The following is a 243793-nucleotide window of genomic DNA, read 5'->3' as shown; positions in this document are numbered from 1 at the left end:
ATAAGACATGTTTTTTTCATTTTTTTCCCTCCAAAGTACAATTACAATTTGTTATGCACATATATGTGTGTGTGTGTGTGCGTGTGCATATTTCATTAAATGGTTTCTAAGCACTCAAATGTAATAATTATGATAAGTTTTAAACGTGTTACCGTCCCACCTAATTATTTTTGAACAAGAATAAAGTAGTAGAAAAGTGCTTAGCTTTATTAAATGCTTCAATGAGTGAGTCCACTCAAAACCGCTCAAGCTACTCGCTAACACACAATAGTTGCCAAAGCAACTGTTTAACAAGTTAAACGATGATTGACGCATGCGGCTCATTGAAGTTTGTATCTCTTGCAACATCAAAGTCAAACGTCTGTCAATCATCAACTTTAATAAGCAAATCCAGTGCACTGCCTGACGATCAAAGAGCAGGGAGAGGGAGGCGGGGAGGGACAGTGACACTATCTGTATTGGTGGATGAGGGCGCGAAGTTTGAAGCGAGGGATCACTGTACATAAAAATCACAAATAAGCAGGGTTGGAGTATATTTCAAATTGGTAAATACAGAACTATTTCATTAGCGTATAGCCACCCGATGGTCAGGGTGCACATCTCAAGGAGCAACACAATATCCATTGAAATAGAGCATGAAATTATGATGCAAAAACGGTCTAAGCGAAAGACAGTGGATGTGTGTATACAGTACTATACTTTAGAATTCTATTTTTGTCAGTTAAAAAATATTAGTGGCTTGACTGCATTAAATGAAAAAAAGTGTATTTCAACAGGAAAACATTAGATATGAGTGATTTGAGTTGCAAACATCAGGGAAGATTTGACTCACTTCAAATTCCCAAATAATGATATTTGTTTAATAAAACATTAGAAAAATGGAATACAAAAATTACCTTATGTGCAAGACTGACTTGTCACCTTTCGATTCTGCTAGCGCAACGTCCGCATGGCCTCCAAACCGATCCCCAGCTGGTCAGAAGCTTTCAATGTTGTTTAAAAAAAAAAAACTTTCTAACAATAATAATGAAATTAAAAGGACAACATGCTATTTTGAAAATAGTTTGGCCTTCATTCTAGTATTTCATCAAGTTGTTTATTAAGGCAATGGCATGCATTTGTGGGATTCATATTCGTTGTTCTCAAACTTGGGGGGGGGGGGGGGGGGGGTTTAAGGGACCACTTACTCATCAATCAATTTAACATACTGTATGTGAATAAAGTTGCATTTTTAAAAGTCATAATCATTACAAAAACAAAGATACATTTAAAATTATATACTATATATATAAGTGGGATTTTTAAAATTATTATTTTAAATAGTCTTCATAGAAGACTTCTTAAAATAATTACCGATTTTTTTTAAACAGCTTTTTCAGGAAAAACAAAAAATTAACCATTTTATGATTTTCTTTACATGTACGAAAAATTCTAATAATTTTTGTAAAAAATGACGGGCAAAGATTTTACGAGGATAACGATATATGCCTTTTGTTCTAAATCATTCACCAATTAAAAACATGCTTGCTTAATTTTACTAACAGTTTAATTCATTATTTACAATCAATCAACCAAATACTCTATTTTAAAGATACTAGAATAAATAAATAATGATGCAGTAAGACAAAAAAATAAGGCACACAATTCTTCACGTTAATTAAAAGTAATGTGAAAAAACTTTAATGTATGTAAAATCACAGATATTACTATTTGTATTTACAGTACATTAAAAACCAATTAATGAGATAAAAATGAGTAATTTTAAAGTTGTGTATCTATTGTATCAAATTATTTGATGTATGGTAAAAATCAAAACACAAAAATACATTTTACGTTTTACATAAACATAACTTGGATTTTTATTTATTTGTTTAGATCTATTTGTAAATAGTAAACTGAATCAAGTTTTATGATTAGTGAATGTCAGTAATACAATGTTATTCTCATAATATTACAGCTTTTATTCCGGAAAAGAACTTGTTAATTCACCCAAAAATTGGACTATATTTTCAAAAGGCATCAAGATTTTGTTCTTGAAGAATGATCCAATAATGTATAGCAAATTATTTTGTGGTTCCAAGATCCTAGATTGAGAACATCTCTTTTGGGAGCATTTATGTATGTCCCAATTGCATATCACCTGATTTTGAGAATCTGTCAATACTGAGTCACGATCTGATACCGTAAAAAATTGTTAAAAAAAACCAAAACAAAGTTACTGACCCACGTGCCGCCTTCATAATGTGAATTATTTCTAAACAATAATAACGTAGAAAAATGCATCCACTCACGCTTTGACGCTCATGCTGCTGAGAACAGCCTCTCACTCAAATAATGAGTTGCCACAGCACACTACTGTTAGTGTTTAACAAGGTGAACAATGATTGACACATTCGGCCCTTTGATAAAGTAAAAGTAAAGTAAATCTACCAAGCTTCTCTTGCATGATCAAAGCTACAATCCCTGTCAATCATCATTGACTTTAATAGCTAACTCCAGAGCACTGCTGACCAAGAAAAAGCAGCAGGAGGGAGCGTGAGAGGCATAAAACATAATAATTTTCAAAGTAAAATCCCGGTCCTTTTCATCTATTTCCGATCTTCTGAAAAATGGCGCGATCGGCCCGATTTCTGATCACATGATCAGATCGGGACATCCCTAGGAGCGTTACTTTGTTTGTCCCTCAAGGGTCGTCGCAGTGACTCAACACACAGCAGCCACAACAAAATGCTAAATAAAAAAAGTCATATCATATTGGCCCATCTTTGTAGCAGTTTAGTGCAAAGAAACTTTGGCTAGCTGCCCTCAACATTTGAGTCCAGCCAAACAACAATAAAAATCTCCACGCATGCTTGTTTATATTCGACATAAGGTTGCCAAAAGCTGCTGGTAAGAATCCACGGGATGCAATGATGAGGATTTTTGGGGCACCTTTAGGTGACTGAGTTTTTTCCCCCCTCCTTTTGTTCGGAAAAAAAAAAAAAAAAAAGGTTTGTTGTTTCTGAAGCATCTTTTCCCGAAAACCCTTCCAAAACTCAGCAGTCAATCACAAGGCACATACAGACAGAACAAAATGTTCACAAATATGGACCATTTCGAGCCTTCCATGACACCAACTTACATGCATTAACCCTACCGGAAGAAATAAGGACACGCTCTTAAATGCTCTCGTACTCTTTTCATGAAAAACCCATCACAGAAATAACTTGACTAAAGTTTGATCGTATTAATCCAAAAGTTATTTCCACGACCACTAAGGCTGCCATGATTAATCGACTGATTGACGACTAATCAACGAATATTTTGATAGATGATTAATCATTTCAAGATAATGTTGACCAAAAAACTGTCCTAATGCTCATTTACTGAGACTGTCAATTAATCGGCTGTGCTAGACGTCTGATCCATTTGAATTGGGCAATGGCAGCTACTGGGTTAAAAACTGCATTTTTATGTTTGCTTGGGTTATCTTTTGTTACGTAACGTTTATATGACATCAATCGTTGTTAATGGCAGCCAATGAGGTAATAGTAAATCTTTTTATTTTTTATTAAAAACAAGTGAAAAGTTTTGTTGTTTTTTTTTAAATAAATGAAACATACAGAAAGGGGAAAAAAATTACAAACTAAAAAACTAAATATACAAAATGTTCAGTTTAAAAAAACAAAAGGAAACAGAATATTACCGTATTGGCCCGAATATAAGACGGCCCTAATTATAAGATGACCCCCTCTTTTTCAAGACTCTAGTTTGAAAAAAAGACTTTTTGAACACCAAATTAATTTTTATACAGAAAATAATTACAGTACATCCAAAACAAATGATTATAACAATATATTTGAGAGAAAAAGCATGTTATTTTGTCTCATTCAAATCTTAATATCTGAACATTAAAATATGTAAACTAAAGTGCAATCACATTCGTAAATGAATGGCTTCTGGTTTTTGAAATGTAAATAAACCAATCTATTGTGATAAAACAACAAAATTGCATTAACTGCATTAACCATCAAAGTGAAGTCTAACTGTAACTGTAGTCTTGAAACAAATCTGAATAAGGAAAAACATTGCAAACTGGTTAAACTTGGGAGTAGCTGAGATCTGTCATGACAGAACATCGCTTCAATGATATCTGGTGCCATCTAGCGTCGTGAATGGGTAGAGTAGCTGAGATCTGTCATGACAGAACATCACTTCAATGATATCTGGCGCCATCTAGCGTTGTGAATGGGTATAATGTCTAGACCGCGAATATAAGACGACCTCCTCTTTTTCAGTCTTATTTCAATGCAAAAAACACCGTCTTATATTCGGGCCAATACGTTATATATTTCCATTCTATTTTTAAAATAATGTTAAATGAAGATCAAAAGAAGAACTAAACATACTTTTTTTGGTCTTTTTTTTTTTTTTTTTTTTTAAGTTTTTAACCCTATAATGCATGAATTATGATTTTTGTCGTACAAGTTTATATTAGACAGCGTTCTCAAAATTGTGGCCCAGGGGCCAATTGCAGCACACTGGACAATATTTTGTGGCCGCCATTTCACATCCAATTGTAGCATTAAGGTTGATGTATGCTTCTGCTTAGCGGTGACAGCGAACCTACGCCGTTAACGCGAACCCGATTTACGAACCTACTGTGATTGGTTTGAGTTGCTTCCGGTTCAGCACAACAACACCGCCATTTTTAAACATTCGCAAATGTCTTCTGTGTTGCCTATGCGTCAACATTTGTATTAACAACATTTGTTGTTCAATATTGATTAGCTGCAGCCGCAAATACACACGTTCCATTTCCGTTGCCATTGCTGCCAATGACTGGAGGAAAACTAAGGAATTCGACAGGAGTCCTCTAAAACTGTACAAACACAACACCACACCGCTCTCGTGGCTTGGCGGTGTATTACAGAGCAACGCGTTCTCTTGATGCAGAGCTTCGAATGCTCATTGACGACATAGGGTCTACGCCGTCGCTACACCGTCACCGCAACGCAGAACCATTTATCAGCCTTTAGTGTTGCCCGCATGCATTTTGTGAAGAATAAAGACATCGATTCACATAAGTGCGGCCTATGTGTACTGTGCTCTGGGAATTTTTGTTTTATTTTATAAATCTCTTGCAGCCTTACATATCTCTAACTCTATGGACGTCAGTAGGTCATTTCAATATCAGTTCCCCTCTTTTACGAACTACCACAAAACACATCATATACTCTGTGACCTGGGCTGGCAGTGAATGAGTTAAGGTAATGATAACTTTTGAATAGATGCCCACTGTAGTGACCACTGGCCCTGTAAGGGTTAAAAAAAAAAATAGTACGACTATTCTGTGATTTCTATACTCGCCAAACCATATTATTATTATCCTTATTCAGAAAAAAAAAAGATCTAATTTTTGCGCTGCAAAACATAGAGAGTAATTTACCAATAAAATACCTGATTTATATTGCCGATTAGTCAACTATCAAAATAACTGGGAGCTCTCGTGATAACTGAGTTTGTCTTTCATGAACAGAGATGTACGATCACATTTGAGCGGATCTGTAAATCCCAGCTTTTCTCCATCAACTCCCACGGAAACTCCTCAAGCCTTAAAGTGATCCACTGGCACAAACGAAGTGAGGTAGAAAGATTGTTTTCCCCCACCATTTCACATCTTTGTCGCCCTGTCCTCGGGCTACACGGAGCTTTCGTCTGGCCTGGGCATCAACTGAGTGCGTTTGCGCTTCTCCAACATCCTGTTGAGCTCATCGGAGAACGACGGCGCCACGCTGTCACCGTCGCTCTGAGCGAGTAACACGTAACTGTTGCCATTCATGCGCCGCAGGACGCTGGGTAATGTGGCCGAAAGCCCGCTGGGGAAATTGCAGTCCGGCGCGGCGGGCAGCGGTGGTGCCGGCGGAGGGGCGGCGGACTCCGCGTTAGGCGAAGTGCGAGCCTCGCCTGGCACGATCTGGAGGAACCCTGCAGAGTGGACGCCGTTGCAGATGCTGTGTCCGTTACCGGAAATAGTCTTCAGCTCCAAGTGTGCGGAATGTCGTTGCTTTTTTCGGTGATTTTGCTTCTCGGGTGGGTAGGTGGCGGCCGCATTGCGTAGCGAGTACTTTCCTTGGTTTCCCACTCGCAAGCAAAAGCCAAGATAGAACAGAACCACACTGAGAACCACGCAGAGGCTTCCCAAAATTGTAATGAGGGATAGATACAGGGCCTCCATGTTTTTGGTGGAGAGAAGCTGCGGTCGGGGCCTCTGAGGGGCAAGGGCCGGGGCCTCCTCAGAGGGAGCGGGTGGCACCGCGGCAGCATAGCGGTGGTGAGGTTCTTCAGTGGGCGGCGGGGGCGGCTCAGGGGCCACGGTGACATTGTACGCGACCACGCCAACCCAAATCTGGTTCTCCACTGCGTAGCAGGTGTAACGCCCGCTCTGGTCCAGACGTGCCCTGATCACCAGCAGCCCGTCGGTGCCTGTCCTGAAACCAGAGCTCAGCCCGTAACCGTGCAGCTCCCGGTCATCCAGCGTCCATGCAGGCACTGCCAGGTTGGAGCTAAGCTCGCACTGCAGCAGGATATCGTCGCCTACTCGAACGGATCGACTGCGCGTGGGCACCACTGAGACAACCAGAAAAATGCCAATTCAGTCGACAACATTTTCCCAATGCAGCCAGCTCTGAAATCTTTATTCATCTTTTGCAATATTGTACGAACCGTCTTGCGTGTTGTCACATCCTCTGTTGCCTTGTTGGATGTCCTGGATTAATGATGTTCTGCGAGTGAGAATGGAAAAACAACATGTGAGAGCACTAACATAGACAAGACTTGTTTCTTAACTCATACGGTGCCTGTGACGACCATAGAAGTCTAATCCATTTTGTCTGGTGAATTATTGCAGCTAGCCTTTCTCAAATAGGAAAAGGCCAATGAAGGCACCTTGCTGGTGCTTTGTTGGTGTAAAATACTTCAATTAGGTAATCATTTTCTATGTAGCATGAATGTGTACATGCTAAAGGTATGGTGTTAGTACTTTTTAATTTTTTTCTATTTGTGATGATTTCTCAACATGATATTAGAAATTAATGTCAGTTGTGTGTTTTGAAAACCCTATGGGATTTTTTTTTATTTTTATTTTTTATCCGGGGCTATATTAAAAAAAAAAACTTCAACAACTATTTGTGGGAAAAATGATAATAATGTTCTTTCGAGATTTGAATGAAAGGTTTGAAATGTGATTTACAAAGACAGGTTAAACCAAAAAGGCAGTAAAAAATGTTAAAAGTCAGTAATGTTCTTGTCGCAATTTTGTGACTTTAGTGCTTAAGGGGTTAATATTGTGAACTTCATTAACTTGAGTTGAATGAACTTGCATGATTAAGTACATTTCTGAGTGAAGAGAACTTCAATTTTGTTTGTTCACTTGACTGCCACAATTGCGGCTTTTTTTGGGTTTAGTTTTCCAACAAAACTTGAAAAAGACTAAATTTGAACTTAAAACTTAAAATTCAAACCTAAAATAATGAAAAGTTCTGACATTTTTTAATAGCGTAATGCGTGCAGGGCAATATTTGGGTAAGGGCAGTAATGTATTCTACGATATAGGCAAGTCTTGCTGTCTTGCCTTGGAACGATTAATTGATTAACTCAAGTAATTTGATTAGAAAAAAGTTTTGAATCAACTTTTGCTGCCTCGATTCGTTTCATTAGGGTGACGTCATGGTTTGTTTTGAAAGTGTTGCATTTAGTTTTATTGATTTGGGTGGATACACTGCCCTCTGGTGGTAACAGCGAATATGCCATAACTCTGACATGGCTTAATTCAACTGCTGCCTGTCAAGACCAACATAAGGTATGTTTTTTTTTTTAGATGATATGTTTGTTTATGCATCTGTTATTTAGTTTAGAAGTATATAATTTTTTGTGGGAATGTGTTTGAATGATTTGTTAAGAACGTTGAGAAGAAAAAAGAAAAAAGTTAATCCAAGCATTTTATTGCATTTAAGATAGCAGGCTTTTGCTTTGCAAGTTAGCCAATTGTTCTTTTTTTGTACTTAGATCCTCATTTATTTATATTTTTAAATCGTTTAAGGCTAAATTTTAATGATTTTATTATTTTGTTTTTAAATGCATTTATTGCTCTTATGAAATGAAAGTGCAATTTTGCATAGTTTGAAGAAACAAATTTTAATGCTCTTTTGAAAGTGTAATCTTAGCAAGACAAAATATTGCAAGTATAAACACTTGATTGTTTTACATATCCTAATACTTATTCTGCATCGCATTAATTCAGACATGTCCAAAGTCCGGCCCGGGGGCCAAATGCGGCCCGTGGTGAAATTTCATCCGGCCCCCAGCCTCTGTCCTAAAATCAATAACGTCTGGCCCGCACACAGACTTAATAAGTTGGTCAGCAGTACTGCTACCAGCATATGAAGTAGCTTACACACAAAATGCTACTCATCATTTATCCACTAAAAGGCAGCAGCACTCTAAGCAACATTACCCCATGTGACCCTTTACTCCCAATTTTCTAAAATGACGACAATCAACAACAAAAAAGTTGACTGTGACGGCCGACGCTTCAAGGATAGGTGGAAATTGGACTATTTCTTCACTAAAATATGCAACAACTGTGTCCGCCTCATTTGCAAAGAGACAGTCACTGTTTTTAAAGAGTTCAATGTGAGGCAATATTAACAAACAAGACACGCTGACATATACAACAAGACTACAGGGAAGATACGTTGTGAAAACTTGAAGCAACTTGAAGCTAGTTTATTTCACAGTACTATTTCGCAAGAGCCCGAGAGTCGAAAGAAAACACCACAAAGGCTAGATGTGAGATTGTTGAAATTATTAATTAAATAATTAAAAAAAATAATAAAGCAAATGTGACGCACAGAATGTCTTGCTAAAATTTGCTTAAATATATTGTTCTTAGGGCTGTCAAACGATTAAAATTTTTAATCGAATTAATCACAGCTTAAAAATTAATTAATCGCAATTCAAACCATCTGTAAAATATGCCATATTTTTCTGTAAATTATTGTTGGAACGGAAAGATAAGACACAAGATGGATATATACATTCAACATACTGTACATAAGTACTGTATTTGTTTATGATAACAATAAATCAACAAGATGGCATTAACATTATTAACATTCTGTTCAAGCGATCCATGGATAGAAAGACTTGTAGTTCTTAGAAGATAAATGTTAGTACAAGTCAATTTTTAAAAGACAATTTTATATTAAAACCCCTCTTAATGTTTTCGTTTTAATAAAGTTTGTAAAATTTTCAATCAAAAAATAAACTAATAGCTCGCCATTGTTGATGTCAATAATATTGATGGTGCTGAAGCCTGAAAGTGCTGAAACCCATAAAATCAGTTGCACCCAAGTGCCAGCATGGGGGCTGAAAAACGCCTAAAAAACACAAGTAACAAGTGAAAATGACACTTTGCTGTCATTTTAATCTGTTTGAGCGGGGCATGTGTGTTAAAAGCGTCAAATATTTTAACGTGATTAATTAAAAAAAAAAAAAAATTAACGCCCGTTAACGCGATGATTTTGACAGCCCTAATTGTTCTACGTAAAAAACGTCAGCCAAGGTCGGCCCCCCAAATTTTTACGACACCAAATCTGGCCCCCTTTGCAAAAAGTTTGGACACCCCTGCATTAATTGTTATCTGATGACTCGATTATTCGAACTAATTAATTGATAGATTAATCGATTACCTAAATAATCGACGGATGAAGCCCTAATAATCACAGTTTAAATCTCTATGGTGCCTATACGTATATTATACGCCCTAAAGTCAATAGATTTTGTTTCCTCGATTGCATCCACTGAATTCACGCGCATAACTAGACAACATTATTTTGTGACTGTCTTCACACATCGATTAATTTATGCAATAGAGCAAGGCTGTGTTCACATAATTTTTGGGACTCTGAGGCTTCTGTTGCCCGTAACAACAACATCAACACATATATTTCACAGGGATTCTCAATTCTCTGCATTTATATCATGTTATGTATAAATTTGTGTGCCTTGAAGTCCCCTGTCGTGTGGCCGTGACAGTGATAACTCGTGGTTTTTAGCCTGAAGGTATACACAGATAGTAGTAGTGTGTGATACTGAAGTTCTGAGTTTGCTCAGAGGTGTCCGGCTGTTAATCATTACCCTTGCTGTTTGTATGTAAATATTGTCATATTTATTTATAGGGCTGTCAAAATTATCGCGTTAACGGGCGGTAATTAATTTTTTAAATTAAGTTAAAATATTTGACGCAATTGACACACATGCCCTGCTCAAACAGATTAAAATGACTGCACAGTGTAATCTCCACTAGTTACTGATGTTTTTTGGAGTTTTGTCGCCCTCTGCTGGCGCTTGGGTGTGACTGATTTTGTGGGTTTCAGCACCCATGAGCATTCTCTAATTATTGACATCAACAATGGCGGGCTACTAGTTTATTTTTTGATTGAAAATTTTACAAATTTTATTAAAACAAAACCATTAGGAGAGGTTTTAATGTAAAATTTGTATAACTTGTACTAACATTTATCTTTTAAGAGCTACAAGTCTATCAATGGATCACTTTAACAGAATGTTAATAATGTCAATGCCATCTTGTTGATTTATTGTTATAATAAACAAATACAGTACTTATGTACCATATGTTGAATGTATATAGCCGTCTTGTGTCTTATCTTTCCATTCCAACAATAATTTACAGAAAAATATGGCATATTTTATAGATGGTTTGAATTGCGATTAATTACGATTAATTAATTTTAAAGCTGTAATTAACTCGATTAAAAATTTTAATCGTTTGACAGCCCTAATTTATTATATTTTCATTTATTGTGATTATTACAAAGCAGACGCTAAATACTTATAAACTCCATTTCCCCAAATGCATAGTATCGTTGGCGCATGCGCACTATGGCTCCTTGGAACCTGTTACTTGTAGTAGTGAAAGAATCAGGTTGTTTGTCCCGCAATTCAAATGAACATTTTAGAATTTATCACGATAATGAAACCTACAGAGCCCCCCAGGTGCTAGGGTATAAACAAATATTTTTCATTGCTCATTTACTAAACTGGGGGTAGTAATCTGTACCTGCAGACTACCTGTGAGTGCAGATTAGTAAATTGATGTTTACTCATCTGTACCCACAGTTTAGTTATCTGTAGGGACAGATTGTACAAATAATTAAACTGTGGGTACAGTTGAGTAATCTGTGGGTACAGATTTGCAATGAAAAACATCTGTTTCTGCTCTGGCACCTAGGGGGCTCCATAGGTTTCATTATTGTGTTTGTAGTGTAATCAATTAAATATATGTTGAACATGATTTGCAAATCATTGTATTTGATTTTTGTTTTTTCGCACATCCAAAATTCATTGGAATCGAATGTACTCAAAAGACAGGGATCCGTGGATTCGCGATGTGAATGAAGCATGCGCAGAAGCTCCTTTCAAAGGAGGTAGCGGCTTTACATAGCCAGTTTTTCCACTTAAACACACAACAGTTAAACAAGGGACAGTCATCAGGTTGTTAAAAACCAGAATATGAAAAAAAAATGATGTTTGAGCTTGGGCTGTCAAAATTATCGCGTTAACGGGCGGTAATTAATTTTTGAAATTAATCACGTTAAAATATTTGACGCAATTAACGCACATGCCCCGCTCAAACAGACTAAAATGACAGTACAGTGTAATGTCCGCTTGTTACTTGTTTTTTGGTGTTTGGCGCCCTCTGCTGGCATTTGGGTCCAACTGATTTTATGGGTTAGTACCATAAGTGAGCACGGTGTAATTATTGACATCAACACTGTCGAGCTAGTAGTTTATATTTTGATTGAAAATTTTACAAATTTGAATAAAACGAAAACATTAAGAGGGGTTTTACTATAAAATTTCTATAACTTGTACTAACATTTATCTTTTAAGAACTACAATGTCTTTCTATCCATGGATCGCTTTAAGAGAATGTTAATAATGTTAATGCCATCTTGTTGATTTATTGTTATAATAAACAAATTCAGTACTTATGTACCGTATGTTGAATGTATATATCCGTCTTGTGTCTCATCTTTCCATTCCAACAATAATTTACAGAAAAATATGGCATATTTGATAGATGGTTTGAATTGCGATTAATTACGATTAAATAATTTTTAAGCTGTAATTAACTCGATTAAAAATTTTGATCGTTTGACAGCCCTAGTTTGAACATGTTTACATGTCCTTTCAAATCCGAAAAAACTGCCATACACAGGTTTTCAAAAGGGCGAGTGGCTACATGTAACCGTTGTCAGTGAGAACGCCTTTGCCATACACTGTAGTAAATTTGCATTCACAATTTTTTTCTAGTATGGCGGGAAAAAAAAAGCATGTTGCCTGGGATCACACCGTAAGCGACCCTCCTCCCATTTCACCACGCCCGATCCAGAGGGGTTCGACCCACTATTTTTTGAAGCAGAAATTGTCACTACAAGTTGGAAACGTGGCTTGGCATACATAGCTGCACACTATGTGTTTACGTTCAGAAAGGCATTGTTTCTGCCAACAGAGGGATTACGTCATCATTCTTGGAATGCAAACCAAGTCTCAGTCACTCTCTGGCACGGCTGCACTCACTTGTCCGTGTAGTGCGTGACATCCACGCAGCCTTCTCTGCTCCAAGCGCAGTGCGGGTCCCTAGCCAAGATGCAGTCGTAGCAGGACGCGTACCTGCCGCAGTCGGACAGCGGCAGCTGCAGCACGCCCGAAGGAGACCCCACGTACACGCTCATCTATAGTGCGATGCGCCAATAGTAAACACTCTGAGACTCGTGTGTGTGCGTGTGTGTGCTTGTGCGAGTGGTGGCTGAACCTGTTGGACAGAAATGAGCACGTTGTCCACAGGCTGCGCTTCTTCAAATAGCTGCAACTCCTCAATGATGTGCAGCTGAGTCTCCACGAGGACCGCCTTGTGCAGCCAGCCTTCATCTGACCATCGATCAAAATGTAAATTTGCTTTGTATCTATTGGTGGTGAACGTTTACTGTCAAAAAATGACAATTGGCATCCCCACCTGTTCCCATGTATAACACATGATATTGTAGTCCATCCAAGCCTAGGACAGCTATCACAGCCATGTGCGTGTAATCTGTGGTCCTTCTGAACAACAGAGGGTGACGGTCCAAAGCCTGGACCTGCCGGGACATTAGCGGGTGCCTTCGGACAAAGTTGAGCACATCGTCGGGCAGTGAGGTGGACACGTTGATGCCCCGCGCTCTCGTGGCATCTGTCATGCACTAAGGGAGGAAAAAAATTAGTCAATTGAGCAGTTCGGTGCCAAAGATGAGGCTTTCTAGGTCTACTGTCAGTTTGTACCCCAACTTTTGGCCCAGCTCCAAGTCAAATCATGAAATTATTAAATAATATAAGAATGAATTATACACGATTAGTGATGACCTGTCCTGATTTAATCATTCATAGTGCACTCATTTAACTCAATGGCTTCTATTGACAGTGCCTGACATATCATCAATGACTCCACAAAAAGTTGCTGGATTTCGAAAAATTGTTTCCGGAATATTAATAAGGGATTCATTTTGGCTGGATATCTTAATCTCTATAAAGACAAGTTGGTCTGTGTGGCTGTGTGTTCGTGTTTTATGGACACCGAAACGGCTGGGCGGATTTTGACAAAATTGTACACAGTTTTACTTTATGTCTCCGGGAGTGTTCTTAGATGGGTTTCATCTCAGTAGGCCTTTAGTACGGAAAATTAATTCGAAACTCAAAAAATTAGCATTGAAAATGCCTATTTTCACTTTTTCACCCGAACAACGCCAGGCCATACAGCTCAATAAATCCATCCAGCATACAGTACAAGCTAAAACGTTTGGACACACCTTCTCATTTGTGCGTTTTCTTTATTTTCATGACTATTTACATTGTAAATTCTCACTGTAGGAATTATGTACCTAGCAAAAAACAAAAAAACAAAAAAAAAAAAAAAAGGTGAAATAACTAAAAACATGTACCGGTATAATATTCTAGTACCTTCAAAGTAGCCACCCTTTGCTCTGATTACTTTTTTGCAACATCTTGCCATTCTCTTGATGAGTTTCAAAAGGGAGTCACCTAAAATGTTTTTTACTTCACAGGTATGCCTTTTCAGGGTTAATTAGTGGTATTCATTGCTCTATCAATGGGGTTGGGACCTTCATTTGTGTTGCATTTAATGAGGTGCGTCCAAACTTTTGGCAACTGGACATTTAAAAAATCATGAGGAAGCCCCGATTTATACATTTCCTATGTGTTGATTTAACAAACCTTGGCCCCAACAACCCAGCACAAGTAGTATGCCCAGCAACGCAGGGCCTTACTGCTAGTATATTATACAGTATGTGTGAATAACAGCAACTGACCAATAATAATGAAAATAATCAAATGACTGAGTAATATTTAATGACTATTAAGAAGAAATATTAAAACTAATTCTATTGTGTAGTTGTTAGTTCTAGTCTTAGTAAAAATATTACAAAGTTTCAAAATATTACAAATAACGGTACAGTTACGGACAATCAACGGTGATACTACCAAATAAAAATCCCCTTTGTGCATTTAAATTGCTTCAATCACAAGTCAAGGCAATACTGTACATGCATGTGTGTGTGTTTACCGTTCCAGGTCTTGGCTCAGGAATTTTTCCAGTGTACTCTTTCCAGTTAGAGCCAGAGTCTTGCGTCTCCATGTAAGGTCCTCCAAAGGCGTCTTGGATGTCAGACAACGAGAAGCGACACAACGCAGACGCCTTTACGCTCTTCCTAATTTTTTTTTTTTAATTTGAAAGACATACACAGTGAGTGAAAGCAGAGCGGCACCAGTGATAAACCAGTCGTTACCATGGTAACCCCTGAAGTACAGTGGATGAGCAGAGTGTTGAAAAGATGAAAATTAGAAGATAAAGGGAAGAATCATCTTTTACTGATTGGTTCCCACTGACAGTGATAGATTTCTAATCAGTAAAATCAATCAATAACACTGCAAAGTAGATTTTAATCTGCATTTTTCAACTCACCAACCCAGGCCAAAGATGGCATAGAAGAGTGTGTCTCGCGTCGCATCTCCTGGCATGACGAAGATGCTGCGCAGTTCATTGAAGTAGAAGTCATACTCAGGCAGGGAGCACGCCAGCCGCACCTTGAGGAATGATGTCCAGCGCTTTTGTAGCGTCAGGAGGCCTCCTCGGTCGCCCTAACGGGGACAGGTATTTACACTTTCGGAAATGCATTCAAATACAAATAATTTAAATTAAAAAAAACATTTACCAAACTAAGTAAAAATGTCAATTGTTTTTCTCTTTGCCAATTAGTTTTATTCATACTCTTTCATCTTCTGTTCCGCTTATCACAAGGGTCACAACTGCTGGAGCCTACCCCAGCCAACTATGGGCACTGGGCAGTATGCAGGACATTGTTTAGTTAGCCTACCATGCATGTTTTTGTGATATGGGAGGAAACCAGAATACCTGGAGAAAACCCACACAGGCATGGGTAGAACATGCAAACTCCACATAGGAAGGCCAGAGCCCAGGAATGAACCCTTGATTTCACAACTATGAGGCAGAGGTGCTAACCACTTAGCCAGCATGCCTCCCCTACTACTACGATTATCTACATACTCTTTAGTAGAGATGTCCCGATCACGTCATTTTCAAAGTATCGGAATTGGCAAAAAAATATCAGCCATGCCTTTTTTTAAATATATTTACAGTATATTTTTTAATTAAATCGTTTTCTAATTGTATTTAATGTTACAGACATAATATGTTACACTCATCCAGAGTCTTTAGTTTAGGCTTAAGGTAGGGTTATCAAATTTATCCCGATAACGGCGGTAATTATTTTTTTAAAAAATGTATCACGTTAAAATATTTAACGCAATTAATGCATGCACTGCACGACCCACTCACGCATTGTCGCGCTCAATCTGTAATGACGCCATTTTACCTATATAGAGAGATAAAAGGCAGCGTAAAATGTGTAGAGTGAATTTTGGCAGCCTTTGGAGCCTTTTTTTTAATTGGCTAAAGCCTTACAATCCCTCTCCCTACGATTAGAAATATCATGGAAAGCAAGGTAGCAATTGATCTTTTTCTTAATACCTTATGTTATTTCCCAACGCAGAGAAGATGTATCAACTGGTAGCACTACACACAGTCATGGTTCCACTTCCCATCATGCATTTGGGCATGGCTACAGTATCATTTACTGAAAGCTCAACAAATACACTAGATAGCAATATTTAGTCACAATATACAAAGTCACAAGTCTTTCTATCCGTGGATCCCTCTCACAGAAAGAATATATATAATGTATATGCCATCTTGAGGATTTATTGTCATAATAAACAAATACAGTACTTATGTACTGTATGTTGAATGTATATATTCGTCCGAGTTTTATTCATTTTTTTCTTAATGCATTGCCAAAATGTATATGATCGGGAAAAATTATCGGGAATGATTGGAATTGAATCGGGAGCAAAAAAAAGCAATCGGATCGGGAAATATTGGGTTCGGCAGACACTCAAACTAAAACGATCGGGATCGGATCGGGAGCAAAAAAACATGATCGGAACAACCCTACTCTTTAGTATTAAAAAACTATAACAGTAAATAAAGTAAAATGCATTTTTAAAAAACAAGACAACATTAAAGATGTATTCAAACTAACAAAAATGAACTTAAAGCTTCGATATGGAGTTTGTCACTTTTTTATTCGCGCCTGCAACATTCGGCTTAAAGCGTAACTGCAGCCGCTGTGTTAAGCTCTTGCTTGGCGTGCATGCTTGTACGGGAACGAACATATAGCTTGGAGTCTGAAGGCTGGGTTATGCTTCTGGGGCAGACCTACGCCGTCAAGGCAGACCAGATTTACGACCCTCCGCCGTAGCCTGACGTCCACCTCCACAGAATCCTGACTGGGAGTCACGTCAACGCATGGTGACGTTACGCAAATGGACTGTGATTGGTCAGTGCTTTTATGATAAAGTGTTTACCATCAAGGCTTCCATCACAGTTTGGGGAATTTCCATAGCCGCCAGAAATCTGCTATGGCTTCCCACTGGCTGGCTGTAGGACAAGGCAAAGAAATCGGACAAAACGCTGGACAGCGCACCTTGCTGGCTTCCACCCAATGCTCGAATTCGTAATGTGACTGCCAGTCTCTGTGCGGCATTAACAGTCGGACAGACCGCCTCCGCAACTGTCTTCTGCGTCGCCTCCACCTCAACATTTGTATGGTCAACATTTGTTGTTCATTGTTGATGAGCTGAAAATCCACATACAAGCTTTCCATCTCCGTTGGCATTGTTGTTAACCGGAAGAAAACTAAAGGAAGTTGACAAGAGTCCCCCAAAACCGTACCAACACAATGCCACACCCCTCTAGAGGCTTGGCAGTGAATTACAGAGCAACGCGTTCCCTTGCCGCAGAACTATCGAATGCTCATTGACGCCGTAGGGTCTACATTGCCGCTACACCATCACCGCAACGCAGAAGCATAACTCAGGTTTGACGCAACATTCAGATCGGACCTGTTTTTTCCTCATCGCGTGATGGGTTCCCATACCAAGTCGATGTGAATGTATTGAAGCCGGTCTCTTCTTATTGTCTGCAGAATCCATGGTAAATTGTGGACAGTTAATGGCTCGCATATGCAGTGTTTTTGCCAAGCGAGTTTGGCAGTTGACACGAGGACGTGCACAGGCACGTGTTCGCCCTGTGTTCGACGCGAACCTTCTCTACTCAAGGAAAGAAAAAGGGCTTTGGGGCCGTCTCAGTTAAAATGTCAGGGCTGTTTGTACTTACCAGGGCATTGGTGGAGCATGCATGGTGTAAAACAGTATTTTGCAGGAACACTATCAATTCCATATAGTACCTTTAAGTTAAATTAAAATAACACCTAACTAATTATAGCAAAAATGTTCTTCGTTATTGTCTGATTTTCATACATGCGCTTTAGCGACACATACAGCCAACTTCACTAACTGTGAACCGCAAGCGATTTCTGCTCGGTTTTCAAGTATCTTTAACTGAGGTTGGGCTCACCTTGCAGATTCGAGCAACTCGCGCCACCCGGCTGTGGGCGCCAGAGGCGGCGCTCTGCTGCTGGCCTACGCCTTCATTGAAGAAGAAGTAGATCTTGTCGTCATCGCCCAGTGTGCTGCGGCTCTCCCTCACCAGCGCTGAGCCCACAAAGTTGGCCTCTGGAAGAATGGTAAAACAAAACAAAATTATTGTTTGAATGATTATGTTTATTCTCTACCGTTCAATTGTTTTATTGGCAATGGAAAACTGTTTAGTGATAAAATATATATTTTTAATTAAAAATATACAATAATGACAATCTAACTGATGACATACAGTGGTATAAAAAAGTTTCTGAACCATTTGGAATTTCTCACATTTTTGTTTAAAATCACCATCAAATGTGATCTGATCTTTGTCAAAAGAAGTGATGTATGCCGTAAAGCAGTCAACCCATTTGTAATTTTTTTGTGTGGCAGGGTTTTTGCCGCCAGCCTCAAAGTTAATTAGTGCCGGTGAAAGCGATACAGACACCCATAGGCCATAACAGAGGTGTCATTCAACTAGTTGTCAGTCGACATATCATCACAAATGATATGAAAATTTTTTGTAAAGGTTGAAAAGTTCCTTAGTGTTGCTTTAATATTTGATTTGATTGAAATAATAAAAATGCACTTGTAAAATACAGTATGAAATTCTTGCTTCGTGTTTTTTTATATGATCATTTCTGTCAAGAGTTCATAGTGGGAGATGGTTATAAAATTTAAAAGGAGAAACTCATTGTTTTGATGTATAGCATGTCACGTGACGGCCTAGGTGCACAGCTTGTAAGCAGTGAGTTTATTCTCTTCATTTTTTATGTTGAAATAATCTAAGTGAAATAGTATTAAAGAAGATTCACAACTGATGCCAGGGGTCAACTGCTTTGGCCTTGGCTGTTGTTCGAAGCAAATGGGGAATTTTTCAGCTGCCTTTCACAAAAGAAGAAAATGGCGCAGCAGCAATAAAGTAAAGAAAACACGCAAAATGTGAAATGTAAGTTATGGCGTAGGGCGTGAGATTGCCCTGAAATGCATGAATTGAGAACCTTTTACACAGCCTCAAAACGGCACGTAAAAGGTGGACATGTCTGTCGAAAAAGATGGCGTTTATTGACCCTACAGCTCATTCATTGCAGGTAGGACATGCATATTTAAGTAAAAAGTTTAGCTTTTAAGCTTTTAAGTCTTGAGTAACTTACCATACAACAAATATGTAAACAAGTGAACATTTCGAGTTGCTATAAAGTGCTGTTCGACTGCTTAATCAGCGTCAAAAGTTTTTAAATAACTTCAAAATCATTTCCCGATAGCAAGAGATCATCAATTGCATTCGCCATCGCCGTCTTGTTTTAAATCTGAGCACTTTTATTTCTCTTGGTCTAATTGTTTTAAGTTCGCTGGCTTTCAGAACCATCTTCCCCTATAAATTCTGCGTAAACTAATTTGACCATTATTTAAGGAGCTAAATCGATTTAATTTCATTAATTTTGTTGTTGTTTGATTTTAATTAGTGCTGTCTGTAGACGAAAGTAAATGCTTTAACTTTGACAGCTATAATTATAATTCACAGATACAGTGGAACCTCTACAGACAAATTTAATTTGTTCCAGCACCTGGTTTGTAAGTCGAAATGGTCGTACGCTGAGCGAGATTTTCCCATAAGAATGCATTATAATTTGATTAACTCGTTCCACAGCCCAAAAAAACGATGCTAAATCCTTAATAAATACTGCAGGGACAATTACAAATAGCATTTACACATGTAGCAAAACAAAAAAAACATAAATCGGAATAATAATAAGAATGTAACGAATCAGGTTCTAATGTGGCGATTGTGTTTTGCATGCTGTTCCTGAACGCACTATGTGACTGACGCGAGAGTGGGAGGGTTGCGGAAGAGTGCTAAGTTTTACTTCCTCTTTTAATGTTCTGTTGTTGTTGGCGTCGGCTACAGCGGATAGTAGCCGTGTTGTGTAGCAAAAAATCTGAAATAAATGGTTAAAAACCCGATGAAGCTGGCAACTTCCTTGCCGATGTTACAATAATAATAATATTAATGACAGTCGTCCTCGAAATCGTAATAGACATATTCCGGCCATATTGTGGAGCCAGTTCACGGACGCACACACCACGCTCATATTTTTCTATCATTTCTTTCTTAATTTCAATGGTAGGCGTACCCTTTTTGTTTTTTTCACCACCTGCACTAACCTTTTGTACACATTGATTTCTCACATAAAAAAATCCGCCGTGCGTCGGTCTTGCGGGAAAGCAATGAAATTGCGACGCTGCCATAAATCGTCATATTTCGAGCACGTCATATGTCGAGAAAAATGACGAGTCAAATTTTATGTCAGATGTTGAAAGAATCGCATGTCGAAGCGATCGTATCTCGAGGTATCACTGTATTTTGAAAAACAGTCAATGCAATGAATTAATGTTGGTGATACTCTGTGCTTAAAAATTTACAAGACTTTGAAGCATTTTGTCCGCCTACCGTTGAGCCACCGTGTTGGCGCGTCCTCTGTCTTGAGTGTCGGAGAGTTGCGACGGATGTCCGGGAATCTTCGAAACTCGTACTGGGAAGCCGTAAACAGTTCCTGGTCTGACGGACAAATCGAGTCGTGAAGGATTACAGTACTGTTTATTCGTTTTGTATGGTGACCACTAGGTGCGTGTAGAAGGTCCCTACCAACGATGAGGCCGGTGTATCCTGTCGTTGGGCCATAAGGACATTTGTCTCGACCTTCCTCAGGCCGAGACATCAAAAAATTCTCAGTGTCCTGTAAAAGAAAAGGATGCACTATTAAAGCTTTGTGTTCCCTAACTGAACGTGTCAAAGATTTGTGTTGCCATAGCAACCAGACACCTGCGATGTGGCCTTGTTTGTCTCAAGGCTAGAGCGCGGTTGAGATAAGCGCCAGTGTAAGCTCGGGAGGCTCAAGGTTGGGGCAGCATTCGATTTAAATGAATGTAATCGGGAGAATATTGAAATAGAAATACAATAGAGCCTTTTCCTCAGATTAGTTGAGCATTCTGCATTCTCAACAAGCCTCATAGATTGCTAAATAGAAGGCCAAGGTCAAGCAGTGAAAGTTTTGGCTCATTTGTTGCTGTGCATATTCACTATAAATTTAAATTGCCTGTATGTCCCCAAACACGAGGAAAAATAGAAGAGTTGGATTGACAGAGAGCGCACATTGGAGAAGGTGACTTTGCTAGCAATAAACATAAATGTCCCACGGGCGACATCCCAAGTTCTTCCTTCAGCGGCGCGAATCTCCAATTACAATGTTCTTTCCCAGTGACGGATATACACAAGGGTTTCCCCTACATATAAAAAATTTGTGGCGTGCCGCCACACCAAAATAAACACCGCCACGCCTTGCAAATGAGATGTTTTTTTTTTTTTAAGATACATTCTAATTTATGATTTGTATACTTTAACAATACATCTAAATGACTATCTGTAGCTCATTATTTACCCACTATTTGCCAGAAGTAGTCGAAATAGCACGTCAAATACAAATTGTTCCTTCACACGCTTTATTTTGAAAATCACATCGGGTTCTCCTGTTGCAAGCTTGAGTCTGACTATGTTGGCGCGGAGTCGGGAGAAAAATCAATAGAAAGGTATTTATGAATGTATTTCTGGTTTAAACCTGTGAAAACGACCTTAATATTGACATCGACATGACGTTTAGGTTCTTTTTGGCGTGTTTTACCCGAATGGTCATGTCCTAGCATAACATTTGTTCGTTGCTGATGTCACTGGTAGTACCACTGTATATAGTATTGAAGTATTTAGAAAAGATTTAAGTTGTCAATGGACGAGGGTGCGTTAAAAGAAGGACTGTTATTGTTGTGGTAATGTAGTGCATACTGTATATGGGCCAAATAAAGAAAAAAGAAAATATGTAAGTACTATTGCTACAATGAAAAAAACAGTTGTATTATTAAGTAAGGGTAATGTAGCTGTAATCAACTGCTACGCATTTTACGTACATGTGCCCTAGCTGAGAGCTATGCCGAAGCATTAGTATAAATCCTTCTATTGATTATAATTTGATGTAGATGAGGCAAAATATTAAGGATTTCCTTATTTGTTAAACCGATTCTAAAACACAAGATGCTTTCAATATTGTTGATTTTAACAGAGGCGGCAACGTGCTAAGTGAAGTTCGTAGCTGCTTATTCAGCTACATTAGCCCCATCAACAATTCGACATTCATTCTTGTAGTAATAGTTTGACTTTTTTTCTCTTGCCTCATCTACATCAAATTATTATCCACAGAATGATCTAAGCTAATGCTTCGGGTTCATGTATGTAAAGTGCATTGCGGTGTACAGCTACATTACCCTTACGTAATCATATTTTTTCCCCCTCGTTGCAAATTTAATTTCGTAGTCATTTTATTTAATTTTTTTTTTGGGGGACCCAGTACTCCATCGTAAATGTAGACAGTCACATTTCGAAATATTTCATTAGGCTAGCTAATGAAATATTTCAAATAGATCTTTGTTATGGTTCTTCTTGGAAAAAAATAAATGTTGTTAAAAAAAACATGTAGAGCTGTCAGACTTCGGTGCAGCCCACCACCACCACAGCTTCCAAAAAATCCTCAGGGAAACCCTTTAGACCTCAACTAAAATTCAAAGAATTCAGTGATTTAAGCATTTATTAACAAGAAATTTCAACGCAAAACGCTCTTTGTTGTACTAAGGACTAAGAAGGCAACCACAGTGACTTAACTAGCAGCACATTTGACATATATAGTTTTTTTTTTTTTGCTTTTAACAAGAATCAAGACTGTTCTATAAAGAATTCAGGGATTTAAGCATTTATTCCCAAGAATTTTCAGCGAAAAAAGCTCTTTGTTGTGCTAAGGGCGCCGCCGCCACAGTGACTTAACTAGCAGCACATTCGACATATTTACGTAAAATAAAAGCTAACTGCCCAGTTTTTTTCCCGCTTTTAACCAACAATTGAGACTTTTTTACATCCATATCTATAAGCAATTCAGGAATTTAAGCATTTATTCACAAGAATTTTCAGCGGAAAAAGCTTTTTGTTGTACTAAGGGGGCCGCCACAGTGACTTAACTAGCAGCACATTCAAACATATTTACAAAAAAATAAAAGCTAACTCCCCTTTCTTTCTTTCTTTTTTTTTTTTTTTTGCTTTTAACCAAGAATCGAGACTGTTTTACATCCAGGTCTAACAAATGGTTGTGCAAATCTGACGGAGAGAAAATGTTGGATGTTTGAGAATGCCGTAACAGAAACTTTTTTCTATTTTTTACATTGTAGTCTAAATCAGGAGGCGCTGTTAAACCAGTTTTAAAAACGCATTAATACAACGCTGTATAATATCTATTAGTTAATGTAAATAAATCAGTAAAGACTGCTTTGTCGCATTTTATAGAATTTTTACATGTAAATGAGAATCAATCAATGAAAGAACAAAAAAAAATTGTTCTAGCTATAATTAGAACAGCGCTCGATCAGATTAAAGTAATTTCATGTAGCCCCCGATAGAAAATAAACGCCTAGGTCAGGCCTAAGGGTTGGATGTGTGGCATGTTTTTGTATTGCTGGAAACAACAATGAAGCCACTCTTGTGGCATGTGTAATAAAAACCTATAGTGTGACCTATAGATTTTGTTCAAAAATAAATAAATAAATAGATAAAAAATTGTTTATACAAAAACAAAGAAGAGGCGAATTATAAGAAATGTGTGAGAAACACGCTCAATGTGGGAGACTTGCAAACTTTTGTTTTACACTTCATTTGAGTTATATCCATGGTAGTTTAAGTCACAAGAATGGTTTGAACATACTATGTAAGCGCACAAAGGCCTGAAGGCGTAAGTCCCGCACATGTAGAGGTGCGTGGCGTTGAACCTTTGCAGGAAGCGGATGTGATTGAAACACTCGGTCTGGCGTGGGAGTAGAAATAAAAGAACATTTAGTGAGGCTATAAATACAAAATGAGGAGAAAAAGTGAAACAGCCACCTTGTTGTCTTTTCCCTTGAGAAGACATTGCTGCTTTTGCTCGGGGGAAGCCTCCCACACAATCTGATGTAATTCAAAGTACAGTAAGATAAAAACAGGTTACATTGCACAAATGATGCGCCGGACTCACGGTGAGGGCCGGGACGGCCTCAATGTCCGAGGCATCCAAAGAGAACGCGGCCTCACGGGCACCGATGAAGAGACGGCGGCCGTCGGCCTCCAGAGACAAAGTGCTGTAATTGACGGCGGGAGGGGAAGCGAAACGCTTGCGGCTATGCACACCTGAAAGAATGAGATGCAATAATAGGAAAAAGAAATTGTAATGGATGTCCAGTTCATGTCTCTCATCGTCAATATCAGTGATTATAGAGAAGGAAGTTTACTGGAAAAAAATTTTTTTATATAGTTTTTAATTCCCACTGACTGATAGCTTCATATGAAAAATGCAGCATTTAGAGATTCAACTCATTCATCCATGTCATTGAATGTGTTTGGCTGAGCGTACGACGGTGGAATAGAAAAGCAAAGCCTTTTGATACTCGCCATTATATTCCTCTCTATTCAATTTGCGCTGCCATGAAAACGTCAGCCGGGCTAAGAAATAAGTGTCACCTCGCTGTAGATGGAAAGGGAAATGAAGTTTTCAGTCGCTCATATCTGCAGCCTATACGTGACATCAAACGATACTACAAAGAAGGGTTGAGTCTAGTAATGTGCCCGTACGAGATTTTGACGGTATGATAACCTTATAAAAAAATATCGCGGTTTCACATTATTGCAATTATACTGTAGCTCTAAAATGTTTTATTTCGAGATGGTCAGGTTGAAGAAAAAATTCCATTGAACAGGATTTTTTTATTTTTCACAACATACTGTATTTGCGAATTGGAACATCAACATGAATATAATGTTAAAATAACAAAAAAAATAAATAACTGAAATATTTTAATAAAATTGAAATAATAAATAGAACTTAGACTAAACCCACTGCCACAGCTCAAGTTACTAAACAAACATGAGAACAAAAATAATTATTTTCCATAAAAAAATAAAAACACTTCTAAATAAAATACATACAGTATCTATACAGTATATATATTGCAGGCACTTCACTGACTTTAACGCTCCATCGCAACATTTTTCGAGACTTGCTCATATTTCTCAGTCCAAGTTATGATGCAGGGATGTGGGTATGTTCACCTTTTCTGTGTTATTACACCACTACTACTATTAATTAGTTGAATATTAACGGAGATGGAGCGCGTGTGCATGATTTGTATCATTATTTACACATTTTCATACCCGCACCCCCACACACACCTTTTCTCAACACAGAAAGACACCAGAGAGAAAAAAATACTACAGGCTGTATTATGAAAATATTATTTTGAACAAATGTTTACAATGGCGAAAGACTTAACAAAAGAACGCTTATAGTGGATAGTGAGGAAACACATTAGCTGTCTTGGCATGCTAACGAGCTACGTTAATAGCCTCGTTAACAAGCTTACGTTATAGTATATTTTGCCATCGCTAGACACACGAAGCACCCTGGAGTCAACTCTCATAGCTGGTGGGAAACGTTCATGACAGCGAATGAGGTCACGTAAATGTGAAATCACGTTGGAGGTCTTGCGTGCACATCGGATGTCCTTCCCCCTGTAAGCCGCTGCTGTCTGGTTCCTTTCAGTAGCCGAAATACTAAGGGTGTATCGGTACATGTATTTGTATTGAACCGTTTCGGTATGTGGTGCTCGGTTCGGAACGGAGGCGTACCGAATGAGTTTCTGACGTAATGTAACCCTTACTTTTTGAGGCTGTGAGTCGATTGGGTTAGTTTCTTTGTGTAGATTATATTTACTCCGTCTTCTCTACTATAATGAGGACCAACACGAGAGGACAGTATAACCCAGAAACGTCAACGGCGCGACAATGTGGCCGGGCGTTTAAGTCAATCAGCCAATGCACACCAGTCGCAGTGCGGCCGCGTGTTAGACGCGTCCCAGAAGCGGCTTAACACAACGCACGCGAAAAGAACGGCAGCGTTTATTATTTGATGCGAGACGCGACCCTCCTGCGTCAATACTACTACCGGTAGCTAGGATCGGGCAGACCGGAAGTCACTCATGTAAAAATGCAATCGTAACCCACTTTTTGAGTCCATCAGATCTCGAGTGGTAGATCGGGGCACAGTTGACTTGTCTTTGTTGATTTACTGATGTCTTCTCTGCTATAATAAAAACCCTCCTACCACAACAAAACAAGTAGGAACTAATATTCACATAGGAACTAAAGTTATACAACATAAAATATACAATATAAATGAATACTACATCACATGTGTAAAATATAAACACATAATAAAATAAATAATGGCCCATTTAAATAAAATAAATTGAAATGAGCTAAAACACCTGTAATTAAACAAGAAGAATAATACACAGATCCTGCTTACACAATTAAATTTATTCATTTCTGTGTGGCGCTTTAACTTGAGAAAATCCACCAATAAAGCTTTTGAAAACCGTCCATAAGAAAAAAAATGATTCATTGAGGCATTTCATTTGTAAAATACAAGTTAAAATCTTTGTCATTGGGATTGCTTTTCTCTTTAGCACAGGACTTCTTTTTTCGTCTTTCAGAAGAAAGAAAGTTGACCAATACGTGGGGCCTGAAAGGCAAATTGTTGTTGGATTATCTTTAAATACTTTTTGAGGAGAATTCTAGCTTTGTCTAGGCTAATGTTCCTATTGTTGAAAGCACAAAGGTGTGTAATAAACAACTAGCACATTTATATTTTGCATTTTGTTTTCTTACTGTACCGAAAATGAACTGAACCGTGACCTCAAAACCGAGGTACGTACCGAACTGAGATTTTTTTGTACCGTTACACCCTTATATACTAATACCTAATATTAATACCATACTAGCGACTGTCATTTTTGAGGAGAGAAAAGGCTCAGGTGTAAAGTCACCGACAGACACAAGACAGCAACAACTGGAGGGGGAGGGGTGAGCGCTGCCGCTCCAAGCCATTTCTCGCTGCATTTTTGGGACATAAAAAATAGCTAATACCGTCCTACGGTATGACGGAAAATTTTAGTGGTTTTGAAACCGTGACATTTTCATACCACGGTAAACCTTGAAACCGGTAACTGGCACATGCCTAGTTGAGTCCTATGCACAAATGCAAATGGTGTACTCAGTATGTGTAAAGAAAAAAAAAAAAGGTTCATGCGATGAAGCTCCGAGGCTTGCCAAAGCAAAATGGACCGTCTGTCAGGGCACCACTCTCATTGAGTAAACATCACATGGCGAGCACCTCAGGCCGATTTGTAACCAAACTGAACCGCAACCTCTAACGGACAATGTGAGGGAGTTGTTTATCAAGGTGACTTGCTCTCTGTTACTGATTTGTATTTTGAATAGCGATGCAAGCACTCATGAGGAAGCAATAAGCCCTTTCAAGTGTTTTATGGGCAACAAGGTGGTAAATCAGCTCCTGTGCAAGTCCAGATTCTCATCAGCTGTGGCTGTCCTTTTTCTGAATTATCTTAAAGCACTTATTCATTTGCACTGAATTGATTCTCCAGCGTGGTGATCATACTCATAACTCAAAATATATTCAACACTATCTTTATACCAGTGTTGCACCTCAGGGGTCTCCAACCTGTTGCACAAAGGCCCGCTGTGGGTGCAGGATTTCATTTCAACCAAACAAGATGACACATTTTCACCTATATGGTGTTTTACAAGTGCGACCACTTCCAATTTAACTAGTGTTGCACCGATACAAATATCAGTATAGGTACCGATACAGCACTAAAAATATCTCGTCAGTATTGGGGAGTACTAAGAAATAAAGCCCCGATGGGCAATTTGTACTCTTTAAGATCTAGTTTTCAAATGCCAGTCGCTCTACCGAAAATGGCATTCAGCTATGCACACCGCAGTAGAAGAATTCATTGGCCTCCTCATGGCGATGACGGACGTCCAATCGTGTGGCATCCAATCATCCTTCTGTTGTAAATTTAAATGAGTATCACTAGTAGAAGTGGTGGACGTAGTTAAAGTCGGAGGGCTCATTCACTACCACCCTCCCACTTCAAAATGGGTTGGATGTCTAATGCCCTCAATGGCAGCCAGTGAGTTAAGCAGTGTCTGACAAAACCATGATATCAATTACTTTACACTCATGTGAGGATGCAGTAATATAGTAATAAAAGAATAAAGTATATTTTTGCCCAAAAAAAACAAAAACAAAACGAAACCTTGTATCGCTAAAGTATCGGCTTTGGCCAATACCACACAACAAGGTATCAGTACCGGGAACGAAAAAGTGGTATTGTTGCAACACTTGTTTTACCTTTATAATAAACGCATCTAACAAAGTATCTTAAGGCATTTCAGAATAGAAAATTGCTGTGGCACTGAATGAGCACTGTTACTGCAGTTTTATTACCTATTATTAATGTATTTGATCCTTTTTCTTAATGAAACATGAAATTACATTTATTAACCAATGTAACCATACGTGGAGTTTAAGGTGGGGGGGGGGGGGGGGGGGGGGGGGGGACAGCCAGAAAGTATCATTGCATGTAACTGACTTTCCTATATATGATTTTAAAATTAAGAGTTTTCCGGTTAAATATTGTCAATAAAAGTTGTAACGCAAACAACAAAACGAATTAAATGAAAAAATATATGTATTTTTATAATGGGTAAAAAATATTTTTCAAATAGATCATGTTAATAGCACCTTGGACGGTAATTTCCTTTGCTTAGCCAAAACTACCCAAGGACAGAAGAGGCAAGATGGATAAGTGTAATTTTTTCAAACCTAAGCTTTCAAAAGCGACAACTACTGAGCGAGAATCAAGGATTGAAAATGTGGACCATGAAACGCCAGCGAGCACCGCCAAAATGGTTAGCGGAGTTTCAATTTGCCCCACTAAAGATGCTAATTGTATAACAGAGCATATTGCCAAAGTAGTTACCCCCGTCAAAAATGTTATTCCCTGGTGGCGGGAGCACACACACACACTAGTTATGAGTTATGTCGACTTAAAAAAATTATTGAAGCCAGAAAAGAATCAGAGTTTTATATATTTTGGACATCAACGTTTATCAAATTGGAGAAACTCCATACAGGATTTGAATTACAGTGATAACAGTTAGAGGTCATCCTACGAGTAATACAGTAAAACATTGCCTTTTTTTACGTTCAGTACGTATGTTACGTTATACGACAGAATTTTTTTTTTTTTTGATGGATGGGCCATGTTTTAAAACCTCGGAGATAGCTACATCACCATAACATGTAAATCAAGCAAATCAGTGCGCCCAGGGGATACAATTTTTGACAGGGGTAACTACATTTGCACGACACAGGCAGCCATACCATATTCAATGGATGACGATCTTGGCGAAAAGTACAGCTGTCCTAAGCAGCGTGATTTAGAATTCCCCTCAAGAATGATGAGAAACGAAAAATGTTCATTTTGAATTTATTATTATAAATATTCTTGTACCGTATTTTTCGGACTATAAATCGCAGTTTTATTCATAGTTTGGCTGGATGTGCGACTTATACTCTGGAGCGACTTATGTGTGAAATTATTAACACATTATTATATCATATCACATGTTATTTTGGTGTTTTGGAGTGACACTTATGGTTTGGTAAACTGGTTAGCATGTTCTTTATGCTATCTGAATAACTCTTAATAGCACGTTCGCATTCCGTGTTTCATGCATCATGTAACATGATCATACTGTACACTTATTCAGCATGTTGTTCTCTATTGTATTATTATTTCAAATTGCCTTTCAAGATGACATATCTGTTCTATGTGTTGGATTTTATCAAGAAAATTCCCCCAAAAATGCGATTTATACTCCAGTGCGACTTATATATGTTTTTTTCCTCTTCGTTGGGCATTTTATGGCTGGTGCGACTTCGAGGTCATCAACATTTTGTGCCTCCCCTGCCCCAAAATTCAAACTCCGCCTATGAATTTAACTCGTGTATTGAAACGAACGTTTCTTAACAGCCCTACTCTGCCTGACTCAGCACTTAATAAGGTATCCTCCTATAATTAATTCAAGGATTATCGCTGTCCTTGGCTTTCCACACTTTTTAACTTCTTACTCACATGAAAAAAAAGTAGTAGCACTGTCAATGGCCTTTGACTCTGACTGTTTTACTTACCAATACAATTAATATTCATGACAAATGTAGCACCTTTATGAACCAAGTTCTAGTGTGTTCTATTGTGTTTCTTTGGGCTTACAAATAAAATTCATAAAATATTGAAAAATCCTGCGCACTGCAACTAATGAACTAATTCATTTTTGGAACAGAGAGCTCAGTTCAAAATTTCAAATCAGAAACTATGAACTGAATTTGTTCATTTAAAAGTTTTTGAATTTAACTCTTAACTGGTCAGTATGGATAATGAACTTTTTGAACATTGCTTTTCACATTGAAATTTCAGCCTCCCACAAAACATCAAAATCATCATCATAACTCATTTGCTGCCATTGACTGAGACCGATGTCCAATCCATTTGTTAGAACACCCTTGTGTACTTCAATTTGACTGCTGACTTGCTTAACCCAAATAAGCACTTTCTGGGAATCTAGTTCCGACTTTAACTGGACTCCCCTTTCACAACATTAACTCAAGACTCACTTCTGACTTGCACAAAAGCAACTTCCTCCTACCTCCGCCTCCACGCTGCCTTTCATTCCTGCCGGCTGTTTGTACGCTCACGCCTTCTCCGCAGGAGGAAAGAGAGCATTAGCGGATAGCTGCGTAGGACTTTAGGTACAATAAATTCACCTACGTGAGTGCTCGCGTTACGAGCATCATGGCACCTTATACTTTTATGTCAACAAGCGCACCAGACTAGAGGGGAAGGGACACATTTTGAAGCGTAAGGAAAACTAAGTACAAGCTGACATCATCTTCATCATTCTTAGGTGAAGCTAATTAAAATACAGCATGTTTGTAGTAATGTGATCAGTAGATTTACAGCTCAGAGCTGCATTGATGGAGTTGAGCTGAGTCATGTTAGATGTACTGTAGGACGGAACCAATCTAGCTCAGTTTTTATTACAAATAAGCTGCCATAAATGATTATTCTGGCTGCCGGCTATTTTTACAATTACTGTATTTTTATATATATATGTTTTTTTGTATAAATAAATAAAACAATACAAATTCTTCAAATAGTGTCACTCAATACCACTTTAACCTTTCAGTCTTTTGCGTACTTTTTTCTGATTTGTGGTCAACATTCCCTTGTGATAGTTGACTGATTTTCACATATTGAAGCACTTAGGCAGCAGTGACATTGTCACTATTGTTGGTCTCCTGTAGAGCTGCAGCTATCGATTATTTTTGTAGTCGATTAATCTATCAACTAGTTAGTTCGAATAATCGAATAATTGGACTAGGAACATTTATTGCATTGCAGAATAAATTTTAGGAGATGTAAAACAAAGGCTTACTAAGATTGCGCTTTCAAAGTAACATTAAATGTGAATACAAAATGAAATTCCGGGGTGTTTCTTCAACCTATGGTAAATTGCACTTTCATATAAAAATACAATGAAATACCTGAGCTTAGCTTAAACGGTATAAATATAATATTAATAATAAATGTGAATCTAATTACAACAAGACAACAATTGGCTAACTTGCATTGCAAAAGTCCTCCCGCAACCCAAAAAACACATGGTGGGCTAATTGAACACTTCAACTCGTCCTTAGGTGTGAGTGTATGCATGAATAGTTGTAAACCCTCCAATTGGTTAAGAACCGATTCAGGGTGTACCTCGCCTACAGCACATAGTTAGCTGGGATAGACTCCGGCAGCCCAGCGAACCTCATGAGGATTATAAGCAGTAGGGAGATAAATGAATGAATAAAAATAAATAAGAATGTTTACTATCAAGAGGCTAAAAACAGAGGATTTTGAAAATTTTGAGATCAACTATGTCTCTAAAAAAATGATCGAATATCAAAATAGGTGTTGATTAATTTAATGATCTATTAGTCGATTAATCGTAAAAGCCCTATATATATATATATATATATATATATATATTATATATATAATATATATATTAGGGCTGTCAAAATTATCGCGTTAACGCACGGTAATTAATTTTTTAAATTAATCACGTTAAAATATTTGACGCAATTAACGCACTTGTCCCGCTCAGACAGTATTCTGCCTTTCGGTAAGTTTTACAGCAAGGTTTTTTTGTGCTGTCTAACAGCGAACTCTTGTGGTCGCTTTGCGACATGGTTTATTGCTTTCTTGCCAGTTCAATATGGCTGCACGACGTCTCGGGCTGACGCCTACGTTGTAATGTTGTGCTTATATGATCCTTGGACAAGATTTGTCCGTAAGTATGGTTGTTGTAAAGAATGTACATATTATGTTAGTAAGCGAAATGTTATATTTTTTGTATGAGACGGTTTTTGTTTATGTTTAGTGAAATGTTTAGATGTTTAGATAGCGTGCTAAGCTAACGTTGTTGCTAATGCAATGCTTGCGTACTTTTTTTTGTAGTTTCACTACGGTCTAAAGAGGACAGTGGTTTGAGGCCATTTTATTAATAAATCAGATAAAAAAGGAAGAAGTCTGATTATTAAGGCGTCGTTCACTAGCTGTCTAGCTTTGGAAAAAGTAGACGCTTCGGAGTGAGGACAGCATAGACAGATTTAAATGACAGTAGAGTGAAATGCCCACTACAGTCCTTATGTACCGTATGTTGAATGTATACATCCATCTTGTGTCTTATCTTTCCATTCCAGCAAATTATTTTACAGAATATATAATTTACAGAAAAATATGGCATATTTTATAGATGGTTTGAATTGCGATTAATTGCGATTAATTACGATTAATTAATTTTTAAGCTGTAATTAACTCGATTAAAAATTTAAATCGTTTGACAGCCCTAATATATATATATATATATATATATATATATATATATATATATATATATATATATATATATAATGGCGGAAAACAAAGACGACTAAAAAAGCAGTTTCTGCTCTTGCAATTTAAAATAAACTGCTGTATTTTAAGCCAAAAGAACTGTTGTGTTTGATAGAACAATATGTCTATATGCTGCCATAGCAGATTCATGGCGCGTTAAGCCGCGAAACTATTTTTAATTTGTCCGTTTTACCCTGAAAACCCCCGTTTACAGACGTCGCACAACCGCTTTTGTTTCAACACAGCTATAAAACGAAGGTAATTAATTATATTTATTATTCAAAATGTCTGTTGTTTTTAGCTCAGAATAATTAATTGATGTCTTATATTTCGTTAAAAAAAATAAAACTTTAAAAAATTATTCACTCATATATTTTAAACTTTTAAACAAATTATGTCACAGTGAAAAAAATGGCGTCTGTATAAAAGTCACGGATATCTACCTCATAACTATCGCCTAATTCTCTCTATTTTTTTTTTTTTTTTTTTGTCGCATTTTCTGATATGTTAAATGATAAATAATCGATCCAAACAAAGAAAAATTGAAAAAAAAAAAAGTTTAAAAGGGTAAATATATGAAAATGAAACTCTCGATGTCTGCGATTTCTGCAATGCGACCCTTGTTATATTACCATGTTTCACCCATAAAATCCCCCCAAAATCCGGCTGTGGTCATTCACAAATGCATCTTGACACTTGATAATACATGCTACATGGAGTTTTTGGATCGAAACAAGGTAAGTACGCGATAATATCTCATTAAAGTCACGGCGTCTGTAATTCTGCTCCCACGTGCTCTCACCTCAAGATAGGGTTTTGCTGTTTAAAAAACTTTTTTTTTTTTTAAATGCCCCCCAGTTCAAATTTTTTCTTCCCCTAGAAAATTGAGATTTTAAGCTTTTCAATGATGTGTCACACAGGCATATTGGACAATTTTGAAAGTTGGCCAAATTGGGGTTCTCAAAGTGGAACTTCAAGTCACCTGAGAGTTTTCCGCCATATATATATGTATAGCTATCTGTGTAGTAAGACTGGATTAATATTTTTCCTCTTTACTCATTGATTGCCAATGACAGGGATAGACGTGCAATTGCTTTTGACTTGGAGAGCTGGCACTAAACATCCAATAGGACGTCCAATCCTTCCCAGTCAAATGGATTGGACGTCCATCCCAGTCAATGGGAGCAATGATTTGAGATGTAAGTACAATATATAATAATATAAACAGGTTGAAAATAATTATGAAAGTGAGTAGATAAAATAATGTATCTGTGCAGGTGTAGCCAACATTGAGGACAGTTGTCATGGTGACAGCACCTCCTTTAAAGGAGCCATGCAGTCGTGGTGATGGTTCTGAATGGGGCAACTTGAGGGACGACAGAGACTTTACTTAAATGTCACATAATTGTTTCATTGGATTAACGGCTTGTTTTCCAATGATTGAAACTCAATTTGAGTGGACATGACGAGAAGTCTCAGCTCGTCTCAGCTCACCAGTGCGGCAAAAACACAACAACATCTTCTTCACGGAGGATAAAAATAAAATATAAATGGATTTGAAGACATGATTACTGACAAATGATTAATATATATATATATATATATATATATATATATATATATATATATATATATCGTATATATATTAGGGCTGTCAAAATTATCGCATTAACGCGCGGTAATTAATTTTTTAAATTAATCACGTTAAAATATTTGACGCAATTAACGCACATGTCCCGCTCAGAAAGTATTCTGCCTTTTGGTAAGTTTTACAGCAAGGCTTTTTGTGCTGTCCAACAGCGAACTCTTGTGGTCGCTTTGCAACATGGTTTATTGTTTTCTTGCCAGTTCATTATGGCTGCACGACATCTCGGGCTGATAATGTTGTGCTTATATGATCCTTGGACAAGATTTGTCCGTAAGTATGGTTGTTGTAAAGAATGTACATATTATGTTAGTAAGCGAAATGTTATATTTTTTGTATGAGACGCTTTTTGTTTATGTTTAGTGAACCTGTATAGTGTGCTAAGCTAACGTTGTTGCTAATGCAATGCTTGTGTACTTTTTTTTTTTGTAGTTTTACAACGGTCTAAAGAGGACAATAAATCAGATGAAAAAGGAAGAAGTCTAATTATTAAGGCGTCGTTCACTAGCTGTCTAGCTTTGGAAAAAGTAGACGCTTCAGAGTGAGGACAGCATAGACAGATTTAAATGACAGTAGAGTGAAATGCCCACTACAGTCCTTAGATGCCTACCTTAGATACAACTTTTGCTATTTTGGAAATTGCAGATGCTTCTTAAGTGAAAGAGTGAGAGAAAAGTGGCTTACTACTGCTGAAGATGGTGACGCGCGGTGTTACGTCAAGGTCCGGCGGTGGTCTGAATGGGTAGGCGGCTGCCATGCTCACGCCCAAGCTCAAAAGCAGCAGGAACCGCACTAATGGTGAGCGGCCCGCCTTCATCTCCGCATGAATGCAATAAGATTACACAAACATGTTCACACACGGGCCAGGTACCTGGAAGAAGAGGGGGGAAAACTGGGACTTACTTGATTTATTCTTTTACCTTTTTATTCATTGGCTGTTGTTGACAGCAATAGATCTCTGATTCATTTAACTGGGAGCGAACCCACACAGTTAGAATTGATTGGATGTCTATTCCCGTCAACGGAGGTGAAGGAGTTAATAGCAGCATTATCACATTTTTTGCCCATGTAAAATTATATAAACTTTGAATGTTGATACTTAAATGAAGGAAGGGGAAAAAACATCAACTTACCTTGAGATATGAGTGTTTCATTAAGTGCCCACACTTATAACTCAATTAAAAAACAGTGTCCCCAGTCAAATAAATGTAAATGCAATCTGTTAGTTGCAATTTACCAGATTGACATCTTGCATATTAGCCAATCAGTAACCTCTGCTGGGATGTGCTGTGTTCATGTTAGATGGAGAAGAGCAATGTGAACTTTTTCAACAAAGTTTTATCTTCGAAGAAGTCACAAAATGACATAAGCTACTGAAAGTCAAAACATGGAGAGATTCTTCCATCCCATTAAAAATCATCATGAAAAAATCATGATGGATCAACTGATAAATTGCTAGTTAATCTGCCCAATTACTGTTCAAGAGTTGTTCAAATAGCCATATATCATTTCAATTGCCATGCAAACAGTCTTTACCTGAACAAATTCAATGAACAAAAGTTGGTGGCGTACAGTAATATTTATTTTGAGAAACGTGTACTGATTGTGGTTTATTTTGACTTTGCCAACGTTGTTGTGAATGACTTCATTCTGGTGCAGATTTTGGACAGCAGTTTGTTAAGTTTTCATTCACGAGTGCCAGGATTCTTTACTTCAAGGAGAAAATGTGCTATGAACGAGCCTTAATTCTAAGGGAATAAATTCCACTATTTGGCAACCCACAGTCACACAGCTTGGAGGGTGAAAAAAGCACAGTGATGAGCAGATGTACGAGCAGTCCCTGATAAATGCATTGAACTGCATTGTAATGAAGATAATGCTAGCATGTCCGACTCATTATTTTGATGACTTCAACTTAAACTAAGGTCAACAAAACAACTGAGATATTCTCGAGATGCTTCAAAAATAAACCATCGCTTCTGATTTAACTTCACTATCAGAGCATCTAAGTCTCTCAAGACTTTTTTTCTTTCAACCAGAAGAGAACTCTGTTGAACTAAGTACTGTTACTGCAGTTCTTTGTAAGTCACTTGACAATATTAGAAGAGTTAATATTATACATAAACATTTTAACTGTTAATCTTTTATCCCATTTTCATTAAGCATGAAATGACACCAACCACTTTTACCAATGTGTAACTAAAAAAAAACTTTTTCTAAACAACCAAACTCCACCAGTATCAGCAAATGATAAGGTAAAGGTATCTTTTAATAATATTGAAGAATTGACATTGGGCTACGTCAAACACACTTTTGGACTTTTTACTCACTGGAGTGAAAGTAGTAGGCTTTGTCAATAGCCTTGGTACTTACCCTTGGTACTTACTCTTATGAAGTATTTTTTTTGGGTGAGTGGGTGGGGGTCTTACAAATACTGAATATTAGCTGATATTGCACCTTAAAGTGAAAGACAATGTTTGGATCAAAAACAGAAAGAATCTTGTTGGGGGGAAAAAAATCATATTTATGACTTGATATTCAACTGAAGTTATGGAGAATGGGCCAATATTGCACCATATATTTATTATTCAACTTAAATATTGCAAACATCAGTTTTTTGGATTATGTTCTGGCTTAGCAACTAAAAAGTGTCAAAATGACACTGCCATATCACATATGGCTCACATAGTGCTTAATGATTTATCATTCATTTTATTTGTTCACTATGAATGCAAACGTCTTTGTTCACTTAAAGGGATCCACTGATAGAAAGACCTGTAGTTCTTAAAGGATAAACGCTATTATGAGTTAAAATAATTTGGAATTTAAACCTCTCTTCCTGTTTTCGTTTTTATGCAATTTTTAGAATTAGTTTACTAGTAGGTCACCATTGTTGTTGACGTTGCAGGGCAGTGACGTCACAAGGTTACGCTGCCGGGCTTCAAGAGTATGACTCTAGCGACATAAACATTTCATCTGTTCAACCCTTTCAATTTGAACCCGAGAGGAACATTAATGAGCAGGACAACACTGTCGATATTTCACAAAACGAGCAGCAAGAGCAAAATGAACAGGAAAGATGGGATGGGATGTGATGAGAGTAGGAAAAAAAAAAAACAAGTGTTCTGCCAAAACGCGCTACACCAGCGACAGAGGCGAATTTGACGCCCAAAGTACCACCGTGCGCTTTCAGCTTGTTTTGTTTAGATGTATACAGACAGAACATACTATAGATATCTTAAGAAAATACTATATATGTATATACTACAGTATTAACTAGAGGTGGTTTAAATATGCTACATGACTAATGTGGTCAACAGATCAAGAATCTGCTTTAAAGCTACCACAAGAAAACACTATGCTTAAAAGTATGAGAGGAAAACACATGCAAAAAGTATTTTGAGGCAATAAAAAAACACAAATAGTAAGTACTTGCCGCTTTTAACCAACGAGCGCATGTGTTGGACGTTGTGCCACGTAAAAGGAATTGCAGTAACCCGGTAGTAATCGTCGAGTGACAGTGACAATCTACGTCATCACCCGGAGCGTCCATAAAACATGGCGCTCTCCGTAGGTCAAAACATGTACTAAATATTATATACATTTAAATTAATGGCAATATTTTATGTGTTTCTGACAACAAATTTTAGTAAACGAGAACAACTTATTAAAGCCTACAAGTCCGAGGTTCCCTCTAAGCAATCCCAAGCGTCCTAGTTTAGAGACATCTAGAGGTCATTCTAAGCAAAGCTGCTGTGCTAAACTGTGACCAGCCCATTTACAAAGGCTGCAGGCTTGTACATACAACCTTTAAGCCAACATATATAAATTGGTGCAAAACCGATGCTGATATTTTCCGATATTATTTCAAATGCTTTTATCAAATAATAACGGCCAACTCTACTCGCAAGCATTGTTATTTTTTTTAGTTTAAACATTATTTTCACCATTATCATCAAGAAATTTATGTTGTACATATTTAGATTCTTTAAACAACCATCTTTCACATGAAGGTAATTTATACTAACTATTTTCCTTTACTAAATCAAATAAGTCAGGAAATAATACATTCACAAAAGAAAGAAATCGCAAAATACCGGTGCTCACAGTACCACATCGGGGAGAAAAAAATATAACCGTGAACAAATGACATTTTTATAATAACAAACTTAATTCACAATGTTCAGTTATGAAGTATGAACTGAACTAGTATGTTTTAAAATGTGTGAAATGAGCTCTGAACTAGTTCATGTAAGAAATGTGCTTTCCCAACACTGCATGCAACACTTTAAAAAGGTGGACCATTACAAACAAACAAAAAATGCAAAAAGAAAAAAAATCATGCTGATGTCCTTGCTCGTTGGTTCATACAACAAAATCTGAGAAGATTGTCAGTTATTTGTCACGGCAACAATAAGCAGCTTCTTGCAAAATATTGCGAGCCAGGCCTGAAGCACACAGGTCTGCATGTGTAAATATTCAATATGTTCAAATAGGAACAGAACTCAGCTTAATTAACCCATTGGCTTCCACGGCTGGCGATGGATTGGATGTCTATCATCGTCAATAGTGTAGTTTCTGTCCACAGTAATGAAAAGGTGCCAGCTGCCTTTACAGGCTCATCTTTGCTTTTATCAGGTCGCGTAGGAGGCATGCCGAGGATTCCTCCAGGAGTCATTTATCTGCCTCGTGCACTCTCAAATGGCTGTCAAGGCCTCTGCGCACATTCAAGCGTTCGGTCCGTCAGTCTACCAAAGTGGTGCTGATGCGGAAGATGGAAGCCTTTACACATGCACAAAAGAAAAGTCACAAGAGTGACGATGACGAGCCTGAGGGGGTAAAATATTGTGTGAAGCTTCTACGGCGCCCTGGAATGAACTCCAAATTGGGACACTTTCAAGTCACGACACGCTCTGATCAAGGATAACCAAATCAAAAGGCTGCTATAGTTCTCATCAGTCTCCCTCTTGGTGTTCATTCACGTGAATTGATGGTTTTACCACTAAATGGTCATCTTAAACAAATTTGTTAGGTTCTTTTCGCAATGCATTAAAGAGAGCTAAAATTCAACAGTAAATGAAGTCATATACTGTAGCTGTCTTTAGATTTGAGAGGAAACCAAAACAATCTTTTTTTCCTGCTCTAAGTAGGCATGTGGCTTTATGATATTCTGACGGTGTTATAACCGTAAGCCAAAATATCAAGTTTCACGGTATTGCAATTACAGCTCTAAATTGTGTTACTTTGAGGTATCTTGGTTTAAAAAAAATAAATTCCATTGAACAAGATTTTTATTTTTCAAAACATAGCAAATTGGAACATATGTATAATTTTAAGTTAAAATAAAAATATATGTAAATTCTAAATAAAATTAAATGCAGTCCTTCACATGAGGCAAAACCCACAGCCACAGCTCAAAATTATTACCATCAGAACAAAAATAATTGAATTATTTTCGATGACAAGCACGTGTGGATGGCTCGTATCAAGTTTTTACATTATACACACTCTTTCTCAACAGAGACAATTGCCCAAGGGAAAAAAACCCACCATGCTTTACCAATGCCAGACATACTAAACACGCTGGAGTTGACTCTCGTAGCTGGCTGGAAACGTTCATGACTGTTTACTGACCTTTAATTTTTTATAAATGCAAAATCACATTGGAGGTATTGCCTCCTCGGCAGCCAACCTCTGCAAACATGTTAGCCTAAGTATTCCCATACCAGCGATTTCGTTTTCATCGATGGGGGGGGGGGGGGGGGGTTCAGGAGTTTCACCTCCTCCAGCCATCGTGTAGCACAGCTGACTCACTGAGACTGAGCAACAACCAGTGGGGGAGGGTTGAGCTTTGCAGCTGCAAGTGAGGGATATCTTCATGCATTTTTGGGAGATAAAAATAGTTAATACCTTCAGGACGGTATGACGGAAATTTTTTGCGGTTTTGAAACCTTGATGTTTTCATACCACTGTATACCTTAAAACCGGTAATCGGCACATGTCTAACTGTAAGAAGACTCTTTTGGTCTGTTTGGTGATTTTATTGTCGCAGAACGCATTTTAGTCTTGAAAAATCAGTCAAAATCAGTTGGAAGAGTATGAGTTAAAAACTAGAAATTGGGGACTAAAAACATAAAAATAAAGTCTGTACCTATTTTCAATCGAAAGTGATTGACATTTCAGTTTTTTTTTTAAACTGAAAAACTTGATTTGTCTCCTGTACAATGAAAGTAGAAAACCAATAAGAGCCCAGCGTGAGATATATCTTACTCAGAATTTCACGATTTTTAGACTCTAATCCAGAATTTTGATATTTATTTCTCGTAAAAATTGATGGATGCAAGTCAACACATGCATCTGCAGGTTCCATGAGAAAAAAAAATCCGGATTTAGCTAGGGTTATGATATTAGAGCGTTTATTACACATATTCATTTTTATTTTTTATTTTTTTATTTTTTGACAAATTTGACCTTAATTTTCAATTTTTGGGATTCTCTGACAATTGCTCTATGTTGCAAGCCTTTTAAGTTAAGTTGTTTAAAAAATCAGTAGTATGTGTACTAGTGCTGCCACTATATGATCAAATTTATCACAAACTATTTTGATAATCAATCATTTGGAGAGATTTTTTGCTTAAAAATCCTCTTAATAGTAGTAAATATTCTCTCACTTCTGTATTGATAAGAGCAACCTGCCAAAAAACACCCCAGAAAAGTAACATAACTATAAATAACATGAATTATATATAAGCTGATTAGTTGAATAATCGCAAAATAATTGGTGGTTAGTCGCCTATCAAAATAATAGTTTGCGGCAACCCTAATTTGTATCCAGATGAACCAGTTCTGCTGTGCCTACTTCAAATTAAGGCCTACAACTATCATCTTGTTTGTGAAAGCATAGTCTAACGCTGACTGTGTTCAACGCCCGATTAAACAAAAGGCACAAAAACATGTATTTGACTAAATGATGTTAGTGTTGGTAGTTACTTCATCCACTATATTTACTTTAAGCTTGTAAACAATGCACGCGTGTCTTTAAAAGACAAATAGTAGAAAAGAAGACAGTCAAAGGCATTGAGCACTTTTAATAAGCTCTTTTTTTGTCTACTTTGCTTGCACCGCGATGACAAAAGGCAGCCGCAGCTGTGGCCGCTTTGCTTTTTCTTGAGCATTGCCGTCATTCAAAAATGGCCAAATTGTGTGCCTTTGTTTAGCGTCAGGGAACAAGGATGCGGCCCATGTCCAATAGAATAATAGACACGTTGTACTGCGGACACAAAGCACAAACATGTTCATGTTGATCCACAGAGTTCATTCAACTGTGGCGGTGGTTGTGACATTTTGACACTCACTCCATTCTAAATAGCGGTCAGCTTCTTAGCTCTCCTAAACACAATCAGAACTCAACTACATGTAAATAATATAAACTATATTCCAAGGGCGTAGGTTTGGTCTCAATATTGGTAGGGACGATATAACGGCATAACCTGCATGTACACTTTTTTGCTGGGCACAGGACATTAATAAGACCAGACAGATTGGGTGAACAGGGGTCAGGGCTTCATTTCGCAGGAATATGAATCAAATCATTTGATAGGCTAAATGATCAATGCAAAATAAATCTGTATTGACTAGGGCTGTCAAAATTATAGCGTTAACGGGCGGTAATTAATTTTTTAAATTAATCACGTTAAAATATTTGATGCATTTAACGCACATGCCCCGCTCACACAGACTAAAATGACAGCACAGTGTCATGTCCACTTGTTACTTGTGTGTTTTGGTGTTTTGTCACCCTCTGCTGGCGCTTGGGTGCGACTGATTTTATGGGTTTCAGCAACATGAGCATTGTGTAATTATTGACATCAACAACGGCAAGCTATTAGTTAATTTTTTTTATTGAAAATTTTACAAATTTTATTAAAACGAAAACATTAAGAGGGGTTTTAATATAAAATTTATATAACTTGTACTAACATTTATCTTTTAAGAACTACAAGTCTTTCTATCCATGGATCGCTTTAACAGAATGTTAATGTTAATGCCATCTTGTTGATTTATTGTTATAATAAACAAATACAGTACTTATGTACAGTATGTTGAATGTATATATCCGTCTTGTGTCTTATCTTTCCATTCCTACAATAATTTACAGAAAAATATGGCATATTTTATAAATGGTTTGAATTGCAATTAATTACGATTAATTTTTAAGCTGTGATTAACTCGATTAAAAATTTTAATCATTTGACAGCCCAAGTATTGACTTATACTAACTTTCATGTGTATTGGTTCAGGTGATACACCATTCAATTCAAACCTTGTTTTCAAAAACTACTAAAACATTTTGAAAACTTCCAGAAAAAAAGTCTGGATTTTATTAGCAAATTTAAATTGCAATATTTGAAAATAAATCATATTAACATACACAACAAATACAAACTTGTAAAGATCTCTTAACTATCCAGGAATGTAAAAATCAAACATTTGTCTTAAGACCACTCAATATTTGTCCAAATAAATTAAATACAACTCAAAAAACGTCTTAATCGGGGTATAAAAAAAAAAAAATTTAAAATGAAGCCTTTCTTCAGGTAAAACACTACTGCTTTTGTCCACAAGCACAGCCAAACTCAACAAAACTGAAGACTTTTAACCTCGATTATGATTGATGTATGATTATCTGGAAAAAAATGTCCGCAATTGTTTCAATCCAAAAACTCCATGTAGCAGGTCCCACCGAGTGTCAAGACACAGCCGTGAATGGCCACAGCCAAACTTTTGGTGGATTTTATGGGTGAAACACGGTAATATAACAAAGGTCGCAATGCAGAAATCGCAGACATCAAGGAGTGGTCGAGCTTTTCTTTTTCAAATATCTACCCTTTTACATGTTTTTTTTTTCTTCAATTTTTATTTGTTTGGATCGATTATTTTTCATCTGAGATATTGGGGAAAATGCGACAGTAACCCAAAAAAAAAAAAAAAAAAATACAATTAAGCAATAGTTATGAGCTAGATATCCGTGACCTATTCACAGACACTATTTGTTCATTGTGACGTAATTTGTTTAAAGGTTTAAAATATGCAAGTGAATAATTGTAAAAAGTCATTTTTTTTAAAACTAAATATTAGACATCATTAATGATTCTAAGCTAAAAATGATAGACATTTCGAAAAATAAATATAATTATTTACCTTCTTTTTATGGCTCGGTTGAAACAAAAGCGGTTGCGCGGTGTCTGTAAATGGGGGTCTCCAGGGTAAAACGGAAAAATTAAAAATAGTTCTGGGGCTTAATGCGCCATGAAACTGCTATAGATATATTGCTTAAAAGTTGGTGGGGACAATTTGAGCATCCTGAAAAGTTGCTAGTGTTATGTCCCGACCCTCAAGGAGTGGGAACCTCTTGGTACCTCACGATACGTTTTGCGATACAAAGCTCACGATAATGATGGTCTGACGATATAGCGATTAGGGCTGCAACAATCGATTATTTTAGTAGTTGATTAATCGATGAAGTAGTTAATTCGAATAATCGAGTAATCGGATAAGGAACATGAAACATTAAAATACCTGAGGTGAGCCTCAAACGCTATAAAAAAATAAATAAACGAGGATCTATGTACAACAAAAGAACAATTTGCTAACGTACATAGCAAATATTTGCTAGCTTAAATGTATAACATGCTAAAGTTTTTTTTTGGCATTTTTACAATGCTCTTAATAAATGGCTCAGACTCATATTCCAACAGAAAAAAAGCTAAATATACCTATAAACTAAATTAGGAATGCATTAAAAAACATTAGCTCAAACAAAAACTTGGCTTACGTTGGTCTTAACAGGGAGCAGTTGGATTCAGCCATGTGAAATGAGGCAGACCAGAGGGCAGTGTATTCACCCCAATCAATAAAACTAAATGTAAAAAAACTTTTTAAAAAAAAACAACTTTCAAAATAAAACATTATAACGCCACTTTAATTAAACGAATACTCGAAGCAACACAATTTAATTCGAATATTTTTTTTCTAATCGAATACTCGAGTTAATCGATTAATCGTTGCAGCACTAATATCGATACAACGATTATCGATACATTGGTCAGGAAATCATTCTAGGATATTCTACAAAAAGCTAATAAACAGAAAAACAAGCTTTTGCTGTGAATTGGAATGAGTTTATCACTAGTAGACGTCCAATCCATTTGAAGTGGGAGGGTGGCAGCGAATGAATTCGTTCATTCGCTGCCATCCCTCCCACTTCAAACGGATTGAACGTCTATGGCAGTCAGTGGCAGCCAATGCCAGGCAATGAGTAATTTTGGGCCATTTAAAGTCATTTACCTGTTGAATTTCAGTTACTTCCTGTTGATTTTGGGGTATTTTATGGGTCACTTGCCGTTTACCTTGCGTTACAGAACAGGAAGTGACTTGAGAATCACCCAAATGAACAGGCAGTGACTCAAACTCAACAGGAAATGACCTGTAAATGCCCTAAAATGAACAGAAAGTGACCTGTAAATGCCCCAAAAATCGGACCGAATGACTTTGAATGCTCTGGTTTTGAATGAACGAACGTTCCCAGTCTAAATGGATTGGGCGTCGAGGATCGTCAGTAGCAGCTCTGTTTTTGTTTTTGCTTTTTTAATTGACACCTTTTTAAAAGGATATCTCCATTCTTGACAGGAGCATATCGATAACCTTTTGGGATACAAAGTATCACGATATATCACCATTTCGATATTTTGTCATGCTCCTACTACCGTCCCTATGCAAACCTACACCTATGCTATATTCCTATCTTCATTTCATAGCATTTTTCCTGTATGTAATATTTCCAAAGGAAACCCAATGCAGTGTAAGGCAGACATTAATCATTTGTACACCATGTTGCCTAAACCAGGTGTCCCCATCCACCGGGCCGTGGACCGGTTACCCGTCCATGGCACATTTGCTACCGGGCCGCACAGAAATAACATTTTATTAACGACCGCATTCTGGCCGAATTAACTTTGGCCTGTGCCCCTGCTTAACACATCAATATTCCTGCCTACTCTAGATATAATACTACAGTATAGATTAGAATGTCATCATAGAAGTCCATTGATTGGACTGCAAGCAGTACATCTTGTTTTGTATATGTAATATAGCTATGTGCGCTTGTCCTCCAAAAATAACGTATGACTTGGCCCCGGACGCAGCACATTTGTTCCCCCACACAAGTGAAAATGACTGGAAAACAGACGTCTTTGGAGAGATTTTTTACAGTGAAAAAGGGCACCTGACGAGCCAGAAGATGAGCCTACAATCTCGTAGACTCACGAACTGCGAAGGAGTGGATTTGATGCCCCGTTTGTGAATAAACCGAGTGATTCGAGCATGTCTGTGGAACAGGAGGATCAGCTTGTAGAGATATTGCAAATGACGGCGACCTTAAATGTACATTTGAGACAATTAAAGTCATTCAGGAATATCCTGACAGCGCTATGAGAACACTGAAAACCTTGCTACAATTTCCAACATCGCATCTTTGTGAAGCGGGCTTCTTAATTAATGCTTAACGACACGGCGAAGGCGTTAACGGTGAGAGAGCAGTGTGCAGCTAACATGGCAGGATGGGTCTGAGGAGAACTTTTGTCCATCCACGATCAAACGTTAGTTAATATTCCTTTCTTTAAGAAAGTTTGTAGTGCTTACTTTGGAATCGCTGCATTCGCGGCCATTTTTAATGTTACACGCATGCACAGGACAGCATAGTTGCAGTTTTTGATGGGTTGCAAAATTTGTCAAAACACCGGTCCGTGAAAAAAGACCCAAATAACACCGGTCCGTAGTGCAAAAACAGGTTGGGGACCCCTGGCCTAAACAACTGCAAACTATTCTCTTTAGTGAGCAACACAAAGTATATGCAGTACATTCAACAACTTATGGCAGAAGGCCACATCATTGTCAGTTGCACTGAACGAGTTAATTTGCTTCTGTGGGCCACATAAATGTTGTTCCGAGTTAGATTTCAGCCCCTCAGCCTCGAGTTAAACACCTGTGCTTTAATTTTTTTTTTTTTTTTTTTTTAATATATTTTTTATCTCCCCCTCACGCTCGTGAGATGTGATAGTAAGTTAATAAATAGCTTCAATCTGATTAGATCACAAGCTGGTACTTTGTCAAGTAGGCTATAAGGCAACAGATGTCGACAAACGCCTTTTGAAACACGAATTGTCTAAGAAATGACGTTAAGTGGAGGTATTATAAAGTGGGCGGTGTTGTTTCGTCTTACCTTAATAGCGTAGGGTTCGAAGAAAAAGCAGGAAAGGTCTCATCTTCGAGCTGCTCAGTCCGAGTGGACTTTAGTCCTTTTTTGTTTTTTTTACAGTCCTGTAGATCAACTCAACACACGGGAACACTAAAGCAAGCCAAACCCGCCCACGACGCTCACACTTGGACCTCCCATAACATCTTACTTGTCAGCCTCTTGCCTGTTGACTTCATCCGGTAATAGCCGTTTTTTTTTAGAGCCGGCGAAGAGACGTCATTAGCGGTGTGACTGTCAGTGTGAGTGACTGTGTTGAGGAAGGGAGAATAAAAAAAAGGTGCACCAGCGCAACCTGTCTTTTGAAATCTCAGTAAGGAGATCTGCGACACCAGCAGGACTGTTGAAGTACTGCAGATGTATTTTTTGGGGTGCAGATCTTCAATTTAGAACCAGAGGTGAAAGTGGCTAGAATTTCTTGCCGGAACTCCCCGATGTGAAGGTCGCCACAGAGCCAGAAATTTTATTTATTTATTTTTTATTTTTGCTTTCTTTTTTTCTTTTTTTTTTTTTTTGGGGGGGGGGGGGGGCAAACCTCTTAAACCACTGAAGCCTTACTAAAAAACTACTGAAGACAGTTATTTCTATAACACATACAAAAACTGATTTTCATTCAAAATTTTATTTTTTCAATGATTTGCAAAATAAAAGTTAACAAAAACAGCATAAACACCAACCTTCATCTACTAATTTTTATTTTCCCTCATTTCCTCACATATTAAATGCCAAATCTCAATTTTGACTACTTAAGAACATAGGATGTATATTAAAATTGAAATAATTTAAAGTGATGTAAACATTTACTTTTTGTTTTGTGTTAGGGTTTAGGGTTAGGGGTTAGGGTTTATAATAAAGTAAAATAATAAAGATTTAAGTAACATACATTCAGAAAAATAAGTACAAATGACTTATATCATGCAGAGTGAAATGAAATATATTTTGAAGATCGCGCAAACATGGACTTTTTTTTACATCATAAGGAAATGAATAAGTAGCCTAACATAAATGCACAAATATAAGTCCAAGGTGCACATTGACAGCTAAGATGCTCTGAACCTCCCCATCAGAGCAAATAAAACTTATGATAAATAAGCCTCCTCAACTCTTTCGTAGCTCTTAAAGATTTGATCCATTTTATGTTGAATTACCCTTTTTTTGTCGCATCAATTCAACAACCTTTTTTTTTTTTTTGCTGTAAAACATGCACATTTGAACCAATCAGAGCTAACTATCGCTGCTGATCACATGTCAGTATGTCAGCCAATTGAACAGATAAATGAGTCCAAGCGTTTTGCTTAGCTGCGTGCATTTGCACATTGACGTGACTCCTCATCGTCAGACTCAGATAACTCCAGCAGCTGGGGAAACCTCCATGCCGTCCGTGGAATAAAATCAATAGTAAATATTGGTGGATACAGATTACGCTACACAAGCACTTTATTACGCTTGTTGTTAACACTTGTGTATGTAAATCTAATGTTGGTAGATTGTTTTCTTCTTGGAGACTTTTTTAACTTTTTTTTTTTTAAACATAGCGTTTTGACAGTTGCCGTCATATTTTCAGAATCAAAGTACCGTGTACAGGAACAGCATTCCGGCTCTGAATCTTATACCGGAACTGCATTCTGGCCCTGAATTTTATACCGGAACTGCGTTCCTGATCGTTCTGGACCACTTTCACCCCTGAGTAGAACCCAAGGGCGTAGGTTTAGTCTCAATATTGGAAAGGGCAATATAACAGTATAACCTGCATGTACACTTTTTGCTGGGGGACGGGTCATTAATAAGACCAAATAGATTGGGTGAACGGTGGTCAGGACTACATTTCTCAGCAATAAGAACCTAATTAATTGATAGACTAAATCAAGGGTGTAGGTTTGCATAGGGACGGTAGGGACATATCACTACCAACTTTTCAGGATGCTCAAATTGTTCCCACCGACTTTAAGCAACTTATATGCATTATATAATAAGTTCTGTTATACAGGTAATTTAGACTGTATTCCTGTATGTTGTAAGGATAGAATCGACCCTACCATTATGAGGTGAATTATTTTCATTATGTTCACTTACATTTATCCCTTTTCACTTGCTGAATCCGCCGGTCGATTTTTTTCCCCCTCTCAAACGCACGTTTGATTGGCTGCTGATTTGACCCAGCCCCGACAAACACATGCACGCTCACACTCACACAGCCCCGACAGAAATACATGTCGACAACATGCTGCCTCCTCCGCCCCCTTCGAAGAGGAGGGATATTAGAAGTTTTTTTCAGCCAGCAGCAGCCACTGTATGTAATTTAAAAAGACACCAATGTTGTGGAGTTGAGAAACACACCTCTAATTTTGCTACTGAATGTCCGAACTGTATCAGAGTTAACAAAACATTAAACTGTGTGAATTTGCTAACCTGCAAAACTCGAGGAAGAAGCTGCTTAGAGAGAAGTGTCCTGCTGTTTGTGTTTTCTACTGTTAAGGTTAATTAAACTGTGAAAAATGTAGTGAACTCTGCTGGAAACCATAGAGCCAGAAAAACGTTAGCAAGAAGCTGCTTACAGAGAGAGACGGGTGCTGCATAACTTCATATGTTTCTCACACAACACAACACACCGCATAATCATAATTAACTAAGTACTTTTTTTTTTTTTAAATGTCGCGTTGCAATCGACTGGTTGATCGTGATCGAGGTAATGAGCACACCTGATTTAGCATATCTATTAATTAGGTTCATATTCACGAGAAATGTAGCCCTGCCCCTCGTTAACCCAATCTGTTTGGTCTTTTTAATGTTCCATCCCGAGCTAAAAGTGTACATGCAGATTATTCTGTTGTATCGTCCCTACCAATGTTGAGACCAAACCTACACCCCTGGGCTAAATGATTAATGCAAAATAAATCTGTATTGACTTATACTAACTTTCAAACGGCAAATTTACAGTATAACGTCTTAATCTGGTCATTTTTCTTCAATCTAGTCGAATAATTTTCTTCATCTTGTTTTGAGTTTTAAAGGCTAGTTAACACATTAATGTGTCAGATTCTTCCACTTACTTTTAGTAAATATTACTAGGGTTGTTCCGATCATGTTTTTTGCTCCCGATCCGATCGTTTTAGTTTGAGTATCTGCCGATCCCGATATTTCCCGATCCGATTGTGTTTTTTTTGCTCCCGATTCAAGTCCAATCATTCCCAATAATTTTTCATATACATTTTGGCAATGCATTAAGAAAAAAAATGAATAAAACTCGGACGAATATATACATTCAACATACAGTACATAAGTACTGTATTTGTTTATTATGACAATAAATCCTCAAGATGGCATTTACATGATTAACATTCTTTCTGTGAGAGGGATCCACGAATAGAAAGACTTGTAATTCTTAAAGGATAAATGTGACTTTGTATATTGTGACTAAATATTGCCATCTAGTGTATTAGTTGAGCTTTCAGTAAATTATACTGTAGCCATTTAACTGTTCTGCCCAAATGCATGATAGGAAATGGAACCATGACTGTCCGTAGTGGCACCAATTTATATATCTTTTCTGCATTGGGAAATAACAGGGTATTAAGAAAAAAAGATCAACTACTAACTTGCTTCCCCACATTGTTCTCCACGATATTTCTAATTGTTGAGAGAGGGATTGTAAGGCTTTAGCCAATTTAAAAAATGCTCCAAAGACTGCCAAAATTCACTATACTCATTTTACGCTGCCTTTGAGCTCTATATATAGGTAAAACGGCGCCATTATAATTTGAACGCGACAATGCGTGAGTACGTCGTGCAGCGTATGCGTTAATTGCTTTAAATATATTAATGTGATTCATTTTTTAAAAATATTTACCGCCGTTAACGCGATAAATTTGATAGCCCTACTTTAAGCCAAAACTAAAGACTCTGGATGAGTGTAAGGCATTTTGTCTGTAACGTTAAATACAAATAGAAGACGATTTAATTAAAAAATACATATATATTAAAAAAATGCATGTCCGATTTTTTTTTTTTGCCGATTCCGATACTTTGAAAATGACGTGATCGGACCCTTTAAATATTACTATTTGTTCTTATTAAGCCCATACATCTAAAAGTCGGTCATTTTTCACCTAAATCAAGAAAAAATGTTTTCAAATAATGTTTTGAACAATATCTACTCTTGAATTAAGAACATTTCTGACAAGTTTTTTTTTTAGATTAAATGTACAAACCTTTGCTTAAAATAAGTCTGTTATTTTTTTTTCAGCTAGCTATTTTTCTTATTTCAAGAAATCCGAGTAAAATTTACCTGAAGCACTGGCAGATAATTCCACTTATTTCTAGTATATTTACACTAAAACAAGGGAATTTAAGGTTGTTGTTGTTTTTTTTCCCCCCAGTTTTAAGAAAGTGGGTTTTTGCTGTGCATATGTATTGGTTCAGGTGATACACCGTTTGATTGAACATTTGAATAAATGTCTAATTAACGTTAAAATAGTAGAAAACGCATACAGGAGGACCGTCTCCCAAAGCAGCTTCCTTCTCAGGTTAGCAAGTTCACACAGTTTAATGTAATGGTAATGCTAACTGATGCAGGTCGGACTTTCAGTAGCAAAATTAGTGGTGAATTTCCCACCTTCACAATAATTTTTACATTACTTACAGTTATTGCTGGCCGAAAAAAACTTTTAATATCCCTCCTCTTCGGAGCGGGCGAAAGAGGCGGCATGTTGACATGCAACGTAATTCTGTACTGTGAGAGGGTGCGTGAGTGTAGGGTCATCAGCCAATCAAACGTGCATTTTGGGAAAAACAGACTTGCACATTCAGCAATTAAAAAAACAGGTAAATGTAGGTCTGAAGATAATGAAAATAATTTACTTAATAATGGTAGGGTCAATTCTATTATTACAACATAAGGGAAGACAATCTAAATGACCTATATAACTGAACATGTAATAAATATAATGCAATTAAGGTTGCTTAAAAGTTGGTGGTGACAATTTGAGCATTCTGAAAAGTTGGTAGTGTTTTGTCCCTACTGTCCCTATGCAAAGCTACGCCCTTGGTAGCTCCGTATTAAAATCCTAACTAAAAAAATTGAGGCAATTTTTTCCCAATGTTTTTTTTTTTTTTAAAGTAATATAATTTAGCTATAAGTTGAACATTTAACACTCTTCTGATTGAACCTGAATAATTAAAGAAATTGGCAATTAAAAGGCATGTCACGTAGGTTTCACCCCCACCCATAGGTGGACTTTGACTTTTGTGGCAGGGGGTGGGTTGGGGGTGCAAAAAATGTTGATTTAAAATAAACATAACTTAAGATAAATTTAACTTACAAGATATATACTCGGATGCCAGATGTTGGTAGCAGCGTGTTAAATGTACTCCATTACAGGCTGGCCTGATCGCAGTAGTTTTGAAGGTTGACAAGTTTAATGTTCTACTAACTCTGATGCAGGTCGTACTTTCAAGTAGCAAAATTAGTGGCGTTTCCCCCACTTCCATAACACTGACATCTTTTTACACAACTTACAGTGGCTGCTGCTAGCCAAAAAAACTTCTTAATATCCCTCCTCTTCGAAGGAAAATGGACCGGCACATTCAGCAAGTAAAAAGGGATAAATGTAAGTCTGAATAAATGAAAATAATGCACTTAATCATGGTAGGGTCTATTCTATCATTACAACATATGGGAAGACTATCTAAATTACCTACAGTATATAACTGAACTCTTTGGATAATGCAAATAATGTTGCTGAAAAGTTGGTGGGGATAATTTGAGCATCCTGAAAAGTTGTGTTATGTCCCTATCGTTCCTATGCAAACCTACGCCCTTGCTCTGTTGTCCAATTAACGTCTTTAGTGGGGCAAACTGAAACTGTGCTCGCCATTTTGGCAGCGCTCTCCAGCGTTTCATTGTCCAAATATTCAATCCTTGGTTCTCGCTCAGTAGTTGTTGTCGCTTTTGAAAGCTTAGGTTTGCCAAAATTACATATATCAACCTTGCCTCTTTTTTTTTTTTTTTGACCGCCTCCAAGGTGCTAGTCACATGATCTGTTTGAAAAAGAAGTTTGACCCATTATAAAATTATAAAAATATATTTTATTTCTTTCAGTTTTTATTGTTTTTACAACCTTCATAGACAACATTTTTCCGGCAAAGTCTTAATTTTAAATTCATACTTGGAAAGTCAACTACATGCAATGACATATTCGGCCACCAGGGGGCTACTTTGTGAGTAACAAATGAACGCAGAACTGAATGAAATACAGTACTGCATGTACTAGTATATTGTTCGTGTACCACTAGAGGGAGCCAGTGTACTACTTTCAAAAGCAGTGTTGTGTATAATAGGGATGCCACAAGTTTTGATAGTCAACAGAATCCTTCATGTTCTTTTTTAAACTTAAAAAAAAAAAACTGATGAAATGAAATCAATTTTGTTCTTTATAAAAAAGCATGTACTCAAAAGAGGTTAAAAAAAAGGGGGGCTTTTGACAAGTAAGGGTGCCACAATTGCTTTGAAAGCCAATTGATGGAATACTTTTTAATAATACAGAAAAAATAATTTAAAATGCAATCAAATGTTCTTATTAACTGATAAAGGTTCAAAATAAGCTTTGGGAAAATCGGATGTAAAAAATATCAAACTATTAATCCACTATCAATATAGTTGTCGATTAATGTGATTGTGGCAGCCCTATTGTGCATAAAAGTAACATGAAACTATCCAACCATACATTGCCGCTTAATATACAGGGTCAGGTCGCGGGGCAGCAGCTTTAGCAGGGAAGCCCAGACTTCCCTCTCCCCAGCCACTTCAACCAGCTCCTCCGGCGGGTTCCTAAGGCGTTCCCATGCCAGCTGAGAGACAGTCTCTCCAGCGTGTCTTGGGTCGTCTCCGGGGCCTCCTGCCAGCAGGACATGACCGAAACACCTCCCCTGGGAGGTGTCCAGGAGGCATCTGAACCAGATGCCCGAGACACCTCAGCTGGCTCCTCTCAATGTGGAAGAGTGGCAGCTCAACCCAGAGTCCCTCCCGGATGACAGAATTTCTCACCCTATCTTTAAGTGAGAGCCCAGACACCCTGCGGAGGAAACTCATTTCAGCCGCTTGTATCCGGGATCTTGTTCTTTCGGTCACGACCCACAGCTCGTGCCCATAAGTGAGGGTAGGAACGTAGATCGACTGGTAAACCGAGAGCTTCGCCTTTTGGCTTCAGCTCCTTCTTCGCCACAATATAAAACTAATAATTCAAAACAACATTCAAAAAAGCAAGATGAATAAAATATACTGTACACAGTATTTAGTGAAAGACATTGCGCAGTGCCTTTCGACCCAGTTGCTCGTTACATTCAGAAAGTCAACTATAGCACATTCCACCTGTGGTTCTCTCTTGCAGAGGCAAGAAATACTGCTTTGCTGATGAAGCACATCCACATCCAAATCACTGAGGCTGTCTACACTTAATGAGAAAGCCCGGAAGCTGCGGACCTTCAACTGAAATATCCAGAGGGGGCAGAACCTTAACTATAGGTGGGACCTTACTTGCATGAATAGTCCTGCCTGCAGGCCCTCTTAAAATGGCATATAGCCAAGGATTCTTATTGCCTTGTTATCATCATCATGCTCATATTTCACACAAAAGCATGATTAGTTGTTAATTAGTGATAACATCATCGACTCTTTCATTGCACGGACACTGATCAGGAATTCAGTTACTATAATCGTCGCGTAATTGCAGAGGATCAAGAATATACAGTGGGGAGAACAAGTATTTGATACACTGCCGATTTTGCTGGTTTTCCCACTAGCAAAGCATGGAGAGGTCTGTAATTCGTATCATAAGTTCTCTTCAACTGTGAGGGACGGAATCTAATACAAAAAAACAGAAACTCACGTTGTATGATTTTTAATACATACATACATATATATAATACTGTACATTTCTGTGTCCCCACATGATTATAGTCCCTTAGTCACCCTGAGCAAATGCATTCATCAAATCAATGAATGGATGTGCCAGAATTTTCTCCAGTTAAATGTGCAGAAGACAGAGGTGATCATTTTTGGGCCAAAAAAGGAAAGGTCAAAGATAAGCAGCCAACTTAGCACATTGTCACGTACAGCTACAAATCAAGTCAGAAACCTTGGCGTAATTATTGACTCAGACCTAAAATTTGATAGCCATTTAAAGTCCGTCACTAAATGCGCTTATTACCACCTAAAAAATATAACCAGAATTAAGGGGCTTCTGACTCAACAAGACATGGAAAAACTTATGCATGCATTCATTTTCAGCAGATTGGACTATTGCAACGGTATATTTACAGGTCTTGATAAAAAATCAGTCAGGAAGTTGCAGCTGGTACAGAATGCTGCAGCCAGAGTCCTCACAAATACAAGGAAGCTGGACCACATTACACCAGTTTTGAAATCGCTACACTGGCTTCCAGTAAGTCAAAGGATAGACTATAAAATACTACTGCTCGTCTACAAAACACTTAATGGCCTTGGACCAAAATACATGCTTGACTTGTTAGAGTCCTATGAGACATCTAGACCCCTAAGGTCGTCTGGAACCGGTCTTCTGCATGTTCCAAGAACAAGAACCAAGCAGGGTGAGGCAGCATTTAGTTATTATGCTCCTCACCTCTGGAACAAGTTACCCGAACGTCTGAAGTATGCTCAAACTGTTAGCTCTTTTAAATCAGGGCTAAAAACGCTTTTATTTAGCACTGCATATCTATAACTGTCTATATATTTCAATCTACCTGCTTTCTATTCCTCTTGTTTTTATCTCCATTGCTGATTTCAATTATTATTATTTGTAGTAGTTTTTGTTTTATTTTTATCTTATTTATTTTTATTCTGTGATTAAATGCGATCTTTTGTCTTCGTTTCTACGTTGTGTTGATTTAAATGTGATTTTTATGATCTTCATGTGATGTAAAGCACTTTGAATTGCCTTGTGTTGAATTGTGCTATATAAATAAATTTGCCTTGCCTTGCCTTAAATAATAAATTTGCATTTAATTGCATGAAATAAGTATTTGGTACGTCACAGAAATCAAACTTAATATTTGGTACAGAAACCTTTGTTTGCTATTACAGATACCAAATGTTTCCTGTAGTCCTTGACAAGGTTTGCACACACTGCAGCAGGGATTTTGGCCCACTCCTCCATGCAGATCTTCTCCAGCCTTCAGGTTTCGGGGCTGCTGCCGGGCAACACTGACTTTCAGCTCCCTCCATAGATTTTCTATCGGGTTCAGATCTGGTGACTGGCTAGGCCACTCCAGGACCTTAAGATTCTTCTTACGGAGCCACTCTTTAGTTGCCTTGGCTGTGTGCTTTGGGTCGTTGTCATGCTGGAAGACCCAGCTACGACCCATCTTCAGGGCTCTCACTGAAGGAATGAGGTTGTCAGCCAAGATCTGGCGATACATAGCCCCATCCATCCTCCCCTCAATACGGTGCAGTCGTCCTGTACCCTTGGCAGAGAAGCAGCCCCAAAAAATGATGTTTCCTCCTCCATGTTTCAAGGTTGGGATGGTGTTCTTGGGGTTGTACTCATCCTTCTTTTTCCTCCAAACACGACGAGCCGAGTTTAGACCAAAAAGTTCAATTATGGTCTCATCCGACCACATGACCTTCTGCCATTGCTCCTCTGGATCATCCAGATGGTCAGTGGCAAACTTCAGACGTGTCTGGACATGCACTGGCTTCAGCAGCGGGACCTTGCGTGCGCTGTAGGATTTTAATCCATGATGGCGTAATGGGTTTCCGATGATTTTCTTAGAGACTGTGGTTCCAGCTCTCTTCAGGTCATTGACCAGGTCCTGCCGTGTAGTTCTGGGCTGATCCCTCACCTTCCTCATGATCAGTGATGCCCCACAAGGTGAGATCTTGCATGGAGCCCCAGAACGAGGCAGACTGACCGTCAACTTGAACTTTTTCCATTTTCTAATAATCGCTCCAACAGTTGTTACCTTCTCACCAAGCTGCTTATTTTCCTGTAGCCCATCCCAGGCTTGTGCAGGTCTATAATTTTATCCCTGATGTCCTTACACAGCTCTTTGGTCTTGGCCATTGTGGAGAAGTTGGAGTTTGTTTGTTTGAGCATGTGAACAGGTGTCTTTTATACAGGTAACAAGTTCAAACAGGTGCAGTTACTTCCGGTAATGAGTGGAGAACAGGAGGGGTTCTTAAGAACTAAGAGCCGAAATATTTACTAGTTGGTTTCATGCAGTTAAATACAATTATTTAAAAATTATACAATGGGATTTTCTGGATTTTTGTATTAGATTCCGTCCCTCACAGTTGAAGAGAACATATGATACAAATTACAGACCTCTACATGGCTTGCAAGTGGGAAAACCAGCAAAATCGGCAGTGTATCAAATACTTGTTCTCCCACTGTACATGCGAGGATAATGAATGAATGGGGAAAAACAAGAAGTGGTACAAATTATTTTTATTATAAATGTTGAAAATGCTACAGTACATCTGAGGTTATACTTCTTAGACAGCATATAGGAACATGGTAACAAAAATAAATATCTGCATGGATGTCAGTATTGCATGGGGGTCTGGTGAGTCAAAAACAAAACAAAACTGCAGCCTATGAGCTATCTTGTTTCTTGGTAATCAGCTCCTTTCATCTTCCTACATAACTAGAGGGGAATCTCAAGGTCATTTTTACCACTGCGGTATCAAATGACTAGTTTGACAACAAAGCACATGTACAGATTAAGATTTGTGTACTAGTACGCTGTTTTTGATTTCTTTTTGACAGCATCAGTGCAGATATAAAATAGAGGCAAAGTCAAAAAGTAACCAGCCTCCGCCGATTGTCACGGCAATCGAGCCTTTTTAATGTCACGTATAACCCCTGACAGCCTTTTAAAAATATCAAATACTGAGTGTTCTGTTTACAACCACAGTTTCCGTCACTTAAATCTGACAGTAGTGATTAATAATAATAATAATAAAAACGTGGACAAAAATGCCATTAGTGTTAGAGAAAAGTGTCACAGTTGGGCCACAAAGTGTTCATCAGTTGATCCTTCATTTAATGCCGGGGTAAGGAACCTGTGGTCAAAAGGTCCTCTGAAGGCCTTACTACATTTATCAACAATGGCAAACATTTTAAAACATTTAAAGTTTACATTTTACCGCTGTTGGGTCCCCACCTCTGCTATAGTGTTTCTTCATTGCAGCAGCGTCCTTCGCTTCCTGGGTGGTTAAAGCCAGTGTGTGTGCATATATAAACCCTACTCACAAAATGTAAGGGAAATTATGCTTCGGTGTCCAATTGGACCACAGATTTTCAAAATGAATTGAATTAGTCCTTCTCTAAACTTTTGAATGCACATAGCACAGCTTCAAAATTCACTACAAGTGTTAAATCCTTGCAAATTTCCAAGGACCTTCACTTTTTTTTTTGGGATACTGAAATTTGACCCCAAAGCCGAATAGAACTGACTCTTTTTGCAAGTAGTGTGTATGTGTGTTAGTGTGCATGTTGAAATGAGCAGGAGTCCTTAAGCGAGGCTTCTCTGTCGTGGCTTTATTCTTGGGTACAGCTGCAAATGACAAGGGGATGGGGGGGAGCAACCCAGTGTTAAAAACAAAACAAAAAAAACTCTTTCAGTGCCATTGACAATGATAGATGTCCAATCTTTCTGCTCTTTTCATCTTTCTGCTATTAATTTAAATTTGTCACTCGTAGACAAACAATCCATTTGAATTGGGAGGACTAGCAACGGAAGAACGAATTTTCATTCCATCATGGTCAATGGCAGCAAACTGCTTTTTGATGGGTCAACTCATGATAGACATACTACAGGTAGTCCCCGGTATGCGACGTATTGGATTTACGTGATCTCCCTCGTCATTTTGTCTTAAGTGTTGTTTTTTTTTTTAAATTACATAAGAGTGTCACGTCGCCACCTCTCAACATTTAAGTACAGTATAAGGCGGAAAATACTCAGGTGACTTGAAGTTCCGCTCTGAGACCCCAAATTTGGCCAAATTTCAAAATTGTCCGATATGTATGTGTGATTTGGAAAGCTTAAAATCTCAATTTTCTGGGGGAGGAAAAATTTTGAACAGGAGGGCATTTAAATTTTTTTTTTTTTTAAACAGCAAAACCCTATCTGGAGGTGAAAGCACACAAGAGCAGAATTACAGACGCCATGACTCTAACGAGATATTACCGCATTCTTACCTTGTTTGTATCACCAAGTGTCAAGACACAGCTGTGAATGGCCACAGCTGGATTTTTGGGGGATTTTATGGGTGAAACACATAACAAGGGTCGCGATGCAGAAATCGCAGACATCGAGGAGTGGTCGAGATGTTCTTTTTCATATATTTACCCTTTGAAACTTTTTTTCTTCTTCAAATTTTCTTTGTTTGGATCGATTATTTATCATCTAACATATCTGAGGAAATGCGACAGTAACAAAAAAATACAATTAAGCGATAGTTATGAGTTAGATATCCGTGACTTTTTTACAGACACCATTTTTTTCATTGTGACATTTGTTTAAAAGTGTAAAATATGCGATTTTTAAAATATTTTTTAAGCGAAATATTAGATATCAATTAATGATTTAAAGCTAAAAATGACAGACATTTTGAATAATAAATATAATTAAATACATTCGTTTTATGGCTGGGTTGAAACAAAAGCGGTTGCGCAACGTCTGTAAACGGGGGTTTCCAGGGTGAAACTGACAAATTAAAAATAGTTCGGGGGCTTAATGCGCCATGAATCTGCTATGGCAGCATATAGACATATTGTTCTATCAAATACAACTTTTTGGCTTAAAATACAGAAGTTTCTTTTAAAGTGGAGTGCAAGAGCAGAAACTGCTTTTTCAGTCGCTCTGTGTTTTCCGCCATATTACAGTGGTACCATTCGTTCCTTGTTTGTACGTCAAAATGGCCATATGTCTAGCAAAGTTTTCCCATAAGAATACATTATAATTCCATTCATTCGTTCCACAGCCCGAAAACCTACACTAAATCCTTAATAAATACTGACGGTACTATTACAAATGGCAATTACACATAGCAAAACAAATAACTTTTAAATAAAAATTGGAATACAGTATTAATAATAATATTGATCTAATTTGGCGGATCTGTTTTGTGTGCTGTACCCGGAGACACCGCGTGGCTGACGTGACAAGTGAAATAGGTTTGGTAGAGATTTTACATTTTCTTTTAATGTTGTTGTTGTTGTTGGCGTCAACTGCGGCAGACAGTAGGCCTGTCGTGTTGCACAAGTTCTGAAATAAATTATTAAAAACCTGACAAAGCTGGCGATTTCTTTGGCGATGTTGTCACCTTAGCTTACGAACGGAGGTCGGAGGAGGACCGTCGAGATCGCAAATCCAGATCCAGTCCGTAGATCCAGTTCACGGACGCGCACACCACGCTTATATTTTTCCATCGTTTCCATCTTCATGTCAATGGTAAGCCTCACCTTTTTACTTTATTCACCACCTGCACACACCTCCTTGGAACCCATGTTGATTTCTCTCACAAGAAAATCTGCCGTGCTTCCGTCTTGCGAGAAAATACAGGAAACTGCGGCGCTGTCATAAATCGTCATATTTTGAGCATGTCGTCGGATGTAGAAACAAATGCCAAGTCAAATTTTACGTTGGATGCCGAAAAGATCGCGTATCGAAGCGATTGTATGTCGAAGTACCACTGAATTTGTCATTTGTTATTTATTCTGCCTGAGTAATCTAAATGGTTGATCTCTAATTGCTATGTATATCTGGTATTTCATTTTGCTATATGTGCGGTCCAGTGTTGTTTTTGGCAGCCATTTTAATTTTCTTCTTAGTCTTTTGGACGAAAATACTTATTAGTCTCAGTCATATTTTAGTCATTTCAAAATGTGTTCGCCTTCGTCAAGTTTTAGTCAATGAGAACTCAGACAAATTTCGTCAAGTTTTAATCGACAATTCTCAAAACGTTTTAGTCTATAAACTTCAAAATTTTTAGTCCATGGATAAATACATTATTTCCAACAATTTCGAATGAACATGACAGACGTGCACATAACTGTAGTCTACAAGGATATCACCATTTTCATGATGTTACTACACACTCAGCAGCAAAACAGCACATTATTTCCAATTAATTAAACTCAGCTGGACGCTAAGCCTGAACGATATATCGTTTAAACATCGCCATCGCGATGTGCGTGTGCGCAATAGTCCCATCGCAAGCACGTGCGATAGTTTTTCTTTTTTTTATCCACATACGCCTCACTTTCTGGTCTGCGCACAGCCTCCTACCCTCCCTCTCCCAGCCTTTTGATCCTCTCAGTCACTGCGGCACAACAATGGCTTTGATCTGGCCAAAGAAGCAGACTTCACACGGGCATCTGTCAATCATCGTTTAACTTGTTAAACAGTTGCAAGGAAGCTGCGCTGGAATGAATGTGTGTACTGTGGGGACGTTGGAGACATTTAAATGCCAGAAATGATCATGAGGAGTTTGAAATTTCTACATGTCACTTCAAAGGTCACAGCTAAAGTAGATTAACAGAAGCATTTAATAAAGCCAAGCATTTATCTGCTACAGTACTTTATTCTTGTTCAAAAATGATTTGGTTGGACAGTTATGTTTAAAACTTATCATAATTATGAAATTTGAAGTGCTTAAAAACCATTTATTTATATACATTTTTAAAATCACTTTGGGGGGGGGAGAAAAAAACATGTCTTATACACGGTGACCCAAAAAAAAGTTTACACTGCCATAATACAACTTAAATGCCATGTTTATTCAGCTTAGAATTAGAATTGAATCACAAATTATACATTATTGTAAAGAACATGTTAAAGAACATGTACAGTACACTCTATTTTTCAATGTGTCCTCCCTTAAGTGTCACAACAGCCTCCAGGCGCCTGCGGAACGCTTCTTTATGTAGGATGCTGTCATATTTTCCCAAGATCTAACAATGGACCTCTCCAAGGCTGCCACAGAAGTTTGTGGCTTCTTACAGGCACTGTCCTCCACAGTTGCCCATATGCTATAATCCAGGGGATTGAGATCTGGACTCTGGGGTGGCCACATATCACCTTGTCAATCAACTTTTTGGTCCGCACAGATCGGCACTTCCAGACCCAGGTTTTCGTGAGGCTGTTCCAATATCTTTCAGCTTCTTTTTAACTTTGTAGACTGCACATCTGGATATTCTCAGATTTGCTGCAATCTCAGTAGGTGTCAGACCGGCACGCAGCAATTCAGGTACAGCTAAAGTTTTCTTCATTTTCAGCAGAAGCACAGGAATTGTAGAGACGAGAGATTACCAGCTGCATTGAGTGACCTTAATGAATCACTTAAGCATGACAACCTATTTAGATATGTTTCAATGGCTTTTAAACAAGCAGTCAACTGAGTGTAAACTTTTTTTTTGGGTCAACCTGTATGTATCTCTTTCCAATGCTAAATCTGAATAAATACATTGGGCACAAAAAACACACACACAAAAAAAAAATTAAATAGGGGGGTGGGCTACTTCGCGGTTTTTCACTTATCGCGGCGGGTTCTGGTCCCCATTAACCGTGAAAAACAAGGGATGACTGTACACTGTGGTGATCTAAAGTCTTTCCAAACAGCTATTTAAGTCATCTTGTGAAAATATCTTGAAAAAAAATATATAATTTTTTTAAAATATCGCAATATATCGCAAACCCAAAAAAAATCGCAGCAATAGTTTTTCCCAATATCGTTCAGGCCTACTGGACGCCATGACCTGTATGTAAAATGTTTTGCAAGTTTAAGATGACACCGAGTCACTGCGCTTAATGCTCACGCTACAAGTTAGTTTAGTGTGTGATGCTCACTCAGCACAGACCTTAAAAGGCAAAAGCAACACGTCATATTTAGCCTAGATAAGAAAGTTAAACTTACTTAGCAACACCTGACACGTTTCACAAAAGGAGCTGGGAACGGGCCGGTGAGTAATCATGTGTGTGAGGCAGTGGGTAGGCGCAGCAAGTCACGAGTGACACGACCAAACACTACTAAATGCGGGCTAACTACACATACGATAAAAAAATACCACACATCGTGAATTTATGATGGAAACTTTGGCGAATTTTCATCTCGTTCTCGTGTCGTCAGATGACAACTGCCATCCGTCACGTTATGTTTTATTCTGCCAAGACACGTTTGCAACGCGTCACCGTGACGTCATCGTCTTGAAAAAATTGTTCTTTGACGAAATATTTTCGTTGTCGTCATCATTGACGAAAACAACACTGGTGCTGTCCGCTTTCCTCTGTGGCACTCTGGACTTATTTGACGTCACGCCAGCATTACTTCCTGTTACTCTCGAGTGCTGCTTTCACGTTGAGAAGCGGGGGTGAACATGAGATAATATTTTAAAAAGGCAGAGAAAATGTAGACTGTGTGGGCTCGGCGATGCCCCCCCCCCCCGTTAACTCGCTATTAGCCCGCTATCTTATTGAAAAGAGGTCGTTTTTCTCTGCTGGACTGTTGCCACTAATAGCTGCCGTTTTCCTAGTTGAATTGCCCAAGATTTGGACCTTATTTCTTTCAGTATTATCGTGCATTCATTGAGGTATGTTTTTGTAAGAAAAAATGTCTCTATTGATTTACTTTATAGCATTAATGTACACGCTTTGTCATGAATGTATTTTCTAATTGTGTGTTCATAATTTGGCGGTGGCAAGTTAATAAATGTCAGCTGTAAGAATGGTGTTATCGATGTTACTAGAGTGAAATAATATCTATTTACTGTGTCCTATTATTTTTTTTTACTTTAATATGACGCATAATACATGTTTTTGGATAGTTATTCTGAAATTTAGGGGGTATTTAGAGGTACTTAAAGAGATCATTCGGGTTACGTCGCCAGTGTAGGAACAGAACATGTTTGTAACCCGGGGACTATCTGTACTGTAAAATGCACATTGCTCAGCAAAACTGGCTACGTGAGTTGAATTGATGTCTTACCCCGAGTAGATTTCGAGGTATGTAGCCCTCGTTGTCTCCCAGGCGTGCCCACCACCATTCGACCTCGTTCTCGTCCTCCCTACGGACAACTGTCATGCAGTCGCCCTCGCGGAAGGACAGCTCGTCGGGGTTCTCTCCCGTAAAGTCCCACAAGGCGTAGACTACGCCCCTGTTCATGATGCCCATCTTCTCTTGAACGCCTGTGCACACAAGGACACACAAAAATGATGCATTCGACAAAGCAACCTTAAATTCTGATAGTATTTTTTCAACTGACCATAGAGGAACTGCGAGCACTGCGTGTAGCCTTCTTCCATCTCTTCACACTTGTCGGCCGCCGTCTGCATGTCGCTGTATGTTGTGTTAAAGACTGCAGCGGCCGACTCCACCAGGAACTTGCACACCTGAACGTTGTTGCAGGAGGCAGCACAGTGAAGAGGTGTCCTGAGGAACGACGACAAGAGAAAGAAATGTTAAAAAGACCATTGAAGCTACGCTCCATTTTTAATTCTGCTGTCCTAAACTTCAACTCACCAGCCATCGCTGTCCGCAGCGTTGACGTTGACGCCGTACTGGACCAGAAACTTGACAATCTCCGTGTGTCCGGCGCACACGGCGTTGTGGAGCGCGGTGATGCCTTCGTCGTTGGGCTGGCTGGGGTCCTCCACCTAAAAATGTCATGTTAAATGGAGTAAATTATTAAAACGGAAAAAGTCTGCATTTCTGGTTTGCGCCTTTACCTCATAGATAATTCTCTGGACTAGGTCAAATTCTCCCTCAAGAGACGAGTCGAGCAGCAGCGCCAGCGGGTTAAACTTGACTCGCATGTTGTGGTCGATACGCTCCGAACCCAGCTTCCGAAGGTTGGTCCTCTTGCCCTTCCGAGACACAACCGTAACAGTGAGTTTACTTCAACGCCCGTTCTCCGTCGTGCGCGCCTTCGACTGAGACTGAAGGGTGGGAGGTGATTTTTTGGGGGGCGATTAAACTGAGAGGTAAGAAACAACTTCACCTCTGTTAATTGAGCATTATGCAACCTGATTAGCCAGACAAAGAACAGAGGGAGGGGCTGAGATAAATAGGCCACAACATTGTTTTATAATTGGCTGACTTTTTGGGGCAAAACCTGCACAAATCCTCCAATGGTGGGATTACAAGGACCTGTAACCTGCAGTTTATTTTTAACACAAAGTGTGTCTTAGGGACTAAGGAGTAGTGTGGAAATCTAGGAGAAAAGTACTCTGAACTACTACTTAGTCACAGTAGAATAACGAGGGTTTTTACAAAGAAACAATAGCTGCGCTTGATGAAGATTATCCAATTATATAACCGCGACCTAGGTTCGGATTGTTGACTCAACAAATCTTGTGGAACTGACAAACATGCACTGTAAATAGTAAAACTCTCAAAAAGGTGCGCTAATTTAAAGGGAACTACGGACAGAAAGATTTGTAATTCTTAAAAGATTAATGTTAGTATGAGTTTTAATCATTTGATATTCAAACCCCTCAATGTTTTCGTTTTTATAAAATTTGCAAAATTAGTTTAATTAGTAGGTTGCCTTTGTTATTGACGACGCAATGCACTCTGGGTGGTGACGTCACTGGGCAGCGCTGCCGTACTTCCACAGTGTCACTCATTAGCTGCATAAACATGTAGTCTGTTCTGCCCTTCCAATTTGAACCCAAGCGGAAAGTGATGAGCAGGACAGCACTGTCGATATTTCCCAAAAGCAATAAAATGAGGTCTCCAGCAGGATTCGAACCCGCATTTCCAGTGCATCAGACAAGCGCGTAGACCACAGGAATATACTTCCGCGTGACAATAGGGTTATGATTTTCCTTATAAAGCAATCGCAACCCACATACGTTGTTTGTCTGTGCGGTAAAACCTGAAAGGGAAAAGTGCGGCTCGATTGACCAAGGAATCAGAAAATGTGACTCAATTCAAACAGCAAGAAGACAACAATAACATAAGGATTGTGTAAAGGGGCTTATTGAATACACAAAAAAACACGCAATCGCGAAAAGGGAGACACAAAAAGGTTCCTTGATACTCAGTCGGGATCAATAAAAAAACAACGGGGGAAAACTGCGGTGAGAGGCAGACAAACAAAAATAAAACGAGGCAATTATACAACTAGCGACGAAGGGATATACAAATTTTCAAAAGGCAGCAAGTCAATATATCGGCAAGCCGTCTAGAATCGGTTTAAGGACACTGCTGATGAGTTGGAATTGGATGAAGTTACGACGTTGGGAACTCATCCCACATATCTGTAACAAAACACTCTGACCAGCAGCAAAATGTGACAAAATCATGCTAGTCGTGTACTAGCTTCACTTGCTAGCTAGCACAGCTATTCTCCCAGTCCAGTCCAACTGCATCATGGCAATAACATATGTTTCTATTAACATATTTTGTAGAACAATTGTGGCTAATTAGTTCACTTTGAGATTTTAATAATGGGCTACTCAAGTTTTCGTCATTAACTTATTTAAAGTACTCGGAACTTTCAAATGATTTGTGCTCAATTGAATGATCAAGTTTTGGGGCAAAACTTTCATTTCTGAGTAAGCATAACTTGAAAGCTAAATTATGCTAGCTTGAAATGTATGAACTTAGCTCTTACAACTGATGCCTTGAAAAGAGTGCACTGGCAACAGCTTAGTCAGCCATACTCACTTACCTACGCATTAGGCTGTCGTGAGGACACTAGTGTTTGAATCCCATATGGGTTAACTTTATATGCTGCGTATACATAAAATGAAGTTGAACAAAAAAATTTTTGTGTGTGAAGGGACGTAAAAATAAAGACATGCAATTTCAATCCACGTATTATTCATCCAATCCATTTTCAACTTCAAATCTGAATTAAGTAGACACGTGGGCTGTTAATAGAGGTGTGTGACATTTCCGATTCTTAGATTATTCGCGATTCGGCTGTGGAATATTCAAGAACGATTCACAAACATCCAAATTCCGATTATTGAAATATGTCAAGTAAAGCGGAACTAAAACAGTCAGCGCGGTCTTCGGGACGCAATGAAGAATGGACCGAGAGTAAACATCATGCTTGTCATTACCCGGGTAATGACAATGCTCAACTCACGGCTCTGGCTCAACTCATGCTGCTAGATAAAAAAAACAATAATACCTGACTGCCGCTACGAACTACATCCACATAATGCTACGGTAGATCTCGCATGTATAAAGAACTAGATGCGAAATGACAGACTCTGCGGCATTAGCAGTACATGTATAGAAAACTAGATGCAAAATGACAGACTTGCCGGCGTTAGTAAACAGCCGCCATCTTGAAGCAGTAGACTTCCCTGGAAGGCTGTTGTAGCGAACCTTCCAAGCGAACCTAATTAACTGTTTATCTAAAATACTCCTAAATCGGCAAAATCCGACTTGAATCTATGTTTAAAACAGTTTGAAAACGTTCACATGTCGAAAGTAGACAGAACGGAAATATGGAATAACGGGAGCAATTTTAACAACTTTAAATGTTGATTCACAAATTTAAATTGAATGTTGTTTAAAGCTGATACAGAATGGGGACTTGAGTATTTTATTGACTGTTTTGAACTGTTGATACTGAAATAGTCGTTTACTTAAGCCTTCTTTAAGAGAGGATTTTTGTACAATTTATGTAGCTAATGTACGAAACGTTAAAAGCAGATAATAGCTGGGGGGCATCAATAATTGATTTATAATCGAATTGTAGCCTCTGACTCGTAATCAAATTGTTAGGTGCCCAAAGATTCTCACCTCTAGCTGTTAATTCACACAAAGTTACTTTAAATTACTGCATGTTTTTTTTTTTTTTCTTACCGGTGGCAATGCAACCTGACCGGTGACTTCAGGAGCTTTCATATTAAAGGTGTCCTCCCCCAAGCTGTCCTGCTCTGCTCCACTGGGGTATGGCGGGGGAGGGTAAGGGGGGAACTCTTCAAGAAAGCCATCTGGAGGCGCAGGGGGCAGATTAGGGACAGGGTCCTCCAGAAGAGAAGGAGGCGGTGGCGGGAAGAGCATGTCTTCGGGACGAGGGGCCGGGTGTGACGGAGGAGGTGGAGGAACGATGTCTTCGGCCTCGAGTAGGGCGGGCGTCAATCTGGTTTGTTCCGCAGGTGCTGGAATGTGAACATTACTATTTGGGAATTGGGGTCTCTCCGTTCCGGCATCTGAACGGTGGTCCTCTGTGCCATTTAAGGGGCCCGGAAGGTGCACACCCACAGGTACTTCTGCCCCTTTCTCTGCTTCACCAGGAAAAGTGGGAGTAGTTGGCGTGACAGCAGTGGTCTCCATGGCGGCCAGAGTGGTTTTCTGGTAAAGGAGCTTCTGGATGTTGGGCCCGGCGGGCCCTTCCGGCTCTGTGATAGAGCTGCGCTTCTTCAAGGGCCTGGGGGCATTGTAGAGCTTCTTCCTGAGGGCCTCCAGGTCACCGTCGCTCTGGTGACGGTAGGGGTTGGAAATGAAAGGCAGCAGCTTGGTGGGGCTGAGGGGCCGCGGGATGCGCTCAGTCTCTGGTTGGGCGCTGTCGGACGGACTCGGACCCGTGTGGTTGGCTACGTTATGGTCCACCTCTGACTCCGGTGCTGGGGAACGACGTTCCAGGTAGGGGTTCTCCACATGCTGGGGGCCTCCGCCGGGAATCACCGGCTTTCCGTACACTAAATAGGATGAAATAAAGATTAACTGCGAGTGAATGATTGTGTTTTGGGTCATTCCAGAATTTGAGGATATTTAGGCTTTAGAACTGTTGGAAAAATAAACCTACACTTTTCTGATTTTCTTCTTAACAGACATCAATAATAATAAATGATCAAAGGCATGACTAGCTAATCTAACAGTTCAATTGGAAAAAAAAAGTACGACATGATTTAATTCATTTATATGATTTATTTACTCTTATTCTGATCATGTCCATAACAGTGTTGTTGTATGTGGTAGAGTGAGAAATTATTTTAAAAATCAAAAATTGAAGAGGACACAGATTTTTTTCAACCTGTTCTTTTAGGAAAAATGGATCATATTACTGTAAGTCTAGTGGAACATGTGATTCACTGTTTAGTAGAGGTGTGCGAAATTTCTGATTCTTAGATTATTCGTGATTCGGCCGTGCAAGATTCGAGATCGATTCACAAACATCCAAATTCCGATTATTGAAATATGTCAAGTAAAGCGGAACTAAAACACAGTCAGCGCGGTCTTCGGGACGCAATGCAATGCTCAACTCACGGCTTTAGCTCAACTCATGCCGCTGGATAAAAAACACAAAAATACCAGACTGCTGCTGACAGCCGCTACAAACTACGTCAACATCGTTTTACTGTAGATAATAGATGTATGTATAGAGAACTAGATTCAAGATGACAGACTCGACGGCGTTAGCAACATTGAAGGATTGAAAATTAGTTGCGTTAGTAAACAGCCGCCATCTTAAAGCAGGAGACTTCCCTAGTAGGCTGTTGTGAACCTTCCAAGCGAACCTAATTAACTTTTTATCTAAAATACTCCTAAATCAGCAAAATCATGACTTGGATCTATCTTCAAAACAGTTTTAAAACTTTCACATGTCGAAAGTAGACAGAAGGGAAATTATGGAATAACGGGAGCAATTTTAACAACTTTAACAGTTGATTTGCAAAATTAAATGAATTGAATGTAGTTTAAAGCTGCTGATACAGAATGGGGACTTGAGTATTTTATTTACTGTTTTAAAATGTTAACTTGATACTGAAATAGTCGTTTATTTAAACCTGAGAGGCTTTTTATAAAATTTTTGTAACTAATGCACGAAACAAAATCATCTAATAGCTTGGGGGCTTGTGGGATTTTCCACTGAGGTTGTATGTGTGTTTTGCTTTTTTAAGACAGTTTACAATATTATTTGCACGTTTTACTGACTGACGATGCCATTTCTGTTTGTTATTTATAATGTTTTGTGTTTGTCACTGAATAAACAGGTCAGTTTCTTGTTACCAACCGTTGTGTGTTATTCAAATTCACCTAATTCAGCTGGCTAGTTGCTATCAAGAGTACTAAAACCTTTTTCAACATGATCCTGACAACTAAGTAAGGAGGCTAAATAACTTTAAACTTTAACACATGCTCAGATAGGCCGGTATTGGTATCGGCCAGTATCGGATCGGAAGTGCAAAAACCTGGATCGGGACATCCCTAACTGTAATAGTCGTTTATTTAAGCCTGAGAGGCTTTTTTGTACAATTTTTGTAAATAACTTTTTGTAACTAACGTACGAAACATTGAAAGCAGCTAATAGCTAATGGGGGGTTTGTGGATGTTATCAATAATCGATTTATAATCGAATCGTTGCCTCTGAATCATAATCGAATCGTTAGTTGTCCAAAGATTCCCACCCCTACTGTTTAGGGTAACAATGGTTGTGTGTAAAACCGCTGTACAAATAAAAGGTATTATTATTGCACGAATTTCAAATGTTTTAAATATGTTTAATGAAACAAATGCTCCCACAGTTACAAGAGACAGAAATAAAACATTGCAAAAATAAATGTAAATGTCATCTGAACCGTTATATTACAGATTGAATTTGGTCAATACATAAAAAATTTAGACAAGATAGAACCTGGTATTTTAGGGGGGAATCCGGACTTATTTGGTGGTATTTAAAAATATATTTTCAAGCATTCTTTTCATAGTTTAAGGTTTAGACTCAGGACAAGTACATTGAGTTAGAAACATGTTTTAGCATATCGTTTGTGGTTTATTCAAAATGTGGAGCGTGGGGTGAAAAATGTCCTCCAATTCTGGAATGGCCTTTTAGCGTCATTTATGAAAATTGACATCCAATACATTTGAACTAGGAGGGGTTGGCAGCCTCTCAGTCAAAATGGATTGGACGTATATTGCTGTCACTGGCACTGAATGAGCGAATTGGGACATGCTTACCACTGACAAAGCCGTTGCTGCGACTCTGAGCTCTACTGAGAGCACCATGGATGCCGACTTGTTGGGTGTACATGGAGTAAATGGAGCTGGTAGCGAGGGTCTGTGGCTTGGAGGAAGGCAGCTCGGGGGTGAAGGGTCGCACCGTGGCTGCGGGCGGAGGGTCCTGCTTGGGAGGCAAGGGAAGCGTCTGGCTCTGGGAGGCGGGGAGAAGGGTGTGGCTTTGGCCCGACTGGGGATGGCTGCTGTGGGGTTTAGTTTTAGGGAAGGTGCCTGTGTTGAGACCCGCTTTGCCGTATGGGATGATATTTGGGCCTTTCGGTTTGGTGGGAACTGGCGGTGGCACCTTGACTAGAACCTTTGGAGCAGACTAAGAGAACAAGAACGTTAAACACATGATATCAACTTTATGATATTTGTGTATCGTCTCACCTGAGCATCCCTGACCAAGTCGTCACTGCTCTGGTTTTTGCGGAGTGAGGTGGCGGGAACCTCAGTTGGTTCAAACATGGAAAATGGACGCACCTTCTTGTCCCTCTTGGGCTCAGAGTCATCTACTTGAATATGCATTCAATAGTCATTCTTTTAAAATCATTCAAAGGCGTCTCACTAATTTGTCCAAGTATATTTTTTGTTACCTTGGTCTTTGTGTGAATGAGATGTCATTCGTGGGAGTGTTGAAGAAGCTGGACCATGACCGTTGAACTCCAGTTTAGATGAATGGTTCCCTTAAGAAAAGCAGAAGATGAATATATATTTTTTTAAAATCAGAATTTCCATTAATACAATCCGAGAGTTCACTTCTAAACTAAATACACATTAAACTGTGTATAATGCAGTACTTCTCAAATAGGGGGGCGCAGAGCAAAGCCAGGGGTGGCGCATGTGAGCTCTGGGAACATGTTTTTTTTTTTGCCGTACTAGAATAAAGTGCACTTGCACATCCACTCAGTGGGTGGCAGTGGCGCGCTCATTTTCAGAGTGCACGCAGTATTTTTTAACTAAGCAAGAGCACACAGAAAAGAGATATGAAGAAGAGCTGTGCGCCGTTTTCGAAAGCAGTTTTCCGACCGGACTCACGCAGCGACCCACTGTCTTCTCTGGTTCTCAAGTGTCCGCCCGAGAAGTGCCATTTTCGGCTTGGGATCGTCACGACGACCGCCCTCACCTACGGCTCTCCCTCAGCCGCCGAGAATGTGCTTTTTTCGGGCCGTTTGCCTTTTGGCTTTGACACTTAATACAGTGGGAGAAGCGGAAAAAACATTGTTTACTGTGTCTAAAAATAATTATAGCGGACAGCCGGAAGCCAGATCAATTAAGACGCCACTTAAAGACATTAGACCCCAGTCTCATTGATAAGCCGCTTGATTGTTTTTCAGTGAAAACGTGGCGAGTATTGCCAACAAATCGTCCCGCTTTGTCCGTGTTATATCAGTAAACCAATGAGCACTGTTAGCATGCTCAGTGCTAAATAACCCCACACCTTTGCAAATGAGGTGATACTGTGAGCAGCGAAAATAAAAACCGTCCAAACCTTCTGTCCTAAGACACTCTTCCTTTTTTCCAAAGACATTTTTTCTTCTTCTATTCAGTTTTGTTTTTTCGGTCAAATTTTATGGCATATTGTCTTCATGAGTTAATGTTTCTAATCAATTTGATTTTTAAAAAAAAATATTATTATTTACTGATTATATTACATTTTATTTTTCAGTATCAAATGGTCCAAAATTTACCTTGAGTGTATTTTTACAATTTGGATGTGACTTTTTTTAAATTCAGGCAAATTGATGCGCGTTAAGTCTTTTCTGTTACAAACAAAACATTGTTAATAAAGTTATACTTTATTCTAAGTTCATTTATATTACAATTTTTTCTTTAGTAGAAAAAAGGACACAATGTTAGGCAGATGCGTACTTATAATAATAATTTTATAGACAAATGATACTATTTACAGTGGCGGCAGAGAATTAGGGGGGGAGGGGGGCGCTAAAAATGGCCTCTTCCTTGGGGGGGCGTACCAGAAAATAATTGAGAAGCACTGGTATAATGTGATCCACAAAGAATTCCACTGAGCAAGTATCGGGAAAATCTCCAAAACAGTCGTCAAAAGCCAATCACAAAACAAGATCACACGATAAAAGTCACTCGCAAAAACCAGAGAGAAAGAAGCACACTGGCAACAACAATTGGTTATACCTTTTCTCTTGGCCCGAAGCCCTTTTAGAGGCTCAAGCAAGAAGGTGACCTCTGAGGAAGATGCATTCGAATAAAAACAAAAAACAAATTTTACATAAAATAAAAATAGTTTTCAAATCGAGATCTTTATAGACATGCAAAAAAAAAATGGCTGTCGAGGGAGAAAACATGTCATCCGTGCACTTGGATGCCTCCTCCTTTGAAAACGTCAAGGCAATGACTAACAAATGGCAATTCATTTTGGGCCTTCAAATTCCAGAGCAACTGATGCATGAACATGTCAGCAAAATAATATATATTTCTAATTACCGGGGGATCTCAAAGAGCATTTAATTTCTCCAGTTTTACACGGCAGACATGGTGGAAGTGTCTTTCACTGCAAAATAGCGAGGAAATGATACAAAAGCTTTTTGAAAGCTATTGTAGCTCCAGAATAAACACGGCAAACCAGGAGGTCCACATGCTACCTTCTGAGCTCAGCGTGACGTCGCGAGTAGCTGGGGTGTCACACCTTTCTGCTCCTGCTGGGGGCAGTGTATGCAGTCTTGTCAATTGTTAAAAGTTGGTCTTAGTTCGTCTAAATTGCTGACACTTTGCAGAAGGGCTCTGACGGACAGGTTTTTATTTTTTCAGTGCTTAATAGTGAAAAGAAAAATGTAAATAAAAGTCATTATTTATATATATATTTATATGTTTCATAGTATTTAACCCCTTCACACCAGAGCATGCTGCTGAAAGACATGACGTGTTCACGTCTTTACCAATAAATACACTGAATTTAGTTGCTATTGCCACTTCTGGGAGATGATTGGATGAAACGTTACCCATCGAAATCAAATCATGAGGTTTGGCACGCCCTCTTGCTATTTTTGGCTCTTTGAAAATGGCTGACTAAAGGCAAATTCAAAAAGGATAACGTAAAGTGCTCATTTCTCAATAAAAAAACGTTAACATTAAAAATAACCAATAAAACCATGAAACATCCCCGACCAAAAAAAAGCACTTTGTTCTGGTGTCTGAATAGAGTAAAAATCAGCGCAGATATTATTTTTTTGCCCAGCAGAAAAAATGCAGGTCTGTTAAGGGTTTGTTAATTGCCAACTCATTGATGTCCAAGTCATTGAAACTTTCAGTGCAATTGACCGTGCTAGAGGCCCAATTCATTTTGACTGGGAGGGGCTGCAACGATCAGTCAACTCTACCAGCTAAGAAGGACTGGTCTTCTAGCTCCGTCAACGGTAGCCAACAAGTGCCCTTTGAAGGTTTAACAAACTCTTGATAATGAGCAGCTTGGATTAAAAACTCTACTCTGACTTCTTCCAAATGCGGCTGTGACAGATAGAAATGAGACGAGACGGGACGCAGCGGTCTGTTCTTGCTCACCTGTTCCGGGCTTGCTGTGCAAATCGTGCGTAGGCAAGGTGGAGGTGCCGTCGGGGTAAGCCGGTTTCACAAGCAGTTCGGTTCTGCCCGGGCCACCACGGGGCAGGGTGGATGACTGGATGTACGGTCCAACCGCCGCCACACGAGATGGACCACCTGACTGTTGTAAGCTGGCTGGGCCATCAGACGGCAACTGGGGAAAATTAGAATTTTAATTCAGCATTCAGACATCCTATATGAAATGGCAAAGTGCCCAAAAATATTTTAGACCCCAACAGAGTAGTTCGGATTCTTTGGAGGAAGATGTGGCGCATGCTGATGTTGACTGAAATCATATGTTTTGCAAAAATTGTAAACAATGCATGGACTGAAAAAACAAACAAACAAACAAACAAAACAAAAAAAAAAAACGCAAAATGGGGGTGGAGCTTTTTTTACATGTTGTTCAAAAAGTACACCTTTGTCCTTGTACCTTGACTTCTGAGCTCCCTAAATTATGAATTTAACAACCCATTGTCTATTTTCTTATGAGCCAAAATTTGAGGTAAGAGAAGACTTGAAGGTAATATATCAACTCCACTTTTTAACTTACTACTGCGTGGACGTGCGTGGACCTGCACAGGTCACCCAGAGTGTTCTGGTCGAACACTCTCGTTTGAGAGGAAGAAAAGGCGCTTTTTGGGGCAGTCTCAGTTAAAATGTCAGGGCTCTGTGGACTCATCAAACCATTGGTGGAGCACGCATGTAGTGGAATAGTATTTTAAAGGCTATAAAGGTGCTTTAAAACACTACAGCAAGTAACTGTATAAGGATATCAGCCCATTATTTGGACACAAATCCATCCAAAAAAACTGACAGAAAACGCTTAATAATGAAATTAAATCCTAATTATTCTTCCATTCTCAGCTGCTTTAGCCCTGCACATTAAAAACAAATCTCCAAACAGAGAATGAGCTGCAGAATTTTGCAGTCTGCTAGCACGCTATTCTAGATTAGGCTTTCTATGCTCTTGTTGCCGTGTGACTGTTAAGTCATTCTGTTAACATGTACTAGCTACCGCAGCACTAGAGAGAGAGACATCATCATCAACTTTGGTTTTTAATCTCACAATCAGAATTCCTCATGTATTGTTTTGGGTGGAATGACTTTGAGTCGTAAAAGGATGGCGTGCCCTCTCCGGGTCGGGGATGAGATCCTGCCCCAAGTGGAGGAGTTCAAGTATTTTGGGGTCTTGTTCACGAGTGAAGGTAGGAGCGAGCAGGAGATCGACAGGCGGATCGGTGCAGCTTCTGCAGTGATGCGGCCTCTGCACCGTTCTGTAGTGATGAAAAAGGAGCTGGGCCGAAAGGCGAAGCTCTCGATTTACCAGTGGATCTACGTTCCTACCCTCACTTATGGTCACGAGCTGTGGGTCGTGACCGAAAGAAGATGATCCCGGATACAAGCGGCCGAAATGAGTTTCCTCCGCAGGGTGTCCAGGCTCGCCCTTAGAGACAGGGTGAGAAGCTCGGTCATCCGGGAGGGACTCGGGTGTCGAGCCGCTACTCCTCGGCGTTGAGAGGAGCCAGTTGAGGTGGCTCGGGCATCTGGTTTGGATGCCTCTTGGACGCCCACTTGGAGAGGTGTCCCGGGCATGTCACACCGGGAGGAGGTCCTGGGAAAGACCCAGGATACGCTGGAGAGACCATGTCTCTCAGTTGGCCTGGGAACGCCTTGGGATCCCACCCGAGGAGCTGGTTGAAGTGGTAGGGGAGAGGAAGTCTGGCCTTCCTTGCTAAAGCTGCTGCCCCCGTGACCCAACCCCGTATTAAGTGGTCGATGATGAATGGATGGATGAAATGATGATGAAATAGTAGAAAACAGCCAGATTTGAGTGCCAAATTCGTTTTCTTCATGTAAAATTACAGGGGTTGGACAAAATAATGGAAACACCTTAAAAAATCAATAAAAACTAATTTGATATGGTGCAGGTCCACCTTTTGCGGCAGTTACAGCCTCAATTAACTTGTGAGTTGCTTCCAAAGGAATTTTAAGCCATTCTTCAGTTGGAATATCCTCTAACTTTTTTAGAGACGATGGCGGTGGAAAGCGACGTCTTAATTGAATCTCTAAAACTGACCATAAACGCTTAATAAAGTTGAGATTTGGGGATTGGGCCGGCCATAAGAGATGTTTAACTTCATTAGAATGTTCTTCATGCCATTCTTTAACAATTATGTTCAATGATTATGATTCCAAAATGTTAGGTGTATCCATTATGCTCACCATTTCATAGCACCTTTAAGGTACGTTGCACTCAAGCGGCGCAATAAATTAAATGTAGAAATTACATTTAATTTCGTTTTTGTGTGGCCTTGAAAAAATTCATGAAATTCATTTTCCCCGAGTATAAATTGCCTTGCAAACTGTCAATAACCACTTGAATTCACTTAAAAATTCGCTCTTGTGAAAATCTTGTTTGTATTTCAAGAAACCTTGTGTGCCTTGAATATATTCCTGTAAATTCTACAAAAAGACTTCCACTTTCAATCAGAGAATTCGTAGACCTTCAAAGTGTGGACACACAACATGTTATACCCTCAATGAATAACAACATGCAATGCACCTGAAAAGTGGAGTGAAGTGACACAGTACACCTATTAAAATCCTGTTTTAAGAGCCAATACACGATGTGCCAAGTCAAACTGAGGAAAATAAATAAGAGATCTTCCTACGCTAATTTGGATTACCTGAAGATGTGTGTCTTTGGGAGCTCTCTCTTTACTGGGATAGCCATTCTTGGGAAAACAAAAGCACAAACATGCAACAGCAGTTCAAAAAAAGCAAATACCGCCGCTCTTTGTACTTCCAAAGAAGTAATACCCCCAATTTCAGGTTCTGCTGATCTCTCTGACTCATGGAGGAACACGAACTTAAGTGAGCAGTGTGCGTGTGTGTATGGTTAGATGTCAGCCAGACTCTTGTTGTTGAGTTTGAGGAGAGAGCGGTTTAGGATGGCGCGCGCTTTTGTGCCTATGTGAAAAAGGCTGGCTCATTGCGATTCTGGGCAGGGTGGATGAGCTACCACCTCGCGAGAACCTTTAAGGGACCTCCAACCACAATGTCTAATTATGTGGCCCTTTTCATCCTTCTACTTTGAATTTATATTAAGTGTGTCTCGAATATACCATTTCGTCTTTCATTGCCAACTCTCCCAGTTCCAATGAATTGGACATCTATCGCCGTCAATGGCAACAAGTGTGTAAATCTTCCAACTTTAAGCTATTACTTTGTGCAATGCGTCTATAAACGTGTCACTTTTTCGCTCCACAATAGAGATGTAACTCTAATGGCGTACCGCACGCATGCTATTTTTAGACCGTGACGTCACATCGTAAAGCGGAAGTGGGACATTATAGGCCCGCCCTCGCATAGAAACCATGTTAATTCCGCTACTTTTCTCCGGTAATCTTTAAAAAACGAACACACCGATCACACATTGCTTTTTTGGAACTTGTAGAAACGACTCTAGACATTACGACATATGAAGGATGTTTTCTTCTTACGTTTCCTGAAACCAAAGACTGAAGAATGAATCAACTTGCGCGGACTTTTAACGGCAGCTCGGTGAATTAATTCACATTTCATATGCAGTAAACATTTTGTTGGGTTGGCATGGTCTTTCAGAGGACAAAGAGATAAGCCATTTTGATATTTTTAACTTATTTTTAGCGTGACGTTGTGCCGTGCTGCTTCTGTCTGACAATGAATGACCTGGAAAGTATTAAAATAGTAGGCTATCTGACTGCCACTGTTGCCTTTTCTGTTGTTAAACCCCCCCCCCCCCCCCCCCCAAAAAAAACACCTTTAGTAAGGGGGAAGTGTACATAAATTATAGAATTAAGATTAGTTATCAATGAAAAAAAAAATAAAAGTGTTCGTTGGCTGTCACTGAGTAGCATTTGCGATCGCTCCACAAAACAAACAATATAAATTATCCCCAGAAACGGTCAGAGACGTAGGACAACCAGAGGATACGGCTGGTGGTAAAGGGTAGCTTTTTGAAACAGGAGAATGTTATTGTCAGTTGCGTAAGAAAAAGGTGTCGATAAACAAGCTAAGGCTATGCTTAGGTTGGCTCGTTTTTTTCCCCGTCTTTTTCAGCCCTCGACACTCAAGCCATCTCTTTAACTGAACATTTTTATTTTCTTCCACATCTTTGTCAGTGAATTTGGCACCAGGGACATCATTTTCAGAGAGAATTGGTAGGTTTAGCTCTGTAAACATCTCCTTCGTACACGATTTCCATTCATTTACTATTGGGGACAAGCTCCTGTTTGTCCCCCACTTAGCAACAGTAGCTAACGTCATGAATTTTAATGAGCGGAAGTGACGAGTTGCTTGCGGTACGCCATTAACCCTCCTGGTACGTCAATGATCGATGTGGGTGTTCATTAAAATAACAGACCTCATAGTCATCCAAAAAACAAAAACAAAAAAAACAAAAAAATTAAAAAATGACTTCGCCACAAAATTTGTACTACCTATCCAGTCATTAAGTTGTGCAACAGCTTCTAATTTCTGCTTATGCTACACAACTGTTACCTGAATTGATTTCATGCTAAACAGCTGACAAAATCAATTACAAATTATGAATAAACACTGTACTAAGCAAAAAATCCTAAAACGTATTTACTTTTTAAGACTTGAGCTCATTTAACTTGTTTTAACGTGTTAATTTCTCACTATATTTTCCATGAGAAGAAGACAAAAAAAAAAAAAAAGAAAGAAAAACCCTGCTGATTTCGCTTTTTACTGTTGCAAGCCTGAGAAGATAACATCTCTGACACTATGGCTTGTTTGCAACATCAGCAAGGCACTCGCCTATTACAGGAGTTGTTTTCCTCCAAATGGGTCTCAACATATTGCTTGCTTAATTGCTTTTGAAAGAAAAGCAATGTTCCATCTTCATATTGTGATTCAACATGGGCTTGTCTGCTATTGTGCAGCATTTAAATGGAGTTGTGTGGGCAAAGGTTTTAGTAGAAAACCAACCACTAGAGGGTTCTAAATCAGGGCCTTTCCGAGAAGTGGTCTTGAGCTTAGTAGTAAATTGGCTTTGCGTCATGAGTGTGATTCTTACAGGCACGTTCTCCTTCTGCTGCAGCGCCGCTTTTTTCTTCCACAGCCGATCGCGCAACTCGCTGATCCTCTTGTCCATGGCGGCCGCCTCCAAGTTGCGCTTATTCAGGTTCTCACGTTGCTGTTGTAGTTTTGAGTTTTGGTCTTGGTTGAGCTTGTTCCTCAACTGGCAAGACACAAACACATCCAATCTCAATAAAATCAGGTCAAAGCTTAGTTTTCAAATTTTCTTCCCAAGCGCACACCTGTAGCTCCTTGTAGAGGCGGTCCAGTTCAGCCACAGAGCTCTGGTTGTCGTGGAAGTTGTCCACCTTGCCACTTTTGAGCAAGTCTAGCTGTCGGCTGAGCTCCTCCACCTTGGACGCCGCCATCACTAGCTCTCTTTGCTTCTGCTGGAAGAGGTTGTTCATCTGCTCGATTTCCTCCACTGCACACAAAAGTAGGTCAGTGGAGGGCGAGAGAACAAAGTATTACACGTCCACTGGCTACGGGAGCTCACCGAGTTTGCCGTTGCTTAGGCGTTTCTGCTCCACTTGGCCCTTGAGGGCTCGGACCTTCTTAAGACGGCCTTCCTGGTTTTCTATGTTGTCGCGGAGGCGCTGGAGCTTCTCCTGCTCAGACACCTGCTGCTGATGACGCTGCTCCTGCTGCTTTAGGTAGCGCAATCTCTGCTCCTGGTGGAGCAAGCACAAGAAATGATTGGACACTTGTACTTGAATTACGAAAGCAAACATAAATGAAAAAATAAAAATGTTGTGTCCTTAGAAAACCTTTTATTGTCCTTATTTCGATTGCCTGGTATTCTGTTATTAGCTCAAGCTAATAACAAACATTTTTTCCACGAATCATCCTCGTGTGAGCACAAAATAAGAATATTTACCAGAATCAGGGGGTGCTTACATCTCTACCATCATGACATGAAACGTGACGGGAACAGGCTTTATGACAGTTTGAGGCCATGTGTGTTGATGGTAATTCCTGTTTGTCGACATCAACATGCTTCGAGTTACTCTCATTCCTTTGCTTATGCACAGGTTCATACAAATAATGAGTTGGGGGGAGGTAGTTGCATGTCAGTCTGTAATATGGCCACACAAATTGTTTTGATAGATAATTACCAAATTTTTGTGATGATTAGTCTCATCAGCTGATTCAGCTCACATATAAAGTCATTTTATTTTACTCTTATACGACTCTGGGTTTAACATTTTTGCTGGAAACGTGCATTGGAGTTCAAAAATTTGCGCTGAGAAATAGTGAAACTGAGAATATAGGGATCCCATGATGTACAGTAAAAGACGATGAGCCGCAATTAAATTCCTTTATTTTTCCCTAAAATTGAACTAAAAACTAAAAAGTTACTGTCCATCACCCTTATTGTCATTGTATTTTTGCTGAATTCTTGTTGTGCCTTTAATGCTTGAATTATGATTTTTTTTATTAACCCTTCCAAGGCACTCATTGAATTGGCTGCTATTCACGGAGCTAGATGTCCAATCCATTGATTTATAGTTACTGTATAAATAAAAAAAATAAAATAAAAAAAACTACGATAAAAATATAGCAGTAATTACTAATAGAGTATTAAATTAAATAAATTTTTAAAAATTGCCTCATGATAGCAAATAAATGAAAAATAAAAACCCATTTACAATGCATTGGACGGGACTAAAAGTCACATTTATTTTGTATCTCATTGGTCAGGAAGCTACATATAAGGCTGCAGCTATGGATTATTTTAGTAGTCGATTCATCTATCAACTAGTTAGTTCAAATAATCGCGTAATCGAATTAGGAACATTTATTGTGTTGCAGAATCAATTTTATGAGTTGTAAAACAAAGGCTTGCTAAGATTGCACTTTCAAAAGAGCATTGAATGTGAATACAAAATTGAATTTCCAAGTGTTTTGTGTAACTATGAAGAATTGCCCCTTCATTTAAAAAAATAAATTTAATTAGTTAGAAATTTTAATAAATCTAAATACCTGAGCTTAGCCTCAAACGGTATTAAAATAAGTAAATGAGGATCTAAGTACGACAAAAGAACAATTGGCTAACTTGCATAGCAAAAGTCAGCTAGCTTAAATGCTATAAAATGCTAACTTTTTTTTTTTAAATCATTGCTTTCAAACACTAACACCCTTCAAAAAAAACTTGCTAAATACACCTACAAACCAAATTACAAATGCATAAAAAAACTTGACCTTCATGGCCGTTACACAGTCCTGCACTGCTAATGTAAGATCCCTTTATACTGTATTCCCAAACTGCAATGTTACAGCACTTCAACTCAACAACGGCCTCTTTGTCAGTCATTTTTTTCTTTTCAATTTTCATAACATGTACACAGCCTTTTACTCATAGTTTTGAGTTATCGTCAACGCGACATGACCTAATTATCTTCATTTTTTTTCCCACTACCAGGCTTCATTTCATCTGCTTTCACTGTTCCTCCAGTTTGAAACAATTCATCTGCATGGATTCATCCCACCTGTCAACCACAATTTATCTTTAGATCTTCATTTTCTTTTTTTACCCCTAGCCCTCCTTTAATCTTCTTTCGCTGTTCCACCAGCCACTCACTGTTACTTTTATCACCACTAGCACTTAAGATCTTCATCCTCCATATCCAATCATCTGTACCAGTCTGGGCTATCATCTCCATTCTCTCATGCTGAGTTTGTACCTTGGAAGCGAGAAGTTGCTGTTGGGATTCAATCTGCTGCTGCTGCCTGGCTGCCATCTCTTGGAGCTCGGACAAAGTCATGTCCATCCTGGGTGTGGACATCTGGACAAAATTAGCAGAAAAGAATTGTCATTCTTGTTCGTCTTCAGCAATGTAACTTTTGCCACGAACGTATGACAAGAAAAATGTGTTTTCGAATTAGAAAACAAAGTTAAGCCGACTTTGGAGGTTGAGTGCCAGAACAAGCGAGTCTTTGTAGACTCGGCCCAGTTTAATTTGCATATATATCCGGGATTAATTAGTTCCCTCGTTGCGTGGTATAGAGGAACCACGGACTGGGTCACATACTTTACATTAATGTGATGTGCTTCACACACACAAAAGGAAGTCATCAAAGATCTAATCAGGCGTTGAAGCCAATGTGGTTTTAATGACGGATGAAAACTGAGGGTTCAGTGTTTTCTACTGTCTAATAACACACTTTTACTTCAGTGAATGACCATGTTTCTGTGTTTATGGTGATAGACGTCTAATACACTTTGTTGTGGGAAGGCTGGCAGCGAATGATTGCTGCCAACCCTCCCAGTCAAAATTGATTTAAGGGCTATCAGTGTCAATGGCAGCCAATGAACTAAAAATAAAGGTGCAACCATCGATCGGTTGATTAATTTCATGAATTTTGGAGGACTGGTGATTGGTTCCCATCTTATCTGCGTCAGTTAGCCATATTAGGCTACTAGCATTTGGTCGCGAACATTAGCGGTTCGTAATATAGGCACTTGTTAGTTTTTTTTTTATACTTTGACAACCCCAACATAATGTTTACGATTGTAAGGTCTGTCGCTCTTTGATATTTTCATATGGGAAGATGTGAAATTTGTACTAAGATTCCATATAGTCACCGTGTGGTAATGTTTTGCGGCCGCTAGATGGCACCCAGGTCTTTGAGTTCTGAATGAATTCAGTCAGATAATACCTGTTCAGTAAAAGCTCATATTTGGCTCAAATTAAAACTGATCCAGCATTCAAAAGTAATAAAGAAAGACTTAGAGACCTTTTAGTAGTTTTATTCATCATAAAATATATATATCAATATCCTTTAACTTTTTGATTTTCTTATGGTGAAGCATAATACTTCTGCATTTCATCTAGGGGTGGACAAAATCCATTTTTTGAAACCGATATCGATAACTTAAGGCCGATACTGATATGATCACTGATAATAAATATATAATTTTAAAATATATTCACCTGAGTTTTTGAACACCTGAAGGTCAAAAATACAAGTGGTGGATTCATCATAAATTTGCCCTTTACCTAACCAAATTTTTCATGATGACATACCGTATTTTTCGGACTATAAGTCGCATTTTTTTTTTTTTTTTTCATAGTTTAGCTGGGGGTGCGACTTACACTCAGGAGCGACTTATGTGTGAAATTATTAACACATTATTGTATCCTTTCACATGTTATTTTGGTGTTTTTGAGTGACACTGATGGTTTGGTAAACTTGTTAGCATGTTCTTAATGCTACAGTTATCTGAATAACTCTTAATAGCGATGTTACATTATCATACTGGCCACTTTCGCATTTCGTTGTTCATGCATCATGTAATATTTTCATACTGTACACTTATTCAGCATGTTGTTCTCTATGGTATTCTTATTTTAAATTGCCTTTCAAGATGACATCTGTTCTTTATGTTGGATTTTATCAAGTAAATTTCCCCCCAAAATGCGACTTATACTCAGGTGCGACATATATGTTTTTCTCCTCTTCGTTGGGCGTTTTATGGCTGGTGCGACTTATACTCCGGTGCGACTTATAGTCCGAAAAAATACGGTAAACATTATTATAGTGAACAGCGTTGACTTCAAATAAAGTTCCCATATTTATTTTTTCAAATAAATATAATTTGAGTCAATCACAATCATTCAGTAAGTCAGTGTCATTGAAGATGTGTTCCCCTGAACAATGAGCACTGAACTGAAATAACACACACCCAACAGGTGTTGTGCTTTGTCAGCAGATAAAACATATGGTGCAAAAGGAGAGTAGACTGTTGTGGTCTTGGTCTAGCCATCTAAAGTCTGTCACTAAATCTTCTTATTACCACCTAAAAAATATAGCCAGAATTAAGGGGCTTCTGACTCAACAAGACATGGAAAAACTTATGCATGCATTCATTTTCAGCAGATTGGACTATTGCAACGGTATATTTACAGGTTTTGATAAAAAAAATCAGTCAGGAAGCTGCAGCTAGTACAGAATGCTGCAGCCAGAGTCCTCACCAATACAAGGAAACTGGACCACAATACACCGGTTTTGAAATTGTTACACTGGCTTCCAGTGAGTCGAAGGATAGACTATAAAATACTACTGCTTGTCTACAAAACACTTAATGGCCTTGGACCAAAATACATGTTTGATTTGTTAGATTCCTATGAAACATCTAGACCCCTAAGGTCGTCTGGAACTGGTCTCCTGTATGTTCTAAGAACAAGAACCAAGCAGGGTGAGGCAGCATTTAGTTACTATTCTCCTCACCTCTGGAACAAGTACCCGAAGGTCTGAAGTATGCTCAAAATGTTAGCTCCTTTAAATCAGGGCTAAAAATGCTTTTGTTTAGCACTGCATATCAATAACTGTCTATTTCATTCAATTTGCTTTCTATTCTTATCTCCATCGCGGATTTCAATTATTAGAAGTAGTAGTAGTATTTGTTTTATTTTTTTATTTTTTATTTATTCTATTTGTGATTAAATGCAATTTTTATGTATTTTATTCCCTATTTCGATTCTTTTTTTTTTTTTTTTACATACTATTGATTCTAATGTGATTTTTATGATCTTCATGTGATGTAAAGCACTTTGAATTGCCTTGTGTTGAATTGTGCTATATAAATAAATTTGCCTTGCCTATGAAACAACTTTCTTAACCTGGCAATTATAGGACAGCAAGCCTATCAATAACCAAAAAGCCTCTCAATAACTTTTAAACATAACACTGTAAAATGCAAACATTTGCTAATTGCCATAGGAAAGTTCATCACTCAGTGATGGAAAAATGCGGCCTCTCGAACAGTAACAAAACTTTGAATACTGGCAAAACGGGTGAAATCCAACGCACACATCCCAATCCACCGACACCGTGCCAAAAATATTATCGGGGCTATTAATAATGTTATCGGATTTATTGGGATGACATCATTATTCCTATTATCGTGCACCTTCAATTTTATCTTTTGGTAAAAGGAAATTAGAATTTAGTCATCCAGAAAGAAAAGTTAATTTTTTTCAATTCTGTGCAAGTGCAGTTAAAAAAAACAAACTTCACAGGTTATTGTTTTACAATAAAAGAAGACTGATTCGGATATTAGAGGTGTATGTTGTTGTTTATGAGGGGAAAAAAAGGATCAGCAAAAATTTAAATTGGCAGGTCAGGCTTTTCAGAAATCTTTGATCGGCCAGGAAATTGTGATTGGTGCACCTCTAATTAAAAAGCTTGGATCAGTCACTCACCCCATTCTCCATCCTTCTGTCTGGGGGTCCCTTTACTCCATTTCTCTTCGAGTCTGAGTCTCTGGACCCTCCTAAGTCAGCAACATGGCAGATCATTCGGTCAGACATTATTTAAAAACAAAAGCACAAAATATTAATAATCGCAATGGTTCCCTTTTACAGACAGTAGTGGATAGGCATCAGTGGGAAGCAATACAAAAGAGCAGCTTCCGTTCAGTGAACACACTGCTTCTGAGAAATAACGGGACTCTTTGTGACTGGCAATAATCGGGACTTAACTTCATACATAACTAAGTGCCTGGAGGGAGGGTCCAGCAAGTACACGTTTGCCTCCATGAGGGGTGGGGACGCTACGGACTACAGGAACAGGGTGCTTACATTTTATGTCTTGCAGTGGAGATTCTATAAAGTCTTGCCTTGTGACCAAAGGTATCCAATTAAGTAAGATAAAAAATACTATAGCAAACAAAGTAAAAATGGTTTAAAACTGGATGAATAGTTAAGAAGTAACGGTGTCATGAATCCAGAGGAAAGGTGAGCCAACTGTGGGAAAATAAAAGGGACTAAGATAACAGGAAGAGAAAACAAGCATCTAATCTCTAGGCTAGACTCGTGCTACGAGGGGGTAAAGGGGGCTTAGTTACGCAACTGTTGGCTGAGAGGATCGTACACCACCAAAAATACGCGGGTTTTCTCTGTTCTTAAGGAAAACATAATGCTAACGAACTTAGACAGATTTGACTGCAAGGCCCTGTCTCTATATTAGGCCTCAGATACTGCTATAGGGGTGACTGGGGTTGGTTGTCACATTTTCAGAGAACAGAGAACAAAGCCCGAATTTACAACCAAATAGTGGAGAAAAATAGATTTCTTTGAAATGTTCAGCAGAGCATACTCTGAGAAAATATTAGAGAGACTTTTTAATCAGCCGGGCCGATTAACAGTGCCGATATTTGGAAATTTGACGTATATCAGCATCGGCCTTTTTTTTTTTTTTTTTCTCCAATCTGACCGGCTGATATGGAAAAATCCATTTAAAGCTGGGTTATTTCAACTCGAATGCAGTCGCGCCTGTCTCTCCTGCACTAGTATTCACCCCGTCCCCGTGGTTTAATGATAAATGGAGCTACACTTGTATTGCGCCTTTCTTTTTAAGGCCCTCAAAGAGCTTCAGGCTACGTCTACACTAGGACAGATAATTTTCTTCAGGGTATTTTTGTACCTGTCCACACTTACGTTTAAGGTGCGTTTAACATCTGCATCTGCAGCCCATCTTCTTTTCTCTTGAAAAATTCCACTGGCTTTCCCACAAGCGTCGGATGCTTGGTCTCTAGGTGCCGCTTTAGTTTTGATGGCTTAAGTGCTTCATTAGACAGCGTTAACCCACACTCCACACACTGGGCTCTCGGCACTGCCTCGCTACCTCCGTTTACGAAGCCGTACTTAATGAAGTCGGGATTGTACTTGCGCAAAAATTTACTTTTTGGCGGGGGTTTGTCTTCATTTTTTCGTTTTAAATATTTCTCCATCTTGTTTGTTTACAGCTAGCTGAGTGACTTCTCCTTATTTATGGAGCTGGTTAAAGTAACAACTGACTGATACATTAGCGCCACTACATGGTCGGGAGTTGTTATTGCGGCCCACACGTACAAAACAGATTTTTTTTGTGGCCCACTAGGTGGCGCTCGGGGCCCAAGTTTGGGCCGCGGCCCTATGGTTAAGAATCACTGTTCTAGACTGTCATTATTTTGTGATCACTGTTTTTTTCGCGATCACAATTGAACGCATCTCCCAGCAGCGAGAGTGAAGGGAGAGCACGCTCTGCTTTAACGAGCAGTCGCAGAGTTGTGATTGAAATGAGCCTGACATCGTTACTTGGGATGTTACAATGGATGCTCAGTTGCGCTCTCACCACTTGGAAAAAAACAAAACAAATAAAAGCATATGGTGTGGCGCTGCGTAAATTTGCTGGAAGCCGCAACCAGAAGTGCTTGTGCATAACAGTGGCGATCCAGGAAGTGGCAACAGTGTTTGCATTATTCATTTTTTTTGCCAATTTTTACACTTTTACTGCAAATGAATATCAGTTATCGGCTCCTCTGACTACTAATATTCGGTATCGGTCCTTAAAACCCCATATTGGTCAGTCTCAACAAAATATATTTTGCTTTTTTGACTTGCAAACTATAAAAGATGAAAAGGACAAGGCATACCAAAAAAATGATTTGATTACAAGTCAAGTGTGAAACCCACCATGAGTGAAGCTGACTCATGCCATGGTTCAATTTGAAAGCTATCACTGTGTTTTCACTGTGTCATCGACTTTTTTCAGAACTGCAACTCATTCTACTCTATCTTGACATGTTTAAAATATATATTCTATTCTACATTCTACAGAAGTGCCAAAACCATCTCTGTGTCGACAGTTCCCCTCATAATAAATGTTCACAAGCAGTGATCTCTCCAGTTATCTTTTACAAACAGAGGATTGTGGTTAACACTTACCCGATTCCCTACTTGGTGCTCGGTTGTGACGAAGAAAGAATCGCACCTCCGCCCTATGTTGTCCCCATCGTTGGAGTACATCCAGCATCCGCTCCCCATCCCCTACGGATCGCTCTGCAACATTAAGGTTCGTAACGTTTACCAATTCACTCCAAAGAACCAAGTGAGTGTGTGTAATTGACGCTTCAAATGAATTCATCATGGTGACAAAATCAAAGCAATCATTGTCCCCAGCATACAGTTCAAATGGCCTCCGAGAATATGATTGATGCTCTGTCAATGACTTTCCGATATCAAGCCAAGTCATTCATTTCCCATTCATGAATCAATTGATTCGAGCAGTTCCACATCATAACACGTTGCAGTCAAACAGACATAGCTTCAAATGCAAAATGGCTTTCTCCCCTCTTCATGCTACTTGTGCAAGTCCTTAAACATAATTGCTGCCGCGTCGCCATGGAAACACAGACGCAATACCTCCTTCAGCTCTGAATGGGAACACTTTGCATAAATGGATAAGGTTCTAGACAGGTTTCGGAGATCCAGATTGTTACAGAGATTACGAAATCCATTTGCATTTGAGAGCATCAAGAGGGCCTCAAAAAGAAATGGCAACATGGCCTCCTAATAAGATACCAGTTTCCTCTTGAAAGAGGAAGAAAAAAAAATAACTGGGAAGCTCACCTGATCCGCGCCACATTTCTGCCAGGTGACAGTCGGACTCCCCCGACTCTTTGCACAAGTCCACCACGTCCCGACATAACGTTTCCGTAGTAATGGGAACCTCAGTAAAATGTTGATCATTGTTACTGAGGTAAACGGTCAGGAACATCTGTGGGGGTGGAGAGACAAGTAGAATTACACAATGATTATTACACAATGGTTGCCATCGACTGCGATGAACTGCGATCCATTTGAACTGGGAACTGAATTTTTGATCGAAAGTGAAGACAGTAAAAAATAAAATAAAAAATCTGCTGAGATCTCTCAAAATTGTAATTGAAGTACTAGTCCTTCTAAAAAAATAGCATATTGTGATAAAGTTATTTTCTGTAAAGTACTGATAAACATTCGACTTTCATATATTTTACACACAACTGAAGTAGTTCAAGTAGACATGTGCCGGTTACCGGTTTCACGGTTTACCGTGGTGTGAAAACGTCGCGGTTTCAAAACCACTAAAATTTTCCGTCATACCTTAGTACGGTATTCGCTGTTTTTCATGTGCCAAGATGCAGCCGAAGTGGCTTGGTGCGGCACCGCTCACCCCTTCCCGTTTGTTGCCGTGAGTGTCACTAAACAGCCAGCAAACCCAAAAACAAATCCTCCAAACACAAGGCGTACTTTTCTTCAATTTATTGAGCTCTCAAATCGTGGTGAAATATACAAATAAAGACATTTAAAACGTTGTACAATTGTATTTTTCCACGTGTGATTGGGTTCAACAGGATAGCAGTAGCACCATTAAAAAGTTCGCCAAAAACAAACACATTTTCCTTTAAAATTCAATATACAAACTAACTAAAACTTACAAAGACGAATGTTAGCCTAGGCTAAACTGGGAGAGCAGCTTCTTTTATGTCTCACAGCCGCTGAGTGAGAGAAAAGCTTGAATGAAGGGGGGAAAGAAAAAGAATCACGTCAAAGATCGCTAATTGAGAGAGGAGGTCTCACTCCTCTTTTTTTTTTAGATGAAACCTTTCCTCAACAATATTTACATTTTAACTAATTTATAAAACTAACTTATAGATTTTTAACTAACTTATTAACTTATGAATTCTTTGTTCTTTTTAACACAAAGGCATGGCATCATGTAGACTAGAGTTGACACAGTGGCTGAAAATGGAGAAACTTCACTTGAGCTTCCCCCCTCAAAAAAAAGTCACACAGTATATATTTTTAATTTTATTTAGAAGTGTTTTTACTTTTTATAGCAATTATTTTGTTCTTACTCTAATATTGAGCAACTTGAGCTGTGGCTGTGGGTATAGTCTAGGTTCTATTTATTTTAATTTTATATAATATTTGTTATTTTTTGTTAATTTATTTATTTTCACATTATATTCATGTTCCAATTTGCAAATAAGTTTTGAAAAAATCCTGTTTTTTAAACCCATACATCTCAAAATTTTGGAGCTATAATTGCAATACCGTGATACCGTGAAACCGCGGTATTTTTGCTCACGGTTATCGTACCGTGAAAATCTCATACCGGCACATGCCTAAATTCAAGCCTTTTATTGTTTTAATATTGATGATTTTGGCAAAAAAGTCAAGAAAAACCAAAAATCCCTATCTCAAAAAATTTGCATATCATGAAAAGGTACTCTAAAAAAGCTTCTAACCTAATTATCTGAATCAACAAATTAACTCAAAACCCTCGCAAAAGATTCCTGAGGCTTTTAAAAACTCCCAGCCTGGTTCATTACTCAACACCGCAATCATGGGCAAGACTGCCGACCTGACTGCTGTCCATAACGCCTTCACTGACAACCTCAAGCAAGAGGATAAGACACAGAAAGACATTTCTGAGCGAATAGGCTGTTCCCAGAGTGATGTATCAAGGCACATCAGTGGGAAGTCTGTGGGAAGGAAAAAGTGTGGCATGAAACGCTGCACAACCAGAAGAGGTGACCGCCTCCTGTGAAAGATTGTGGAGAAGGGCTGATTCCAGACCTTGAGGGACCTGCAGATACAGTGGACTGAGTGTGGAGTAAAAACATCCAGAGCCACCGTGCGCAGGCGTGTGTGAAACAGCGGCAGAAGCACCTGACCTGGGCTACAGGGAAGCAGCGCTGGACTGTTGCTCAGTGGTCCAAAGTACTTTTGTCAGATGAAAGCAAATTTTGCATGTCATTCGGAAATCAAGCTGCCAGAGTTTGGAGGAAGACTGGGGAGAAGGAAATGCCAAAATGCCTGAAGTCTAGTGTCAAGTACCCACAGTCAGTGATGGTCTGGGGGGCCATGTCAGCTGCTGATGTTGGTCTACTGCAGGGGTCCCCAAACTTTTTCCTGTGAGGGCCACATAACCCTTCTCTTCTCTGATGAGGGGCCGGGGTCTGTTTGTAACAGAAAAAGTGTGACGATTGCAGGAGTGCCTAAATGTAAAAATGTATTGTTTTTCAGAAAGCCACAATCAAATAACCCTTTCTGGATTCTTCACGGAACCAAAGTAAATAAAATAAAAATGATATAATATAATATAGTATAATATAATATAATATAATATAATTAGGGCTGTCAAACGATTAAAATTTTTAAGCGAGTTAATCACAGCTTAAAAATTAATCGTAATCAATCGCAATTCAAACATCTCTAAAATATGCCTTATTTTTCTGTAAATTATTGTTGGAATGGAAAGATAAGACACAAGACGGATATATACATTCAACATACTGTACATAAGTACTGTATTTGTTTATTATAACAATAAATCAACAAGATGGCATTAACATTAATATTCTGTCAAAGCAATCCCTGGATAGAAAGACTTGTAGTTCTTAAAAGATAGATTTTAGTACAAATTATAGAAATTTTATGTTAAAACCCCTCTTAATGTTTTCGTTTTAATAAAATTGGTAAAATTTTCAATCAAAAAAATTAACTAGTAGCTCACCATTGTTGATGTCAAGAATTACACAATGCTCATGGTGCATAAAATCAGTCGCACCCAAGCGCCAGCAGAGGGAGACAAAAAACACAAGTAACAAGTGGACATGACACTGCTGTCATTTTAATCTGTTTGAGCGGGGCATATGCGTTAATTGCGTCAAATATTTTAACGTGATTAATGAAAAAAATTAATTACCGCCCGTTAACGCGATAACTTTGACAGCCCTTAATGTAATATAATATAATATAATATAATATAATATAATATAATATAATATAATATAATATAATCAGGGGTGCACATAATTTTTTTGCCCAGGTTCTCAGAGGAGGACCTGGAGATGTGACTTGGTCCTCATTGAGCTTGAGAGCCGACCCACCTGATGCGATAAATTTATGACAAGCTTTACTTAGAGCTTTGATTAATTATATTAACAGTTAATGCTTGATTAACATCAACTGGCACAACAAAATTGCCATTACTTTGAAGTGAAATGTAAAGAAATAAACATAAAAGCACCAATTCAAAATAAAGGGCATTATGCGGCTCCCACATTAACTCCAAGCCTTTTTAAAAGTGGGATGTCCTCCTCATAAGACCTCATTGAACGTGCATGTTTAGCTTTGTAAAATGCGAGCAAAAACACGTTTGTCAGTGCATGTCGCTGTTCATTACCTTTATTCCGCCCTATTCCGCCACATGTCCATAGGGCGAGTGGGGTCCTGTTTGACATCGATAGTTTGCTTAATTGCCACATGCTCTGTTTTTTTCGTGCTTTTCAAAGTTTGGATGGCTGAAATTCTTTGACCCTACATAAAATGCGTTGCTCTAATCGGCGACATTGGGATTCTCACGGCACATTTTGTACCGCATTTCCGTGCGAGCATCATTCGCTTCTAGCCATGGTACCTCCTGTAGCCACTTTTCAGCAAAAGTCCTTTTTTTCGGTAGCTCCGGTGACGTCTCTGTCGTCTGTCTGTCTTTTGACGGGGGTGGGGGAACACGGAAGTAATTACTCAGTGTGGCCTGCCTCATCGACATTTTGAGAAGTTATTTTCTCGTGTCCGCCGCAAATAGAGTGGTCAGCCATCGGTACGCAAAAGCGTATGGAAGCCGTTGAGGGCCAGCGCGTTTGTCTACGTCCAGTACGCATGTGCGGACCACTTATGTGCACCCCTGAATATAATATAATATCATCTAATATAATATAATATAATAATACTGTATTAATTAAATAGATAATAACCAAATAACCATTGCTCAGTTCTTCACAGAAAAAAGCCAGGACATAAATAACTCTATTGGGGAAAAAAAAAAAAAAAAAAATTTTTTTTTTTTTACAATTTTTTTTTTTTTTTTTGTTCAGGGGGCCGGACCAAATGTGGCTGCGGGCCGTATCCGGCCCGCGGGCCGTAGTTTGGGGACCCCTGGTCTACTGTGTTTTATCAAGGGCAGGGCCAAGGCAGCTAGCTATCAGGAGATTTTGGAGCACTTCATGCTTCCATCTGCTGAAAAGCTTTATGGGGATGAATATTTCATTTTTCAGCACAACCTGGCACCTGCTCACAGTGCCAAAACCACTGGTAAATGGTTTACTGACCATGGTATTACTGTGCTCAATTGGCCTGCCAACTCTCCTAGCCTGAACCCCATGGAGAATCTGTGGGATATTGTGAAGAGGAAGTTGAGAGACACCAGACCCAAACACTGTGGATGAGCTTAAGGCTGCTATCGAAGCATCCTGGGCCTCCATAACAGGTCAGCAGTGCCACAGGCTGATTGCCTCCATGCCACGTCGCATTGAAGCAGTCATTTCTGCAAAAGGATTCCCGACCAAGTATTGAGTGCATAGCTGATATAATTAATTGAAGGTTGACTTTTTTTGTCTTATAAAACACTTTTTTTTAGTGGTCGGATGAAATATGCAAATTTTTTGAGATAGGGATTTTTAGCTTTTGACTTTTTTTTTTCCAAAATCATCAATATTAAAACAATAAAAGGCTTGAAGTACTTCAGTTGTGTGTAATGAATCTAAAATATATGAAAGTCAGTGTTTATCAGTACATTACAGAAAATAATGAACTTTATCACAATATGCTAATTTTTGAGAAGGACTAGTATTATTGTAATATCTAGGACTGGAAATAAATCAATGAATTAAAATGAATTTCCAGCCCTTCAGTCAAAAATATGACATTACGTTCTCAGTGTCAAATTTTCACAAATAATGATTCAATTACTAGCTTGGCTGGTCAATATTAGGGGTGCACGATATCCATTTTTTGACACCGATACCGATAACTTCCTGCTCCTCAAGGCCGATACCGATACGATAACCTATATATATAATTTTTCAATGACCTGAGTTTTTGAACTATAGGTAAAAAATATTAGTGGTTGATTCAGCATAGATTTGCCTTTGACCAAACCAGAATTTTCATGATGACATGAACATTATTATAATAAACAAAACAAAGACAAGCACAGTTTTGACCTTAAAAAAGTGGCCATATTATTTTTTTCAAATAAATATAATTTGAGTCAATCACAATCAATCAGTCAATATCATTGACGATGTGTTCCCCTGAACAATGAGCACTGATCGAAAACAAACATAAACCCAACATGTATTGTGCTTTGTCAGCAGACATAAGATTTGGTGCAACAGGAGAGGAGACTTTTGTCGTCTTGGTCCATGAAACAACTTTCTTAACCTGGCAATTATAGAACAGCAAGCCTATCAACAGCCAATAGGCCTCTCAAGAACTTAACATAAACATGCTAATTGCCATTATAAGGTTTATAAATAATTGAAGGAAAAATACAGCCTCTACAATGCTGACAATAATTTGCATACTGGCAAGACAGGAGTGGAAACAAACGCTCACGTCCCAATCTGACACCGTGCCCAAAATATTATTAATAGGCCCGATAATATATAATGTTATTGGAGTTATTGGGATGACGTCATAGTTCCTATTATCGGACCGATAATTACCGTGAACCTCTAGTCAATATCATTTTAGAACACAGGCAAACATTTAGATCGGAGTCTCCAAACCATACCACATCTGGCCGCAGTGGATGCAGGATTGCATTCCAATAAAACAAGACCCTTTTTCATCAATCAGGTGTCTTACAAGTGTAATCAGTTGATTAAAGTTTGGTCCTATTTAAGCAAAAAACACATTGGTGAAACTACCAGTGCTCAATCGGTAGAATAAAAACGGAGACCATCAATGCCTCTTGAGGACCGATTTGGAGAGACCCCTCATTTCGATTGTACTCCGGCTTCCTCCCACATGCCAATCACGCGCAAGTCTGCTTTCATGAAGAGCTAGTCAAATCGGACAATATCAGTTGCTGAAAGGCTGAAATTATGGGGATTTGGGTTAAGGTAATTATCTAAATTGTTTATTTGATAATTGATTACTTTTTGAGCAAGGGGAACAATATAATTCCCTGTCATCAGTGTCTTAATTCCTACTGTGTGTGTGTGTGTGTGTGTGTCCTTCACTGATAACAGCAGTATACACAGGCTGGCCCACATTCCTCTGTTGTCAACACGGAAATCGGAGGCCAACTTTAAAAATTCCATTTGCACCGGCGCCATGTACTAGTATTTGCTAATTAACTCCGATGCCACAGCCTTAAAAATGAATGCAATATATGTGGTTTTACTTTTCTGTGCGACAATAAACATGGGGAAATGCATCAAAAATTGGAAAGTAGTTACGCAACACCTGGTAGATGCATATGCATCCCATCACTTTACACTGCACTGCTGACTTATTGATAAAAACACTCAAAGGCTTTGTGCACTTGTTGTAAGACTGCGTTTAATAGTGTCGTGGCACGACAATAAAGCAGAATCTAATCTAATCTAGTCTAATCTAATGCCCAAGAGGCTTTGGGGCCAACACTGGAATAAGCACTCAGATGTAATCTGATCACACTGTAGGAACGGCAGCTTTGATAAACTAAACTACAAGCATTGTGGTCCCGTTACAAGTGTGTACACCAGCTATAAATGTTTCAGTAAAAGTCGTACTCCAACAAATGAGTATCCTTCATGTTGTTTTCCTCAATAACCCATGGGTTGGGCTGTTAAATGTTTCTATTCTCGGCACGGTGCAACCTACGGGGGCCATGGTGAGAACCATCGGGTCATATCTACAAAGGCTTTGTGGCAGCAAGAAAGCCAGGCAGCAAAGTCATTAGCCAGAAACAATTGTAACAAAGCCTTAAGTGGCTTTATCCTCGCCTTTTCATCTTCAAATAGATCAGCGACGCTGGGGAAAGAGTCACGTCTCCTTAGCAACAGGAACCAGTTGTCTTTTGCAGCGAAAGTGTATGACACACAGTACCTGACTAAAGTGGTCTGCTCCCTTAGGATGCAGATAAAACCCCCCTGTCCATGTGTCCATTAATAATTTGAAACATCTAGTGAGTCATCAGTGAGAGTAATGCAGCCAGCCATTAAGTTACAAACAAGTGCCATTCCAAGAAAATGACAAAAACCTTCCTATTCATGTTTGCGCATCGCCATTGTAGCCAACCTGGTTTGTAGTTACCATGACGAATGACCTACGCACACAGTTGTAATCACTTTACTCAGGATTCCAGCAACAGCAGAGCAGCTGACATCATCAAATCTTCCTAGCAATGTAGGACATTCAAATGACCCTGTTAATATTTGGAGAGTAAAGGACAGACAACACAGCAAGGGGGAGGGTGGGAAAACAGTGGGTAATGATGGTGGTGGTGGTGCGGTGCCTGCTGAAAAGCTAATTCCTTTCTGCAATAAAGTTAATGTACCAGGAACAAAATTATCTCGTACAGAGTAAGTAAATATTTGATGTCAGGCACTTCAGGTATGCGCAGTGTGTGCAGAATCAAATGGCCGAGAACAAGTATCCACATATCTTTGATTATATCGCAATTGGATCACCTGAATTGCCAAAGGACAAAACGGCTGGTATCGTTAGACGTTTCAGGGATGAAAAAAGTGGGCAAATCACAGTAGTTTGGACCAGGTACCAGAAATTAGGGTTGTAGTGTCCCAGGTCAGCCTGGTCTAGTCAGTACCATGGTTTTTGGACAAGTTCAGTTATTTAAGGTAAGGGGCAGTTTACATGGCGACTCTGCGACACGAAGACGCAATGACTGTGTTGCAGAGTTGCCTCGCGTGAATATGGTGTCGGCGAAGACAAAAAATTCTGAATCCTGCTCCAAAGTGGAAGAATTCGATTGAGGGGGGCTATCTCCGCATGCATATCAAAGGCTCCCGCGGCGCGACACCGCGCCGATAACGTCAGCACTTGCACACGTCACATTGGGGGTGCCCAGCGGTGCTACTAAACATTAAAAACAGCAAATATGACAGAATGTCAGCTTTAATGTACTGTTTTAAAAATATTTTTTAATTAAATATGTTGAATGTTTCCATTTTTGTGCCTTTTTGAACAAAAGAAAAATGCCATCGCTTCGAGTGGGCGGGCATATTTTTTCCGGGCTAAGGAACTTTGGTGGGGTCATAGTGCATCATTCGCTGTCGCCTTGTTAATCTGCACTGCGCCCTAAGGCCTGGCATGAATACTACATCGTTTTCATGCGGAATTGCAACATTGTTCGAATGGAGAAGGGCCCATATAAATGCAAACATGACATTTTTCGTCTTCTTGGAGAGTCACCATGTAAACGGCCCCAAAGTTAACTTCTTTTTCCCTAAAATTATAATGTAATTTTAATCAGAAACGTTTTTTGTAGCGTATAGTGTACCACACCATGCCTCCTACAAATCGTGTATGATATTACTGTTACTAGCAGCCTGTGAGTTAATCTGAAGGGTACATGACGTTTAAAAAATACTGAACCGGATGAGGCTGTCAAAACAAAGACGAATGTGACAATTTACAAGAAAGCACTGCCTTAGCTTAACCAAACTGAAAGGTGAGCCAAACAAGAGGCAAGTACGTCATCTTAAACCCTAAGGCCCAGGGAAAGAATTGCTATGATCATGTGAGAGTTCTAACGCTAAAATACTGCCCCTTTTTCCAGCATTTGTGACTTATTCGACGGCTTCAAGATGACAAACTGGCAATTATACCATGGGATGTGGTCTTGAACGCAGCTGGGATTACTGGTAGATATTCTCAAAGTTGAGCTGCGATACGGTTAAAGCATTGGAACCACATCTCAGGGATTAAATTAATCTGCTATGTTAAAAAAAAAGCATCTTCTCACCATGCTACTGGCTGAGTATTACAACGATAAGCTTAAACTGGCCTTGTCGTGACTTTATAGGCAGTTACTGTGATGAGTCGCTGACAAATCATTCGTGTTAAGGTTACAAGTATCGATATTATATTATTGGGGGTCATCTAAAATCAGACAAAAGTGATTCTTCAAATCAAGGGGAGAGATGGTGTAGTAACAGCATGTCCGTTTTGCCCAAGGAATGTTCACACAAGCCCCTCTCTGTTCAACAATCTCACCAGATGAAAAGCTGCAAACATCAAAACCTCCACTTATATAACAGGACATTTAAGGGACATTGGGCACCTGCAGCTGCCAAAACTTGCTTTATTTGTAGTCTTGAAAAAGGACTGACAATGAACTGAATTGATAATAAGCGAGGGGAACAGAAAAGCCACGGGATCAGTTTTTCTTGGTTACTGTATGGAAAGAGAATCTTTTGTGTCACGTTATGTTTGTTTTAAAGGGAGGTGTGGGTCATTGTTTAGGCCTAGTTTTCAATTACTCTTAAAGAATTTTGTTACGGCTATTTCCGTTTATTACTCAATGCTCACGTGTCCATATTGATATTGAAGGTGTTTTGCCAAGTCTGGGAATGGTTTATAAAATAAGCAAATCAGACATGAAAACAATAGCCCCCCCCCTCTTCACACTTTGCTGCTTGGGTTTTGAATGTAAATATTGTGAATTTTGCCTTGGTTGTCAGCAGTTTACGTGAACAATGATGATAGCGAAAGTATTTCGTCGATGGACAACTTTTTTTCCATGAAGATGACGAGCTGAAAATGTGGCCTGGGAGACTTGAACGAGACGAATGCCAGTTTTTGTTTGATGAGACGAAAATGCGACATAGTTTCTGTCATATGTTCAAAATGTGTGATATTTTCATATTGTACGTGAAGTACGTCAGCTACCATCATAGCAGTGTTTGGGGTCGTGTCACTCACTCTCCTCAACAGAGTTTAGGATATATTTCAAACTACAGTAGGCTGCACTCCACCTTGCTTGTTTGGAAACACATGGTAAGATTTGTTTTCTTATCTTGGCAAGAAAGAATATGCAATGTTGCTTTAGCCTTTAAAGGTCTGTTCTGGGTGATTATCACACACTAAATGTAACTCGTCGCGTTAGCATTAGCATCAACTTCAGTGTGGCAAGCATCCTCTTAAAAGCTCAACTTTTTACATAGTTTGTGGCTTTTAGGGGGTTCAATTGAAAGTAATGTACGGCTTTTCCTGCCAATTGTGTATTACCATCACAAAGTTAATGTTCTATCGAAATTGTTGTAAACCTTTATTTTTTGCCTAAAACTTGAATTTTACAGACAAAAACATTTTGAGATGAAATGATGAAATGTTTCTGTCATATTGTTTTCATTCACAATGTATGACATTTTCATATTGTACGTGGAGTACGTCAGCTTGCATCATAGCAGTGTTTAGGTCGTGTCACTCATGTGAAATTAGGATATGTTTCAATCTAGGCTGCGCTCCATCTTGCTTGTTTGGAACCACATGGTAAGAATATGCAATTTTGCTTTAGCCTTTAAAGGTCTATGGTGGGTGATTATCACAAACTAAATTTAACCGTTAGCATTAGCCTCAACTTCAGCATACCGAGCATACTCAAACATTTATTTTTACTTTTTACATACAGTTTGTGGCTTCTATGTGGGTTCAATTTAGGGCTGCAGCTATCGAATATTTTAGTAATCGAGTAATCGACCGAAAATTCTATTGATTAATCGAGTAATCGGATAAAACAAATATATTTTTAGGTGAAAAGCAATTATAAATATAGATGAGAAAACAAGACATTTCATCTAATCTTGAACCATATTCAGTCAATCAATGTCTTTATTTTCGATGTATATTGTTGAAAACAGCCAACAATTGCATCTCAGATGTAACTAGAAAAAAAGACATTCACTGCTTTCACTCAAAAAATCTTTAGATCTTATTTAAAATTTATATATATATATATATATATACACATACATATATACCTAAAAACGCCGTTACGCTTGATAACACACATCATTTAAAAGTTAGGATGTTTTCCCACGTGTTTCAATTGAATTTCTATTTGTGTCAAGCCATTTTTAAGTTCTAGTTAAGTTTTAAGTTAGTCTAAACTGTAAGTCTGATAGGATTTTGAGTTTTTGCAGTGTTCAAAATAAATGTATGATACAGGCTGTATTGGAGCACATTACGGACCAGTGTTACTTGGTGTTTTATCCAGCAATGACTACTGAGCTAAAATTGATAGTTAGCGTTATTGAGTTTTTATTTTACACCCTCATCACTCCACAACGCTATGTTATGTTAAAGCCTGTATGTAAGACATGTTAGCCACGCATCGAAAGTGGTCATAATTAATAGAAACCTAGCTCTCCGCAGGGCTAACGTTACTTGAGTTAGCGACCGCTTAGCGCTCTTTATTTGCGCTTAGCGCTGTACTGCTTTAAGATGCCGTCTGTTTACTAACGCTGCCCAGACGCGGCCGAGTCTGTCATTAAGCATCTAGTTCAACATACATGTGATCTCTATAAGACTCATCAGACGCTACCTGCTACCAACGTAGCATTGTGCGGGCTAGTATTTAGCAACGTCGGTGTCGTTTGTAGCGGCTGTAGTAAGTTTTTTTTTTTTTTTTGTTTCTTCCTCTACGCACGTGACATCAGCGCGTTGTCCCGCATTAAAAGTAGTCCGAGCAAAACGTGATGCTTAGAGCTGTCAAAATAAACGATTACTCGAGGTGAATAAAATTACTCGGATCAGTTTTTAAACTCGAGTTACTCGAGTTGCTCGAGTATTCGTTTCAGCTCTATTTCAAACTACAGTAGGCTGCACTCCACCTTGCTTGTTTGTAAACACATGGTAAGATTTGTTTTCTTATCTTGGCAAGAAAGAATATGCAATGGTGCTTTAGCCTTTAAAGGTTTGTTCTGGGTGATTATCACACACTAAATGTAACTCGTCGCGTTAGCATTAGTATCAACTTCAGTGTGGCGAGCATCCTCTTAAAAGCTCAACTTTTTACATACATTTTGTGGCTTTTAGGGGGTTCAATTGAAAGTAATGTACTGCTTTTCCTGCCAATTGTGTATTACCATCACAAAGTTGGGGTAGTCCTTGGCGACGCTACAATACGTGCTCCTCTGTTAATGTTCTTTCGACATTGTTGTAAACCTTTATTTTTTGCCTAAAACTTGAATTTTACAGACAAAAACATTTTGAGATGAAAATGCGACATAGTTTCTGTCATATTGTTACATTCACAATGTATGACATTTTCATATTGTACGTGGAGTATGTCAGCTTGCATCATAGCAGTGTTTGGGTCGTGGCACTCATGTGAAATTAGGATATGTTTCAAACTAGGCTGCGCTCCATCTTGCTTGTTTGGAACCACATGGTAAGATTTGTCTTCTTATCTTGGTAAGAATATGCAATTTTGCTTTAGCCTTTAAAGGTATATGATGGTGATTATCACAAACTAAATCTAACCGTTAGCATTAGCCTCAACTTCAGCGTACCAAGCATCCTCTTAAACCTTCATTTTTACTTTTTACATACAGTTTGTGGCTTCTATGTGGGTTCAATTGAAAATAATCTACTGCTTTTCCTGCTGAACCTTTATTTTTCGCCTAAAACTTGAATTTTACAGACAAAAACATTTTGAGTAACTGTCTAAAAGGGTTGGCAAAAACGACACTGGCCCTAAGCAACTTGGATTTCTTGTTTGCATATTAAGTTCTTGGGAGCTCAGTACCAGGTTACACTGCTGCGTTGCGAAGATAGACACACTACTGACTGATAAGGTATTGGGGCAAGTCAGGTTAGCATTAGAAAGTCCAATTTCGTTGTTCACAATGTTCCATTGTTGACAACAACAATAAAGACCTATTCTATTTTCTATTCTATTCTAAAGTGTGCTGAAGAAAACCAAAGTCAATAGCTTGGTTAAAAAACACTTTTAGACAACAATGGCTTCAATAGTTTCTTTGCATCCAGCAGGAAGGCAGGGGACATACAGCCTCAGTATCAAAGTGCTTTTCATACAGTTGTTATGAAAATTTAGTGACAGCCAAGAAAAGCAATAAAGTCTGCAAGAAAAAAAATCCTTTACACGCCTATCGGTAAAATGGGAAAAATTACTAATATTTGAAGCTGATAGTAATGAAGGTATCAGGTGTGTCTAACCTAATGCAATTTAGGCATGTTAAATTGTCAGCCAGGTGCAGGGGGTAGAAGTGAACTTTAGTAAGAAGAGATGCTACGAGTACGAGTTTGCCTTTGGTTTTTGTGTGGTTTTATTGTATTTATTTGGGGGCTGACAGTAAAAAACTGGGAGATGAGGAGAAAGACTACTCAAGAACTTTTCTTTAATTATTTTGAGTTCCCTCTATGTGCCGTTTATCCTTTAAAAATAGGAAGGAGTAAACGCAATGTGAATAAATTCCCATGTGGGGAAAAAAATGTTCGTACTAATAAACGTTTGGCTTAATCTTTGTCCATATGATCCGTTAAATTAAAGTTTATTAATTTAAATTACATTTTAAAATTAAAACTTAATGCTAATTTGGAAGCCCTGAAGCAAATTGCCTCTGATTGCATGCCTAAAGGAACACGTCTCGCTCTTGGAGGCTCGGCGGTTGATTAGACTGTGAGAAGATCTGTTTCAAACATCAACACTGCCAACCACAGCCAATCAGAGTCAGGAAACAATGCACGATCAGAGAATAGCAGTCGCCCGATGATTATTCAATATATGCGGCAGAAAAATGGGTGACCACATGCAGTGCAGTAGGCAGATAATTTGTCTTACAGCTTAGTGAATTGGCCGAGTTTGAACACAAATTAAAATTGCAGTTTGAACAAAGGAGGCAGGAAAGCACCTGCATCAATCTCAATCTACATGTCAACCCCTGAAGCGCCATTCTCCTTGTCAGGGTCAATTCGCCTCTTAAGACCATTGTTCAAACGTGATTGGTCACATATTGAGTTAGGAGCAATGAAACCTCTCTGATGGGCACTTTCCTTTTTTTGCAGAGACAAAGATCACAGAGGATAACTCTGTAATTGAGTTACTCTGCAACAACAGGATAACTAGCAAATGTAAGGTCATCCTCTTGCATTCCACACTGGTACTGGCTGAGCGAAGAAAAAAACAACAGCACTGTCAGAAGGAATTCATTATCTTCATTTGGCATTTTGGAACCAGTCCAAGTGAGATAAGATATCCTGCTTGTCCATCTAGCTACATTTTTGTGCTCTCAATTAGCTCTTTGTATTCACTTTTTGCGGGATATAGGATGAGACTTAAATCTCAGAATTTTCACCCCCCAAAAAATATTTACATATTTTCTTATTTTTTTCTTGGCCCGTATCTTTAAAAGGACGCATTAAGTACAAAAGACAGAAAACTCAAAACAGGTTTTATTTGTAATATGTTGAGAAATGCTGAATAAAAGTAAACATTATTTCCATCCTGGAATTAAAGTTCAAAACCTCTGCCTTGTCAGCCCTCAAATACAAAATAAATATGCAAAGAAACAAAAGCAAACTCATTCTCATATAATACTAGCTTTCCTTTTTCTCACTAGCACCTGGATGACTCAACAGTTGCATCAGGTTATGTTTCAGCTGATGACACTAATTGACACTTTTGTTACTATCAGCTTCACATATCGGTCTTTATTCGTCCCATTTCAACAAGGGTGCACGCAAAACTTAATTACCGGTACATTTCCTGCTGTAACTCATTTTCTTAAAGGAGCTATATATGCAAGATTTGTACTTACATTTTTCTTTAGATTTCACAAAGGTTTCAATAGATATTGCTTAAGTACAGTACTTCTAACACTGTTCTCAATGGTTAAACCAGTGCTTCTCAATTATTTTCTAATACGCCTCCCCTAGGAAGACGTAAACGTTCCGCCCCCCCAACTCTGCTGCCACTGTAAATATACTGTAGTATCATTTGTCTATAAGATTCTTATTATTATAAGTACACCTCTGCATAAAAATGGTGTCCTTTTTAATATTAAAGAAAAAAAGTGTAAAAAAAAAAAAAACACATCCATACTGTAAAAATAGACTCAAGATACATTTTTTGACCGTTTCACACTGAAAAAAAATAAAATCAACAAACAATCATGAATTCAAATTGATTAGCAACATTAACTTGAGAGGACAATATGCCAAACTATTAGACTGAAAAAACAAAAATTTATAGAACAAAAACGACAGTGTCATTGGACAGACAGACGTCCATTTTTTTCTGCAGGCAGTATCAGCTCCTTTGCTGTGGTGCTGGGTTATTTTTGCATCGAGCAATTTGGTATGCCACCTTATGTGATGCTGACAGTGCTTGCTGGTTTACTGATGTAACACTGACAAAGCGGGACGGTTTTTAGCAGTATTCGTTTTCACTGGAAAAAAAAAAAAAGAATTCCTGCTGTCCGTTGCGAACATTTTTAGACAAAGTAAACAGAATGGTCTTTCTTCGTCTCCCACTGTACTAAAAGTCAAAGCCAAATGCTACATACGCTTCGTCATATTTCTTCGTCTTAGCTTTTAATATCTCCGGTGCTCTTTGCTGTGTGCTCTTGTTTGATTCAAAAATACTGCGCACATGCTGAAAATGAGAGCGCCACTGCCACCCACTCAGTTGATGTTCACTTACACTTTATTCTAGTGAGGCAAAAAATTATGTTCCCCAAGGTCACATGCACCACCCCCAGCATCGCTCTGCACCCCCTAGGGGGGGTCCGCCCCACTATTTGAGAAGTACTGGGTTAAACCAAGATTTCCCATTTTAAAAGTCGACACACAGCACAAGTTTGTCGTTACCGTTTTGATTCGGTGTTTACAACGAATGTCCCGGCCTCCACCAACCAGTCAATTACGACATCAGTTCTTTGTCTTCTTTCAGGTTGCCACAGCTCTATAGGCTCCGTAAACTAAGGTTGCTACCTCAGTCAAAAATAACTGTGTTGTCTACCAATAGAGCAAAAACAAAAACAAAAAAAAAAACCTTGTTCTGAACATACAATGAGTCATGACAAATTCAGAAACAAGGATATGTATTGGAGATGCCTTCAATCAATTGAGACAATTGAAATTCCGAACTTTGCACGACTCCTCGACCGGTAATGCACTCTTTCTTTTATTGTAAATAGATATTTTGAGCATGAAAAAAAAGCAATTTCGTGCTAACGTTGTTTAGCATGGAATAAGAACAAAGCTTGCATGTTTTTGCTACGTTGTTTAGCATGGGGGTCAATTGATTGAGACATAAGTCAGTCAGTAATTGAAATTAAAATGGATGGAGGAGTAAAATTGTCAATGTGGATGGATGCTGTAAATATATTACCAAATGAAATATTTGCCAGCGTGCTCATATGTTGAGAAAAGTACAGCAGTTCCCCTCCCGTCATGGCATGAGAAACTAACCTGCGCTGGTAATTATTTTTATTTTAACTTCTTTTGTGTTAAATGACCTTGCTAAAAATGATTATTTATTCATGTTCTAACTTAACTCCGGTGCAATTTGAAACCCTTACATTTGAGAAACACTAGCGTGTGCTCAATTATTTTTGGTATGTATTAGACATACCTGTACATTGTAGACTACACATGTTGTACGGTTGCATGATCATTGCTAATGTTAATGTGTAGTTTGTAAACCTGTTTTTTTCTCATCTAAATGCACCATTAGTATAATCACGCAGGTTGATTCTCCATTGTGAAATGCTTATCTGGCAACCCAAAGGGGAAAAGGGTGCTGTATGCTTCAAAAATTTGATCCTGGTATCAGTACCATTTTGGCCACCAATAATACAACTAGCTACTTTTTCTACAATTTTGAGAAGCACTTTGGTGCTCTTGTTTGCATGCATGTCTGCATACAGCTGCTATAAAAAAACAAAAGCATCAAGTGCAGATATTGCGTGAGATGGTAAAAAGTGGCTCTTTTTGGTGCAAATTGCATATGCCGATACATGGGCCGCGTCAAGAGACGAAAAATACCCAAATTATCTTTTTGAAATGTGTCCACAATTAGGAAAAAAAACAACAACAACAACAACCTCAAATATATTAATCTAACACCTGATAAAAAATCAGAAGCCACCATCACATCAATTGAGGCAGATATTATGCTTTAACGTTTTTGTCATTAAATTTTCATGCTATTCTATTACACGGTTGAGCCTAAAACTGTCACAGTATAGCTTAATAAATCAGGACTAAATCCCTTGGATATGCCAAATTACTACAACACCTTGAGGGGGGAAAGAGATTGGGCTACTGCAAAAGTCGTACCCTTGACAATTCCTAGGGAGGGTATCTTCTGCGCCCGTCGCACACTTTTGCTTCTAGCTGAGGTAAGCAAATTAATCAAGTGGCTGGGAGAGTCACCTCCGAATGTGATTACTGTCCATCGGTTTGACAATGCAGCAGCATATCCCTCAGCGGCCACCCCAGCTGTCCCAGCCAGAGCTTTCAGAGTTGACACGCTTCCAGTATGTCATCATGAGTCCCTCAAATAAGGCAAAGGAGCAGAGTGTGCTCAGGTCTACTTTTGGTTTTAGGTAAGGCCATTCCTGAACTACAGTTATATCACAACTTTTACCAAAAGCACCTCAAAACACAAAAGCTATTCACAGAAAATTGCCTCAATTCAGACCTGAACATAGACCAAAAGTACTGACTCTCCAAGCTTTTCCTTGTGTTTCCCCATATGGAGCCACTCAGCCACCACAATGTCTGCTGGAATTGTCCCACTTGGGCGCTAAATTCTGTGGTTCAAGCAGTCGAACATTCACTTTGAAATCAAGAGAGCACATTGCTGTATCGTAAGAATACCACAGCAGTCAGCGCTGAGACGACGTATTGACAAACGCCTGGCCATGCCAGGAGTTCCACGCACACATTCCCCTTCGCGATCAATAAATTACTCTCACAACTCTCCGCTGAAGGTAAAAGTCAAAAGATAACTAGTGATCAATCAAGTTTACGTAACAGCTTCACTCTGTCGCGGCTTCCGACAAAGCCTACTCGGGTTTCTGTTGACATACACTCAGTTTCCCACCAAATTGAAACAAAGGATATGTGTAATATGGTTTTGCTTTGAAAAAAAAAATACTGTTCATACAACCAAAATTTAAATGAAGTTGGGATATTATACTTACGAAATAGAAGACAATTAATACAGAATACAATGATTTGCAAATCACGTTCAACCTAAATTTCATTGAATACATTGCAAAGAAATTTAATGTTCAAACTTAACATGTGCGTGAGAAAATAGTCAAAAGGTTCAAGGACAATGTTCCTCAACATACATTTGCAAAGATTTCCGTCATTTGTAATCTATAACATGAGAGAGTCTGGAGAAATCACTGTTAGGCCGAAAAACCGTACTTTATGTCTGCTATCTTCGGGGCCTCAAAGGTAAATAAACAATGTAAGATTTGCACATCAATTATTCATGAAATGGCCATAATATATCAATCAACATTAAAGAAACGTGTTTTTGGAAATACTTTTAAAATGAATCTCAATGGTTAAGCAGTGATTTTCCTATTTTAAAAGACTATTTACGCGTCGCAAATTTGTTCCCGTTTCGCTCCCGCGTTCATCATCAGCCAATCACTACACCAGTTTCCAGTCTTCATCTGGGTTGTCACAGCTCTGTACGCACAGTTAACTTGTTGCGCCAACTTTGACAGACTGAATTATGTTTACCCTCTCAAGCAAAAGCAAAAACTTCGTTTTCAAAGGATTCAAGAGAACGGGAGAAGCAAAACAAGGATATGCATTCATTTGGCGTGGTTGTGCTACGCTATTTAGCATGTGGATCCACTGAGCGGTGTTTTGCTGGTGCTACGTTATTTAGCATGTGTATCCATTGACCGTGGCAAATATAGAATCTTTTATACGTGTATATATTTAGTCAGTAATTGACATTAAAATGGATGAAGTAATTAAATCATCTTTGTGTCCAAGCATTACTAATTTCCTATATGTATTTGCCAGTGTGCTTATACATTGAGAAAAGTAGCCCTCCCTCACTTAAACGTAAGCCCCTTTCACACACGCCGAAATACCGGGAAAATCGCGCGATTTAAACGGGTAGCCCTCAAATGTGAAACCAATTTCCCAGAGATTATACAAACATTTCACGTGTCACATCTCAGTATTATGTCCAGGACTTTCCCGGGAAGTGGTGTGCGTGAAAGCAGGTGTTAAATTCCTGGGTCACAACACGACTGCTGATGACATAAATATCATTGCGGGCCGATCGTCACTTCCTCTGTCTTCTCAGTAAGACGAAAAGTGGTAAACAAACATCGAAACAATTATCAACATAGTAAGCCAGAAATAGCTAAATTAAACTGAAAACATGACTAAATTAAATTGCTACGGGATCATAGAGCCGTGGAAATGCGTGGTTTATTTTGTTGCTGATGTTAGGGTCCGCTACTGTGGAAACAAGGTTGTACTTCAAAGCATAAAACAACGGAGGGATGTGTTCAAGGGTTTATGAAATACAAACAAAAATACAGGCATTCAAGGGTTTATGAAATACAAACAAAAATACAGGCAATCGTGGAAAAGGGGAATAACACAATGACTCCGCGACAGTAGAGCCGAGGAAGAGAGTCCATCGTCCATTTTTGGAAATGTGTGGTTTATTTTGTTGCCGATGTTATGGTCCGCTACTGCGGAAACAAGGTTGTACTTCAAAGCATAAACAACGGAGGGATGCGTTCAAGGGTCTATTAAATACAAACAGAAATACATGCGATGGCAGAAAAGGGGGAATAACACAATGGGTACGTGAAGGTAGGTCAACGGGGATCAATAATACTTACCTAAGCGGTAGGCAGAGTGCCAATAAGACAACAAAACAACTGTAAAAGTGTCCAACCCGCGTCATTTTCGGGACAGCTCTACATGCATTAAAGCAATGACGCGAGGAAATCCCGTGTCACCTTACAAGGGAATTTCCCTGGATATGTGTTTGAAAAGGGCTTTACTTGAATTTTTTCCATATCGGGCAATCGCAAAAAAAAAAAAAAAAAAAAAGGCCGTCAAATTTTCCAAACATTGACGCCGCTAATGGGCCCGGCCGATAAACGGTCTACGTCTAGAAAAAGGGTCCAAGATGTAAACAACCCTCAGTTCAAAAACCAGCATCGCTGATGGTAAGGGGCTGTGTTAGTCCCAATTACATGGGAAACTGACACATCTGTGAAGGCCCCTTTAATGCTGAAAGGTGCACACAGATTTTGGAGAAACATGCTGCCATCCAAGCAAAGCCTTTCTCATGGACGCCCCTGCTAATTTCAGTAAGAGAATGCCAAACCAGCTTGTGCACGTATTACAACAGTGTGGCTTTGTAGTAAAATAGTGCAGGTATTAGACTGGCCTGCCTGCCAGACCTACCTTTGAAAATGCATGGCTTATTATGAAGCATGAAATACGAGACCCCGGACTGTTGAATAGCTAAAGTTGTACATCAAGTAAGAATGGTAAAGAATTTAACCTACAAAGCTAGAACAATTAAGTGTCCTCAGTTCACAAACATTTATTGAACGTTGTTCACGGTAAAAGGTCATGTAACACTGGGACTGAATAGAGAACACAATAAGCTGCAGAAAGATTTCAGCTGGTTAATGTAGAAAGCAGATTTGGGGTGAATGTGCCGTCACAACGCACTGACAAATGAATGGCATGATATATAATAAGCTACTCTTTTCAATCTTCTCATCATTCCTTAACTTAATGTATACAATAGGGGTGTGACAAAATCAAAATGGTGATATATCATGATACTTTGTATCCCAAAAGGTTATCAATATGCTCCTGCCAAGAATCGAGATATCGTTTTAAAAAGGTGTCAATGTCTAAAAAAATAAAAAGGAACAAACAAGTTGCTACCAAAATCTTCCACCATAATAGTGTCTCAGTTAACTCTAAGGCTGCACTGATGGTGCGTGACGCCCAATCCATTTAGACTAGGAACGTTCATTCATTCGAAACCAGAGCATTCACAGTCATTCTGTGATTTTTAGGGCATTTACAGGTCACTTGCTGTTCATTTTAGGGCATTTACAGGTCATTTCCTGTTGAGTTTGAGTCACTGCCTATTCATTTGGGTGATTCCCAGGTCACTTCCTGTTCTGTAACTCAAAATAAACAGGAAGTGACCCATAAAATACCACAAAATCAACAGGAACAAACTGAAAATCAACAGGCAAATGACCTCAAATGGCCCAAAATTACCTCACCACTGACAGCCATAGACGTTAAATCCGTTTGAAGTGGGAGGGATGGCAGCGAATGAAAATTCGCCACCCTCCCAGTTCAAATGGATTGGAAGTCTACTAGTGATAAACTCATTCCAATTCACAGCAGAAGCTTGTTTTTCTGTATATTAGTTTTTTGTAGAATATCCTAGATTGATTTCCTGACCAGTGTATCGATTATCGTTGTATCGCCATATCGTCAGATCATCGTTATCGTGAGCGTTGTATCACAAATCGTATCGTATGCTGAGGTACCAAGAGGTTCCCACTCCTAGTATACAATTAATTTTACCTCTAATTTTGTATCTAAACATGAACTCAAAGCCATTACTCCCTTGATACAAGCGAATATTGACATTATTGTTCAAAGCCAACTTGCCAATGCAGGCAAAATGCTGCTGTAGCATGTGAATTTGGTGTTTACGTGTCAGCGTTTTTGAAGGAGCAGCACTGTACTATTTAACAGAGACATCCTAAGATGTTGTTGTAGAGTTCTCAACATTCCTAATGTTTCACTGAACTACCACAAAGCAATACAGCATTTAAGGGAGAAAGTGTTTCACAATATGAACAAACGAAAGGTAAAACAGCTGCCAGAAAGCAATAATTTTTATAGTCCATTAATCAACAAATATTTATGCAATGACTCAGTCAGGTTATATAAAAAACACGTTAATTACTTTATATACCTCTGGGCTTAACATTTATCTGCAAATGTGATTTAGAGCTGAAATCTATACTCTGTTGAGAAGGTTGGAGTCTGATTATGAATATTATGTAACTATCATTGTTTTCCAAAGAAAAATCAGATGTTTGAGAAAAGATTCGAACAAAGTAAAATAGCAGCACGTGACTTATATTGTGTAGTAAAGGGTTCCTGTCACTTATTGGTGCGCTGTGACAGCACAGTTACCACCAATCTGCTTTTTACATTACACAGCTGAAGTCTTTCTGCAGCTCATTGTCTTCTCTAAACAGTCCCAACCCCCACTATTTACAATCTTGGAACACATTACAACATTGCAATCTCTCCTGCCCGGCCCCCAGCCTGTACAAGCAGGGCTGCTGGTCACGGCTGTCATTGAGACAATACCTGGCATTGGAGGTTGCTGCACAGATGCCGTTTTGTTTTTATCAGACAAATGCCAGGAACTATATCTCAATCACACGCTGGCATATAAATTTAAACAATGACAGGCTCAAGCCAAATGTGCTCGTTAATGAAACTAAACCTTAAAGGATGCCAATATTTACGGCCGTCCAGGCAGCCCGCCGCTCAATGATAACAGACGCCATCGCAGAGAGTAGAGGGCCGAGGTCGCGCGGCAGAAGGAAGTCAACCTTACTAAACCTTGTTGCCTCCGCTGGCGCTGAAGGTGACTCAAACTCATTGAGCCTTCTTACTAGAAGCCCAAGGGAATCAAATTCTTAAGAATTCAACATTCGTGATTGTGCGAATTACAAAAATAAGCAAATGATGGAGCCAAAATGGTTTCTATGCATACATCAAAGAAAATAAAATGAAACTTTTCTGCCTGCCAGGAATCACCAACAAAATTTGAAAATATTTAAACCAGGTCCTTCTGTCAGCGCATTAATGAGTACGATTTTCACAGTTGATAAAGTGACAAAGCTCGAGGCAAACATGCTTTGCTTCTTATAGGCAAATAGTCTCGTTTCCTCATCCTCAAGTTATGCAATATTATCCCATATTTTATCAAGTAAAGAGAGAAAACAATAAACTAAATATTACCGGTAGTTTAAAAATTGTGTTTTAATACATTCAACTCACTGGCTGCAATTGACTGTAATAGACGAACCTGGAGTTCCTCTCAAAATCAGTTGGGGAAAAAAAAAACTTTCCTACTGTTCTAACAGCTTTAATGTTATTTCATAAATTATCATAAATTAACTCGTTGGCTGCTATTGATGACAATAAATGCCGAATGCATTTGGACTGAGAGGCAGTTAATGATCATTTCACTTAAACATGATCATTCAATGCCAGCTATCCCAGTTAAAATGGATTTGACATCTAGCGCGGTCAATGGCAGTGAATTAGTTAAGAGTTATAAGTTTGACTTTAGAGACCATTGCAAAATCCATATAGCTCCTACTCACTCCACACAACTAGCGCTGCATTTATCAATATTTTAGTAGTCGATTAATCGATGAACTAGCTAGTTCGAATAATCGAGTAATCGGATAACGAACGTAAAAAATTAAAATAGCCGAGATGAGCCTCAAACGGTATTACAAAAAAATGAGGATCTAAGTACAACAAAACAGTAATTGGCTAACTTACAGGTACATGAGCAAAAGTCCACTAGCTTAAATGCTATAAAATGCAAACTTTTTTTTTTTTTTTTTTTTTTTACAATGCTCTTAATAAATGGTTTAAACACATATTCCTACAAAAAAAACGGCGAAATATACCTATATACTGAATTAAAAACGCATTTTAAAAAACATTAGCTCAAACAAAAACTTATGTTGGTCTAAACAGGGAGCATGTGAAATGAGTTACATTAGATTCACTGTTGCCACTAGATCGAATCTTCGAATCTTTTTTCCCCAATCGAATTACTCGAGTTAATCGATTAATCGTTCCGGGGGACCACCCTGGATCCCGGGGGGGTGATGATGGCTCCTTTCCTGGACTGCGGGATGAGCTGCACTGGCTACGAAAATCGCCTGCCGTGGACCTGGCGTGGCGCCCGCGCGACGTTTCCGCCCATCTGCGTGGCTGTCATGTGATTTGTGGGGCTCGCGCGCGGCTGGGTGTGATTGAGCCCGCTCAGGTGAGGGGGAGCGGTGCCGGGATTGGCGATGGGGCGGCGTAAGGTCGGTTACCGACGGGGTTACACTCACAAGGGATTCACACCATTACTTGTTTCGAGATCACAGAGTTGATTTATGTACACTCCACCCCTCCCTAGCTTATAGACTCCCCCAACCCCCTCCCCTTCTTTCCCTGGTCAACAGGCCCCCCACATGGTGACAACCTGAAATACATCTACCTGACGATAGCACCAACAATATTCATAGTTAGTGTAGGTGTTCAATTTATTTCTAGTTGTTGTTGTTTGGGTTTCTTTTGTTTCTTTTCTTATGCTTTTCTTCTGTTCCCCCATAACACCTTCCTGTTCGCTGCTTTGTCATAATAAACGAGTTACGTTGAATGATCACAATGGGAGTATATCATCCTCTCAATGTGAAACATTAAAACTGTTCAGACCAATCGGACACTAAGACTTCCATTCTCAGTGTCAAACAGCTGAACAGGACAGGTTTTAAAAAAAAAAAAAAAAAAAAAAAAAAAAAAAAACTACACACAAATGAAATGGCCAAGGAGAGGTTTTCCCTCAGTGCAAGATGGCAGTCTGGCGTTTAGTGATCTATTTAGATTTTGAATTTTCACCTCTTGATGGAGAGTCTTGAAACATTCCCCTCAATAAATCTGGGTTCCGAGATCAATGCATCGATTATCGAGCAATATCAATGCAGTGAATTGTTACATTATAGGTATTTTACTGTACAAATATTGCGTCAGCGAGAAGTGCACGCTTCCCACCCATAAAGTAAACATGGGAAATGTTCCCAGATTGAAATGTCAACAGTAGACTACGTCAGAAAATAAATACAATACGTAATTACTTTATAGTGGAAATATGAGCGTACACTCAACTCAAGATCCATCCATACCCATGGTAACAACAGCACTTTCGACACGTCGGATGACAACATTTCGTGGATTTAAAACACATCATTATGAGGGGAGAAAAACAAGGTTCAACGTAAACAATAATTTCAAACTCACCGGCATCATTTTAGCTTCGTACCGCATTTAGCTGAAGCATGAATCCGCACCACTGGCAGTTTCGACAAAAGCGTAGATACTTTAATCCTCGTACGACCCGTGAAGCCGCTTTGGACCGGGAGACTATCTCCTCTCCTCCTCTGGGTAACCTTGTCGTCCTGCCATAAAACAAATATATAATTTAGAATACTGCCGAAAACGTACACGTCCACTACCGACCTGTTGCAACTAATAACATGGCCTCCTCCACTAGGAAAGTTTCGACGAAACAAGTTTGCACACATTCGTTACACGCTCGAAGAACAATTCCAAAACAATTATTTCACATTCGCGAAGCACGATTCGTTTGTAAAATCAAATTCGGTAGCAATAGTAGTGGGCATGCTTAAGGTAAGGCTTACCCGTGACGTGGAAAGATGAAGGTACATAGACTGAAACTCCGCTTCCGTCGATGGCCGTTGCTTGTTAGCTCACAGCCGAGCCCAGAATGACGTGTGAAGATGGGGGAGGGAAAGCCTGTGGAAACCAAGCCCAGCCCCCTGATCGAGTTATTTCATGACAACTCCACCCACTGCTATACGCATAGATATAATAAATAGCGCTAGATGCAATCAGTCGAAGTCAGCGATGTTAGTAACTAACAGCCATCTTAAAGCAGTATTCTCCGTGGCTCTCTTGTAACGAACCTGAGGTGAGTGATACACACTCGATAAAGTTTTGACGGATTTTCAAATTGTTTGGTTCATAACAAACCATATTACCGTGGCTATGATTCAGGCTGAACGTTGAAAACTACATGTAATCATTGTAAGTAGGCAGTTAATTTATTCCATTCCTGCCGTTCATGAAAAACCAAGCCATCTCAAAATTGGTTGAAAACTAAGCAATTCATTGCTAAACTATTTCAAATGACACGTTTCATTGACCAAACAGTACAGTAATCTTTTGTTAATCAAACGGCACTGATACAAAATGGCCGACAAATGATGACGGCCCTTCTGGTTGGCTCGCAGCGCGCTTTACGCATCTCAATTTCTTTTTGTGTCACATCTACGCTGGTACGTGTCGCTCGTCTTCTTTCCCACAGATAACATAAAGATGTCTTCTTAAAGATTTCGAACGATGTTTTGCTAGATAGATAGGTCAAAGGATTCAAAGAGATTGTATTTTCAGCTGATTTCCAGCAGCTCTCACTTGTATATATCGTATATTTATTATTTATAAAATGAGAACTTTAGAAAATTTTAAGTTGATTGTATATAGCCTTTTTCTTTTTAATAAGATCACTGCACAAAACGATTAAAAAATACGCTTAAGAACTGCACAGAGTTGACAAATTTACAATAACCGCAACAGTGACAACCCCTGTGGTGTAATACCAAGAATTGCCACTTGGTAGCCGACTGCCAAACAGAGCAATCTCCCGTTCACTTGCATCAAATCAATCGATATCACCATCAAGGCAAACCTGTTTAAAGCCTGGCACAAACTTTGAAGTTAGTCAGCATGGTCAGACCATTGTTTCTTGACAATTTTACAGTTATTTTACAATTATTATCGTTAGCTTGTAATTTTTCATTAGAAAATGTAAAAATGTATGACCTAAATTTAAAATTGAGAGCACTATTATTTTTTTTTCATTTTTAGTATTTTTTTAACACAAACTGATCAGAATTAATTAAAAAGGGTCCAAGACACAAACAACGGACAGAAGCTATTGTCATTAATAGCTGACCACCTTCACCTCCACAAAAAAAGTGTTTAAAAATAGGTAAAAATAAACTAATCAAAAAAAAAAAAAAAAAAAAAAATTGGCAAATCAAAAAATATATAAACAGATAAGTGATGAAAAGGTTAAAAAAAAAAAAAGAAAAACCTTCAAAAATATTTTTTTTAACGCTGGATTGAGAAAAAGTTTATAGTTATATGCCTTGTTATCATCCAATTCCAATATACTCACAGTCTGGTTTGTAAATGATATTGAACAAAATAATCAAATAAAGAGCATCTCAAGGACAGATCGCACACAGTGATATTAGCCACAATCAGGGCTGTCAACACAGTTGCAGGGGCCCGGGGAAAAGAGACCATTATAGGGCCACCCCACCACACCCCTGCCACCGGCTTGTCATGACAACATATGCAGTATTTTTAACGCTTTGCAAGCAATGACAGTGAAAATTTTCAAATTATTTAATTTGAGATGGACAGTTACATTTAACAGACCGTAGTTTGATGTGACACAATACAAACAAACAATTTCCATCTATTGTCCCATGAAGGCTACAATACAATACAACTGAGAGTGCTATGCCTGTCTGCTAAGCAACAAAACAGTATAACTAAACATCCTGTGCCTAACCCCTCCAAATCCCTGGGGTTATCAAGCCCTCAAACAGTGATGCTCCAAGATTTTTTTTGACAGCAAAGTCATTTGGCGAGGTGGCATGTACATACGTAGTGTAGCCATGAGTGCACCAGAGTGGGGTCAAACCATTCTCTGCTAAGACAGAGGGGGTGGGGGGCATTGTGCAAAAAAAATGAAAAATATATATTTGCAATATTTAATATGTTAAAGTTTTTAAGTATATATCGAGAAGAACATTATATTTAACAAGACAATGATTTAAATAAATAAGAAATATGTGAATGTAAAGTAAAAATAAATTCATTCAGTCATTCAGGGTCCCCTATGGTCCTGAGGCCCGGGACAACGAACCCGGTTGCCCCAACCTTCGACGGGCTTGGCCACAATAGGCGTCAATTGTCAAATCTTTTTACTCTGTATCAAGGGCGTAGGTTTGCATAGGGACGATGGGGACAGAACACTACCAACTTTTCAGGATGTTCAAATTGTCCCCACCAACTTTTAAGCAACCTTATTTGCATTTCATAATGAATTCAGTTAAATGATAATAATTATATTTATATAATATGATAAAAAATTAGATTATCTTCACATATGTTGTAAGGATAGAATACACCCTACCATTATTTAATAAATTATTTTCACTATGTTCAAATTTTATCCCTTTTTAACTTGCTGAATGTGCCGGTTCATTTCCCACCCCTGAAACGCACGTTTGATTGGCTGATTACTTGACCCCCCCCCCCCCCCCCACACACACACACAGACCCTCCCGCCACACAGACACACACGCACACTCACACAACCCCGACAGATTCATATTGACAAAATGCCGCCTCTTCCGCCTCCTTAAAAGAAGAGGGATATAAGAAGTTTTTTTCAGCCAGCAGCAGCCACAGTAAGTAATGTTAAAAGACGTTCATCTTGTGGAGGTGGGGAACACAACACTAATTTTGGTACTGAAAGTCAGACCTGCATCAGAGTTGGCATAACATAAAACCGTGTGAACTTGCTAACCTGCAAAACGAGCTTGCCATCCCTCATTTGGACCATTATTTGCATTATATGCAACACGGTAATCCAACACGGTGGTTTCAGAGCGCAAGTCCCTTTATTTAAAGTCTTGGAGTAGTCTAGTTTGGCTCAAATGTAGATCTGTCCTTGGACAGCTCATATTTTTTTTCAATAATTTTTTCCCCCAAATAACTTTTATGTTGCAATATTTTCTTGGGGGGCTCCAGTGCCCCCAAAAGTGGACCCATTCTTTGATAGTTCCCCGTTTTTTCAATAAGGGGACTTGCACCTCAAATGGTTCTTTAGTAGTTTTTGAAAACAAAGGTTGAATTGATACGCATGAAAGTTGGTATAAGTCAATACAGATTTATTTTTGCATTGATCATCTCTTACCTCATATTCGTGAGAAATGTAGCCCTGACCCCTGTTCAATAATCTGTTTGGTCTTATTAATGTCCCGTCCCCAGCAAAACGTGTACATGCAGTTTATATTGCTATATCGTCCCTACCAATGTTGAGACCAAACCTACGCCCTTGCTCTGTTTTAATTTATTTCCAAAACTACGCTTGAAAAAACGGAACGTGGGTAATGGATCCCTTTCAATTGTGTACTCTAAGCACCATCTAGTGGTGAATTTGGGTAGATGAGGCGTCAATCTATTTAATACAAATAACTCTCCTATAAAATATACATGTCGTAGTCATACAGCTACAGTTATATTTGCTATATATTTTTAGTTAAATTAGATGTAACTTCATTGGAAAGCAACAATATTGCAATAACATCGAACTGTATTTGTTTACAGAAATGTTGCACTGAAATATTTCTACAGTTTGTGAGGAAGACATTGGTTTTTGACAGATTGTGTCGGTGAAAGTGCAAAAATAAAAGTCAAGTTACATTCATTAATGTAGCTTTTAACGATAGCAAATGTATCAAAAGGCTTCCCAGGCCCACTGTTGACACGACGTCCACTGATCTGAACCTCCAAAAGTGGAAGGAAAACCCTCAAAACCAAGTTTATGTTAAAATAGTGATTCTTTTCTAATTTTGAAATATCCCAAATACATTGAAAAAATAGGCAAGATCCGTTATGTTCTAATTAATTGGAACAGAAGGGGGCAGTAATGCACTTAGAAGCTGTTTGCCAAGCTAAAAAAAATAGCAAGAAGAAGATTGAGGCCGGAAGTAAAACTCAGGACCCGAGACCTGCATGAGCCGTTATTTTTTTAACTGCATGGATTTCTGCGTTTCCATGTTTCCCATTGGAATTTAAAACAATCTCCGTTGCAAAGAATTAAGGTAATATGAAAATACTTCTGGTGGATGGTTATTTTGAACTAATCCGGCTTGTAAAATGACCTACACGTTAGCCCGCTAGCAAATTAGCATCCAATGGAAGCCAACAGTGTGCGTTCACTTGATCGAATCATATGTTTTTTTTTCTTCTTCTTGGAGTTCCTACATTTCATTGGGGCGTATTTGGATAAAGCCATGATATATATTACACACACATATTCGAATATTAAAGAACAAAGAATGCGTCTAACTCAATGTCACATATGAAGGACGTATTAATTTTGCTTTCATTTTAAGGAGATCATGCAAGAAGAGTTCCATTGAATCGTGATGAAACCAACCACAGTTTCATGAAACTACTCACCATCGCATTTATTGTGCTTAATAGCTACCGAGTGCTAAAATATGCGTTCTGATCATTTCCATTTGTGCTTCTGTGGTTTCCTCTGGCGTAAAGAAACTGTTAATCCTCCAGATCACAATGCAATCTCTCTTCAATTCAATTTTATTTGTAAAGCCCTATATCACAACAAGGTTGTCTCAAAGGGCTTTGCAGAGGCAATATGATACACAGCCAGAAACTGTAGATGAATTAATAAAGTTCAAGTCTAAAGCAGTTGAACATTGTCTAATGATTTGAATTCAGTGCACTGTTTAGTTGTCTAAAATGTTTTATGATGTGTTTTTATTGTTGTCCCATTTTTTTCACCAGCAAAGTAAGCAACCATGTTTATCACCCTGGCTCTGCTGCGTAAGGGCATCCCAGGCAAGCAGTGGATCGGCAAGCACCGGCGTCAGCGGCCCATTACGTGGCAGATGAAGCGTAACACAGTCAAGCACCTGGAACGCGAGGCCCAGAATGAATACTGGCTCAGTCGGCCCTACCTGACGATTGAGCAGGAGCTCGGAAGTGCTGCCGAGCGCCGCACGCAAAACTTTCTACGCATTAAGGAGGCGAAGTTTAACAACTTCCCTCAGCACAAGACTGTAACTGATCACTTGGCCCACCTCGGAATCTCTAAGAACTGGGCCGCTTAACTCATTGACGTCTAATGCCATCAATGGCAGTGAATGAGTCAACGATCGGGTTTGGACTCGGGAAGACCTTTTGATGTGTCCTGAATTATTGTGAAGCAGGACTGAGAATGAGGAAAATCGTTGTCGCAGCTCAATTTTCCTTTTCACTAGAGGTGTATGTACAGCTTGCCTATGCACTTGTATTACTCACACATAAACTCATTTGAAATACAACAAGTTTTGCAATGCCTGTGAAGTTGCCCTTTGTAAAAAGTATGTTGGAAAATTCTTACAACCAAGTATAACGATAGCATCTCTGTGCAGTAGGTAACGGAATGACATGTGGGGCAATACATCGTCATGGTGAATATCTTCAGACAGAAGTTTGTCATTTCTTCTTTTCCTTTCGGCTTTTGATTTGAATTATTAATAATGATGTCCAGCATATTTCCCAGTAAGTAAATCCCACTTAGTGGAAAGGCAGCCTCACCTATGCAGGCTTCATTTTTAATGACTCTCACCTCTCCAGTGCATTTAGCTCTGCTGGTTTCCATGACAACCTAGACAGTCCACTCTTCACACCTTGAGTCTTCTGAGAACCATACTATAATAAATGAAGTTACATGAGCAAATGTATAATTACTAATTTTGTTTGTAATTTAAATTACTGTATTTTCGATTGGTGATTCAACTTTGCGCTTAAGTCATTGGCAGCCAAGGTGGACAATAGATGTCCAATGTCTAGCTTTCTAAGTGCTGCGCTAGTGAGTACATATTGACAATGACCGAACAGTCGCACGGCAAAAATAAAAAACAGCCCATCGATAGCATGCTAGCATACTGTAGAAATCTTAATCTGGGTGTGACAGATTTTTTTAGTGGGTGGGGTCATGGCAGCTGAGAAAAGAAGACAATTAGGATAATTTCATCGTTTTTTTCTGTCACTTTTTGGAAGGATTTTAGTAAAAAATGTAAAAAAATCAGTTTAAAGTCACTTGCTTTAATATTTCATTGTACCTTTCACCGATAAAGGATTAAGTATGGGTTGCCATTTTTCAAAATTAAAATACTATTAATATTTTTAAAATTGCAAGTCAAAACATTCAGTATTGTCCGAATTTAAAAAATCCTGAGGTCACTTGCATTTCAAGGCAACACTACGGTACAGTACAGTGATCCCTCGCTACTTCGCGCACTCGGTCCATAGCGGATTTTTTTTTTTCATTTAAAAAATAAATACAGATGAGCCGTCCCAAGCCGATCATGTAGTCTCCCTCCTGCTGCTGTTTGTTTGTCAGGCAGTGCACTGTTTTGCTTATTAAAGTTAACAATGATTGACAAACAAATGTTTGATCTTGCCACAGATGCTTGGAAGCCGAAGCTTCAAAGCGCCGCATGCGTCAATCATCGTTTAACTTCTTATCCAGTTGCTGTGGCAACTCATTGTATGTGAGTAGCTTGAGCGGATGTGAGTGGACTCAATGAAGCATTTAATAAAGACAAGCATTTTCTGCTTTATTCTTGATTAAAAATAATTCGGTGGGACAATAACATGTTTAAAACCTATCATAATTATTATGTTTGAAGTGCTCAAAAACCATTTATTAAAATATATACTACATACATAGACTTCATAATTATGACGGGTAATTATTGACGGGTCACAATCAACAGGCACTGCGCCACGCCTTCAAGTAGGGGGCCATCCCACACTCCGCTTCAGTTATTCGCAGTTGGTTGCAGCGACACATGCAGAGATCCAACGCCGGATTTAGGTTGGAAAAAGTACGAAAGCTGTACCGTATACAAACAGGAAGGATTGTCTCAGGAGTGATTTGTCTGAGGATTCAAGGTAATTATTAGATTTTTCGTACCATGCATGCCTTTTGAAATGTTGTGGAAAAAAATCAATGGGAGAAATTATCCCTTACGGCATTGGCGTCATAGTTCGCAATATTAACGTAAAATAAATGCGAACTGCACGTTTTTTTTTTTTTTTTGCTTTAAACCAACAATCGAGACTGTTTTATGTCCATATCTACCGGTATGAAGAATTCAGCGATTTAAGCATTTATTTACAAGAATTTTCAACAGGGAAAAGCTCTTTGTGATTCCATACCTGTCAACCCGAGGCCGTTGCCAGTCTTACAAATAGTGACGTATGCCCTTACAAATTGGTGACTAATCTTACAACGTTTTATATAGCGTTGGTGTTTTATATATTTATTTTTTTATATTGCAATATGAAACAAAAATAAAACTCAATTTTTTAAAATTATATGCATTTATTGGTAATATTGTCACATATAACCTGGTGCAATCAAAGAACAATATCTTTAGCTACATTATGATTACTAAAATTTAACAGTGACTTTCGTGATAATTGTATGTAGCACTTTTGGCAATTTCTATCATGTCTTGATGGCTGCACTTCATGGCACTTCAGCTCGGAATTCAGTTTGACTTGAAGGTAGTTCGTTATTGTGTCCAATTATAAATGAAAAAGGTCAATTGATAAAATTAACTTACCAATGCAATCTTTGAGTCAAGGAAAATTTCTTTTGCTAATTCTGAGAAATGATCAGCAATAGTTGCAGGCAAATTGTGTTCGGCAACAAATTGGCAGAATAAAATCTCCGCTTTCGTCACAACATAACTTTTGATTCTGCAGACTGCATCTTTATGTTGTTAAGTGTTGTTAATCTTAAAGTAATTAATTACAGTTAAAAATTACTTCTCCCAAAAAGTAATTGAGCTAGTAACTCAGTTTCCTGAATGTAAGAGTAATTAGTTACTTAGCAAAGTAACTGGTGTTACCTTTCATGTTTTTTTTTTCATTCAAAGTAAAAAAAAAAAAAAAAAGTAACTTTTGGTATGTTTGGTCATTTAATTTTGTGAATCAACCGTTAAGTTGTTAAAAATGCTCCCGTTTTTGCATTAGTTCCCTTCTGTCTACTTTCGACATGTGAAACTTTTAAAACTGTTTCATCATTTAAAGATAGATTCAAGTCAAGATTTTGCCGATTTAGGAGTATTTTAGATAAAAAGTTACTTAGGTTCACTAGGAAGGTTCACTACAATGGAGCCTTTCTGAGAAGTCTACTGCTTTAAGATGGCGGCTGCTTACTAACGCCGCCGAGTCTGTCATTTCGCATATAGTTCCATATGCATGTGATATCTAGCGTAGCATCAAGTGGGCGTAGATTGTAGGCTGTCGGCTACAGTCAGGAAATATTGGAGCCACCTAGCCTAGCATCGCGTTTGCAACAGCATCACAACACTCGTCCCCACTCCCGCTCTTCTCTCTCCGTGTCTCTGACTTTTCTCGGGTCATTTAACCAACTTAGTAACGCATAGTAATGCACACCATTTCGGTGCATTGTCTCGATGCCAAAACGGTGACAAAATCCATACGGAGAAAAAAAACATAACGCACGAAAAACGTACAGATTTTGAACGTACGGCGTACACATTTAAAAATCAGTGCTCACTTGTACAAATTACGCCGGAACCATACAACTTGACAGGTATGTGATTCCAATCGGTCAGCTTTGACGGCCGCGCCAACAATGCAGGCTCCCTATTAATCGTCCCCGTGTCCCGTCAATACATTAGGAAGTCTGTGATACATAAAAGTTTTTTTTTTAATTCATTCACTCCCAGCCATTTTCACCGGTGGAACCCCCATCGCTCCCGGTCGTTTTACTGGATTTTGACTGATTTTGCAAGGCCCACAGAAAATTCTTTTCTATTGCTATATAAACATGGAACCCACCAAAAGAAAGATTAGACTCTCTTCTTTGAGCAGGAAAAAAAGTAAGTTAATTTTTTTCCATTCTTCAGAAATCAGCATTAGAAAATAGCTTAGTTTTAGCAATTTTCCAATCTCTGATGAAAAAATGGAGAAATTGAGCTTTTTGTGAAAGCATACATTTCAAACGTAACTTTGACTTTAACACAGCTATTTTTTTTCTTTAGTTACATCCCAAATATCTGAATTATGTTTTCCTTTTACAAAATAACGTAAACAACAAGACAAATAGAGCTTATGATTGCAAAGTAACAATTTATTTGCACATAACTAACTGAGAGATGACGCTGCTGTGGCCGCTACAGCAGGGTAAACTTTTCCCTCATCGCCGCCTGTCTCAAAGAGATGCAATTTTTTGAGTCTCTGCGGGGTCTCCTCGGCGTGCAGCACGGACTCAACGGCATCGTCCGCTGCACTGGTGGTCCCGGTCGTTCTGCTCCGTCGTCCAACGCCTGACACCCCGGGCGTCCTCTAGATTGTTCTCCATTCGGTCGTCTTCCGCGGGCGCCCTGGCTGTGCGGCCCGGACGTTCGTTGCCGTTGAATCGGGTTACGGGTCTTACCAAATGCGCTACTGCCCTCGAGTGGCCAGTTTTATTTCTTTAAAATGGATTACAGTAGTGCTGTCAAATGATTAAATTTTTTAATCGAGTTAATCACAGCTTAAAAATTAATTAATCGTAATTAATCGCAATTCAAACCATCTATAAAAAGTGCCATATTTTTCTTTAAATTATTATATTATTATATAAGATAATATATATTATATAAGACACAAGATGGATATATACAGTACATTCAACATACTGTACATAAGTACTGTATTTGTTTATTATAACAATAAATCAACAAGATGACATTAACATTATCAACATTCTGTTAAGGCGGCGCGGTGGCTGAGTGGTTAGCATGTCTGCCTCACAGTTCTGAAATCAGGGGTTAAATCCCGGGCTTCGGCCTTCCTGTGTGGAGTTTCCATGTTCTCCCCGTGCTTGAGTGGGTTTCCTCCGGGAACTCCGGTTTCCTCCCACATCCCAGAAACATGCATGGTAGGCTGATTGAACACTCTAAATTGACCGTAGGTATGAGTGTGTGCGCGAATGGTTGTATGTCTCCTTGTGCCCTGCGATTGGCTGGCAACCAGTTCAGGGTGTCCCCTGCCTACTGCCCGTAGTTAGCTGGGATAGGCTCCAGCACCTCCGTGACCCTCGTGAGGAAAAGCGGCATGGAAAATGAATGAATGAACATTCTGTTAAAGCGATCCATGACTTAGAAAGACTTGTAGTTCTTAAAACATAAATGTTCGTATAGGTTATAGAAATTTTATATTAAAACCCATCTTAATGTTTTCGTTTTAATAAAATTAGTAAAATTTTCAAACAAAAAATAAACTAGTAGCTCGCCATTGTTGATGTCAATAATTACACAATTCTCATGGTGCTGAAACCCATAAAATCAGTCGCACCCGAGCGCCAGCAGAGGGCGACAAAACATAAAAAAACACAAGTAACATGACATGACACTATGCTGTCATTTTAATCTGTTTGAGCGGGGCATGTGCGTTAAATGCGTCAAATATTTTAACGTGATTAATTAAAAAAAAATTAATTACCGCCTGTTAACGCGATAATTTTGACAGCCTTAATTTTCAGCTTTGTGCTTTGAAGCTAAATTGAATCAAAACCCAGAGATGTCTCTTGTAAAAAAAGAAAAACATAAAAGACGTAAAAATACATCTTTGGGACACTGAAACAATTAAAAATAGAACATATTTATATGTTTTTGGGAGCAAATGAGTTCATTATACTTTGGGGAAAAAAGTGAAAAACGTGTCTTACATGTATCTCTTTCCAAAGCTAAATCTGAATAAATACATTTTTTGGGGGGGTTGCGCTACTTCGCGGTTTTTCACTTATCGCGCCGGGTTCTGTTCCCCATTAACCGCGAAAAACGAAGAATCACGGTACTGCATACTTCAGTTAACGATTGCACACATTTATCCAGCAGATGTCGCTATGGCACCTCGCCCTGCTGCATGAGAAAGGGCGGAATTAAAGCGAGTAGGAGGGAAGAGGCCGTTGGAAGCCCACCCTCAGCCGATCGGCCCCTCCTATCCCCGCATCCAAGTCAGCATCTCGGGCGTCCTCTTCCCCCCTCCTCCTCCCGGATGAGGAAGATGAGGAGCCGCCGCACCAGCGGGCTGAGGAGCGAGCAGCCAGCAGCAAACAGCCGCGCAAGCAGCACACAAGTAGCCTGAACGGAGCCACGCCGCGACACCATGACGCCGGAGAACCGCGCGGAGCCTCACCCGGAGGAGGCCGAGTGAAGCGGCAGGATGGCGGGGGGCCGCCGGGGACTTGTGGCCCCTCAGAACACTTTTCTGGAGAATATTGTCAGGCGCTCCAACGGTAGGATCCGCTTGCTCAACCCCCCACCCCCCTTTTCTCCTCTTGTGTGTGTGTGTGTGTGTATTTGGCGTGCGTGTGTGCGTGGACTGTATCGATCCATTGAGTTCCCATAGTTCCACTGCCAAATTGACTAATTAGGTATAGTTATTTTTGAGGAGGATAGCTGACTACCGTTGGAGTTTGAATGATGAAGCAAATTGGGAACAACCTCCTTCCCAAAAAACATCCACCACACCCTATCATTAAGGGGTATTTCAAAACCACTTATTCTTGCCATAGACAGGTAAATTAATTGATTGATTGATTAATTAATTGATTGTACTGTAAACGACAGACACAAATGCAGTAAATGTAAATCTAACAAATATTAAAACAAATTTATGTTTGTATTTATGGCAAGTAAATACTATATACATTCAAACGATGATACAGCAATATTTGTACACTTAGTGATAAATGGTTTGACATAAAATTAATAAGTTAAAATTGCAAAAAACCTGAAAAATGAATCACCTGAAATGCCAATTTAAAAAGAAAAAGTAAATACTGTACAGTTGTGTGGTAACCAATGCAGGATTTTTCCATAATAATCAATCAATCAACTTCAGGCTCGTAACTTGTGCTGACATAAAAACCTCCCTCAGGATTGATTTGGATGGAGAGAACTTGATGGACCAACAAAAAAAAGGGCCCGTTAGAAAATTTAATTAGAGCAACCTTTATATGAGAAGCTCTTGGAAGTCTCTCAGGATGAACGACTGTTCCTTTACTCATTCCCATTAAAGCGATGCATTTTTAATTTCCTGCATAATTACACAAGAGCAACACAAGTCTCTGGTGTCTCTTATATGGCCAGTAATGCATATATGTGGCAAAAGTCTAGTTTACGTGCAGGAAATGTGCTGATTACTAGGCTGGGAGGTTGAAGTGTAAACAAGGACAAGACAAAAATAAAACAGTTATAGTCATTTAAAATTTTCACAATTTTTGGGGATGTCCAAAACTACGTGACAAGACAAAAATCATTTAGTATGTTCTTACTGTTTTTGTCATGTTGAGTCTACTCCAGATGGTCACAACGGCACACCACGTCAGTTGTAGTATATCAGGCATGATCCGTGTGTTTGGCAGTATTGTGGCACACATTATCCAGACTAGTTGTAGAAGGAGAAATGAATGACGCTAGTTAGACTCGTTGTTAGGCTTTGCCATCGTAAATATTAAACAGATATAGTGTATGTAACATTTCCGACTGTCAGCCAGGAATATTTTATAAAACTCATTTACTGAAATTGACAAGTATACCGTAATTCTCGGACTATAAGACGCCACATTTTTCCCCTTATTTTGAATCCTGCGGCTTATAGTCCAGTGCGTCTTATTTTTTTATTTATTTGGGTAAATAGTAGAGATGTCATTTTCAAAGTATAGTAATCGGCAAAAAACTATAGAACATTTCTTTTTTTTAATATATATATATATATATATATATATATTTTTTTTTTTTTAAATTAAATCGTTTTCTGATTGTATTTAACGTTACAGACATAATATGTTACATTCATCCAGAGTCTTTCGTTTAGGCTTAAGGTAGGGTTATCAAATTTATCCCAATAATGGCGGTAATTAATTTAAAAAAAAAAATGTATCACATTAAAATATTTAACGCAATTAATGCATGCGCTGCACGACCCACTCACGCATTGTCGCGCTCAATCTGTAGTGGCGCTGTTTTACCTATATAGAGGGCTAAAAGGCAGCGTAAAATGAGTAGAGTGAATTTTGGCAGCCTTTGGAGCCTTTTATCAATTGGCTAAAGCCTTACAATCCCTCTCCCTATGATTAAAAATATCGTGGGAAGCAATGTGGGGAAGCAAGGTAGTAATTCATCTTATTCTTAAAACCCTATGTTATTTCACGATGCAGAGAAGATATATCAATTGGTAGCACTACGCACAGTCATGGTTGCACTTTCCATCATGCATTTGGGCATGGCTACAGTATCATTTACTGAAAGCTCAACAAATACACTAGATGGCAATATTTAGTCACAATATACAAAGTCACATTTATCCTTTAAGAATTACAAGTCTTTCTATCCGTGGATCCCTCTCACAGAAAGAATGTTAATAATGTAAATGCCATCTTGAGGATTTATTGTCATAATAAACAAATACAGTACTTATGTACTGTATGTTGAATGTATATATTCGTCCGAGTTTTATTCATTTTTTTCTTAATGCATTGCCAAAATGTATATGATCGGGAAAAATTATCGGGAATGATTGGAATTGAATCGGGAGCAAAAAAAAAGCAATCAGATCGGGAAATATCGGGATCGGCAGATACTCAAACTCAAACGATCGGGAAAAAAACATGATCGGAACAACCCTAGTAAATAGGCATCACTTTATTTGACCAAGGCGTCATAACACTGCCATAAGACCTTAATAATTATGGCATGACACTATCATGGGCATTAATGAATGCTTATGACTAGAGCTGTCCCGACTAGTCGACATAGTCGACGGCATCGATGACGTAAATCCGTCGACGAGCACAACATCTCGTCGACGGTTAATGAAGGGTTAAACAATATATGCGTGGAAAGTTCAGAATGTCAGACGCTCGATATGCAAGCGGGGAAAGTGGCACAAAGCCAAAATAGCGCACCGGAGTGTCCAAAACATTGACTTATTTCAAAGAAACAAAGAAGGGTACACTGCTGTGTCCTGTCTTTTCAATGCCAAGCTTGGCTGCATGTCGGCCGTGAATGAACACCTACCCTGTCACCTAGTTGTAATTTTCGAAGACAACAGGAGTAAGTGTAACTAACCAATGACATGTTTTATTGAAGTTGCTAAGCCTGTCGCGATATGCAATGAGTCCATTGATCGCACGACAAATAAAAATGAGGGCGGTAATTTTCATGGCTGCGTTTTATTGCTGCGTGCGTGCGTGCGTGCCAATGGCATATGACACTCCAGTTCCTTTCTCTCATCAACACGCTGTAGAATTAAAGTTCAGACATACAAAATAAGAAAACACATCTATATTAAACACTGTAAACTATAGCATTGCTACATTGAGGTGAATAGGGGAAAAAAGTCAATCTACTTTGGCCTGCTATAAAACGCTGGCAGTCTTCTCCAAAACACAAACTTGCAGTTAAAAGGTGACACTTCAAGCATGAAAAATCGCTGGTTAACAGCATTTGCAAACGAAAAAATGTCCCAAAAAAAATCTATTACCGACACCACATGCAATGAAAAAAAGCTTTTTTTGCGGAGTGTAAAGCTTAAGTTAGCTGTTTAGCGAACGTACTTCCGGTGAAAATTTTAAAATAAAAGCATGTCATGTTCGTCATATAAATAATGATTTCTGGAGTTAATCCTACATATTTCAGAATTGAGATTCTACACTAAGAATACCTTTATAATGACACCCTTTATGAAAAATCTGACTGGCAATATATAATTTTGTTTAATTATTATAATACTATTATATATAGTACTTTACTATAATATTAATGCTAAGTATTTTTTTAAGAATTGTTTTGAATCATGTTGGAAAGGCGAAGTCAGTGTTCTGAATCTGTTTACATTCCATTCTTTTGCACAAGTAAATGCTATCAGCATTTGAACTCATTGTTTATTCGTTATTTATTATTGTTATTTACGTGTTTATTTGTACTGTAATAAAGAATTTAAGCATTCCAAAGGTTTTTTGTGAATTGATAAGCTTGCTACATTAGTAAAAAAAAAAAAAATTAAATTATTAGATTAGTCGACTGATCTAGTCGGCTGACTAATCGGGAGAAAATTAGTCGTTTGGGACAGCCCTACTTATGACAGATGTCATTAAGTGTCAACTGGCAAATTATGTAAAGCGGTTTATGGTCCAGTGTGGCTTATTTGTTGATTTATTTGGTTTAATAGGCGACACTTTATTTGACAGAGGCGTCATAACACTGCCATAAGACTGTAATAATTTTGGCATGACACTATCATGGGCATTAATGAATGCTTATGACAGATGTCATTAAGCGTCATCCGGCAAATTATATCACTAAATCCATTTATGTCCAGCTTGGATTTTTTACATCCATTCAAAAGTGAGATAATTTTGCGCATGACACAAAATGATTTCTGTTATAAGCATTCATTAATGCTCTTGGCAGTGTCATGTCATAATTATAATGGTCTTATGACAGTTTTATGGCGCCACTGTCAAATAAAGTGTTACCAAATACTATAACTAGCAATTAATGAAACAACTGGAACAGTAACTGAAGAAATAATTATTACAGGACATGAATTTTGATTGTTAGTTACAACTGTAGCGCTGCAATGCTAGGAGGCATGTTGGACGACAACAGTGTTGACAGCAGGTGGCAGCAGAATTGACTTTCTCCCAAAGGGAGCAGTGATGGCCAAATAAAGCTTCTTGAAGCAATGAAGCTTTGCAGCCAATTGGTTCAAAATTTCATGGTGGTTCATTTTGTCTTATGAGATTCTTATGATGCCGCTGACAAATAATGTCGTGTCGGTTATTAAATATCCAATAACACAGTGAGGACAGCTGCGTCTTATAGTCCAGTGCGGCTCATCTATGAACAAATGCTGTTTTCGTAACAAATTTGGTGTGTGGTGGCGGCTTTTAGTCAGGTGCGCCTTATAGTCCGAAAATTACGGTACTTGTCAAATGTATTTTTCAATGGGGGAGGGGCGTTAAATACCTTAACTCATGACGCTGCCAACCTGGATTGGATGTCTGTCAGCTTGTATAGCACTGAAATATGATTATTCACTGCCAGCTCGCTGAGTTAAATAGAATATATTTCTAATTTTCTATCACCATCCATGGCAGCCAGTGACTTAAATGATAGTGAATCGCAAACTTGGAAACAATTTTACAGTTGCACAACTGCCAGCAGATGGCAGTGATGCACAATTCTAATAATGAGATCGTTCCAAACTGTCATCACTAACTGTTTTTTTTAGTAAATCAGAGTGGGTGAAATCAATCCTATCAGAACATCACTGGTTTAGATCCTCTTTTCAAGAAATCTGATGACTTTGATCGGGATGAATTAAAAATACTTAAATCCGTCTCAATTATCCATATGTGCCCCCATCACGTTGCGACAGAAGCAAATGGCCGTGAAATGAGCGTTGCCAAAATTCACAAAAAAGTGGATGCAAATCCATCCTTTTGAGACAAAAAGCCAACGCGACCTTGGGCGGTCTGCGGATTAGCCAACACTAAATCTGGACCTAAAGGGAGCCAAGAATACTAATCTGAAAAGAGCGCTCACTGCTAGAATGGATGGCTGCTACAAAGTCTCCCACTCTTTCATCAATTGTTTTGCCATCTTTTGTAACATTTCATGTTGTTGAGCAGTATTTTTATACTTCAGTCTTGGAAAATGGCTTGTCCACAGGTAGCATGGTTTTTGTAAAACTGAACATCCTGCCCCCTCGCTTTAAAAAGAAATGAAAATTGAAATGCAACCTTAATAGTAAAAAAATCATCCGCACCTAACTGCATAAGTGTGTTTTCAAGCACATTCAAAATAATGCTAGACCTTTAGCTTTAGCGGGTGCGTTTCACGTTTACTCAAAACTCGGACATACAGATGAACACGGTCAAAGTGTTCAAGAAAGAACCTGCCCTGGAGGTGGAAGGAAAAAGTGGCGTAAAATTAACATCCTTAATGTTGTCTTCTGTCCGCGTTGTTGAATGTTGAATGGAACGACAGTATTTCGGCATGTAAAAACAAGCAAGTGAAAAGAGTCTGGGCGAGAAACAACACCAGAACCCTACAATGTAATTTTTTTTTTCTTTTTTAAATCATAAAATATTGGCAGCTGTGCTTTCCAGAATTTTACAATTAAGTTAACAAGAAAACTGTAAAATACGCATATAGACTGTATTGTGCTTCGGTAACGACAATACGTCATGTACTCTTAGATTTTTCACCCAAAAAAAATTGCAGTGATTGCGACTGCATGCCATGATGTTTAAAGAGATCCACAGATAGAAAGACTTGTAGTTCCTAAAATATAAACGTTATTATGAGTTTAAATTACTTGGTATTGAAACTCCTCTTGATGTTTTCGCTTTTATACAATTGGTAAAATTAGTTTAGCGACCTAATTAATTTAAGTCGCCATTGTTGACGTCGCAGAGCGGTGACATCACTGGGTTACGCTGCCGGACTTCCAGCGTATGACTCCAGCGACCGGAATATGTCTTCTGTTCAACCCTTTCAATTTGAACCCGAAAGAAACATGAACGAGCATGAGAGTACTGTCGATATTTCACAAAACAAGCAGCAAAAGCAAAATGAACAGGAAAGACGGGGAGACCAGACGAGATTATGACAAAACCGGTGTTCTGCCAAAATGTGCTACACCGGCGAAACGTCTACAAGAGGTGAATTTGACACCCAAAGCACTACCGAGCACTTTCAGCTTGTTATGTTTAAATGCATACAGACAGAACATACTAAAGATGCCTTAAGAAAATACTTAGACATAGTAATATCAAATAAGGGTGGTTTAAATACGCTACGTAATGTGGTCAACAGATCAACAATCTGCTTTAAAGCTACCACGAGAAAACACAATGCTTAAAAGTATGAGAGGGAAACACATGAACAAAGTATTTTGAGGTGATGAAAAGGTGATAAAAGACGCAATAAAAACACAAATAGTAAGTACATTGGTACCTCGACATACGATCGCTTTGACACATGATATTTTCGACATCCTACGTAAAATTTGACTCGCCATTTGTTTCTACATACGACACCATGCCCAAAATACGACAATTTACGACAGCACTGCAGTTTCCCACAAGATGGGTGCACGGCAGATTTCCTTGTGAGCGAAATCAACAAGTTCCAAGAATGTTAGTGCAGGTGGTGAAAAAAGGAATAAGGTAAGGCTTACCATTGAAATGAAGATGGAAATGACAGAAAAATATGATCGTGGTGTGCACGTCCGTGAACTGGCTTGACAATCCGGCCGTAGAATGTCTACGAACTTGACGGTCCTCCTCCGATCTCCGTTCGCCAGTCTTTATAAGTTAAGGTGACAATTATTATTGTGGTAATATCGCCAAAAATCGCCTGCTTCGTCAGGTTTTTAATCATTTATTTCATACCTTGTGCAACACAACATGCCTACTGTCCGCCGCAGCTGAACAAAGTCAAAGTAAAAAGTCCTTTTTCACTCTGGCACATCGGCCACGTGGTGCGTTCAGTTACACCACGCAAAAGGACATCCGCCCCATTAGAACCCGTTTCGTTACATTATTAAAGGTATAATTATTACTATGATCATTCCAATTATTCCAATTTTTATGCATTATGTATTTGTTTTGCTCTGTGTAATTGCTATTTGCAATAGCACCAGCAGCATTTATTTAGGCTTTAGTGTAGGTTTTCAGGTTGTGGAATGTATTAATGGAATTATTATGTAATCTTTTGGGAAAATCCTGCTCGACATACAACCATTTCGCCTTACAAACAAGGTCCTGGAATAAATTCACTTTGTATGTAGAGGTACCACTGTACTCACCGCTTTTAACCCATGTGCGCATGTGTTGGATGTCTCACCGGATAGAGGGAATTGCAGAACACCGGTAATGTTTGTCTAGTGACAATGACAAACTACGTCATCACCCCGAGCGTCCATTGCGCGCATAAAAAATGGTGCCCTCCGTAGATCAAAACATCTACTGAATATTCTTGATTTTTATATTAATGGCAATATTTTATGTGTTTCTAATAACATATTTTAGTGAAAGAGAACTATTATGGCTTATTAGAACCTAAAAGTCTTTAAGTCTGAGGTTCCTTTAAGAACTACAAATTGCGTGACGTCATATCCATGCTTAGTTCTTTCAGATTCAGTCCACAGTTGTTAGCTTCACCTCTAGCATCGATGTTGAAATCTAGCCCAAACCACTGTAGATCAAACTGACTTGAAAGTCAGGTTGGCTTGTGGTCTCATTTTTTGTTCTTTCCCCCTCTCACCTGAGATTTTAACCCACACCATCATCTTGGCAGTCTAGCATGTTGACTAGTGAGTGACTGAAGCCCAGTTGGAACACGTGCTGTGAGTGTAGACGCTTAGAAAAAGCTTTCTGCCTGAGAACCTAAAAGAGTGTGCTGGCAAGTAACGCTAGACTTGGCTTTTGACTCAGTAGTCAGCACTGCCATGGTGCTAGTGTGGGTTCATATCCGGCACAGAGAGGTGAGGATGAGAAAGGCAGTACAGTGATGTTACCTTGTGACCATTTGCACATGGACACTCATTTGCAGCTGTTACATTGTAGCTAAGTGTCAATGCAAAGTGGAGGATTATTGTTAAAAAAAAAAAAATTGTGTTAATATCGCTCACTTATCCTCATTTTATTTTACTTACTCGCTGCCATTCATGATCATATGTCTATCATTTTCACAGCTGCCGAATTATTTCGATGCTCTTTAATATAATAATCTAAATAGTTTGAAAAATATCACAATATGATCACAATTGTCGATCCACGTTTTTTGTTTGTGGGCACATTCCATATCTTTTTTTCCTTTTGCTCACTCACTCATTCAACCCGATGTTTGTCATATGAATCTGTTAACTCTTGTTTTTCTTTTTCACTAATTTCAGTTTGGACACTGTCACATAGACAGACAGGTACTACGATCTAAAACACCTTCTTATGTTTTCCTTGCCCTCCCTTCTCATTAAAATGTTCTATACCAAATGTTGTTAATTTACAAAGTGCTGTAGTCATTTGAAAACAAGAGTAAGCGATTTGGATTTCCCAAGAGTAACATCCATCTGATCATTGTAAATAACACATTGGCATGGAACATCTTGTGCATTGTCATCAATTTATTTGGATGTGATAGAAGTGTGTTTTTATGTATGTGAGTGTACTTGTGTTCATTCGTGTTATGAAATTGAACGTTTCCTTCCTGTCCCTTTCCATGTATGGTTAAAGTTATTGTCTCCGAGCCATTCGCATATTCAATATGAGTAAGTGTAGCTCCGAGGTGCTGATCACCTTTTTAATATGTAAAACAGGTCATGTTAAAATCCGCCGCCTCCTTTTTTTTTATGACCTTTAAACTAATGACTGCAATTATTGGTATTTGCAGACAAATGAGCAGCCGCGTCGATTATCCTCGATGATCCTTCCCTATTTAGCCGTTAAAAAAAAAATTCAAGCTCTGACGAGAAATTGTCAGTTTGTCGACCTTACACGTAATGAAGCATCATGGGGGCTAATGAACACTGAGCAAGTGGATGGTGGGCTCTAAAAGCAAAGATTACAGATTTTTCCATGGAATACTTATAACTGTAGACAAGTCATAGAACACTACAATGAGATTTGCCTGTTTTTTTTACCTTTAGTGATGGCTAGCATTGACACAAATTCAAATAAAAAGCAAACAAATGTTGCAGATGTGCGACTTGTTATTGGTGCTCCTCTCCGAGACACAAAATACAATACCCTATTGGCCCGAATATAAGACGGCCCTGATTATAAGACGACCCCCTCTTTTTCAAGACTCAAATTTGTAAAAAGACTTTTTGAACACCAAATTAATTTTTATACAGAAAATAATTACAGTACATCGGAAACAAATGATTATAACAACATATTTGAGAGAAAAAGCATGTTATTTTGCCTCATTCAAATCCTAATATCTGAACATTTAAATATGCAATAAAATAATGCAAACTGGTTAAACTTGAGAGTAGCTGAGATCTGTCATGACAGAACATCGCTTCAATGATATCTGTCGCTATCTAGCGTCGTGAATGGGTATAATGTCTAGACCGCGAATGTATGACAACCCCCTCTTTTTCAGTCTTATTTCAATGCAAAAAACACCGTCTTATACTCCGGCCAATACGGTATTAAATCATTGGCTACGATCATTTGCTCCCAGGCGCTCTCAGTTTAAGTGGACTGGACATCTATTGCCGCCAATGGCTTAAGGCCATATCCACACGTAGCAGGGCTTTTTAAAAACGAGTATTTTGCCCCTTCCGTCAAGAAAAAAAAACCCCTCAACATCCACACCACCTCCTTTGTAGGAAAAATATCATCCACACTCAACCACATAAGTGCGTTTAAAAAATTTTTTTTTTTTTTAAACATATTTCTTGATGTGCATTCAAGCACAGAGTGAATAACAAAAAGTAAAATGGTTTAATGATCGTATTTTGTCTGTTTAGCCCTTGTCTTGTGAGATATTCGTGATCCGTTAGCATGTTAGCACGGGTTGTTATCGCGCGCGGTCATTTATGTGTTTATAAATGGGTATTATATACGTCATTGATATATTTGCGATTAGGCATGTGCTGGTACAATATTCTGATGGTATGATAACCTTAAGCCAAAATATCACGGTTTCACAGTATCACTGTAATGCAATTAAAAAATGTGTTACTTTGGGATATCTGGGTTTAAAAAAAAGTTAAAGTTAAAATAAAGTTAAAAAATAACAAAATATTCAAGATATATTTAAAATAAATGTAGTCCTTAATAGGAGTGGGAACCTCTTGGTACCTCACGATACGATACGACTTGCGATACAAAGCTCACGATAACGATGATCTGACGATATGGCGATACAACGATTATCGATACATTGGTCAGGAAATCCTTCGAGGATATTCTACAAATAACTAATATAAAGAAAAGCAAGCTTCTGCTGTGAATTGGAATGAGTTTATCACTAGTAGACGTCCAATCCATTTGAACTGGGAGGGTTGGCAGCGAATGATTCGCTGCCAACCCTCCCAGTTCAAATGGATTGAACGTCTATGGCCGGTAATAGCAGCCAATGCTAGGCAATGAGGTAATTTTGGGTCCTTTAAGGTCATTTTGCTGTTGATTTTCAGTTACTTCCTGTTGATTTTGGGCTATTTTATGGGTGGGTCTCTTCGTGTTTATTTTGAGTTACAGAACAGGAAGTGACTTGGTAATCACCCAAATGAATAGGCAGTGACTCAAACTCAACAGAAAATGACCTGTATATGCCCTAAAATGAACAGCAACTGATGTGTAAATGCCCTGAAAATCGGACAGAATGACTGTGAATGCTCCGGTTTCGAATGAACGAACATTCCCAGTCTAAATGGATTGGGCATCGAGCACCGTCAATGCAGCCTTAGAGTTAACAGAGACACTATTATGATGGAAGATTTTGGTAGCAACTTGTTCGTTCATTTTTATTTTTATTTTAGACATTGACACCTTTTTAAAACGATATCTCGATTCTTGGCAGGAGCATATCGATAACCTTTTGCGATACAAAGTATCACGATATATCACCATTTCGATATTTTGTCACACCCCTAGTCCTTAAGGTGAACCTAAACCCACAGCCACAGCTCAACATTATTACCATCAGAACAAAAATAATTGAATTATTTCCCATAAAAAGCACGTGTGTATGACTCGTATCATGTTTACATTATACACACACTCTTTTTCTCAACACAGGCAGTTACCGCCACGTTTTACCACCGCTAGACACACTAAACTCTCGTAGCTGATGGGAGACGTTCATGACAGTGTTTACTAACCTTTCATTTTGTATGAATCCAAAATCATATTGCCTCCTCGGCAGCCACTTTCCGCAAACATGTTTTACATGTCGGTTGGCCCCCGTCCTTTAAGTCGCGGCTGTCTGCAACCTTTCTGTAGCCGAATTATTCCCATACCAGCGATTTCGTTTTCTTCAATGGGGGAAAAAGTTCAGGAGTTTCACTTCCTACAGCCATCGTGTAGCACAGCTGACTCACTGACACTGAGCAACAACCTGTGGGGGAGTGTTGAATCTGACAGCTGCAAGCGAGGGATTTCTCCATGCATTTTTGGGACATAAAAAATAGCTAATACCTTAGGGATAATATGACAGAAAATATATGCAGTTTTGAAACCTTGAGGTTTTCATACCACCTTATACCTTGAAATCGGTAATCGGCACATGTATATTTGCGATGTATATGTGAGTCTGTGAAATTCCAAATCCTCCGTGAGCATAAGCGCAGTCCCTGAATGTAAACTCGGGTCGCACAAAAGACTTTTGAACATTTTTTGTCGTGACGTTTCGTCTGTTAAAAAAGGCAAACCTCCGGTTATTAGTGTACACATGACGACGCAGAATTTGCAAATCTTCACTTTGGTCAGAGATTTAAAAAACCCTTGTTTTTAATACCCAAAATGTGCGTCTGTGTAGAAAAAGTTCTTTTTGCAAGATAACCTGCTACGTATAGACATGGCCTTAATAGTAGTTGCACAACAGGGATTAAAAACAGAAATTGCAGGTAGACTTGTTTTTTGGGTTATTTTAGTTTCCACGCATTCCCTGCTAACGGTGATCAATGGAATGTGTCTTTGTGGAGGTAAAGACATTTTCTTTGAACTGCTTCTTAACTCCTTTTTAGGTTTTTTTTGTTGTTGTGTCCCACTCCTACCCCCTACCCCTTCTATAATATCCACTAATATTTACCTTTGATGTCAATCAACGGCAAATATTTCCAACCTCTTTAACTCAAGTGTTGAGGCGATGCCGGCGTTAACCCCTTAAGTGTGGTTTTTGTCTTTTTTTCTTTGTGGGCGTTGCAGACACCAACTTTGTGCTGGGCAACGCACAGATCGTCGACTGGCCCATCGTTTACAGCAACGACGGATTCTGCAAATTGTCGGGGTATCACAGGGCGGAGGTCATGCAGAAGAGCAGCACCTGCAGGTAGGCCACGGTCACTGAAAAGAAAAAGTAGGCTGTTCAAATGCCAGATTTTTAAATATTTGAGTGATCGCAGGCATCGTTTGTCGCCAAATGTGATACGGCAGCCGCAGCCCCAATTACTGAGAGCTTTTCAAATGAATAATAGATCTCACTGTTGTTGATCGACAAAATGGAGACCATACGTCATCATTTCAGTGGTCCCTCAGCGGCGCGGCGTGCCAATTAGAAGCAAGTCTCAGGATTTCTTAGCAGCATGAGTGGAGGATCGTCTAGCAGTAAAAGAAATCCATACAAATACGGTATATGTTTCTGTACTAAACATTTTTTCAATATTTTTATATGCATCTTATCGACAAGTCTTAAGTGGAGACTTGTAAAATAATTTAATAGAACAAAGCTGTCAAATGGTGAACAATTTAGCCATTTTTGTAGTAACATGTAGTTGTCCTAGTAGTGTGCAGAATCTGTGCAAACTAGCCTTTAAATATGTACCGTATTTTTCGGACTATAAGTCGCAGTTTTTTTTCATAGTTTGGCTGGAGGTGCGACTTATACTCTGGAGCGACTTATGTGTGAAATGACTGACACTTTATTATATCATTTCACATATTATTTTGCTGTTTTGGAGTGGTAAACTTGTTAGCATGTTCTTTTTGCTATAGTTATCTGAATAACTCCTAATAGCTACAGTGGGGCGAATAAGTATTTAGTCAACCACTAATTGTGCAAGTTCTCCCACTTGAAAATATTAGCGAGGCCTGTAATTGTCAGCATGGGTAAACATCAACCATGAGAGACAGAATGTGGAAAAAAAAACCCAGAAAATTACATTGTTTGATTTTTAAAGAATTTATTTGCAAATCATGGTGGAAAATAAGTATTTGGTCAATACCGAACGTTTATCTCAATACTTTGTTATGTACCCTTTGCTGGCAATAACGAAGGCCAAAGTTTTCTGTAACTCTTCACAAGCTTTTCACACACTGTTGCTGGTATTTTAGCCCATTTCTCCATGCAGATCTCCTCTAGAGAAGTGATTTTTTGGGGCTGTCGTTGGGCAACACGGACTTTCAACTCCCTCCACAGATTTTCTATGGGGTTGCGATCTGGAAACTGGCTAGGCCACTCCAGGACCTTGAAATGCTTCTTACGAAGCCACTCCTTTGTTGCCCTGGCTGTGTGTTTGGGATCATTGTCATGCTGAAAGACCCAGCCACGTTTCATCTTCAATGCCCTTGCTGAAGGAAGGAGATTTTCACTCAAAATCTCTATAGATACATGGCCCCATTCATTCTTTCCTTTACACAGATCAGTCGTCCTGGTCCCTTTGCAGAAAAACAGCCCCAAAGCACAATGTTTCCACCCCCATGCTTCACAGTGGGTATGGTGCAATTCAGTATTCTTTTTCCTCCAAACACGAGAACATGTGTTTCTACCAAAAAGTTCTATTTTGGTTTCATCTGACCATAACACATTCTTCCAGTCGTCCTCTGGATCATCCAAATGCTCTCTAGCGAACCGCAGACAGGCCCGGACGTGTACTTTCTTCAGCAGGGGGCCACGTCTGGCAGTGCAGGATTTGAGTCCTTGGCAGCGCATTGTGTTACTGATAGTAGCCTTTGTTACTGTGGTCCCAGCTCTCTGTAGGTCATTCACTAGGTCCCCTCGTGTGGTTCTGGGATTTTTGCTCACCGTTCTTGTTATCAGTTCGACACTATGGGGTGAGGAGGGAGTTGAAAGTCCGTGTTGCCCAACGACAGCCCCAAAACATCACTGCTCTAGAGGAGATCTGCATGGAGGAATGGGCCAAAATACCAGCAACGGTGTGTGAAAAGCTTGTGAAGAGTTACAGAAAACGTTTGGCCTCCGTTAATGCCAACAAAGGGTACATAGCAAAGTATTGAGATGAACTTTGGGTATTGATCAAATACTTATTTTCCAACACGCTTTGCAAATAAATTCTTTAAAAATCAAAAAAGTGTCATTTTCTGTTTTTTTTCCCACATTCTGTCTCTCATAGTTGAGGTTTACCCAAATTGACAATTACAGGCCTCTTTAATATTTTCAAGTGGGAGCACTTGCACAATTAGTGGTTGACTAAATACTTATTTGCCCCACTGTATGTTACGTTTAGTGCTGCAACGGTTAAACGATTAACTTCAGTATTCGATTGAAAAAAATATTTGAACTAAATTTTTTTCTTTGAGTATTTGTTTAATTAAATTGGCGTTGTAATGGTTTATTTTGAAAGTGTTTGCATTAAGTTTTATTCATTAGGGTGGATACACTGCCATCTGGTCTGCCTCATTTCACATGGCTGAATCCAACTGCTCCCTGTTAAAACCAATGTAAGCTCAGTTTTTGTTTGAGCTAATTTTTTGCATTCATAATTTAGTTTTTAGGTATATTTAGCCGTTTTTTGTGGGAATATGTGTCAGAAACATTTGTTAAGAGCACTTAAAAACTGTTAGCATTTTATAGCATTGAAGCTAGCGGACTTTTGCTATGTAAGTTAGCCAATTGTTCTTTTGTTATATATATATATATATCCTCATTTTTAATTTTGTTTTTTAAATACCGTTTGAGGCTCAGCTCAGGTATTTGAATTTTTCATGCTCCTTATCTGATTACTCGATAATTCAAACTAACTAGTTCATCGATTAATCGACTACTAAAATAATCAATAGCTGCAGCCCCCATTAACCCCCATTAACATACCAGACACGTTTGCATTTCGTTGTTCATGAATCATGTAACATTATCATACTGTACACTTATTTAGCATGTTGTTCTCTATTGTATTTTTATTTTGATTGCCTTTCAAGATGACATATCCGTTCTATTTGTTAGATTTTATCAAGTAAAATTCCCCCAAAAATGCGACTTATACTCTAGTGCGACTTATATGTTTTTTTTCCCTCTCCATTGCGCGTTTTTGGGCTGGTGCGACTTATACTCAGGTGCGACTTATAGTCCGAAAAATACGGTAAATCATCCTTCTAAAACCTCATCTCACGGACCGAGCAGCAATTTTGGGAAGGTTTTTGACATGTACTATATCTGACATACTCGCAGGTTAAAGTATTATTAGTACTAGGAGTGGGAACCTCTTGGTACCTCACGATACGATACGGTTTGCGATACAAAGCTCACGATAATGATGATCTGACGATATGGCGATACTACGAATATCGATACATTGGTGAGGAAATCATTCTAGGATATTCTAAAAACAACTAATAAACAGAAAAAAAGCTTCTGCTGTGAAGTGGAATGAGTTTATCACTATTAGACTTCCAATCCATTTGAAGTGGGAGGGTGGCAGCGAATGAACATTCGTTCATTCGCTGCCATCCCTCCCACTTCAAACGGATCGAACGTCTATGGCCAGTAGTAGCAGCCAATGCCAGGCAATGAGGTAATTATGGGCCATTTAAGGTCATTTACCTGTTGATTTTCAGTTACTTCCTGTTGATTTTGGGGTATTTTATGGGTCGCTTCCTGTTTATTTTGTGTTACTAAACAGAAAGTGACCTGGGAATCACCTAAATGATTAGGCAGTGACTCAAACCCAACTAGAAATGACCTGTAAATGAACAGCAAGTGACCTGTAAATGTCCCGAAAATCGGACAGAATGACTGCGAATGCTTTGGTTTCGAATGAACAAACGTTCCCAGTCTTAAATGGATTGGGCGTCGAGCACCGTCAATGGCAGCCTTAGAGTTATTTGAGACACTGGAAGACTCAACTTGTTGGTTGCTTTTTTTTTTTTTTTTTTTTTTTTTTTAACATTGACACATTTTTAAAACGATATCTTGATTCTTGGCAGGAGCATCTCGATAACCTTTTGGGATACAAAGTATCATGATACAGTGAGGCAAATAAGTATTTAGTCAACCCCCAATTGTGCAAGTTCTCCTACTTGAAAAGATTAGAGAGGCCTGTAATTGTCAACATGGGTAAACATCAACCATGAGAGACAGAATGTGGAAAAAAAAAATCTGAAAATCACATTGTTTGATTTTTAAAGAATTTATTTCCAAATTAGAGTGGAAAATAAGTATTTGGTCACCTACAAACAAGCAAGATTTCTGGCTGTCAAAGAGGTCTAACTTCTTCTAACGAGGTCTAACGAGGCTCCACTCGTTACCTGTATTAATGGCACCTGTTTTAACTCATTATCGGTATAAAAGACACCTGTCCACAAGCTCAGTCAGTCACACTCCAAACTCCACTATGGCCAAGACCAGAGAGCTGTCGAAGGACACCAGAGACAAAATTGTAGACCTGCAGAAGGCTGGGAAGACTGAATCTGCAATAAGTAAAACGCTTGGTGTAAAGAAATCAACTGTGGGAGCAATTATTAGAAAATGGAAGACATGCAAGACCACTGATAATCTCCCTCGATCTGGGGCTCCATGCAATATCTCACCCTGTAGCGTCAAAATGATAACAAGAACGGTGAGCAAAAATCCCAGAACCACACGGGTGGACCGAGTGAATGACCTACAGAGAGCTGGGACCACAGTAACAAAGGCTACTAGCAGTAACACAATGCGCCGCCAGGGACTCAAATCCTGCACTGCCAGACGTGTCCCCCTCCTGAAGCAAATACACGTCCAGGCCCGTCTGCGGTTCGCTAGAGAGCATTTGGATGATCCAGAAGAGGACTGCGAGAATGTGTTATGGTCAGATGAAACCAAAATAGAACTTTTTGGTAGAAACACAGGTTCTCGTGTTTGGAGGAAAAAGAATACTGAATTGCACCATAACCACTGTGAAGCATGGGGGTGGAAACATCATGCCTTGGGGCTGTTTTTCTGCAAAGGGACCAGGACAACTGATTTGTGTAAAGGAAAGAATGAATGGGGCCATGTATCGAGAGATTTTGAGTGAAAATCTCCTTCCATCAGCAAGGGCATTTAAGATGAGACGTGGCTGGGTCTTTCAGCATGACAATGATCCCAAATACACAGCCAGGGCAACAAAAGAGTGGCTTCTTAAGAAGCATTTCAAGGTCCTGGAGTGGCTTAGCCAGTCTCCAGATCTCAACCCCATAGAAAATCTGTGGAGGGAGTTGAAAGTCCGTGTTGCCCAACTACAGCCCCAAAAACATCACTTCTCTAGAGGAGATCTGCATGGAGGAATGGGCCAAAATACCAGCAACAGTGTGTGAAAAGCTTGTGAAGAGTTACAGCAAACGTTTGGCCTCCGTTATTGCCACCAAAGGGTACATAACAAAGTATTGAGATGAACGCTTGGTATTGACCAAATACTTATTTTCTACCATGATTTGCAAATAAATTCTTTGAAAATCAAACAATGTAATTTTCTGGGTTTTTTTTCCACATTCTGTCTCTCATGGTTGAGTTTTACCCATGTTGACAATTACAGGCCTCTCTAATATTTTCAAGTGGGAGAACTTGCACAATTAGTGGTTGACTAAATACTTATTTGCCCCACTGTATATCACCATTTCGATATTTTGTCACACCCCTAGCAAGGATAGCGTGGTGCTATCCTTTTGTATTTGAGTGCCGGCAGCGAGGGCCGTCCCTTGTCGCTAAGGTGTTGCTATGTCAGTAACTCAAAAACTACGCAGTCAATTAAAAAAAATGTTTTGGTTATGTGACTTTTGAGACAGCGAATGATTCATTCAACAAATTTACCTGAGTAAAACACTCATGAATTGAAGTCTTCACCTGCCCTTTAAGTAAAACATATTTACAATTGTGTCATATCTGTATTCAAAATGTATTTGGCCTTTGTGTCAAAGTAAGATAGGCACGGAAAGTGAAAAATCGGGTCCAGAAAGAAACATGAAAAAAAAAAAAAAAACTCAAGCCACATTACTGCACAGTAGTTTCCTCCCTACTTTTTTTCATCTCGTCTATTTGGACTTTTTAAATAATTATGTACTACGCTGGGGTACTGTAAACTGTAAATCACCAATGAACGTAACAGATGAGAAAATCTGTGGTTGCTTGAAATCACATTCAAATTGGATGAAGATGTTCACACTGGAACATACTGTATGTTCATGCTTTTGTTTAGTTTGGAACAAAACAACAGTTATCATGATGAAGGGTCAAACTTGGCGGGAAACTTAAATGACAGGTCATTCTAATCCTGTGCGAAGTGGGTTTTAGTCGCAAGGGAAAAACTCATTGGCTGCCACCATTGCGGTCTTTCGCTGCCAGCCTCCCCCAGTCAAAATGGATGGGATGTCTATGGTACTTAAACATAATCATTCACTTCTATTGTTCTATTAGTCCACCGAACTGTCTTAGTTGTAAGGAAAAACTCATAAACTGGCCATCGACTAAATTCTCAAGCGGCTTTTCTTACGTGCATCTCAAGAAAAGAGCCACCGACGTGCGTTCAATTTATAGATTTTCATTTGGAATAAAAATAAAAGTGCGGCAATGAGACAGAACCTGCTGATGAAAGATGCGAGGGGGCCGGGCAAGACCCCCCATGGGGCACTGACGACATCGGGGATCGTTTTGCATTTCCTTTTTTGGGTCGGTGTGGACGCACAGCGTGTTGACTGTAACGTTTAACGAGCGTGGCGGGAAGCGCTACATTAATAGGATCACATCACGATGGGTCGCCGCCGCCAGATTTGCGAGTGGTGGGAGATTTCTCATGTTTTGTCACAGCCAGCACTGCTGATTTGGACCCTCGAGGGCTCCCACACAAGCTTCAGAACACTTGCCAGGACCAACACTGAATACACTCAAAAGTGTGTGCACTCCGATTCGTTCTAGGTTTATTTTTAGTTGGAAGTCCTTTTTTTGTCCTTAAATCACCTCACTGTACCTTTATATTGAAGCCCTGTGGAGTAAATTACACAATAACTGGGTGGATTTTTGGTCACCTAACTGTCGTCACTGGTGCAGTTAAAAACATAGTAGTTTAGGACTTCATGTCAATCAACTAAAAGTCACTGTAGGAAGTCTACATGGCAATCATGAGATGGAAATTGACTGGCTTTTTACTCATTTTCCACTTTTATTTGCAGCCAACATTCAAGTGTGTACGACTGGAGAAAAAAAGTCTTAAATAGCATTATTATGTGAATTAGAATCATATTTTGAGACTATTCGACTATATTCAACAATTTAGCAAAGCGCAGATGACGAGAAATTAGTTTTTTAATCTGCCGGTTAGCCACGCCTACCATTATAGGGCTCTAGCGTCCCCAATAGGTGGATGACGTCAGTGGAGTCATGATTTCATCTGATTTAGTATGCAGCCAATTGAAGGGGAATGATTCACAACGAGGAAAACGCGACGAAGAGAATCGCAAAATGTCAATGTTTCAGTCTCTTTACTCCAATATTTTTACAGGATATTCCTTTTATCCAAGTATTTTTCCCCAATAGCTAAATAAATGGCTTGAGAAGGACCAGTCAGCCCGTCGCGGGGGGAATTATTCACGAGGAAAACACTACGAAGAGAGCTGCAAAATGTCATTGTTTCAGTCTCTTTACTCCAATATTTTTACAGGATATTCTTTTTATCCAAGTATTTTTCCCCAATAGCTAAATAAATAAATCTAAATGGAATATGAAATAATAAAAAAATATTTGTTTAGGACGACATGGCAAAATTACTCCATAATGGTCAAAACTGTCGACTTCACCTTTACTTTCACACCTCCTGAACGATATTTTATGCCACCTAAATCGGGCTTATGTCATTTCCCTTCCCTGGCTTCGGAGAATGTAAACAAACTAGGGCTGCAGCTATCGAATATTTTAGTAATCGGCTGAAAATTCTATCGATTAATCGAGTAATCCGATAAAACATTATTTTTATTTTTTTTTAGGTAAAGAGCAATTATAAATATACATGAGAAAAAAAGACATTTAATCCAATATTGAACCATTTTCAGTCAATCAATGTCTTTATTTTCGATGTACATTGTTGAAAACAGCCAACAATTGCATCTAAGATGTGACTAGAAAAAAAATTCACTGCTTTCACTCAAAAAACTTCTAGATCATATTAAAAAAAAACATATTTCTTACCTAAAAATGTAATTACGCTTGATAACACACATCACTTGAAAGCTACGTGTTTTTCCCACGTGTTTCAATTTAATTTCCATTTGTGTCAAGCTACTTTTAAGTTCTAGTACTGATAGGATTTTGAGTTTTTGCAGTGTTCAAAATAAATGTATGATACCTGCTGTATTGGAGCACATTAGGGACCAGTGTTACTTGGTGTTTTATTCAGCAATGACTACTGAGCTAAAACTGACAGTTAGCTTTATTATGTTTTAATTTTACACCCTCATCACTCGACAGCGCTGTGTTTTTACAGATTAAATAAAGCCTGTATGTAAGACACGTTAGCCACGCATCGACAGTGGTCATAATCAATAGAAACCTAGCCCTCCGAAGGGCTAACGTTACGTGAGCGAGTGACAGTAACGTTATATTTATTAGCAATGAGAAGTCTACTGCTTAAAGATGGCGGCTGTTTACTAACGCTGCCCAGACGCGGCTGAGTCTGTCATTTTGCATCTAGTCCTAAATGCATGCGATATCTATGAGACACATCGGACACTACCTGCTACTAGCATCATGCGAGCGTAGTTTTTAGCACCGTCGGCGTAGTTTGTAGCGGCTGTCGGCTGTGGTAAGTTTTTTTTGTTTTTGTTGTATTGCTTCTTCCTTTACACACGTGACATCAGCGCGTTGTCCCGCATTAAAGGTAGTCCGGGCATAATGTGATGCTTAGAGCTGGCAAAATTAAACGATTCCTCGAGGTGACTAAAATTACTCGGATCAGTTTTTAAACTCGAGTTACTCGAGTTGCTCAAGTATTCGTATCAGCTCTAAAACAAACCAAGAGGTGTGACAGCTCGCAGACATGCTAACCCGAACCGAGTGATGTTTTAAAGTCTTTGAAGCGGAAAAATCACACATAACTAGCCCGGATCATTTCACATGACGACTGGGTTGTCGATTGTCTTCGTCGATCAGCAACCCGTCTGGCGGAGAGCAATTTACAGTTCATTCCCCTGCTACTACGGACAGGAGAGCTCGCCGGGGAAGCAGCTGGACAATGATCGACGAACGAACCGGCCGACGTCAGAGAAGCGTATAACTGCCAAATGGTCAACACGAATATGGCAAAATAATGCTTTACTACACGGCGAAGACGTAAACAGCACGAGTCATACGAGAGCGGCTGCAGTTGTTGTGCAGCTAACATGTGCAGCTAGTGTGTATGAGCAGAACTTTTTACATGCCCATCCATGATCAAACGTAAGTAGTCCTTTATTTAAAGAAAGTTTGTAGTGTTTACTTTGTAATCACTGTATTCACGGCTATTTTTAACACAAAGTTGCAACTTTTGATCGGTCGGAAAATTTGACAGAACACCAGGCACGTGAAGAGGGCAATAAGCTGAGTATAGTGCTCTCCCGGCGTGGGGAGGTCGACAAGCCGCCGGTCGTCGGCCAAGGGGACAAGGAGCATGTCAGCCACAAAATGCAAGTCACGTACTGTACATATTAACATGATCCCAGTATTTGACATAATAAAAAACACGATGTTTACTCACTTCCTCCCATGTCCCAAGTCCCATGGTCCCACAGTCGTAGGGCTTGTTTTGGCCAATATCCACCGGTGAATGGGAACCTTTTGAAACCCCAAAAAGGCGCACACGCCTCTTCCTCGTACAGCAAGATTTTTCTGCAGCCGTTTAGCTGGCGTGATGCGAAAAATAAACGTATTAATCTGCAAAATCAGCTGAATCCTTCGTCCTTCTCATACAACAGTACGGCTGTATAGTGAAGGGGACTCCTTCCTCTGTACAGGTCACACTGGCCTCTTCCTCAATGCAAGACAAGATAAAAATTTAAAAAATATATCGATCACTTCTTCACACATCCAAGTGATCCATTTCATTCAGGAGCATAAAATACCGCATGTATTATGAAATAAACATGCTTTTTTGTGTCACAGGCACTTTCAGGTTAAGGTTGATAATTGTTTTTTAGACAATTAGAATAATCTGTTTACATCTGTGAGATTGCAATTTTGTCAATCAATTAACCTATTATTTTCTAAGTCCGACGCACTGCAACATAATCACAGAGAGAACACAATGATGTTAATAGTGTCATTCTGTATTCCACCAAACCCCGTCAACTTGTAACTTTTTGCTACATTTTGCTATACTGATACTTTCAACCGCCAATAAAAGACATTTTGTTCAAGTCTTTCACTGTAGACATGAGTTTTTCTTCCTCACTCAGCACGTTTTTACAGTGGAAAAAAATCTTGCGGCACACCACAAACTAAAAATGTTCCAAAATCATTTTTGGGACAGTATATTTAATTATAATACAGTGCCCTCCATAATTATTGGCGCCCATGGTTAAGGTGTGTTTTTTAGCTACTGATATATTTTTTTAAATTAAAAAAATATGGGACCTTAATGGAGGTTGGATTTTTCTCTTTTTTTCCCATTAAGGCCCCATATTATTTGAATTAAAAAAAAATTAGAAGCTAAAAAATACATCTTAACCAGGGGTGCCAATAATTATGGAGGGCACTGTATAATTTCTCAATATTTATACTTACTCATTGATATTTGATGAAACGTAAAACATAATGGAGTAGGTTTCGTGTCATCCCCGGTGAAAGTAAATCTGAACGAAACATAGCTTTCACTGTGGCTTTGCCTTTAGCTTTCAGTCTTTACTTTTTGTTTTGTTTTTTGTTTTACCGCAACTCATACTAGGGCCTTCATCTGGGTCAGAATCTTGTCCAGGCCTCAGTTTGTATTTCGAAGTTGTCCTTTTTAAAAACCTATCTATGACTGCCACCACGACTTCGGTGTGCGTCACAAGGAAGGTTCTCGGTTGAGTGCTGGCGAGTGAGGCAATTATTGTCTAGCGTTCAAGAGCTGTTCTGAATTATAGCCATCAGCCACCTTGCTGTCGACGACACTGTGGACCCCAGCACGTAAACTGTACATCATTTGATCAGACTCGTCAAGTGTCGATATATACGAAAGTATCAATTTTATCCATACAACCGTCAATCCTCCTCCTGCGTTTTACTCCAACACATTGCAGTGGACAGGAAGGTGGCTGATGGCTAGAAATCTGAGCAGTTCTTGAACGCCTGAGCCTACTCTTTCTTCCCTACTGCAACTCCGCCCGACGACGTCCGCGTGCTGTTCAAAAGGCTGAGTATACCGGCTTGTTCACAAACGGAGACTCAAGAGTTCTTGTTGTATTGACGTTTACTGCAAAGACACACCGTAGAACAGGTGATACAATGAAATGATGAACAGTTGAATAAATGCTCATACGCAGAAGTATAAAATACAAACGAAAATGTACACACCACTTTAGTTCACGCTAGTGAACAAACAGGGAATTTGATTTGACTTATTACATTCAGCAATTTGGCTGAGGTCGAGCTGCTTCTGCTACACTGTTGCTGCATTGGACTTTACTTCCTTAGTGGAAAACAGGAGCGACCTTATTGTGTGTGCGCTCACTGTAATTAAGCTTATAAATTTCACCATTTTAATTTAACCTCTAATCAAATTATTATTAACAATACTACCCAGAATTGCACAATGACATCATGAAAACAGAAATAATGCACACAAAAAATTCTAAGTTGCACATCATGTAAAAAATCAATTAAGTTTACACTGGGTGTCCTTCAAAATGACTGCAGGGGCCACCCTAATAATGGTTAAAAAAAAAAAAAAAATTTGAAAAACATTGAATTAGATAGCAACAATTACCTTCTGTACTCAAAAGACTGAGATTCCTTGCAAATCAAGCATGTTCAGATTACTCCTTTCAAAGGCGATAGATTATTATCTGGCAAAATATTACCTCCCGGGGGGACAAATCTGTTTTTTAAAAAACAGGAATATAAGCTAGGGATGTCCCGATCCGATCACTTGATCGAAAATTGGGCCATCTTTCAGGGGATCGGAATTTGGTGAAAAGGACTGAAAAAAAAATTAGTGCTGTCAAATTTATCGCATTAACGGGCGGTGATTAATTTTTAAAAAATCAATCACGTTAAAATATTTGACGCAATTAACGCATGCACGAAATGACCCATTCATGCGTTGCCTCAAACAGTTCACAATGACGCCATTTTAGCACATTGAGAGCGAAAAGGCAGAGAAATGCGAGTGGACACAGGCGTTCATTGGACCGCGCCTTTTATTGGCTTAAGCTTTGGCAACTCTTTCACAAAAAATATAAGTATTGTGGCGAACGACGTGGGGAAGAATGACAGGAGACGATCTTTTTCTTAACACGCTTAACTGAACACAACGCAGAGCATACTGTATACCATTTGCAGCCACCACTGGCAGTCATGGTTGCTCAAATTCTCATCAAACATTTGGGCGTAACAGTTAAGTTGCTATAGTGACATTTAGTGAAAGCACAACAAATATTCCCATCTCTCACAGGAGACGATCTTTTTCTTAACATGCTTAGTTGAACACAACGCAGAACATACTGTATACCATATGCAGCACCCAGTGACAGTCATGGTTGCCCAACTTCCCATCATGCGTTTGGGCAGAACAGTTAAGTCGCTACAGTATCATTTAGTGAAAGCACAACAAAAATAATATTCCTATCTCTCCAAAAAATAATGTTCACAAAAAGAAAAGCGCTCAATGCAAAGAGAACTGGCATTCCCAATCAAAATAGCTTTGCAAAATACACATAAAACTTAGACTTTGCCTTGGCTAGATCTCCAATTAATTTAAAACTCGCCATTGACACCTTGTGGTGCATTCAATCACTACCTTACGTCGTTAAAGACACTGTGGAAGAACGGCAGGGAGGCCATGTGACGACCCGCTCGGCGACGTCAACAATGGTGAGCTATTAATTTTTTTATTGAAAATTTTACAAATTTTATTAAAACGAAAACATTAAAAGGGGTTTTAATTAGTCAAACGATTAAAATTTTTAATCGAGTTAATTACAGCTTAAAAATTAATTAATCGTTATTAATCGCAATCAATCGCAATTCAAACCATCTATAAAATATGTCATATTTTTCTGTAAATTATTGTTGGAATGGAAAGATAAGACACAAGATGGATATATCCATTCAACATACGGTACATAAGTACTGTATTTCTTTATTATTACAATAAATCAACAAGATGGCATTACCATTATTAACATTCTGTTAAAGCGATCCATGGATAGAAAGACTTGTAGTTCTTAAAAGATAACTGTTAGTACAAGTTATAGAAAATTTATATTAAAACTCCTCTTCATGTTTTCGTTTTAATAAAATTTGTAAACATTTCAATCAAAAAATAAACTAGTAGCCCGCCATTGTTGATGTCAATAATTACTTACACAATGCTCATTGGGTGCAGAAAATCCCATATATAAAATAAGTCGCACCCAAGCGCCAGCAGAGGGAGCCAAAACTCAGAAAAACATAAGTACACGTTTCACTGTGCTGTCATTGTAAAATCTGTTTGAGCGGGGCATTTGTGCGTTAATTGCGTCAAATATTTTAACGTGATTAATTTAAAAAAATAATTAACGCCCGTTAACGCGATAATTTTGACAGCCCTAGTTTTAATATAAAAATACTATAACTTGAACTCAAATTTATCTTTTAAGTCTTTCTATGCATTGATCCTTTTAACAGAAAGAATGTTAATGCCATCTTGTGGATTTATTGTTATAATAAACAAATACAGTACTTATGTATAGTATGTTGAATGTTTATGTCTGTCTTGTGTCTTTCCATTCAAACAATAATTTACAGAAAAGTATGGCATATTTTAGAGATAGTTTGAATTGCGATTAATTACGATTAATTAATTTCCAAGCTGTGAATAACTCCATTAAAAATTTTAATTGTTTGACAACCCGAAGAAAATACTTGTCATCACCTTCAGCCACTGTGTCAACTCTAGTCTATAGCACAGAGTAACGTCACTGATGGTCATAGCAACAACCGCCGGGGGAGGGGTGAGCGCCCCAGCTCTATTTCTGGCTGCATTTTTGGGACATAAACAATAGCTAATACCGTACTCGTTATGAAACGGCGAACCGTTAAGTATGGATCCAAACACAGAAGTGGAAGTTTGTTGTATTTATTACAAAACGAGAACTAAGGGAGCACAGCAGAACATGCGAGACAAAATACAAAACAAAAATGGAACGAACCTAGTCGGGGAGAGAACTAAGGAGAAGGCACAGAGGCCGGACAAAGGCAAAAACAAGTGATGGCAAAGTCCAACAAAAATACTAGCACAACAACGTGATAACAAAGAATACAACCATAAATGGCAAGTAGAACTCGAGATGATGCACACAGCGGTAAGCAAGCAGGTTGGCATGTAATAGACACTTGCAGCTGGTCACAGGCTTCCTTAAATATTGAGCCTGATGCAGCACAGGTGTGTCGCATTACCCCACCCATCTGGCTTAATCAGGTGCTGAATACAGGAAAAAGGACTGAGAATGCAAACAATCGGAAAATTTTAGTGGTTTTGAAACGGTGAGGTTTTAATAAACCTTGAAACCGGTCACCGCCACATGCCTAGTTGGTACATGAATTTGTTAATTAATATCTGCCTTTTTTGTATGGGTCTGTTTGTCAATATTTACAGTGGGGCAAATAAGTATTTAGTCAACCACTAATTGTGCAAGTTCTCGCACTTCAAAATATTACAGAGGCCTGTAGATGTCATCATGGGTAAACCTCAACCATGAAAGACGGAATGTGAGAAAAACAAACAGAAAATCACATTGTTTGATTTTTAAAGAATTTTTTAAATGAGGTTTTCTGTAACTCTTCACAAGCTTTTCACACACTGTTGCTGGTATTTTAGCCCATTCCTCCATGCAGATCTCCTCTAGCACTAGAAGTCCCAGGGAATTCTGGATCATGAGGGTTTGCCTTGGGAAAGGCCAGATCGGCCTCTGCTGGGCATTCAAGTGCTAGAGCAGTGATGTTTTGGGGCTGTCGTTGGGCAACACGGACTTTCAACTCCTTCCGCAGATTATCTATGGGGTTGAGATCTGGAGACTGGCTAGGCCACTCCAGGACCTTGAAATGCTTCTTACGAAGCCACTCCTTTGTTGCCCTGGCTGTGTTTTTGGGATCATTGTCATGCTGAAAGACCCAGCCACGTCTCATCTTCAATGCCCTTGCTGATGGAAGGAGATTTTCACTCATAATCTCTCGATACATGACCCTAATAATTCTTTCCTTTACACAGATCAGTCGTCCTGGTCCCTTTGCAGAAAAACAGCCCCAAAGCATGATGTTTCCACCCCTATACTTCACAGTGGGTATAGTGTTCTTCGGATGCAATTCCGTATTCTTTCTCCTCCAAACACGAGAACATGTGTTTCTACCAAAGAGTTCTATTTTGGTTTCATCTGACCATAACACTCTCTAGCGGACTGCAGACGGGCCTGGACGTGTACTGGCTTCAGCAGGGGGACATGTCTGGCAGTGCTGGATTAGAGTTCCTGGCGGCGCATTGTGTTACTGATAGAAGCCTTTGTTACTGTGGTCCCAGCTCTCTGTAGGTCATTCACTAGGTCCCCCCGTGTGATTCTGGGATTTTTGCTCACCGTTCTTGTTATCATTTTGACGCCACGGGGTGAGGTCTTGCATGGAGCTCCAGATCGAGGGAGATTATCAGTGGTCTTGTATGTCTTCCATTTTCTAATAATTGCTCCCACAGTTGATTTCTTTACACCAAGCGTTTTACCTTTTGCAGATTCAGTCTTCCCAGCCTGGTGCAAGTCTACAATTTTGTCTCTGGTGTCCTTCGACAGCTCTTTGGTCTTGGCCATAGTGGAGTTTGGAGTGTGAATGACTGAGATTGTGGACAGGTCTCTTTTATACCGATAATGAGTTAAAACAGGTGCCATTAATACAGGTAACGAGTGGAGCCTTGTTAGACCTCTTTGACAGCCAGAAATCTTGCTTGTTTGTAGGTGACCAAATACTTATTTTCTATTCTAATTTGGGAATAAATTGTTTAAAAATCAAACAATGTGATTTTCTGTTTTTTTTCTCACATTCTGTCTTTCATGGTTGAGGTTTACCCATGTTGACAATCACAGGCCTCTCTAATCTTTTCAAGTCGGAGAACTTGCACAATTGGTGGTTGACTAAATACTTATTTGCCCCACTGTATATGGGTTTTTGACAGACCTTTGACAGCAAAATTTTTTTTAAAAAATGCTTTTATTTGTGAAAAAAATGTAAGTTTCGTCATAGACTTCACTATAACTGATAGTGAAGCCCATGTTTTCGTTGTGAGTTTACTGTTCCTTGTGATGGCGGATTGCGTGTACGGACGCTTGATGAAGAGGCTATGAAACATTCAGCGTGTATGCATCTGGTTGTTTTTGATGTTTTGACAAGATGACTCCAACATAAAATGCAAACTAATTTACAACATCTGAGCCAACTTTGTTGCGGATCAAAGATATGTGTCCGGAGTCTCCCAGGACAAGCCCGTGGGGAATCCCGACGTGCGACAAGAGTGAGGCTTAAGGAATTTTTAATTGACTTCCTTTGAAGAAAGTGGCCTGAGAAAGAGAGAGGACATTTAGAAAAACATCAGGCGCTAGTCTCAGAAGTTGCCCGGCGGCGGCGAAATCTAGCCTCGTTAATTAAATTTAGCTTTCCGTTTGCATTTCATAACAAAGCCACTGCCGTTGCTGCGCGGTAAATTTAGATCACGGCTGACGGCGCAAAAGCGCGCCGGTGGTGACCCGTCCTCCATATAATGTATTCATTACAATAGGTAATAATCGCAGCTTTTTCACGCAGACAAAGACCATAAATGCTCATCTGCTCCTGCTCAATTTTTCATGCAGCAATCAGGGTTGCTACCTGCGGGGCTACGCTGATGAATTGCACGTCATCTGAGGCTTTTGGGAAGGAGGAATTCAAAGGAAGGAAAGGAAAAAAGAATAACACACTCTGAGAAAAAGCAAGCATCCATATTTGGATATTCATTTGGGTTAGCGTTCATATTTAGATGAAAACAAGAAAAATCAATGATTGCTTTTGATTGTCTGAGAATGCGTCTTTTGAGACATCACCTCAGTCATGTGAATCACAGCGAAAATAATCTTGTTTATTAAATTGAAAACACACCAAATTTCATTTATTAATAAAAACCAACATTTCCAGGACACAGCATCATCATTTTAGCCAATCAAATGGAAGTATCCCAGATTCCTCGCCCATTTTCGTGATGTCACTAATACCCATTTTCCCATGTATCTGTGTACAAATATTAGTATTATGCGTATGGTTAAAACTGAAGTCACAAAGTGCACTCATAAGTGGTGGTATTATTTAAACATGATTTTCTCCCTTATCATAGCTTTAGGACAGAGGTTGGCAACCCAAAATGTTGAAAGAGACATATTGGACTAAAAAAACAAAAAACAAATATGTCTGGACCTGCAAAAAAATTAAAAGCCTTATATAAGCCTTATAATGAAGGCAATACATGTTGTTTATACTGTATCTATATTAACTATCTTAGCCTACTATCAAAATGACTAAGTTGGCTACAAATACATAAGGAGCCTTTATTATTACCATATTTTCTGCACTATAAGGCTCTACTAGAATCCTTCCATTTTCCCAAATGCCAAATGTGCGCCTTATAATCCAATGCGCCTTATATATGGATCAGTATTAGTTAATCATGCCATGACATTCCATTTAACGTAGCTCCATCTAGAGGATGCGTAACGCAACCCTAACCACTAGTATTATAACTACTACTACTGTGCCTTATAATGCGGTGCACCCTATATACGTATATATTTTTTGTATATAAAGTTTTAAAATGGGCCATTCATTGAAGCGCGCCCTATACTCCGATGCTCCTTATAATGTGGAAAATACGTTAACTGTTTATTTTCCCTGCAGTGCATCCTATTGAGAATGACGCACCACGTGCCTCAAATTCAACTTCATTACAATATTAATGAATTAGAAGAATGTCTGTGTCATGTATGTCCTCCTTCAGAAACCATATTAACTCATTCACTTTAAGCCATTTTCACCAGTGCAACCCCCTTCGCTCTCGGCCGTTTTACTGGATTTTGACTGATTTTGCAAGGCCCACAGAAAATTCTGATCTATTGCTATACAAACATGGAACCCACCAAAAGAAAGATTAGACTGTCTTCTTTCAGCAGGAAAAAAAAGTAAGTTCATATCTTTTTCTGTTCTTTAGAAATCAGCATTAGAAAATAGCTTAGTTTGGGCAATTTTCCATTTTCTGATGGAAAAACAGAGAAATTGAGCTTTTTGCGAAAGCATACTGCTCAGTCGTTCAGCGCCTGGCATCCCGGGCGTTTTCTTGGTTGTTCTGTTCTAGGTTGCCGTGCGGCCCGGCTGTTCGTTGCGTCCGGGTAGCGGGTCTTACCAAATGTGCTACCCTCCAGTGGCCAGTTCTTTTGCTTTAAAATGGATTTTAAGCTTTGTGCTTTGAAGCTAAATTGAATCAGAACCCAGAGATGTCTCTTGTGAAAAAAAAAAGATGGTATAAGACATGTAAATACGTCTTTGGGACACTGAAACAATTAAAAATAGAACGTATTTATACGTTTTTGGGAGCAAATGAGTTAAACAAAAATATATATATTTCCGTCCACCATCTTTTTCTATTTTCAAACATTTTTGAAAAAGTTCCAGCGAGCCACTAGGGCAGCACTAAAGAGGCGCATGCGGCTCTCGAGCCACGGGTTGCTGACCCCAGGTCTAGGATTTGCATACTTGACATGCATGAAGGTCATTTATACTAGGTGTTGTCTGGCCTTGAAGTATTTTGAAAAAAAAACTGCATTTAATAACAGAAAAATCCCACTTTTAATGGTTTTTATACCATAATGTCCGAAAAACAAATGCAATATTCTCACATTTTCTGCCATTTCTGTATGCCATTACTTGCAGTTGATTAACATGTATGCCATTGAAACTAGAGCTAAGAAAGGTAAATTTCCTACCAATATATAGTAAGTAAATATAAGAAGTACAGTAGTTTAAGAAATATGGAGATTTTTGTAGACTTTAAAAAATGTATTTTTAGTTTTAAAAAGAATCAGGGATGTCCATATCACACATTTTTGCACCCGTTTCGAGAATCTGCAGATACCGACTCCCGATCCGATACTGAAAAAAAGTGTTTAAAAAAAAAAAAAAAAAAAAAAAAAAAAAGGTTAGAACATGTTACAGTCCCACCGTGCAGCCTTCATAATGTGAATGATATTTAAGGAAGAATAACGTAGAAAAATGCTTGTCTTTATTAAATGCTTCATTGAGTGAGTCTACTCAAATCCAACTTCACTGTTGAGAACAGCCGCTCACGTACACACGCACAGAATGAGTTGCCACAGCACACTACTGCTAATGTTTAACAAGCTAAACACTGAGTGACAAATTTGGCGCCTTTGAAGGTAGCGCCACCAAGCTTCTCTGGCAAGATCAGAGCTTCAACGCCTGTCAATCATCGTTAACTCAAACAAGCAAACTTCAGTGCACTGCTCACCAAGAAAAGCAGCAGGAGCGAGAGTGGGAGACCTTACGAGCACGAAACAGAAAAACATAAATATATATTTTTTCATTAAAAACCCGATCCTTTTCACTTGATTCTGATCCTCTGAAAAATGGCGTGATCGGCCTGATTTCTGATCACGTGATCGGATTGGGACATCCCTAAAAACAATTTTAAAGTGATATATTCTGGTTCAATATTTAAAATTCAAAACCATGATTATTATTGTTATTATTTTTTATTAGAATTATTCTTAAATTGAATAATCTGTAAAACGATGTTGTTTTTTTAAATTTTGATATTTTGTTATAAAACATTTTTATTTTATATTTTCTATGCTATTACTTCAAAGTTTTGTTCTGATTTTTTTAACAACATAAAACTAATTAGCTTGCACATCATTAAATTAAATAGTCTATTTTTTCCGACTGAAATTTTTATTAAACATTTAAGAAATAAGTGTCCATATTTGTAGAATATTTATTTACAGTTGGAATTTTTTTTTTGTTATTTTCAGATTAAAATTTGTTTTAGATTTAATGATCTGCAAACCAAAACGTTTTTGGTTTAATTTAAAATTCTAAAAAAAAATGTACCCATTTTCAGAAATGTAGTTTTATATATAAAAAAAAAAAAAAAAACTAATATTTATCAATTTAAGAAATCCACAAAAGAGCTAACTATATATCTTTATAAATAAAAATAAAAATTAAAGCAATCCCCCCCAAATAGAAATAATAAAGTAATTTGTCACCAAAAAAAAAAACATTGGCAGGCTTGATGTATAAAAAAGTGCATTAAATATTCAACAAGGTAATATTTAAAACAATAATCTCAGTAAGGTATTAAAATATTTACACATTCACTAATGGGGTCCCATTAAATATTGAAATTCCCATTTATTATTTTCTATCCCCAGCTTCATGTACGGCGAGCTCACCGACAAAGACACGACGGAAAAAGTGCGCCTGACGTTCGAGAACTACGAGATGAACTCATTTGAAATCCTCATGTACAAGAAGAACAGTAAGCACGCTGCGTTTGCCTCATCATACGTCATTCACTGCCATCTTCAAAGTGCACTCTGAACGCTTCCTCGCCATTGTTTCCACGTGTGTCGTCAGCGTGTAATTGCTATGACCTTTCAAGAGACTTCCTTGGCTTTCAGGGACGCCCGTGTGGTTCTTCGTGAAGATCGCGCCCATTCGAAACGAGCAGGAGAAGGTAGTCCTGTTCCTGTGCACTTTTAGTGACATCACCGCCTTCAAGCAGCCCATTGAGGACGACTCGTCCAAAGGTTGGCCACAAACACTTCAATGCTAAGAGTGTAACGGTATTTGTATTCGTCACGGTACGAGCGTCATGGTTTGGTGCACGAAGTCAAACGCGAATACGTTTGAGTTTAATAAATAAATAAATAAATAAATAAATGTTAAAACACCATGTTGGAGTTAGTCCTCCTTTGCTCCAGGAGGCGATAGAGGTAATGCGCCTAAACCAACAACAGACATTACTACAAAAGTTACGCCGAATAATACACAGAGTGGGAACTATCAAATGGAGTATTACTAACACTTTTTCAAGTGTATTTATTTTACATTTTCAAATCAGGAAATGTTTACTTTACTCTAGCCCTTGTCTGAAATGATTGAAACATTGAGTTAATATTTGTTTTTGCACTATTTCAAGAGATGCTTTAACAGTTTTGGAATTATTTGCACGTTATTTTATTTTACACAGTATAAAAACATATTTTATGTGGGAGTGTTTGTGTTGTGATGCTTGGTTTAAATCAGTACTTCTCAAATAGTGGGGCGCGCCCCCCCAGGGGGGCGCAGAGCGATACCAGGGGTGGCGCGTGTGACCTCGGGGAACATGCTTTTTAATTTTTTTTTTTTTTGCCGTACTAGAATAAAGTGTACTTGCACATCCACTCAGTGGGTGGCAGTGGCGCTCTCATTTTCAAAGTGCGTGCAGTATTTTTGAAGTAAGCAAGAGCACACGGAAGAGACTCATGAATGAGGAGCTGGAGAACTGTGCGCCGTTTTCGAAAGCCGTCTCACGCAGCGACCCACTGTCTTCTCCGGTTCTGACGTGTCCGCCCAAGTAGTGCCACTTTCGGCTTGGGATCGTCACGACGACCGCCCTCACCTACGGTTCTCCCTCGGCCGCCGAGAAAGCGCTTTTTTCGGGCCTTTTGGCTTTTGGCCTTGACATTTAATACAGTGGTAGATGAGGAAAGACCACTGTTTACTGTGTCTAAAAATGATTATAGCCGGAAGCCAAATCAATTAAGACGCCACTTAAAGACATTAGACCCCAATCTCATTGATAAGCTGCTTGGTTGTTTTTCAGCGAAAACGTGCCGAATATGCCAACAATTGTCCCGCTTTGTCAGTGTTACATCAGTAAACCAGTGAGCACTGTTAGCATGCTCAGTACAATATAACCCCACATCATTGCAAACCGGAGGTGATACTGGGAGCAGCGAGCAGCGAAAATAAAAACTGTCCTTCCGTCCAAAGACACTTTTTTCCCCCTTCTTCTATTCAGTTTTGTTTTTTCGGTCAAATTTTTTGGCATATTGTCCTCATGAGTTAATGTTTCTAATCAATTTGAATTTGTTAGTATTTACTGATTTTATTTTTCAGTATCAAATGGTCAAAAATGTACCTTGAGTGTATTTTTACAGTTTGGATGTGACTTTTTTTTTTTTTTTTTTAAATTCAGGCAAATTGATGCGTGTTAAGTCTTTTCTGTTACAAACAAAACAATGTTAATAAAGTTATAGTTTATAAATTGATCTGTTATTTTTTTTTCTAATAGAATAAAGGATACAATGTGAGGCAGAGGCGTACTTACAATAGTAATAAATGATACTATTTACAGTGGCGGCAGAGTTTTGGGGAGGCGCGAAACATTTACGTCTTCCTTGGGGGGGGCGTAGCAGAAAATAATTGAGAAGCACTGGTTTAAATGAAGAAGCCGTGTGAACAGTTCAATGACTTTTTAATAAACTTGTGGTCGTCAGCACATGTAGACATAAACAAGCATTCTTAGCCAGAGTAACTTCTTCTACGCTCTATACGCCACTCAGAACTCAGTCGCCAGTGGCGCCTCCAGAAATTTTTCATAGGGGTGGCCAAATGTGGCCACTTAAAATCTTGGGGTGGCCAAAACTAAAAGCCATAATTTCAGGTTTTCATTATATTATTGCAGTAAAAAGGTCTGGGGAACATTATCAGAAAGACTTAAGGACACGGCTACTGATATACTGTTACTTTGGTGTATTGTGTAATATTTGATGTTACTAATGATGTAATGTGCATAGTCCATAACTCTCCAGTCAACATTTTAAATTCCACAACAATTCTGTTTTATTGTTTTATGTATATACTGTATTAGGTATAAGGTGTCCATTTAACTAGGGCTGTCAAACGATTAAAATTTTTAATGGAGTTAATCACAGCTTAAACATTAATTAATCGTAATTAATCTCAATTCAAACCATCTCTAAAATATGCCATATTTTTTTGTAAATTATTGTTGGAATGGAAAGATAAGACGGATATATACATTCAACATACTGTACATAAGTACTGTATTTGTTTATTATAACAATAAATCCACGAGATGGCATTAACTTTATTAACATTCTTTCTGTGAAAGGGATCCACGGATAGAAAGACTTGTAATTCTTAAAGGAGAAATATGAGTTTGTATATTGTGACTAAATATTGCCACCTAGCGTATTTGTTGAACTTTCAGTAAATGATACTGTAGCGATTTAACTGTTCTGCCCAAATGCATGATGGGAAGTGGTGCAACCATGACTGTGTGTGGTGGCTGCAAACGCTATATCTTCTCTGCGTTGGGTACACTACAGGGTGTTAAGAAAGAGAACAACTCCTGTCATTCTTCCCCACGTCGCTTCCCACAATATTTATAGTTGCTGTGGGAGAGATGACAAAGCTTTTGCCAATTAAAAAAGCACGGCCCCAATGAATGCTTGTATCTACTCCACTCTGCCTCTTATCTCTGTATATAAGTAGAACGGCGCCATTGTAGGCTGTTTGCGGCAATGCGTGAATGAGTCGTACCCCGAATGTGTTAATTGCGATAAATATTTTCACGTGATTAATTTAAAAAAAAATAATTACCGCCCGTTAACGTGATAAATTCGACAGCCCTACATTTAACAAAACAAAATAAATGCATTCATTTGGGATGAAATGCATAACTGATGCAACAACAATCTAACCATATACTGGCAAGCGGGGTGGCCAGTGGGGTGGCCAACCAAGTTATCGGGGTGGCCAGGGCCACCCCGATAACTTGGTGGCGCCACTGTCAGTGGCATAACTGGTATTGTCACAACATAATACCTTGCATGTGTCTGTAAACACAACAGTATATTCACTGGCAATCGTTTACATTTAACTGTGTGTAATCCAATTGAAAATGGTAGTATCTTATTTTTATTGAAAAAAAAAAAGGGTAACAGTTTACAATAACGGTCCCTTAATTAACATTAGTTAATGCATTTTTAGACAATAACTAATGTTTAAGTAACATTACAATAATTAATTGCTTATCTAACATTTATTAATATATTAATTAACATGAGTTAATGGATTAAGTTATGCCTTAGTTAATGCATAACATAACATAAGTATTACTAAACCCTACTTTTACCATTAACGAATGTTTTTTGGACTGTTATTGTAAAGTGTAGCATACGTATCCCTTAACTAAGAAATGATAAATGCTTAAGTTCCCCCCTCTTGACCTTAATTAACCATTACTGAATGCTTTTTGGACCCTTATTGTAAAGTGTAGCACATGTGTCCCTTAACTAAGAAATTATAAATGCTTAATTCCCCCCCTTAACCTTTATTAACCATTACTGAATGCTTCTTGGACCCTTATTGTAAAGTGTAGCACATGTCCCTTAACTAAGAAATTATAAAGGCTTAAGTTAACAAACCCTCACCCTAACCCTATATAGGTCTATATATATTTTTAATTTTACCAAACTGTTAGTTACTGTTATGCATGAACTAATGCATAACTTAATGTATTAACTCATGTTAACTAATATATTAATTAATGTTAGATAAGCAATTAATTATTGTAATGTTACTTAAACATTAGTTATTGTCTTAAAATGCATTAACTACTGCATTAAGTCATGTTAATTAATATTTTAATAAATGTTATAAAAGGGATTAAATGTATTATTGTCATGTTACTTAAACATGAGTTATTGTCTAAAAATGCATTAACTAATGTTAATTAAGGGACCCTTATTGTAAAGTGTTACCCATAATTCCTATTATCGGACCGATAATTATTGGACCAATAATTATCGTGCACCAGTAGTTTGAACACCGCTATAGCAATTTGCGCAGGATGTGCGATTGTTTTTCTTGTAAACTTATGTTTTTCTTCATAAAAGCAGCAATTGTGCAGTGAAATGGCTTGGTAGATCCCCTTTTATATACACCAATCTTCATCATTTACAGATAAACCCCCTTAGCTTGGATTAAACGGTATTATACGAATACTAAGGATGTCCCAATCGCATATTTTTGCACCCAAGTCCGTGTCTAAGTCACCTGATTTTGAGAATCTGCCGATAGAGTCCTGATCTGATACCGAAAAAAAGTTGTTTTTGTTTTTGTTTTGCTTTGACACTCACGCTGTCTAGAACAGCCTCTTACTTTCACAATGAATGCGTTGCCACAGCACACTTCAGACTGTGTACGAAGTTTACGTACCAAATGCCAGCTGCACTGGTGACCAAGAAAAACAGTTTGGTCGGACTGATTTTCAGGAGGGAGCGTGAGAAGCTGTACAAGAATGAAGAAGAAAAATATAAATATATTTTTTAATTAAAAACCCGATCATTTTCACCTGATTCAGATCCTCTGAAAAATGGCGCGATCGGACAGATTTCCGATCATGTGATCGGATCGGGACATCTCTAATGAACATGATGTGGTCATAGTGACTCAACCAAAGTCTTCCCAAACAGAGCTGTTCCAAGTCTGGTGAAAAATCTTCTAGTTTTAATATTGCAATACATATCTCGATATATTGCAAACCTACCAAAAATCGCAACGTCAATTTTCCAATACACACCTATTCAGACCGTACCACTTGCCTGATTTTTGTTATACAAGATTTAATAGTCGAAATCTTCCAAGCAAAAAGCACAAAATTGTTTCTTTTTTCTTCTCCCATATTCCTTGAGTTTTTTTTTTCTTTTCTATAGCACTAAAAATACTTCTATTTCCTTTTTATAACTGCTGCCTGCTGCAGAGAAGCATACTGTACAGGATGAGACATGCAGACGGTTCTTTTGTTTCTTGCATCAAAGTGTGTTTACCAGGAGATGCTGACGCACTTTCAAATTATGAAATGAAATGTAAAAACATGAGTCCACAGGGAGATGACTGTGGGAAAATTGGAACATATAGAAGAAATCTATATGACTTAAGTTGCACGGCGGTCCACACAGACAATGGCATAAACAAAAAATCCACAATATAAGGTTTTGGTCCACAGATTATTAAATTGAAAACAATTTTTAATCATGTAACAAGTAAATAATACTCTTTGTTTTTTAAGAAATTGAGACATGACAGCTTTTTGAAACGTATTTTTATCCTACAGTATTCTAAAAACATGGCGACACCCTTAAATATTTTTATTTGCGAAAATACACTTTTTCATGCAATTGCTGTGTGTTCATGAAAATTATGTAATTAAAAAAAATCTGAAAACTGCTACCAAAAAAGATCGGAAAAGTCCCTCCACCCCCCTAAAAAAAACAAAATAAATTTGTTATTATTAAGTTTTTTTAACCTAATAAAAAATAACCCAAAAATTGTTTTCAAATGATTACAATTTGAACTAATGTTTTATTAGAAACTATAACTAATATGACTATTCTTTGATATTTTGATATTCAAACTGAATGCAGTTTGAGATTCAATTTGGGATCACACCTACAACCAGCTCTGCAACAAAACACAATCTAACCAGCAGCAGAATATGAGAAATGGCAGCCAAAGAGTTAAAAATCAAAAGTAATTTTGCTGCTACGTCATATTAACGGCGTTAATCTGTCCCCATGCAGGCTGGGGTAAGTTTGCTCGACTGACCCGAGCTCTGACCAGCAGCCGTGGCGTTCTGCAGCAGTTGCAACCAACCGTCCACAAAGGAGAAAACGTCCACAAGCATTCACGCCTGGCTGAGGTAACCTTTACTCAGGAGAGAATAGCCATTCACATTCATCAGTACTCCAAAAGTAGCTTTCAGTTTCAAGAATAGCAACATGTAGTGTTGTATATGAGAGCAAAATTCTCAGCAGAGGATCTATTATTATTGTTAGCGGGCAGGACTTCCAGGTATGCTCCATTAGGTTTCAAGAAGACTGATACCCCGGGCGAGGTCAAGGGTAAGAGCTAGGGGGGTGCCATCTTAGGTACCCCACGATTCGATTCGATAACGATTCAGGGCGCAACGATGCGATTACTGTACGATGATCGCGGTTGTCGCGATTATCACGATTATCGCGATTATCGATGCATGTTACATTACTAATTACTACAGTAGCCAAGCAAATTTATGTCCATTATTTATTTAAAAAAGGGAGTACTTATTTCTCTCAACAATAAACAATACAATAAAATTTACACAGGTGGCATGAATTCCACATTTTCTGGAAATAAAGTGTCTTTAGAAATAAGATTTCTTTTAACCAATATACTTTGTTTTCACAGATTTCTGTACTATTTCACATGTTTGTAGTGTTACCGCCGTACTTAATCATGGTTTTACACGTTCTGCATATGAAATACATGTTAGCGAATTAGCTAATTAGCTTAGCGCTCGGCGCTAACTATTAACATCTCAAAAACAGCAACAATAAAGGCTAAACAGTACAGGAGGACGCATATACTCACCTCTTACAGATGCACACGAGTCTTAGCAACACACTCAGGACATTTTTTGATTGAAATGCCTTAAAACCACTGCTGCACATCTGAAAGACAAGGCGCAACGAACTATCTCTCTCTCCCCTCTTGCTCTAAAAAACTTGCGCAGGGTCGCGCTTCTGTTTCCTTCCTGTCTCATACATAAATTTATTTACCAAGCGTAAATCTCTCTCTCTCAGTAACCAGCAGCAGCCATTATGACGTGCGTGCGCCCGTTAACGTGTCTTGAATTTTGGTCTGCTACTAGCGGCTGCCATAGGTTATGAGGGAAAATAATCGTTTTTGAACCTTTATGAATCGTAATCGAATCGTCACGTGTCGAATCGCGATGCATGTAATAATCGAGTTTTTGGAACTCCTCTAGTAAGAGCGAGGGTAACTACTTAGTTGAAGCAACAAGTGTGGTCAGAAAAGGTGCTCCGGTAAGATTAAAATGAGATAAGATATTCAATATTTTGTGGACAGGTGCTCCAGCTGGGGTCCGACATCCTCCCCCAGTACAAACAGGAGACCCCCAAGACGCCCCCACACATCATCCTGCACTACTGCCTCTTTAAGACCACATGGGACTGGGTCATCCTAATCCTGACGTTCTACACAGCCATCATGGTGCCCTACAACGTGTCCTTCAAGACCAAGCAGAACAATGTGACCTGGCTGGTGGTGGACAGTATCGTGGACGTCATCTTCCTGGTGGACATCGTTCTCAACTTTCACACTACTTTTGTTGGCCCGGCCGGGGAGGTCATTTCCGACCCCAAGCTTATCCGCATGAACTACTTGAAGACCTGGTTCGTCATAGACCTGCTCTCCTGCCTGCCCTATGATGTCATTAACGCCTTTGAAAATGTTGATGAGGTGAGTTGTTCCGGTCAATTGCCACGTTTACATGGAGCCAAATATTCCAATTACAATGGGAATATTTGTTCAAACCGAATAAATGTGTTCCATATAAACACCTCATTCGGAATGAACAGGCCCAAACCGAATGGAATTTCATTCCGATTCACAGGGGTGGAATATTCCTTTTCCCAAACCGATTAGAAGTAAAATTATATCATGTAAACAGGGAAGCGGAATGGTGTCTGGTTGCGTTCTTTCTGCGCATGCTCCGTACTGACGTGGTGACGTCACTTGATGACGTAAGTAACGTCACTTGCAACATGGCTTCCAAGCACACGCACAACGGACCCACACAACTTTTTAAATGAACGGCGTATCATTCTGAAGTTTTGTTTCCACTCGAAAAGTTAAAACAGCAGCTGATCTGACGATCGATCTCCATGTTTTGCAACGTGACGCTTTGTTTTGATTAATCTGTGCATGTCAGACGGCAGTTGTCAAACGTCCTTTCGGAATAAAGGCAGTCACATGTAAACGCTGGATCGGAATAGATGAAGTGACATTTAAACAGCTGATGTGAAATTTCCATTCGAAATGATTTGAATCGGTATGAATAAAAGTCAGCATGTAAACGTGGCTAATGATTATGTTTCATTGTTCCTGACGATGATAGACGTTCAGTCCATTTTGACTGAGAGGGGCCAGCCAACGAGTTTATTCATTAAAGGGGAGGTTCAGAATTTTTTACATTAGGCTAAATCTTTGAGTTAGCGGGAATTTAATTACTGTAATTTTCGCATTAAAAGGCACACTTAACTATAAACTGCCACCCACCAAATCTGACACGAAAACAGCATTTGTTCATTGATAGGTCGCACTGGACTATAAACCGCAGTTGTCCTCACTGTATTATAGGTGTCTGTCATACGACCAAATGAACCACAATGAAGCTTTGAACCAATTGTCTGCAAGAATTGCTTCAAGAAGTCTCAATTTGGCCATCACTGTTCCCTTGAGGCAGACAGTCAACCTCTACCACCATCTGATGTCAACACTCTTGTCGTCCAACATGCCTCCTAGCATGCATTGCAGCGCTACAGATGTAAATAACAAATCAAAATCCATGTTCTGTGCTAATTATTTCTTCAGTTACTGTTATAGTTGTTTCATTCATTGCTAGTTTTTGGAATTTGGTAACACTTTATTTGAGAGAGGCGCCATAAGACTGTCTTAAAACCATCATAATTATGACAGGACACTGCCATAAGCATTAACGAATGCTTATGACAGATGTCATTTTGTGTCATCCAGCAAATTATCTCCCTTTTGAACGGATGTAAAAGGTCTGAGCTGGGAATAAATGGAGTTGGTGACATAATTTGCCAGATGACACTTAACTTGACATTCATTAATGCCCGTGATAATGTGATTTAAACATTACAACGATCCTTATGACACGGCTGTACAATAAAGTGTTACCTATTAACCCAATTAAATCAACAATTAGGCCGCACTGGACTATAAGCTGCAGGATTCAAAATGAGGGAGAAAAGTAGCGGCTTATAGTCCGAAAATTACAGTAGTCGTTCGAGTTGATTTCAACAAATTCCGTGCAGTTTGTCAGTTATTTATTAGTTTCAGGGCTCCGGAGTGGCTAAGCTAATACGAGTCAATGGTGCCTGCTTAGCATATCAATAATAATAATTTAAAAAAAAACGATATTAACAGATCTAACATTGTCAAAAGAATTCAAAATGCAGATCATTGTTCGAAATACCCACGCAGCCAAAACAATGTCACACAAAACTACTTTAATTCATTTCACTCTGCAGGACTATTTTTTTTAGATGTGTAATGTGACCACAATGGAGAGGAGTGCTTCAGCCACTCATTCTCTGCAGCTCGGGAGTCCCTGTCGTTCCCACAAAAAAAAAAAAAAAAATCAGCGGTGAAAAAAACAATGTAATATCACTCTGCTCTCCTTCCCTAGACAGCTTGTTCCCTGCAGAGCTGCTGGATTACAAATGTTGCTGTTCATACTACAATTATTAACATGCAATGGTAAATTTTAATAACTTTTTTCTTGAAAACAAAGACAATACTATTGATTGCATGGGTCATCGATGATTCTCATGCGTGCAAATGTTGTTTTTTATTGGTAAGCTAAGCAGACACTATTGACTCGCGCTAGCTTAGCCACTCTGGAGCCCTGAAACTATCAAATAACTAACAAACTGCATTGAATTTGTTGAAACAACTAAACTCCTGCCAACTCGAAGATCAAGCCTTAAGTCAAAAATTCTGAACTTCCCCTTTAACTAAGAAGTCATCACGTTCCTTGCACCATTTTTCCTTCTTCTTGCTTTGCTCGTTTCTGAAAGTCCAGAAAGCTTTTTCCGGAGCTTTCGTCATCATTAGAGAATGATAAAAAATTGATGTACCTTTTTTTTTTTTTTTTTTTTTATAACTGGATTATAAATGCATTTAATATTATTTCTGTAATTTTATTTGTTACAATTAATAAATTACACCTATACATACCAAAAATAGTCACCCAAAATATATGAAATATTCCAACAAAATATTAGAAATAGTAAAATACAATAGACAAAACAGCAGCAGAAAAAGTAAAAATGGTAGAACATAAATAAAGTCATCCTTTTTAGGAAGACACTATTATTCAAAATTAGACAATCTACATAAAAAAAAAATAAAAATAAAAATAAGTTTACAATATTTTAACAAGTTATTGAATTGAACGTTGAGGTAATGACAAAAATTTGGGTGTATTTTTTTGTTTTTACACATTAACAAATTACAAACTAAGAAAAATGCCATTCAAATCATTTTAGGCTGATGGTGCTAGTTTTAACTAATAGTAAAGGGTTGTATAAGAGTCCAATGTTCCACCTGTTATTTACAGTCCATTTTTACTATGGTAAACGTTATGGAACTAAAAAAATAAGTTATTCTATTCAACAGATATTCTTTAAATTTATCATCTAATTTATCGGCGTTTGGAATTTTCCACACATTGACCGCTTTTCTTCTTCTGTTTTGCTTGTTACGAGTATCAACAAAGCTTTTCCTCGAGCTCTCGCTTTCGGATTTACAGATAATTGGCACATTATAATTGGGGAGAAGGAGCTTTTCCATTATTCAGTGGACACATACACACACTCGCACACTCTGCTGTGTCATCTATGCCATTAAAAGCTATGGGCGACTGACGGAAGCGGTGCATTGTGGGTGACAATAACAGCCAACCTGAGCTTTTTTTGTTTATTGTATGACGCATTTTGCTTTGGTAGACAACTTTAATGCTTCATAAAAGTAACGAAAATACTTATTTGTCATATTTTAGTCATTTCAAAATGTGTCCGTCTTCATCTAGTTTTAGACAACGATTAGTCAAAATGTTTTTGTCTGTAAAATTCAAACGTTTTTGTCCAAATATAAATAAAGGTTTCCAACAAATTTGAATGAACATTGACAGAGAAGCATGAATTGCAGCGTCTACAAGGACAACGCCAACTTTACGATGATAATACACACTCAGCAGGAAAACAGTACATTATTTTCCAAATAATTACGCCATGAACTGTATGTAAAAAAAAAAAAAGTTGTCTGAGAGTTTAAGATGACGCTCACTACGCTAAATGCTAAAGCTAAAGCAAATGCTATGCTAACACTACGAGTTACATTTAGTGTGTGACGATCACTCAGCACAAACCTTTAAAGGCTATAGCAACATTGCATATTCTCTCATGCAAAGATAGAAAACAAATCTTCCCATGTGTTTTCAAAACAAGCCAGATAGAGCGCAGCCTAGCTTGAAGCACATAACTCCAGTGAGGATAAGGAGTAAGGGAGCATGGCACATGTCAGATGAGTGGCACGATCCAAACACTGCTACGATGCAGGCTGACGTACTCCACAAAAATGTCACGCATTGTAAACATACGACAGAAACCATGTCACATTTCGTCTCGTCAGACGAATACTGGCATTCGTCTCACTATGTTCCAGTCTCCAAAGCCAAAGTTTTAGATTGTCGTCGTCACGTCAACGTCATGAAAAATTGGTCCGTCGTCAAAATATTTTTGTTATCGTCATTGTTGACGAAAACAGCAATGCATTTGATAATTCTTGACTAAAAATAAACAAAGCTATTTTGTCTTTACTGTATGAAAATCAAAGAACACGTTTTTATTTTCAGATTAACATTAGTTTTAAATTAGGGCTGTCAAAATTATCGCGTTAACGGGCGTTAATTAATTTTTAAAATTAATCACGTTAAAATATTTGACGCATTTAACGCACATCCCCGCTCAAACCGATTAAAATGACAGCACAGTGTAATGTTCACTTGTTACTTGTGTTGTTTTGTGTTTTGTCGCCCTCTGCTGGCGCTTGGGATCGACTGATTTTTTGGGTTTCAGCAATATGACAATTGTGTAATTATTGACATCAACAATGGCGAGCTACTAGTTTATTTTTTGATTGAAAATTTTACAAATTTTATTGAAACGAAAACATTAAGAGGGGTTTTAATATAAAATTTTTATAACTTGTACTAACATTTATCCTTTAAGAACTACAAGTCTTTCTATCCATGGATCGCTTTAACAGAATGTTAATAATGTTAATGCCATCTTGTTGATTTATTGTTATAATAAACAAATACAGTACTTATGTATCGTATGTTGAATGTATATATCCGTCTTGTGTCTTATCTTTCCATTCCAACAAAAATTTTCAGAAAAATATTGCATATTTTATAGATGGTTTGAGTTGCGATTAATTACGATTAATTATTTTTTAAGCTGTAATTAACTCGATTAAAAAATTTTAATCGTTTGACAGCCCTATTTTAAATATATTCATCTGTAAAACAACACTTGTCCTAGCCATTGTCACAAATGTGTATTTTTGCTCTAAATATTCTACATAGATTTGAAATCAACATTGACATTTGAAAAATAATATACACTTTTACTTATTACATAAAATTACTTAACATACCTATTCAAACATACTCTATATACAGTGAGGAGCAGAAGTATTTGCACCCCTTGTGATTTTGCAAGTTCACCCACTTAGAAAATTGGTGGAGGTCTGAAAATTCAATGATAGATGCATTTCCACTCATTGAGACATAATCTAAAAAAATCTAGAAATCACATTGTATGATTTTTAAAAAATATTTATGTGTAATTTACTGGGGTTCATAGGTATTTGTACCCCTGAGAATTAGCAATAATTATGACACTCAAAGAGTTGTCAGTCCACCTTAAAAAATGTCCACCTTTACCCCATGAGCAACCACCAGGTTGAGCTCAATATTGTCACCTGTGCCTCACAGTCAGTCATAATCCAACCGCTACCATAGGCAAGACCAGAGAGCTTTCGAAAGACACCAGAGGAAAAATTGTTGAGCTCCACAAAGCTGGAAAAGGCTATGGGACAATTGGAAAGCAGCTTGGTGACAATATATCAACAGTTGCAGCAATTGTTAGAAAATGGAAAAGTCTAAACATGACTGATAATCTACCTCGGACTGGGGCTCCATGTAAAATCTCTCCTTGTGGGGCATCACCCATGATGAGAAAAGTGAGGGCTCAGCCAAGACTACACAGCAGTAGCTGGTCAATGACCTGAAGAGACCTGAATGCATTTTCAAAGGTTAATGTCAGTAGAACACTGCGGTGCAATGGTTTAAAATCATGCATTGCTCAGAAGGTTCTTATGTTGAAACCAGTACATGCCCGTCTGAAGTTTGCCAGGGACCGTCTGAATGATGCAGAAGTTTGCCAGGGACCGTCTGAATGATGCAGAAGAGTCATGGGAGAAAGTCATGTGGTCAGATGAGACCAAAGTAAAACTTTTGGGTGCAAACTTTACTTGTTGTGTGTGGAGGAAAAAGAAGGATGACTACAATCCCAAGAACACCATCCCCACTGTGAAGTATGGGGTTGGAAACATCATCCTTTGGGGCTGCTTTTCGGCAAAGGGGACAGGACGACTGTACTCTATCAAGCAGAGGATGAATGGTGACATGTATCGTCACATTTTGAGCCACAACCTCCTTCCCTCAGTCAGACACTTGAAGATGAGTCGTGGCTGGATCTTCCAACATGACAATGATCCAAAGCACACAGCCAAGTTGACAAAGAAGTGGCTGCGTAAAAAGCATATCAAGGTTCTGGAGTGGCCAAGCCAGTCTCCAGACGTCTATCCAATAGAAAATCTTTGGATGGAGCTGAAACTTGTTGTGTTTCTCAACGAAAGCCCCGCAACCTGACAGGTCTAGAGAAGATTTGTGTGAAGGAATGGGCCAAAATCCCTGTTTCCATATGTGAAAACCTGGTGAAGAACTAGAGAAAGTTTGTTTGACCCTTGTATTTGGAAACAAAGGCTTCTGCACTGAATATTAGCACTGATTTTCCTCAGGGGTGCAAATACTTATGTATAAACCCCAGTAAATTACAAATAAATTATTGAAAAATCATACAATGTGAGTTCCGGATTTTTTTTTTTTTTTAGATTATGTCTTTACAAGTGGAAATGCATCGATGATTGAAATTTTACTCTCTTGATATTGAAGAAAACATCAAATGATTCAATGAAGAACTATTTAAAACACTTTTTATTTTCTGTTATATGGCTTGGCTTAACAGTGAGGGTGTCCAGTTACTACTAAGTAACCAATCAAAGAAGGTTGTCTAGATTTGTGATAGGGGCAGAATTGTTGATTCAGCTGTTGCACTGTATAAATTGGTTCTGGTTTACACACATACATACACCCCCACACAGTGATTGAATGGAACTAGAGAGCCCAGCGCTTTCAATGATATCAATGCATCAATGTGTGTTACTGTGTCGTGTGCTCATATGCTTCACGTCTGTGTGTTGTAAAATGCAGCGTTGGCATTTAATGCTGCTCTATATGTGTGTGGCTTTGCTTGTGGGCAGGGGTGCTGCGAGGTGTTATCAGACTCCGTCGAGGGAGAACTGCCTGTGTAAATGCGCGTGCAGCAGTTTGAGACGTGGGTTTCTCATTTCTGCTCCTCAGCATGGTGAATGTTGACAAGAACGAACGGTCACTTGGCGGGTGCGGACGCCTGCCTGGACATAACGTGGATAAGATTAAATATGTAAAATGTGAAAAATACAGTCCCTGACAAAAGTCAGGTCGCTTATCCATTTTGTAGAAACAATTGCTAATAACCTGACTTTTAATTATTCAGCTGGTTTCAGAAATGGCTCATATGAAAGCTAAGACCCTCCTAAATGATGAATATTTGTTTCACTTAAAAAAAAGATTTATCATGTAATGAAGGCATAAAGGTCAAATTTGTGCAAGACGAATGTTTTGTCGCCTACAGAAAGTACTTTGAAAATTGAACAAAAAATGTATTTCAAATACATGAATATGTTACATAACATAAGCGAATTAAGTAGTGGTGCTATGAAATCCAAATTTAATATTTTGTATGACTTCCATGGGCTTGAAGGACTGCTTTCCATGTGGTTCGGCAAGGATTTATACAATTTATTGATGAAGTCATCAGGAACATCAAAGAAAGCAGTCTTGCATACCTCCCAGAGTTCGTCAACATTCTTGGGTTTCGTCTTCCATGCTTCCTCTTGCGTCCTACCCCAGACATGCTCAATGATGTTCATGTCTGGTGACTGGGCTGGTCAGTCCTGGTGGATCTTCTTTGCCTTGAGGAACTTTGAGGTAGAGATTGAAGTATGCGATAGAGCACCATCCTGCTGCAGAATTTGTCCCTTTTTATGGTTAGGAATGTAAGAGGCAGCTAAGATTTGTTGATATTTCAGACTATTTATGTTGCCTTCCACCCTGCAGATCTCTCAGGGTGCAGACAATTAAAAAACCGTGTGGCATTTGCCAAGGCCCACAGCCTGTCAAAGGGATGGACGCTGGAAAAGTGGCAAAAGGTGGATTTTTCAGATGAATCTTCCATTGAATTACACCACAGTCGCCGCAAATATTGCAGGAGACCTACTGGAGCCCGCATGGCTCCGAGAATCACTCAGAAAACAGTGAAGTTTGGTGGTGGCCAAATCATGGTCTGGGGTTACATCCAGTATGGGGGTGTGCAAGAGAAAACATTAGCGCAAACAAAAACTTAGCTTATGTTGGTCTTAACAGGGAGCTGGATTCAACCATATTAAATGAGTCATATCATATTCACTGTTACCAATAGAGTGCAGTGTATCCACCCAAATAAATAAAACTAAATGCAAACACTTTCCAAACAAACCATTACAACTAGGGCTGCAGCTATCGATTATTTTAATAGTTGATTAATCGATGAACTAGTTAGTTCGAATAACCGAGTAATCGGAAAAGGAACATGAAAAATTAAAATCGCCTCAAACGGTATATAAAATAAATAAATAAGGATCTACAGTATGTACAACAAAAGAACAATTGGCTAACTTACATGGCAAAAGTCCGCTAGCTTAAATGCTATAAAATGCTAACTTTTCCCCCCAATGCTCTTAACAAATGGTTCAGACTCATATTCCCACAAAAAATGGCTAAATATACATATCAACTAAATTACGAAAGCATGAAAAAACATTAGCCCAAACAAAAACTTAGCTTACGTTGGTCTTAACATGGAGCAGTTGGATTCAGCCATGTGAAAAGAGGCAGACCAGAGGGCAATGTATCCACCCTAATCAATAAACTACATGTAAACACTTTCAAAATAAAACAACTTTCCTACTGTTCTAACAGCTTTAATGTTATTTCATAAATTTACTCGTTGGCTGACATTGACAGCAATAGATGCCCAATGCATTTGGAGTGAGAGGCTTGTAACGATCATTTCACTTAAACATGATCATTCAATGCCAACCATCCCAGTTAAAATGGATTTGACATCTACTGCGGTCAATGGCAGTGAATTAGTTAAGTATTATAAGTTTGACTGTCTTGTAGAAGGGGTAGATGTTTAAAAACTAATTTGTTTTATCTCCTTGAATGTTAGTTGAAACACATACTCCAGAGAGATCATTGCAAAATCCAAATAGTTCCTACTCACTATATAAAACTAGGGCTGCAGCTATTGATTATTTTAGTAGATGATTAATCGGTGAACTAGCTAGTTCGAATAATCGAGTAATCTGATAGCCTCAGATTACAGCCTCAAATGGTATAAAAAAATTAATAAATGAGGATCTAAGTACAACAAAAGAACAATTGTCTAATTTACATAGCAAAAGTCCACTAGCTTAAATGCTATAACATGCTAACTTTTTTTTTTCTTACAATACTCTTAACAGATATACCTATAAACTAAATTAAGAATGCATTAAAAAAACAGCGCAAACAAAAACTGCAGCAGCCGGATTCCGCCATGTGAAATGAGTTATGTCATATTCACTGTTGTCCACTAGAGGGCAGCGTACCCACCCAAACCTATAAAACTAAATGCAAACACTTTCCAAACAAACCAATACAACGCCACTTTAATTAAACATATTAAACAAATACTTGAAGGAGCAAAATTTAATTCGAACCTTTTTTCCACTCAAATAACTCTAGTTAATCGATCAATCAATTCAGCCCAATCAATTGTGCTGACTATCAAACTACTGAAGACCAGTTGGAGAAAGTGCTGTGTGTATAGAAAGTTCAGAAAACTTACTAAAGTGTATCAGCAGCTGAAAGGAGAGTGGGCTTTTGTCTCACTAGTCAGCATGTTCAACTGCCACAGTGACAATGTGGATTGGGGCGTTGGGGTTGCAGTGATGTCACTATCTCCATCAGCCCTTTTACAGTCGTTTGCTGTAAAATAACAGTTGAAATTTTGTTCTTTTTATGGTAGTTTGTTGTTAATTTGACCGTAAACTTTTCACGATTTTCGTTTTTTTTTTTTTTAAACAATTTTTTTACAGTGCCATTGATGCATAAAAACATACAAAAATTTCCAATCGAAAATATTTTAATCTTCTAACCAGTTAGAATAACAACCTGCTACACTTAGAATAAGCCAATGTAATAATGAAAGGTGGTCAAGTTGCCCTTTCAAAGGGCAAGGCAATCTTTGGTAAGCCGACAAATGATCAACTACCTGAGCAGTGACTCACCCCCAATTTCAAATAAGTGACATTGATGAACTTCCTGTTCGTGAGGCAACAGTGGCTCAGAGTTTTCACAATATCTGAGACATCCTGCGTCGTTCCCGGCTTCCAATTTCTACCAAATTGCACCGGAGGCAACCGGCCGGTACCGTGGTGACCAGTCGCGGACCTTAATGAGTCAGATGAATAACTGCGATGACCTCCAGACAAGGTGGCGAGGTGGCCTTGATTTGCAATTTGCATTGCTGTGTTGTTTTTGAGTTATGTTTTTATTCCTTGATGTGTTTTCATTTTCTTTTTATTCTTCTTTTTTGTTATTTGCATGCACCCTCCCCCATCCTTCTTTGCTCGTGGCCTGTATGCATGCACGGGACGTGACATGGGAAGAATTGGAACCGGCGAGCTGTCACTCAAGTAGGCTTCACTTTGATGAGAATATGATAATGAACAAGTTGCTGTTTGTCTTGTTTTGTACACGCACGCACGCACGCACGCTGTTGACCTTGCAGTGTCGGTCGCAAAAATGAGTGTCACTTATGTATTCCAATCACTGGACCGCGCCGCTTAGTTTTCCTGTGAAAAAAACCTTCAAAAGACAGGAAGCCACAATGTTTACATAATAGGTTGGATTTATGAGAAGCATGGAGAAAACAACATTGCATTTGTCCTTTAGCGGGATGAAAGAAGACGTATTATTATGGGATGGCAAGTTGTATACTATAGAACAGTGCTTCTCAATTATTTTTATGTTATGCCCCCCACAGGAAGACGTAAACGTTCCGCACCCCCCCAACTCTGTGCCCACTATAAATATACTGTATTATCATTTGTATATAAAATTAATCATTTTTATTATTTTTAATTATTATTGTTGTAAGTACACCTCTGCATAGCATTGCTCTTTTTAATACTAAAAGAAAAAAGTAATATAGATCAACTTTCAATTAAGTGTAAAAAAACAAAAAACAAAAAAACAGCGCATCAATGCTGTAAAATAGCACACAAGATACATTTTTTGACCGTTTGATACTGAAAATTTAAATTTGATAAAATCAATAAATAATAATGATTCAAATTGATTAGCAACATTAACTCATAAGGATAATATGCCAAACAATTAGAACGAAAAAACAAAAATTAGAACAAAAACGATAGTGTCATTGAACGGAGGAACAATTTTTATCATTGCTGCAGGCAGTATCAGCTCCTTTGTTACGGTGTGGGGTTATTTTGCACTGAGCAACTAGGTATGCCACCTTATATGATGCTGACAGAGCTTGCTGGTTTACTTATGTAATACTGACTAAGCGGGAGGATTGTTGGCAATATTCGGCACGTTTTTGCTGAAAAAAAAAAAAAAAAATTCCAGCTGCCCACTGCGAACATTTTTAGACAAAGCAAACAGGCTGGTCTTTCCTCGTCTCCCACTGTACTAAAAATCAAAGCCAAATGCTACATAGGCTTCGTCATATTTCCTTGTCTTAGCTTTTCATATTTTCGGTACTCTTTGCTGTGTGCTCTTGTTTGGTTCAAAAATACTGCACACATGCTGAAAATGAGAGCGGCACTGCCACCCACTGAGTGAATGTGCAATTACACTTTATTCTAGTACGGCAAAAAAGTATGTTCCCCAAGGTCAAACGCGCCACCCCCAGCATTGCTCTGCGCCCCCCTGGGGGGGCCCGTCCCACTATTTGAGAAGTACTGCTATAGAAGGAAAAACAAGGTACAATGTTATGAAATTAATATTTAAAAAAGAACCAATGATTTTTAGCATACCCGGAAAATCCCGTGATAAAAATCGGGCAATTTATTTATTTATTTTTTAAATAAGCCGCAGTCATGAAATTTAGTTGAAATTTATACAGGAAAAGCGTAGAAAATAATATTACAAGAATAAGGTTAGATTTTGTTTAGGTTTAAGAAAAGAAAAAATCAGTTGCATTTTTCTGAGGGAAAAAAAACCCAAAACAAGATGAAATGTGTGTTTTTGGAGTAAAATTGCTTTGTATTGGGAACATTGAAGTTAAAGTCTTTAAAAAAAAATCCTGATTATTGTTTTGTAATTATCACGAATAAAAAAAGATGAAATATTGCCAAGTTAAAGCAGTTTCTTTTGATGGGTTTTAATGTGTAAAAAATCAAAGTTTTATTATTTCAATTAATTCAATTTAATTTATTTTTAATTAATTCAACTGTATTCTTTCAATGATGAAAGCTAAAACAACTGAAACCACTTACTGCATTTTTTAAATCATGAAATTAAAAGAATACAGTGATCTTTTTTTTTAGGAACAAATTCAATTATTACAAAATTTTTGAATTTTTGGGAAGAAGGCACAATGCTCTGAACAAAAGTCAGAAAATAAAAAAAGTGAAAAATAAAAAGTCACTATTGTTAAACAAAATCACAATTATATTAAAAATTGGCACATTCTGTACATCAAAATGTATAAAATGTATAAAAATGTATACAATTTCATTGTACTGTAGTTTTGTAGAAAGAAAACAAGGAAGTATTTTTTCAAAACACGTCACGAGACCGAAATACCGTGATACCTCGCTACTTTGCAGTTGGAAATTCGTGCACTCAGTCAATCGCCGTTTTTATTTATTTTTTCAATTAAAAAATAAAATAAAATACAGATGAGCTGTCCCGAGCCGATCGCGTAGTCTCACTGTCCCTGCTCTTTGTTGATCAGGCAGTGCACTGGAGTTGCTTATTAAAGTCAACGATGATTGACGGACGTTTAATGTTTGAACTTGCCACAGCTGCTTGGATGCCGAAGCGTCAAAGAGCCGCATGTGTCAATCATTGTTTAACTTGTTCAACCATTGCTGTGGCAACTCATTGTGTGAAAGTGAGCAGCTTGAGCGGATTTGAGTGGACTCACTCAATGAAGCATTTAATGAAGTCAAGCATTTTTCTGCTTTATTCATGTTTAAAAATAATTCGGTGGGACAGTAACATATTGAAAACTTATCATAATTTTTCCATTTGAAGTGCTTAAAAACCATTTACTAAAATATGTATATACATAAAAGTTTTCTTTAAAGTTTTTTTTTTAATTATACTTTAGGGGGAAAAAATGAAAAAACATGTCTTATATGTACTGTATCTCTTTCCAATGCTAAATCTGAATAAATGCATTGAACAAAAAAAAAAAAAGGGGGGGGGGGGTTGTAGGGGGCGCTACTTTGCGGTTTTTCACTTATCGAAGTGGGTTCTGGTCTCCACTAACCGCGAAAAATGAGGGATCACTAGTAATTTCCAAAGACTTATTCCCAATACTACACCTTTATTCTTCAAGCCCCTCCCTTCTGAAGACCCTGCTGTGCTCCTCCGAACACTTTTGAAAAAAAAAAAAAAAAATCCTCGTTGAAGTAAACAGATGTCTGCTCCAGCAGCCCGGAGCTTGCCGGCGTCCCCGCTGACATCGTCGCCGCTGCTCCAAAACAAATACGACACTTTTTCATTTTCATCCCAAAGCGGCAGGGCACTGACGCTTGAAAACAAACATTACATCAGCTCTCCGCTGTTTTCAGATTATCTCATTGGCTGCATTGATGGCGATAGATGTCTGATCCATTTGGACTGAGGGATCTGACAGCAATCCCACTTCAAATGGTTTGGCCGTCCATTGCCATAACTGGTAGTGAATGATTCAAGTACAAACCCTATTTGTCTCCTCAACTGCTGCAACTGAATTTTGCCACCTCACAGCGTTTTTCCTTTTGAGAGGGCGATGCGCCCGTCAAACGCCACAAAGATCGGATCAGGTGACGGCCAGCACAGCAAGTTGGACGGGCTGCACACTGCCAAGCATTAGCTCAATCAATACAGCCCTCACACGCAAACACACACACATAGTGTGGGCAATGAGTCTATGAGGCTGCTAGGGAATCACGCGTGTCCGTTTGAATCACGGCTGGTGGGTGTTTGGGAAAAGTGCTGAGTCCACACTGCGGCCGAGCTGTCAATTTTCCGAGCGTGTTTTCTAATCCAATTGCTTTCACACTCATAAGTGTGCACAGCCATTACATATGTGTGGGCATTTGCATAGCCATTCATGTCTGCGCTTATCTATTAACACGATGTGACATGTGTATTACTGTGTGCAGTGTCAGAGCCAGTCAGCGAAAAGGAAATATGACATATTTTGTATGCTGGGAAGAAAAAGGTTTGAATAACACGAGGAACAACGAGGATAAAAAAAAATTCCAAGTAATTTCAATAGAATAGAATAGAATAGAATAGAATAGCAGTGCCCTCCATAATTATTGGCACCCCTGAAAAAGATGTGTTTTTTAAGCTTCTAATATATATTTTTTAATTTAAATAATATGGGACCTTAATGGAAAAAAAGAGAAAAATCCAACCTTCAATACAAGTGCATTCATTCAGTGGGGAAAAAATCCCACATAAAGAAAAAAATATTTGACATCAAATAATGTGGTTCCCAGGTCTCACACAAAAATACACACGGTCCCAGGCTTCAACTGGGACTATGTGTGCTTTGGTCAGATGAGCCATGTGCTTTGGTCAGATGAGACCAAGATTGAGCTTTTTGGCAACAAACACTCTAAGTGGGTCTGGCGTGCCACGAAAGATGCGCATGCTGAAAAGCACCTCATACCAACTGTGAAGTATGGGGGTGGGTCAGTGATGCTGTTGGGCTGTTTCGCTTCCAAGGCCCCTGGGAACCTTGTTAGGGTGCATGGCATCATGAATGCTTTGAAATACCAGGACATTTTAAATCAAAATCTGTTGCCCTCTGCCCGAAAGCTGAAGATGGGTCGTCACTGGGTCTTTCAGCAAGACAATGACCCTAAACATATGGCCAAATCAACACAGAAATTGTTCACCAGACACAAAATCAAGCTCCTCCCATGGCCATCTCAGTCCCCAGACCTTGTTTTGTTGGCAAAAGGGGGTTGTACAAAGTATTAACACCAGGGGTGCTAATAATTGTGACACACATTATTTGATGTCAAATAATTTTTTCTTTATGTGGGATTTTTTCCCCACTGAATGAATGCACTTGTATTGAAGGTTGGATTTTTCTCTTTTTTTCCCATTAAGGTCCCATATTATTTAAATTAAAAAATATATATTAGAAGCTTGAAAAACACATCTTTTTCAGGGGTGCCAATAATTATGGAGGGCACTGTAGGTCTTTATTGTCATAGTCAACAACAGAACATTGTGAACAACGAAATTGGACGTGGCACTCCAGTATAAACATATGCACAGTGGGGCAAATAAGTATTTAGTCAACCACTAATTGTGCAAGTTCTCCCACTTGAAAATATTAGAGAGGCCTGTAATAGCGTACTGCACGCAGGCTACTTTTAGACCGTGACGTCGCATCGTAAAGCGGAAGTAGGACATTATATACACGCCCTTGCATGCAAACCATTATATTTCGGCCTTCTTTCTCCGGTTATCTTTCAAAAACTGACATGTCGATTATTCACTGCTACTATGGAACTTGTAGAAACGACTCTAGCCATTACGACATATAAAGGATGTTTTCTTCATACTCTCCCGGAACCAAAAATGTGAAGAATGGAGCTACTATGCCGCGGACATCTAAAAGACCAGTTTAACGCCAGCAAAGTGAAGCCGTTCACATTTCATACGCAGTAAACATTTTGTTTGGGCCAGAGGTAAGCCATTTTGATATTTTGAGTTATTTTTTTCGCGTGCCGTTTCTCGTGCTGCTTCTGTCTGACAATGAATGACCTGAAAAAAAAATTAAAGTGGTATCTGACTGCCACCGTTGTCTTTTCTGTTGTAAAGAAACAACTTTAGGAAAGGGGAAGTGTAAATAAATTAATAGAATTAAGATTTGTTATTAATGAAAAAATGAAGTGTTCGTTGGCTGGCAATGATTAGCATTTGCGATCGCTACACAAAACACCAATGTCCCTCAAAAGAACGGTCAGAGACGTAAAACATCCAGGGGATATAATATATAAGAAACATGGGGCTTATGGTAGTAAAGGATAGATTGTTGAAACAGGAGAATTTCATTGTCAGTGGCGTAAGAAAAAGGTGTCGATAAAAAAGCTAAGGGAAACTTAGGTCGGCTCATTTTTTTCCCGTCTTTTTCAGCCGTCGACACTCAAGCCATCTTTTTAACTGAACATTTGCATGTTCTTCCACATCTTTACTAGTGAATTTGGCACCAGGGACGTCATTTCGGACAGAATTGGTAGGTTTAGCTCTGTAAACATCTCCGTCGTACACGATTCCCATTCATTTCCTACTGGGGACAAACAAGAGCTTGTCCCACCTTAGCTAACAGCAGAGCCACAGAAGCTAACGTCATAAATATTAATGAGCGGAAGTGACGTGTAGCGTGCGGTACCCCCTTGTCAACATGGGTAAACCTCAACCATGAGAGACAAAATGTGGAAAACCCCCCAGAAAATCACTGTTTGATTTTTAAAGAATTTATTTGCAAATCATGGTGGAAAATAAGTATTTGGTCAATACCAAAAGTTCATCTCAATACTTTGTTATGTACCCTTTGCTGGCAATAACGGAGGCCAAACGTTTTCTGTAACTTCACAAGCTTTTCACACACTGTTGCTGGTATTTTGGCCCATTCCTCCATGCAGATCTCCTCTAGAGCAGTGATGCTTTGGGGCTGTTGTTGGGCAACATGGACTTTCAACTCCCTCCACAGATTTTCTATGGGGTTGAGATCTGGAGACTGGCTAGGCCACTCCAGGACCTTGAAATGCGTCTTACGAAGCCACTCCTTTGTTGCCCCGGCTGTGTGTTTGGGATCATTGTCATGCTGAAAGACCCAGCCACGTCTCATCTTCAATGCCCTTGCTGATGGAAGGATATTTTCACTCAAATCTCTCGATACATGGCCCCATTCATTCTTTCCTTTACACAGATCAGTCGTCCTGGTCCCTTTGCAGAAAAACAGCCCCAAAGCATGATGTTTCCACCCCCATGCTTCACAGTGGGTATGGTGTTCTTCGGATGCAATTCAGTATTCTTTCTCCTCCAAACACGAGAACCTGTGTTTCTACCAAAAAGTTCTATTTTGGTTTTATCTGACCATAACACATTCTCCCAGTCCTCTTCTGGATCATCCAAATGCTCTCTAGCGAACCGCAGACGGGCCTGGACGTGTACTTTCTTCGGCAGGGCGACACGTCTGGCAGTGCAGGATTTGAGTCCCTGGCGGCGCATTGTGTTACTGATAGTAGCCTTTGTTACTGTGGTCCCAGCTCTCTGTAGGTCATTCACTAGGTCCCCCTGTGTGGTTCTGGGATTTTTGCGCACCGTTCTTTTATCATTTTGACGCCCCGGGGTGAGATCTTGCATGGGGCCCCAGATCGAGGGAGATTATCAGTGGTCTTGTATGTCTTCCATTTTCTAATAATTACTCCCACAGTTGATTTCTTTACACCAAGCGTTTTACCTATTGCAGATTCAGTCTTCCCAACCTGGTGCAGGTCTACAATTTTGTCTCTGGTGTCTTCGACAGCTATTTGGTCTTGGCCATAGTGGAGTGTGGACAGGTGTCTTTTATACCGATAATGAGTTAAAACAGGTGCCATTAATACAGGTAACGAGTGGAGCCTCGTTAGACCTCGTTAGAAGAAGTTAGACCTCTTTGACAGCCAGAAATCTTGCTTGTTTGTAGGTGACCAAATACTTATTTTCCACTCTAATTTGGAAATAAACTGTTTAAAAATCAAACAATGTAATTTTCAGTTTTTTCCCCCACATTCTGTCTCTCATGGTTGAGGTTTACCCATGTTGACAATTACAGGCCTCTCTAATCTTTTCAAGTAGGACAACCTGCACAATTGGTGGTTGACTAAATACTTATTTGCCACACTGTATTTGATAAATAAAATAAATAAATAGAGAAATATGTGCTCTAGACTAGAGCTATAAGTGCATAATTATAACTTAGAATGAAAATTTCTGGGTGAACTGAGATTTTGCTGATTTCGGCACAACCTCAGCTCGGGCCAAAGCGTGTTTAGGTTGGTCCTTTGTTTGTGAGAGGGAGATTCAGTATAGGACAAGTACGTTACCAACAAATAAGGTTTTTTCTTTTTCCAATTTTAATCTGCCCAAGAAACATGAAAAAGACATGTTATTGACTGTTTACATGCAGTCCGTAACACTTTCATAATTGGGTTTTTGGCAATAACTTGGTTATGTAAGGCCATGTAAACACATAAAAAAACAAACAAATATGTTCATATTTTGTTTTAGTTTTTTCAAAGCTCGCCATGGAAACCTGCTATTGGGATGGACACATTGAATAGAGCATCTGTGCGTGTTCCATTTTGTCCATAAGAAGTAATTGTTGCTAATACAGTGGGCACCACTGTATTACTACTACTTACGAAATTAATTGGTTCTGGAAGTAGTTTTTTGTTTGAAAATTCTGTAAGTAGAGACGCGTTTTCCATGTAAATGCCCTAATCCAGTACTTCTCAAATGGTGGGGCGCGCCCCCCCAGGGGGGCGCAGAGCGATGCCAGGGGGGGCGCGAGTGACCTCGGGGAACATGCTTTTTTTTTTTTTTTTTTGCCGTACTAGAATAAAGTGTACTTGCACATCCACTCCGTGGGTGGCAGTGGCGCTCTCATTTTCAAAGTGCGTGCAGTATTTTTGAAGTAAGCAAGAGCACACGGAAGAGACTCATGCAGAGCTGGACTCACGCAGCGACCCAATGTCTTCTTCGGTCCTCACGTGTCCGGCCGAGAAGTGCCGTTTTCGGCTTGGGATCGTCACGACCACCGCCCTCACCTACGGTTCTCCCTCGGCCGCCGAGAATGCGCTTTTTTCGGGCCGTTTGCCTTTGACTTTTAATATAGTGGGAAATGAGGAAGACCACTGTTTACTGAGTCTAAAAATGATTATAGCGGAGAAGCCAAATCAGTTAAGACGCCACTTAAAAACAGACCTCAATCTCATTGATAAACCGCTTGATTGTTTTTCAGCGAAAATGTGCCGAATATTGCCAATTGTCACAATCGTCCCGCTTTGTCAGTGTTATATCAGTAAACCAGTGAGCACTGTGGTGAATCAGCGAAAATAAAAACTTTCCTTCTGTCCAAAGACTTTTTCCCCCCCCCTTCTATTCAGTCTTGTTTTTTTTCGGTCAATTTTTTTGGCATGTTGTCCTGAAGAGTAAATGTTTCTAATCAATTTGAATTTGTTATTATTTACTGATTTTATTACATTTTATTTTTCAGTATCAAATGGTCAAAAATGTACCTTGAGTGTATTTTTACAGTTTGGATGTGACTTTTTTTTTTTTTTTTTTTTTTTTTTTTCAACTTCAGGCAAATTGATGCGCGTTAAGTCTTTTCTGTTACAAGCAACACAATGTTAAAAAAAGTTATACTTTATTATAAGTTGATCTGTTACTTTTTTTCTTTAATAGAAAAAAAAGGACACAATGTTAGGCTGAGGCGTACTTATAATAGTAATATAGACGAATGATACTATTTAAAATGGCGGCAGAGAGTTGGGGGGGGGGGCGCGAAACATTTACGTCTTCCTTGGGGGGGCGTAACAGAAAATAATTGAGAAGCACTGCCCTAATCTGTTCCAAGCCCCCCAAAATTCAGACATAAATCTTTTAAAATGCATAAAAGCTCACCAAAACATGTTACAAAATATGTTCCAATTAGATTATTGCACGTTAAACATAAACTCTGAGTTGTGCATAATGTAAAAAACCAAGAATAGAGTAAAGAATCAAAGTTAATACACTCATGTAAAACCTGTCGGAACATGAGGGGCTATTGAAGAGGACGCTTGGATACACACAAACAGTGGAGGTCCCTCTTAGCCAATTGAATGCCAGGAATGCTAGGCAATAGCCAATTACTTAGCAACTATAAGTGTGTGCGAGTACCAGCCATACTGTATTTTTGCCTTTCTTATCCTGAAACTTCTTTCTTAACAAGAGGCAATATTTTCCCATTGAGTCGTGTCTCAACCTGAATATTCTGTATGTAGAGACATTCTTAAGTAGAGTTACCACTGTACATGGTAAATTAAAAGAGCACTCAAAGAGGTCAGACCTCGACCTATGCAGCCAAATTCAAATTTACTTCATTTGCCCAAAATTGAATCACCTCTTCTGTTTCATATGACATACACATCCTGCAAGAATGATAAGAATCCCTTAATCCATTCTTGAGTTATCACAAATTTCCTTTTCAGACCTCTGTGACCCTTGACCTCATTTCCCCAGAATTAAACACCTCTTCCGTTTCATAAAACAAACATCCTGCAAATTTGACACTAATCTATTCATTCGTCCTTGAGTGATCTTTAACACAAACATACCGTAATTCTACTATAGACTCACCATGTTCCACCTATAGAGTCTGGGTTACCTATTAACCCAAATAAATCAACAAATAAGCCGCACTGGACTATAAGCAGCAGGATTCAAAATGAAGGAAAAAAGTAGCGGCTTAAAGTCCGAAAATTATGGTAACTGCCTTCCGTAAATTGTACCTACGTGTAAAAGTAAAAACAACAGCAAACGCTTTTGGAGTGAGAAAGAAATATATGACTTCAATAGTGGAGTGAATGTCTTATGTTTACTGGCGGTAGAAATTACCAGGAAGGTTACAAGTTAGCGAAAAGTTACAAGTTTGCGGGGTTTGTTGGAATGTGGAAATGATGCAATTTACATCGTCAAAATATCTGTGTGAAAAAGATAATGCCTTGTGCAATAAGCTGATTAATGTATAACCTTGTGCATCGTGCATAGTTAAACAGAAAATTCCAAATGCCCCCCCCCTCCACCCCCCAAAACATGAATACTGGTCTTAATATTAATAATATTGGCTGGATGAAATCAATGACACATACAGGAGGAGAACAGGTTTGTCGGGTTGCCCAAGGTCAATGTGTCGATTCCTTAGATAAGAAAAAAGAAAAGTTAAACAATACCGCTCTTAAACTATGCTCCTATAGGTGGGTGGCACAATGAGAATATAGAAAAAACACCTCAGGCAACAACAGAACAACAGAATCAACAGAATAAAACATTACAACGAAGTCCAAAGACTTGCGCGTGGGGGAGTGTGAACTGCAGCACATTACAGGGGGAGCACATGCAGCCGTTCTAGGTGCTCGCATCTTCTATCCGACACCCAGAGGTGGGTAGAGTAGCCAAAAATTTTACTCAAGTAAGACTAGCGTTACTTCCAAATAATATTACTCAGTTAAAAGTAATCATCCCAAAAATGTACAAGTAAAAAAGTATCCTGTGAAAAGAAAACTCAAGTAGGAAAACAGGTCTCACTCTTCATAAAATGTACAAAAACCACATATCAGCCTATAAGGCTTCAATTATCAAGACCTTTACTATTCCAGAATAATCACCACCAGGCAAAGCAACACCAAAACTCTCTTCTCACTCCTCAACAACATCACCCAACCCAAAGACTCCCTCCCCCCTCACTGTTACAGTGCCTCCTTTTGCTGCTCTATCATGAAAATTTTCACCGAAAAAGTTAAGAACATCCACGACGACCTTGGATCAACCCCCTATCCCAGCATATCTTCCGATTGGCACCCATCCCCACACCCACTCTCCTCCTTCCACCTCCCCACCCCTTTTGAGATTGCCGAACTCATCCGGAAATCCAGTCCATCCACCTGCCACCTGGACCCCATGCCCACTCAACTAGTTAAACTCTGCTCACCCTCCCTGGTCCCGCTCATCTCTGCTATCATCCATTCATCCCTCACCTCTGGAATTGTACCCGCTTCTTTCAAAACTGCAGCTGTCACTCCAATCCTCAAGAAACCTGGTCCCGACCACTTGGACTTCAATAACTTCCGCCCTATATCCAACCTCCCTTTCATCTCCAAAATCCTCGAAAGAACAGTGGCCTCCCAACTCCACTCTCACCTATCCCGGAATAACCTTTATGAACAGTTCCAACCTGGTTTTCGCCCACTACACAGCACTGAAACAGCACTCGTTAAAATAACCAACGACCTCCTCATGACAGCTGATTCTGGACTGCTCTCCATCCTCATCCTCCTAGACCTATCTGCAGCCTTTGATACAATTAGTCACACCACACTCCTTCACCGGCTTTCCACGATTGGCATCACCCGCACCCCGTTGAACTTGTTTTCTTCCTATCTTTCTGAGCGCAGCCAATAAATACAACCCTGTTACCTCCGGTGTGCCTCAGGGCTCTGTCCTGGGGCCCCTACTCTTCATCATATACCTACTTCCCCTTGGCAATATTTTCGTAAATTCAACATCCACTTTCCCCGCTATGCTGACGACACCCAACTCTACCTCACTTCTGAACCCTCCTCCTCTCTCCCGCCCTCATCTCTGACTGACTGTATCACTGAAATAAAAAAATCTAGTTTAGCCACAATTTCCTAAAACTTAACAGTAATAAAACTGAAGTGCTCCTCGTTGGCTCTAAATTCACCATCTCAAAAAAACCGTAACATATCCCTTACCAATGACAACTCCACTGTTTCACCCTCCCCCCAAGTCAAGAGCCTAGGAGTAATCCTCGACAACACACTTTCCTTTCAATCGCACATCAATAACATTACCCTGATTGCCCACTTTCACCTACGCTCCATTAATTGCCTCCGCCCTTCCTTCACCCCACATTCTGCTGCAATTGTGGTTCACAGCCTTGTCACTTCCCGCCTGGACTACTGCAACTCACTCCTCTTCGGCCTCCCTCATAAAACTCTCCATAAACTCCACCTGGTCCAGAATTCAGCTGCCCACATCATAACCCGTACCCCGTCCATCCACCACATCACTTCAGTCCTCCAACAGCTCCACTGGCTCCAGGTCCACTTTCGAATACAGTTCAAAGTTCTCTTCTTCACATTCAAGGCCATCCATAACCTCGCCTCTCCATACCAGTCCGATCTCCTTCATGTTACTACTCCCTCCTGTGCCCTTAGATCCTCCTCCTCTACACAACTGTCTGTCCCCCCCCCGCTCGCCTTAGCACCATGGGGAGCCGAGCATTCAGCCGTTTGGAATTCACTCCCACCCGACCTCAGGAACACAGATTCCCTCCATTGAATGAAAAAAAAAAAACATTGAACCAAAAACCATTGAATTCTGGCGATAGAAAAAAAAGAAAGAAAGACAGAAATGAAGCATTATTCATCCAAAGAGCATTAGTGCCCTCTAGTGGAGAAAATAGTTCCTAGTTTGAATTTTGAATAATTTATACTTATTATCACCAAATTAAAAGGATTATATCTCCGGTTTTTCGTGGTCAATTGGTGGCAAATAAAAACTGGGAGAGAGGTCTAAATCCGTGCTTTTGAATCATGTTGAGGGTAGCGCTCTAGGTCAAGTACTCCATTTTTTATGGTGCTTTAAAGACGCCACGTGATTGAACAGGCTGGCGTGATCATAGAACGGCAAGCTTGCATTTGATTGGTGTAATGGAGTCATGTGATTATTGTGACGATGTCTAATTGGTGAAATTAGTAGAGGTACTCTTGACATCGCTGGCAAAAAAAAAAATCTAACATGTAGAATAAAGTGGAAAAATATAACGACTTGTATTTTTTTTCAATTGTATTTTTCTTTCTTGGCACAGTTATCTATATGAACTTGTTATAATGATTCTACAATAACCCATTACATAACCACATTAAACCAAACAAATACACACACGCTCACAAAAAAAAAAAAAAGAATTCCGGCGAGAGAAAAGTAATGATAGAAATGAAGCATTATTCATCCAAAGAGCATGATTGCCCTCTAGTGGAGAAAATAGTTCCTAGTTTGTATAGTGAATAGTTCCTTCAAAGTTCCTATAATGAAATTAAAAAGATCATATCTCCAGTTTTCCTTGGTCAATCGGAGCCAGATAAAAACTGTTAAAATTTGCGCTTTCGAGTCATGTTGAGGGCGGCGCTCTATATCAAACACTTCGTTTTTTACTGTGCTTTAAAGACGTCACGTGATTGAGCAGGCTGGCGTGATCATAGAACGGCAAGCTTGCATCTGGTTGGTGTAATGGAGTCATGTGATTATCGTTGCGACGTCTCATTGGTGAAATCAGTAAAGGTACTCTTGGCATCGCTGGCAAGGAAAAAAAAAAAATCTAACATGTAGAATAAAGAGGAAAAATATAACGACTTGTGTTTTTTTTAAACAATAGTACTTTTCTTTCTCAGCACAGTTATCAATATAAACTTGTTATAATGATACTGTACAATAACCCATTACATAACCGCATTAAGCCAAAGAAATACAAAAAAATAAATAAAAATAAACCAAAAAAATGAATTCCGGCGAGAGAAAAGTAATGATAGAAATGAAGCATTATTCATCCAAAGAGCATGACTGCCCTCTAGTGGAGAAAATAGTTCCTAGTTTGTATAGTGAATAGTTCCTTCAAAGTTCCTATAATGAAATTAAAAAGATCATATCTCCAGTTTTCCTTGGTCAATCGGAGCCAAATAAAAACTGTTGAAATCTGCGCTTTCCATTCATGTTGAGGGCGGCAGTCTATATCAAACACTTCATTTTTTATGCTGCTTTAAAGACGTCACTTGATTGAGCAGGCTGGCGTGATCATAGAACGGCAAGCTTGCGTTTGATTGGTGTAATGGAGTCATGTGATTATTGTTGCGATGTCTAATTGGTGAAATTAGTAGAGGTACTCTTGGCATCTCTGGCAAAAAAAAATAAAATAAAATCTAATATGTAGAATAAAGAGTATAACAACTGTTGTGTAGCCCAAAGTAGCAGAGTAAGAGTAGCGTTTTTTTTCTTCACAAATCTACTCAAGTAAAAGTAAAAAGTATGGCTTAATAAAACTGCTCTTAGAAATAAATTTTTCTCAAAAAGCTACAAAGTAAATGTAATGGAGTATATGTAATGTGTTAGTACCCACCTCTGCCCATACCGCACTGTGACAATTGGAGTGGAGGGTGGGGGTGGACGGTGTTGAATTGAAGGGAGTGTGTATGCAACAATTATTCAACTATAACCAATTAGAGTACTGTATTGTGTCTCACCAGGGCATCAGCAGCCTGTTCAGCTCCCTGAAGGTGGTCCGCCTCCTGCGACTGGGCAGAGTGGCTCGCAAACTGGACCACTACATCGAGTATGGCGCTGCCGTGCTTGTTCTGCTGGTGTGCGTGTTCGGCCTGGCAGCTCACTGGCTGGCTTGCATTTGGTACGTACGCAAGTGGAATGGTTCCCTCCGCCAATTAGTGTAACAAGGCCACCCATTCTGCTGATTACAGGCTAATTAGAGGCTGTTTTTTCCCGTGTGTTGACATACTAAACGTGGAGGTTTTTTTCCCCCTCAATGTTTGGTATGCAAATGCTTAATCCCTCTGAAGTTTAATCACCTCTATGGGGGAGCTTCACTATATAAGTGCTGCCAAAGTTCACTGAGCAAAAATGCGTATTTTAAAATGTAAAAAATACACATCCACCACCAAACAAAAAAGTCACAAGGAGTATAAATACAATTTACGCACTCATTAACTGTGAAAAATTTGCTTGTTTATATGAATGTAAAGCTATTCTTTTAAAAGAATGTAAATGTGGATGCACAAGTTAATTGGGGCTTCTGCCATCCAGTGGAAGAGAACTGAATTGTACTGCTGTTCACTATATGTCACTGCCATAGATGAACGTTATTTCTAAGAAATGAAGTAAAAAATAAAACAAGAAATTGTATTCTATTCATATAGAATACATGGGCATTTTTTTTATTGCTATATTATATGGATTAGCACTACTGTATACTGTTGTGTCCGTATAAAATATGAATACAAAATTTTAAAAAGTGTATTTATTGATGTATTTAACATAAAAATAAGTCTAATAATGTAAAACAATTATTCTTTTTCACATTTGATTTTCAATAATTTTATCATTTTAAATAATTAATTTATTATAAATACAGGTAGTCCCCGGGTAACAACAAACACGATTTACGTGATTGCGACTTTACGTTCAGTCTCGTCGTTTTTTTTTTTGTTTGTCTTTTTTTAAATGTTAACTTTTGTTTTGTGATGGATGCTTTTATTTTGGCGCAGGAATTGTGGAGCAGGTAGTACTTCCGCACGCGAGCCCATGTACACACGCGCCCACCCCACACACGCACACATAGAGAAGAGCGCAGCCGAGTGAAAGAGGTGACAACCTGCGTGCACATTTGCTGGTTGTGAAGCATCCAGAGGCGACGGCTGTATATAACCCCTTTTATACTGTTTATTGTGGGTTTTCAATTGTGGTCGAATACTTGGGGCGAGTTTATGTGACTGTTTTTGATGATGTGCGGACGCTAACTGATACATGCTAATCGTTTGTTATTGCTGTATCAGCAACTACTTTCAAAAAGCAAATTTATATTACTGTTATTGAAGATGAGACTGATTTGTTGATGTCATGAGCAGCAGACTAAAGTCAGCAAACCACACAGACGACCGACTTCGTCATTTCGGAGCTTAGCTCACTGTCTATCAAGGACTTAGCTCCAACGACTTGGCGAGGACAGTACAATGACATATAATACAGGGTGTCTGTTAAAGTCTCTTTGCCATTTCAAAAATTTATTAAAAATTAAGCCATTTTTCCGCTGCGATTTATCGCACGTGCACGCGTGTGCAGACATGCTGTTAAAAGTTCGGATTCCTTGTTACCAACTGCGCAAAATGCATCTTCGTTCCAGGTCCGGCAAAAAATAGCGCCGGAGCCAATCGTTTCCATTATATCCTATTGTTCAACGTACACCGGCCGCGCCAGTGCTCCGGATTGACTGCGGTACATCTCCGGCGTGCCGGTGTTGTTGATGTGTGGGCGCTCCCGTCAGGGGTGACATTTCACGCGGAGCGGCTATTTTTCGGCACAACACCGGATATTTGAGTGGCAAATTAAGAGCGCTGTGCTTCATACTCGTCCTGTTTATGAAAGTCGATTGTCATATGCTGGTGTTGTGCAGTAATGAGCAGATGTGACCTCTGTGGCGTTTGCTAACTTTTTTAATGCGCGCACACACTAGATATCATGAAATAGCAAACTAGATGTGCTACGTCCCATGCCATTGGCTACGTGAGGCCAGAGTGATTATGGGACATGTAGTCCATATACTACATCGATGAATTATAAACCGCCATGACTGAATGGAAGTTAAGAAGGCCAAATCAATCCATACCAGTGACTATAGATAATGCTGCAAATATTGTTAATTCAGTACGCGACACAGATGGATTCGGACCACAAATAGGGTGTCTTGCTCATGTAGTAAACCTAGTTGCTGAGAGAGCTGTAGCAATCAACAGTGTGCCCCGCCTCACTTTACAAACAGTAAAGATTGTTCTCAGCACTTTTATACTAAATTTCTTTAGATCAGTAAGAAGTAAGCACATAGATATTATGTACTAAAATGCATGTTTATATGATGGCAATTTAAGTTTTGCTCATTTGCAAAAAAAAAAAAAAAAAAAAAAGAAAGATCAGATCGAAAATCGTGTCTCCTGTATGGAAAATCGTACCGAACAGTGACTTAACTGTATCGTTGCATCCCAATGGAACACCATTGCAGAAGCTATGAGGGGAAAAGTTTTCATTTGCCTAAATGCTTAAGTTATTAACTGCAATTGTTTTTTTTTTTTTTTCTTGAAAAACATTTTATTTATTCTGTGTTTCTGTGCGGTATTAATATTGTTGTTTTTTACTTAAGAGGCATGGTCTATTTTTTGTTGTTGTGATTTCTTATCGCGTTTAAATGGGTGTACTTGATCTATTAATATATACTGTATTTTCACTGTGTTATTGTAAATTGGTTTAAAAGAAATTAGGGGGGCGCAATAATATTGCATATCGCAATAATTTATGAGATAAATTATCGCACACTAAAATTTGTTATCGCGACAGGCCTATTAAAAATGCAATTGATTAGATATTTTATTCAGATTTGTTCTATTGTATTCAGCATTTATTGAAGTATTTTTTTACCTCTTTTAATACACTTCTACATGGGCACCATTGGTTGCACGAAGCACAAATGACTCTTCTGCAAATGTTTACCTTGACCTTTTATCTGAATATGTGGCACCACAACTGAATGACCTTCAACCAACCATCATTTTTTCAGCAAAATGGTGCACCACCACACTGGGGGCTGCATGTTCGTGGGTTCCTCAATCAAACATTTCCAGACCGATGGATTGGAAGGGATGGGCCTATTCCTTGGCCGCCACGTTCACCAGCTATCACTCCCCTGGACTTCTTTCTATTGGGCTATGTTAAAGATATCGTGTATCGAACAACGATAAGGGACATTACTGACCTTAAGCGAAGGATTACTGATGCCATTGCCACAATTGTGCAATGTAATGGTGCCCATGTAGAAGTGTATTAAAAGAGATAAAAAAAACCTTCAATAAACGCTGAATATAATAGAACAAATCTGAATAAAATATCCAATCAATTGCATTTTTAATACATTTTTGAAATGGTAAAGAGACTTTATGGACACCCTGTACATTTTGGATTTTTTTTTTTAATTTAGAGGGTGTCTAGAGGTATTTAAACGGTTAATTCCGACTTAATTCCGTGGAAATCCGGGTTACATCGCCAGCGCAGGAGCGGAACTCGTTCGTAAACCGTGTACTACCTGTAAATAATAATAAATGTTGTTACATGTAATTATTTCAAAAATAAAATTATTATTTCAGAAATGTAAAACTTATACAGTGCACGTGAGATTGCTTATTGATCTATTTACAATAAATTAATAAACCCTTTTAAATTTTGAATTACCCAATTTTAGGAACGATTACAATACAAACCGCAGTGTCTGGCTGTCTCTGAGTGATACTAAAATTTGTTTGATGAACTGAAACCTAATGAATTAAAAAAAAAAAAAAAAAAAGAAGTGGGTAAATACTTTTTCACGTCATTGGAAATAACACATTGGTGGCCACTGAAGGCAGTCGACGAGACCGGACGGGCTGGCAGCAATCATTTGACGTCTATCACCGTCAACTGCAGCGAATTAGTTAATGTAAATGCTCTGTGAGCCATGTTAAAAAAGGGTCCATACTTTACCCACCCGTTGCTTTACACAGCCTCTATTGTTCTAGGTGTACCTAATAAAGTGTCACAACACATGAATCGCATCCCTGGTAAAAATAGCTGCTGCGCGGATTCCAACAGTGCGCTGTCGGTAGTTGCTATGGTCGCACTGCAAGCCAATGGAGAAGAAAAAAAAAAGGTTAACTGTCGTTACCTTGGATGACAGCCACGCTGTCACTTTAAATCTCTTTAGTTTTGACTCTTTTTTTTCTTTTGGGTGATTTTCCGGTTTGTTGTCAGGCTGCTGAGAGGGAAAAAAATCTACAAATGTAGAACTGCTAAATCATCACTTTCTGGCCATGTCATCTACCTATTTTCCAATAAAGATCCAGGTGTAACTTAACAACTCCCCAATACATAAAGTTTGTCTCTTGAGATGCTTCATTAAACATAAACTATTTTCCTATGAAGACAGGACTGTTGTGTAGACCTTGGCAATGTTAAGAGTGAGATTTTACAAACTCAATTCCAGTCAAGTTGGGACACGGTGTTAAACATAAAGTGAATACAATGATTAATCATGTTCAAACTATAATTAATTGAGTACTACTACAAAGATGTTTAATGGTCAAACTGATACACTTTATTGTTGTTTGAAACTAAACATTAACTTGTAATTTTATGGCTGCGACACATTCCAGAAGAGCTGGGAAAGGAGCATGTTTACTGTGTTACACGTTTGCTGAAATAAGCAGGACATCGATGAAAAAGACATTGCTTGGATGGCAGCATGTTTCTCCAAAACCTGCATACATCGGTATGAAAAAGTATCTGAACCTTTTGGAATTTCTCACATTTCTGCAAAAAATAACCATCAAATTTGAGCCGATCTATGTCAAAATCACACAGATGTAAAAACAGTGTCTGCTCCACCTAAAACCACCCAAACATTCAGTGGGGCAAATAAGTATTTAGTCAACCACTAATTGTGCAAGTTCTCCCACTTGAAAATATCAGAGAGGCCTGTAATTGTCAACATGGGTAAACCTCAACCATGAGAGACAGAATATAGAAAAAAAAAAAAAACAGAAAATCACATTGTTTGATTTTTAAAGAATTTATTTGCAAATCATGATGGAAAATAAGTATTTGGTCAGTACCAAAAGTTCATCTCAATACTTTGTTATGTACCCTTTGTTAGCAATAACGGAGGTCAAACGTTTTCTGTAACTCTTCTCAAGCTTTTCACACACTGTTGCTGGTATTTTGGCCCATTCCTCCATGCAGATCTCCTTTAGAGCAGTGATGTTTTGGGGCTGTTGTTGGGCAACACGGACTTTCAACTCCCTCCACAGATTTTCTATGGGGTTGAGATCTGGAGACTGGCTAGGCCACTCCAGGACCTTGAAATGCTTCTTACGAAGCCACTCCTTTGTTGCCTCGGCTGTGTGTTTGGGATCCTTGTCATGCTGAAAGACCCAGCCACGTCTCATCTTTAATGCCCTTGCTGATGGAAGGAGATTTTCACTCAAAATCTCTCGATACATGGCCCCATTCATTCTTTCCTTTACATGGATCAGTCGTCCTGATCCCTTTGCAGAAAAACAGCCCCAAAGCATGATGTTTCCACCCCCATGCTTCGCAGTGGGTATGGTGTTCTTTGGATGCAATTCAGTATTCTTTCTCTTCCAAACATGAGAACCTGTGTTTCTACCAAAAAGTTCTATTTTGGTTTTATCTGACCATAACACATTCTCCCAGTCCTCTTCTGGACCATCCAAATGCTCTCTAGCAAACCGAAGACGAGCCTGGACGTGTACTTTCTTCAGCAGGGGGACACGTCTGGCAGTGCAGGATTTGAGTCCCTGGCGGCGCATTGTGTTACTGATAGTAGCCTTTGTTACTGTGGTCCCAGCTCTCTGTAGGTTATTCACTAGGTCCCTCCGTGTGGTTCTGGGATTTTTGCTCACTGTTCTTGTTATAATTTTGACGCCACGGTGTGACATCTTGCATGGAGCCCCAGATCAAGGGAGATTATCAGTGGTCTTTTATGTCTTCCATTTTCTAATAATTTCTCCCACAGTTGATTTCTTTCCACCAAGCGTTTTACCTATTACAGATTCAGTCTTCCCAGCCTGGTGCAGGTCTACAATTTTGTCTTTGGTGTCCTTCGACAGCTATTTGGTCTTGGCCATAGTGGAGTTTGGAGTGTAACTGACTGAGGTTGTGGACGGTGTCTTTTATACCGATAATAACTTAAAACAGGTGCCATTAATACGGGTAACGAGTAGAGGTGTGCAAAATTTCCGATTCTTAGATTATTCGCGATTCGGCCGTGGAAGATTCGAGAACGATTCACAAACATCCAAATTCCGATTATTGAAATATGCCAAGTAAAGCGGAAGTACAACACACTCAGCGCGCCGCGCGGACTTCGGGACGGAACGGAGCGGGAGTAGCTAAACATTATGCTTCTCATTAACCGGCCCCTCGGGTAATGCCAACGCTTAACTCACGGCTCTAGCTCAACTCATGCCACGAGATAAAAAAACACAACAACATACCTGACTGCTGCCGAAAAGCTGCTACAAGTACAGCTAAGCTACATAATGTTACGGTAGATATCATTTATGTAGGACTAGATGGATTATAGACTCGGTAGCGGTAGCAGCACATCTGCAAAAAGCTAGATGCGGGCGTTAGTAAACGGCCGCCATCTTAAAGCAGTAAACTTCCCTGCAATGCTGCTGTAGCGAACCTTCCAAGCAAACCTAATTAACTTTTTATCTAAAATACTCCTAAATCGGTAAAATATTGACTTGAATCTATCTTTAAAATAGTTTTAAAACTTTCACATGTCAAAAGTAGACAAAAGGGAAATTATGGAATAACGGGAGCAATTTTAACAACTTTAACGGTTGATTCACAACATTAAATTAATTGAATGTAGTTTAAAGCTGCTGATACAGAATGGGGACTGGAGTTTTTTAATTTAATGTTATTTTTGTATATTTGTGTACTGCTATATGTTAACTTGGAACTAATGTACAAAACTTTATTTTATAAAAAAAAAAAAAAAAAAAGGAGGGGGGGTGCATCAATAATCGTTTTATAATCGAATCGGAGCCTCTGAATCGTAATCGTAATCGAATCGTTAGGTGCCCAAAGATTCCCAGCTCTAGTAACGAGTGGAGCCTCGTTAGACGTCGTTAGAAGAAGTTAGACCTTTTTGACAGCCAAAAATCTTGCTTGTTTGTAGGTGACCAAATACTTATTTTCCACTCTAATTTGGAAATAAATTCTTTAAAAATCAAATGTGATTTTCTGTTTTTTTCCCCACATTCTGTCTCTCATGGTTGAGGTTTACCCATGTTGACAATTACAGGCCTCTCTAGTCTTTTCAAGTCGGAGAACTTGCACAATTGGTGGTTGACTAAATACCTATTTGCCCCACTGTATTTACTCTTTGTACTCTGCCAAAAACAAGTTAGATCTACATATTCTTCTTGTACTACTATTTTTTTCTACTACTTATGTTACTGTCAGTGCTTCTCAGTGTAGGACGACAGCTTCAGAGTGGCCAAGGTGCGACCACAATCACAGACATTTTTAAACTTTACTTTTTAAATGTCCCCCCCAAAAAAATTGTAATTGTAATTAATGGTTTTTTAAATACAGTATACTGTACGTATATATTCTTCATGCTTTGAGTGAATTTCTTTATGATATTTATTTATTATTATGATTATTATATAATAATTAATTATTATTTATTTATATTATTTATTGACTTTCTATGTTTGTAATTTTGGTTCTGCTGTTATGAATATTGACCGTGAGAAGTCTATTTTGCAAGAGGCAGGCTACTTTTATGTTCATTATGATGCATGCCATTACCAGTGTTGTTAATAACGGCGTTACAATATAACGGCGTTACTAACGGCGTTATTTTTTTCAGTAGTGGGTAATCTAATTAATTACTTTTCTCATCTTGGCAACGCCGTTACCGTTACTGAGGACGGAAAGGCATGCGTTACTATGCGTTACTATATTGGTCGAAAAGTCTGAGGGAGACGGACTCACCGAGACGACAGAGCAGAGCAGGAGCGGGGAGGAGGCAAGAAAGTTGTGACGCCGAGCAAACGCGATGCTAGGTAGCTCCAATAATACATGTTGTAGCCGATAGCCGACAAACTACGCCCGCATGTTATGGTAGATATGTTAGACATGGTAGATATCACATGTACTGTATATAGATATAACTAGATGCAAAATGACAGACATGGCACTAAATGCGTTAGTAGACAGCCGCCATCTTAAAGCAGTAGGCTTTTTAGGACGGCTCTGTTGTAGAGAACCTTCCTAGCGAACCTAAGTAACTTTTTATCTAAAATACTTCTAAATCGGCAAAATCTTGACTTGAATCTATCTTTAAATGATGAAACAGTTTTAAAACTTTCATATGTCGAAAGTAGAGAGAAGGGAACTAATGCAATAATGGGAGCAATTTTAACAACTTTTAACAGTTGATTCAGGGTAAATGGTAAATTAGGGTAAAGAATTGGGCTCGGGCCAATTGTACCAAAAACCTCCACAAAAAACTTCACATAGTGTGGCCAATATTTTTTTTTTTCCCCTCAAAAAAAAAAAAAAAAAAAAAGTAATTATCACCAATTACTTTGCCAAGTAACTAATTACTCTTACATTCAGGTAATTGAGTTACTAACGCAATTACTTTTTGGGAGAAGTAATTTGTAACTATAATTAATTACTTTTTTTCAGTAAGATTAACAACACTGGCCATTACTTCATATGTGAAAAAAACAGTTTAATGGTTCTGTAGTCCCTTGTTTCAAGTAATCGGATCGGACCATCGCGATCAGATAATAAAAAAACAAATTTAAAAAGTTGGGATTTCATTTTTTTGGTTCAGATTGCCCAACTCTACTATGGTGGCACATAATACAACGGATTACTATTCAGTGTGCACCCAACTTGCATTAAACTTTAACACGGATGTCTCACTCCAGGTACAGCATCGGTGACTACGAGGTAATCGACGAGGAGACCAACATTGTGCGGACGGACAGCTGGCTGTACATCCTTGCCGAGACGGTGGGAACACCGTACCGCTTCAACACCAGCGGCTTGGGCAAGTGGGAAGGCGGTCCCAACAAGGACTCGGTCTACATCACCTCACTCTACTTCACCATGACCAGCCTCACCAGCATCGGCTTCGGCAACATTGCGCCTACCACCGACGGGGAGAAGATCTTCGCCGTGGCTATGATGATGATCGGATGTGAGTGTGATGTCCCATTCAGATTTAGAAAGATTTAATTTTGGAGCCTTGTTTCAGCGCAATCAAATTCTGTTGAACTGGGAGGGCCAGTTCAAATAGATTGGACGTTTATCGCCGTCGATGGTAGTGAATGAGTTAAGAGCGCAACAGACAAACAGTCTAGCATGGTGTCTGTCGGGTATCTTCATGTGACAGTTGGCCTTTTGCGTCTGTGTTATTCTTGCCTTCATCGGGCTCATTAGCGCCAGTCGACCCGCCACTGAATTATTAAGATGTGCCGAGCGTGATGCACGGCCAGCTTCTCATAAAAACGTCTCGTAAAAAATAATACCCGCAAGAAGGCAGAGTGCAGGCTGGAGGGGAACGTTTTTAGCTAATATGAAGGTTTTTATGCTGAAGGGAGATAAATCCAGACAAATGTCTTTGATAGGGGAGGAAGGAAACACTGTAAAACTATTATGGTTCTCAGCAGAGTGTGTACCGCCACCAAGGACGAACAATCATTTGGATGGAACACCTTCCTCATATGGTTGAAAGATGTCGTTAAGAAAGCTAATTTATGTCTTTCAATGTCTGCAATCATAACGAAAATGAAAAAAAAAATGCATTGGTGCAATTATTTTTTTTATGTTGAGGTGAGGATTTTCGCTAGAACTGGTCCAAACGATGATCTGATTAAAAAAAAAAACAATGTTTTTTATAATGTGCATTGAAATGTGTCCCTTTAGACAAAAATGTAACAACACCAGAAATTATTGTACAAAAGGAAAAACAAATAGACTAGGGCTGTCAAACGATTAAAATTTTTAATCGAGTTAATTACAGCTTAAAAATTAATTAATCGTAATTAATCGCAATTCAAACCATCTGTAAAATATGCCATATTTTTCTTTAAATTATATATATATTCTGTAAAATAAATTGTTGGAATGGAATGATAAGACACAAGATGGATATATACATTCAACATACGGTACATAAGGACTGTAGTGGACATTTCACTCTACTGTCATTTAAATCTGTCTATGCTGTCCTCACTCCGAAGCGTCTACTTTTTCCAAAGCTAGACAGCTAGTGAACAACGCCATAATAATCAGACTTCTTTTTTCATCTGATTTATTAATAAAATGGCCTCAAACCATTGTCCTCTTTAGACCTTCGTAAAACTACAAAAAAAAGTACACGAGAGTTGCATTAGCAACAACGTTAGCTTAGCACGCTATACAGGTTCACTAAACATAAACAAAAAGCGTCTCATACAAAAAAATATAACATTTTGCTTACTAACATAATATGTACATTATTTACAACAACCATACTTACGGACAAATCTTGTCCAAGGATCATATAAGCACAACATTACAAGGTAGGCGTCAGCCAGAGACGTCGTGCAGCCAAGCCATATTGAACTGGCAAGACAATAATAAACCATGTCGCAAAACGACCACAAGAGTTCGCTGTTAGACAGCACAAAAAGCCTAGCTGTTAAACTTACCAAAAGGCAGAATACTGTCTGAGCGGGACATGTGCGTTAGTTGCGTCAAATATTTTAACGTGATTAATTTAAAAAATTAATTACCGCGCGTTAACGCGATAATTTTGACAGCCCTAAAATAGACACTTGTTCTGATATCCTCTCATTAAATCATAAATACATTAAAAAAAAATCAAGAAATCATTTGAGATGTAAAAATACCTAAAGTAATCTCTAAATATTCACCTGTTGTGTATAAAAAGGCAAAAGGTGGACTTCAAAAAAATGTCATGAGATACATTTACCACAGGGTTATATTTATTTTTCTTTGGAAGAAAAATAGCTCGATGTAAAACACTCATTAAGGAAAAAAAATACAAACGTTTTAATTGTCTATACTGTAAAAGAAACCATACAACCCTTATAAAAATTAAATAGAAATATTGAGTGGCGAGCACGATCAAGAGTTCACTTCCTGTGTGGAGTTCGCATGTTCTCCTCGTGCCTGGGTTATCTCTGGGTACGCCACTTTTCTCCCACATTCCAAAAACATGCATAGTAGGCTGGTTGACCAAAATTGTTCTTACACTGCAGGCCAAAAGTTTTTGGCACCTCTGCAATTCTGTCAGATAATGCTCAATTTCTCCAAGAAAATGATTGCAATTACAAATGCTTTGGTAGTAATATCATCATTTATTTTGCTTGCAACGACAAAACTCAAAAGAGAATGAAAAAAAAAATCATTATCATTTTACACAAAACTCCAAAAATGGGCACCCTCAGCCTAATACTTGGTAGCACAACCTTTAGACAAAATAATTGCAAACAACTGCTTCCGTATCCATCAATGAGATTCTTACAATGCTCTGCTGGAATTTTAGACCATTCTTCTTTGGCCAACTGCTCCAGGTCTCTGAGATTTGAAGGGTGCCTTCTCCAAACTTCCATTTTCAGATCGCTCCACAGGTGTTCTATGGGATTCAGGTCTGGACTAATTGCTGGCCACTTTAGAAGTCTACAGTGCTTTGTCTCAAACCATTTCCTAGTGCTTTTTGAAGTGTGTTTTGGGTCATTGTCCTGCTGAAAGACCCATGACCTTTGAGGGAGACCCAGCTTTCTTACACTGGGCCCTACATTATGCTGCAAAATTTGTTGGTAGTCTTCAGACTTCATAATGCCATGCACACGGTCAAGTAGCCCAGTGTCAGTGGCAGCAAAACAAGCCCAAAACAGCAGGGAACCTCCGCCATGTTTGACTGTGGGGACCTTGTTCTTTTCTTTGAAGGCCTCGTTTTTTTCCCTGTAAACTCTCTGTTGATGCCTTTTCCCAAAAAGCTCTACTTTTGTCTCATCTGACCAGAGAACATTCTTCCAAAACGTTTTTGGCTTTCTCAGATAAGTTTTGGCAGACTCCAGCGTGGCTTTTTATGTCTCTGGGTCAGAAGTGGGGTCTTCCTGGGTATCCTGCCATAGAGATAGCATTATTTTGCATCCTAGAAAAAAAATCCTAAATTAAGACAAAAATGAATTAAACAAATATAGTCATTGTGGTACCAAAATTAATGTTATTAAAATTTTAACAACAATATTCACAAATGATAAATGTTTCAAAACGCCCCACCGTAACCATGAAATTATTTGAAATACCGGTAACACTTTACAATAAGGGCCCCTTAATTAACATTAGTTAATGCATTTCTAGACAATAACTAATGTTTAAGTAACATTACAATAATTAATATAATTGCTTATCTAACATTTATTAATATATTAATTAACATGAGTTAATGGATTAGCTAATGCATTACTTAATGCATTAGGTAATGCTTAGTTAATGCATAACCAGACAGTAACTAATGGTTTGGTAAAATTAAAAAAAAAATATAGGCCTATATAGGGCTAGGGTTAGGGTCTAGGGTTTGTTTAGTTGTTTAGTAAACTTAGCATTTATAATTTCTTAGTTAAGGGACACACGTGCTACACTTTACAATAATGGTCCAAAAAACATTCAATAATGGTTAATTAAGGTTAAGTAATACTTATGAGGTACGTTCACGTGAAATAATACCATACTTAGGTTAGGTTAGCAGCACCCGAGGACTCACAAAGCAATGTTTCGCATTTTAAAATAACAATCACTTAGTAGTACCAGTATACATTAATAACCATTTATTTATGCACTAATGTATATGTGAATTAATGTTAAGTAATGTATTATATATATATTATAACCTAACCTTACTTATCATAAGTATTACTTAACCTTAATTAACCATTACTGAATGTTTTTTGGACCCTTATAGTAAAGTGTAGCACACGTATCCCTTAACTAAGAAATTATAAATGCTTAAGTTCCCCCCTCTTAACCTTTATTAACCATTAGTGAATGCTTTTTTGGACCCTTATTGTAAAGTGTAGCACATGAGTCCCTTAACTAAGAAATTCTAAATTCTAAAGTTAACAAACCCGAACCCTAAACCCTAACCCTATATAGGCCTATATATTTTTTTAATTTTACCAAAAGTATCAGTTACTGTCTGGTTATGCGTTGACTAATGCATTAACTAATGCATTAACTCATGTTAATTAATATATTAATAACTGTTAGATAAGCAGTTATATTAGTTATTGTAATGTTACTTAAACATTAGTTATCCTCTTAGAATGCATTAACTAATGCAATAACTCATTTTAATTAATATATTAATACTTGGGCTGTCAAACGATTAAAATTTTTAATCGAGTTAATTACAGCTTAAAAATACTTTAATCGTAATTAATTGCAATTAATCGCAATTCAAACCATCATAAAATATGCCATATTTTTCTGTAAATTAAATATATATTCTGTAAAATAAATTGTTGGAATGGAAAGATAAGACACAAGATGGATATATACATTCAACATACGGTACATAAGGACTGTTGTGGGCATTTCACTGTACTGTCATTTAAATCTGTCAATGCTGTCCTCACTCCGAAGCGTCTACTTTTTCCAAAGCTAGACAGCTAGTGAACGACGCCTTAATAATCAGACTTCTTCCTTTTTCATCTGATTTATTAATAAAATGGCCTCAAACCATTGTCCTCTTTAGACCGTCGTAAAACTACAAAAAAAAAAGTACACAAGCATTGCATTAGCAACTACGTTAGCTTAGCACGCTATACAGGTTCACTAAACATAAACAAAAAGCATCTCATACAAAAAATATAACATTTCGCTTACTAACATAATATGTACATTCTTTACAACAACCATACTTATGGACAAATCTTGTCCAAGGATCATATAAGCACAACATTACAACGTAGGCGACAGCCCAAGACGTCGTGCAGCCATATTGAACTGGCAAGAAAACAATAAACCATGTCGCAAAGCGACCACAAGAGTTCGCTGTTAGACAGCACAAAAAGCCTTGCTGTAAAACTTACCAAAAGGCAGAATACTGTCTGAGCGGGACATGTGCGTTAATTGCGTCAAATATTTTAACGTGATTAATTTAAAAAATTAATTACCGCCCGTTAACGCGATAATTTTGACAGCCCTAATTAATACATGTTAGATAAGGGTTTAAATGAATTATTGTCATGTTACTTAAACATGAGTTATTGTCTATAAATGCATGAACTAATATTAATTAAGGGACCCTTATTGTAAAGTGTTACCGAAATGCCTTTGCATAATATTGCTAAAAAATGTCCAGAATTAGGTTTTAAGCACTTTAAAAGAACAATGAAGTCTATATGTCTTTAAATGAGATATCGGGTTACTGCAAAAAAAATGTTTTGACCTCAACTGCTTTCCTTTCAGATATTTACTGTGCATAAATAACTAAACAAAAATACATAGTTCAGTACTAAACTACAGTGGTACCTCGACATACGATCGCTTCGACACACGAATTTTTTGACATCCAACGCAAAATTTGACACCCTCGAAATACGATGATTTATGACAGCGCCGCAGTTTCTTTGTTTTCCCGCAAGACGGACGCACTGCGGATTTTCTTGAGAGAAATCAAAATGGGTTAGAAAGTTAGTTCAGGTGGTGAAAAAAGGAAAAAGCTGAGGCTTACCATTGAAATGAAGATGGAAATGATAGAAAAATATGAGCGTGGTGCACGCCTCTGTGAACTGGCTCGAAAATACGGCCATAAAATGTCTACGATCTCGATGGTCCTCCCCTGACCTCCGTTCACCAGTTTTTATAAGTTAAGGTGACATATATTATTGTGGTAACATCGCCGGCGTCGTCAGGTTTTTAATAATTTGTTTCAGAACTTGTGTAACACAATATGTCTACTGTCTACCGCAGCTGAACATGAAAGGTGAAAGTAAAAAGACCTCTCTCACTCTGTCAAGTCAGCCACGTGGTGCGTTCAGGCACACCACGGAAAACACACCGCCAAATTACAACCTGATTCGTTACATTATTACAGATATTATAAATATTAGAATTATATTATTATTCCATTTTTTTTTTTTCATAATTTGATTTGTTCAGTGTAATTGCTATTTGCAATCGTACCAGCAGCATTTATTAAGTGATTCAGTGTAGTTTTTCGGGCTGTGGAACGAATTCATGGAATTAAAATTAGGGCTGTCATATGATTACAATTTTTAATCGAGTTAATCACAGCTTAAAAATTAATTAATCGTAATTAATCGCAATTCAAAACATCTATAAAATATGCCATATTTTTCTGTGAATTATTGTTGGAATGGAAAGATAAGACACAAGACGGTTATATACATTCAACATACTATACATAAGTACTGCATTTGTTTATCATAACAATAAATCAACAAGATGGCATTAACATTAACATTCTGTTAAAGCGATCCATGTATAGAAAGACTTGTAGTTCTTAAAAGATAAATGTTAGTACAAGTTATAGAAATGTCATATTAAAACCCCTCTTAATGTTTTCGTTTTAATAAAATTTGTAAAATTTTCAATCAAAAAATAAACTAGTAGCTCACCATTGTTGATGTCAATAATTACCAATTGCTCATGGCGCTGAAACCCATAAAATCAGTCACACCCATGCGCCAGCAGAGGGCGAAAAAACACCAAAAAACACAAGTAACAAGTGGACATGGCACTGTGCTGTCATTTTAATCTGTTTGAGCGGAGCATGTGCGTTAATTGCGTCAAATATTTTAACGTGATTAATTAAAAAATCAATTACCGCCCGTCAAGGCGATAATTTTGACAGCCCTAATTATAATGTGTTTTTGTGGGAAAATCCTGCTCGACATACAACCATTTCGACTTACAAACAAGGTCCCAGAACGAATTAACTTTGTATGTAGAGGTACCACTATACTTTTGTTGGGGAAACTTAAAAGTGAAGCATGTGTTCTTTTGAGTCTTTAAACCTTTTGTCTTCTTTCCTCAAGACATGATCTTACATTTATGACTTATTTGCTACTATTGAGAGCGATAGACGTCAATCTATATTGATTGGGTGCGCTGGCAGTGATCATTCGCTGCCAGACCTCTCAGTCAAAATCATTTGGCCGAACATCGCCTTCACTGGCAGCCAATGAGAAGCATGCTTTTACACAATGTATAGCCCATTCTTTTTTTCTCCCCGTCTTTCTCTTTTTTGGGGGAAGGGGAACTTTTTTTTCAGCAACTCAGCAGAGGAGGTGAACCAGAAAAAAGTCCTCTGCACACTTGTCGACCGGCAAAATATTTCATTGCCGTTTTAAGTGAAATCAGCCCATTAAAGCGCCATTACAAAAAGAAGAAGGCCTCCGGTCTCACGAGGATGCGCGTATAGATGCAATTTGACTTGTCGTCCGTTTGCGCTTGGCTATGAAATATGGATGCCCTGATACTGTTCTATTTTTAACGCCAGCTCTGGATACCGGTGCTGCCAGCAGAAGATCACAGTGCGAAGAGAGGATTGGATGGGGTGGGGGCTTGGTTGAGGTTTGCTATGCATATGTCTTGTTGCCGTAGCAACCCATGGCTTGGGGCTGACAACTAACTGTCTTTTAAGTACCATCAAACAGTTCGCTAGATCCCTGTTGTTACCTACGCCTTCCCGAGAAGTCGCAGCCTGTAAACCTGATGTTGTCTTTGTTTTTTGGTATGTTGAGAATGCTCTGGGGTTCATGTGACACACCGCCACCAAACACAACAAAACTTGTTCTTTTTCAAAGAACTATTTTGGATAGTAAGCCCTCTGTTTTGTTGTATTGTATTCAAGTTGTGTTTAAAAATTTTAAGTCATTGGATACCGTTAATGATGACCAACTGAGAGGGCTGGCAGTGAATTGTCAATGGCGATGAATGAGGGGGGCAAAAAAACAATTCTTTTTTTACACTGTACTGTAATTATGACTTTCATTCCATTAGAATGATGATGTGATTGTTGTTACTTTGACAATTATACTGGTCGACCCAAAAAATTGTTGCGTTGATGCAAACATTTTGTTCTGATGTAATTTTGACATTTTTATGCAATGCAAATTGATAGCAAAGCATCATTTTTTAACAAGATGTGGATAATGATAGCATATAAAATAGTCCAAAACTGATAATAGAGTGGGGCAAATAAGTATTTAGTCAACCACTAATTGTGCAAGTTCTCCCACTTGAAAATATTAGAGAGGCCTGTAATCGTCAACATGGGTTAACCTCAACCATGAGAGACAGAATGTGGGAAAAAAAACAGAAAATCACATTGTTTGATTTTTAACGAATTTATTTGCAGGTCATGGTGGAAAATAAGTATTTGGTCTATACCAAAAGTTCATCTCAATACTTTTTTGGCAATAACGGAGGCCAAACGTTCTCTATAACTCTTCACAAGCTTTTCACATACTGTTGCTAGTATTTTGGCCCAGTCCTCCATCCAGATCTCCTCTAGAGCAATGATGTTTTGGGGCTGTCGTTGGGCAATACGGACTTCCAACTCCCTCCTCACCCGTGGCGTCAAAATGATAACAAGAACGGGGAGCAAAAATCCCAGAACCACACGGGGGGACCTAATGAATGACCTACAGAGAGCACAGTAACAAAGGCTACTATCAGTAACACAATGTGCCTCCAGGGAATCAAATCCTGCACTGCCAGACGTGTCCCCCTGCTTAAGAAAGTACACGTCCAGGCCCGTCTGCGGTTCGCTAGAGAGCAATTGGATGATCCAGAAGAGGACTGGAAGAATGTTTTATGGTCAGATGAAACCAAAATAGAACTTTTTGCTAGAAACACAGGTTCTCGTATTTGGAGGAGAAAGAATACTGAATTGCATCTGAAGAACACCATACCCACTGTGAAGCATGGCGGTGGAAACATCATGCTTTGGGGCTGTTTTTCTGCAAAGAGACCAGGACGACTGATCTGTGTAAAGAAAAGAACGAATGGGGCCATGTATCGAGATATTTTGAGTGAAAATCCCCTTCCATCAGTAAGGGCATTGAAGCTGAGACGTGGCTGGGTCTTTCAGCATGACAATGATCCCAAACACACAGCCAGGGCAACAAAGGAGTGGCTTCGTAAGAAGCATTTCAAGGTCCTGAAGTGGCCTAGCCAGTCTCCAGATCTCAACCCCATAGAAAATCTGTGGAGGGAGTTGAAAGTCCGTGTTGCCCAACGACACCCCCCAAAACATCACTGCTCTAGAGGAGATCTGCATGGAACAATGGGCCAAAATACCAGCAACAGTGTGTGAAAAGCTTGTGAAGAGTTACAGAAAACGTTTGGCCTCCGTTATAGCCAACAAAGGGTACATAACAAAGTATTGAGATGAACTTTTGGTATTGACCAAATACTTATTTTCCACCATAATTTGCAAATAAATTCTTTAAAAATCAAACAATGATATTTTCTGTTTTTTTTCCCCACATTCTGTCTCTCATGGTTGAGGTTTAACCATGTTGAGAATTACAGGCCTCTCTAATATTTTCAAGTGGGAGAACTTGCACAATTAGTGGTTGACTAAATACTTGTTTGCCCCACTGTATATAGCAAAATAATACCTATTTTTATTTGTTCTTATATATTTTTCTTTATAATATATTAAAAAATATGTATTTTATTGGTTAACTCATTGGCTGCTATTGACCGTTACAGATGTCCAATCTATTTTGACTAGGAAGTGCCAGCCTACGCAGTTAAAAGAATTTGGATGTTTATTACCATCAATGTCATTGAAACATAATCTTACTGTGGACTTAACATCTATTGCTGTCAGCGACAGCCAAAGAGTTCCAAGAAAGAAAGTAAGAAAAGAAAAAAAAGCAAAAGCTATTCTTTTACTTGACTTTTAATCTTAAAGCTGATTCGTTTGGACGAGCAAGAGGGTTACAAACGCCTCCTTTTGTCTACTCAATGTCAGATCACACGCTTGAGCGTCTGAGCCCCTCCTCGGGGGAGGTTGGAGCACTTTTTAATTAGCGATATTGTGTTGCTGGCACTTTTGATTGCTTGCCACAACGTCGACCAACACAACACAGGTTACTGTCATCAGCATCTGAGGATAATTGAAATGTGCGGCTGGCATGTCTCCTCGCCGACCCGTGCCCAAGAAGGCTAATTAGGACCTCCTCGCACACATGCACTCATGCGCACGCCGGCTGCTTTGATCCAAACGCACATGCAGATGCCAGCCAGCTGTTTGAGTCGACTTCAACAATTTGACTGAGATGCGCGCTCGCATCTTCATTTCATTTTTCACCAACTGACCCGAGGGTAAAAAAAAAAAAAAATCTGACATAAATGTCAAAATGTTTAACCCACCTGTTATGTCAGATTGACCTGGTTTGAAAATGAGAGGATGGCGTTCATCCTGAGCTAGTAGGAATTTGGAAAAATGGGGAAACATTTGGAGTATGAACTTATTCACTGCCTTAGACAGCGATAGTCGTCCAATTCATTTGGAGTGTAGGGAATGTAGTGGACATCTATCGCTTTTAATTAGTGTTGCACCGATACCATTTTTTGTCCCCGATACCAATACCTGGCTGTGCAGTACCGGCTGAGAACAAGTATATATACACACACACATATATATATATATATATATATATATATATATATATATATATATATATATATATATATATATATATGTATATATATATATATTAGGGCTGTCAAACGATTAAAATTTTTTAATCGAGTTAATTACAGCTTAAAAATTAATTAATCGTAATTAATCGCAACTCAAACCATCTATAAAATATGCCATATTTTTCTGTAAATTATACATATATTCTGTAAAATAAATTGTTGGAATGGAAAGATAAGACACAAGATGGATATATACATTCAACATACGGTACATAAGGACTGTAGAGGGCATTTCACTCTACTGTCATTTAAATCTGTCTATGCTGTCCTCACTCCGAAGCGTCTACTTTTTCCAAAGCTAGACAGCTAGTGAACAACGCCTTAATAATAAGACTTCTTCCTTTTTCATCTGATTTATTAATAAAATGGCCTCAAACCATTGTCCTCTTTAGACCGTCGTAAAACTACAAAAAAAAAAGTACACAAGCATTGCATTAGCAACAACGTTAGCTTAGCACGCTATACAGGTTCACTAAACATAAACAAAAAGCGTCTCATACAAAAAATATAACATTTCGCTTACTAACATAATATGCACATTCTTTACAACAACCATACTTACGGACAAATCTTGTCCAAGTATCATATAAGCACAACATTACAACGTGGGCGTCAGCCCGAGACGTCGTGCAACCATATTGAACTGTCAGTGTTAAGAAAACAATAAACCATGTCGCAAAGCGACCACAAGAGTACGCTGTTGGACAGCACAAAAAGCCTTGCTGTAAAACTTACCAAAAGGCAGAATACTGTCTGAGCGGGACATGTGCGTTAATTGCGTCAAATATTTTAACGTGATTAATTTCAAAAAATTAATTACCGCGCGTTAACGCGCTAATTTTGACAGCCCTAATATATATATATATATATATACACACACACAGTGGGTAGAACAAGTATTTGATACACTGCCAATGGGTTTTCCCATTGACAGTGTATCAAATACTTGTTCTCCCCACTGTATATATATATTTATTTATGGCGGAAAACACAGACAAGACTGAAAAAGCAGATTCTGCTCTTGCACTCCTTTTTAAAAGAAACTGCTGTATTTTAGGCCAAAACAACTGCTGTGTTTGATAGAACAATATGTTTATATGCTGCCATAGCAGATTCATAGAAAACTAAGCCTCCGAACTATTTTTAATTAGTCCGTTTTACCCTGAAAACCTCCGTTTACAGACGTCGCGCAACCGCTTTTGTTTGAACCTAGAGTGTTTTCTGCCATATATATATGGCGCCATATATATATGGCGGAAAATACTCAGGTGACTTGAAGTTCCGCACTGAGACCCCCAATTTGGCCAAATTTCAAAATTGTCCAATATGCATGTGTGATACATCACTGGAAAGCTTAAAATCTCAATTTTCTGAGGGAATAAAAATTTTGGACAGGAGGGCATTTAAAAAAAAAAAAAAAAAAAAAAAAAAGTTAAACAGCAAAACCCTAACTGGAGGCGAGAGCACACGAGACCAGAATTAAAGACGCCACGATTTTAATGAGATATTATCGCGTACATACCATGTTTTGATCCAAAAACTCGATGTAGCATGTATCACCGAGTGTCAAAACACACCTGTGAATGGCCACAGCCGGATTTTTTTTTTATTGTATGGGTGAAACATGGTGTTATATGTTGTGATATGATGTTTTCCGCCATATATATATATATGGCGCCATATATATACAGTATATGGTGGAAAACACTCAGGTGACTTGAAGTTCCGCTCTGCGACCCTCAATTTGGCCAAATTTCAAAATTGTCCAATATTCATGTGTGATACATCATTGGAAAGCTTAAAATCTCAATTTTCTGAGGGAAGAAAAATTATGACGACAAGGGCTTTTAAAAAAAACAGCAAAACCCTAACTAGAAGTGAGAGCACGCGAGAGCATAATTAAAGACGCTATAATTTTAATGAGATATTATCGCGGACTTACCTCTTTTCGATCCAAAAACTCCATGTAGCATGTATCACCGAGTGCCAAGACACAGCTGTGAATAGCCACAGGCGGATTTTTGGGGGATTATATGGGTGAAACATGGTCATATAACAAGGGTCGCGATGCAGAAATCGCAGACATCAAGGAGTAATCGAGATTTTCATTTTGATATATTTACCCTTTTAAACATTTTTTTTTCAATTTTTCTTTGTTCGAATCAATTATTTATCATCTAAAATATTGAGGAAAATGCGACAGTTACGAAAAAAAAAATACAATTAAGCGATAGTTATGAGGTAAAGATCCGTGACTTTTTTACAGACGCCAATTTTTTCATTGTGACGTTATTTGTTTAAAGTTTAAAAAAGTTTAAAATATGCGAGTGAATAGTTTTTTTTTAAGTGTTTTTTAAAAAAAAAAAATTTTAAACAAAATATTAGACATCAATTAATGATTCTAAGCTAAAAATGACAGACATTTTGAATAATAAATACGATAACTTACCTTCTTTTTATGGCTAGGTTGAAACAAAAGCGGTTGCGCGACATCTGTAAACGGGGGTTTCCAGGGTAAAACGGACAAATTAAAAATAGCTTGGGGGCTTAATGCGCCATGAATCTGCTACGGCAGCATATAGACATTGTTCTATGAAACACAACAGTTCTTTTGGCTTAAAATACAGCAGTTTATTTTACAGAGGGGTGCAAGAGCAGAAACTGCTTTTTCAGTCTTGTGTTTTATATATATATATATATATATATATATATATATATATATATATATATATATATATATATATATTAGTGTTGCACCGATACCATTTTTTGGCCCCGATACCGATATCTGGCTGTGCAGTATCGGCCCATACTGATACCATACCGATACCATCCCGATTATATATATATATATATATATATATATATATATTTTTTTTTTTTATTATTATTTTTTTTTTCCCCCAAAGAGCTACATAATTGGATGTGAAATCATTGCTATCAAGGCTTTGTCAGGCTGTTGCTTACCTTTGCAAAATAGGAAAAAGTACACTAAACCCTAGTAGACAATAGTTGAATAAACCTTCCGCTCTCAAAGGCCAAAATAGTGCTAAATTTGTGAAATTAATAAAACATGTATAATACTAGCCCAACAGTAAGAAAGTAAAAATAAATTCATAATAATAAACTCTGAATGAACGGAATAAACTTTTTTAAACCTCTCAAAGTCCAAACAGTGCAACTTTCATGAAATTATTGTCACATTCTGCTGCTGGTTAGATTGTGTTTTGTTGCTGGGCGTGGGGGCGTGGCACTTGAATCCAATGCAGGCTCATCAACGCAGCATTTAAGCACGGGTGATCTCAGAGAATGCTGGCGAGATATTTGCCTTGCTGATCGCTATTTGACATCTGGCACAATAATCTCGCTACATTTGCTTGTTATGCCCCTGCATTGGGTTTTTCTGTTAGTGCGCTGCTCTCGTTTGTAACCGCTGCCTATCGTCTTAGTTTGTCCGTCGACCTGCTGTCACGGACTCCTTTTGTTATTTCTACTGTCCCGCGATCGCGTGTTATTTTTTGTTTGCAATCATTAAACCCTTTTATGTATCCCCCGCTTGTTGTCTGCTTCGAGGTTCAACCTTGTTTCCGCATTTGCGGACGCTAACAATTATAAGTAATAATAATTGACCACAGCATCCCGTCTCTCCTTTTTTTCGGGAGGTGGGAGTCCCTTATTTCTATTTTTGAAAGGTGGCAACAATACTTTGGAAACACTTCCCAAATTACTGCGGCATTTCTTTCAGTAAAAGACAATAAAAGTAAAGTAGACGAAGTGAACTGACCAGAGATTGTTGCTCCGGTCCAGCGGCCTTCTTCCCCTGGATAGCAGTCCTGCTCTTGCAGGCTCAAACTCGTTGTGTTTGTTCACGTTTCGTCTTCAAATGTTTTATCAAGTTCGAGGTATTGAAACTGGCCGATTTAACTCCACATCTCCAAACTTTCAGGCCGCAAATCTTGCATGCAGCCATTGATTTTAATCGACGGGATTTCTATTTGGAAATATTTTCCGATCGCCGCCATATTTCCTGGTTTGTTTTTCGTCCATATGAAAAAGCCCCCTTTTGATTGGTCAGGAGTGGCTATTGGCCCGCTCTCATTGGTCTGGAGCAGGCCAATAGCGATAGCTGCTTGGTGTTCACGTGTCATCACACAACACAGAGACAGAGTGCAGTGAGCGCCAGGAGGAGAAAAAGGCTGTGGTCAAATGTTATAATAATGGACCGGTAAATGGTTTCGGCGCCGTCTTTGTTGGTACTCGCCGATACCGATACCACCATTTCGGGCCGGATCGGCGCCCCCTGCCGATACTAGTATCGGTATCGGTGCATCTTTTATATATATATATATATATATATATATACATATATATATATATATATATATATATGTATATATATATATATATATATATATATATACTGTATATACAAAGTGAATCCAGTACAACGTTTTATTGCATACCTGGTATGGGTGACAATAGTTACCTTTGACTCTCAAAGGCCAAAATAGTGCTAAATTGTTGAATTAATAAATATTTTTAAACCCTAAATTCTGGCTCTCAAAGGCCAAACAGGGGAACTTTCATGAAATTATAAGTAATAACAATTGACCACAGCATCCTGTCTCTCTTCTAGCTTCCCTGTCTGTGCGCCAGCAGCGATACACACACTTAGCCACTTAGCTTAGCTTACTTCAACAGCACTTTTGATTCAAATGACTGCGGCATTTCTTTCAGCAAAAGACAAAGTAAAGTAGAGGAAGTGAGCTGACCTTTCTCTTGGTAGCAGTTGCTGCTGTCGTAGCCTCAAACGCTTTGTGTTCGTTCACGTTTCGTCGTCAAATGTTTTATCAGGTTCGAGGTATTGAAACTGGCCGATTTAACTCCACTCTAGAAACTTTCAGGCCGCAAATCTTGCATGCAGTTATTGTTCTCGATGGAGATAATAAGCTGAAATATTTCCAGACCGCCGACATTTTCCTCTCGTAGTTTGTTTTTCCTACATATGAAAAAGCTGCTACGGCATTGGTTAAGAGCGGCTATTGGCCCGCTCTCATTGGTCTGGAGCAGGGCAATAGCGATAGCTGCTTGGCATGCAAAGTAATCACGTATCATCACACAACAGTGATAGATAGATTTATTAACAGACTCAATGTAAAAATCACAACAACACAACACGAGCAAGAAATTAAAAAGAAAAATAATAAAAATAATAAAACAATAACAAGTGGGTCTCCTAGCGACTCGCTTTTAAACCGTGACAAGTAGCGTGTAAAGCAGTCAGGTACAACACAATAAATGGTATCGGCACCCTCTTTGTCTCGCCAATACCACCATTTTGGGCCGGATCCCTCCCTGCCTACCTACTGGTATTCGTGCATCTTTACTTTTAATGACACCAAAATATGATTATTCACTGCTAGGCTTCCCAGTTAAAATGGATCGGACATCTATCTACGTAAATGTCAATCAATGAGTTGGTGTGTGTTGAAACGATCCAACCATGTTGTCTTTAATGCTTAAATGCCATCAAATATAACATTGCCATGCTAACAATTATCACTGATAGTGTTTTAAATCTCTGAAAGTAACGGATATTTAAACACTTATGAGTTTACTGATACAATTTTGCCAATTTCTTTATGTTTCCTGCAGCTCTCCTGTACGCCACCATCTTCGGTAACGTGACCACCATCTTCCAGCAGATGTACGCCAACACCAACCGCTACCACGAGATGCTCAACAGTGTACGCGACTTCCTCAAGCTTTACCAGGTGCCCAAGGGCTTGAGTGAGCGAGTGATGGACTACATCGCTTCCACCTGGTCCATGTCGCGGGGCATTGACACGGAAAAGGTACACTTGGACTCTTTAGGATTTAGAGGTTTGTCAATTATTTCTCCATTTTTTAAAAAGAGGAACGATGAATTTCAACCCCCCCCGCCATCACCTTTTGATCCCCAAATTGGCGCCAGCTCCTGTGTGTTTTAATGCCACCCGCTGGAAACGAACGCCGCTTTTGTTGGCGCCCACGCGGATGCCACAACGAGAGGCTCTAAAAATGGCGGCTAATCCGTCTGTGACATTCATCTTCAAAGAGATTTGTTTGAAAGGCGGCGCACAGACTTAAACAACACACTCGGCAGGTGCTTTCAGTCTCGTCGCGTATTTTAGCGCTGTTGTTGGACGGCGACATAATCTGCTTTTATTATGCTGGGAAAATGACTCATAATATCATTTAGAAAAATCAATATTGCAGGCTCACTGTTCTAAGCGGCCTGATTTTTGACATTCAGGTGCTGCAGATTTGTCCAAAGGATATGCGGGCGGACATTTGCGTCCATCTCAACCGCAAGGTATTCAAAGAGCACCCGGCCTTCCGACTGGCCAGCGACGGCTGTCTGCGGGCGCTGGCTATGGAGTTCCAGACCATCCACTGCGCCCCTGGTGACCTCATCTACCACGCCGGCGAAAGCGTGGACAGCCTCTGCTTCGTGGTGTCAGGCTCTCTGGAAGTCATACAGGATGACGAGGTCGTGGCCATCCTGGGTGAGTTCCCATTTGGATAAGGAGGACTTAAAAATTCACTTTTCACGTAGGAGTTTACAGTGATCCCTCGCTACTTCGAGCCCTAAGTCCATCGCAGATTTTTTTCCAATTAAAAAGTAAATAAGTAAATACTAGGGTTGTTCCAATCATGTTTTTTTTTCTCCCGATCCGATCGTTTTAGTTTGAGTATCTGCCGATCCCGATATTTCCTGATCCGATTGCTTTTTTTTTTTGCTCCTGATTCAATTCCCGATAATTTTTCCCGATCATATACATTTTGGCAATGCATTAAGAAAAAAAAGAATAAAACTCGGACGAATATATACATTCAACATACAGTACATAAGTACTGTATGTTGTTTATTATGACAATAGATCCTCAAGATGGCATTTACATTATTAACATTCTTTCTGTTAGATGGATAGACGGATAGAAAGACTTGTGACTTTGTATATTGTGACTAAATATTGCCATCTAGTGTATTTGTTGAGCTTTCAGTAAATGATACTGTAGCCATGCCCAAATGCATGATGGGAAGCGGAACCATGACTGTGCGTAGTGCTACCAATTGATATATCTTCTCTGCGTTGGGAAATAACATAGGGTGTTAAGAAAAAGATCAATTGCTACCTTGCTACCCCACATTGCTTCCCATGATATTTCTAATCGTAGGGAGAGGGATTGTAAGGCTTTAGCCAATTAAAAAAAGGCTCCAAAGGCTGCCGAAATTCATTCTACTCATCTTACGCTGCCTTTTATCTTTCTATATAGGTAAAACAGCGCCATTACAGATTGAACGCGACAATGCGTGAGTGGGTCGTGCAGCGCATGCATTAATTGCGTTAAATATTTTAACGTGATACATTAAAAAAAAAAAATTAATTACCGCCGTTAACGGGATAAATTTGATAACCCTACTTTAAGCCTAAACTAAAGACTCTGGATGAGTGTAACATATTATGTCTGTAACGTTAAATACAATTAGAAAACGATTTAATTAAAAAATATATATCTATATTAAAAAAAGGCATGGCGGATATTTTTTTGCCGATTCCGATACTTTGAAAATGACGTGATCGGACCCGATCGATCGGCATAACATCTCTAGTAAATACATATGAGCTGTCCCGATCTGATCACGTAGTCTCCCTCCTACTGCTTTTCTTGGTCTGGCAGTGCCCTGGAGTTACTCATTAAAGTTAACAATGATTGACAGATGTTAAGGATTCATCTTGCCAGGGACGCTTGGAAGCCGAAACTTCAAGCGCTGCATGGGTCAGTCGTCGTTTAGCTTGTTAAACAGTTGCTATGGCAACTCATTGTGTGTAAGTGAGCAGCTTGAGCGGACTAACTCAATGAAGCATTTAATAAAGACAAGCAATTTTCTACTATATTCTTGTTTAAAAATAATTCTGTGGGACAGTACCATGTTTAAAGTGCCTGTGACACGAAAAAGCATGTTTATTTCATAATACACGCGGTATTTTATGTACCTGATTGAAATGGACCACTTGGATGTGTGAAGAAGCGATCGATATATTTATTCAAATTTTTTTAATCCCGCGCTACGAAAATGACAGACTTCCGGCTTCGGTCTTGCATTGAGGAAGAGGGCGCTGTGACGTGTACGGGAGAAGGAGTCCTCTTCACTATACAGCCGTACTGTTGGATGAGAAGGACTAAGGATTCATCTGATTTTGCGGATTAATACGTTTATTTTTCGCATCACGCCAGCCAAACGGCTGCAGAAAAATCTTGCTGTACTTGAGGCAAAAGCGTGTGAGCCTTTTTGGGGTTTCAAAAGGTTCCCATTCACCGGTGGATATTGGCAATAACAAGTAAACATCGTGTTTTGTATTATGTCAAATACTGGGATCGTTTTAATACCTAGGTGGCTTGCATTTTGTGGCTGACATGCTCCTTGTCCCCTCGGCCGACGACCGGCGGCTTGTCGCACATCCCTCCGCCGAGAGAGCACTATACTCTGTTTATTGCCCTCTTCGTATGCCCGGTGTTCTGTAAAAATTTCCAACCGATCAGAAATTGCAACTTTGTGTTAAAAATAGCCGCGAATTTGTATAAAGGACTACTTACGTTTGATCATGGATGGGCATGTAAAAAGCTCTCCTCATACACATCTTGTCATGAGTCTCTCGCTGTTTACGACTTTGTCGTGTAGTAAAGCATTATTTTGCCATATTCATGTTAACCATTTGGCAGCTACACTCTCCTCTGACGCCGGCCCGTTTGTCCGACGGTCATTGTCCAGCTGCTTCCCCTCAAATGAGACCTCTGCCCTCAGCAGGGGAACGACGAGCTCTAACTTGTTCGCTGCCGGGCGGGTTGCCGATCGGCGATGACAATCGACAACCCAGTCGTCATGTGAAATGATCCGGGCTGGTTATGTGCGAAGACTTTGAAACATCACTCAGTTCGGGTTAGCATGTCGGCTAGCTGTCATGCCTCTTGGTTTATTTACATCAGGGGTGCCCAAGTCCGGTCCTCGAGAGCCCCTATCCGGCTTGTTTTCCATGTCTCCCTCCTTTAACACACCTGAATCAAATGATCAGCGGATCAGCAAGCGCTGCAGGAGCCTGAGAATGATCCGGATTATTAGATTCAGGTGTGTTGGAGGAGGACAACATAGAAAACAAGCTGATTAGGGGCTCTCGAGGACCGGACTTGGGCACCCCTGGTTTACATTCTCTGAAGCCGGGGAAGGGACTTAGGTGGCATAAAATATCGTTTGGGAGGTGCCACAGTAAAGGTGAAGTCGACAGTTTTGACCATTATGGAGTAATTTTGCCATGTTGTCCTGAATAAATGCATTTTTATTATTTCATATTCCATTTAGCACAAGACTGTTATTTGTCATGACCATGCCATTTATTTAGCTATTTGGGAAAAATACTTGGATAAAAAGAATATCCTGTAAAAATATTGGAGTAGAGGGACTGAAACAATGATGTTTTGCGGCTGTCTTCGTCGCGTTTCCCTCATTCTGAATAATTCCCCCTCAATGGGCTGAATAGTAAAACCGATGAGCCCATTCTCCCGCTGACGTCATCCACCTGTTGGGGACGCTAGAGCCCTATAATGGTAGGCGTGGCTAACCGGAAGATTAAAAGACTAATTTCTCGTCATCTGCGCCTTGCTAAATTGTTGAATATAGTCGAATCGTCTCAATATATTATTCTAATTCAAATATTAATGCTATTTAAGACTTTTTTTCGCCTGCCGTACGCACTTTAAAACATCAGAATTATTACATTTGAAGTACTTAAAAACCATTTATTAGAATTAATACATAAAAGTTGTTTTTTAAATTATACTTTGGGGAAAAAAGTTAAAAAAACATGTCTTATATGTATCTCTTTCCAATGATACATCTGAATAAATACATTGAACACACACAAAAACACACACTACTGTGCAGTTTTTCACTTATCGCGGTGAAAAACGAGGGATACCTGAATTTGCGCTTTGGACATTTACATCTCTGAGTTCAGATATTTTTCAGCATCTGGAAACCGTTAAATTGTTGTACAAATGAAATCTCAGAACCTTCAAGAAAAAGTTCTATCAAGAAAATGAATGCCTGACCGGTCACAAACATCCAAGCTGAATACTTTATGTGTTAGACCACAAATACAGTACAGCAGAAGCCTTTTAGTCTCATTTCCTCAACTTTGTTCCATCTCTCTGCCGAGCAGCAGCATTTTAAATGCTCCTGACTGCTTGGAAAGCAAGCAGCTTGCTTTTTTTTGAGTCATAAAGTTGCCCTTTAGTCGCAGATACTCACTATGTCACTATGACACATGGGAATTGTCTTAAACGGCCTACAAAATACATTACATGCCCCCTTTGAATCTGAGCAGTATGTTAGCAGTTTACACCTTCATCACTTATTTCACCGCATGATCGATTCAACCAATAAGGTTGCAAACTGTCCTGCTGTTGTATGCTTCCAATAAGCCTTTCTTGAAAAAAGTCAATACCCTGTCAAGCCGATACGGCGAACCCCGTGGGTACAGTCTCTAGTGATAACAAGTTACTACTGTGGATCAAAATCTCATTAGGCTAATGGTGCTTCAGAACACACAACACACAGGATAATGAAGCTCCCAAAGAATGCTAGCAAGATCTCATCCTTCGGGCAGGGGAAAAAAAGATGCCAAACAAACCCAACCCGTTGACCTTATGGGGTGGGGCATTTTTTTGGTTTTTGTTTTTTAGCGGTCCTGCTTGGCTGCTTAGTCATGCAAGATGGGATGCTGCTTCTGTTGTAATTTGTATTGAGATGGATAGTCATTGGAAATGCAGTGCGAGACAATGAGTTTGAGAGGGGGATGACGGAGAGAAAAAAGACAATCATGGCACAGCAATTGTAAAATGACAACAATAACATTGCAGTTAGTGCAACATCCTGTGGGGAAGAGAAGACACAAATGAATGAAAATGACATTAATCCATTCCAGCCCCCAAAGCAAGATTTTTTTCATGCTTTTGCTTTTTAAATATTCTGTACTTCACTATCATATTGCACTTTATAAAAACATAGAAATACAATTGTAATATTTCAGGACTAAAACAGTTTGTGCTTCTTGGTTTAATGCTGCAAGTCAATTCATTGTATTGCTCCTACTGGAGTGCTCATCTCAGACACCAGGAAGAAGTTTAATACAGGCTCGAAGATTCATACTTTTTCTACTGTTCCTGTAGAAATGACCTTACACTACACAAAAATTAGGCTATTTAGGATTGTCGTCTAGTATATACATTTAATGATTTTCTATAAGCAGTTTCAATCTGGTTTCTGCACGCTTCATAGCACCGAAACAGCTTTACTTAAAGTCGCTAACGACTTCCTCGTCGCTTCTGACTCTGGTTCAATCTCCATCCTTGTTCTCCTCGACCTCACAGCTGCCTTTGACACAATTTCTCACACTTCTTGACCGACTTTCCTCCATTGGTATCACCCACACAATCCATACTGGTTCACCTCCTACCTCTCTGACCAAAAGAAATGTGTTAAATTTGGCCCCCACAAATCCAAATCCCTTCCTTTCTCTGCTGGCATGCCCCAGGGCTCTGTCCTGGGTCCGCTCCTCTTTATCTCTTACATTCTATTAAATACAACATCCACTTTCACTGTTATGCGGATGACACCCAGCTCTACATCTCTTCAAAATCAACCTCCTCCCTTCCACCCTCTACTCTCACCCTCTACCTACAACTCATGGTTGTCCTCTAACTTCTTACTGCTCAATGGCTCCAAACTGAAGTCCTCCTTTTAGGTACCCCTACCATGCTCACTAATGACAATAACTTCTCTATTTCCATCATTAACATACCTATCATTCATTCCACTCAGGTTAGGTTAAGAGTCTGGGTGTCATCCTCGACAGCAGGCTCTCCTTCCACTCCCATATGAAAGACACTACTAGATCAGCCTACTTTCACCTTCATAATATCTCTCGTCTTCTTCCTTTTCTCACACCACACACCGCTGCCACTCTCTTGTGCAGTCCAGTCACCTCCAGGATTGACTATTGTAACTCACTCCTCTTCGGTCTCCCAAACAAATCCCTCCATAAATTGCAGCTCCTCTAAAACGCAGCAGCACGCCTTCTTACTCGAACCCCCACAACACACCACATCACCCTCATCCTCCGTCAACTCCACTGGCTCCCAATTAAACAAAGAATTATGTACAAGATTCTCCTCATCACCTTCAAAGCACTTCACGGTTTCGCCCCATCCTATATATCTAACCTCCTGTATTAACACTCCCCCCCCTCCTCGTTTCTCTTCTTCCCTCCACCTTTCTGTCCCTCGTGCCCGTCTCAACACCTTCGGTTCCAGAGCCTTTAGTCACTCTGCCACCCAGCTCTGGAACCCCCCACCCCCTGGACTTTGCAACATATCGACCCTCTCACTTTTCAAATCCTGACTCAAAACATCTGTTCAATCTTTCTTTCCCACCTTGATCCTTTGCTGTTTCATCTCGACCTCTTAATTTTCTATGACTTTTGTCCTGCTTTTAATTTGCGTTTGTTAATTTTTAATCTTTTGTACAATGCCCACGAATGTTTTGAAAGGGCTTGATATAAAATGTATTATTATTATTAGGGCTGTCAAAATTATCGCGTTAACGGGCGGTAATTAATTTTTTAAATTAATCACGTTAAAATATTTGACGCAATTAACGCACATGCCCCGCTCAAACAACAACGTACTGCTCAAACAGCAGTGTAATGTCCACTTGTTACTTGTTTTTTGGTATTTGGCGCCCTCTGTTGGCGCTTCGGTCTAAATGATTTTATAGGTTTTAGCACAATGAGCGAGCATGGTGAAATTATTGACATAAACAATGGTGAGCTACTAGTTTATTTTTTTTGATTGAAAATTAAAAATGAAAACATTAAGAGGGGTTTTAATATAAAATTTCTATAACTTGTACTAACATTTATCTTTTAAGAACCACAAGTCTTTCTATCCATGGATCGCTTTAAGAGAATGTTAATAATGTTAATGCCATCTTGTTGATTTATTGTTATAATAAACAAATACAGTACAGATGTACCGTATGTTGAATGTATATATCCGTCTTGTGTCTTATCTTTCCATTCCAACAATAATTTACAGAAAAATATGGCATAGAGAGTTTGAATTGCGAGTAATTTCGATTAATCAATTTTTAAGCTGTAATTAACTCGATTAAAAATTTTAATCGTTTGACAGCCCTAATTATTATTATTTGATCTGAAACCTGCCAATTTGCTTGCAGAGCATTAGGGACAGCTCTGGGCCACCCCGATCGCTTACAAAAATAGGCAACCTTTGGAATAGCGGACCGACCGACCGAGTTATTTGTATGGGCTGGTTGAGAGATTCCACATTGTTAAAGAAAGTAGTTCTGACAATTTTGCTTAAAAGAAAAAATGGGGAAAACAAAACAACTGCTTTATAATATTCCATTACTTTTTCACAGCGTGGTGACTGCACAATCATCTCGTTGTCCGCACGGGTCACTGTATTTGATTGCTTTAGAGATCACGAGTAGCTGTATTGTTCGCCTCCATGAAAAATGCTGGAAAGCCACCTCTGAGGCTGTAAACACAAAATACAGGCACTGACAAGTAAAAATGAATGAATATCCCCCATATTACGACAGGGATTACAGCAATAATGCACTTTCCAGAAATGTTTGACTTTTCCTTTATCATACTGTAAACTTCTTCACATACTGAGCATGTGTTTATTTGGCTCCCATGTTTATAATTATGTTTTGACCCATCTCAGTCTGGATAGAATCTTTTAGTATGTTGTTCCCCCAAATTTTCACATCGTGAAGTGTGTGCATATTTAGGTTATGTGGCAAGAGAATCTGACACAAAAATCCTGCAGTCTGTTTAGGGGTGTGCCATCTTAGGCACCCCAAGATTCTATTCGATTATGATTCAGTGGGCTACGATTCAATTCTAGAACGATGATCACGGTATTGACGATGATCACGGTTATCACGATTATCGATGCATTGTGCATTACTAATTAATATAGTAGACAAACAAATTTTTGTCTATTATTTATTTAAAATATCCTGATGATTCAACAGGAACGATGGAAGCATGCCCATACAACAAAAATCTGCCCTTAAGCTGCCTTTTTAATTATTTATTTTTACAAGAAAGTGCAAAAACATTAACCATTTTAGAGGTAGTACTTATTATCACTCAACAATACAATAACATTTTCACAGGTGGAACGAATTCCACATTTTCTGGAAACAAAGTGTCTTTAGAAATAAGCCTTCATTTAACCAACATACTTTGTTTTCACAGATTTCAGTACTATTTCCCATGTTTGTAGTGTTACCGCTGTACTTAATCATGGTTTTACACGTTCTGCATATGAAAAACACATTAGCGAATTAGCTTAACGCTCGGCGCTAACTATTAACACCACAAAAACAACAGCAATAAAGGCTTAACAGTACAAGAGGGTTCGTGTGCTCATCTCTTGTAGACGCACAGGGGTCTTAGCAACACACTCAGGACATTTTTCAATTGACATGACTTCAAACTACAGCTGGACCACTGAAAGACGAGGAGCTAGAACTATCTCTCTTCCCCTCTTGCTCTAAAAAATAACGCGCGCACACTGTTCCTGCCTGTCTCATACACAAATTTATCTTCCAGTCTTTTGAAAAAGAGTAAATCTCTCACTCAGTTAAAGGCAGAATCCATTATAGCGTGCGTGCATCCGTTAAAGGGTTCCAGGCGGCAGACGTGTCTTGAATTTCGTTCTGCTACGAGAGGCTGTCATAAAGTTATAAGGAAAATCATCGTTTTTTTAGCCTTTATGAATCGTAATCGAATCGTTACGTGTCGAATCGCGATGCATGTAATAATCGATTTTTTGGAACTCCTCTATCTGTCATGATACCAAATATCAATCAGTGGTTCTTAACTGGGATCGAACCCCAGGGATGAGTAGGCCTCAGGGGTTTGGTAAAGGTTAAGAAACGCGGAGCCCTATTTTGTATGCTGACTAAATCTAGGCAAAGTGGCATTTTAGACCAGGTTTTGGACTGGTTTGCCCTGAATCTACAGACTTTATTCCATTTCTGTCAAATGCTAGCCCTCTATTTAATGAGATGAGAGGAGAAACTGGCACTTGTTATGAGGAAGTATAACAGACAGCGTAAACTGCGTATATAATAATTAAAAAAAAAAAGTGTCATTTTACGCATTGAAAATAGTATGTGATGCAAGGATGCAACAATAAAATGAGAATGTAGGCATGAAAACAAAAAAAAAAGATCAGTGTAAAAATGTCATTTATCAACGTGAAAGTCAACAGCAAAAGGCAAACTTATTCGTAAAAAGTATATTACTTATATATATATATATTAATAGTATATAGTAAATTTGAAATCTGGAAGCATTTTAAACAGAAAATCACTTTCATGTTAGCTTCTTAGTAAAGAAAATTGCTTTATTATGAAATTCCAAAGGGTTTGATGAAAGCACCTGTGAAACTCATGGGGTTTTGTACCTTTAGCAAGGTTAAGAATCACTGGCCCAGATTATTTTCTAGTGTAAAGCCAGCCAAAGAGTCATTCGTTGCAAAGGATAAAGAACATGCAACAAAAATGCATTCATTCATTCATTTTCCATGCTTTATATCAAATATAAAAAATATAGTTGTACCTCAAGATAGGAAATTAATTTGTTTCGTAGTGGCTTTCATATCATGATTTTTTGCGTATAATGAACTGCGTCTTATATGTAAATCATGTAATTCGTTTAAAGCGCTACTAAAACACCACATTAAATTTTATAATAAGGGTAAAATCAGATTTAAATGAGAGCCAAATACATTTGAATCACTCTATATACCTAACGTAACTGTTAATACCTGTAATGAATTAAGAAAAAAAACAATCCCAAAAAAGAAAAAGGAAAAAAAAAAAGAAAATGTGGAACCATACCTTTCGAGTGAGGCGATGTCCGAAAGCAAAAGTGATACCAAGCGGACCATGTGTGGACGTAAAAACATTCTTCGTGAGTCAAATCCGCGAGGAGACTTGTGCTCGAATGTGCTACCAATGTAGCTGACCGTGTGTGGCCGTAAAAAAAAAAAAACGCTGTTTGTGAGACAAAAACACGAGGAGACTTGTGCTTTTTTGGCGAAGACGTCGTACCCGCTAGTACAATAACACCACCGCACCTGTGCGCGTCATCACACTGTGACACCCAAATTGAAACGTCACCAACAATAGGCAGAATCGTGTTACTGAAGCATGATGGGAAAGATTCTGACCAATAGGGCAGCAAATTGTGTAATTAAGCCTTATGGGAAGGATTCTGACTAATAGGACAGTAGGATCTTATGGTGTGTTTATGGCGCTGCTTTTTAAAATTTTCCGTGAGCGGGAGTTACAGATATTTTATCTTACATATTATCTTTCGTATACTGAATAATTTTTCATGATACATAACGAAAAAACCTTCAAAACACCTTGCATAAAATGAATATTTTGTGTACAGAAGCTTCGTATCTAGAGTTAGCACTCTATATACTTTATCTAACTGCTGCCCAAAAGTATTGGCGCCCCTGCAATTCTGTCAGATAATGCTCAATTTCTCCCAGAAAATGATTGCAATTACAAATGCTTTGGTGGTAATATCTTCATTTATCGCCATGTTTGACTGTGGGCACCTTGTTCTTTTCTTTGAAGGCCTAGTCTTTTTTTTTCTTCTAAACTCTATGTTGATGCCCTTTCCTGAAAAGCTCTACTTTTGTCTCATCTGAGCAGAAAACATTCTTCCAAAACGTTTTGGGCTTTTTTAGTAGGGTTTGGCAAACTTTAGCCTGGCTTTTTTATGTCTCTGGGTCAGAAGTGGGATCAGGCTGGGTATCTTACCATAGAGTCCCTTTTCATTCAGACGTCGACCGGGTTGATAGTGTTGTACCTTCGGAGTGCGGGACAGCTTGAACTTGTTTGGATGTTAGTTAAGGTTCTTTATCCACCATCCGCACAATCTTTCGTGGATATTTCTTGTCAATTTTTCTTTTCCGTCCACATTTAGGGATGTTAGCTACAGTGCCATGGGCTTTACACTTATTGATGACACTGCGCACGGTAGACACAGGAACATTCAGGTCTTTGGAAATGGACTTGTAGCCTTGAGATTGCCCATGCTTCCTCACAATTTTGCTTCTCAAGTCCTCAGACAGTTCTTTGGTCTTCCTTTTCTCATGCTCAATGTGGTACACACAAGGACACAGGACAGAGGTTGAGTCAACTTTAATCCATTTTAACTGGCTGCAAGTGTGATTTAGTTTTTGCCACCACCTGTTATGTGCCACAGGTAAGTAACAGGTGCTGTTAATTACACAAATTAGAGAAGCATCACATGATTTTTCAAAGGGTGCCAATACTTTTGTCCGGCCCATTTTTTGGAGTTTTGTGTAAAACGATAATGATTTAATTTTTTTCCCATTCTCTTTTGTGTTTTTTCATTGCAAGCAAAATAAATAAACATATTACTACCAAAGCATTTGTAACTGCGATCATTTTCTGGGGAGATATTGAGCATCATCTGACAGAATTGCAGGGTGCCAATACTTTTGGCCAGAAGTGCATGTGTTCCCCCAACATAAGCTTTCCAAGAGCCATATCTTAAAAATATCTAAAACAATATCTACTAATTGTTAACATGTCAAAGGTATTTTCGATTGAAAATTAGCAATAAGCTAGCATGCATAAGGCAATTATATTTCAAACACACAAGAAACAGTTTGAGACATCTTTCTTGATTAATTGTTGACTACTTGCCGAATTAAGACCTATTGTGAAGTGAGTCAAATTGAGTTCACTGCCAACATAAAGTGCTCATACTCAAATTTGACATTTAAAGTCGAAGCAAGGGTTGTGTCTAGGGCTGCAGCTATCGAATATTTTAGTAGTCGATTAATCGATGGACTAGTTAGTTCGAATAATCGAGTAATCGGATAAGGAACATGAAAAATTAAAATACCTGAGCTGAGCCTCAAACGGTATAACATTAAAAAAAAAAAAAAAAAAAAAACGAGGATCCGTGTACAACAAAAGAACAATTGGCTAACTTATACCCCTTTCCCACTGAAACTGGTGGGTCAACGCGCGTTTTTCCAAGCCGATGCATCCCACTAGCAATTGGCATTTGGCACCTTTCCCATTGACGAAAAAAGCCGTGTCTTTTTTTTTTTTCACCCGTCTAACCCCCACCCCTCCTCAGCCGTGTGTAAGGTGCGTGATGTCACCACGCTAAGATGCGCTTCGACAAGTGCGACCGAATTCATTCAGTTCAAGGAAGTTAACAATGCAAAGCAACATGGAAGCCTCCTTTCCGTTTGTGTTCTCTGTTTTCATGCGTTTTACTGCCCGCAAAATGGTCGAAATGCAGCAAAGGATCAACACTGTGCTTGTGCTGAGGCAACGTAAGCGACGTAAATTTTGGTTTGAAATTGAAAGGAGTCATGTACGTCACAGGAGGAGGAGAAGAGCCTTTGTTTCGTCTGTTATGGCTATTGCTAACGCTGCTACACCGACTGTTCGCCGTATGTGGATCCGGGCTAGAGCACATGGTTTTTGTTTTTTGTTATGACGCATCACGTACTAGCCTACGTCACCACGTAGATTAGGGTGTTGACTGTTGACCCGGGGTTTTGCTTTCACACTGAATGGCGATCAGAGCCGAGGTGATTTTAACGCGGGTCGCTTGGCGGGTTGATTGACACGGGTCGAGGCGGGTCGCTGCACCTTTCCCACTGCCACCAAAAGCCGATTGTTAGCGGGTTGACACGGGTTTTTTGGCCAGTGGGAAAGGGGTATTACATAGAAATAGTCCGCTAGCTTAAATGCTATAAAATGCAATTTTTTTTTTTTTTTTTTTTTAAACAATGCTCATAACAAATGGTTCAGACATATATTCTTACATAAAAACGGCTAAATATACCTATAAACTAAATTATGAATGAGTTAAAATAAACAATAGCTCAAACAAAAACTTAGCTTACGCTGGTCTTAACAGGGAGCAGTTGGATTCAGCCATGTGAAAAGAGGCAGACTAGAGGGCAGTGTATCCGCCCTAATCAATAAATCTAAACTCAAACACCTTCAAAGTAAACCACTACAACGCCATTTTAATTAAACGAATACTCGTAGCAACAAAATTTAATCCGAATATTTTTTTCTAATCGAATACTCGAATTTATCGATTAATCGCTGCAGCACTAGTTGTGTCTCTAAACATTTGCAAGTCAGGTGACTCGTATCTCAGGGCATTACTGTGTACATGACGAAAACAACACTCCAGCTAATGCTTTGTATGCCCTGTGAGGAAAACACACAACAACAAGGGAAAAGGACAGGACAGGATGAATGTTTACAGCACAGAATTGGAAAGGTGGGGTGAACCAGGCTGAGCCAAACACTCTTGCAAAGAATTTGAGTGCAAAGTCCAGGAAAATAATCCTAAAGGCTATGTAAAGCAATTTGCCCACACCAAGCAACTAAATCCCACATGCGTGTGTCAAGGGAGACCAACTAGCCGCCTTAAATGTCTTTCTCCTTTTCCCGGGCAGGCAAGGGAGACGTCTTTGGGGACGTCTTCTGGAAGGAGGTAACACTTGCTCAAGCCTGCGCCAATGTACGTGCTCTGACGTACTGTGACCTCCATGTCATCAAGCGTGACGCCCTGCAGAAAGTGCTTGAGTTCTACACAGCCTTCTCCAATCACTTCTCCCGCAATCTGCTTCTCACTTACAACTTGCGAAAGAGGGTGAGTGACGTTGTCCCCGTGTGCACAAAAACACAAGCAATTGATAAAGAACCCTCAGGATCGCGAGTCAGCCACACAGCCAGACAGGTTTGCGCGTTCAGACGGACACTGACGGTAAATTGGCTTCATATATTAAACCCGCTCCCTCCTCCCTATCCTTCAACTCTCAATTGAACGAGCACAGTTGCGACCAATCATTACCTCATTCATATTAAGGTCACCCTGCCCAAGAGAGAACATGGCTGAGATTGAATTGCCGGCCTATGAAGAGGCAATCTCATCTCCAGCACTGAAATAACGGTTGGCCAATAGCGCAGTGGAGGGGGCGTGGGAGGGGAATGTTGCGCTATACGCGCCCTGCTGGGAAATCCTGAGGTGGATTGAATAAGCGCTCAGTGAGCTTGTATTGGCCGCCAATGAAATCCTATGACCGATTCACTTGATAGCCAAGTGAGACTTGACATGAAAAATGGTTTGGGTTCACTGCTTTTGGATTCTGCTTTTGAAAGCTTAAGCTTTGTCCAAACTTTGCCTATGCTTCTTTTCTGCCATCCCACTGACCTCAAATAAAATCAGGTTGCATTCAAGAGGACATATTACAGAAAAAAATTCATCATAGCTTGAATTCAAATTGTTGGGTCTCTGCTCAGCCATCTCGTGTGAATTTAAACTATACAAAGAATCAAAACTGATCCTAATAATGAGATTTAAAGGTTGATGGCGCTAGCTTCCACTGGCCAGGAAGTAAATCGATGAAGAGAATTTGCTTAATCCATGAATTAATTGCGAGATGTATTGCGATGTATCGATTAATCACTATTTTGACCAACACCTGAATAAATTACAAAATGTACTGTCAGATATCTTGAAATAGGTGTCCCACAAGGTTTAATCTTGGGTCCAGTATTTTTTTTCCTTTATATAAATTGTCTACTGTACTGTATTAAACATTCTACCACAATGTTGTTTTTTCTAAATATGTAATTAGCCTTTTCTCTATTTTCTATACGTCACATCAGACACTTCCGATCATTTGGTCATCTCATTATTGGTAAAAGGAGTTTAGTCAATTTGCATGTGTGCAGACATTCCCGTCTTGTCTTAAAGGGACTGGAGAATAAATGCTCTGTCTCTATACGGAAAATTATTTCAAATCATTAGCATGCTACATTCTCTTTTAGATGGTGTTCCGAAAAATCAGCGATGTGAAACGAGAGGAAGAGGAGCGTCAGAGGCGGAAAAACGAAGCCCCTCTTAATTTGCCTCCTGACCACCCGGTGCGTAAACTCTTCCAGCGCTTCCGGCAGCAGCGGGAGGCTCGAACGGCCACGGAAAAGCCGAGTGAAGAGAATGACGTGGAGAAGGGTCCCCTCTATGTGGAAATTCCCAAGACAGCAATCATCACCACCAGCATTGTGACAGTGACGGAAAGCCCGGCAACGCCGTCGTCGTCCACACCTGTGTCGTCACCCCCCAGCTGCGCCCCTTCGGACAAGGTAAAGCTACAGGTGCCGCCTCCGGCCTCTCTGGTGGGAGGTCGGGCCGCCGAACCGGGCAAAGTCAAAGGCTGGGGGCGCTTCAAGGAATCCATGGCGAAACCTGAAAACTGGAAAACGGTGTCCAAAGCAGAGTCCATGGAGACGTTGCCAGAGCGAACCAAAGGTCACGAGTCACAGATGCCCTTGAAGAAGACGGACTCGTGTGACAGTGGCATCACCAAAAGCGACCTGCGCCTCGACAAAGTAAGCGACTTCCGCTTGACGCCGCAGGACCGCAGTCCCGTGCAGCCTCCCGAAATCAGACGTTCCTTCTGCCCCATTCCCGAGCAGACCCTACACGCCTCGCTTCAAGAACTCAAGCTGGAACTTAAAGACGACCTGAAGAGCCTCAACGTCCGAATGTCAGGTCTGGAGGCGCAGCTAGCCGAAGCCCTCCAGCTCCTTAAATCCAGGACGCCCACCACCGGCTCTCCGCAAGGTCTCTTTGACATTTCCAGACCCGCGTCTCCAGAAGCCGACAAAGAGGAGGACATTTTCTCGTGAGCACTAGAGGCACATTTTACTGTCAACCAAGCCGCAATCCGGTTATGGCCACTATACGGCAATAGTTGAGGCTGCAATGGTGTGGGGGTCGCCTTTTAGTTTAGGCATCCGGGCGTAGTCTTTTAAAGACATGCAGGCCTCCGTAGCAGGAACGCGAACGCCACAGACAAGGCGCCGAGGTGGAACCTGGCGCGGGTTAACCTAAGTAGCCTTTTATCTGTAGATACCAAACGATGTGCTCGAAATGTTTGAGCTTCCACGTAAAATGGCATGACCCCAATGTTGTATGCCGTCCGATTCCTTGCATGTAACATCAAATATACACCTTTTCACCATGATGTCATGGTATGTACTACATGTACGCAGACGCTCTGGCATTCTCTTGGGTAAAACAAACGCATACTCTCATTTGAGCAAGGCAGAGTGATTGATATAACAGGGTAAATGGTTCGGATGATGATTTATAGCCTTCTTCGCAAACGCTGTAGCTTGAATGTGTGACGTATCAGTCGAAAAGATGGCATTGGAAGAGTATTCCGACATAGTTAATATTATCAGTGAGTGACTGGCTAAGTAACTTTTCTGTTCCTTGGATTAATCCCACTGCTGTCTACTCTAAGAAAACCAAACTAATTATTTTATACATACTACTGAGAAAATATGATCCACAAACTTTGAAAGATTTGGTACTTGCGATTGTCTTTGTACAACCATTTCCTACATCCACTGGATTTATCCTCTTCAACCACAGGTTCCAATTGATTCATTTGCATTTTTTCAAATCCTAAACCTTTTAGTCCATATCTGTTTGTGGAACTCCAGACATTTTTTGCCAACTTTTTCAGGTCGAGGTCAGCAGTAGTCAACAACATTTCATCCGGAAGTAGGTGGCGCCTATTGTTTACAAACGTTATGAAACGGTACTATACGCACCTCGATTGGTTTGATTAAGCGAGGTTGTTTGCGTTGTAAGCGGACGGTCGAGAGTTACGCCCCATGAGCAAGTGAGTGATGTACGCATTTTATTATGGTGGCGTCGAAGATGGTTATGAATTATACAGTGGCATGCTTGACAGCGTCCAGCAGTTATTGTGATAAATAGTTTCGGTGGAGGAGATGCTTAATGACAAATGGAATGCAGTTCTAATAGCATAGTGGGTGTTTATATCATGTTGGTCATCTCCCACTGGAACACAAAAAGAACCACACAAACTCTCACAAACAGTACACAACTTCACATAGCATGAAAACCATGCATAACTAAAGTTATATATTATTATATAATTTCCACTATTACTAGTAGTGCAGGATTCAAATGCTCCAAGCAGGGAGGCTTTTTTAAAAGAGCGTCAGCTGTGAAAGGAACATGATATATTTATATTTTGTGCCACTGGTTTGCATGCAGGCTTTATTGTAAAAAAAGAAAAAAAAATAAATCATCCTGTCTAAATTGCATTATTCCACAGTAATACCAAATATGTTTGCAATGCAGGGAACCTCTTTTTCATGGGTTCTATTGTAATGTGTGACAGGAAGAAATCAGGTTACCAATCATTTCCAATGGATTCATAAAAAAATAAATAAAATGTTGAAAAAAAAAGAGAAAAAAACAAATAGATTGTGCGGCAAATCATCTTCACATAATGTATTTTTTTTAGTCCCAAAAGTATTCACCTTGACTGTATATGAAAATGCAAATTATTTTTATGAGGGTTTATCATAAAAATGTCCCTGGAACAATTGGTATTTTATTCAGACAGCAACTCTGTCCACTTAAATAAAAATCGTGTCAACAAATAAACTCATGTTTGGTCCCTTTTTAGTAGCAGTTTATGTTTTATTTTTATTTTAAGACTAATAGAAGCGTAAAATCGACAACACAGGCAGGATTAATCAGACGAAATGCTTTGTACATATTTTATGATCATTTTTCCTGTACTAATGTATAAGCCTGGAGTCATGCAATAATTATACAAATGGGGTAATGTATGTAGAATTTATGACCACCAATAAGTCGTTTATATCGACACTACTTCTATTTTGCATTCCTCTTTTTATTTGTAGAGTTGCAGTATTTCAGTCCACTCTGCGCACACTTCGTCCTCTTTCCGTGTGAAAGAAGAAGCGGCGTTCTTATATTATTCATTATTTTCATATGGATAATTTATGTTTTTTACATGACTTGTCTTTTATCAGGGACGGATGCAGCAAAGAGGAAAAAACACTCGCTTTACTTCCTCTTTTTTCTATCAAAAATTCAGTTGGCTAAAAATAAAGAGCTGGCCTGTTGTCAAAGGTGGGAACTCATTTGTGGTCACATGAGAAAAATATCCTCAATAAATTGATAAATAAATAATTAAATTCATAATGCAGGAGCTCGCAAATGACCTGACGAATCTCTCATTCGGAGTCTTCATTTTTATAAAAGCTTTTAACTTGACTTGTAAATATTAATCTGCACATATTGAATGTAATCACGCCTATATGAAATGAATTGATTCACTTTGGGTGTAAACAGTGGATTAACGTGTAGCTAATCTCATTATGTACAACCTTTGAAAGTCACACAGCAACACGAGAACAAGAACACAACTCGCTAAGTGGCCCATGTGACTGAATTTAGATTAGATCATGGCGACCTTTTTAGTCATTCACTTTGTACTTGCATTTTTTTAAAAAAATCAGAGATGGCTAAAGTACTCACACGTAACTCAAGCAGAAATATAAATACAGTGGTACCTTGACATACGATAGCTTCGACACATGATCTTCTCGATATCCAACGTAAATTTTGTCATTTGTTTCTACATCTGACTACATGCTCGAAATACCACAATTTACGACAGTGCCGCAGTTTCTTTGTTTTCGCGCAAGACGCATGGCGGATTTTCTTGTGAGAGAAATCAACATGGGTTCCAAGAATGTTAGGGAAGGTGGTGAAAAAAAGGAGAAAGGTGGGGCTTAAAATTGAAATGAAGGTGGTGTGCACGTCCTTGAACTGGCTAGACAATGCGGCCATAGAATGTCTACAGTCTGTACGGTCCTCCTTCGACCACTGTTCGCCAGTCTTGATAAGTTAAGGTGACAATTATTATTGTGGTAAGATCGCCAAAAAATTGCCAGCTTTGTCAGGTTATTAATCATTTATTTCAGACCTTGTGCAACACAACATGCCTACTGTCCGCCGCAGCTGAACTTGAAAAGTGAAAGTAAAATGTCCTCTCTCACTCAAGTCAGCCACGTGGTGCATTCAGGTACACCACGCAAAACAAATTTGCCACATTAGAACCCGATTCGTTACATTTCATGTATTATTGTTATTATTACTATTATTATATTATTATTCTGATTCTTATTCATAATTTATTTGTTTTCGCCCTGTGTAATTGCTATTTGCTATAGTACCAGCAGAATTTGAGAAGGATTTAGTGTAGGTTGTCTGGCTCTGAAACAAATTAAAGGAATTATAATGTATTATAGGAAAATCCTGCTCAACATACAACCATTTCGACTTACAAACAAGGTCCTGGAACGAATTAACTTCGTATGTAGGTACCACTGTACTCAGGTATAAGTTAATATTTAATCAACATCTTTATTTATATGAAAATTACAGACATTGAAATATATTTATTCCCCCCGCCCTCGGTTTTTGACCTGCTCTCCATGATGTTAATGCACGAATGGCCAAATACAAGGCACCATTAAAGAGCATACGACATGAGAAAAAAAGGCTTAAATAGCATTATTATGTGAACTAGAATCATATTTTGAGACGATTCGACTATATACAACAATTTAGCAAAGCGCAGATGACGAGGAATTAGTCTTTTAATCTGCCGGTTAGTCACGCCTACCATTATAGGGCTCTAGCGTCCCCAACAGGTGGATGACGTCAGCGGGAGACTGGGCTCATCGGTTTTACTATTCAGCCCATTGAGGGGGAATTATTCAGAACGAGGAAAACGCGACGAAGAGAACCGCAAAATGTCATTGTTTCAGTCTCTCTACTCCAATATTTTTACAGGATATTCTTTTTATCAAAGTATTTTTCCCCAATAGTTAAATAAATGGCTTGAGAAGGACCAGTCAGCCCGTCGAGGGGGAACTATTCACAACGAGGAAAACGCGACGAAGAGAGCTGCAAAATGTCATTGTTTCTGTCTCTTTACTTCAATATTTTTACAGGATATTCTTTTCCCCAATTGCTAAATAAATGGCATGGTCATGACAAATAACAGTCTTGTGCTAAATGGAATATGAAGTAATAAAAATGCACTTATTCAGGATGACATGGCAAAATTACTCCATAATGGTCAAAACTCCACTTCACCTTTACTGTCGCACCTCCCGAACGATATTTTATGACACCTAAATCGGACATACAGTGCCTTGCAAAAGTATTCGGCCCCCTTGAGTCTTGCAACCTTTCGCCACATTTCAGGCTTCAAACATAAAGATATGAAATTCAATTTTTTTGTCAAGAATCAACAACAAGTGGGACACAATCGTGAAGTGGAACAACATTTATTGGATAATTTAAACTTTTTTAACAAATAAAAAACTGAAAAGTGGGGCGTGCAATATTATTCGGCCCCTTTACTTTCAGTGCAGCAAACTCACTCCAGAAGTTCAGTGAGGATCTCTGAATGATCCAATGTTGTCCTAAATGACCGATGATGATAAATAGAATCCACCTGTGTGTAATCAAGTCTCCGTATAAATGCACCTGCTCTGTGATAGTCTCAGGGTTCTGTTTAAAGTGCAGAGAGCATTATGAAAACCAAGGAACACACCGAGATACTGTTGTGGAGACGTTTAAAGCCGGATTTGGATACAAAAAGATTTCCCAAGCTCTAAACATCTCAAGGAGCACTGTGCAAGCCATCATATTGAAATGGAAGGAGCATCAGACCACTGCAAATCTACCAAGACCCGGCCGTCCTTCCAAACTTTCTTCTCAAACAAGGAGAAAACTGATCAGAGATGCAGCCAAGAGGCCCATGATCACTCTGGATGAACTGCAGAGATCTACAGCTGAGGTGGGAGAGTCTGTCCATAGGACAACAATCAGTCGTACACTGCACAAATTTGGCCTTTATGGAAGAGTGGCAAGAAGAAAGCCATTTCTCAAAGATATCCATAAAAAGTCTCGTTTAAAGTTTGCCACAAGCCACCTGGGAGACACACCAAACATGTGGAAGAAGGTGCTCTGGTCAGATGAAACCAAAATTGAACTTTTTGGCCACAATGCAAAACGATATGTTTGGCGTAAAAGCAACACAGCTCATCACCCTGAACACACCATCCCCACTGTCAAACATGGTGGTGGCAGCATTATGGTTTGGGCCTGCTTTTCTTCAGCAGGGACAGGGAAGATGGATAAAATTGACGGGAAGATGGATGCAGCCAAATACAGGAACATTCTGGAAGAAAACCTGTTGGTATCTGCACAAGACCTGAGACTGGGACGGAGATTTATCTTCCAACAGGACAATGATCCAAAACATAAAGCCAAATCTACAATGGAATGGTTCAAAAATAAACGTATCCAGGTGTTAGAATGGCCAAGTCAAAGTCCAGACCTGAATCCAATTGAGAATCTGTGGAAAGAGCTGAAGACTGCTGTTCACAAACACTTTCCATCCAACCTCACTGAGCTCGAGCTGTTTTGCAAGGAAGAATGGGCAAGAATGTCAGTCTCTCGATGTGCAAAACTGATAGAAACATACCCCAAGCGACTTGCAGCTGTAATTGGAGCAAAAGGTGGCGCTACAAAGTATTAACGCAAGGTGGCCGAATAATATTGCACGCCCCACTTTTCAGTTTTTTATTTGTTAAAAAAGTTTAAATTATCCAATAAATGTTGTTCCACTTCACGAGTGTGTCCCACTTGTTGTTGATTCTTGACAAAAAAATTAAATTTCATATCTTTATGTTTGAAGCCTGAAATGTGGCGAAAGGTTGCAAGATTCAAGGGGGCCGAATACTTTTGCAAGGCACTGTATGTCATTTCCCTTCCCCGGCTTCGGACAATGTAAACAAACCAAGAGGCGTGACAGCTAGCCGACATGCTAGCCCGAACCGAGTAATGTTTCAAAGTCTTCGAAGCGGAAAATCACACATAACTAGCCCGAATTATTTGACATGACGACTGGGTTGTCGATTGTCTTTGCGGATCGGCAAACCGCCCGGCGGAGAGCAATTTACAGTTCGTTCCCCGGAGGAGGGCGGCTGCAGTTGTTGTTCAGCTAACTTGCAGCTAATGTGCACGAGGAGAGCCTTTTACATGCCTATCAATGATCAAGCGTAAGTAGTCCTTTATTTAAAGAAAGTTTGTAGTGTTTACTTTGTAATCGCTGTATTAATATTTGACATAATACAAAACAAGATGTTTACTCACTTCCTCGTAAGTCCAATGGTCCCACAGTAGTAGGGCATGGCCAATATCCACGGTGAATGGGAACCTTTTTAAACTCCAAAAAGGTGCACACGCCTCTTCCTCATAAAGCGTGATGCGAAAAATAAATGTATTAATCCGCAAAATCAGCTGAATCCTTAGTCCTCATACACAACAGTACGGCTGTTTAGTGAAGAGGACGCCTTCACCCGTACACGTCACAGCGCCCTCCTCCTCAATGCAAGACCGAAGCCGGAAGTCACTCATTTTCATGGCGCGGGATTAAAAAAACTAAATAAATATAGCGATCGCTTCCACACACATCCAAGCAGTCCATATCATTCAGGAGCATAAAATACCGCGTTTATTATGGAATAAACATGCTTTTTCGTGTCACGTGCACTTTAAAGCAACCACATGAGCCCATTGCCCTGGTACCCAGTGACTGTCAACAAGAAAAAGAACCCCAAAAAATGTTTGCCTTTTCGTCTTTTTCTACACGACGTGTGCACAATTGTAGCCAACAATAAGGCACTCTAAAGCAAAAAAAAAAACAAACAAAAAAAACCATTACTTTAGCCAATTATAACAAAACCAGTTTAACTTATGTGTGTCTAATTTGTCAAATTATACAGGTATTGTTTTAAGTTAAAAAAATATTTATGTAGTGTCGTCTGCAGAGGTTGAAAAAAAGCAATAACAAAGAAGTTGAAAATGCTAATATTCGTTTGCAAAAGTGGGTAATAAAAGTAAAAAGTCACTGGGAAAAAAAATAACACTCAAGTATAACGTTGATACCTCAAAAATCAAGAATTTGTTTTTTGATGCTTCTTAACAGTTTCTTAGAAAATGTCTACTTCACTTGGGCAATGACCCAATGTGAATGACAAGATACATGATGACTGCAGTCTGTGGGAACGCAGCGGCCTCGAGTGTGACTCGAAAGTGTAACTCAGCAGGTTTTCATTCTCCCCGACGATCTCCTTACTGGAGATAAAGCTCACACTTTGCTGCTCCTTTTAAGAGGATTGGACACTGATCCCGGCTCAGTGTCGCAGACGCGATCATCCCCGACGGCGCGCATCAACTAATGGAAACTTAAAGGAACCAGTCGTCCCTTTGGATTACGACAAAGCATTTTTACCAGCTACTGACAGCACTTAACTTTCCATTTTGTTTCTCTGTCAAGTTCGAGTACAGACGACAGAATCCGAAAAATATGAGCCTTAACACGTCAATTTTACCATGAATCCTTGAGGTGATCACATTTTAACACCATGCCTTCCTAAATTTAAAGCAACATTAGGGAACTTTCAGATTTGGACGATTTTAGCGACGCAGGTTGACAAAAGAGGTAGTGATTTGCTTTAGGAAGACTGCATGTCCCATGAGGACCAACGCACAGTATCGTAAAATCCTGATCTCCGCTAAACAATATCATATGACGATGTTGAACATAAGAAACCTTTGATTTTGTACTGTATTCCCCCATGCGGCCCCCGCCTCACTCGAAGTCGCTGACGAGTTCAGGTGAGCGGGGTGGTCACCAGTGTTGTTAATAACGCCGTTAGAATATAACGGCGTTACTAACGGCGTTATTTTTTTTCAGTAGTGAGTAATCTAATTAATTACTTTTCTCATCTTGGCAACGCCGTGACAGTTACTAAGGATGGAAAGGCGTGCGTTATTATGCGTTACTATATTGGTTGAATGACACGAGGAAAGTCTGAAGGAGATGGACTCACTGAGACGACAGAGCAGAGCAGGAGTGGGGAGGAGGCAAAAAGTTGTGACGCCAAGCAAACGCGATGCTAGGTGGCTCCAATAATACCTGACTGTAGCCGATAGCCTACAAACTACGCCCACATGATATGGTAGATATGGTAGACATAGTAGATATCACATATATATAGAACTAGATGCGAAATGACAGACACGACAGCGTTAGCAACATGTACAGTATAGGCACTAGATGCGTTAGTAAACAGCCGCCATTTTTAAAGCAGTAGACTTCTTAGGAAGGCTCTGTTCTAGAGAACCTTCCTAGCGAACCTAAGTAACTTTTTATCTACAATACTCCTAAATCGGCAAAATCTTGACTTGAATCCATCTTTAAATGATGAAACACTTTTAAAACCTCCACGTCAAAAGTAGACAGAGGGGAACTAATGCAATAATAGGAGCAATTTTAAAAACTTTTAACGGTTGATTCAGGGTAAAGGGTAAATTATGGTAAAGAACTGGGCTAGGGCCAATTGTCCCAAAAACCTTTTAAACTTCACATAATGTGACCTATGTTTTTTTTTTTTTTTTTGAGGGAAAAAAAACAAAACATGAAAATTATCACCAGTTACTTTGCCAAGTAACTAATTACTCTTACATTCAGGTAACTGAGTTATTGACGCAATTACTTTTTGGGAGAAGTAATTTGTAACTATAATTAATTACTAAAGATACACGATAATATCGGTCACCGATAATTATCGGCCGATAATGGCAATTATGACGTCACACAGATAATCCAGATAATAAAAAAATTCAACCGATAATGCAATCCGATAATTATATACTTGATTTTGCCTCCAAATGCGCGCAACCAAAGAATTCAGCACACCGCCTCCTCAACCCCTCCCCTCTCTGAAGCCCCTGAGGGAGGAGGGGTTGAGGAGGCGGAGTTACAAGACAAGAAGTAGTTGAATATTATGGCGGCTGTGACTAAAAAAACGACGCTCTCGCCATCTGCGAAACATGTACCGTATAAGTTCCACGAGGCAG

The 243793-nt window shown here is 38.8% G+C and overlaps 4 protein-coding genes across 14 annotated transcripts; 2 read left to right on the top strand and 2 right to left on the bottom strand.

Annotated features, from left to right (window-relative positions):
- Positions 1 to 1196: 1196 nt before the first annotated feature.
- LOC130922959 (semaphorin-4G) lies at positions 1197 to 47378 on the bottom strand. 3 transcript variants are annotated; one of them, XM_057848264.1, is made up of 15 exons: positions 47097 to 47378; positions 35501 to 39645; positions 24279 to 24430; positions 24149 to 24211; positions 23973 to 24071; positions 20825 to 20915; positions 20630 to 20737; positions 18113 to 18270; positions 15080 to 15255; positions 14681 to 14825; positions 13082 to 13304; positions 12881 to 12996; positions 12646 to 12800; positions 6706 to 6764; positions 1197 to 6609 (listed from the first exon to the last, which is right to left on the bottom strand). In XM_057848264.1, exons 2-15 carry the CDS (start codon positions 35631 to 35633, stop codon positions 5681 to 5683), a joined length of 2607 nt encoding a protein of 868 aa, XP_057704247.1. In that variant the 5' UTR covers positions 35634 to 39645; positions 47097 to 47378; the 3' UTR covers positions 1197 to 5680. The 3 variants fall into 3 exon arrangements, with proteins under 3 accessions (XP_057704247.1, XP_057704248.1, XP_057704246.1); XM_057848265.1 differs by having other exon boundaries at positions 35501 to 39598; XM_057848263.1 differs by having other exon boundaries at positions 35501 to 35687.
- Positions 47379 to 57572: 10194 nt separating this feature from the next.
- LOC130922807 (apoptosis-stimulating of p53 protein 2-like) lies at positions 57573 to 115016 on the bottom strand. Of its 4 annotated transcripts, none has more exons than XM_057847919.1 (20): positions 114896 to 115016; positions 114495 to 114652; positions 89166 to 89313; positions 88482 to 88595; positions 85977 to 86047; positions 82455 to 82556; positions 80267 to 80441; positions 80013 to 80194; positions 79769 to 79933; positions 77376 to 77423; positions 74647 to 74839; positions 71706 to 71795; positions 71500 to 71624; positions 71071 to 71437; positions 67972 to 68810; positions 64872 to 65009; positions 64666 to 64799; positions 64409 to 64575; positions 64132 to 64331; positions 57573 to 58700 (listed from the first exon to the last, which is right to left on the bottom strand). In XM_057847919.1, the coding sequence occupies exons 2-20, from the start codon at positions 114519 to 114521 to the stop codon at positions 58659 to 58661; spliced, it is 3327 nt and encodes a 1108-aa protein (XP_057703902.1). In that variant the 5' UTR covers positions 114522 to 114652; positions 114896 to 115016; the 3' UTR covers positions 57573 to 58658. The 4 variants fall into 4 exon arrangements, with proteins under 4 accessions (XP_057703902.1, XP_057703903.1, XP_057703904.1 ...); XM_057847920.1 differs by having other exon boundaries at positions 71500 to 71621; XM_057847921.1 differs by lacking the exon at positions 77376 to 77423.
- A 3995-nt stretch (positions 115017 to 119011) lies between these two features.
- On the top strand, positions 119012 to 120443 carry mrpl57 (mitochondrial ribosomal protein L57). The gene is made up of 2 exons (XM_057848756.1): positions 119012 to 119179; positions 119889 to 120443. Exon 2 carries the CDS (start codon positions 119903 to 119905, stop codon positions 120212 to 120214), a length of 312 nt encoding a protein of 103 aa, XP_057704739.1. The 5' UTR covers positions 119012 to 119179; positions 119889 to 119902; the 3' UTR covers positions 120215 to 120443.
- Positions 120444 to 126143: 5700 nt separating this feature from the next.
- On the top strand, positions 126144 to 238406 carry LOC130922690 (potassium voltage-gated channel subfamily H member 1-like). Of its 6 annotated transcripts, XM_057847606.1 has the most exons (15): positions 126144 to 126411; positions 135087 to 135113; positions 139069 to 139192; positions 159706 to 159812; positions 159955 to 160083; positions 165931 to 166049; positions 167258 to 167650; positions 178145 to 178171; positions 192815 to 192972; positions 201860 to 202131; positions 218349 to 218548; positions 218989 to 219241; positions 232380 to 232576; positions 233758 to 234318; positions 234406 to 238406. In XM_057847606.1, exons 1-15 carry the CDS (start codon positions 126339 to 126341, stop codon positions 234616 to 234618), a joined length of 2853 nt encoding a protein of 950 aa, XP_057703589.1. In that variant the 5' UTR covers positions 126144 to 126338; the 3' UTR covers positions 234619 to 238406. The 6 variants fall into 6 exon arrangements, with proteins under 6 accessions (XP_057703589.1, XP_057703584.1, XP_057703587.1 ...); XM_057847601.1 differs by having other exon boundaries at positions 126145 to 126411; positions 233758 to 238404; XM_057847604.1 differs by lacking the exon at positions 135087 to 135113 and having other exon boundaries at positions 126145 to 126411; positions 233758 to 238404.
- Positions 238407 to 243793: the final 5387 nt, after the last annotated feature.

Source organism: Corythoichthys intestinalis, chromosome 10 (genome assembly GCF_030265065.1).
Source record: "Corythoichthys intestinalis isolate RoL2023-P3 chromosome 10, ASM3026506v1, whole genome shotgun sequence".
Classification (NCBI taxonomy): domain Eukaryota; kingdom Metazoa; phylum Chordata; class Actinopteri; order Syngnathiformes; family Syngnathidae; genus Corythoichthys; species Corythoichthys intestinalis.
This window is presented reverse-complemented; position numbering and strand designations above follow the sequence as displayed.

Coding starts and splice junctions, on each gene's coding strand:
- LOC130922959 (XM_057848264.1), bottom strand. CDS start 35,633: ATGAAGGCGGGCCGCTCACCATTAGTGCGGTTCCTGCTGCTTTTGAGC. Junction 24,212..24,278: donor AGGCCGTCCCGGCCCTCACC/GTGAGTCCGGCG, acceptor GAATTACATCAG/ATTGTGTGGGAGGCTTCCCC. Junction 20,738..20,824: donor ATACACCGGCCTCATCGTTG/GTAGGGACCTTC, acceptor TTTGTCCGTCAG/ACCAGGAACTGTTTACGGCT.
- LOC130922807 (XM_057847919.1), bottom strand. CDS start 114,521: ATGCGGTACGAAGCTAAAATGATGCCG. Junction 80,195..80,266: donor CCTAAGCAACGGCAAACTCG/GTGAGCTCCCGT, acceptor TTTTGTGTGCAG/TGGAGGAAATCGAGCAGATG. Junction 79,934..80,012: donor GCCTCTACAAGGAGCTACAG/GTGTGCGCTTGG, acceptor GTGTCTTGCCAG/TTGAGGAACAAGCTCAACCA.
- mrpl57 (XM_057848756.1), top strand. CDS start 119,903: ATGTTTATCACCCTGGCTCTGCTGCGTAAGGGCATCCCAGGCAAGCAG.
- LOC130922690 (XM_057847601.1), top strand. CDS start 126,339: ATGGCGGGGGGCCGCCGGGGACTTGTGGCCCCTCAGAACACTTTTCTG. Junction 178,172..192,814: donor ACCGGCGAGCTGTCACTCAA/GTAGGCTTCACT, acceptor GTGTCTCACCAG/GGCATCAGCAGCCTGTTCAG. Junction 232,577..233,757: donor CTTACAACTTGCGAAAGAGG/GTGAGTGACGTT, acceptor ATTCTCTTTTAG/ATGGTGTTCCGAAAAATCAG.